Raw genomic sequence first — 252655 nt, 5'->3', positions numbered from 1 at the left:
CACACAGATGGATGGGAGTCTGCTGGAAGGAAAAATTCAGAGCATTGAAGGTTCTGCCTGTGTGAGTGTTTGTTGGGTGAATGAGGGCAGGCAATGAGGCTTTAAAGGGAAGAAGGTAGGAAATTTGAACTCATCTTTCCTAGTGCTTACTCTCAGCCCATTCCTTGGTTTGTGGACCTGACCCCACACTGCTTTTTCCAGCACCACTGTCTGTGTGAGTCCATTCACTTCAATACCAGAGCTACCTCTTTGTTTCCTATTTACTAAGAAGCCATACCAGCATGAGATCTCCTTGATAGTGTTAAATCCCACTGTGGAAAGATTGAAAAATATCTCCCAGCCTTACCAGAGGTTATGATCTAGTGTGGAGGCAAAAGACATTGAGAAGAAAAAAGCAGGTGCCTCCTCCTGGCTCTCCTGTTAGGTTAACATAATCATAATTCCCCTTTGAAATGTCTCCCACATTTGCCCTTTAACTTCCTATTGCCATGATAAGCATTTAGGTTATTACCTAAATAACTTGTTACCTCATGCCTTGATTATCTAAATAAATTCTTAGATGGCCTCCCTTGCCTCCTGTTCTCCCTCCTCGATCCGCCCTACTCAGTGTCACCAAATTTTGTTTTTTAACAACTTCGTCAGGTCATGCCTCTGCTTAAAGACTTGCTAGTGTTCCCAATTGCCCACCGAGTACAATACAAATTCCCTAGGATGGTGCTCAAAGTCCTTTGTGATCTGGCTTCAGTCATCCTTTCTAGAGTCATCTTGAAACATTCCGGATACAAGCCACATCCCATTTAAACTGAACAATTTTCCAGTTTCTGAACATGCTTTTAAGATTTCTCCCATCTCCATCTTTGCAATTTCATTCCCTTTAGCTGGAATGCTTTCCCTCATCATCTTTCCTTTGGCTCAAATGCCAACTTTTTCCTGCAAACTTCTCTGATTAACCCAGCTAGACAAAAAATTTCTCTGTGAACATTTAAGTTTTCAAGGCTTTTATCACAAACATCCTTGTCCTGTCTTCCCTATTAGAAAGCTCTAGATTCAAATATTCAGCTGCCTACTTGACATGTACACTTAACAAGCCTCATTAAAAATAAGCAGTGATACACCCTGGGGCTGTTCCCTTTCTCCCAGTTTTCCTCATCTTAGATAATGGCACCTCCACCCATCCAGTTGTTTAAGCTAGAAACCTGGAAGTTATCCCTAATTTTCCTCTTCTCTCACTCCCTACATCCAGTCTGTCAACAAGTCTGTCAGTTCTACTTCCAAAGTGTATCTTGACTCTCCTCACTTTTACTACAGCTACCTTAGTCCAAACTGCCATGATCTCCCATGGGTTATTATAACTCCTAGCTGGAGTCCTTGCTTCTACTCTTGTTCCTACAGTTGTCTATAGACAGTGATTTTTTTTTAAAGTAATAGATCATGTGACCCCCCTGCTTGAAGCCCTTAAATGACTTCTCATTGACACTTAGAATAAAATCCAAACTGCTTACAGTATCCTGCAAGGCCCCTGCCTACTTATACTTTGTCTCTTGCAACCCCTCTTCATATACCACTTTCCCCCTAGCTCACTGTAGTCTTCCTATGGACACATGTCGAGCTCTTACTTACCTCAGAGACTTTACCCTGCTATTCCCTCTCCCCAAGCATACTTTACCCATACTGCTCCCTCTGCTAGAATGCTCCCATCTCCAGTGTTAGCATATAGCTGGCTAGTCCCCATCCTTCAGGTCTTGTTGTGTCACTTAATCAGACAGGCATTCCCTGGCAGCCTTTTGTCTCTATCTACCCTATTATGCTATCACTGTTTCCTGTTTTCCTCAATTCATAGCACCTCACAATGTATCATGATATATATGGTCATTTGCTTTCACTCAACAAATATTTATTGAGTACTGACTATGTGCCTTGTGATATACAGTAGTGAACACAATACACATGCTCCCCGTCTGCCTCCCTCACTAGTAAGTTTCATGAGGGGAAGGGCCATGCCTGTTTTTGCCAACCACTGTATCCTAGAGCTTATCCTAGTACCAGGGATCTAGGAGGTAATTAGTTAATGATGGGAACTGTGTTTTGTTCATGTCTTCATCTCCCTCAGGGGCCTAAAACAGTGCCTTGTTCATAGAAGGGGTTGGATAAATACAGTATGAGTGAGGTAGATGGCAATCCTGTACATTCAAGTTGGAAAATGAAAGACTGAGATAATAAGTGCTATAGGTTATAAGGGACGATTAGCGTGAGCTGCAGTGGCCTAGTATTTCTCTTTAACTGATCTTTGGTATGGGTAGGTAGAAAGGCTACCAAAGGAGAACAGGAATGTGGGTACTCTTTACTACAAACATTCTGAATCTTATCAAAAGAGGCTCCCTGGCATGCAATTTTTAAATACTGAGAACTATAAAACATAACCAGGAGATGTCTGTAGAGACCAGATCTTGAGAATGAGAACTAAAAGGAGAAAGAAAACATTCTGAGGAGGCGTCTGTTCACTTTTTCTGAGAGTGGTGATAGTTTGTATCAAGAGAAGAAAGGAGCTATCCACAAGCAAAGAACAGACAGAACAAGTTTGTAGGAAACAAGTTCTGGGCACTAGGAGGTTGATACGTGCTTGTTGGATGAACTAATGGGCAGCTTAGGTAGAGGCTTAGACCAGGTACCTTGTGGCCCCAGGGAACAGAAAATTTGCTTGCCCAGGTTTAGTGATTGCAGATTATGTGGGCTAACAATTCAGAGGCAGAGGCTTAATTGCAAGCTCTTCATTCCCAGAGGCAGACTCCAGATAGAATGTCTTTCAGAATTCTGTATATGAATTCAAACCCTTTTCTATAGTTCTGTATTTGGAGTGAAGCTCAGGAATGCCAGGTGTGAGCTCAGGCTAAGTCAAGTGTAATTTCCTTCAAAGAATGACTTACGCTTTGTGAAATGGACATCTCTAACTCATGACTTCTATTAGGCAAAGGGGGGCATTAAGGAACTATACTTTCTGAATCAAAACTTAGAGCACATGTTTGGATAATAAATTAGATAATTGAAAGAAGAGCTGACTTAGTATGTGAAAGCTTTAGTTACCAAGTGAGACATAAATGGCATTCATTTTCTAATAGAAAATAAAATCTTTCAGAAGAAATTTTTTTTGTTACTTGCCCCCATCCCTAAGCCCAAAGTTTTGATGTGATTCACCAGAAATTCCCAACCCAATTTTAGATAAAACCGTGCAAATGTTTTGGGTGCTTTCAACATACCAAACACCTTCCATATATCTGTCCATTGTGCCCTCAGGCAGGCAAGATGACTTTAGACAGAGGCTCAGGAAAGTGTTCCAGAAGGTCTGGTCTTCCAGATAGGCACTGGAAACCTGGAAGGATTGGAAAGCTGAAGATGTGTGGGGAGGGTTTTCCAGGTATAGGGAAGAGTAAACAAAGTCATAAGACTGTGTGGGGAGTGAATACAGAAATACCCAAGAGGGTTTGAGAGAGTGGATTATCCAGTGTGAAGCATAAGGAACACAATCAACCAAGGGCTGGGAAATGCCAGCAAGAGGGGCTGTGCTAAACCTGCTTAATGAATTAGGATGAAGTAGCTGTTGAAATCTCTCCAATTGTCCTTAAATTTGGAATGTTAACCACAGTGTGTAGTTACCTTGGATTGACCATTTCTCTAGCAGTGAGACCTGGTTAATCATGGATTTGTTCCAATCCACATGGTCACAGATGTGGATGACAGCCACCATTATCCCTTCCCTCTCCAACTTCTCAGGTCTGCCTTTCCCCTGGCCTCCCACATTTTATGAGTGGAAACCCATCCAAGGTCTTCAAGATATTTGAACTTTGGGGAAGAATCTTGAGAAGTTTTGGCCTGGGAAAGACTATTCCTTTGATAACATGGATTCAGATCTGTGGCAGAAAATACACTTTGTTGTCTGCCCCCATTCCCCAAAGACACATTTTGGTGTGGCTTTGACCCTACCTTTAGGTCACCAATCTACTTATTTATTACCCGTTTGTTAGTACCTACTGTATACCATGACCACACTGAGAGGCAGCTCTCATCCACATTTTATAGATGAGGAAACTGAATTGTAGAGAATTGAAGTGGCTTTCCCAAGGCCACCCAGCTAGAGTGCAGAGGCAAAATTCAAACCCAGATTCATCTGACTCCAGAGCCCAAACTCACTGCCTATTACACCATACTGCCTATCTTGAAAATGATTAGTCTTTCTTCCTTTTAATAGGAAAATGCTAAAGCCAGCCCACACTAACAGGAATTTCCAAGGAAGACAGTTTCACAATCCCACACAATGTTTAACGGCCCTCATGATCAGGAAATTGTTCACTTATATAACGAATATCCCTCCAAACAACGTGGAAATTCATTTCCCCTTGACTGGGTTTTTCACTCACAACTGTCACTTGGCAGCTTTCCTGATATCCAAACAGCTATCGAGATCCTATTCTTACACTCCGGGAGGTCTTGGACTTGCTGGCCTCTGCCCATGGGTGTTCTCACTGGCTGCTTTGAATCCCCCTCTCCAGACAGTGCTGAGTTGGACAAGTCTCTTGGGGAGTGAGAAAGTGACACTTAAGAACATATTGGTTTATTATTACACACAGAGAAGTAAAATTAACCATACAAGGTACCTCTGGAATTGCCAACAGGAGGATGGCGCCACCTTTCTCATCCTGTCTGCCTTTTCCTTGATTTATTTATTTAAGTTTTAGGGTACATGTGCACATTGTGCAGGTTAGTTACATATGTATACATGTGCCATGCTGGTGCGCTGCACCCACTAACTCGTCATCTAGCATTAGGTATATCTCCCAATGCTATCCCTCCCCCCTCCCCCCACCCCACAACAGTCCCCAGAGTGTGATGTTCCCCTTCCTGTGTCCATGTGATCTCACTGTTCAATTCCCACCTATGAGTGAGAATATGCGGTGTTTGGTTTTTTGTTCTTGTGTAGTTTACTGAGAATGATGATTTCCAATTTCATCCATGTCCCTACAAAGGGACATGTGAAACCCCATCTCTACTAAAAATGAGTTTTTGTTTAACTGGCTTTTCTCCTGAGCAGCCCACACAGAATTTGGTCAAATATCACAGACTCTGAAAACACTGGTGGAGAATAGGAGCTACCACTCAAATGCTGGCTTGTCCACCACACTATTCGTACTCGTTTGGCATCTCATTTCAAATCCCATTAACCTTGCTAGTATCTTTCTTTTTTTTTTTGAGACGGAATCTCACTGTTGCCCAGGCTGGAATGCAGTGGCGCGATCTCGGCTCACTGCAGACTCCGCCCCCCGGGTTCACGCCATTCTCCTGCCTCAGCCTCCCGAGTAGCTGGGACTACAGGCACCCACCACCTCGCCCGGCTAATTTTTTGTATTTTTAGTAGAGACGGGGTTTCACCGTGTTAGCCAGGATGGTCTCGATCTCCTGACCTCGTGATCCGCCCGCCTCGGCCTCCCAAAGTTCTGGGATTACAGGCATGAGCCACCACGCCCGGCCTAGTATCTTTTTTAAAGCATGTGAGCGTTTTCAGTGTTATCTCCACAAGGTCATGAGAATTTTCAAATGGAAACTTCTTCAAAACTCCTGAGGAGGTGACCTGTGAAGTGGTGAGGCTGCCATTCTGGAGGAATAGGACTTCAGAGAGGACGGGAAAGCAGCAGCTCTCTCCTAAAATGGACCTGATGATGTGCCCTTGCATGGTGGCTTCCTGCTTTATCAAGCTCTAAGACTGCCGCTTGTCTTTGGGGGTGATGAAGCCCAGAGCAGGGAATTTTAGGTGAGAGTTAAGAAATTCCTGAGCTGCAATTCCCAGGAAAGTGGTGGGCTGTGGGGTGGGAGGAAGTGGTCAGATTATAGCCTCTGCATTATTGTGCCTGATAACAGCCTGTTAATATTTTATCAGTGATCACATCACAGCATATAGTGAGCCACCACTTAGGGCAGAAGAGAGAGATAACCTGCTAGACTTCCTGTTTGAGGTTCTTTTCCCTCTTGAGATAACAGAATTTCTCATCAAAGCCGGGAGCCGCTTGAGCAGGGAGACCAGTCTGGGTGAAAGCCAGGCTTCAGCCAGCTGAGGAGAAGCACATGCACTTCCTGGGCTGGGCCTCTGTGTCCCAGAGTGGGCTTCTGCAGGCACGAAAGAATCCCCTGTCCGTGGGCCCAGGGCTGAGTGGGAGGGAACAGAGTTGGCCCTGCAAGGCCTCATCACCTTCCTTTAGCACTAGGCTCTTCTCTTGCCTGTCTCCCTTCTCCCACACCTGGATTTCTCCTCTGGTCCAGAGACAAAAGGCCCCTGGATACCTGAATGGGCACTGCTTGTGCTGCCCCCAGCAAATTCCAAAGTCTTGTGCAAGGGAAGGAGATGAGGGAGCAGAAGCTGAGCCCCAGGGTCACTCCTTCTTTTAGAGTCACATAAGGGTCCTGTGAGGCAAACTCAGAAGGATTCCAGATTAGCTGCACAGCATATCTCTGCTACCTCCTTAGCACCGCCTCTACACCCGATTGCTCAATTTCCCTGAGTCCTTCCATTGCAAGAAGCAGTTTTCATCATGCTTTCCCCAAAAGCTCATGTAGTGCCAGGCCCTCATTTCATATGGATTGGAATTTAAGGGGACTTACAAGACTATTTTTATCAGCCCTTGACCCCTATCTTATGTCACTTTTGTCACGTCTTTCACAGGACAGCCCATATGCTGCCTCGTACCACAGTTAGGTGTCCATGTCTTATCTCCTCTAGATGAGCTGTCAGTTCCTACAGGGTACAAACTTTACCTTGTTCACTCTCATCGCCCTCAAAGCCCTTTGCACATTTCCTGACACAGAGTAAGAGTTCAGTGAGTGTGGGCTGGCCAGCAGATAGCTGTTTGAATGGCTGGACAAAGGTCTTTCCGAAAGTTGGAGCTTGCCTTTCCACTAAGAAGCCACTTTCAGTCCTTCTTCGCCCATTAATGATCACATAGCAGTGGGTCACTAGGGCTCCAAGGGGAAGAAAATATGAGTCATGTTATTATCAGAGGAATGAGAGAGGACAGAAACATCTCTCCTTGTGCAAGGGTCAGAGCCATGAGGCTGGAGCATAAACATAGTGGCCTTCACTATCCCCTAGCTCTGTGGCTAATCTAAATTACTTTATGAGGGAAGGCAATGGGGTGAGCTGAAAAGTGTTTGCCCTGGACCCAGGAGCCGGGAATATTTCTAAGAAACTACTTAGAGCAAAGCCTTTCTTGCTCAACCAGCTGGAGGGAACAGTTGCTCTTTGTTAGGTCTTCCCTGGCTTTTCTAGTTGAGGATGAACTTCTGACTCCTTCCACTGAAACTTCCCAGATTAACAAAGGTAGGAGGACCCCTCAGGCCAGCCTCCTCCTAAGATGAAGGGAAGCTCTGTGCTCTATATCCAACAAAGGCCCTTGTATTCCAGTGGCAGACAGGGACACGAAGCCTGCAAGAGTCTGAAGAACAATATGTCCTCATACACCTTCTGAGACCAGAATGCTGGGCTCACGTTGCTGTGAGAAGTTTCTAAGCTTATGTTCAAACTCTGACACTGTGACCTGAGTGATATTACTCACATCTCTGGGCCTCCATTTTGTCTCTTGTAAAAGACCCACTTCACTGGAGTATGTGGAGAATGCAGTGAAATCAGTGGATCTGCAAGTGCTTTAGCAGCCAGATGGTGGCTCATCAGAGCCCATACCAGACTGCTGCCCACTCAGCATAGCAGAGCCAGCAAGGTGGTTTTATCTTCCAACCTCCAGTGGCCCCCAATCAAGGGCTCTGGGGTTCCTGGTGCCAGACCAGAGACATGACTTCTTGTTAAGCTTTTATCCAGGGAGCTTCTCTCTCTCCCCTTATCCCTGCCTGCTGCCATTCCCTCTAAATGGACTTGGATGCTGACGTTCTAGCCTCTGCACCAAAGAAGGCTCACTTCAGAAGTGCAAGGGTAGTGTCTGATACAACAGGCTATGTGGTGGGGCCCTCTAGATCCAGGGGCTGGTTAAGCTGAATCAGGTAGGGCCCCATTATTGTCAGTGTTGCCACAGTGAACACCCTTATGAATGGGGCTTTGTTAATTCCTAGTGAGTGTAGAACAGGGCCAAATCATTGGCCTCCCAAACTGCCACACCTTCAGAGTTAGGGGAATTGGAACTGAGGTATTGTGTTTTACTCAATGTAAGCCCGGCATCCCCCTGGTAGAGCAGCTAGCTGGGCCCAGGCTGGCCAGCATAGCAGGAGAGGGCAGTTCCAGGTGGTACACTTGATGATTTCCCAGATTGCCCTCATGGGCGACCAGGAGAGCCTGTGTGCCCTCCTTGTTACCTGGATGGCTGTGAGTTATTTTCCTCAGGTAGCTTGGGGACCTCTGGAAGGCTCTTCTATTGGCTGTGAATAGTGTGGGATTAGCAGGGTCCTATTTTGGGAGTCAGGAGACTGAGGGAACTAACACTATCTTTGTGTCCCTGGGAAAATCTATTTACTTGTGTGGGCTTTAGTTTCCCCATCTGCCAAATGCAGATGATCAGATCCATTTTACCTTCCTCATGATAGTGGTTCAGAGAATGAAAGGAATAAATACATCATCGTTTAGTAAATAACTGAAAACAATTGTTATGAAAAGGAAAGAGCCCTGGGCAAGTTGAAGAGGTTGGAGTTGCCTTGGGGAGGAGATTGTCATGCTTTCTAATTATTTCTAGTAAGGTCTAGAATTGTCTATCTACCCTGTGGAAAGAAATGCCAGTTTCCACCCTCCCCTCCCCTTAGCCGAAATCCCTCGAGTTTCACTTGCCCATTCTGGGCCCCTTTTAATCAGTAACACAGTTACTCAATCAACAAGTGTTTATTGATCACCTACTGTGTGCCCGGCACTGTTACAGATAGTCTGGGGGATACAGAGAGGTCTAGGATATGGCCCCCACCCACCGAAGGGTTTACAATATACTTGTGAGATCGGACACACACACACAAATAACGATCAATCAAAAATTGTGAATGCTAAGCATCAAGAAGCAATTTATACATTGAGGGTTGGGGGAGGGAGGGGTAGGAGAGGGATGGAGTGATCAGAGAAGGCTCAATGAAGGAGGTGACGCTGAGGAAGTTCTCCAAGCCTGAGGAGGACTTGGCTAAGGGGAGACGGCCTTCCAGGTTGGGAGAGCAGCTGGAACATGGCAAGAAGGTGGACATGTGAAAGGCATGTTACAGACAACAGATGGCCCTCTCTGCTGACACTGAGGTTCGAGGAGGTGTGCTGGAATTTTTCAGAAGCCAGTCATGCCTAGACTGGTGAGGGAAAATACCTGTGGTGTATGACCCCTCACTCCCACTCCAGGGTAAAGGGAACATTTTCAGACCTTAGAGGTGGAACTGTCTTCCTGGGAACCATTCTCCACTCCCACCTCAGCTGCAATCACAGGCAGCAGTGCAGCTATCACTCAGATCATGGACACAGCACCGTGGGCATGGATATGCCATGCTGGAGCCCTTAGATGCCCTCTAGCCACTCTGGAGCATCTTCCGATGGACAGTGGGGGACTCTGAAGGGGCTCGCTTGGTGCTGTGGTCTTTCAGAGGCTCTGTAGTGCTCTGTGGGTGGACCCTGGGGGGGCCTGATCTCATTTGAGCTGATTTCCCATTACGCCTGAAGAGTTTCCAGGGGGCTGCCTCTCACTGGCAGAGTAGAAACACCCACTGGAGCCACCACACACATCCACCTGGCTTCTTAGACACCGTCAAGGAATGGTGTCTTCCTCAGTACCCCACAGCTCCCACACTGTCATCCCCCAGCCAAGGGCCATCCCTAGAAAAACTGGTTTACTGTTCCTAAGGAAACCATTGTCTATAGCCCTTAGCCTTGTGGTTTAGGCAAGAGGCCAGGTCAGGTGCCCCAGAGTGAGGCAGGGGCTTCAGCCAAAGTTGGGTTCGCAGCTTCTGAGGCAGTTCCTCAGTGGAGTCAGAGTCCGCTGCCACCTGAGCTTTCCACCAGATCTTCTTTCCTTTCCTTGTGCTTTCCTCAAGCTGCAGGCTTGATCCCAGCCCACAAATATGAGAGAATTCTGGAAAGTGCCCTGAGAAATGGGTTCTGGGTTTTTTTTTCATTTTTATTTTTTTAAATGTCCCAGGCTGCTTTCCTGTCCTCCCATCCTGCATTCTGCTTTCTGTTCCCTGGATACCGTAGGATGGTTTTATTTCAGTTCATGCACAAATTAGTCTGGACACTGTGGAGTCATAACAAGAGTGGGATGGAGGTTCCAGGGCCAATCAGTTTCTTTGGAGGGAAGCTTGAGAAGTAGGTTAGAGCAATGCCCACAAAAGCCACTGCTTCTCCTTCCCATCCCCAGCAATGAGCTAAGAGCCAACCTCAGCCAGAGAGAGGGTCTTTGATCGCAGAGGGTCAGTCAGTGGGATGTGATTAGTGGGTTTGGGGATGGAGTCCCAGGTAAACCAGAGGGCAAAGGGATCCTCTGAGTCCTGGCTTAAGGTAAGGGAATGGGGTTTCAAGTTGAGGGTTGGGGACTTAGGGCAGGGGAGCGGCAAGGTGAGGAAAACAGAAAGGCTGGCATGGCGAGCATCCTTGGCAATTCAACCTGCATGCTGTTACACTAGCCCCCATTTCTGCCTTTGCTCAATCCAATGGCCAAAGTCAGTCTATCCTCAGCAGCACCTTCTGACACGATCCAGTGGTAGTGTCCCTCACCTGTGGCCCTCGGGGTGCTGTCCACTGTTTTTCACAGACCCAGCCACCCCCCAGCTCTGGCCCCTGGTTCTTCACACATACCCTGTCAGGCTGTAGGAATTGAACTCACTCTTGACTTTGGGAGGTTGACCAGGCCTTGGAGAGCTCCTTGTGGCAAGAGGTTGGGCTTGGTAGGCATCGTAGTAGTTGGAGCGATTTCTCTGGGATGAGCAGGAAAAGCAGAGGATGATTCCAGCTATCAGGGAGAACAGGGAAGAAATAATGCCCAAGTAAAGAGCCTCTCCAATCTCAAATTTCATGCTGTCAGGCACCAGTGGTGAGTAGAAGTCCCGTAGGATCCCATGAAGATTCCAGGCAACAGGAATGAATCCCAGGAGGCCTCCAAGGATGAAAAAGACTCCACCTGCTACCGCCACTCTGTCTTTGGCTCGGGATTCCTGGCAGAAGACTGTGCATCTCATGCCCACCACAGAGATAATGCAGGCCAGGGAGGAGATTGCACTGGATGTCACCATCATGGCCTGGGCAGCCTGGATGTCAGCGGGCAGGCCCAGAAGGGTGCTATAGATGTCACACTGGGTGATGCCTGTGCTGTGTGTGGCACATTCCATCCAGAGGCCCTTGGAGAAGCCAACTGCTGTCACAATGCTGGCACCGACGTAAGAACTTGTTTTCCAGCTGGGGAGCAGCATGGCAACCAGTGTGCCCAAAAGCCCCAGAAGGCCTAGGATGTAGCCCACAAGTTGGAGGCCAAGAGAGGCCATGGCAGACCTCTCAGTAGAAGCGTCTTCAGGGACTGCTCCCTTGTCTTCAGGCTGAAGCTCTTGCTCCTTGAACACCTCTAATCCCTCATTTCAGAGTCTCTCTGCCAGGCTGACTTCTCTCCTCCTTAAAAGTGTCTGTGGGTGGCCACAAGCAGCCTCAAGAAGGCATCTAGAAGACCTAAAAAAAATCCATAAACCAGATTAAATATTGACCAGAAGCTTATGAGAAACCAGAAAACGCTGGATGCCTTTTGACCTTTGTTATCTTTAGAAATAACACATGAGAAAGGAAAAAAAAAAAAAAAACTTTGAACGTGGAGCCAAAATGTCATCGCCTCCTGCGTAGGCACATGCCTTAGGTTGGCAGCTGGACAAAGCCAGGAGCCAGACAGGTGGCTGCTTTCCGGGAAGGTGATGATGGCAGTGGTGGTTGTGGTGGCTGTGTTAACTCAAGTGCTAGTCTCCAAGGCCTGCTGTTTAATACATTGCCAAGCAACAGTGCCATAGGGCCCCTCAATTGCAGACTGAGGCCAAACTGCAGACTACATCAGGAGGAACAGATCCTAGAATGTAGTCTTGGACTACAGTTTGTTAGAGGCCTCTTGAATCTCCAGGGGCCTAGAGAGTAGTGGCCTAGCCCTGGATCATTCTGCCCATGGTGAAAATCTACTCCAGGGTAGATGGGGGTGGGCAGCAAAGACTTCTGTCCATACTCTGAGAGTTCAGATCCTCCCAGCCATGCCCAAATCCCCCTCTGCAGCCTGGTCTAAGGCCTCCTGCATGTATAACATGCCCAGACATTTCCTGTCCAGTCTCCTAATAGATGCTCCCATCATCAGCCTGTTGGATGATGAGGGAGCACTCTGGAACAAGGGTTCCAGGACTGAGAGGGAGCCCTGAAATTCCCTGGGCCATCTGTTAGGGGGGACAAGAGTCTGCCACAGAGGAAAGGGAAACTGCTCTAGAATATAGGGCTTTGCATGAGGCAGGTATCTGAGTCAATGCTTTGGAATCTCAGAGCCATATAAGATTTTGCCGTGTTCAAGGAGCCCCCGGTGTTGCCAAGATTCAGGACACTAAGGGTCAAGGGCACACCTCCCCATTCTCTACAAGACCCTCTGACCCACTAATTTTTCTTTCTTTCTTTTTGAGACAGGTTCTCACTTTGGCACCCAGGCTGGAGTGCAGTGGCATGATCTCGGCTCATTGCAGCCTCGACCTCCTGGGCTCAAGTGATCCTCCTGCCTCAGCCCCACAAGTAGCTGGGACTACAGGAGCGCATCACCACACCTGGCTAGTTTGTGTGTGTGTGTGTGTGTGATCCTCCTGCCTCAGCCCCACAAGTAGCTGGGACTACAGGAGCGCATCACCACACCTGGCTAGTTGTGTGTGTGTGTGTGTATTTTTTGTAGAGACCAGGTTTTGCCATGTTGCCCACACTGGTCTTGAACTCCTGAGCTCAAGCGATCCACCTGCCTCAGCCTCCCAAAGTGCTAGGATTACAGGCATGAGCCACCGTGCCCAAACTAACCCACTAATTTTTCAACCCACCACAATCTGGCTATTCCATTTTAGCCTTCTTCAAGATTTCTCTTTCCCTACTCATCTCTTAAATGTGAGTATTCCTCAGAAGTCCATCCTTTTCTCAATTAACACTCTGTCCCTGAGCAAACTCATCTTGCCCCCATAACTTAATCTACTACCCATCCACTGACCCTCCCAAATCTGAATTTCCAGGATAGACCCTTCTGAGCTTCAAGACTGGCAGAGCAATCACCTAGTCAGAATCTCCACAGGGAAATCTCATAGACATCTCGAATTTGACATGTCCAAAAGTGAACTCATCACATCCCCCATGCAGCTTTCCCCAAACAGTTCTTCCCTGTGTTCCCTGTGTTCACTGAATGATACCTCTATCCATCCACTTGTGCCAGACCAAAATCCGGAAAGTGATCTTTAGCACCTTTCTTCTACTTACCTCCTGCATCCTATAGTCCCTATGTCCCACCAGTTCTACCTTATGAATATGCCTCAAATCCATGGTTCCTTTCTCTCCATTTCCACTGCTACTTCCCTAGTTCAGTTTCACCATTCTTTTTTTGAGACCGAATTTTGCTTTTGTTGCCCAGCCTGGAGTGGGGTGGCGTGATCTTAGCTCACTGCAATCTCCACCTCCCGGGTTCAAGTGATTCTTGTGCTTCAGCTTCCTGAGTAGCTGGGACTACAGGTGCACGCCACCACGCCCAGCTAATTTTGTATTTTTAGTAGAGACAGGGTTTTGCCATGCTGGCCAGGCTGATCTCCAACTCCTGACCGCAAGTGATCCGCCCACCTCAGCCTCCCAAAATGCTGGGATTACAGGCGTGAGCCACCATGCATGACCTCATCATTCTCTTTCACCTGGATTATAGCAACAGCTTTCTAACTTGTCTTTCTCCCAATTCATTCTCCACATCATTGCCAAGGTGATCTTTCAACACATTAATCTGATCAAGTCACTACTCTACATAAAGCATTCCAGTGGCTCCCCATTTGCTAAAAAGTAAAGTCCAAACTTGCTTGTACCCCATGACCTCTCAAGCTTCATCTCTTGCCATTTCCCTCCTCATAGTCTGTACTATTGTGGAATTAAATTACTTCCAGTTCTTCAATCATGCCATGTGGTCTTTTGCTCCCAAATAGAAATAGAACAGAATATTCTATGCAGAGTGTTATGTATTCTTCTTCCTCTGTTTAGTGCCTTCTCATCTTTTAGGATTCAGCACAGATGTCTCTTACTCTAGCCTGGGTCAAGTACCCCTCCTGTCTATTCTTACAGTATCTTGTGTTTACTTCCATCATAGTAATAATAATAATAGCAACACTTATGTAGTGTTTCTTATGGGACCATTATAAGCACTTTTTACATGCTAACTTATTTAGTCGTCACAGGTTTTTTTGTGGTAGGCACTAATAATCCCTATTGTATAGATGAAGCAACTGAGGCAGAGATAGTACATTTTGCATTATGTTGCAATTTCCTGTTTAAACCCTCATTCTTCCCTATTAGCCTGTGAGCTACTTGAGGGCAAGACTATATCTTATGTATCTCTGTATCTCATGTGCCTTACATACTGCTTTATCCAGAGCAGCAATTCAAAAACTGTCTTCTTAATGAATGAATGAAGTTGGCAAAGAGGTTTGAGGGTCTCCATATGACTAAAATATAGGGACTTTCCAAATGAGTCAATAACGCTTCAGTGTAAGGGTCATTGAAGTGCTGCCCAATGTTGGGAAAGAAGAAAGAGAGAGATGGGGGATCAGAGGAAGAAAGAGGTAAGGGGGGAGAGAGAGACAGCAGAGCTTCACTATGTATATATATAATGTATATTATATATATTTATAATATATATGCATTTGTGGAATATTTTGTCTCCTCAACCAAATTCTAAACAATTTAAGGGTGAAAAAATATATATTAAATGTCTATCATGCTTCCACAGCATTGGGCACATGATTGATAGTCAATACGATTCAGCAGCATTGGAAACACCAATGCCAGTGTTGATGCAAAGCAGTGCAGAGCAGGAGCCGATAAACATTTGATGAAGGGAGAGAAACATAGTTTGAATCTCACCTCTGTCACTCATTAGCAAGTCTTTCTTGACATTGGTTTCTTATTGCTAACCTTGGCACAATTGTACCTGTCCTGATCATGACTATGTATCTCATTGAGGCCTTCAGTGCTGCTTGGAAATCCTTCTACTTCTCCCTGGTAAGCACTCTTCTGATGACTACTTCAAACATTTACTACTACTTTTTGAGCTCCCTACTCTACCTCCTCCCTGTGCAGCTATTACTCCTATCTTGATCATTCTCTTTGCAGCCAAGATCCTTAAACAAGCCATTCATTATTGATGTCTCCACTTATTCACCCTCCCACTCACTGCTCAGCCCTCTGCAGTCTGGCTTCCACCATTAGCCCTCCACTGAAAATATTCTCACCAAAGTTATCAACTCTTTTCTTGATCCAAAATTCAATGATCATATCTCTGTCATCTCACCTTGTCTCTCTCCTTCATAAAACTATCTTCTCCCTTGTTTTCTGTAGCACCACTCCATTTTAACTACTTCTCAAAATGATTCTTCTAGTTTTCCCTTATAAGTTCCTCTTCTTCTGCTCACTCTTTAAGTCTAACTATCCATCTCTGCCCCTCTAGCCTCCTCAGGGTTTCATCTCGACTTCTAGATGGCTCTTCTTATCCTTCACATTCTTCATGGGTTATCTCATCCTCTCTGTCTCCATGCCAGTGACTCCTGAATTCATATCTCTGCCACAGATTTCTCTCCTGAACTCAAGATTTGTGTAGTTAACTATTACTTGGAATGGCCCTACCTGAATGTTTTAATGACCTCAAATTCAACATTTGCAAAGCTGGAATCATCTGCCCTTTTTTCTCCCCATGCCCAGACTGCTCCTCATGCAGTGTTCCTTACCTCAGTGGGGCTGTCACTGAGTTAATAACCCAAGCCAGTCATCCTTGCTTTTTCACCTCTTGTTGACATATACTTAATTATAATGTACCATCAGGTCTGCCTTCAAAAATAGACTGTGAATCCATCTACTTCTTTCTGTCGCCACTGCGCTAAACCATAGTTCAGACTATGCAACCATCGTTTCTTGTCTATTTGAAAATCTCATAGACACCTCAAATTGATCTCTCTAATTCCACTTTTGCCCCAATCCTGCAATAATGAATTACCCACCCAGTAGTCAAAGATCTTTGTAAAGTTGAAATCAAATTGTGACTTTCACCTCACGCTTTGCCATGCTTAAAAATCTTCAGGAGCTCAGCCGGGTGCGGTGGCTTATGCCTATAATCCCAGCACTTTGGGAGGCCGAGGCGGGCAGGTCACGAGGTCAGGAGTTTGAGACCAGCCTGGCCAACATAGTGAAACCCCGTCTCTATGAAAAATACAAAAATTAGTTGGGCGTGGTGGCATGTGCCTGTAATCCCAGCTACTAGGGAGGCTGAGGCAGGAGAATCGCTGGAACCGGGAGGTGGAGGTTGCAGTGAGCCGAGATTGTGCCACTGCACTCCAGCCTGAGCGATAGAGCAAGACTTTGTCTCAAAAAAAAAAAAAAAAAAAATCTTCAGAGCTCTTAAGTATTTCAGGATGAAGTTCAAACTTGCTAGCCCAGGAAACCAATAAAGCCCTCCATTATTTCACCCCGGCTTTTCTTCACAGCCTCATCTCACACCATTAACCTCCAACCTCATGCTTTATGCTCCTATACATACACATATGATCCAGCCAAACCTAAGCACTTGAATTTCTCTGACTGCCTTTCTCTCTGTCTCCAAGCCCTTAAGCATGCTATTCTACCATCCACCATTTGCTTGGATAATTGCAAATCATCTTTGAGGATGCATCCTTGCCTTGAAACCATCCTTGGGCCCTCCCTGCTCCTCACCCAGGCTGGGTTCAATACTTTTCCTTTCTTCCTCCTATTTGTATCTGAGCTTTCAGTGAGAATTGGTGAGATACCTTGAGGTTTTCAAGGGGAAGACCTACTGCTTCCCAGAGGAGCAGCTCCTGCTTCAGCCTTCCTGGGATGGCAGCTGAAGAGTCAAGCTTGAGTTTCCCAAGGGAATCAACAGTGTCCCCAAGAGGAAAGCCTCTCCCCAGAGCCTGTCCTAAGTAGTAGTAAGTAGGCAAGTGTTTTGGGGTGAGGGAGAGGGCAGAGTCAAGAAAATGCCATTACTGAGGCTTGGAATCTCTAGAGTCTGACTTGGCATAGCAGCATGCCCAGGCAGGAGGAAGAACAAGTTATTGGAGCTTATTCAAGTGATAGAAATGGCCCCATGGAGGGGGGGTTCAGCTTTCCACCAGAGTTAGGAAGACCAGCTAAATGGCGAATGGTTGGGTGGTGAGACAGGCTGGATTCAGCCAGGTTTTTGTTTGTCTGATGAGCAGTAGAGGTGAGGGCAGACAGGGGTCCTGGTGTTAGAATCAAAAGATCTAGCTTCTTGTTGTGTCAGTTCTGCCTAGAACCTGCTGAGGAAGTCCTATAGCTTCTCTAGGCCCTAGTTTGTCATCTCCAAGATTTTTAGTCTCAAATAAAGGCATGGGGACAGGAAGCCACTTTGACAAATATAGAAGACTGAAGAGCTGTTATTAGAAGCAGCCAGTTTTAATAGAAGCCTCTCTTTGAGGGATCCTCCTAGAAGTCAAGTACTGGCTGCTTTGGAGGTACAGAGGACTCTAGGCCTTGTCAGCTGAATTTGTCTTCTGGGCATAGGGCCAACATACTCCATGGCCCAAGGACTGGGCAAGAAAGTTTAACTTAGGATCCTTACTTAATCTTCCCTAGTGGGGAGATTGGAGCTGCAGGAGAGGATTAGGAGGGTCAAGATTGACCGCAGCTCCTGACTTAACCCTTTCTCACCTAGGTACTTTCCCTGCTATTCTCCCCATCTCTTGCTCCAAGAGTCTTGTGCATGGTACTCTTTCTTTGGCAGTACCCTCCTAAGACTATATGGGACAGGGCACTTGGGGTTCCCAGGCTCAAGGAAGGAACTGATGTGGCCTTCTGGGGGTGATGATGGCCACCACAGCCCTCTTCTGTCAGTCAGCCTCATTTCTATATCCCTTGATCTCACTGCCCCTCATAAGAATCTGAGACACTTGCCCACTTCTCTGAAACTCACTTCCAGCTGCCAAGGGCACTAGTAGGTGGCAAAGCCATTCCCTTGAGGCCCTACTTTCTCGAAAGTTTGTCCTTAGAGCAGTTCATCTTTCCTTCTACATCAATTGATTGATGGCAGTTCAGAGAATTGCAACTGGATTGAGAGATTTTCTTATTGTTTGAAAAAGAAGTTGTTTTTTGTCCTGATCATCAAAGTAAAGCATTCTCACTTTAGAACACTGGAAAACACAGAAAGGCAGAATTTAGAAAACAAAAATCGCCTACGATCTCCCCGGCCATAAGTGCTGTGAATGTTTTGGTTCCAACTTCATTTTCAAAGAGGGCACTTGAAGAGAGTAATACCTCAGTCGAAAGAAGGAATTTCTAATGACAGACTTGCAGACCAGTGAGGGAGAGTCCTTGAAGGACCTCATGGGGAAACTTTATGACTTCACTTAGGAACCCACCTTCTGCTACCTCCCTGAGCCTTCATGCCAAGGAGGGCACTGGAGCTGGCTGTGAGGGAGTGCCCCTTCTGCCACTCCTCAGTCCCCTACACTTAGGCAGAGGGGTAAACTGTGGCTCCCTTCCTCCAATTTTTATCCCAGTCCTTTTAAGCCCCCAAACCAGAAAATATCTGATTTGGAGAGTGCTTTCTCTGGTCCTGAAGTTTTAAAGATTTGAACCTTTGTGATAGCTTTGAGGGAACAAATACCACCAACCCAAATGCCACCGGAGTTTCCCCTCCCATACCCTTCACTCAGAAACCCAAGGTGGCCCAGCCTGGCTCCACCATGGGGTGAATGGATAGTGACTAGGAAGGAAGAGTGCCCACCTCGGTGAATTTAAAAGGCAGCAACTATATCAGGATGGAGATACTTACAGGGCAGTTCTTTGCAGAGCCTTGGAGGGGGAGATGCCCCTGGAGAGGGAGAAAGGGATCCTGAGGGAGGGGAGCGAAGTACAAGGGGCCACGGGCTGAGGTGATAAAGGATTTCTAATCGTTAACCACAGCTTTGCAAAATCCATCTGCAAATCTGAGCCGTGGGTCAGAGACTTATTACAGATCAGAATTAAACCCCTGGAGGCTGGGAAAGATTGAGGCACTTTAGAAAAAAAAAAAAAGGTTTGGTGGGTTTTGTGTGTGTGTGTTTTTTTTTTCTGTCAAAAACTCCACTCCAGCTGGGCTTTTGTGTGGTGACCTCTGTGAACCCAGGAGAGGCCTTGTGGGGAGGGGGATTTGGCCCAAGAAGGAATTCAGAACATTCCAGCTTTGAGGGTGGTGAGAGGAGGGGGCTCTGTCCCACCAATTAGGTGTCCCTGGCTAGCAGCCCTGAAGCCCAGCAGGGAGTAAGCTGCATAAACACAGCCCTGGTGAGCCAGTGCCCAAGCAGCCCTGCATGGCCTGCAGCTCCATAGACTTTTCTACTCAGCTTGATTCTCTGGCAGGCCCTCAGCCCTACCCCACCCCTAAGGTTGGTCCCAAGGCTCAAGGGCAAACATGGGTACTGTAGGTTCAGACTCTGAGTTCAAAGAGCAGGTCCTACAAGGTGGAACTGAGTAGGCCAGCATAAGGACAGGGCTCTCCTTTTTACCACACATGGCAGTGCCATGCACTATGTCATTTAAGCCTCTCAAAAGTGCTGTGAAGGCCATGTGCAGTGGCTCACGCCTGTAATCCCAGCACTTTGGGAGGCCGAGGCGGGTGGATCACCTGAGGTCAGGAGTTCGAAAACAGCCTGGCCAACGCGGTTAAACCTTGTCTCTACTAAAAATACAAAAATTAGCTGGATGTGGTGGTGCGCACCTGTAGTCCCAGCTACACGGGAAGCTGAGGCAGGAGAATCACTTGGACCTAGGAGGCGGAGGTTGCAATGAGCCGAGATCATACCACTACACTCCAGCCTGGGTGACAGAGTGAGACTCCATCTCAAAAAAGCAAAGCAAACAAACAAAAACCCAAACAACAACAGAAATAAAACCAAACCAAAACAAACAAACAAAAAAACATGCTGTGGAGTAGTAGAGCGCAGTGACTGGCTTTACTCTCCCAACGCAAAAAAGCTTTCTAGTTTTTTCTAAGTAGAAAAATACTAGATGCTATTGAAAAGAATTCAGAAAATGAATTATAAAGAAGAAAATAGAGGTCCTCATAATGCCACCAGCCAGAAATAATCATTGCTAACATTTTGATGTATTGTAGAAGATATCGATGGGATTTGTTTTATAAAATTGAATCACACTATACCTACAATTTATGTAACCTTACATCATTTGTAAATAACATATCATGGACCTATTTCCATGTCAATTAAAACACAGAACTACATCATTCTGTCATGGCTGCACTGCATTCTATCATATAAAATATGATTTATTTAATCGTAAACTACTAGACGTTTTGTTATTTTCATTTTCATTATAACCCAGCATCTTTGCACATAATACTGACAAAGTCTTAAGAATAGAATTGCTAGGTGAAAGAGTGTGCATGTTTTAAAGGCCAATACAACATGTTACAAAAATAAGACAGCCATTACTATTTCCAGATGAGGAAACCTCGGCCCAATGAGATGAAAAGAGTTGCCCAACATCCCAAGTTGAGCAGTAATAGTTAGACCTGGAATCTAGGTCTGTAGATATCTAGCTTGGCAAAGTTTGCAGTGTACAACACCAACTCCCTCCCAAGGATTCCCATGTACAAATGATAAGGCCATGGTTCATTGAACACTTGCTAGGTGCCAGGCACTGTGCTGAGGTGTTTCCTATCCATGGTCTCATTGTGCTAGTACAGAGCAAGGCCTGGGTACCAAACCTGGCCACCTCTAGAGCTTGCCTCGTAGTCATTATGCTTGACTCTATTTTTCAAGTCATATCAAAGCAAACAGTCGGATTTGTTGCCTAGGGTGAACTCAGTGAAGCAAACCAGAAATCATCCTCCTTCCCAAGGCGGCCCATCCCTACCTTGCAGGTACAAATGGGGCACTGATCCCCTGGCAGTGCTCCTGAGCAAGGGTCTCTCCAGGGCGCTCCCTCTTGGCAGGCTGGGACACGCTAAAAGGGCAGCCATGCCTGAGCTCAGGCCTGGGGAGTCTTTGGGCATGAAAGCAAGCAAGGCTGAAGGGGTGGGAGGGATACCAGGCTAATCCTCTAACCAACTATGTGACCTCAGGCAAGCCTCTCCATTTTCTTTTTCCAGGCTTCACCCAGCCGAATTCCCAAGGCTGGGTGAATGAATGTGAATGCATTTTGACAAGTAGAAAATGCTGATTGAATGCAGAATGTAGTAGAGGGGCACCTTATCAGTTCATAGTGACTGTGCAATTGAGGATAGGAAAAGGCAGAATCTTAGGGGCAGGTGCCAGGGCGGATGAGGAGACTGTGTTGGCAGGATGTGGTTTCCAGATTGGCAATCATTCAAGGACTGGGTTCTAACACTGTGTTTCCTTCAGGTCGGCATTGTCAGATCCTGGTGGAATCATGCCAAATACTATGACTCCTCAGTGTTGAGCCTAGGAGGTTCTTTAGTAATCCTTCTGCCAAGACCCCTGCTGAGATCCAAAGAGCTTAGATGGGTGCGGGAATGGAGAGGGGGCTGAAAGAACAGGAAAGAATAGCAGTCTGAGAAAAGCAGCATTTAGTTCAGGAGACAAGTGAGTAGGGAGAGAATAAAGGGAGGTTTCCCTCCCATAAGAGTATGGGAAGAGGTGGTTTGGGGGAAGAGAAAAGGAGAAGAGAGAAAAAGGGTCTTTGAGGAAGAAAATCGAAGAGAGCTCTGTAGAAAGCAAGGTCTTGAAGGACAGGGAGGAAATGATGCTATGAAAAGAGGAGTCTAGAAGGAGAAGTAAGAGATTCTAAGGAAGAGGGTGTAGGGATGGACTCTGGGAGAAGGAGTTAGGGTCTAGGGCAGAGAGAGACTTAGAGACATTTCACCCTCACTGTTCCACCAAAAGAAGTTCTTGTCACAGTTACCAATGACCGCATGTCACCAAATCCAATGGCCACTTTTTAGTCCTTAATTTCCATGACCTCTATGCAACATTCAATGCCCTTGATAACCTTGTCTTCCTTGAAATACTTTCTCCTCTTGGCCTCTGTGATAACAACACTCCTCTGGTTTCCCTCTTATCTTTCTGGGTACTTCTTCATTGGTACCTCTGCCTCTGCCAGACCCTTAAATATGGGCACTTCTCAGGAGCCTGACCTAAGTCCTCGTTCCTCACTCTGTATTCCCATTCTGGGAAGTCTCATTTATCCTCTGTGGTTTCAGTTATCCTCTATCATCTGACGACTTCCAAATCATCATTTTCAGCCCAGACTTCTCTGGGCTTCAGACCTTTATATACTGGCATCTCCATTTGGATAGCTGAAAGTTGTCTCAAATGCAACATGTCCAGGGTCTTGCTCTGTTGCCTGGACTGGAATGCAGTGGCATGATCACAGCTCACAGTAACCTTGAACTCCTGGACTGAAGGGATCCTCCTGCCTTAGCCTTCCAAGTAGCTGAGACTACAAGCATGTGCCACCACGCCCAGCTAATTTTTATAATTTTTTTGTAGAGATGGGGTCTCACTATATTGCACAGGTTAGTCTCAAACTCCTAGGCTCAAGCCAGCCTCCTGCTTCAGCCCCTCAAAGCGCTGGGATTACAGGTGTGAGCCACTATGCCCAGCCTCAAAATTGTATCCTTGATTTCCCTTTGAACTGAAATCAGTCCTCCTTCAGTCTTCTCCCTTTGAGAAAGCCAATTGTTTAAGCCAGAAACCTCAGAGTTAGCCTTAATTCCACTTTCTCTGACCCTCATTATATCAGACCTGTAAATCTTTCCCATTCTACTTCCAAAATTTAGCTCTTTCGTCCATCTGCTGGTTTCCACTTCCACTCCCCTTAGCATCATCTCTCACCGGGATGCAATACCCTTCTGATTTTCCTATTTCTCCTTTTGGCTTTCTACAGTCCATTCTCCACATATAGTATGATTTGGCCCATACCTAGCTCTCCAAACTGGTTTTGTACTACTCTCCTCACTCCCCACTCTCCCGACTGGCTTCCTTTCAGTTTCTCAAGCCTACAATGCTCTCCCTTCCCTCTAGGCCTTTACAAGTCCTGTTCCTTCTGCCTGGAACTCTTTGTAGACCCTGACCCTACTCCACCTTCAGCTGGTTTTGTCTGGAAAACTCCTTATCCTTTAGGGCTCAGTTTAAGGGTTGCTTCCCTGATTCCTGGGGTCTCTTGGTTGGATATTCCTCCTCTGTGCTCCCAAAGCATCTTGTTATCCCCCCACCAATTGTCTTGGGTTGTATTTGTTGTTGCTACTCCTGCATAGGATTGTGAATGCCTGAAGGGTTTGGCTTTTTTTAAATTTTCTTAATTCAACTTTTATTTTAGGTTCAGGGGTATATGTGCAGGTTTGTTACATAGGTAAACATGTCATGGGGGTTTGTTGTGCAGATTGGGTTTGGCTTTCAATTGTTATTTTCATCACTATTCTAGTCTAATATATAGTAGGTGCACCATTGAATTGATGGAATCAGACTGAGAAGAGATTGTGTTAAGAAGGGAAACACTAGATGGGTCTGGGAAGAAAGGGGTCCGGGAGAAGAGGAAGGAGAGACAAAGTGATTATGTAAGAGAAAGGTGGGTGAAGAAGAGAAGTTCTGGGAGGGGAGGCAGCAGAAGGGCTCATGAAGACATGTCTGGGAGGAAAGAGAGAATAAAGGTTTGAGAGGCAATGGATAAGCAGATCTAGGAGGAGAAATGTTGAGCAAGTGCTTCCTAAGCACTAATGCACAGACTTAAGAAGAAAGGAAGGGAGTGGTAGAGGATCACCAATAGGAGAAAACTAAGGCCAATGTAGCAAGATTTGTAAATTATTTAAAGCTTATTCAATTTAAAAGACTACTTGTAATTCCGGACTTATTCTTTGAATAGTTGGTATTAAGGTTTCTTTTGTAAAATAAGAGGTGGTAGTATTTTTCAATGCCCTTAATTAACAAAATTAAAAGTTTGAAAACCATATGTTGATTCTCCCTCATTTAAAAAAATTTTGTAATTCCACTGGTCCACAAAAATCCCAAATTGAGGAGAGCTCTGGGAAGAGCACATTCTGTCAATGGGTCTCAACATTTTGGTCTCAGGACCACTTTACATTCTTATTTAGGAAATGACCTAAATGTCTTTCAACTAGTGAACGAATAAACTGGTACATCTGTGTAATGGAATACTACTTCACAATCAAAAGGAATGTACTATTGATACACACAGCTACATGGGTGAAGCTCAAATGTATTATGCTGAATGAAAGAAGCCAGACTCAAAAAGCTGCTTACTGTTATGTTCTATTTATATGACATTCTTGAAATTACACTACTTAGGGATGGATAATAGATTAGTGGTTGCCAGGAGTTGGGGTAGTGGAAGGGGTTTACTACAATGGAGTGGCATAAGGAAATTATTTGGGGTGTTGAAACTCTTAATTGTTGTTACATAATTCCATGCATTTGTCAAAATTCATGGAGCTGCACACCCAAAAGAGTGAATTTTATACATCCCTCCACATTTTGTCATTCAGCACCTTAATATCTATGCAAATTTAAAAATAAACAAATAAAAGATATTAGTTAACAAATTATTGAGGACTCCAAAGGGCTTTTATTTGTCTAACCTCCAAAGGGTTATATCTATTGACATTGAACATATTTGAAATTAAAACTTACATTTTAACTATTTATGTATTACTTTAAAATAAAAATTATAAACCTATTACATTATAACATAAATAATATATATTTATGACAATTATAGTTTTCAAAACAAAAAAATGGCAAGAAAGTGGCATTATATTCAATATTTGCAAATCTCTTTAATGTCTGGCTGAGCACAAGGCAGCTGGATTCTCATATCTGCTCTTGCACTCCAGCTGTTGCAATATGTGGTTTTTGGTTGAAGTGTGTGAAGAGAATCCAGCCCCACAAAGATAGGGAGGTAGAGAAGGGGGGTATTTAATAGTCCTTTTAGGCAGAATTCTAAGAATGACCCCCAAATGTCCCTCACCTGCCTATAAATTTCTTCTCTTTTGGGAGTGTTTCTGATGAGATATCACTCCCATGTTTGTGTTAGTTATATGGCAAAGGGAAATTATCAAGGTTGTACTCACCTAATCACAGGAATCCTTTAAAAGAGGGTTTGTGGCCGGGTGCGGTGGCTCACACCTGTAATCCTAGCACTTTGGGAGGCCGAGGTGGGTGAATCACCTGAGCTCAGGAGTTTGAGACTACCCTGGGCAACATGGCAAAACCCACTATATTAAAAATGCAAAAATTAGCCGGGTGTGGTGGTGTGTGCCTGTAATCCCAGTTGCTTGGGAGCCTGAGGCAGGAGAATCACTTGAGCCCGGGAGGTGGAGGTTGCAGTGGGCCGAGATTGCACCACTGCACTCCAACCTGGGCCACAGAGCGAGACCCTGTCTCAAAAAAAAAAAAAAAAGTTTTCTAGTGGCGGAAAAGGAAGTCGGAAGTCAGAGAGATGCAAACTTGACTATGCCGTTGATGGTTTCCAAATGGAGAGAGCTGCGTAAGAAGGAGTGTAGGTAGCCTCTAGGAGCCATAAGCAGCCTCTGGATGACAGTCAGCAAGTCAGGGGGGCCTCAGACCCACACCCTGAAGGACCTGGATTCTGCTAACAACCTGAGTAAACTTGGAAGGGGACTTTTCCCCAGAGCCTCCAGATAAGAGCCCGGCTCAGCTAACCACTTCATCTCAGCCTTGTGAGACCCTAAGCAGGGAACTCAGGTGAACACACCTGGATTTCTAACCTATATAACTGCGAGATGATAAATGGGCATCGTACTAAGTTGTTAAGTTTGTGGTAATTTGTTATGGCAGCAATACAAAACTAATAAATGGTGTGGGGATTCTTCTTGATAACTACACCTAAACTTCACAAGTGGTTGTTTCTTAATGTTTCTTTGCAATGTTGAATCTGAAACTAAACCGTATCGGTGAACCTTTTGTACTCTGTTACATTAAAATCTACTGGTCAGCCAGGCACCGTGGCTCACACCTGTAATCCCAGCACTTTGGGAGGCTGAGGTGGGTGGATTACTTGAGGTCAGGAGTTCAAAACCAGCCTGGCCAATATGGCAAAACACTGTCTGTAGAAAAAATACAAAAATTAGCCAGGCTTGGTGGTGTACGCCTGTAGTCCCAGCTACTTGGGAGGTTGAGGCACGGAAATTGCTTGAACCTGGGAGGTGGAGGTTGCAGTGAGCCAAGATTGTGCCACTGTGCTCCAGTCTGGGCAACAGAGTGAGATTCTGTCTCAAAAAAAAAAAAATCAATTGCACTTTGAATGGATCTGTTATCCATGCATGATTTTGTAACATCATGCATTAGTCATCTGGAAAATAGCAGTCCACCCAGTTATGCAGATCTTCCCATTGCTGACTCGCTTTTTGATTCTACAATATTAAAAAATCACATTCATTAGTATCCCTACTAATCTTATTAGAAAGCTCTTTAGGATATTGAGAAGCTCTCAAGCTCACAGTGGCTGATACAGGTTTTCCAAAATTGTGCTTTTTACTTGAAAGCGTAACTTTTATCATTGACAACAAATAGTAACAGTTGTTTTCCTTGAGGTGACAGGATCATTTTGTCCATTTTTAACAAAATACTTGCCAAGCACCCAAGTTTGAATAACCACAATTTATCTGTCAATCATTCAAGTAAAAAAAAATAAAGTGCTCCCCAGCACTTTGGGAGGCTGAGGCAGGTGGAATGCTTGAGCCCAGGAGTTTGAGACCAGCCTGGGCAACATAGCGACACTGTGTCTCTGCTAAAAAAAAAAAAACAATTAGCTGGGCATGGTGGCGCAAGCCTATAGTCCCAGCTACTTGGGAGGCTGAGGTGGGAAGATCGCTTGAGGCTGAGAGATCGAGGCTGCAGTGAGCCATGATGGCACCACTGCACTTCAGCCTGCATGACAGAGCCAGACTCTGTCTGAAAAAAAAAAAAAAAAAAAAGAGTTCCATAAAAAATTCGCTAGTTTAGCTTGCAAGTCAATTGTGCAAGTGCTTTTCCTCATGACAATTGCACTTCAGTATGCAGAAGTGCTTTATATATCCATATATACTTCCTATGCCCAGCCCCATGAAAGTAGTTTTGACTGAACCTCCTGAATTTTAGGGGCTCCCTGGGTCTTTGGACCACATTTTTAGGGCTGCTGGTCTAGGCTGAGGCTGGAAGGGGGAGGGAAGAGTGGAGATGAAATTTTAATTATGCTTAGAAATGTCCTGTCAGTAGAGGAGACAGCTGGGCATGAAGAGGAGAGGATTCCTAGGTTCCTTCCCAAAGGACCTCTGCTGTTGTTGTGCCCTTTCCTACTCCTGACCTGCCTTGTTCATGAGCTGTCCCAGCCAAGTCAACAGCAACCCTCTGTAACTACTCGTATCCTGGGATCTTGGGTGCTCTGCCTTAGAAGGCCCCAATACGAACAGAGAATCCCACCCTGGCCCATGCACCTGTCATAGCTGTCTGCCACCCTACCGTAGAGCCCCAAGGCTACTTGCTAGACTAAATCTATTAGTCTTCTCAGACCAACTACCTGTGTCAACATCATTCCATTCACATGAAATGAACGCCTGCTATGTCCCCAGTCCTGTGCCAGGTGCTGATGGGAGCGAGGAGACAAGATTAAGCCACAGCACCTCGATAGAAAGGCTTGCTTCTTATCCAAAAAAGTGACTGAAAAGAGGGCTGGCACCCCTACATAGGGGAAAAGCTCAAATGAGAGGCCTGCAGAGGGACGCAGATGTTAGCGTGGCTTGGAGGCTTCCTGCAGTCAGTGTGGATTCAAGGAGGACCTGGAAGGGAGGGCAGAATTTGTGTCATGGGGAAGAGTGGTGTTCTAGTCTTGGCAGGGGTTTGGGGGGTGGAGATGGTCATGTGCAGGGACACTGTAGTAACAAGCCTGCTGGAAGTAAGGGGGAGAGCAGGGTGGAGTCAGAGGTGTGGCTTGAAGGAACAGGGAAAACATGTAAATGCCTCTTATTCCCATCACTCATGAGCTGCCATTGCGGGTGTCTGAGCAGGATGGAAGCTATGTTCTGGGAAGCCAAATCTGGCCCAGTATGCAAAAACAGCTGAAAGTATGTGGGACAGAAAAGGAACACCAGTTTCCATACAGTATTTCATTTCATCCTCACTCCAGTCCTGGGAGATGGGTACTATTGTTTTCATCCCCAGGAAATTGAGGCTCAGAGATTGGTTCACTTACCCAACATCACCTGCATGGTAAAAGATTGAGGAAGGCTTCCAACCTAGGCCTGCTTCTAAAGCCTGTGCTCTGAATAGCCACAATGTATGCAATGATGGAGGGGCAAAAGGAACAATCATAATAGTCACCATTTACTGAGTGCTAACTACATGTCAGGTTTTAAGCAAAATCCATGCACTATTTCTTTCAGTCTTCACTGCAACTCTGTGAAGTAGGAACCATTATTTTTCCCCCACACCCAAGTCTAGCTATAGGGCCCAAGCTTTTTCCACGTTAAGATTGACTGCAAAAGTACAGGCATTAGACAAGAAGGGCCTGAGTTAGAGTGGCAGACAAACCTCTCAATAGCTTCTTGAGCCTGGGTAAATTGCTTAATCTCTCCATGCCTCAGTTTTCTGCTGACCTTTACTTTTATGGCTTTTTTTTTTTTTTGATGGAGTTTCACTCTATCTGCCCAGGCTGGAGTGTAGTGGTGCAATCTAATTTTACTGCAACCTCTACCTCCTGGGGTTCAAGCGATTCTCCTGCTTCAGCCTCCCGAGTAACCAGGATTACAGGTGCCCCAAGCCACCACACCCAGCTAATTTTTGTATTTTTAGTAGAGACAGTGTTTCACCATGTTGACCGGGAGGGTCTTGAACTCCTGACCTCAGGTGATCTGCCCACCTCGGGCAGATCACCCAAAGTGCTGGGATTACAGGCATGAGCCACTGCGCCCAGCCTCTGCTCACCTTTAAATGGCAGCAATAATAGTAACTACCTCATAAGATTTTTGTGAGGAGTCAATAATAAAACAATAAAGCACTTAGCACGGTGCCTGGCACACAGTAAGCAGTCAATAGATGTGAGCTATTTTTCTTGTCATTGTTTTTGTTAGTTTCTCAGGATCCACATCCCAGGAAGATAGCTGCCACTAGTTACTAGTATCGTTTGCTTACTTAGCCAGGATCATCAGGACACCAAGACTAAAAGGACAAGAGGAAAGACCGCACTACTGAGAATTCAGCATCGCTTCATCTTCCCAAGGTCTCAGGCCAGGCTGGGAAAGGGGGCTGTCTCAGAGAAGAGAGGATGAAAAGGCTGGCCCAAGGAGCCAGGGGAGGAGCTGGATGGAAGGACAGGACGGAGAAGGAAAGGAGCCCAGCTGGGAGTGACGTTTCCAAACACCTCCCTCCTGCCCACCTTCTTCCTCAGAGCTTTGTTTTTCTAGGCTTCTGCAGTCCAAATGAGGAGCAAATGGGGAGCTGCGAGAGGTTCTGCCAAGAGAGCCCGCACCACATGGGCCACAGCCCTGGCTCAAATGGTGGACCAAGCAGCGGAGGGTGTAGGAAGAGAGCTGACCCAGGAACAAACTGTTCTCCAGAGGGGACCCCCGTCCCAGGAACCCAAGGGACTGCATATAAGAGTTGGCACATTTGGGACATTTGGACTTGAGGGCAGAGGCCCCAGGCACCATTTGCTATTTATGATTTGGAGGCAGGCCCGGGTTGGGGAGAGAAACTTCTCCTTTGCTCCTCTTTCAGAGCAGACCCTGTATTACTTCGGGCCTCCACTGGGCACCCTCACTGGATGTTTAGGCCTCCTGCCCTCAACCCCAGGGTCCCCGGCTTGCAAGACAGAGGCCAGAGGGAAAGAGGAAGAGCTCCTTTCTGGAGAGGAGCGCAGAACCTGTTGCTGGAAATTTCAACCTGGCATTCAACGTTCTCCTCCCTCTGTTGCCCGCTGGCCTAGGCTCTCACTGTTCCCAAGACAGCCCACTCTCCCCACTGCTCCCCAGTGGCAGGATAGGGCTGGGCAGTGGTTAGGAGCACAGAGACTCCCCGAGTTCAAATCCCAATCTTGTCACTTTTAGCTCTGTGACCCTGGGTAAGTTCCCCGGTCTCATCTTTAAAATGCAGCTTTTAATAGTATCTTCCTCACTGGGTTGTTTGTGAGACTTGAATTAATTCACGCAGAGTGCTTAGAATAATGCCTGGCGTATAAATGTTTAACAAATGTTCTCTACTCTTATTATCCACCTCTGTGCCACTTTTCTCTGCCAGAATTACATTTCCACCTTCTCTCAGCCTCCTTAAACCCAGTCCAACTCAATCTCCCCCTCCTCCATGAAATCTTTGGGCAGTATCCAGTCTCCTGACCTCTGTTACACCCGGCAATGAGACCAGAACCATTTTGAGAGCAAAGGACAATGACATGAGCAGCACTAACTAAATGAATCACAGAATAACATCTGCGCTAATCTCCTTAGTGCTATCAAACTTTTTGACTGTGATCCACAGTAAGAAATATATTTTACAGCATGGCCCAGTCCATGCATTTGGTATCAGTGTATTCATTTGATACACAATGCATTTGTATATAAACATTGTTATAGAGTATGAAAAAAAATAGCCATGGGTGTTGGGACACACCTGTGGTCCCAGCTACTTGGGAAGCTGAGGTGGAAGGATCGCTTGAGCCTAGGAAGTCAAGGCTGCAGTGAGCTGTGATCGTGCCACTGCATTCTAGCCTGGGCGACAGGGTGAGACCCTGTCTAAAAAGAAACAAACAAAAAAAAAACAACAAAAAAAAAAAAGAAAAGAAAAGAAAGAAAAAAAAATACACTGTCCCAAGACTGACCCTGAGCCTTCCCTCCAGAGGCCCTAAACCCTGAAAAGATTACAGGTGAATGGTGTGTTTGTGGGATGGAGATAAGAGTTGAGGGAGGCTGCAGTGGATGGTGTGTGGAAGGCCTTCCGAGGCAGAAGACCGGAGAGCAGGCTGAGCTCAGATGTCAAAGGGCTTCAACTGCCACACGAAGGAGTTTGGACATTTTCTATAGACACTGGAAGTTTTTAAGGAGAGGAAGACCATACTTGGCTATGTGTTTTAGAAAAATCTCTGGGGCAGCTGTGAGGAGAATGGATTGGAAAGGCTAACTCACAGACAGGGAAAACTATGAAGAAGCTCTGTTGAGCATCCAGGTGAGAGAGGACAGATGAGGCCATAATTTAAGAAACAACTGGGAGAGTGGAAGAGTGGAGAACATGGAGGAGACAAAAGTCAGAAATGGTAAACACCAAAATCAGCAGCCGAAGTTTTGAGCTTGAGTAACTGGGTCAATATAATGCTGGTTTCCAAGGTAGGTACAAAGGAGATTTGTCCGGCAAGAAAACAGTTCAGTTTTTGAATAAGTTTGAGATACCCATTGGAAAAATTTCAGTGGGAAACATAACTCTCATTCTTTCATTCATTCAATAAACATTTATGGGACTGACATAGATAAACTAACGTTTTATTTTGCCAGAGTAGAAACATTAAAGAAATAAAGTAACTTCCATCATTGCCATAATTTCAAAGAACATTTTACTACCAAAAAGTAGGAACAGCATAATCTCAGAACGAAGGAGAGTCCTTTATTATTATTATTATTATTATTATTTTGAGACGGAGTCTCACTCTGTTTTCCAGGCTGGAGTGCAGTGGCACAATCTCGGCTCACTGCAACCTCCGCCTCCTGGGTTCAAGCAATTCTCCTGCCTCAGCCTCCTGAGTAGCTGGGATTACAGGTGTGTGCCACCACGCCTGGCTAATGTTTGTATTTTTAGTAGAGATGGGTTTTGCCATGTTGGCCAGGCTGGTCTTGAACTCCTGACCTCAAGTGATCCACCCGCCTCAGCCTCCCAAAGTGCTGGGATTACAGGCGTGAGCCACAGCACCCAGCCTAGTCCTTTATAATTGAAAAAATGTATTTATTGAAAAACTTTCCTAGTAAAGTTTTTCTCATTTTGCTGTGAAAACATTGCTGTATAATACCAGCCTGTTCTGTGGACTGTAATTGAAGAACTACTGATTCAAGGAATGGGCAGAGGAAGAGAGGCCAGCAAAAGAGACCATGAGGAATGGTTCCAGAGGCAGGAGGAAAACCAAGAAAGCGTGATCATGGAGGCCAAAAGAGGGGAGAGTTTCGGAAATGAGGACTTGGCCAATAGTGTCTTTTGCCACCCAGAGTTCAAAGAAGTAATCAAATTTGGCAATTAGGAGGTCATTGGTGACCTTTGGCAGAGCCCTTTCACTGAGATAATGTGGCTGGAGCCAAGCTGCTCTTGGTTGAGGTGTGAATGGGAGCCAGGAAAAGCGGAAGTCTAGCATGTAGACTACTTTCAACAAATTTGAGAGTGAGGGAAAGAAAATAGAGAGAGGAAAGAAGGGAGGGAGAGAAAGAGATCAAGAGAGAAAGAGCAAGTTAGGGGAGCAAGAGAACATACAGTGGAGGGGGAGTTCTTGTTTTTTGGGATAACAGAGACAGGCATTTTATAATCAGGAGAGAAAGAGCTGGTATAGAGAAGCTGAACTTTCCCGAAGACAAGAAGCATAACAAATGGCTGGAGGAAGGGCCCAGGAAGGAGGTGGATGAGGCCAAGGCCCAGGCAAAGGGATTAGCCTTTAACCAGAGGGGCACCTTGTCCCCTAAGAAGAGAGGGCTGGAGGGGAAGGAAGTTGGAAAGGCAGGCCAAGTTTGAGGGGGGAGTGGGGCAGGGCACTGAGGTAATTCACGCTTGAAGGCCTCTGTTTTCTCAGGGAAGTAGAAGGAGAGGTTATTCCGTGCAGAGAGAGGGGAGGGGCAGGAACGTGGTAAGGAGCTGAAGGAAGTTTGGAATGTGGCCAAGCGAAATGTGGAGGCTGGAGCTGGGGCCTTGACAAGGGAACATGCTCAAGGATGACTGAGGGGCGCTGGGGTCAACTGAGATTGATCGAGTCTGTCTTCTCTCTGCGGGTCTTGTCTCCTTCGCTAAGCTTGAGGCAGAGTCCATGGCACTTTCCTTTCCTGTCTGTCCGTTAGCTAGGCAATGCTAGCCCCAGTACTCTCAGAAAGGTCTGGAAAAGCAATCACTGGCAGAACCCAGAAGCACTATAGGGCTGTTAGGGGAACAGAGGTAAGATCTTAATTGCTCTGATAGGAAGGTCTCCATCTTGGTTGATCCATACCTTTTCTGCTGCCCTGCTGACCAGTTTACTCCTGTTTTGTGTTAAGTGAAAAGGAGAACAGCCAACTTTTGCCTAGCAACACTTGCAGGCCTTAAATCTTACAGGCCGGGGAAAAGCCAACAAGAAGAGCCAGCGGCTTCATGTCCCACAAGCTAAATGAGGCTGAGGCAATTCCTAGGAGGTAGCAAGACAGAGCCATTGCGTAGGGAGGACAAAGACCCATGGAAACAGGACTGAAGGCTCCCTGGGCTCCAGGAGAGCATGCTGGGAGCTGGGTGTAAGTGGAACCCTGAGGCCTGCTGCTCAGGGGAGTGAAGGGACTGGACAGCTCCTAAAGTGAAGGTGGTGACTGAAGGAACACAAGTTCAAGGTGGGAGGTGGCATGATGGGTGGCATGGTTGAGTCTGGTCAGGCATGAGCCCCGAGCTCAGGAGGAATATCTTCCTCTTAGCCCTCTCCCTCCTTCCTTCTGCTGATTCTCGGAGGCCACTTACAGGTGGAAAAGATCCTTGAGTGTGACAACAGGTGTTGTGCTTCTTCCTCCTTTGCACACCATCTCCTTCCAGCCCAGTCTTTTCAGCCTGGCTCCCTCTCTGAGCCACACTCCTCCTTTCAGCCAGTGATGCAGTCAGTACAAGGAAACGCTTAGCTCATGAAGGTAAATTTAGCAAGAACTCTCAGAGACTGATAGATGCTCTGGCTCCCCAGCAACCCTCTCTTTCCCCACAAGATTTCCCTCTTCAGGACCTGGGATCTATCTTGCACTTAGAAAATTCAGGGACAGAGAGCTCTCTCAAGTCCAAGGCAGCACATTTCACTGAACTCATTTCACCTCATATAATAAACCTCTGTTTATTGAGGGCCGGGACCGTGCCAGGCCCTTGGGTTAGGTGGTGACTGAGCTGTTAGAAAGTTTTCCTTTGATTGAGCCAAAATGTGTCTCCATGTAGCTTCCAGCCATGGGCCTCAGCCCTGCCCTTTGAAGTCACCCAGAACAAGTGTAATCTCATTGCAGTCTAATCCTCAGATATTTGAAAATATCTGTCATTTCCCCCAGCTTTCGTTCCTCCATGGATAAACATTTCTTTCTTGGTTTATTTTTATTTTTTGTGCCTTTCCTTTTTATTACTCAAATAATATCAGTTCATTGTGGAACTTTTTAGAAAATTCAGAAAAACATAAAGTAAAAATCCACCCCACTGTTACTCCCAGAAATGACAACCCTAACACTCTTTCTTTTCACCAGTCTTATTTTTTCTCTGCACGCTGTCCATTCTACATCTTTTTTCTTACCAAAATGGGATCATCCTTTAAGTAATATTTTAGAGACTTATTTTGTTTTCACTCTTTCAATATGTTAACTTTTCCCTCATTCTTCTACCATGCCAATTTTAATATGAAATTGTGTAACTGCCCAATGATTTATCTAACCAGCTTTTAAAAGTGAGACATTTAGGTTGTTTTCAATTTTCCTTTGCTGAAAAGAACATAGTGGGACTAGAATTGGAAGTGGGGTGAAGATGGGGGGTAGGTGAACAGAGAAATGAGGAGCCCTTAAATTAGTCATGCTATCTTACCATCTGATTTTTTTTTCCATTTTCTGTGTTGAAAAATTATACTTCCCAGAACATGATTGTGAGCACCTGCTTGGCATTCAGTTGCAAGGATTTGCCCTAATTAATGTAACTGGTTTCCTATTATTGGACATTGAAGTTGTTTCTAATTTTTGACCATTACAAACCAGACTGTGATGAACATCTAAGAAGCTAAATCTGTGCTGGGGCTGGACACTGAGGTCAGGAGGAATATTTTCGAGACCTCTGAAGCATAAGGTCCCTGCCAGTAGTTGTAACTAGAAGCTTTCTGGCAAAGGCCCAGAAGGCTGGCTAAGGCTGAGGACTGTGCTCAGGCCTCTGGGCTTGCCCGGGTTCAGTACCCATTTATGTAGCCCCTGTCAGAGAGTGTTCAGGCTGGCATGGTCCTATGAGACCACTGGGCCAGCACCCTCATCTCTTACATGAGGGAACTGAGGCCTGGGGCTGGGGCTGGTCCTTCGGCAGCTCTGTGGTCGGGCAGAACTTTGCCTCTCCCCAGCACCCTGGCTTCTGAACTGGAAGCTAAGCTCTGAGGTTTGGAATCTCACCCAGAGGCCCTGTGAAATCCTGCCTGCTCTCCTTCACTGGACCACTTACTGCTGAGGCTGGAGGGGGCACTTTGACAAATGAACTGATCAGTAAGGGGCTGAGGGGCATTGAAAGAAGACTTAAGGTTTACCCAACAAGCAGCTGGGCCTGCTCTGCCCAGAATGCCCCTTTTTTCCCTAACCCAGATGATATGCTTAATGGCAGTCACCCTACATTCAGGTCCACCTGGCAAATCTATCTGAGGTTGAGCTGAAATAACAAGTGAGTCCCTCACTCTCCTTAAAGGGGTCAGCTGTCTCTTCTTGCCAGGAACTGGCTTAGTTAAAGGCCTGTCTATTCAGCCCTCTGTCCCTGACATCTCCGTGGTTTCAGAGTGCTAATGACCTCCTCTCCTTCCCCTCTCAGGCCTTGCTACTCCCTGGGGAATTCACACAAATGGTGTGCGATTTGCCCCTTCTGTGTTTTTCTTTCTGACTTGGAGGCAAAGTAAATCCCTCACCTCCCACTGACACCATGTTTATTCAACTGGGAGAGATTTCACACCCAGGAACCTAGCTTTCCCTCCCTGAGCCCCTTCCCTAAATCTTTGTCCCCCTCCCAAGTCATCCCACCCCTGTCCTCCCTGAATAATTTATAAGACCAGGCAGGGCTTATAAAAGGGTCTCCCAGGAAAGGCCAAAAGAGTGCAGAAGGTTCTGGGAAGTAGGAGACCCCACTGGCTTTGGTCCCCTAAGAATGGACTCTGCTGCCTGTGCTGCTGCTGCCACCCCTGTTCCAGCCCTGGCTTTGGCCCTAGCTCCAGACCTAGCACAAGCCCCACTGGCACTCCCTGGCCTGTTAAGCCCATCTCACCTTCTCTCCTCTGGACAAGAAGTAGATGGGAGTGAAAGGTAAGTTGAGCTTGGCCTTTGGCAACCTGAACTTAGGCTTGAGAGCTTCCTGAGAGAGGAAGGAAAATGAGATGTCCAGGGCACCCTGTTCTCTGTGAAGGGGAAAAGCAATGGCCTCATAGCCCTCCCTCCTCAACTCTAGCTGGAATATCTCATCTGACTTTTCACCTCACTAATCCCGCTGGGTGGCAAGAGGGGACTTGGGGACAGCTGTTGCCAAAGCTGAAGGTGAAGCAGCCAGGTCCTCATAGGCCAGGTGGCTGAGTCCCCTGAGGGGGATGGGGAACTGCCATGAAACCTGGGCTTAACACAATCTAGACTGTGGGGGTGGGGAGTTTGGGGAAAGAGGACCAAAGTCTAAAGAGGCCCTTGACTGGGACATTGTCTTTTTCCTGACCACGCCATAAGATTTCCATTTGCTTTTTTCCTACCTCTGCAAGTCCAGTGGGGAAGCAGTGGACCCAGGAACATTTCTGGCCCTCTTCCTCAGCCCAGGAAGATGGTAGAGCTCTGAGTTCTACTTCTTGGAGCAGGAAGTAGGAGGCAAGATATTTTCCATCTAGCCCCCACTCATTACTCCAAACATTTAGTCTTCAACAAACATTTACTGAAACAGCTACTGTGTACCAGACATTGTACTAGGTGTTGAGGATTCAGATACGATTGAGCATATCTTTGAGCTTAAGAAGCCCAAAGACAAGTAAATAGACAATTACAAAACAGCATGATAAAAGCAATAATAACATTGCTGAAGCCGAGAGGAGGGACATCTGTCCTGGAATGGGCTCAGGAGCCTTAGGAAAGGCTTCCTGGAGCAGATGGCACCTGAGCCAAGCTTTTGGGAGGTCTCTTGTTATCTCAGGGAGCCCACCTTTCAGTCTCTTCCTCTACGGATTGATCTCTCCTCTTTGTCCCAGAGGAACTTGTCTCTGGAGGCCCTGGCTGTCTTCCACAAATGACTCCCCAAGGCAGATGACGAAGCTGGTGGATTTGGTGAGTTCGAGCCCTTGTGACGTGTGTTCACATGCAGCCACATGCATTAACAGTGACCAGGTCACTTCCCAGAGAGCCCCTGACCTCAGTCCAAAGGTGCAGATCTGAGATAGCATCCTCACAGTTTTGCCAACATTTGATTCCAACAGAGAGCAGATCCAAGCTTTCTGTGACAATTGGAAAGATGAGGAGACCAAAGCTCAGAGTGGGCAAGGGATCTGGGCAGGCCCCACAGCCAGTGTGTGGCAGTGCTGGTGCTTGAGGCCTCGTCTCCTGGCACCTTACTCCAGTGCTCTCCCACCCACCCGATCTCCCTGAATCTTTGCTGCTCCAGTAGAACACTGTCCCCTGGAGAGCCTCCAAACAGGTGCTGGAACAGAGGCAGGGAAGCAAACAACCCGCAGGACTCTGTCTGCTTGTTTTTCAACCAGAACCAAGAGAGACCCCTTGTTGAGGGGCGGGTATTGGGGGTTGCTGGGTCCCAGAGATGTCTAAGGTCTCTTCAAGATCATTTTACCTGCAGCTTTCTGACCTCTAGTACAGAGGAGGAAGTTATCTAGCCATGTACTTTGAGCCACATGCTAGCTTTTGCTTTGGACAGGCTGCTGGTGGGGCAACGGCTGCTGAGGTCACCAAGGCTGAATCCAACTTCCATCACCCTGTCAGGTAAGCTTCTGGCATGAAGCTCCAAACTTGACATAGATCCATTAGCTCTTTGAATCTTCACAAAGGTCTTGTGAAGCAGGAGAGGGGAGGAATTGCTATCTATGATCGCTGTTTCATAGGAGAGAAAACTGGAGCCCAGAGAGGTTAAGGGACTTTGCCAAGGCTGTCTTTTCTGGAGGCATTGTTAACGATGCCCAAGAATGATCCCCCATGGATGGGTCAGTGAAATAATCCTCAGTGGAAGGAGATGGGGCCATAGGGCTGGAGAATTCTTGGCTAGAAGCTTTCTGGGGTAGGTAGCAGGTGGAGTCAGAGCCATAAGTGACAGATGCTGGGGCTGGCCCCCGACCCAACCACTATAGGTCCATAAGGGGTTACCTTCCTGCGTGGGGCCACTTTGTAACAATGCAGAAGGTTCTGTTACAAAACTTTCTTTCTTCCTTTCCCTCTGACCTCATTGTTGCAGCCAAGAGAAGGGGTTTAGGGGCCAGCTTCTTTCTTGGCCCTACTGGCCCCTCTGCACATATGACACCTGTTAGGGGCCATGTTTCTTCTCTGTCCACAGGCTCTTCTGGCCTAAATCCCGCTCCTTCGACTATCTGTACAGTGCTGGGGAGATTTTACTGCAGAACTTTCCTGTCCAGGCAACCATCAACCTATACGAGGACTCAGACAGCGAAGAAGAAGAGGAAGATGAAGAGCAGGAGGATGAAGAAGAGAATTAGGAGGCCAATGAAAAGGGGCCAGAAGGGTGTGTGAGGGTACCAGGGTCCATACCCTACAGCGCCACAGCTCATCCCCCTTCCTCACCCCTAACCTATCCAAATGGAGGCAGCCAGAGTCTGATTGGGGTTCAGTTTGTCTGGCAAGTTTTCACAGACATCAGTTAGCCGGGAGTATTAGTCCAGCAGATAGAGCTTTCTGGACTGAAAATTGGGTCATCTAGCTGCCCAGCTCACCCTGGCTTACCTGAATGGCCTGTGAGCTCAGGCCTCTTGCATCTCATTGTCTGGGCTGCTGTTGTGTTGACCATGGGAGGGTTCTAGGAGCTCTAGAAGGAAGGCTTGCTGAAGCCCCCAGGAAGCAGAGCAGGGCAGGGAATGCCCTTGTGGAGGGAAGTAGTCACTCCTCAGGCCCTTTGACTCCCTAGCCTTTCCAGGTGGCCATGTAGTCCCGTCTCTCTGTGGAAAGCCTGACTTCTGGCTTCACCCCAAGGAATACCAACAGCAGATCCATGCAAGGTTGGGGTGCCTTTTTGATGAGTCTTACAGGAAGGGAAGGCAGTGTGTAGAGAATCGGCTTGCTCTGGGGATGCCCCCCCATTTTGCCTGCTGTCCATTGAAGTCTGTGTGTTGGCATGAGATGAATCAGGAGAAAAATAAACTGGATGGTGTTTTCCTTTTTCTTGGAACTGTGCTGATTTCTTAACTGAACTCTGCCCATATTGTGAAGCCATGGGCAGAGGGTCAGAGACCAGCTCAAGGCCAATTCATTGCTTTTCCTACCTGAGGTCAGTTGACAAGTTTTTCTTCATGGGGTTGTAGGGCTGGGGACCCAGCATGGGGCCAGGCCCTCTCCATCAATTGTGAAATCAGACTTGATTAAACTTCAAGGATGGCTTGGAAAGGGAACAAAAAGGCCCCAAAGGGCAGCTTGTAAGTTGGGAGTAGGGATGCAGGTTAGAGGGGAAATGTGACAGGTGCAGCCTCATTTGAGCCTCAGAGATGGCTGTGTGCATGTGGGGAGGAGGGCTACTAGGACCTAGCAATTTTTTCCCTCAATTCCCTTTATATTTACCACAGCTCAGACCCTCATGCTTACCCTTGCTCCAATTACTCTTCGACTAAATTTTTTTTTTTTTTTGGCCGCCAGCTGTCCCTTTGTGATTCATCTTCCACACTGACAACCAGATTAGACCACATCATGACTTTGCCAACACTTTTGGGCTTATCTTTTTTTTTTTTTTTTTTTTTTGGTCACAGATCCCCTTGAGAACCTGTGGCTTCTCTACTCAGAAAAATACATTTGTTCACACCACACACACACACACACACACACACACACACAGTGCTATATCTTCACAAATCAAGTACTTAACTTGATATTCTAGGCCTTTCAGTTGTCTGGGTTTTGCCTGTCTCTTGAGACTCATCTCTCAACTCTTGAAGTTTACACTGCCTCTCTTTGAATGTGGCATGCTTTCTAACACCTCTGTGTGTGTCCTTAACCCTGTCTGGAATGCCTTTCCACTTTTGCATGCCTAGGAAACTCTCATTCATCTAACAGAACCAGCTCAGACACCCCTGCTGTAGGAAGCCTCCCCAGACATCCCAGGCACCAGGTTGGGTGCCCCCACTCATTCAGAGCCTCCCCTACCATAGCATTTGCCTCCTTTCCTATACAGTAACCTGGGGCTGTATTTGATATTCCCATATGACTTCATTGCACAGAACACTGCCTGGCACAAAGGAGGTGCTCAGGAAATGTTGAAAGAGAAAAGATTCTCAAATCTTCTGAAAGTAGCTCTTGGTGGAACCACCATTGTTCCCCCAACTTGCTAGCTTCCTGGTTTAGCTACAAAGGGAAAAGGGTAATGTCATTTCATTCAGGAGCAAAACGATGACCATCTTTCTTTTCCTTCTCCCTCAACATGAGACAGGCTGCTTCAGTTCTGAGCCCTAGCTGGGACTTCCCTGCATTGGACACAACCTTGAGTAAGCCACCAAACTCACACACTGGTGCCATCTATTGGTCAAAATTTAACCTTGTTCTTTAATTAAGGCTTCCAGGCAGTTGACCTTTGACTACATTAATTCTTTTAGTCCATTCTGTTTCTGTTTGTAAGTAAAGTGGAATCTACCATGTGCTAGCAGTATGACCTTGGGCCAGTTACTTATCCACTCTGAGTCTCAGTCTCCTCGTCTGTAAAATGGGGCTAATAATACTTCCTTTCAGAGTTATTGTGAGGATTAAATGATATATGTAAAGTACTTAGCATGCCCCCTGGCACATAGTACAAACCCTCAATAAATGGTAGTAGTCATAATAATAGTAGTCTTAGTAGCTGCTATTGCTAATTTTATAAAGGAAATGATCTTATAGGCCAGAGTCAGCTAATGACGATTTACTCAACTAATAACTGATTTGTCAGTTATCACCACTTGATCTTCCTGGCACCATTTGATGGTTTACCGGTAAAAGCATCTTTTCAGTGTTTATTCCAAAATGAAAAAAACAAAGAAAGAAAGAAACCGCCCCCCCCAAAAAAAAACAAAACAACAATAGAGGCGAAGTGTGGCTCCCTGGACCACTGTCTACATTCAAATGGTAACCCACAGGTTTTAGCTCCCTTTTTCCAAGGCCAGAGGTTTGTAAACGTATTTTTTGTGCTTTAGCAGGAAAACCTTTCTTTTGAATTGAATGCAGAAGCCCAATATATAAATCAAATAAAAATGGAGCTATCCTGGTGGAAGCCATAATGGGGGGTGCCCAGAATTCTTATGCTGGTGTCTTCTCTCCGGTAAAGTAGCTGTCTCCACCCCTTTCTGGGAGGCACTTTCAAGGATCCCTAGACTGTGGAAAACACAATTTGGAAACCACTGTTCCAAGGGTTAAACCAGGATTGATTTGAAGTAGAAGGGAGATTAATTAGTACTTCAAAATGTCCAGTGTTCTGTTTAAAATCCTTGTTTTGGGTCCTAAGCACCCAGCATTTCACAGCTCAAAAATTGCTCGAATCCTTATACCATAGGTTATAGGGATTTAAAATCCTTGGAATCCCAATATCCTTGGTTTTAAGGTATTATATAGCATAGTATTACAAATCCCTAAATCCTCAGGGATTTAAAGACCCTAAAACCCTTGGAGCAGTAATTCGTAACTCAGAATAGGCTCTTCTCATTTTCCAACCCCGCCCTCCTTACTGCACATGTGCTGTTGTTTACTGGGCAGACATTTTGTCTCGCTGTCCTCTCCGTCCCCTGTCCTGAAATGGCTTCCAGTCCTCTTCCCCATACATGGTTGCTAAGTCATTGGAATTCACTGTTCTGACTAATCAGAGCTCAGTATGAGTTACTTTGTTATGGGCGTTTCCAATCCTTGTACCAACTTCAACTCCAGTGCACAAACTCAGGAGAAAAATCTCTGTGCAAAACTCAAGAGTCCTTCCTCCAGCTCCATCTGGCTGGCCCATCCTAGTGTCCCAGCACTTCCCCATCCTAGCACTGATTTCCTCCTGTTTCTCCCACCTTGTTGCAGCAGTGAGAGAACACATCTGTTGGGGTGAGGCTGCATTTGAGCTGGGCTTTGAAGGATGGGCATGAGTAGTAATGGAGGGAGAAAACTTTTCAGAAAGAGGCAGCACTATGAATGCCTTCATTAAACAATACTTATTGAGCACTTACTATGTGCCAGCCCTTAATGTTGTAATGATTAAGAGCATGGGCTTTGGAAGCAGATGAACATGGGTTCAAATGCCTTTTCTGCTGCATGCTGGCTCAAATCATAGGCCCACTCCCCTCAAGTGTCAAGGTCAGCTCTCTGCTCTTAACCCTTTCACTACAACCTCTATAGTTTTTTGTTTGTTTGTTTGTTTTTTGAGACAGGGTCTCACTCTGTTGCCCAGACTGGAGTGCAGTGGCACTTGGCTCACTGCAACCTCCGCTTCCCAGGCTCAAGCAATTCTCCTGCCTTAGCCTCCCAAGCAGCTGGAATTACAGGTGTGCACCACCACGCCCAGTTAATTTTTGTATTTTTAGTAGAGATGGGGTTTCATTATGTTGGCCAGGCAGGTCTTGAACTCCTGACTGTAGTTCTTTATTGTATCACACCTCTTCCCCACACAGCACATGCTCATTAAAATAGTCACCTATTCTCCTTTGCCTCAGCACGGAAAGCCCTCTGCCTACCCAGTGGGTGTTACAAACCCTCACCTCTCACCCCCTCCTCAAAACTGTGCCTGTGTGACCCATCTAGTGGGTAGATACATTGTCTCCTTTCCTCCCCACTTCCCTTTTGCCAAATGGTGGCCAATCCCCGTCCCAAATAAGGTTGTTAGCAGACCTGAATCCACTGTTTTGGCCTATCAGGAACATGGTGTTGGTTCCTGTGTTTTTGGTTTATCCCCTGGCTGGCAAGGCTCGTGACAACCTCCATGGAAACACAGAAACCCAGATACAGAAAGCCAACAAGGAATGACTGCTCTGACAGCGGGTGCCACAGCACTTGCTACTGACGTTACACCCATCATCTTTTGTGGTGCTTGTAATCGCAACAGTCCTAGAGACTATTATTATCCCCACTTATTAATGAGAAAACTAAGAGTTAGCTGGGTTTCTGTGCCTGGGTTTGTGTGCCTGCATGGAAGATGCTACAAGCCTTGTCAGCAGTGATTAAGTAAAAAATACAGGAACCAACACCAGGCCATGACAAGTAAAACAGTGAAGTCAGGTCACCAGTTTACAACAGGAGACTGGAGAAGAGAGGAGATGAACTGTCTGTCCACTAGAGAGCCATAAAGGCACAGTGCGGGGTGGCAGGGGGGCGGGGGAGTAGGAGGTGGTGACACCCACAGGTGTGGGAGTGGGGCTTTCCCTGTCCAGAGAAGACTAGACAATAGGATACCTAGGAGGATAAGAGTTAGAACAGCTGATAATTCTGGAATTCTTGTTATGAACCTTACATGGATTAACTCCTTTAATACAACAACTTTGAAGGATAGGTACAGTTGGGAAAACTGAGGCTTAGAGTGGTTTTTAAAACTTGCCCCAAATCACACAGTTGGTAAATTGTGGCACCTTCTAAGCGTCAGGCTTTTTACACATTTTACCTCATTGAATCCTTATGGCAACCCTAAAACTCAAGCACTATTATTTTCCTTGTTTTATGGATGAGGAAACTGAGGTTCAGAGAGGTTAAGGAATCTTAAGGTCACGTAATTAATAAATGACCGATCCAAGATTTGAGAGATGACAGCAATTGCTCCAGGTTACATTAATGGTAAGTGGCAGAACTAGAGTTCAGGGCTGCCTGACTCCAGAGCCCTGTGCTTTCAGGAGGTGGAATCAACAGGGTTTGCTGAAGGATTAAATCTGTGGGAGGGCAAGGGAGAAAAGATTTAAGTTCTGGCTGCAGGGAAGTGAGTCAGAGGATATGAAGAACTCTGGGCCAGGGGCCAGGAAACACTGAGGGCCTCTGAAAGGTGTCACTGAGGGAGGAATGTTTGGGGACCTCCTGCCCGGCAGTGGCAGGCTCTCACAGCACCTGGGCTGTGGGCACAGGGCTACCAGGGGTGAGAGGGGGATGAGGGAATTCTGTTCCTGCCCCTCGGTGCTGTGCTGCCTCAGAGTGGAATGGGCCCTGGCTGGGCATGTCTCACTCTGGCTGAAAAGTGGGAGGAACTACCAATTGCTGAGCTCTCCCGTTCTATCCCAGGCACTGTGCTTGGCACCACACACACTTTATCCTGAACTGGGTGGTGGTGGTGGTGGGGCATCCTAATGTTTACAGATAAGAAACTGGGACTCAGAGAAGTGAAGTGACCTGTTAGTAGCACAGGCAATGAGTGGGAAGCTGGGGTAGAACAGGACAGTGCGACTACAGAGTCCTGGCTCTTAACTACTAGGCTCCTCCTTCCCTCCTCCTTATTCCCCCAGAGAAGCCCTGAAAGTCCCTTAGGGCAGGCAGCTCACCCTGGCCTCCTGCAGCCTACGGGGAAAGAAGTGTGTAAACTGTCACAAAAAGGCATTGCTATCCCCATCACTGGGGACACCTTGAGGCCTGGGACCAAGTGTGAATTAAAAGAGGTTGAGGGAGAGACCAGGAACCAGCTGGAGTCAGGCTCTGGGTTTTTCTAGAAGTCTTCCATCCAAGGGAGAGAACAGCGGCCTCCAAGTCCCTAGCGATTCAATTCGTTTTCGCTAACAGCAAGACAGGCAGCCCCCTCTAGTGGCTGAGCTCTAAACCTACAGCACAAAGCCCAGGATGAGCGGGGCTCATCCATCCAGAGGATTCTATGGCCAGCACTGTTTTGTACCTGGTGGTTATAGGGACAGACTCTGGATTTAAACCAAACCTGGGTTCAAATACTGGCTCGACTCCTTGTTAGCTAAGTGACCATGAGAAAATGTCTCTAAGCCTTAGTTTCTTCATGTATAAAATAGGAATGATAATAATACCATTTTAACAGGGTTAATGTAAGAATTAAATGAGACAGCATATGTAAGGGGCTGGCAGAGTACTTGGCACATTACAGATGTGATAGAGACATGCATATATATTTATATATACATGTACACACACTACTATACATTGTGCATAGGTGTATATATGAATGTATACACATCTAATAATTGTTCTTTTTTGACACATGCTATCATAATAGTCGTCACCACTTTGACTTCCCTTGCCTTTCCCATCTGATATGGTTTGGCTGTGTCCCCCCTGCCCCCAATCTCAAGTTGAATTGTAGTTCCCATAATCCCCACATGTCATGGGGAGGGACCTGGTGGGAGGTAACTGAATCATGGGGGCGGTTACCTCATGCTGCTGTTCTCATGATAGTGAGTTCTCAGAAGAGCTAATGGTTTTATTAGGGGCTTTTCCCCAATTTGCTTGGCAGTTATCCTTGCTGCTGCCATGTGAACAAAGACTTGTTTGCTTCTCCTTCCATCATGATCCTAAGTTTCCTGAGGCCTCCCCATCCCTGGGGAACTGTGAGTCAATTAAACCTCTTTCCTATAAATTACCCAGTCTTGGGTATGTCTCTATTAGCAGCATGAGAACAGACTAATACACTATCTATCTAGCTCTACTAAACCCTGGTGCCCCAATTACTGTCAACACACTCCCCTGAAGCTTATGGGAAAGACATGGGCTAAGATACTTGCTTTTCTCCATGCACACTTTCAAGAATCTTGGACTGCACATCTTTGTCCTTCAATATTCTGGGAATGTTAATAAGCTTGCTTTACACAGGTGCTACGCTCTTTCTGTGTTTCAAAGCAACTTTACCTCCGTGATCTCATTTGAATCTCTTAATACTCCCAGTACTCTCATTTTTTTTCATTTTGTTTTAGATACAGGGTCTCACTGTCACCCAGGCTGGAGAGTAGTGGCTCAATCATAGCTCACTGCAGCCTCAAACTCCTGGGTTCAAACAATACTTCCACCTCAGCCTCCTGAGTAACTAGGACTGCAGGCGTGTGCCATCATGCTCTGCTGTTTTTTTTTTTTTTTTAAATAGAGACAGTGGTCTCATTTTGTTGTCCAAGCTGGTCTTGAACTCCTGGGCTCAAGCAATCCTTCTACTTCAGCCTTCCAAATTGGATTACAGGCATGAGCCACTGTACCCGGTAACATTTTTAAATGAGGATATTGAAGATGATGACATGGGAAATGACTTGCTCAAGGTTGCATAGCAAGTCAGTGCAGGAGTCAGGAAGAACCTCCAGAATCTCGATGTTGAGTCCAGTGCTTTCTACCAACCCTTGCAATCGTCCAGGGCCTTAAGCTCTGACTAAATATGAAGCACTTGTAATCCAGGACAGAACTTTCTTTTGAAGGCCACACCACTACACTTTGACACCAATCTCCTGCTTCTACTGAGGCCAAGGTTGTATCTCCAGGAAACTATCAAACTATGATTCTTCACCTATAAGAAGTGGTGCCATGTTGCCAGGACTGGTGACCCAAGACAGCTACATCTCCGAAACATGCAAAGAATACAATTAAATGTTAGATGATGGGTTTGCAGAGAGGTGAACATTATCTTTTCAGCCAAGCTGCATGCACTGCTAAAGAATTAGCTGCTGTCCTGTACTCACAGCCAGCTTGACTTAGCCACTCTTTTTGTGTTGGACATAACCATCAGTGTTTCAGAAGGGCAGCCTTGTCCCTAGTTAGCACAAAAATTGGGAGGTGTTGATGCGTGTCAGCAGCATGGGTCCTGATGGCAGCATCTGTTTGTAGGCACTGAGAGAAGCAGTACGATAATAACTCAAAGCTCTCAGTGTCATTTGATATTACTTTGGGGGCAGAGGATGCAGGCTTGACTGTCAGTAGCAGTGGCCGTGTTTTCTCATTCTAACACACTGGTGACAAAATGAGCACTGCTGAGATAACAAATCATAGAGCCCAAACACCCTCTCCCTAGCCCCCATGTGACACTGGCAAGCTTGGTTCTGCTCAGAGGGGAAGCTTGTTACTTCCTTCTGGAGTGTTGGATCTCTGGGTGGCACTGAATTTTTCTTTCTGCTATCACTTGATTTTTACTTGCTCATCACCATGGCAACTCGAGAGCGGGAGCCAACATTGAAATCAATCTCTCCCCAATAGACATATGTGGAACAGCAAATGTACTCCCTCTCTAATATTAGGGAAGCAAAACATTTTTAACCCTCTCTCCCTGCTTCAGCCTTGGTCCGTGGTGATAGAAAATACTTTCACCTGCAATTTCGGGCACCTTTGCTCTTCCTGCATGGGAGTTTCCAATCTCATTGGTCTGAGGCCAATCACTGGGCCACAGCTCACCAGTGACTCAGGTCATTACAGTGAAAAGAATCATACACATCTGTGACTAGATAGCCGGTTCCACTTGCTGCTGGATGATTGGGTCAGGCCAAATTTGTTCTGAGGACTTTAGCTTCTCAGATTCAGAGTGAAGGGAGTAGCTTAAGCTGCACTTTCCAATCAATTTTTTTAAACCAAAGAACCCTGCAACAGAAAGAGGAGAACAAGGTTACCAAGCCTATGCTGAATTCTCAGATCAAGCGTTTATTAATAAATACTTTGCTTACTATTCTACTATTGCTCATTATACATATACTTTTCTTGGTGGGAAGGGTTGAGGAGAAGGGTAAGATTCAGGAATTCAGGAATAAAAACTCCAACTTGAACCCACAACATCTAGGAAGGTTTGCCCAAGGTCAAAGTCTTGTCCCAGCCTATGTCTACACTGAGCAGAAAGGATGCACGTGTTCAATTTCCTCACCTTCCACTGATTTCTCGAGGATTTTGGGAGTACATCCAATTGAAAATCAAATTTTATATTGAGCTTTCAGTAGTGTGTAACTCTTGCACGGATACCGAGACGTGACCTGCCCGTGTAATGAAATCGTTAGTCTGGGAGTAGGAGCTTTGCCTTGGACTAACAGTCAAATTTCCCCCTTCTCAAACACAACCATAGAAACTTGAGTACCAAAACGTTCTTGGAAAACTGTTGACAATTTCCACGTGTAAGAAAGCCCTGAAATAAAAAGCCATTCTTTGTAAACTTAGCAGATTTTTTGAGTGGATATTTAATATCTTCTGAGATGGGGGCAGTGTGCTGGGAAGGAAAGGGCACCAAGCATCAGGAGACTGACTCAGGTACTTGTTTAGTTCTGTCATTTATTACTTGTTCAGTCCTCTAATACGTTGGACAAGTGATTTAATTTTCTCATCTCTAAAATGGGGATAACCTTTAGCCTATCAACCTCGCAGGTTTTTGGGAATGAGGTTCCAGTATATAGTTATATGATTAAACCACTCAGAAAACTGTAAAATGTTACATAAAGTTGTATTTTATAAGCACTGTGAAAAGAACTTCAGGATAATAGTCTGCCTTTCAAAATGCAGACACAAGCGCTATAAATTTCTGGGAGAAACCCTTGGCGATCTTCATAGAAGTCATTCATGCAAATTGCTAGAGAAGCTAAACCTCATGGCTTCACTTAAAAAGGTAGTAGAAATAGTTTTTGTCTGCCCACCTTTCCTGGATACCCCATTTCCTAATCAACTTGGGGCAGTTTTCCAAGAGGCCCTGTATGTGAAACTGTAAATGTGGGAGCAGTAACTTTGCCTGAATTACTGAGAGTGGTGACATTTGGTGGTTGCCATTGGCAATAGCTTACAAAATCTGAAGTTCACATTATTTCTCCGAGGCTAGGCTGCTTGTGCATTTGAGTAACATGAACATATTATTTCATTCTTTTTTTTCTTTTTTTGAGACAGTCTCACTCTGTTGCCCAGGCTGGAGTGCAGTGGCGCAATCTCGACTCACTGCAACCTCCATCTCAAGGGGGCAAGCAATTCTTATGTTTTATATAACTCCAGAAAATGTCCAGGTGAGCGCCAGCATGCCCAGCTAATTTTTGTATTTTTAGTAGAGACGGGGTTTCATGTTGGCCAGGGTGGTCTTGAACTCCTGACCTCAAGTGATCTGCCTGCCTCAGCCTCCCAAAACGCTGGGATTACAGGCGTGAGCCACTGCACCCAGCTACATATTATTTCACTCTGAAGGCACTCAGCATGTTAGTAAAATTGACTTTTTTTTTTCCCTACAAACAACTTTAAGGATTCATACTATTTAAACTCCAAAAAGGTAGAGGGAAATTTTCAGGTTTTTTTTCTCTAAAATAGTGGAAAAACTTACAAATAATCCATAAGAGAATAATTCCAGGCACAAGAACACCACCAAAAATGGTAGGCAAAATTCCAACTGACCAAAATGTTTGCTGAAACATAAAAAGTAAAATGAAGATAGAGTCATGGGAATACAAATAAAATGATCAAAGGTAGGAGAGTTTCTTTTTACTTTTAAGAAAAGGAAGGGTGAAGATACTAGTTTTTATGTAAATATTATACACTTTTTGTGGACTCTTCCCCTATTAGATATATGGAAAACCATACATAGGCTCATGAGGAGTTAGTAGAAATGAAAATTTTGCTCTTCCTATCTGAATAGAAGGTAAGAATCATAAATGTAGATGTTTGCAATGCTTCCTTATATCTATTTTTATGAGTCCAATAAAATTGCATGCAGCTGGAGACTCCACAACTTTAACCAAATAGAAGGCAGTAGGATTAGACTGGGCATGGTGGCTCATGCCTGTAATCCCAGCACTTTGGGAGGCCACGGATCACTTGAGGTCAGGAGTTCAAGAACAGCCTGGCCAACATAGCAAAACCCCCTCTCTACTAAAAATACAAAAATTAGCCAGGCATGGTGGCAGGAGCCTGTAATCCCAGCTACTTGAGAGGCTGAGGCAGGAAAATGGCTTGAACCCAGAAGGCGGAGGTTGCAGTGAGCCAAGATCACACCACTGCACTCCAGCCTGGGCGACAGAGTGAGATCCCGTCTCACAAGGGGGGAAAAATGACAGTAGGATTAAAAATAAAGAAATAGACAGGGGATTGAATAATGAACCCTCTTTAAAATGTTTAGTATCCAGAAGTGCAAATCTGCGGTTGTGCTAGGCTGATGACATTAGATGTGATTTTACTTTATTTCCTCTTTTTTTCTAAATGTTCCTTAAAGGGCTTTCATTGTTTTTAGACTTTAAAGTTAAGGGTTAAGACAGTTGGAGGAAAAAAAGAAGACATATTAACTTCAAAAGTGCAACAATAAAACTGACACCTTAGAGAACCAATAAAAGCCAAAGACAAAAGAATGAGCTTATCAAAGTGCTGGAAAATTAAAAAAAATAAAAGCAAAAAAGTAATCTAGAACTTGATATCCAGTAAAAATATCTTTGTAAAATTAAGGTGAATATCCTCACACACATATGCAAAATTGATTTTTATCAAAGACCTAAAAGCAGCCATTTCAAAAAATGGTGCTGGAACAATCAGACAGGCAGAGACAAAAATAAAAAATAAACCTTGATCTAAACCTCACATCTTATACAAAAATTAACTCAAAATGGATTATAAACAAATGTAAAATGTGAAATTATGAAACTTTTAGAGAAAGCTATAGCAGAAAATCTGTGGTATCTACAACTAGGCAAAGATTTCTAGACTTGATACCAATATCATGATACTATATAAGAAAAATTGATAAATTAGATCTCATTAAAATTAAAAACCTGTGCTCTGTGAAATGTCCTGTGAATTAGACAGAAAGACAAGCTAGAGACTAGGAGAAAATATTTGCAAACCATATAACTGACAAAGGACTCACATCTAGAATAGAAAAAGAACTTTTAAAACTCAACAATAAAGAACCCAAAACAATTCAATTAGAAAATTGGCCAAAGACATGAACAAATATTTTTCCAGAGAGGATATATCCATAGTGAATAAGCATGTGAAAAGATGTTCAACATCATTAGCTGTATTCATTTGCTAGGGCTCCCATAACAAAATACCACAGACTGTGTGGCTTAAACAACAGAAATTAATTTGCTTACAGTTCTGGAGACTAGAAGTCCAAGATCAAGGTGTCAGTAGTGTTGGTTTCATTGTGAGGCCTCTCTTGTAGATGGCTTGTAGATGGCCATTCTTGCTGCCTTTTCTTATGATTGTCTTTCTGTACAAACGTGCCCCTGGTATATCCACCTCTTCTTATAAGGACACCACTTATATTGGATTAACACCCTAATCTAATGGTCTCATTTTAACTTAATAACAATTTTGAAGGCCCTATCTCAAATATGGTCACATTCTGAGTTACTGGGGGTTGGGACTTCAACATATAAATTTGGAGGGGACACAATTCATCCAATAATATGTAATAAGAACATAAAAAGATGCTCACATTGGGGAAATACAAATTAAAACTGCAATGAGATACCACTAGATACCTACTAGGATGGTTACATAAAAAGACAGACAATAACAAGTGTTGGCAAGGATGTGGAGAAAATGGAAACCTCATACACTGCTGGTGGGAATGTAAAATGGTTCATTCACTTTGGAAAACAATTTGGCAGGTCTTTAAAATGTTAGACATAGAGTTACCATATGACGCAGCAATCTCACTCCTAGGTATATATCCAAGAGAAATTAAATCATGTCCACACAAAAACATATCATGAATGTTCACAGCAGCATTATTGATAATAGCAAAAAGATGAAAACAATCCAAATGTTCATCAATTGTTGAATGAATATATAGATTGCAATATATCCATAAAATGGAAAAAAACTCAGCAATGAAAAGGAACTAACTGCTGATACTTGGCTACAACAGGAATAGCCTCAGAAACATTATATGTAAACGTAGCCACATGCAAAGACCAAATGTTTTATGATTCCATTTATATTCACTGTACAGAAAAAGCAAATTACAAAAGGTAGACAGTAGATTAGTGGTTACCTGGGCCAGGAATGGGAATGAGGATTGGGAGCTCTCTTTGGAGTGATGGAAATGTTCTAAATTTGGATTTTGGTGATGGTTGTAAAACTGTAAATTTACTTAAAAATCATTGAATTTTACATTTAAAAGTGGGTGGGTTTGCATTGGGCACAGTGGCTAACATCTGTCATCTCAGCACTTTGGGATCTGACAAGGGAGGAGCATATGAGGTCAGGAGTTTGAGACCAGCCAGGGCAACAGAACAAGACCCCATCTCTACAAAAGATTTAAAAATTAGCTGGGCATGGTGGCATGCACCCATAGTCCCAGCTACTTGGGAGGCTGAGGCAGGAGGGTTGCTTAAGCCTAGGAATTCAAGGCTGCAGTAAGCCATGAACATGCCACTGCACTCCAGCCTGGGTGAGAGAGTGAGACACTGTCTCAAAAATAAAAAACAAACAAACAAAAAACAAAAACAAACAAAAAAGGATGAATTTTGTGGTACATAAATTGTATCTCAAAAAAGCTATTTTTACAAGTATATGAACAATAAAAATAACATCTTATAAAATAAAACAATGCTACATATTGTATGATTCCATTTATATGAAAGTATAGAAAAGCCAAAACTACAGTGATAGGAAGCGGTTCAATGTTGCCAAGGGTGAGGAGTGGAAGGAGGAGATTGCCTCAAAGGGGCCCGAGGGAACTTTTTAAACTGATGGAAATGTTCTATATCTTGATTGGAGTGGCGGTTGTATGAGTGTATACTTTTTTCCAAACTCCTCAAACTGTTTAAAATTGGTAAAATTTCATTATCTATGCATTATCTCTCAATAAAATTGATTTAAATATTTTTAATCAGTGAAAGATTTTAACAGACTTCACAAAAGATGATAAAAGAAACATCTATAAGTACATTAAGTGACATTGGACTTCATTAGCCATCAGTGAAATGCAAATTAACACTACAATAGGAAATACTCTACATACCCTCTAGAATGGCCAAAATTTAAAAAGACAAACTTTTTAAAATGCCAAGTGCTGGTGAGAATGTGGAACAACTGGAGCTCACATATACCGCTGGCAGGAATGCAAAATGGTACATTAATCTAAAAAACAGTTTGGACGTTCCCTAGGAAGTTAAAAAATATGTCCCAACATTTTCATTCCTGAATATTTACCCTATAGAAATGAAAATATGTTTACACAAAGACTTGTAAGCAACTGTTCCTAACAACATTATTCATAATTGCCCGAAACTGGGTACAACCCAAATGACAATCAAAAGGTGAATGAATATACAAATTGTGGTATATTTATACTAATGGAACACTAAAAGGAATAAACTTCTGATATGGGCATGGATGATTCTCACAAACATTATGCCAGAAATGGCAGGCAGAAAAACTTAGTGTATGACTCAGTTTTTATAAAACTCTAGAAAAGATAAATCTATAATGACAGAAAGCAGATCAGAGGTTACCTGGAACCTCATGAGGGTAGGGGAGGTTGACCTGGAACAAGGGAACTTTCAGGGTGATGGAAATATTCTATATCTTGATTGTGGTGTGGTTGGTTACACGGGTGTATACATTTTGTAAAAATCATACATTATACATTTTGTCAAAATGTTTACTTTAAATGAGTGCCTTAACTCTGTGTAAATTATACTTCAGTAAAGTTTACTTTAAAAAATAATTAGAAAAATGCAAATTAAAACTGCAATGAGATACTATTTTACACCCACCAGACTGGCTAAGATGAAAAAAGATAGACGATACCAAGTGTTGGTGAGGATATACAGATATCAGAACTCTTATTTATGACTGATTGGAGTATTAATTGGCACAGCCACTTGGAACATTATTTAGCCGCATCTATCAAAGCTGAACATATACATACTCTATTGATGTAGCAATTTCACTTCCAGATATTTAAATATATACCCAAAAGAAATGCATAAATATGGGTATCAAAAGACAAATATAAGAATGCTTACAGCCACATTATTTTTATATCCCCAAACTGGAAACAATCCAAATTTCCATCAACAGTAGAATGGATTTTAAAAACCACAATATAGCCATACAATGAATTATCACACACAATAAAAGGGAATGAACTGCTGATACGTCACATAAATGAATTACAAAAACATAATGTTGAGTGAAAGAAGCCAACTAAAAAAATGCATGTTGTATCATAGCCATAAGATTCAATTTATATAGTTTTTCATGTTATTTTTAATGGACATATAATTGTACATATTTATGGAATACAGTGTGATATTTTGATACATGTATACAATGTGTAATGATTAAATCAAGGTATTAATGTATTCTTCACTGCAAACACATTTTTCCTCATGTGCTGAGAACATTAAAAATTATCTCTTCTGGTTATTTGAAAATATACAATAAATTATAAATATAGTCAGTCTGCAGTGATATAGAACACTAGAACTTATTCTGCTATCTAGCTATAATTTCAATATCTGTTATTATCCTTCCCTCCCCCTACACTTTCCAGCCTCTAGAAACCACTGTTCTCTATTTCTGTCTCAACATTTTTAGCTTCTACATGAGTGAGAACATACAATATTTCACTTTCTGTGCCTGGTTTATTTCACTTAATATAATATGCTTTAGGCTCATCCATGTTGCCACAAATGACAGGATTTCATTCTTTTTATGCTGAATAGTATTCCACTGGGTATATGTACCACATTTTCTTTATCCATTTGTCTGTTGATGGACAGTTAGGTAGATTCCACATCTTCACTATTGTGAATAGTGCTGAAATAAACATGGTAGTGCAGATATCCTTGGACATACTGATTTCCTTTCCTTTGAATAGATACCCAGTAGTGGTATTGCTGGATAATATGGTTTTCTATTTTTAGTTTTTTTTTTTTGATGAATCTAAATACTGATTTCCATATTGGCTAATTTATTAATTTACATTCCCACCAACAGTATATAAGAGTTCCCTTTTTGGCTGGGCACAGTGGCTGACACCTGTAATCCCAGCACTTTGGGAGGCTGAGGCGAGTCGCTTGAGTCCAGGAGTTTAAGATCAGCCTGGGCAACATGGCGAAACCCCGTCTCTACTAAAAATACAAAATTAGCTGGGCGTGGTGGCGTGCACCTATAGCCCCAGCTATTTGGGAGGCCGAGGCGAAAGGATCACTTGGGCCCGGGAGGTAGAGGTTGCAGTGAGTGATCATGCCACTGCACTATAGCCTAGGCAACAGACGGAAACCCTGTTTCAAAACAAAAAAAAGTTCCCTTTTTCTCCACACCCTTGCCAGCAATTCGTTATTTTTTGTCCTTTTAATAATAGCTATTTGGACTGGGGTAAGATGATACCTCACTGTGGTTTTGATTGGCATTTCCCTGATTAGTGATGTTGAGCATATTTCCACGTATCTGTTGGCCATTTTGTATGTCTTATTTTGAGAAATGTCTATTCACCTTATCTGCCCATTTTTAAATTGTATCATTTGAGGGTTTTGTTGTTGTTGTTGTTATTGATGTGCTTAAGTTCCCTGTGTATTCTGGATATTGATGCCCTGCTGGATGAATAGTTTGCAAATATTTTCTCCCATTTTGCAGGCTATCTTTTCACTTTGTTGATTATTTCCTTTGCCGTGCAGAAGATTTTTAGTTTGGTATAGTCGCATTGGGTCTATTTTTGATTTTGTTGCTTGTGCTTTTGAGGTCTTATCCATAAAATCACTGGCCAAAGTCCTGAAGTGTTTTCCCTGTTTTCTTATAGTAGTTTCATATTTTTTGTGTCTGACATTTAAGGCTCTAATCCATTTGAGTTAATTTTTGTATATGGTGGGAGGGGTCTAGTTTCATTCTTCTGCATATGGATATCCAGTTTTCCCAGCACCATTAATTGAGGAGACTATCCTTTCCCCAATGTATGTTCTTGGTACCTTTGTTGAAAGTGAACTCTGCTGTAGGTGTGTGAATTTATTTCTGTGTTCTCTTTTTTGTTCCATTGGTCCATGTCTGTTTTTGTGCCAGTACTATGCTGCTTTGTCCACTATAGCTTTGTAGTGTATATTTTGAAGTTAGGTAGTGTGATGCCTCCAGCTTTATTGTTTTTGCTCAGGATTACTTTGGCTATTCAGGGTCTTTATTGGTCCCATACAAATTTCGGGATTATTTTTTCTATTTTTGGGAAGACTGTCATTGGTATTTTGATGGGAATTGCATTGAATCTGTAGATCACTTTGTGTAAAATACGGTCCTTTTAGCAATATTAATTCTTCTAATCCATAAGCATGAGACGTCTTTCCATTTTTTAAGTTCTCTTCAATTTCTTTCATCTGTCTTTTATAGTTTTCATTATAGAGATCTTTCATTTACCTTGTTAAATTTATTCCTAGCTATTATATTTTTAATAGCTATTGTTAATGAGATTGATTTCTTGATTTCTTTTTCAGCTAGTTCATTATTGGTGTATGAAAATGCTGCTGATTTTTGTAAGTTGATGTTGTATCCTGCAAATTTATTGAATTTATCAGTTCTAAGAGTTTTTGGGTGGAGTCTTCAGGTTTTTTCTATATATAAGATCATGTCATTTGAAAACAAGACAATTTGACTTCCTCCTTTTCAATTTGAATGCCCTTTATTTCTTTCTATTGCCTATTGTTCTGGCTAGAACTTCTGGTACTATGTTGAACAACAGTGGTGAAAGTGGGCATCTTTGTCCTGTTCCAGTTCTTAGAGGAAAAGCTCTCAACTTTTCCTTGTTCAGTATGATGTTGGCTGTGGGTTTGTTGTATGTGTTTTTGTGTTGAGACACATTCCTTCTATACCTAATTTGTTGAGAGTTTTCATCATGAAAAGATGTTGAAATTTATGAAATGCTTTTTCTGCATCTATTGAGATGATAAATAAAGAATGTAGTACCTGGAGTGCTTGCAGGTGATAACATTTCAAGGAAATAGGAAACTGGAGATTATTACATAATCTGGTTGAGTTTGAAAGCAGTGATAATTCTTTTAGTATTATAATACGGGATGTTAGTGGTACATGTGCCTATTGAAGGCAAGGCTAGATGGACCAGGTAACTGCCACTACAGATTATTTTAGCATTAATAATGAACCCAAGAATTGTGAAGTGGGCTAACTTTTTCTAACTGTACTCTACAGTTTAAAGAAAGAAAATGGCTACATTGGGATATACATGGTCAGCACAAGAAACAGACAACTACGAGTTTCTATTCCCTTATTTCTTGTTGACGTAGAACTGACATAGTTGAAAATTGGCCACAGAGTCTGATATAATGGGTCATTAAATTATAGTATACATTGAACTCACAGCCTTACCGGTTCATTTTTATGAAAGTAAGAATATTTATCGGGATAGAGTGAGACCACCCAAGAATAGAAATGGGGACATTTGATGCTCATCAATGATAGATTGGATAAAGAAAATGTGGCACATATACACCATGGAATACTATGCAGCCACAAAAACGAATGAGTTCATGTCCTTTGCTGGAACATGGATGAAGCTGGAAACCATCATTCTCAGCAAACTAACACAGGAACAGAAAACCAAACACCGCATGTTCTCACTCATAAGTGAGAGTTGAACAATGAGAACATATGGGCACAGGGAGGGGAACATCACACACGAGGGCCTGTCGGGGGGTGGGGGCAAGGGGAGGGATAGCATGAGGAGAAATATCTAATGTAGATGACGCGTTGATGGGTGCAGCAATCCACCATGACACATGTATACCTGTGTAACAAAATTGTACGTTCTGCACATGTATCTCAGAACTTAAAGTATAATAATTTTTTTAAAAAAAGAAATGTGTACATTTGGGTAGATTCAGACAACCTAAGTAGTTTACCAACAAGTATGCTTTGCCAACAGAAGCAGCCCCAGTTTGATAAGGCTGGTCCTGCCTTCCTTGAACACTCTGAATTTACTTTTAGGGGAATGTCAACTTTCTTCATAAAGCACCCCTACCCTCCTCATTGCTTTCAGACTTATAACTAGAGTCAGATAAGCGTATGCTCCAAAAGTACAAATATGAAGTCTGACCTGGAAGGAGATAAGAATTGCAAAATTTTGCTAATTTATAATGACAGAAATCTGGAGAATATGTGTAGGAATGTGTCTTAGAATGGTATACTACGGAGGAAAAAATAATTTTTGATCAGGCCAAATAGACCAACATCTACATATTTACCAGAGAGTCTAAATTCAATTGCTAGCTTACCTAATTGGAAGTGGCTCTGATCAGTTGATTGATGGAAGCCAAGGCTCAAAAGTAGCCCATATTAAATAAAGTTGATATAGCAGATATTCCTTGGTATGATGAAGAGGAAGTACTCCAAAGACTTAAGGAGATAGAAACATTGGAGTACATTTATATGATTCAGTCACCTACATTTTAACCATGTCCCTCTTCCAACAGGGACCAGAGGATGCTTTCTTACTCAAGGCATTGAAAATTACCTTAATGAGAGGAGTCTCAGTATCCTTGAAACATGCTACAGTGGCTGTCTTTTGTAGGCTATGACTTATGGTGAAATTAAGTCTCCTTAACTTCTTTTTTAAAATTAATTTTTGACACATAATAATTGTACATATTTATGGGGTGAAGTGTGATGTTTCAATACATGTATACATTGTGCAATGATCAAATCAGGGTATTTAGCATATTCATCACCTCATATATTTATCATTTCTTTGTGGTGAGGACATTCAAAATCTTCTCTCCCAGCTATTTTGAAATATATAATATTGTTAATCGTAGTCACCCTACTATTCTAACACCAGAACGTCTTCTTCCTATCTAACTGTAACTTTGTACTTCCTAACCCATCTCTCTCCATCCCTTCCTCCCCACTACCCTTCCAACCTTCTGGTAACCATGATTTCTACTTTCTTCTATGAGATCAACCTTTTCTAGATTTCACATATGAGTGAGATCATGCAGTGTGTGTCTCTCTGTGTCTGGCTTATTTCACTTAACATAATGTCTTCTAGGTTCATCCATGTTGCCATGAATGACAAAACTTCATTCTGTTTTATGGCTGAATAATATTCTGTTGTGAAAATATACCACATTAAAAAATCCATTCATTCATTGATGATTACTTAGGCTGATTCCGTACCTTGGTTATGTAAATAGTGCTGCAACAAACACTGGAGTGCAGATATCTATTAGATGTACTGATTTCCTTTCCTTTGGATATATTCCTAGAAGAGGGATTGCTGGATCATATGGTAGTTCTATTTTTAATTGAGGAACCTCCCCACTGTTTTCCATAATGGCTATACTAATTTACATTCTCACCAACACTGTGTAAGTGTTCCCCTTTCTCCACATTCACACCAGTATTTGTTATTTTTTGTCTTTTTGATAGCAGTCATTCTAACTGGGGTGAGGTGATATCTGATTGTGCTTTTGATTTGCATTTCCCTGATGAAAACGGTGAACGTTTTTTCATATATCTGTTGGCCATGTCTTCTTCTGAGAAATGTCTATTCAGGTGGTTTGCCCATTTTTCAATTGAGTTGCTTCTTTTTTGCTGTTGAGTTGTTTGACTTCCTTGTATATTCTGGATTATTAGCTCCATGTCAGATGCATAGTTTGCAAATATTTTCTCCCAGTCTGTAGGTTGTCTCCTTACTGTGTTATTTCCTTTCCCATGCAGAAGCTTTTTAATTTGATGCAATCCCATTTGTCTATTTTTAATTTTGTCATCTGTGCTTTTGAGGTCTTATCAAAAAAAAAAAAAAAAAACCTTGCCCAAACCAATGTCATGAAACATTTCCCGTATGTTTTCCTCTAGTCATTTTATCATTTCTGGGCTTATATTCAAGTCTTTAATCCATTTTGACTCGACTTTTGTATATAGTGAGAGATAGAGGTCTAGTTTCGATCTTCTGCATGTGGCTATCTAGTTTTTCCAGTACCATTTATTGAAGACTGTCCTTTCCTCAATGTACGTTCTTGGTGTCTTTGTTGAAAATCAGTTGGCTATAAATACATGAATTTATTTCTGTGTTCTCTATTCTGTTCTATTGGTCTATGTGTCTGTTTTTGTGCCAGTAACATTCTGTTTTGGTTACTGTAGCTTTGTAGTATACTTTGAAGTCAGGTAGTATGACACCTTGAGCTTTGTTCCTTTTGCTCAGGATTACTTTGGCTATTCGTGGTCTTTCGTGGTTACATATGAATTTTAAGAATTTTTTTCCTATTTCTGTGAAGAGTGTCATTTTTTTCATAGAAATTGCATTGAATCTGTAGATCACTTTGGGTAGTATGAACATTTTAACAATATTATTTGTAGATCTCCTTAATTTCTTAGTTCACGCTGCCATTGTCAGGAACTTGCTAATTCAATGAGAATAATGGGAACCTAGAATGGCAGAGACCAAGTGGGAGAACTTAATGACTAGAGATGGGGTGAGCATGGTTGAGTATGATAGGAGCATGGCCAGGGAAGCCATCTAAATGTTTTGACTTGCAGAGATGTTTGGTAGTGGCTAATTTTTCTTCAGGTCTCTTAGATTAAAATAAATGGTAGCCTACTAATTCCTACTTGATTTGTATAGCCAAAATATTTCCTGTCTGGTGAACAAAGACCTAATTTGAGTAATCATGATGCATATTTAAGGTCTTTCACCCAATTTGCAGACTGAGTCAGTTTACACATTCAGAGGCTCCTGAAGGAAAACCAGGTACCCGTGAGGAAGGATTTTGCAATACCATGAGCATGTGTTGTAAATCTTCTTTTAGGAAGAGGAACCTGTGGCCATTTACCAGGGTAATTTGCACTGGGCAAATGACTTGGACTTTCAGAGATTATTTGACACTGACTCTGAGTTCACATTCATTCCTGGGAGAGATTAGAGGGGGTTAGAACACAATGGTCATCTAGTGGTCAGAGGCAGGGCTTATGGAGTCAAGAGATACAGTTTTATCTTGAATCCATCTACAATGGATCTAGTGTATTTGCAAATATATTGTATAGCTATTTCTCAGTTCATGAATGTATAACTTGAAATAGCCACAATCAGCAACTGACAGATATAACACATTTGCTCCCTGACCAGTGTAGTAAGAACTTTTTATGGTAGAAAGGGCCAAGTAGAATTAGTTGGGTCTGTCAATAACACATCCCTAGGGAAACCACAGAGATGAGTGTGTACCAAAGATTTGAAGAACATGCGTGTGTATGGGAGGTGGGGGTGATTTCTATCCTACCCTCCTTTAACTTGTCTGTTTGGACTATGCCAAAGGTAGAGAGGTCTTAGAAAATGATAGTCAATTATCAAAATTTAATAATTTATCTCAAACAGGATTTTTTTAAAGCTGGATAGATCATAGGAAACTGTAGAACACTGAAAGATCAAGATCTTAAAAGTAGTCATAAAGAAATGGCATTACCTGCAAAAGGAAGACAAGTAGAATTAGAAGCTAGGAAATACATTGCTTGATGCTTCTGCGATGGGAGAAATATGTAGTTCTGAAGACAGAAATGGAAACTGCAGCATAACGTGAGATAGGATAAATGTGCTTCTTTTGATGATTATATGCCTATGAATGTAGTTACCGGAATAATTTGCCTTGCCTTTAGGGATCCGGAGCTACAGGGCCCCAGCGTCACATGCATCACTGTTACTCTTCTCCCCTTGAGTGTGCGCAGGACTTGTGATTTGCCTTTAACCAACAGAACATGGTGAAAGGGATGGGATGTCATGGCTGTAATTATGTTACATTATATAAGACACTGTCTTGCTAGCAGATTTGCTCTAGAGACTTCTTGCTGCCTTGATAAAGTAAGTGGCCATTTTGGGGAAAGCTGATGTGGCAAAGAACTGTCCACAGAAGGTGAGGGCAGCTGTTAGGAACTGACTGAAGCCTCTAGAAGCTGAGGGTGGCTGCCAAGTGACTACCAGCAAGAAGCTGGCATCCCAGACTGGAAACCATAAGGAAATGAATTCTGCCAACAGCCTGAGTGAACCTGGAAGTGGATTATTCCTTAGATGATCCTTTACATGAGAACCATCCTGGCTGACACTTTGGTTGCAGCCTTGTGAGATCCTCTAAGCAGAAGATCGACCTAAGTTGAGCCCAGAGTCTTGACCCACTGAAATGGTGAGATAATAAATGTGTGATGGAATTAGCTATGCAACAATAGAAAACAAACACACTGTTCAATTTGCTTTCCACCCTCTTAGTTTGCCTTTCTATACTGTAGAGGCTAAAAAGCTAAAAGTAAATTTCCCAGATTCCTCTGCAACTAGGATTCTGGATTTATTAGAGGCCAATCAGATGCACACATGTGAGATTTGAATGACAGAAGTGAGGTGTTGGCTATGTTTCTGCCATTTCTGCTGGTAAACATAGTTGTGAAGATGTTTGGCTGTTCTATTGCAATTTAGTCATCAGTTTGTGGGTGATGAGAGGCAGGGTGCCTGCCATCTATTTTGCTAGTGTAAATCACAGCAGTTGAAGCATGGTTTCTGAGGTAGCAGCAGTAGTGATGGCTTTTTATGACAGCAGTAGGAAGTAGCAGTGTCCTTAACACTGAAGAGTTAGCAATTCCCTTGGTGGCCTGATAGTGGTGTGCCTTTGGAAGTTGTTCTTCAAAGCTCAGTTTAGTCCATCCTCCTGATAATTATGTAAGCCACTTGATATCTAGTAATAAATCTTTTCCTGATTAAACTAACTAGAGTGAATTAGCTCTCTGCAATTGAATTCTGATACAAGAGGGAAGTCCTCAAGTGATATCTGAGTGAAGTGTAAGTAAAAATACATCATAGTTCTGTGTGAACTGAAATTTAGAAAAAGAAAAACAAAAAGCCTGAACATGGTGACTCACACCTGTAATCCACATTTTGGGAGGCTGGGGCGGTAGGATTGCTTGAGCCTAGGAATTTGAGAACAGCCTGGGCTACATAGGGAGACCACATCTCTACCAATAAATAAATAAATGAATGAATGAATAAATAAATAAATAAATAAATAAGCCAGGCATGGTGGTGTGTATCTGTGGTCTCAGCTACTTGGGAGGCTGAGACATGAGGATTGCATGAGCCTGGAAGATCAAGGCTGTACTGCACTCCAATCTGGGTGACAGAATGAGACCTGTCTGTCTGGGTGACAGATTGAGACCTGTCTCAATAAAGAAAAAAAAAAAAGAAAAAGAAAGAAAAGAAAAGAAAAAGGAAAAAAAGACATCATAATAAATAATACTAATCTTTTTAAGTAAACCATTTTTCATGTTTAGTAGATATATTTATTTTTATAAAGACAAGTAAAGCCACCTTATAACATATTTAATTTAATGCATAAGGTATAATGAACTGGTTCAGTTTAACACAACTACGTAAGATTTTTAATATTATGAACAACCTGTTTGGTTAACAAGATAGCAGCTATAAAACTATAATGTTTAGTTTGTTTCTCCTGCAGACTCAGAAAATAAATGTTTTCTTTTTGCTTTGCATTTATAAACTTTTTGCAACTCAAAAAATCTCTTTCAGTATTCAATTTTAATTAATCTAGCCTAAAGTATAATATTCAGTAATCTGTACTATTCTGACTTTAAAATCATATCAAATATTAATAACATATATGCTCTTAAGAAAGTACCTTTCTTTGTAAATACAACTGACAAAATATTCAGCAAAGTGTGTACAATAGTGCCTTGTATACATGTGTCTTTCTAGAGCTACTTCAGTATAATTTAACAATCATTGCATAATAGCAGATGTATAATAGTTTCCATATAAACTATTATCTAAGCTGTAAAATATGGACATAGTTCAGCAAATCATTTCTGAGAAAAGGCATAGATGTTTATTTACCAACTATCTCTTTAAGTGGTAATTTCCTTGAAAAGACAAGGTTGATTAAATAATTTAAAGACACTACTAGTAAGTGTTTAGCTAAAACCAATTTATGGGATTTTCAAAGGCTCAACTTGAAAATTCTTGAACTTCTTTGAAAATAACATATTCTATGAGCGATGAAGCCCTATGTGTTAAGCTTTGTTCACAGTGGATTCTTCCCAAAGGCTGACTGTACCAACTCCCTCCAAGAAAGGGAGACCTCTTGAGTCACTCTGAAGGAGGTCTGCCCTTTCATGGTTTCACATCTAGAAAAGTCAAAAGGCTTATAACCAAAGTCTTTTGTAAAGAAAGAAGCTCCAATGAATGATTTCTCCCCCTATTTTCTAAGTCAATTGATTAATAAATTGTCCTTGGTAGGAATAGCACAGGACAGTGGACAAGTATGGTTTGCTTTTTTTTTTTTGAAAGTGCTAACAAAGCCCATTATCTCTAAATGGACTCTGTGTAATGACTGAAATATAAACAGCATAAAGTATATAGAAATTACACATCTAAATTGGATAGTCAAAACTTTTTAGACAGATGTCAGCAATTCTGTTACCTTGGCAATCATTACATACAAGTATACTTTATATGCTTGCCAGACTAATAAGATAATTCAGTCTTAGTGTAGCCATTCTTTACTATCTAATGTAAATTAACACATGACTGGTGAAAATCCAAAATCTAAAGCTAGAACCAAAACAGTCATAAGCTACTCTGAGACAAATACCACAAACAGCAGTGCCCAGAATTTCTAGTGATGTCTCGGTCTAATGAAAGACCTATACAGTTAATTGAACTGTTTCTTAGCCCTTCTCAGAAGGCTGATTTTACCCAGCTTAAATCCAAATCCAATATTGTTTTTTTCTTTATATCAGCCCAGAATTTAGAGTTATTGATTTGCTTTTGTCAGTAACAGAGTTAGCAGTGTGAGTCAGCAGCCTCTGAACCCCTCAGGTAAGAAGACTGTAGAAGGTACTTAAAAAAGCATTTATTACTAGAAGACTGAATGAGATTAACTTAAAAAAATTAATAATATTTCAGTTAGATAACTTGAAAACAAGGGCCCCAAATGGTAATCTTTTAGATAATTTGGAAAGTAGGGTTTATCGATTGACATGACATATCAGCCTCACTAACACCCAAGCATAACACCGTCTTTTCAAAATAATCAGTAATTCATATGTAAATAGCAACACAAGCTAGTAATTTCCTTACTAAAAGTGATATGCTTGTGCCCTCTGGTGGTAACATTTAGCATATTCCCCTGATATTGCATATATTGTGAAATATAAAAATGTATATTTGTATTTGAGAATATCATCAAAATTTGAGATAACAAATGTGGTTTGCTTTTTTGTTTTGTTTGTTTGTTTGTTTTAAAAAGTGCTAACAAAGCCCATTATCAACAACAAAGGAATGATGCATTGTGCTTCTGGATATATATTTTGGCCTTCAGACACATTGGTAACAAGATAAATCCCTGAGCCCTACTCACAGGAATCAAGCTGACAGCTACAGGAATGTTAGTAAACTTGTCTATGATAGGCAATTCCTAGGGATTTACATCTTGGTTCTAGACCTTAACTGAGAAATTCTTGCATTTTCCAGCTTGGCTTTTACATCTATGGGTTTCTCAAAAAACCTCACCAATGCTGGTTCATTCAACAGCGATGCAAGAATCTGTTCAAATGCAAATGACCACTGAGGTTCCTCCCTAAAGGAACAAGGATCTTTCTCCAAGTGGCTCCCTGTTTTTTCCTCACTGGGTCCTCCGGAACCACAGACAGTACCAGAGAATCCTTTGGCTGATGATGTAGGGCTATGTAGTTTCCTTCCAACTTCTTCCATCCTGAGTAAAAGGCTGGTTACAACAGCAATGGCTTGATATAATGATTCTTCTTCAGGGTCCTCATGAAATAAGTTATAGAGGGTCTTTGAAAACTGAATAAACTGAGACTAGAAGACACAAGTTGAAAATATCACGTTTGAATATTAGACTTAGCAAATATAAAGAGAACTTAGAAGTGAATAGTCTCCTATATAGGATTTGTACCATAGAAGCTTCACCCTAGAAGTTATAAGAACTGGTGATTAACCCCAAAATAAATATTGGTTCTAGAAAGGTGAGTATGGGCCAGGCGTGGTGGCGCATGCCTGTAATCCCAGCACTTTGGGAGGCCGAGGCGGGTGGATCATCTGAGGTCAGGAATTCGAGACCAGCCTGGCCAACGTGGTGAAACCTCTACTAAAAATACAAAAAATTAGCTGGGCGTGGTGGCAGGCACCTGTAATCCCAGCTACTTGGGAGGCTGAGGCAGGAGAATCGCCTGAACCATGGAGGCAGAGGTTGCAGTGAGCCGAGATCGTGCCATTGCACTCCAGCCTGGGCAACAAGAGAGAAACTCCATCTTACAAAAAAGATGAGTATGAACTATGGAAGAAAATTTCATTTAAGTGCTCTCACTTATTGCCTAATAGTACATTTTATCCAGACTAATTCCTGGACTGCTTGCCTGCCAGCATTACTTAAATGTTAGGTGCTATTTTTTTTTCCTTAGACAAGGCCTTGCTGTGTTGTCCAGGCTTGAGTACCATGGTGCAATCATAGCTCACTGCAGCTTCCAACTGCTGGGCTCAAGTGATCCTCACACCTCAGCTTCCCAAGTAGCTAGGACTATAGGCACATGCCACCATGCCTGGCTAACTTTCACATTTTTTGTAGAGACAGGATCTTACTATGTTGCCTGGGCTGATCTCAAACTCCTAGCCTCAAGTGATCCTCTCCTACTTTGGCCTCCCAAAGCACTCAGATTACAGGCATGAGCCACTGCGCCTGGCCAGGTGGTACTTCTAATTAGGCAAAGTCCCTTTGAAGCTGTCCTCAGAGGGTGAACAAGAATTCTGGACAGAAATATAGTTAAAATTGTGCATAAATTAGGCTGCACTTTGACCTGCTTCCATGGAATGAAAAGTCACTGACATTAGAATCATAGGCTTTTGTTTAAGAATTGTTTAAGATGTTTAATCCTGAATTCCATATATATATATATATATAATATTTTTCTGGGTTCCTAGTTCACAACTCCCATAGTCCTTTGTTACAGTCTTTTCTTCCCTTCCCTTCTCTCCCCTTTCCCTCCCCTTCCCCTTCCTTCCCCCTCCCCCTCCCCTCCCCTTCCTTCTTTCTTTTTGACAGAGTTTCGCTCTTGTCACCCAGGCTTGAGTGCAGTGGTGAAATCTCAGCTCACCCAGGCTGGAGTGCAATGGTTAAATCTCAGCTCGCCCAGGCTGGAGTGCAATGGTGCAGTCTCGGCTCACTGCAACCACCACCTCCCAGGTTCAAGTGATTCTCCTGCCTCATCCTCCAGAGTAGCTTTCTGATAGTTGGTCTTAAAACCCTCCCTAGAAAGGGTCCTACCTCATACCCTTAGGGGAAGGAATGCTGACATCATGAAGCTTCCATAAAAACCCAAGATAACTGGGTTCAGGGAGCTTCTGATAGCTGAATGCATGAAGGCTGACAGGAGGAAGGTAAAGAAGAACTCATCCTCATGCCGGGAGGGTGGTGCACCCCAACTCCACGGGGACAGAAGCTCCTGCGCTTGGGACCCTTCCAGACCTCGCCCTGTGTATCTCTTCTTCTGGCTGTTTATTTGTATTCTTTAAAATATCCTTCTTAGTAAACCAGTAAATATAACTATTTCTCTGAGTTCTGTAAGTCTCTCTGTAGCAAATTAATCGAACTCAAAGAAGGGATAGTGGGAACCCCAACTTGAAGTTGGTCAGCCAGAAGTTCAGGAGGCTCAGACTTGTTACTGGGGGAAAGGAGGGAGCAGTCTTGGGGACTGAACACTCAACCTGTGGGATCTCATACTATTTCTAGGTAGATAGTGTTGGAATTTAATTGGAGGACACTCAGCTGGTATCTGCTGCTTGGTGGGGGGGAAAACCCCCACACATTTGGCCACAGACATTTTCTTCTATGTTGATGATTGTTATTGTCATGGTGTGAGAGTAGAGGAAAAAAGGCAGTTTGAGAGAATTTTTCCCTAAACAATAGTACTGTTCATTTATAGTAATTCTAGAATAAATATGTCATACTGACTCATTTTAGAAAGTACTTATTCAATTGTCAAATGATATAGTCCACTGAGAAATATGAAGTTATTTGATAGTTTTCATTTTGGTAAAGTTCTCGGGATCCTCAGATCTGTACTAACCAGATTTTAATTAAAAAAAGAAGAACATATTTTGATTAGGCAGTGTATAAGAAAGAGATGAACTTAAAATTATGTTCAGATATAAGATCAGTAGGAACCAGGGTGTGACCCATCTCAGTAATTTATCATTCCCAGTACCTAGCATTGGGTTTGGTATCTGGTATACAGTAAACAAATGTTTACTGAATAAATGAACATTTCCAATAAAGTTGGAAATATACTACACATACTTTTTTCTATAGGTACATGTCACAGCAGAAGAATTCTCTGAAACACTGGACACATTTGAGTGTTAAAAATAAAAAAATCATTAAAAAATTTCTTCCCACTCTTCCATGCTCATCTGAAACTTAGAGAGCTAATAGATAGATTATTTAACTATTTTGGGAATAGCATGTTAGCTATTTTAGAGGTTACACCCACATCCATACAAAAAAGCAAGAACTTAGAATTTTCTTTTTAAAAATGCTATACCTGATTCATTCTTGGTAAATCCTTAATGTTTTCTTCTTTTTTGAAAAGCTCATCTTGCCATTGACTTAGATATGCTTGAATATCAATTTTCCCTTTGCCTGAAGAAAGGGAGTAAAACTATTTCATAAGGAACAGCCCACTATACTTTCCCAAATTTCAAAAATAATAATTATGATTAAAAGGTATTTCACTGAGATATAAGATTCCATTTTTTAAATCCAGGAAATGATCTGAAATTACCTTCCATTTCACCCACTGGCTCTCAGAATACTTTTCCCATTTCTGTTTAGACTAAAACGTTTACTTTAGGAAAGTTGGGAACTAGGGAATATGTGGCGAGAGAGGGAGAAAGGACATATTTAGATTAAAACAATACACCCCGACTTAATAATGCAAATTTTATGTAGTCATTCTCATGTATACTATTAAGTTTAAAACAGCTTCTATATTATGTTCTTAATATGCATATATTGTTCCAAAGTGGGCTGGGCACGGTGGCTCACGCCTGTAATCCCAGGGCTTTGGGAGGCCGAGGTGGGCAGATCACCTGAGGCCAGGAGTTCGAGATCAGCCTGGCCAACATGGTGAAACCCTGTCTCTACTAAAAATATGAAAATTAGCCGGGTGTGGTGGTGGGCGCCTGTAGTCCCAGCTACTCGGGATGCTGAGGCAGGAGAATGGCTTGAATCCGGGAGGCAGAGGTTGCAGTGAGCTGAGATCATGCCACTGCACTCCAGCCTGGGCGACAGAGCAAGACTCCATCTCAAAACAAACAAAACAAAGTGGTCTTTGGTGGCTCTTTTTCAAAAATTTGAAACACTACTTATTCATTCAAAGAGTTTAAGATACAAATGTACTGACATTAAAAGATGTCCATGATATACTGCAAAATCCAAAAAGGAAATTATAAAACAGTACTTATGGAATATTTTTTTAAAAAAGAGAGATGTCTGCATACATTGTGTATACATAGGAATAGATCTGAAAAGGATATAGACAAAAATGTTTTCGGGTAGGGTTGAGTGAAGGCAAAAGGACTTATGTACTGTCTGAATTTCTTTTCTAAGAATTATCTATTACTTTTGTAATTAAAAACAAATCTTTTAAAAATAATAAAATTAAATGAATATGGGTCATTTACTATCATATTTTCTATAATTTCTGAGACATCAATAGCCTTTAAAAGGAATCCACCTTTTCCCCCTTTGTAGCTATCCTTATTTACATAAAAAATAACTAAATAAATTAAATGATAACTCCTAGATCATAGTACCTTTTTCAGGGCTGTGTTTTGCTGATTCTGCTTCCTTCTCATTTGCAGGCTTGGAAACTATAAGAAAAGATGTAATTGCATTCTGTAAGATGTTTAACAAATACTCTTTGAAAGCAAAATAATGTTTCATATAGACGTATAAGCACATTATTTTATTCAATTCTGCAAACAAATTTTAGCTGACTTGACCTATCATCAGAAGACAAAATATTCCAAAACTTTCACAGTAAAAAGAACATTGGGGGAAAATCCGTATTTTAAAAAATCTTAGAAGGAAGCATACCAAATATTAAGTATTTATTTCTGGGTGGTATTTTCTTCTTTGTGACTTTCTTTAAATAAAGTTATATTACTTTTATTATCAGGAGAAAAAAAGCACATACTGGACGTCAGAAGAATGTGCTACAAAGCCCTGACTGTGGCAACAACTCACTGTGAAACCTTGCACAAGTCACTTCTCTCTGGGCCTTAGTGCCTTTATCTATAAAAGGAAGAGACTTGATTAGATGATTTGTAAGGTCCCTTCAAACTTAATGTTCAAACACTTTAACATATAATAACCACAAATATACATTAATCAGGGTTCATCCCTCTATAGGACATTGAATATTTATGAAAATAAACTAAAGGACACAAAAATAAACTCATATCACTTTAAATTTTGTCTTGGAGACAGACTCATCCCTGTCTCCTACACCTACAGTGATTTATAATAAGTATTCACTGTTTGAAAAATAGCTATGGCCTTTAATCATCAAAGATTCTATTGTATTTTATCAAGGCATGAAAATGGTCTAATACATTTTAGAAATTTCTGCAACGTAAGTAGAAACAAAATACTTTATTGAGTCTCCAATAAGCAAGAAATTCCACAAATCAAAGCACCAAAATGCAATTTGGTTAACCGGTCAAACATTTATGGACCATGCTAAGTGCTGTGGTAATACAAAAGAAGTATAAGTTAAAATGAAGCCCAATTTTAGTTGGGTAAAGTATATCTAAGTCAGCAAGATCTTTATGGGTGGCTAATCATCAAAACAGTTAACATTTTAAACAGGTATTTACCATGCAGCTGACTGAAATAAAGTAATTCTTCCTTGGAAAGTTCATCTCCTTTTGAAGCATCCTTAGATTTCACTTCAGTATAAGCTGAAAACATATAAATAACCCAAATTACATTTATTAACAACCAGGGGCAGAGATGAGGTTCATAATGGGTCAGGTATATCTGGGAACTGGGTGTTAAAGAGTTTCTGTATAAGAAAGATGTAAGTGAAGAAATACAGAAGTGGTTCTACTCTACTGTAATATATAGTAATTATACTGTAATATATGTAATATATATAAAATATAGTAAATACAAGAAGTAGCTGATCATTTTGAGTTCTATTTTTTTCCTACTTGTTTTTTTAATGGTTTTCCAAGAGCTATTAAAAGTTGAAATTGTTTAAATCTGGCATTTAGAAATCTCTGAAAATGTGACCTCAGCCATTTAAAAAACATCCTCAATAATAAGGAAAACAGAAAGTTGGGTGCTTTGGTTTACTTCCTACTTGTGCTTTAACAGGTACATAATGTCTTTCCTATTTTTTATCCCTCTATTAAAAGCATAGTTGATGACAATATTAAACATTCTAACAGTAGCCTGATTTGACAATGGAAACTCCTTTCATAATTAAATTTTTAGGTGATTTGTCTTTTGCTTTTAATGATGTGTTTGTGATTTGAGTGTGTGAAGGGTTAAAGATGGCCTTTACCTTGTTGGTGTGGTAAAGAATGTTTCCCGGCTATCCTGAGAAAAGCTGAAAAGGGATCCCAGGTGTAGCTTTAAACAAATTATGAGGTGCTGTTTGTTTTTGTGAACTACCCCATCTCGGCTAAAAGGTACTTTTTGCAATGCTCCTTCAGTTTAAAGCCTAAGACTGTTTTCACAAAGTAGGGATCAGGCTTTGGCAAGGCATCCTCTTCAGGTCGGTGGGAAAAACAAGTAAACTGAATGGTGTGGTAATTTTGAGGTAGTACGGAAGAATATAAAGAAATGTGAGCTTTGGAGTCAGACTTCAGTTTGCTATGCAATTTATTAGCGATGTGATCTTTGGCAAATTTTTATCTTTCCAGCTCTCAGTTTCCTTATCATCAAAATTGGAAGGATAATGCCACCTATCAGGGATATTGTGAGAATTAAATTTAAAAAATGCATGTAAAGTTAATGTCTTGACAGAGCAAGTGCTTAATAAATGATAGCGTTTATTGTGCTTCCTTTTTAAAATATTTAATATCCCTGCTTCCTTGTCCCATTTTTCTGAATAATTTGTAGTATTTCGCAGGTTTGGCAGTTTGTCTAAAGTTAATTTCCACTCTAATGACAACAACAACAATTCAACATTATACCAACAATCAAATGATATGTGATTCTTATATACAAACTACTTATCATTAAATTGACTACTAACAGGAAGGAAACTTGTGGGCCCATATGTTACACAGAATCTCTTCCATAGAAGATCACTGTATCTATATCAGCAAAAGTAGTCATAATATAATTTGAGGGCCACAGTGAAGCAACGATCTTATATCATGTTGAAAATTAGTTTAGTTGTTAAAAAAATCTGTAATTATACTTGCTAAAATGGAATAAATTCCTGCTGTACATCGTTAAAGACTGGTAAACTCTTACCTGGAGGAATATGTAGCTTAAAAAGCAGCTTAAGCTTCTCAGTAAAACTTCCATTGTACATTATGTCTGTTCAATAAAATTCAATTGTAAATAATCATGTATCTAAAGAACATTCAATCAATTTCAGCAACAAAGATTAATTAAGATATAGACATTAGTCAAAAATTAGGATTTAGAAACCTGTTACTTAAGCTAACAATTAAACAACCACCTAGTCAATCAGATGCTCTCCTTCAAGTGTATAACTGTATAAGCAAAATACTCTTTATCAAAAAAGTAAAATGTTCTCTTTCCTAGCTCCTTCCCCCCAATCTCAGATTTCTCTTTTCTTTTGAATGAGGCCTGTGCAGGAGAGAACTGTTCTTCAAGGGGTGATCCCTGATAAGAAAGCATGCTGGGGTATCTGGAAAAGCAAAGGAACAATATCTACAGGTACAACATCTTGACTATCTGTAGGTACAACATGTTTGCTGGGTATTTATCTACCACTCTTCTAGGCTATGTGGTTGAATTTTTACGGGGAGGTCGGTGGGGTGGGGGAAGTCCTTCGGTAGTACCCATGCATCTGAGTGTGGGAAAATTGGGACGTTATCTTCCTCATGTTAACCCTTAAAACACTCACATCTAACAGCTTGCTTTTCTGAAAGGGTTGGGGAAAATAATATCAAAATACTTAGATTTAGCAACAAATGCAGAAAAGGGTGCATTTATTACTAAAGCTAAACACACTGTAACCCATGGTGATATAATCTGACTAAATTGGCAATAATAGGCAATACTAAGTATTTCTAGGAGCACCTTTTTTTTTTTTGCTTAAAAAAATCATCTTACCAATTGCAGAGGAGAATTCTTTGAAGTTTATAAGGCAATCAGAGTTTTCATCTAACAATCTGAATGTCCATAAAGCTAGTGAGTCTTTATTTGCAGAATGAGCCCAGGGACTCAACAAGTGATACAACGCTCTGAACTGCTGGCAGTCAATCTGATACTGTTCCAAATATGGCAGACTGGGGTCATGATGCTTCAATACTGGGCAACCCAAACACCAATAACAAGATAAAAACAGCTCTTTCTATTAAAAATAAATAAAAAAGGAAAGTTACTAATTAGAAAAAGTAATTTTGGAAGATTTTAAAAACCATGTCTGCTAAAATAAAGATAAAAATAATTAGAATGGCTGTGATACAATTCTGCTAAAAAAAGCATTATTTTTCATTTAAAGAAGAACAACAGTACCTTAAAGATGACATAAAGTTCATCCAATTCTTGAAGGCTCAATTTCACATCTTGTGATACAACACGCAACTTTAAAAAGATTAAAAGCAATTTAGTACACAGATTTTAACATTGCAGTAAAGAAATTCTCTTTGAATTACCTTAGAGTCTCTCTCTGCTAGAAGAAAATATTTGTCTTTTAACTTCTTAAATGAATAATAAAAAGTTATTATAAGTTATTATATTATAAAGTTATTATCTATTTTATCCTTTTAAAAAGTAGTAGTAGACTAGTTCAATTCTACTCTAATATGTACTTTGATATTCATCTCTTCATACTCGGAAATCACTGCCAAAGAACAGCCACTTAATGTCTATAAATATAAGTAACAGTATTCTAAGTCCTATTCCATATATTCCTCTCTTGCCACATAAGCAGCATATCTAGTCATCATGTGAGGTTGCTATTAAATACTTCAAAGGCATTGGGAGATGTACATTCCCTCTCTATGCCAAAAAACATAATCCAAGAAGTAATAAGCTTAGAAAATATGTACTTTTATCCTATTCCATGAAGAAGAAGGACTAATGATACAATCATTATGATATCTAAGAAATTTGAAAGCAAAGGTAAAGAAAAAAGCTAGAATTGATGAAATACAGAAAATTAAAAAAACCTGGTAGACTCAGTAAATAAAATTAAGAGTTGGTTTATTGAAAAAATCAATAAGATAGACACATTTCTGGCAAGTGAGACGAAAGAAATCACAAATGACTATCATCGAGAAGTGGATAATTTAAGCATGGATACAGAGGTCATTTAAAGTGCCCAGCAGAGGAATGGTGGCTCATGCCTGTAATCCCAGCACTTGGGAGGCCAAGGCAGGCAGATCACTTGAGGCCAGGAGTTCAAGACCAGCCTGGCCAACTTGGTGAAACCCTGTCTCTACTAAAAATACAAAAATTAGCCAGGTGTGGTGGCGTATGCCTATAATCGCAGCTACTCGGGAGACTGAGGCACAAGAATCACTTGAACCCGGGAGGCAGAGGTTGCAGTGAGCCGAGATCATGCCACTGTATTCCAGCCTGGGCGACAGAGTGAGACTGTCTCAAAAAAAAAAAAAAAAAAAAAAAAAAAGGTGCCCAGCATGGGAGGGGCCAATATGACAAACTAGAAGCAGATCATGGGTGCTGCTCTCTTATGGAGGGGAAACAAAAGATTTAGTGAACACTGACCCTAAAAGCCAATCATCTAAGAAACCACACTGGGAACCATCAAAGCAGCAAGGGGACACAGAGAGCAGAGAGGAGTGAAGCTGGGCAGCAGCCTATCTGGCATCAATGTGGAGTCAGGAGAAGCTCCCCAATACAGGAGAGGGTAATTCACACTCTCCATGGGGATCTGTGTAAGGCTGGGAGTGGGAGAATTCCCCTGCCCTAACCCCCTACTTGCCACTCTCATCCTCCCACCTCACCTCTAAACTGAGGCAGAGAGCCACCCAGACGGTTTGCAGAGGCAACTCTTAAGTCCAAGGGGACCTCTACAAGCCTCGGATCCTGGAACAGACCAACACCAGCGCCACAGCCCCAATAGAGGCCAAAGTCACGGTGCCTGGGAGCAGTAGGATTGGTCCACCCTCCTCACCAGACAAGGCTTGGTGCCAGCTTCCAGCCCAGCACTACCGCTTCTGCCTGAAATCGGCCAGAGGCTGCAGCCTCCTGTTGTCCCATGAAACACCTACACGGCAGGGCGGACGACCCCACCCACTCCTGTCACTGGTAGCCAGGCGAGCAACACCTGCTGGAGCTTCCAGCCCAGATGTCCCGCTTCTGTCTGAACTTAGCCAGTGGCTGCAACATCCTGTTGTCACTGGAAACACCCAACAGGCAGGGCAGGTGACCCCACCACGCTCCACCACTGGTAGCCAGGTGGGCAATGCCTGTTAGAGCTTCCAGTCCAGTGGTCCAGCTTCTGCCTAAACTCTGCTGGCAGTTGCAACCCCTGGTACCCTCAGGATGCACTTGGACAGCAGATTAGGTGACACTACTCACCCCCGAAGCTCCCAGTTGGGCGGGACTTTCTGACTTAGGTGGTGCCCAAGCATCACTGAGAGATGAGACACCCAGGTTCGCAGCTTGATAGAGGGGTGGTGTGTGCCTCCCTCCACAGGGCCGACCCAGTAAGGATAAGACCTGTTTGCCAACTGTGGCTCCTACCTGAGGGAGCCCTGTGGACCAGAGCACCCAACAAAAGAAATGCGGGCATGAAGCCAGTAATCAGAAGGGGTTCCTCCAAGGCCCAGGGGTGGACTAGGTGAATGGGCCATCTCCCTGTCCCCATTCACAGACCATTACCCCGGAGCCATGCAGCAGAGCAAGAAGCTATCTGCTGGCTAACACTCTTAAGCGCCACCTACTGGATCGCAGCCCAAAAGACAACACTAAAATATTCTGCCAGTATACACCACCTGTGAAAACTAAGGTAAAGGCTCCTACGAGCACCCAGCCTGAGCCAATGCATGTGTATGCTGCCACGCTGCCACGGATGCTGGCATGCATGAGCAAGCATGGATTCCACCGCCACCACCCCGAACTAAGTGTTTTGGCTAGCACCTCCATTGTAGTGTTGAGGCCAGTGGACTGGGAACACCTTGGCCTCTTTGGCAGAGCAGGTTCCTAGCCCCGAGGGCCCAGAGAACAAAGCTGGGGGTCTGGTACCAGCCCCGCAGAGGTAGCACACTCATCTCAGGAGAGCTCAGGTGAGCCTTGGCCATCTGAAATCTTCAAAATCAAAGCCAGTCAACTGAACCCACAATCAAACCCCCAAGGGCATCAAAGAAGATAAAAGCAAAAAAAAAAAAAAAAAAAAACCCATCCAAAGGAAAACAACTTCAGAGATTAAAGGAATATCAGCTCACGCAGATGAGAAAGAACCAGCACAAGAACTCTGGCAACTCAAAAAACCAGAGTGTCACCTTACCTCCAAACAACTGCACTAGTTCCCCAGCAGTGGTTCTTAGCCAGGCTGAAATGGCTGAAATGACAGACATATAATTCAGAATCTACATAGAAATGAAGATCATTGAGATTCAGGAGAATGTTGAAACCCAATCCAAGGAATCTAAGGAATACAATAAAAGGATACAAGAGGTGAAAGACAAAATGACCATTTTAAGAAAGAATCAAACTGATCTGATAGGGCTGAAAAACTTACTACAAGAATTTCATAATACTATCACAAGCATTAACAACAGAATAGACCAAGCTGAGGAAGGAATCTCAGAACTTGAAGACTGGTTCTCTGAATTAACTTAGACAAAAATAAATGAACATTTCCCCAACTTTGCTAGACAGGACAACATTAAATTCTGGAAATGCAGAGAACCCCTGCAAGATACTATATAAGATTACCATCCCCAAGCCACACAGTCATCAGATTCTCCAAGGTCAACATGAAAGAAAAAATATTAAAGGCAGCTAGAGATAAGGAGCAGGTCACCTAAAAAGGAAATCCCATTAGCCTAACAGTGTACTATTCAGCAGAAATGCTACAAGCCAAAAAAGATTGAGGGCCTATATTCAGCATTCTTAAAGAAAAGAAACTCCAGCCAATAATTTCGTATTCAGCCAAACTAAGCTTCATAAGCAAAGGAGAAATAAGATCCTTCTCAGACAAGCAAATGCTAAGGGAATTCATGTTCATTAGATCTGCCTTACAAGAGATCTTGAAAGGAGTGCTAAATATGGAAAGGAAAGACGATTATCAGCCACTACAAAAACACACTTAAGTACATAGACTATTGACACAATAAAGCAACTACACAATCAGTTTTGCATAATAATCAGCTAACAACATGATATCAGGATCAAATCTACACATATTAATATTAACCTTGAATGTAAACAGGCTAACCAGAATGTAACTAGACTGCCCTAATTAAAAGGCACAGAGTGGCAAGTTGGATAAGATAGTGAGATGCAACTGTATGATGTCTTCAAGAGACCTATCTCACATGCAATGACATCCAAAGGCTCAAAGTAAAAGGTTGAGGAAGAATCTACCAAGCAAATGGAAAACAGAAAAAAGCAGGGCTTGCTATTCTGATTTCAGACAAAACAGACTTTAGGCCAACAACAACAACAAAACAAAACAAAAAAGGAATTATATAATGGTAAAGGATTCAAGTCAACAAGAAGACATCTATCTTAAATATATATGCAGTCAACATAGGAGCACTCAGATTCGTGAAACAGGTTCTTAGAGGCCTATAAAGAGACTTAGATAACTACACAATAATAGTGGGGGACTTCAACACCCCACTGACAGTATTAGTCATATCATCAAGGCAGAAAACTAACAAAGATATTCGGGACCTGAACTCAACACTTGACCAAATGGACCTAACAGATATCTACAGAACTTTTCCCCCCAAAACAACAGAACATATTCTTCTCGTCTGCACATGGCACATACTCTAAAATTAACCACACAATCAGACATAAAACAATCCTCAGCAAATTCAAAAAACCCAAAATCATAACAACTATACTCTTGGACCATAGCATAATAAAAATGAAAATAAATGCTAAGAAGATTGCTCAAAACCATATAATCACATAAAAATTAAACAATCTGCTCCTGAATGACTTTTGGGTAAGCAATGAAACTAAGGAATAAATCAAGAAATATTTAAAACTAATGAGAATAAAGATACAACATATCAGAATCTCTGGTACACAGTTAAAGCAGTGTTAAGAAGGAAGTTTACAGCATAAATGCTTACATAAAAAAGTTAGAAAGATCTGAAATTAACAACCTAACATCACACCTAGAGGAACTAGGAAAACAAGAACAAACCAATCCCAAAGCTAGCAGAAGACAAGAAATTACCAAAATCAGAGCTGATCTGAATGAAATCAAGACATGAAAACCCATACAAAAGATCAATGAATCCATGAGTTGGCTATTTAAAAGAATAAATAAGACTGATAGACCACTAGCTAAACTAATAAAGAAAAAAGAGACGATACAAATAGACACAATCAGAAATGACAAAGAGACATTACCACTGACCCCACAGAAATACAAAAAATACCCTCAGAGACTACTATGAACACCTCTATGTACACAAACTAGAAAACCTAGAAGAAATGATAAATTCTTGGAAACACACAACTTGCCAAGATTGGACCAGGAAGAAATTGAAACCCTGAACAGACCAAAAACAAGTTCTAAAATTGAATCAGAAACACACACACACACACACACACACACACACACACACACACACACCAATCATAAAAAGCCCAGTACCAGATGGATTCACAGCCAAATTCTACCAGTCATATAAAGAAGAGCTGGTACCATTCCTACTGAAACTATTGCAAAAAATTGAGGAGAAATGACTCCTCCTTAATGCATTCTTTTAGGCCAGTGTCATTCTGCTACCAATAACTGGCAGAGACACAACAAAAAAAGAGAAAACTTCAGGCCAATATCCTTGAGGAGAACAGATGCAAAAATCCTCAACAAACTACTAGCAAACCAAATCTAGCAGCACATCAAAATGCTAACACACCATGAGCAAGTATGCTTTATCCCTGGGATACAAGGTTGGTTCAACATACACAAATCAATTAATGCAATTCATCACAAAAACGGACTAAAACAAAAACCACACGATCGTCTCAATAGATGCAGAAAAAGCTTTCAGTAAGATTCAACATTGCTTCGTGTTAAAAAGCCTCAACAAACTAGGCATTGAAGAACTGTATCTCAAAATAATAAGAGCCATTTATGACAAATCCACAACCAAAATCATACTGAATGGGTGAAAGCTGGAAGCATTCCCCTTGAGAACCAGAAGACAAGGATGCCCACTCTCACCACTCTGGTTCAACATAGTACAGACAGTCCTAGCCCGAACAATCAGGCAAGAGAAAGAAATAAAAGGCATCCAAATAGGAAGAGAGGAAGTCAAACTATTTCTATTTGCAGATGATATGATTCTATATGTAGAAAACCCCAAAGTCTCAGCCCAAAAGCTCCTAGATTTAGTAAACAACTTTGGCAAAGTTTCAGAATACAAAAATCAGTAGCATTTCTATGTACCAACAAAGTCCAAGCTGAGAGCCAAATCAAGAACTCAATCCTACTCACAATAGCCAAAAAAAGAGTAAAATACCTAGGAATACAGCTAACTATGGAGGTGAAAGGTCTCTACAATGGGGATTACAAACATTTCTCAAAGAAATCAGAGGTGACACAAGCAAATGAAAAACATTCCATGCTCATGGATAGGAAGAATCAATATTGTTAAAAAGGCCATACCAACCAAAGCAATTTAAAGATTCAGTGCTATTCCTATCAAACTACCAATGACATTCTTCACAGAATTAGAAAAAACTATTCTAGAAAATTCATATGGAACCAGAAAGGAGCCCAAATAGCCAAAGCAATACTAAGCAAAATGAACAAAGCTAGAGGTATCACGTTATTCACCTTCAAACTATACTACAAGGCTACAGTAACCAAAACAGCATGGTACAGGTACAAAAACACACATAGTCTAACGGAACAGAATGGAGTGCCCAGAAATAAAGCTGCACACCTATAACCATCTGATCTTTAACAAAGTCAACAATAACAAGCAATGGGGAAAGGACAACCTATTCAATAAATGGTGCTGGGATAACTGGCTAACCATAGGTAGAAGATTGAAACTAGATCCCTACCTTCCACCATATACAAAAATCAACTCAAGATGGATTAAAGACTTAAATGTAAAACCTACAACTATAAAAAGCCTTGAAGAAAACCTAGGGAGTACCATTCTAGATATAGGCGGTGGCAAAGATTTCAAGACAAAAATGCCAAAAGCAATTGCAACAAAAATAAAATTTGACAAATGGGACTAATTAAACTAAGGAGCGTCTGCACAGTAAAACTATCAACAGAGTAAACAGACAACCTACAGAGTGGGAGAAAATATTTGCAAACTATGCATCTGACAAAGGTCTAATATCCAGAATCCATAGGAAGTTAAAAAATTAAAAACCAGGCCAGGTGTGGTGGCTCATGCCTATAATCCCAGCACTTTGGGAGGCTGAGGCGGGCGGATCACGAGGTCAGGAGATTGAGACCATCCTGGCTAATGTGGTGAAACGCCATCTCTACTAAAAATACAAAAAATTAGCTGGGCATGGTGGCGGATGCCTGTAGTTCCAGCTATTCGGGAGGCTGAGGCAGGAGAATGGCGTGAACCTGGGAGGCGGAGCTTGCAGTGAGCCAAGATCGCACCACTGCACTCCAGCCTGGGTGACACAGCAAGACTCTGTCTCAAAACAAAAACAAAAAACAAAACCCAAAAATCAAACAACTCCATAAAAAAGTGGGCAAAGGACATGAACAGACACTTTTCAAAAGAAGACCTACATGCAGCCAACAAGCACATGATCAACATCACTAAATATTAGAGAAATGCAAATCAAAATCACAATGAGATACCATCTCACACAATCAGAATGATGATTATTAAAAAGTCAAAAAATAACAAGATGCTGATGAGGTTGTGGAGTAAAGGGAATGCTAATACACTGCTGGTGGAAATGTAAATTAAGTCAGCCACCGTGGAAAGCAGTTTGAAGATATCACAAAGAACTTAACAGAGAACTACCATTCAACTCAGAAATCCCATTACTGGGCATATACCTAAAGGAATATAAATTATTCCACCATAAAGACACATGTATGTGTATGTATGTCACAGCATTATTTGCAATAGCAAAGACATGGAATCAACTTAGATGCCCATCAACAGTAGACTGGATAAAGAAAATGTGGTCAATATACACCATGGAATATTATGCAGCCATAAAAAAGAATAATATTATGTTCTTTGGAGCAACATGGATGGAGCTGGAGACCGTTATCCTAAGTGAACTAACAGAGGAAAAGAAAACCAAATACTGCATGTTCTCACTTATAAGTGGGAGCTAAACATTGAGTACACATGGACACAAAGAGGGAAACAATAGAAACAGGGGCCTACATGAGTATGGAGGGTGGGAGGAGGGTGAAGATCAAAAAACTACCTATTGAGTACCATTATTACCTGTGTGATGAGATAATCTGTACACGAAACCCTGTGACACATAATTTACCTATATAACAAACCTGCGGCTGGGTGTGGTGGCTCATGCCTGCAAACCCAGCACTTCGGGAGGCTGAAGCGGGTGGATCACCTGAGGTCAGGAGTTTGAGACCAGCCTAGTCAACATGGTGAAATCCCATCTCTACTAAAAATACAAAAATTAGCTGGGCATGGTGACAGGCACCTGTAATCCCAGCTACTCGGGAGGCTGAGGCAGGAGAATTGCTTGAACCCAGGAGGTGGAGGTTACAGTGAGCAGAGATCGTGCCACTGCACTCCAGCCTGGGCGACAGTGAGACTCAGTCTCAAAAAAAACAAAAAGAATAAGACAAGGAAGCCTGCTTCTACTGCTATTATTCAATAATTCTCTGAAGATCCTACTTAGTGCAATAACACAGAAAAAAGAAAAGAGGTATAAATGTTAGGAAGGGTCAAAATTCTAAGACTGGAAATGACATGCTTGTCTATTCAGAAAATTTGAAGTCAACTAAAAAAAAATAGTACAATTAATGAGAGTCAATAATGCGACCACTTAGAAAAGCAACATACCCAAATCAATAACTTTTACACACACAGCCAATAAAGAATTAGGCAATGTAAAGGAAAAATGATCTCATTCATATTAGCAGCAAAACCATAAAATATATAGGGGTAGAATAAACCCAATAAGAAATGTGTAAGACCTACATGATGAAAACTAAAAATGCTTACTAAAGAACATTTAAAAAGACAGACTGTTAAAATGAATAAAAGCCTTACCAGATTTCAAAGTAGACAAACTATGGTAATTGAAAGAGTGTGGTACTGTTGTAGTAACAAAAAAAGAGAGTCCAAAAATAAAGCCCATGTATGTATATAAGAATTTAGCATATGAAAAAAGTAGAGTACTGTGAGAATAAACTATTTGATAATTGGTTTTTAGAAAATGAGTGATTTTGGTTGGAAAAACATAATATTACATAATAAAAAAATATACTCTAGGTGTATTAAAGTCCTAAATGTTAAAAAAGCAATACCAGTACTATAGGCCAATATCAAAAAATATTTTTATAATTTATATAATTTTAAATAGGGAAAGCCTGCTAAGTTTGATATGAAACCCAGATATCATGTAATAAAAAAGAGAAAGACTTCATGAAAATTTGTAACTTGTATAATCTGAAAGACATTATAAAGATAATGAAAGAAATAAGATGACTAGGGGAAAATATTAGGCCACAAATATAGCTGACAAAGAACTGGTACTACTAATAGTCAAAAGAGCTCCTACAAATCAATACTTAAGACAATCTCATAGAAAAATAAGCAAAGGCTATGAATAGGCAATTAAGAGAATAAATTAAAAAGGCTAATAAACATATGTGATCAGTGAATTGAAACCTTAAAAGTATTTGATCTATCACATTGGCACAAATTGAAGATTTTGTTTTGTTTTGTTTGTTTTAGAGACAAGGTCTAGCTCTGTTGCCTAGGCTGGAGTGCAGTGGCATGATTATAGCTTACTGTAGCCTGGAACTCCCAGGCTCAAGGTGATCCTCCCATCTCAGCTTCCTGAGTAGCTGGGACTACGAGTGTGTGCCACCATGCCTGGCCAACAAATTCAAGATTTTAAATATCTGGTGTTAGTGAGAATGTGGGGAAAGGGGCATTCTTACAGGCTGCTGGTGGGATTACAATTTGGCAAAATCTTTTGAAGCATAATTTGGCAGGGACCTGTCAAATTTTAAATGGGCATACCCTTTTACCCAGCTTCCACTTCCAGATATCTATCTTGCAAAGAATAGATATACAAGAATGTTTACATAAAGTATTATTTGTAAGAGCAAAAAAGGGAGACATATTAAATGTACATCAGCAGTGAATAAATTATAGCATATCCATATTATGGCATACTATTCAATGCATTAGGAAGAGTGAGGTAGATCTATATTTACTGATATTCAATAACCATGATCTATTTCTGAATGAAAAAAGTTGCAGAGCAAAGTGACTGGTATGATCTCATTTCAAAAACTATATCCTTCCAATACACATGCATGTGTGCAGACACCTAGATAAAAGGTCTGAAAGGATATATGCCAAATTATTTTAAGATGGTTACTTCTGGGGTGGGGAATCTACTTTTTACATTTATGTAATGCTTAAATTATTTACAGTGAGCATGTATTACTTCAGTAAATTTTTAAAAATGCTAACATATAAAAACTAAAACAAGGGGCCCTATGCTAACTATGTCACAGTAACCTCACTGAATTATTCAATTGAAATCTAAACCTGGAATCTTCAGAAACATTAATCTTCCCAGATTTGTATCTCTGAGGACCTTGGCCTTTAAGCAAGTAGGTTTACAAAAACAACACATGGTCATGATAAAAGCTCAAACAGTACAGAAGAATATAAACAGCAAAGTAAAACTCTCCTCCTTCTGACCAGCAATCTATTAATCCGATTCACCAAAGGCAACCAATATTAACAGTTGCTTATGGAGCCATCCAAATATTAAAAAGACAAGTATTTAAAACATAGTATTTACTTTAGGTATCCAAGGATAATAATATTCACTGGAGCACTGACTACTATGTAGATCGGCTGTTCTTACTGATGCAGCACATCACAAATATGTTATGCTTAAATGCCAACATGATAGCATTCAACACTGAGCTGCAGGCTAGGTGTGGTAGCTCACGCCTGTAATCCTAACCCTTTGGGAGGCCTAGGCAAGGAGGATCTCTTGAGCCCATGGGTTTGAGACAGCCTGGGAAACACACTGAGACCCTATCTCTGAAAAAAAATTTAAAAATTAGCCAGGCATGGTGGTGTGTGCATGTAGTCCCAGCTCCTTGGTAGGCTGAGGAAGAAGGATCTCTTGAGCCCATGAGGTAGAGGCTACAGTGAGCTGCGATCATGCCACTGCACTCCAGCCTGGGCAACAGAACGAGACCCTGTCTCAGTGGTCTTGAAGGTCAAATAGTACAAAACATGTTGGAGAAAGCAACATAATTCAACCAGAAGAAAATAATGTATTTTCTCTAAGAAAGAATTTACCATAGGGTAAACCTTGGCAAGGATCTAGCTCAAAAGTTTAGTCCTTTTCATTTTATTCGCCCAGAAGATAATTTCTAAAGAAAGTTATAGAAAAAAAAATTACTCCAACTGGTTTTTTCCCATTGGTTGCATACTTACCACATTCTGTTTTGTTGTTTCCTCTAGGGTCTGTATCACATACAACCTATTTCGACAGCGCATACTGTGTATATCTTCATAGCGAATATTACCATATTTCTGCAAGAGATATGATTTCAGTGGCTACTCACTCATAATAAACATCCACTTCTTCTTTTACAATTCAGTTTTATCAGACTGAATTCTTGGAGGCCTTGATTCTATTTCTAGGGAATTTCCTGACTTGTTCAATGATTTTGCAAATTTTTACCTCCCACGTTTCAGTTTTTAAATATATTCACTGGAGAGAATTCCATCTACTATGTGAATAGAATAAGTACAAAAATATAGGTAAAATTCTTAATCTCTAAGAAGTGAATAATAATAATGAGAATAATTCACCTTTTAATCCAGTGATAGATGTTTAAAGTGGTGATTATTTGTGAAAGCAAGTGAATTTAATTTCATTTAATGAAAAACAAATTGAGGCAGAGGAGGTTACACAACCTAGAACAGTTCACAGAACTCATTTTAAAAGTTAAGTTGGATTTTAAGTTGTATGTCTACTTGCATTATTATCTTACACTTAATATACCATTAGAGATAGACCATAGTTCAATCATTTTAAATATGCTAGCTAATATATTTATGGCATGAAAAAACTTACCTCATTTGATTCTCTAATCAAATCTGTAATATCCACTCTAGTATGACTGGTTTTTTCATCACTCACATTTGAACCTTGCTGAACATTTGAAGGCAATGGACTATCCTTATTAGTGACATTGTCAAAGAACCTATTGAAAAGTGATAGTAATACAAGAATTAGTGGAACTACCATTATTAAAGCAGAGAAATGACACATAATTTCTCCCTAGTTATTTAGAGGTTACTTTCAACTGAGAGGACAAGGGAAGGTCTTATGAAGAAGTGGAACTTTGTCGCTGTTTGCAGATGACATGATTGTATATCTAGAAAACCCCATCGTCTCAGCCCAAAATCTCCTCAAGCTGATAAGCAACTTCAGCAAAGTCTCAGGATACAAAATCAATGTACAAAAATCACAAGCATTCTTATACACCAATAACAGACAAACAGAGAGCCAAATCATGAGTGAACTCCCATTTACAATTGCTTCAAAGAGAATAAAATACCTAGGAATCCAACTTACAAGGGATGTGAAGGACCTCTTCAAGGAGAACTACAAACCACTGCTCAAGGAAATAAAAGAGGATACAAACAAATAGAAGAACATTCCATGCTCATGGGTAGGAAGAATCAATATCATGAAAATGGCCATACTGCCCAAGGTAATTTATAGATTCAATGCCATCCCCATCAAGCTACCAATGACTTTCTTCACAGAATTGCAAAAAACTACTTTAAAGTTCATATGGAATCAAAAAAGAGCCCGCATCGCCAAGTCAATCCTAAGGCAAAAGAACAAAGCTGGAGGCATCACCCTACCTGACTTCAAACTATACTACAAGGCTACAGGGCTACAGTAACCAAAACAGCATGGTACTGGTACCAAAACAGAGATATAGATCAATGAACAGAACAGAGCCCTCAGAAATAATGCCGCATATCTACAACTATCTGATCTTTGACAAACCTGACAAAAACAAGCAATGGGGAAAGGATTCCCTATTTAATAAATGGTGCTGGGAAAACTGGCTAGCCATATGTAGAAAGCTGAAACTGGATCCCTTCCTTACACCTTATACAAAAATTAATTCAAGATGGATTACAGACTTACATGTTAGACCTAAAACCATAAAGACCCTAGAAGAAAACCTAGGCAATACCATTCAGCACATAGGCATGTGCAAGCACTTCATGTCTAAAACACCAAAAGCAATGGCAACAAAAGCCAAAATTGACAAATGGGATCTAATTAAACTAAAGAGCTTCTGCACAGCAAAAGAAACTACCATCAGAGTGAACAGGCAACCTACAGAATGGGAGAAAATTTTTGCAACCTACTCATCTGACAAAGGGCTAATATCCAGAATCTACAATGAACTCAAACAAATTTACAAGAAAAAAACAAACAACCCCATCAAAAAAGTGGGCAAAGGATATGAACAGACACTTCTGAAAAGAAGACATTTATGCAGCCAAAAAACACATGAAAAAATGCTCACCATCACTGGCCATCAGAGAAATGCAAATCAAAACCACAATGAGATACCATCTCACACCAGTTAGAATGGCGATCATTAAAAAGTCAGGAAACAACAGGTACTGGAGAGGATGTGGAGAAATAGGAACACTTTTACACTGTTGGTGGGACTGTAAACTAGTTCAACCATTGTGGAAGTCAGTGTGGGGATTCCTCAGGGATCTAGAACTAGAAATACCATTTGACCCAGCCATCCCATTACTGGGTATATACCCAAAGGATTATAAATCATGCTGCTATAAAGACACATGCACACATATGTTTATAGCGGCACTATTCACAATAGCAAAGACTTGGAACCAACCCAAATGTCCAACAACGATAGACTGGATTAAGAAAATGTGGCACATGTACACCATGGAATACTATGCAGCCATAAAAAATGATGAGTTCATGTCCTTTGTAGGGACATGGATGAAACTGGAAACCATCATTCTCAGCAAAATATCGCAAGGACAAAAAACGAAACATCGCATGTTCTCACTCATAGGTGGGAATTGAGCAATGACAACACATGGACACAGGAAGGGGAACATCACACACTGGGGACTGTTGTGGGGTGGGGGAGGGGGAGGGATAGCATTAGGAGATATACTTAATGCTAAATGATGAGTTAATGGGTGCAGCACACCAACATGGCACATGTATACATATGTAACAAACCTGCACGTTGTGCACATGTACCCTAAAACTTAAAGTATAATAATAAAAAAAAAGAAGTGGAACTTGTTTTTTGTTTTTGAGATGGAGTCTTGATCTGTCATCCAGGCTGGAATGCAATGGCACAATCTTGGCTCACTACAACCTCCGCCTCCTGATTTCAAACAATTCTCCTGCCTCGGCCTCCCAAGTAGCTGGGATTACAGGTGTTCACCACCACGCCTGGCTAATTTTTGTATTTTTAGTTGAGACGAGGTTTTGCCATGTTGGCCAGGCTGGTCTTGAACTCCTGACCTCAGGTGATCCACCTGCCTCGGCCTCCGAAAGTGCTGGGATTACAGGCATGAGCCACCGCACCCGGTCAAGAAGTGGAGTTTGAAGATGGTTGAGCATTAGGAGGGCATGGGTGAGGGAAATGGGATAGTGTAGGAATCATTTTGGGGTTTTGAAGGAAGCAAACAGGCTCAGAGAGTACTTGGCAAATACCACACAGCTCAGTAAGAGTGGAATATAGGGTATGTAGAAGCATATAGGGGGAAATAAGTGAAGAAAGGTACACTGAGCCCTTACCACAGAGTTCTGAATGCCAGAGTAAGATGTTTGTATTTTATTCTGTACATAATGGGATTTCATGTGGCATTATGATAGTTGCCCACTCAAATTTATTCATTTAGCATATACAAATGTGTGCATATACACATACACACACATACAACACATGTGCTCCAATACAAAATAGCATTCATACAGAAGCTACTAGGAAAATGAAGTTCAACCCACCTGAAACCACATAGAAACCAGAATAACTTCCCGGCCACTGGATATTTAACATTATCAACTATGCTTTTCCTGCTTGAACTAATTCTACATAGACACTTTATAGCTCAAACTGGGAATATGAAAGTCCTAGCATACTGAATCAACAATATTAGTGTAAATGTGTACATAATTTAGTGGTTCACTTCAAAGTGATTTATTCTTGCTATATTTTTTCTGGAGATAGAGGACTGGACTTTAGGTGTAGCTCTTTCATTCAAGTGGTTTTGTAATCTCGGACAAACTGAAATTTCTAGGGCTCAGTTTCCTCTGTAAAATAGGGGATTGAACAACATCATCTCTCAAATCTCCTCCAGATTTAAATGTTATGGTTCTTACAATACCTGTTTAAGGCTGTCACAGCTTCAGCATCATCTTTACAAGTCAGCAGTTTGTCTAAATTATAGTCAAGTATTGCCAATCCCAGTTGCAAAATGGCCTTTATTCCATCATAGAAGAAACAGTCCACCACATTCACTGCACTTTCAATAGGTAGCACACTAATAAAAAGTGTGAGAAACCAAGAGAGAGAAACTGAGGAAAAGAATGTCATATCAGTCATGTGTTCTGTCAGCTGAGGAAGGTGATCCCTGATAAGTTCTTCAAAGACTGCCTGATCCACCAAGGCACCTACAGAATATCAAAAGAAGTTTAAAAATAAACATTTTTCAAAAGGACTTGTTTCCATACCTCCCCACTTCTATTAGCATGCTGATGTATCTCATTCTTCTTCCTTAAATTATGAACTCTTTCAGAACCTCTTCTGTATTTTATACATCTAACTGCTAGTAGTGTCATGTACTTCAGAAACGCAATTCAAATTCATTTGAAGAGTTATTTATTGAGTCTTTATTATATGCAGAGACCTGTACTAGGTATTATAAGAGCTATACCAATTAATGAAATAGTCTCATGTTCAGGGAGTTTAATATCTAGCACAACACAAGATAAATACACAAATAATTATAATGAAAGACAGTACAATCGATGACCTAACCACAATCCTGAAAGCCTATTACGGTACAAAGAGACCATTCATAAGTTTTAAGGTAAGTGGTCACAGATCTGTAAATATTTGATGACTAAAGAAAATATTGGCCAGGCGCGGTGGCTCACACCTGTAATCCCAGCACTTTGGGAGGCCGAGGTGGGTGGATCACGAGGTCAGGAGATTGAGACCATCCTGGCTAACACGGTGAAACCCCGTCTCTACTAAAAATACAAAAAAAAAAATTAGCCAGGCGTGGTGGCGGGTGCCTGTAGTCCCAGCTACTCGGGAGGCTGAGGCAGGAGAATGGCGTGAACCCAGGAGGTGGAGCTTGCAGTAAGCCGAGGCCGCACTCCAGCCTGGGCGACAGAGCAAGACTCCATCTCAATAAAATAAAATAAAATAAAATAAAATAAAATAAAATAAAAATTATACAATTAACAAACTAAGAACTCAATCCTTCTTTGAAATCTTGCAAATATCTATATAATTCATACAAATATGGAGATTTTAAGCAGATTGAAATCTCCCTCCCATCAAAAAACTACAAAAATTCACCAGTAGCTGTGGATACTTGAGATCACCATTGTTTTAGCAACATAGAGTTTATAAACTTAATGCTTCCATTTTTGTTAAGAAACAGACCAGGTATTTTATTTTTAAAAGCAACATATTAAACAATCTTTCTGACTATACATTCAGTACAAAAAGCTCTTCTTTTGAGAATGTCAGTGAATGTGACATTTTGATATTGCTTGCATTTTATACCACAACATAATCCATCAGTCCTTCTACTTTATTAGTAATTAGACAAGAGACACTGAAATTGTTTAGAAAGGAAATATACATCTCTGTGTGTGTATGCATATGTGTGTGTGTGGTTTTTCTTTTACCAATAATTCGACGATTAAAATAATCAGGCAACATTCGTTCACATACAGCAACCAGAAGCCAAAAAGCTTCTTCCTCTTTTGCATATAGAAGCAGCACTGAAGTCAAAATATTCATTGCCTAAAATTCATAGAAAACAGTATTAAAAAGCAAATATTGCTCAGGTAATAATTATACTTCTTCAAACATAATAGTTTTTGACAGCAACAAGAACAACTGAGAGTAATAATAGTGTAATAACAGTGGAAACATGAGAACTCTGAGCCAGTCCAAGGCAAAACAAGGTGAAGTCAGGCTAACATTTGATAATCAGTTATTTTATAAAGTAACATTCAAGAAAAGTGAAGCAGTAATATAATAAATACAGAACATAATAAGCAAAACCTCTCTAATTTCGAAGAGTGAAAAACCTTAATTATCACTAATCTGAAAAAAGCCTACATAATTTTCAAAGACATACTAAAACGAAAGAAAACGAACTTCATCTGTATTTCCAACTACCTATAAAGAAATAGCCCTCAGATATGAATCATCCTCAATTTTGTCCAAAACTGAACATCTTCTTTCCCCTATCAAGTAGGATTCTTCTTACCTATCCTAGTTTTGATTATGCTGAAAACCCTCTATCTGCTGCATCTGTTTCATATCCTAGAGTTTCTTCTTATAAAACGTCTTTCGGATTTGCTTTTTCCTTCCCATTCCCACTACCACTCTAACTTGCTGCTGCTTCTTACCTATCTTGCATACAAATGTCAGATCATTACTTTTATATACATTGCCACATCCCTTATTATAAAGTAATAAATCCTTAATGGATAGAATTTGGAGAGAATGGAAAAGTATGAATGAGAAAATAAAACCTCTTGTATCCTATGTACCCAGAAATAAACTGTTAACAAGTTGATATATTTTTCTGCAGTTTTTTCTTCCTTTTTCTCCTAAAATTTGTATCACGCTGTGTACTAAATCTTTATTTTTTTGCTTAGCACTATATAGTAATATTCAATGCCACTAAATATTCTTCTAAAACAGTATTTTTAATGACTAAAAAAAATCTAAGGTGGATCTAATATAAATTATTTAACCATTCTACTATTGTTGGACATTTAGGTTAATTCCAATTTTTTACTATTACATATAATGCTGCAATGGTTATTTTTTAATATAAATTTTCATCCAACTATACTTTTTTCTCAGGACACATACCTAGAAATGAAATTGTTTGGTCACATGGTATTTTTAAAAGACTTCATATTATTGCCAAATTAAATTCCTGAAAGAAAATACCAATTTATATTTCTGACCAATAGTGTTTAAATGTTTATTTCACTGCATCTTTGCCAATATTGTGAATCGTAATAACTATAATCATCTTTATTGATTTGATAGTGAAAAATGGTAGCTCATTGTTTTAATTTTAATTTCTTTGAGGTTGAACTTCCTTTTTCAGACTTTAACATCAACCTGTATTTTCTCTTCTGTGATTAATCCTTTCATGTCCATTGCTCATTTTCATACTTTCATACCTTTCATATAGATTTGTATATTAACTATGCCAATTTCTTGCCTAATCTAGTACACTGTTTGATGTCAAGCTTAGTTTTTACTGAATCATTTTCCCATGCAAGAAGCCATACTAGGAGGGGATGTAGTAAAAATGGCAGAGTAAGAACTTCTAAAAATGCTCTCCTCTATAAAAGCAACAAGAACACTGACAAAAGTCATCAGAATCAACTTTAGAACTCTGGAAATTAACCAATAGCTTACAGCAATTCAGGTAGCATTTATTTAATAAAATGGCTGAATCTCAGTAAAACCAGTAAGCTCTGTGGCATTTTAAATTGCCCTATTCCCGCCCCCCTCCCCAGTTTCACAGTAGCCTTAAAAACCAACATCTAGGCCGGGTGCGGTGGCTCATGCCTGTAATCCTAGCACTTTGGGAGGCCGAGGTGGGTGGATCACTTGAGGTCAGGAGTTCAAAACCAGCCTGGCCGACATGGTGAAACCCAGTATCTACTAAAAATACAATAAAGAAAAAATAGCAGGGCATGGTGGTGCACACCTGTAATCCCAGCTACTCGTGAGGCTGAGACAGGAGAATCGCTTGAACCTGGGAGGTGGAGGTTGCAGTGAGCCAAGATCATGCCACTGCACTCCAGCCTGGGCAACAGAGCGAGACTCTATCATTAAAAAAAAAAAAAGAGAGAGAGAGAAAAAAAGAAAGAAACCAACATCTAGCAATTACAGTGGAAACCAGTACCTAGTAGCTACTGAATGGAACAGAATGGGGTTGGAACTCCAGCAAAGCCCCATTCCCAAATAATTGTTGTTATTTGACTTGTCTAGTGGTTCCCTGGAAGACTCCTCTCACAAGACTGTCTTTATTTGACTTGACACAGAGCTCCTCTGGTGTAAACAGCCTTTTCCCCTGTGGTGTTTGTTGAAAACAATCAGAGGCAGTTGTTGAACATGTGGCTATCCAAGGCAGTGGATAGCAGTTGGGCCAAACAATACGCTAACAAAGTGTTAAAAGAAAAGTGGGGGCTTTGAAAAACTGTGACATATTCCTGGGAACCCAGAAGGCCAACTACATGCATATGGCTTTATGTATACTCACAGTTGTATGTATTCTTAGGAAAGAACAGAAAAGACCTAAGCTCTTATCTCCAGCTAATCTTCCAGCTTTGTGCGAGCAGAAAGTGACAAAGACTAGAAATAATTCTAACTGCAAGAACAAAAAACCAAACACCACATATTCTCACTCATAGGTGGGAATTGAACAATGAGAACACATGGACACAGGAAGGGGAACATCACACTCTGGGGACTGTTGTGGGGTGGGGGGAGGGGGGAGGGATAGCATTAGGAGATATACCTAATGCTAAATGACGAGTTAATGGGTGCAGCACACCAGCATGGCACATGTATACATATGTAACTAACCTGCACATTGTGCACATGTACCCTAAAACTTAAAGTATAATTAAAAAAAAAAAGACTAGAAATAGAGAAAAATCAACAAAAGCAAAAGTTGGTTCTTTGAAAAGATTAAAAAAGACAAAAAGGATAAAAAACATAGAAATATTTTTAGGTAGCCTAACTAAAAAAATTTTCCAAAAAAAAAGAGCAAGAACGAGATAGTGCGAGTGAGAGATCAAGAGTGCAAAAGTGAGAGTGTGCAAGAGCAAGAGTGTGAGAAGGGGGACTCAAATTATTATAGCCAGGAAATAGAGAACTATCAACCTTATAGAAGTAAAAAAGATTATAAGTGATTATGATGATAAATTATATGCCAACAAATTAGATAATCTAGATAAAATGGACGAGTTTCTAAAAAAACCCCACAAACTACTGAAACTAAAATGGGAAAAGTGAAATAGACCTATAATAAATAAAGAGATTGACTTAGTAATGAAAAAACTTTCCACAAAGCAAACTCTAAGAGCAGATGGCTTCACTGGCAAATTCTACCAAACATTTAGAGAATAATTACCACCAATTCTTCATAAACTCTTCAAAAAATAGGAGAGGAGGAAACGCTATCCAGCTTATTCTAAGAAACCTAGACACCCAAAGTAGACGAAGACATCACAAAAAAACTATATATCAATATATCTTACAAATATAAGCATAAAAATCCTCAACAACATGCTAGCAAACTGAACTTAAGAACATATAAAAAGGATCCCAAAAGGCCAAGTGGGATTTATTCTGGGAAAGCAAAAGTGATTCAACATATAACAATCCATCAATGTTTATATATATGTGTGTGTGTATATATATATGTTTATATATATATGTTTATGTATATATATGGAAAAAATAACATGATCATCTCAATTGACACAGAAAAAACATTTGACAAAATCAATACTCCTTCATGATAAAAACACTCAACAAACTAGCAATATAAGAGAACTTCCGCAACCTGATAAAGATGATCTACAAGAAACCCACAGTTAACATTATACTTTATGGTGAAAGACTGATTACTCCCCTTAAGATAAATAACAAGATAGGGACATGCATTCTTACCACTTCTATTCAACATTGTACTGAAGGTTCTAGCCTGGTCAACTAGGCAAGAATAAGGGGAAAAAAGACATCCATACTGGAATAAGAGAAGTAAAAGTAACACTATTCAGATGCCATGATTTTGTATATAGAAAATCCTAATTAATCCACAAAAAAATCTACTAGAACTAATAAATAAGCTTAGCAAACTTACAGAACACAAGATCAGTTATCAGTTGTATTTCTATATGCTGGCAACAAACAATCAAAACATGAAATCAAGAAAACAATTCAATTTACTATAATAACAAAAAATTAAAATACTTAGAAATAAAATTAACAAAGGAAGTACAAGCCTTGAACACTGAAAACTATAAAACATCTTTGGATGAGACAGATTAAAGAATGATTAAATAAATGAAAAGGAAAGACATCTTGTGTTTATGGGTTGGAAGAGTTAATATTGTTAATATGAAATACTCCCGAAATTGATCTACAGATTCAATATGATGACTATCAAAATCCCAGCTGCCTTTTTTTTCTTGTTTGCAGAGATTGACAAGTTGATCCTAAAATTTGTATGGAAATACAAGGAACTAAAAGAGCCAAAACAATCTTAGAAAAGAACAAAGTTAAAGAACTCACACTTCCTGATTGCAAAACTTACTACACAGATGCAGTAATCAAGACAATGTGGCACTGGTATAAGGGTAGAAGTATAAATCAATGGAATAGAATTGAGAGTCCAGAAATAAACTCTAACATTTATGGTCAACTAATTTTCAACAAGAGTGCCAAGGCACCACTTCACGCTCACCGGAATGGCTGCAATCAAAAAGAAAGACAATTAAGAAGTGTTGTCAAGGATGTGCAGAAATTAGAATCCTTGTACATACAATGAAGGGGAGATTTGGTAAAAAAATAAAATAAAATAAAGACAAAGAAAAAATAGAACCCTCATACATTGCTGGAGGGAATATAAAATGGTGCAGTCTCTTTGGAAAATAGTTTGACAGTGCGCCAAAATGTTAAACAGACAGTTATCATATAACCCAGAAATTTCACTTCAAGGTATTTACCCACAAGAATAATAAAGCAATGTCCATAAAAAGCTTGTACATGAATATTCATAGCAGCATTATTCCCAACAGCCAAAACAAGAAAACATCTCAAGTAACTATCAACATTGAATAAACAAAATGTGGTATATATCCATATAATGGAATATTATTAAATCATAAGAAAGAAGTCCTGATACATGCTACAACATGGATGAACTTTGAAAATGATATGCTAAGTAAAAGAAGGCAGGCACAAAAGATCACATATTGTATCACTCAATTTATATAAAATGTGCACAATAGGCATATTCATAGAGCTAGAAAGTAGATCAGTGATTGCTTGGGTTGGTAGTAGGAGAAATGGGGAGTAACTGCTAATGGATATGGGGCTTCTTTTTAGGGTGATGAAAATGTTCTGGAATTAGATAATGGTGAAGGTTTGCACAACTTTGTGAATATATGAGAGACCACTAAAGGGGTGACGTTTGTGGTAAGTGAATTATATATCAACATTAGATAGATAGATGGAGACAGATGATAGAAAAGATTAGAGAGACAGAATAGATAGATAGATCGATAGATAGATAGACAGATAGATAGAGCAAGCTAGCCAGCCATGTGTCTCACGTGGGTTTTTGATCAAAACCAACAAAATCTGTCTACCATATTAAGTTTAAATTCTTTTCCCAGGCTTGAAAGATTCTTCATGATCTTGTGCCATACAAATTTACTTTTTTATTCCAATGTGAACCTAGCCAATCTTATCTCCCAAGGTGGGCTTATTCTCACCTGAGTGGTATCACTCATACTTTAGCCCCAAATAACTTTCCTCCTGCCCTCCATGTTTCTAACTTTGCTCTCATCTTTTAGAAGTCAATATTAAGTGCTGCCTATTTTGAAGCTATCTCTAAACTACTGCTTATAGACAATATCACAGGGTCTGTGAGTATAAGCTCTTTGAGAAAAGAAGCATTATGCTTCTTTTGTACCTTTCAGAGATCCTAAAATATGCTAAAAATCCTTGCCATTTAGATGTTCCATTCACTTAAACAGTTTTTCAAAAAAAAAATCTCTATTGACAAGTTACAGTGGATAGGTAGTATTGACATGTAACAATTACAGGTATTCAACCCATTATAAATAAACGTATGGCACAGAGTGCTACCTATCCATGACATTCCAATCTCCTCTTCTTCCATAGTAGCTGCTCATGTCTGCTCAGCCACGCTATACTCCACAGACTTCCTTGTGAATAGGTGTATCCACGTGACTAAGATCATCCAATAGAATGTGCGTGAAGTGATATTTGCCCCTTTCAAGCCTAGCCCATAAAATCTTTCACAGTTGTTTCTCCATGCTCTTTCCCTGTTCCTGTGAGTGCTAATGGTGATGAAAATGTACTCGGGAAGGTTTGTTTTGAAAATGACAGTCTGCTGTCAGCCTACAGTCTAAGTTCCTGAATAATCTCATGGAGGAGAGCTGCCTACTGACCTGAAGAGTCAATCTCCTTTGTTTATTCCTTCAAGAAATAAAATTATACTGTTTCATCTATTATCTGTGTTTGTGTTAGCAGTCTAGCCTATCCTAATTGATTGTGTGCTCCTAAATAATTTTTTTCCAATGATTCTTCCACTGCCTATAAAATAAAATTCAAACTCCAGCTCTATCCCAATCTACCTTATTGATTTTTTTTCTCCAACTACTTCACTTCATCCACCCTATGTTTCTACCAAACTAAACAAACATGGTCCTATACATACTTTACGTTTACCTCTACCTGTGTTCGGTTACATGGATTCCATCACCTGGCATGTTCTTTTCATTCCATTTCCATATGTCCAAAATTCACCAATTTTTAAGACTTGCAAATGCTACCTTTTCCACGAAGCCTTCTCTGACTCCTCCAGATGAAAAATAGTTTCTCCTTGTTATAAATCATGACAGGAATTTATATTTCTCTAACAGTTTTTCTCACTTGATTTTTGTTTCTTAATGAATATGCTTTAACGTCTCCTGGTCTACATACTTTTAAGGGAGGACCCTTATCTGATACATCTTTATATAGCCTTAAGTACCTAGCAGAGTATCTTTTATAGAGCAGAAGTTCAATAAACATTTGTTAAGTGAAAAAGAAAAATAATGAAATATCAATTCTCCTAAGTATTCCCACTACCATCCTACTTACATTAATACTATGCTCTATCTATCTCACCCCCATCTCTTTCCTTATAATCACCACTTCCAAATTAGTGGAATTGGATTTGATGTGATTTTATTTGGAACATACACACAGTTGGGCTCATAGTTAAGTCATACCTGGCAGTATCCAATTTTGGGATTCCTGTATGCATAAGCTGTGAGTACCCTTCTCAGAGCAGATATGCCAGTATCACTCTGAAAGGCTGGGTGCTCAGGCAGAGAGCGACGTAAATCACGTTCAATTTCTTCAGTAGCCAAGTTGCAGGTCCCTAAGGACTGCTCAACCACTTCAGTATAATAGCCAGGATTAGTAGCCATGTCATTAACAGCACCTGTGAAGATTATTACATTAACATACAACAGAAGGGGGATATAATGAAGCTACTATTTCCATATATACATAAATAATTGGATTTCATTACCTTGATATTTAGCCTTATGCTTAAGTGATTTCTGAGCACAAACAGAAAAGAGCTTTACACTAGAATCTATGTCAAGCTACTAATTTTATCCAACAGAATACCATTTTCATGAGCTTTTTTCCCCCTTAACTGACTGTTGACACTAAAGATTCCCCCATTATACATATCTTGCCTAATAAACTAATCTGCTCAGATGCTGGATGTGTGGATAGATAGGTAAGGTATAGATAACTACTTACCTTTCTTTCTTTGACTAGTCCGAACTCAAGATGAGTAAGACTTTGTATTAACCATCTTTGTAATTCTTTTGCTTTAGCTTAGGGCATAACTCCTAGAAAGGCATAGTTAATGTCTATTAAATAAATACAATGAATAAACGTAATACCTGAAAAAAGCATCCAGAGTTCTCCTCTTAATGTTTCTGGAATCCCTCTTACAACAAGATCTCGAGTCTTTTTGGTTCGAAACATACTAACACCACGCCCACATTCTGCAAACAGTATTTTCCATGACTGTTCCTTCATTTTTTCTTTCAACTGTAATGACAGAAAAATCAAAACAACTAAATCTAGTGAGAAATTAACTTCTGCAAAATAACTTTCCCACTCTCTTTACCTTGAAACAACATCTATAGAAATTAAGAACATAGAAAACCAAAATCAGTATTCACCCAGGGGTGAAACACTGAATCCTTGTCATCATGAAAATCTTTTAAACTCATGTGAGCATAGCAGCTTAATTTACTATTTTAATTCTTAGCTAAACTCATATAAAAATGGTAAAAGTGTTATACTTGGGAGGCAAAGCTTTAAACCATCATTCTCCCCAAATCACATCTATGTCAGGATTAGAAATCCATGCAAATAAAACCCAATGTCAATAAATATGTATGACTATTAGGTATCTGTAAAAATCCCCAATGTCCAACTTTTATCTTTTATCTTCATTCCTGATAATAGTCCTTGTGTATAGTGGAACTAAATAAGTTACACAGTAGTACCTGCTGGAAAACTTTTCAAGTCCCAAAAGAAGAGTTTTCAGTTGTGGTACCTTCTAGTCTGCTTTTAAGATTTTTACTTTTCACCAAATGTTTCAGCCCATAGGTTTAAATATTTTGTTTTCCTACCATTTTAGAATTAAGAGTCTCCAAATTCTGAGGGTGAAATACTGTCATTAAGGCTTCAGTGTTCACAGTTTTACTGCATTCCCTCTGACTTGTCAAAGATTGCACCTCAAAATTATCAGATGGCTCTGTAGACTCAGAACTAATAGCAAGCTGAAAAAGAAAGAATGTAATTGTCCCAGATGCATGCTTACGTTTCTACAAGAAAAAAAAGTTCTAATGTTTACTGTCATTTATAAGCCACAATCTATATACATAACAAATATTAAAGCAATATCTCAGAGACATACCTATCAAAATTAGATATGTCAACAACCTGACCTCTAGAATGGCAAGCTCAGAACCTCTGTGAACACACTCCCCAACAAAAGCAACAAAATAGTGGCAAAACATTCAAAATAAACCATTTCAGAACACTGGAATTAACCAAAGGCATGCAATAAACTGAAAAGCACCTATTCGAGAAAAACTAATGAGCCTGCCTGAGTAAGACCCGAAGAGTATGTGGGTCTTTTAACTCTATCCACCTGCCCAAGCTCAGAAATGAAAGCCAGTAGTATGGCAACCAGTGGATCCTTTGGAGTTTCATTAAAAGCCCTATCCCTAGGGCATAGACAATATTTGACCAAAATTGCAACTCCCTGGAAAATCTCTATTCCCAGGGTGTTGTTATCATTTGATTTCATTCACAGCTCAGCTTGGTGAAAAAACTCTGTTCCCAGGGTATTATAGAAAACAATAGCAATTGGTTGGTAACAACCCAGCTGTCCAAGGCTATGATTTCAGCTAGAGCAAACAAGAGCCTGGCTAAAGATTTAAAAGGAAGACCTGAAAAACCAGATGATGATGTGGAACTTTGAAGGGCTGCAACATATTCTTGGGGATCTAGAAGAATGAATACATGTACAGGGCTGTGAACATGCCTAGGAAAGAAATGGGACAGAAGAAGGCCCCAGTCACTCAACTCCGGCTATCTTTGAAAGCAGGGAATAAAAGCTAAAGCTGATGTGAAAATTGCCTGAAGTTTGACATATACCTTCACACAGATATCCTTGAGAAAAAGGTAGAATATTTGGTAGCATAAGGCATTTAAGGAAATCTAACCCATCACTGAATAACCACTAAATTATACTGATTCAGGGGGTGATCCGAGGAAGTCAGGCTTAAAAATAGAAACAAGAACTTAAAAAAGCAACCAATAGAAAGTGTCTTGAGGGGGCCCACTTGTTGGATTTTGTAAATAAAGACTGTAAAGTAGCTATTATAAATATATTCAAAGAATTAAAACTATGTTTAAAAAAATAAAGGACCCATTAAAAAGTGGGCAAAAGATCTAAATAGATACCTCACCAAGGAAGATATAAATGGCAAATAATCATATGAAAGAGGTTCAACATCAGATGTCACTGGGTAATTGCAAATTAAAACAACATTACACACCTATTAAAACCCAAAACATTGAAAATACCAATTGCTTATGAGGATGTGTTGATACAGGCATGCAATGTTAAATAAGCACAAATATATAAATTATACCCCTATGTTTCTTGCAGCACTACTCAAAATAGCCAAGATATGAAATCAACCTAAATGTCCACCAACAGATGGATGGATACAGAGAATGTGATAAATTTTTACAATGGAATACTATTCAGCCCAAAAAAGAATGAAACATTTTCATTTGCAGCGACATGGATGAACATGGAGAACATTATGTTAAGTGAAATAAGTCAGGCACAGAAAGATAAATACCATATGTTCTCACTCATATGAAGGAGGTAAAAAGTTGAGCTCATAAAAGTATAGAGTGGAATGATGGTTATTAGAGGACAGAAAGTATGGGGTGGGAGGGTTGTACCATTTTACATTCCCAACAGCAATACATGAGAGTTTCAATTCTTCACATTCTCCTCAACAGTATTATCTGTCTTTTTAATTATAGCCACCCTAGTGGGTATGAAATGGTATCTCATTATGCTTTTGATTTGCATTTCTCTATTGACTAATGATATGAAAAATCTTTTAATGTGCTTATTGGCCATTTCTTTATTTTCTTTGGAGAAAAGTCTATTCAAATCCTTTAACCATTTTTAAAATTGGGTTGTTTGCCTTTTATTATTTAGTTGTAAGAGTTCTTCATACATTCTAGACAGCAGTCCCTTACCAGACATATAATTGGCAAATATTTCCTCCATTCTGTGGGTTGTCTTTTCACTTTCTTGATGATATCATTTGTAGCACAAAAGTTTTTAATTTTGATGTAATCCAATTTACCTATTTTTTCTTTAAGGTCACATGCTTTTGTTGTCATATCTATAAACAATTGCCTAATTCAAAATCATGAGGATTAACTCCTATGTGTTCTCTGAGAGTTTCATAGTTTCAGCTCTTACATTTTGGTCTTTGATCCATTTTAATTTAATTTTTGTGTATGTTTTAAGAAAAGAGTACAACATCTTTTTGGGGGTGGGGAGTATGTTGCTGTCCATTGTTTCAGCACCATTTGTTGAAAATAGTTCTTTCCCCCATTGAGTTAGCTTGGCCTTCTTGTTGAAAATTAACTGACCATAAATGTAAGAATGTATTTCTAGAGTCTCAACTATATTACATTGATCTACATGTCTCCCCTTATGCCAGTATCACAATGTCTTGTTTACTATAGCTGTATAATAAGTTTTGAAATTGGAAAGCATGAGTCTTCCAACTTTGTTTTTCCTTGTCAATACTGTTTTAGTTACTCTGAGTCTTTTGTATTTCCACATAAAACTTTATGAACACCAAAGTTTTACTCTTAAAACATATCAGTTACCCAGCTTCTATGGATTATAACTACACCAGCTATTGCAAGTTATTACTAGGAGTGCTAAAAAAAAAAAAAAGAAGAAAAGACTCACTAAGTTCATCCCTTAAACTTTTGTAAACCTTAGTAGCTTAAGTAAGATAAAGAATGCCCATGACTGAGGCAGAGGAAAAGTAGCAGCTTAGGGTGGACCAATCCAGTGGTACTTTAGTTTGAAATCCAAGAAGCCAGTACAAGCCCTAGCAGGGCTGGACATTAAGATTGGCTCTGAGTCCCCACCCAAATCTCATCTTGAATTGTAATAATCCCCATGTGTCAAGCATGGGACCAGATGGAGATAACTGAATCATGGGGACGGTTTACCTCATGCTGTTCTCATGATAGTGAGTGAGTTCTCAAGAGATCTGATGGTTTTATAAGGGGCTTCCCCCTTCATTCAGTACTCATTCTCTCTCCTTCCACCCTGTGAAGAGGTGCCTTCTGCCATGATAGTAAGTTTCTTGAGGCCTTCCCAGCCATGTGGAATTGTGAGTCAATTAAACCTCTTTGCTTTATTACCCAGTCTTGGGTATTTCTTCATACCAGTGTAAGAAAGGACTAATATAGTAAATTGGTACCAGGTAGTGGGGCGCTGCTGTAAAGATACCCAGAAATGTGGAAGCAACTTTGGAACTGGGTAACAGGCAGAGGTTGGAACAGTTTGGAGGTCTCAGAAGAAGACAGAAAGATGTGGGAAAGTCTGGAACTTCCTATAGACTTGTTGAATGGCTTTGACCAAAATGCTGATAGTAATATGGACAATGGACTTCTATAGACTTGTTGAATGGCTTTGACCAAAATGCTGATAGTAATATGGATAATGAAGTCCAGGTTGAGGTGGTCTCAGATGGAGATGAGGAACTTCTTGGGAAATGGAGCTTTAGTGAAAAGACTGGTGGCATTTTGCTCCTGCCCTAGAGATCTGTGGAACTTTGAACTTGAGAGAGATGATTTAGGATATCTGATGGAAGAGATTTCTAAACAGCAAAGTGTTCAAGAGGAAGCAGAGCAAAAAGTTTGGAAAATCTGTAGCCTGATGATGTGATGGAAAAGAAAAACTCATTTTCTGGGGAGAAATTCAAGCCGGCCACAGAGATTTGTGTAAGCAACAGGAGCCGAATGTTAATCACCAAATTTGGATGTCTCCAGGGCATATCAGAGATCTTCACGTCAGCCCCTCCCATCACAGGCCTGGAAGCCTAGGAGGGAAAAATGGTTTCGTGAACCTGGCCCAGGGCCCCCCTGCTCTATGCAGTCTCAGGACATGGTCCCCTCCATCCCAGCTGCTTCAGCTCCAGCTGTGGCTAAAAGAGGCCAAGGTTCAGTTCGGGCCATTGCTTCAGAGGGTGCAAGCCCCAAGCCTTAGTGGCTTACACATGGTGTTGGGCTACAGATGCACAGAAGTCACAGGTGCACAGAAGTCAAGAACTGAGGTTTGGAAACCTCTGCCTAGATTTCAGAGGATGTATGGAAATGCCTGGATGTCCAGGCAGAAGTTTGCTGCAGGGGTGGAGTCCTCATGGGGGAACCTCTGCTAGAGCAGTATGGAAGGAAAATGTGGGGTCGGAGCCCCCACATAGAGTCCCCATTGGAGCATTGCCTAGTGGAGCTATGAGAAGAGGGCCACCATCCTTCAGACCCCAGAATGGTAGATCCACTGACAGCTTGCACCTTGCACTTGGAAAAGCTGCAGGCATTCAATGCTAGCCTGTGAAAGCAGCCAGGAGGGGGGCTGTACCCTGCAAAGCCACAGGGGTGGAACTGCCCAAGGCTGTGGCAGCCCACCTCTCACATCAGTGTGACCTAGATATGAGACATGGAGTCAAAGGAGACCATTTCAGGGCTTTATGATTTGGCTGCCCTGCTGGATTTCAGACTTGTATGGGGCCTGTAGCCCCTTTGTTTTGGCCAATTTCTCCCATTTGGAATAGTGTATTTATCCAATGCCTGTACCCCCATTGTCTCTAGGAAGTAACTAACTTGCTTTTGATTTTACAGGCTTATAGGCAGATGGGACTTGCTTTATCTCAGATGAGCCTTTGGACCCAGACTTTGGGTTAATGTGGGAATGAATTAAGACTTTAGGGGGCTGTTGGGAGGGCATGAGTGTGTTTTGAAATGTGAGGACATGAGATTTGGGAGGGGCCAGGGGTGGAATGATATGGTTTGGCTCTGTGTCACCACCCAAATCTCACCTTGAATTGTAATAATCCCCACGTGTCAAGGGCAGGACTAGGTGGAGATAATTGAATCATGGGCAGTTTCTCCCATGCTGTTCTCATGATAGTGAGTGAGTTCTCATGAGATCTGATGGTTTTATAAGGGGCTTCCCCCTTCGCTCAGCACTCATTTTCTCTCCTGCCACCCTGTGAAGAGGTGCCTTCCACCATGATTGTAAGTTTCCTGAGGCCTCCCCAGCCACGCAGAACTGTGAGTCAATTAAACCTCTTTTCTTTATAAATTACCCAGTCTTGGGTATTTCATCATAGCAGCGTGAGAACAGATGAGTATAGATAGGATTCAAGGAAAGTTAAGGAGGAGTATTCAAATCAATGTGTAAATAAAAGGGTAAGGTAGAAGAAGCCAATAAAGGAAAAATTAATGATTAGAGAGTATAGGTCTCAAATTGCAACAATTCCCTTCTTTTTTTTTAAATGCTTATTTTGACAAATCACATACTTGACAACTTAATATTAAGTTTAGCTGTTTGAACGAGGAGTTACATTTTTGCAAATACAGGTTGGAAAATTCATGGTTGTAGTCTGGATCTCAAGCACAGCACATTCCTTTAATTTAAATGACTGAATCATCAGTTTATCTATTGTTCTAAACTACAGGAAAAGTATCCCAGAGGGAAAAAAATAACCTCTTAAGCAATGAAACCCTAAACATAAATTTATAAGAGTGATGACAAGTATGTCAGTTCTATCCATTATTACCTCTTAAGTATTCATAAAGTCACGTTAAAACCTTCACCTTCATCAACAGGCAGTAGGTGGTTAGAAAATTTTAAAAAATGACAAAAGAAATAAAATAAAAAACATTTACCTTCAAAGATGGTAGTTTAATGTTTAAAATTTTGAAGAGTGTAATAAAGTAGATTATTCAAGGAACTAAACTTAAATTTTTTGAACATTTTTGCTCTGGCTCTTTTGAATGGAAACTTTTACCCATGGTGTTTTATATATATACTTGGATAAATATCTATATTTCTCTCCATTTATTTGGGTGTTCACACTTACGACAAATAAACTTGGCACTCATCAGACTTTTAGTGCCTGAGCAAAATCCGATCACATCTAGAAAGCAACATAGATTGTTAACTCTATAGCAGGTATTCTTAATCTGTTTCATTTTTATTATCTGACATTGATTTTACAATTATCATATGGCTCTAAAAGTGAAGGAAAGACAAAGCAAAGATTAACATTTCTTTATGTGTAAATTTCTACAAAATACTATATTTAAATTAGAATACTTCATAAACTCGGTATAATAAATGGTGGTTTGGGGGCCAGAGTTGACCTGTAAAACCAATAATTAAAACAAAAAAAATAAACAAATGCTTTTCTCAAATATCAGAAGCTTATCTTAAATAGGATCCTGTTCATAGTCCACAATTTAAAGGGTGTGAATTTCATTTTTAATAGTTTCTGGTTTCCCAACTTAGAAATAAATCTACCCCCACAGCTAAAAATCATTTTCCAAATTTATATTATGGTCATAGGAAGCACCTTATTCTTATCAAGGCAAGAAAAAATCAGTTATGTTGGTTAAACTACTATTTTGATCTACATTATCATGTAGGAAACCCATTACTTCTATTTAAAAACTTAGTAAGATAGTCCTGGTTATGAAACTATCTTATTAAGATAATAACTATATTACATATAGTTAGTAACTATCTTACTAACTATATGAAACAAGTTATGTTTACATATTCTGTGATAATATGTAGAAGATACTTATTTGCCCATCTAAATACTTTAAGGCATAAACTCAATTACTACCTTTCTTGACATTCCATAGTTTCTACAATTCATTCATAATGTAGTTTAAAAGCATCAGGCAAGGGATCTTCAGTAGTGCTTTCCATTCTTAGGCCACTTTGCTTAAAACTAACCTAAGAGGGCCCATTTTTCTTTCATTGAGTAGTTTTGAAAAATTACCTTATCTAGTAATAGTTCTTGATTATATGTGTCAATGAAAGTAAAAGATTCATGTATTTTTCCAAGCAGTTTATTAGAATTTTACTAAATCTCTTTATATGCCCAGATTTTAGTATAACTTATTAAAATGCGGAACATTTAAATATATACCCATATAAAAACTTGGATAGAACTGGTACTCATGCATAATTTCAATTACTTCTGGTAGGACTTGTTCTTTGTATCATGTCTTTGACATTCTCACAGGAAAGATTTCCTAAAGTACTTCCTGTATTCATATTTAGACTTGTTGATTTAGACTCTTGGAGATTTAAATTAAAAAGTCTTGCTGTTTGTACAAAAGTCAACAGGTTTATTAAAATTATAGAATGCAATTTTTCTCTTCGTTTCAGTAAAAGTGTAGTTATAAAAGAATATAGCTATAATTTCTGTTACTTAGAAATCAAATGGAACTAGCTCCTGTTTAAAAAGCTTTCTCTTTACTAAGTTTTTACGTGTACTATTATTAAAGCTAGATATATACAGATACTAAAATGGGTCAATATTCTTCATCATTGATAAGATAAAAATCTTAAGTGAAAACAGAATATTGTGGCAATTTAAAAATACATATTTCCAAGCAGATAGTATACTAGCTGGTATTTTGTACATATATTTATTAAAACCTCTAAAAACGAGTGAGAAACTAGAAAACTGTAGAATTCTGATGCATATTTGGAAAGATGGTAAACTCATTTTGAAACAAAATCCTTTCTTGACAACTGAGCATACTCAGCTACTAAAAGCACATGAAAGTTTTAAGGGGAACAGTTACAGCTCTTCAGGTTTTGGAAAAGCAAATTAAAGGAAAAAGAAAGATATGTTGAGCTTTGAAGCTAACACGCGGACTGAATGTGAAATAGAACAGAACAAGGAAAACATGATATAAGTAAGAATTTGGGAGCATTGGGAGAGAAAACTACTAAGGCTGGTCAGATTTTACTTGTATTCCCACATCAAACTAAGGAATATCCTGGGTACATACTAAAAGAGAATGAGAGATAATAAAGTTGGGGCAAGGAAAACCCTTGATGGCCAATGTAGAAATTCTGCGTCTGGAATTGAGATGGAAAAAAAAATTTAATTACATGTTTTCATTGTGCTTTTTAATTATCAAAGGGAAAATTAGTTTTATCAATACTGCATTATAATTGACTTAGCATATTATTTTCAATCTCTACTCTGGAGATAGCAGTAAAAGGCTCTATACTCCAATTCAAATAAAATAATATAGCCAATAAAGACACATTTAGTTTTTCTTTGAATTTTAATTAAAATACAAATAGCTATAATTTGATAAGTTGTATCAATCTATTAAAACTTGGGGTTCCTGGACATTGTAAAAGAAAATTCATTTGAATTTGACCTGTCTGCATTTCCATGAGAGACATATTAAACATCAAAATCCTCCTTGTCCTCTCTAATATTTTATTTATTTATTTATTATTATTATACTTTAAGTTTTAGGGTACATGTGCACAATGTGCAGGTTAGTTACATATGTATACATGTGCCATGCTGGTGCGCTGCACCCACTAACACGTCCTCTAGCATTAGGTATATCTCCCAATGCTATCCCTCCCCCCTCCCCCCACCCCACAACAGTCGCCAGAGTGTGATGTTCCCCTTCCTGTGTCCATGTGTTCTCATAGTTCAATTCCCACCTATGAGTGAGAATATGCGGTGTTTGGTTTTTTGTCCTTGCAATAGTTTACTGAGAATGATGGTTTCCAATTTCATCCATGTCCCTACAAAGGACATGAACTCATCATTTTTTAAGGCTGCATAGTATTCCATGGTGTATATGTGCCACATTTTCTTAATCCAGTCTATCATTGTTGGACATTTGGCTGTATATGTGCCACATTTTCTTAATCCAGTCTATCATTGTTGGACATTTGGCTGTATATGTGCCACATTTTCTTAATCCAGTCTATCATTGTTGGACATTTGGCTTGGTTCCAAGTCTTGGCTATTGTGAATAATGCCACAATAAACATATGTGTGCATGTGTCTTTATAGCAGCATGATTTATAGTCCTTTGGGTATATACCCAGTAATGGGATGGCTGGGTCAAATGGTATGTCTAGTTCTAGATCCCAGAGGAATCGCCACACTGACTTCCACAATGGTTGAACTAGTTTACAGTCCCACCAACAGTGTAAAAGTGTTCCTATTTCTCCACATCCTCTCCAGCACCTGTTGTTTCCTGACTTTTTAATGATTGCCATTCTAACTGGTGTGAGATGGTATCTCATTGTGGTTTTGATTTGCATTTCTCTGATGGCCAGTGATGGTGAGCATTTTTTCATGTGTTTTTTGGCTGCATAAATGTCTTCTTTTCAGAAGTGTCTGTTCATATCCTTCGCCCACTTTTTGATGGGGTTGTTTGTTTTTTTCTTGTAAATTTGTTTGAGTTCATTGTAAATTCTGGATATTAGCCCTTTGTCAGATGAGTAGGTTGCGAAAATTTTCTCCCATTTTGTAGGTTGCCTTTTCACTCTGATGGTTGTTTCTTTTGCTGTGCAGAAGCTCTTTAGTTTAATTCGATCCCATTTGTCAATTTTGGCTTTTGTTGCCATTGCTTTTGGTGTTTTAGACATGAAGTCCTTGCCCATGCCTGTGTCCTGAATGGTAATGCCTAGGTTTTCTTCTAGGGTTTTTATGGTTTTAGGTCTAATGTTTAAGTCTTTAATCCATCTTGAATTGATTTTTGTATAAGGTGTAAGGAAGGGATCCAGTTTCAGCTTTCTACATATGGCTAGCCAGTTTTCCCAGCACCATTTATTAAATAGAGAATCCTTTCCCCATTGCTTGTTTTTGTCAGGTTTGTCAAAGATCAGATAGTTGTAGATATGTGGCGTTATTTCTGAGGGCTCTGTTCTGTTCCATTGATCTATATCTCTGTTTTGGTACCAGTAACATGGTGTTTTGGTTACTGTAGCCTTGTAGTATAGTTTGAAGTCAGGTAGTGTGATGCCTCCAGCTTTGTTCTTTTGGCTCAGGATTGACTTGGCGATGCAGGCTCTTTTTTGGTTCCATATGAACTTTAAAGTAGTTTTTTCCAATTCTGTGAAGAAAGTCATTGGTAGCTTGATGGGGATGGCATTGAATCCGTAAATTACCTTGGGCAGTATGGCCATTTTCACGATATTGATTCTTCCTACCCATGAGCATGGAATGTTCTTCCATTTGTTTGTATCCTCTTTTATTTCCTTGAGTAGTGGTTTGTAGTTCTCCTTGAAGAGGTCCTTCACATCTCTTGTAAGTTGGATTCCTAGGTATTCTATTCTCTTTGAAGCAATTGTGAATGGGAGTTCACTCATGGTTTGGCTCTCTGTTTGTCTGTTATTGGTGTATAAGAATGCTTGTGATTTTTGTACATTGATTTTGTATCCTGAGACTTTGCTGAAGTTGCTTATCAGCTTAAGGAGATTTTGGGCTGAGACAATGGGGTTTTCTAGATATACAATCATGTCGTCTGCAAACAGGGACAATTTGACTTCCTCTTTTCCTAATTGAATACTCTTTATTTCCTTCTCCTGCCTAATTGCCCTGGCCAGAACTTCCAACACTATGTTGAATAGGAGTGGTGAGAGAGGGCATCCCTCTCTTGTGCCAGTTTTCAAAGGGAATGCTTCCAGTTTTTGCCCATTCAGTATGATATTGGCTGTGGGTTTGTCATAGGTAGCTCTTATTATTTTGAGATATGTCCCATCAATACCTAATTTATTGAGAGTTTTTAGCATGAAGGGTTGTTGAATTTTGTCAAAGGCCTTTTCTGCATCTATTGAGATAATCATGTGGTTTTTGTCTTTGGCTCTGTTTATATGCTGGATTACATTTATTGATTTGTGTATATTGAACCAGCCTTGCATCCCAGGGATGAAGCCCACTTGATCATGGTGGATAAGCTTTTTGATGTGCTGCTGGATTTGGTTTGCCAGTATTTTATTGAGGATTTTTGCATCAATGTTCATCAAGGATATTGGTCTAAAATTCTCTTTTTTAGTTGTGTCTCTGCCAGGCTTTGGTATCAGGATGATGCTGGCCTCATAAAATGGGTTAGGGAGGATTCCCTCTTTTTCTATTGATTGGAATAGTTTCAGAAGGAATGGTACCAGTTCCTCCTTGTACCTCTGGTAGAATTCGGCTGTGAATCCATCTGGTCCTGGACTCTTTTTCGTTGGTAAGCTATTGATTATTGCCACAATTTCAGCTCCTGTTATTGGTCTATTCAGAGATTCAACTTCTTCCTGGTTTAGTCTTGGGAGAGTGTATGTGTCGAGGAATTTATCCATTTCTTCTAGATTTTCTAGTTTATTTGCATAGAGGTGTTTGTAGTATTCTCTGATGGTAGTTTGTATTTCTGTGGGATTGGTCGTGATATCCCCTTTATCATTTTTTATTGCGTGTATTTGATTCTTCTCTCTTTTTTTCTTTATTAGTCTTGCTAGTGGCCTATCTATTTTGTTGATCCTTTCAAAAAACCAGCTCGTGGATTCGTTAATTTTTTGAAGGGTTTTTTGTGTCTCTATTTCCTTCAGTTCTGCTCTGATTTTAGTTATTTCTTGCCTTCTGCTAGCTTTGGAAAGTGTTTGCTCTTGCTTTTCTAGTTCTTTTAATTGTGATGTTAGGGTGTCAATTTTGGATCTTTCCTGATTTCTCTGTCCTCTCTAATATTTTACTAGTAAACAGATATACCACTATTTTGCTTTTGGCCAGATTATGTAAATAAGGCTGACCTATAAGATATTAAATAAGAGATATCCAGACAGGTTTAAAATTGCTATGTCTTTGCAACAGTAAGAGGAGTCCTTTTTCGAGGCCTCACTGAATTCTCAAATATATTTTGACTTCTTAAAAACCAAACTATGTGAAAGTACAAGGTATATTTATATGGTAAACAGCAAATAGAGTAAAAGAAAGATCAAATTATAGTAATTTTATAATGTATGGGTTCCTAAAAATGAATAAAGTCCTTAATTCTCACTTCTGCTTAAGGATGTGAGTTAGACAATATAATTTCTTAGATTCTATCTTTAAAAAAAACCCCTGGGCATAAATAGGAAAGGTACTATGAATTCCTCTTGAAGAATGGACTACACTAAACACACACCTTTTTTTCCAAATGATTTGATTGCTGTATAATTAATTACCTCTCTGCTAATATCATGATATTGAGTTGAAGCTGCTCCGCATCTGAGCCTGAGTTTTGCTACCAGTTGTTCAAAGTCTTTAACTTCATGGAAGCGAAAAGCTGCTTTTCCTTTGATGCTAATGATGACAGATTTGCTGGAATCATTTGTCTTATCTATAGCTAAGACCTAGGGGGTGAAAAACATAGAGGTCAATTAAATTTTCCTTTATCGTTGACACCCTCAAGTAAAATGTGTTTGGCTTACTCTTTTGTGGCCAAAAGTTTTGGTCTATAGTATGACTTATTAAGAAATAGACTTTGGGTACTAGTTGCACCAATCATACAAGTAACCTCAGTGCAAGTTATTTCACTTCTCAAGAAAAAGGTCTAACATGTATCCTTTAAAAATGACAGTACAAATGTAAAAATTCAGTATCAAATACCAACAATTTATTTCTGACTTACGTAAAAGATGTCAATGTTATTTTTTTCTGACAGAGTACATCAAAAGTGATAGTCTAACTTTACCATTTAGTAAAGTCTTACAGCTCTTACTGAAAGTGAAAATTTTAAAACTTTAAAATTTAAAAACAAGATAAGCATTTAGGTTAATGCAAAATGGAGCTTGATCATTCAAAAATGTATGACATTCTCCGCAAACTATCGCAAGGACAAAAAAACCAAACACCGCATGTTCTCACTCATAGGTGGGAATTGAACAATGAGAACACATGGACACAGGAAGGGGAACATCACACACCAGGGCCTGTTGTGGGGTGGGGGGAGGGGGGAGGGATAGCATTAGGAGATATACCTAATGTTAAGTGACGAGTTAATGGGTGCAGCACACCAACATGGCACATGTATACATATGTAACTAACCTGCACATTGTGCACATGTACCCTAAAACTTAAAGTATAATAATAAAAAAAAAGACTTTACTAAATGGAACTGAGAATATCTCGGAAGGCTGTACTCTTATTCTGAAGAATAATTATTTTAAATTACTAAAAGGATATTGCATCTTGAGGTTTTAATAATTTATAGAATTAAAGGACATTTTACTCTGTGAAGGATAACATTTTCAAACTAAAAACTGATATGTAACCAAAATTATATTACCTCTCGCAGTGGAATGATTACACTACACTGATTGCCATCTTGGCTAGCAAAGCAGATATAATTTTCTGAGATGCACATTTTCCCATGAGTATTGAAGTGGCTGAATGCTACCCATAAGAAACATTCATGTACTTCTTTCAAACTCTCTCCTTTGGGCAGCCTAAAAAAGGCATTAAATTGCTCACTGTGGGCTCTATTTTCCAGACCTCTGTAGGAAAGAAAAAATGGGATGAGGCACAAATGAATTCTTAGAAATGAATTCTAAGGTATACATATGCCTATATTGACTAATCTACATACACTGTGCACACAGATTAAACACTAAAAATGCTATATTTTTCAACAAATTCTGAAATAGAAAAAAATACACTGATTCCTTGCAAACTCCTTTTGTTTGTTCTTTTCTTCCAATTTCATTTTATTAGTAGATTAAAATGCACAAAAGTTAGAGATCATGTAGGTCTTCAAACTGTCTCTAAGGGGTGATTTCCTAGAAGACTATTATATTATCATATAGGCATAATATGTGACTATGGTTAAAATCAATCCTGGAAGACAACAATATTCCTATCTGGTTACCAGAAAATCAAGCGAGTTACCCAGTTCAAGTAAAATAAAATAATGAAAATTTGTGGCATAAAAATTTAGAGGGAAAGAGTAGTCTATTAAAGACGATATTAAAAATTAAGTGAAGTAAAATTTTAAATGAATGTTTTAAAAAATCTAAAGTAGAAGTATGATAAAATAATACTGCTTGTACTATGTTGGGCACAGGATAGGTGTCAATAAATACAGAGGGCTTATTAACTGATAGACAAATGTAGCCTTTGTGTAAAAAGCAATTGCTTTAAATAGTATAATTTTTTCTAGGCACACGAAACAATTGCATTAAGCAGCAATGCCATCTGGGATAATAAGTAAATAATGCAAGTTCTAACTCAAATCCAACAAAGCTAAAACTAAATTCATTCTTCCTGCATATACTATTTAAATATGTGGTAGTTCATCATGTCTTTCAAAATACTTTGGATAAACATGAACAGAAAAACACAACCATGTTAATTTTTACCTCAGTTAAATGGTATTTTTTTCAAACTGGGAAAGCTAATAAAACAAATAAATTGCAATTTTGTGGGTTCACTATTATTTAAATAAAATAAAGTCCATTTATGTGAATAGAAAGTTGTCCATGATATAAGAGAAAAAAAGCAGATTGTAGAACAATGTCTGATGTCCAGACCTATTTTTGCAAATATTTATAAATTCATGCATTAAAAAGCCTAGAAGGATATACGCTAAACTTAACTATCATTACTGTGCTTCTGTATTGTTTAAACTATAAAAGTAATACATATTTGTAAAAACAATAAGCAGAGCAATAAAGATATTCCATTTTATAAAAAAGCCATTTGGAGACTAAGTCCCAATAAATTACTGTTCTTTTTAACTTACTAGAAAAAAAGATGTAGATATGTACGATTTTCAATGGGCTCTCCTAAAAATGCACACAGACAAAAATGGATTTATTATATCTTAATTAAATACCGATTTGGTGATGAATAACTCATTGATAGCCTTTTAGACTATATTTTAAGGGAAATAAAATGGCAAAACAGTTTGTTTATGGTTGCCAATCAAGAAATGAAATACAAAAACAAACGCCCACCTATAATATAATACAAACAGGATTCTTAATCCTTATAGAATTCTATTTATAAATCATGCATACTGAGACCTAGTTTTGGTACTGAAGTATAAAAAATTTGCCTTGCTGATCTAATTTCCATAAAAGCAGGGAGGCTCACAAACAAATCCTTATGTATATCAATTTTAGGAATAGTTTAGGAACAGGTAAGAGGAACAACTGTACCCAATGAGGGCTATGTAGTGATCATACAACCTTCTAGGTCACTTGTTCTGGTCCATCCATAGGACTTCGGCTTAGGTTCCTCTTATACTTTCCCATATAGTCTATGCTGTCATCCTCCTTGCCAGAAGCTGCTTTCACTAGCTATTTCTGGATCATCTCCTCTCCTTTTCCCCTTTGGCATGCTCATTTTAGTCAACTGTTCAGAATGTTCAGCAGGATAAAAGATATCTGGTCAGTTTCAACAAACCAAATATAATGGCAAACAGCTATCAGACACATACTTCTGAAGGAGGCACTAATAATGATTAATATTTGCCTCATATTTTATATTTTACAAAGTGCTTTCACACATATCATGCCCATTCCTCATAAGTGCCCTCTGAGGTAGAAATGACAGATGAGGAAACTGAGGTCCTGAGAGGTATGACTTGTCTAAGGGTTGTTCTACTTTCATTCTAAAGTCCATGCTCCACTGACTCCACGAACTTGCCTCTTCATTAAAAAATGTTTTCTGTAAGTTATTTTAAAAAATAAACAATATGTTTAACAATTTCAGAACCAAACTGTCTAGACTATTCATAGAGAAATTTAGAGTTAGACTAACCACACATAAAAATCTCTGCATTTCTAAAAGCATTCCAGGGCAAGTCCTATCTGAATCTCAAGAAATAATTTTCAAATCTAACTTCTATTATTTCTTACAATTAAATTTCCTGGAGAGAAGGGTACTATTTATGTAATGCATATGAATAAACTCACAAAACACACACACACCCACAATCAACTCCAAAAAAAAACCCTATCATATAATATAGAAGAGTTAACTTTTAATGGTAAGCAATACTATCTTCATTCTTATGGTCAAACAATACTTTGAAAAGTAAAAATTAAGCTTTGAATACCTTTTGGTGATCTGTAGAGGATTATAAAGGACTGGGTCATTATCAAATGTTTCCTTATCAAAAAGTCTTCTAATGGCATAGTTTGCCAGCTGTTCCATAAGAAGGTATGTTTGGTTAATGTGCAAAAACATTGAAAAGTAGTGATTCTCTCCTTGGGAACACACGTGAATACTCTCTGTCAGTATGACATTTGAAGTCTTTTCAAGTTTTGAGACTTCATCCCAGGAGATAATGAGTTTTACTGCAAATAAGAGGTATAAGCAGGTATGATTAAATTTTCATAGTGATTTATGTTTATTAATCAGGTCTTCTGAAACAATAGTTAATCCCTTGAAAAATACTATAAACAGCTAAAATAGTTTAGAGTTCAAGATTAGTTAAAAATTTGAAGCATCAACATGAACGTGCAAGAATTGGTGATTCCAGGAAGAGATCTAATTTTAAATAATTTCTTTTGAGATAGAGTCTCACTCTGTTGCTCAGACTGGAGTGAAGTGACATGATCATGGCTCATTACAGCCTTGACCTCCTGGGTTCAAGTGATTCTCACATCCCAAGTAGTCCCCCCAAGTAGCTGGGACTACAGGCATGTGCCACCATGCCCAGTTAATGTAAATTTTTTTTTTTTTTGTAGAGACAGAGTCTCACTATATTGCTCAGGTTCGTCTTGAACTCCTGGGCTCAAGTGATCCTCCTGCCTTGGCCTCCCAAAGTGCTAGGATTATAGGCGTGAGCCACTGTGCCCAATTTAATTTTAGATAATTTTTTAAAAAAATGATTCTGATTTGATATTTAAATCTATCTCTTTATATAATTACATAATTATATAACTACCAATGTAAAAGCTGTTTGTATGCTATAAATAGCACTGTTTGATTCTTCTTTGTAGCTACAAAGTGAGATGTGGGCCATTAGGTACTATGGCCACTATATTCAAATTGTATGTTTAAAATAGATTAAAACACAGACTAAAGCATGTAGGTAGTTCATAACAAGGAATTGAAAGCAGTCATATGCCAGATCATCATCATTTAATACTGACTCACTTCCCACGATATGCAAGGCATTCTATATACACTTCTAATGGTTTTATGTTAAGCAACCAGTCTTAAAAGAGTTCTTTCCCTAGATGAAATAAACTTTTTATTGTACAGTTTAATTACCTTTAATATCAATCCTATTATTTTATTTACAACCTAACATCATTAGAGTTGGTAGGTCAGACAGCAAATTCAAGGCCATAGTAAGCAATAGAAACCACTTACTTTCTGATCCCAACAAAAAAGAATAGAAGCTCAGAAAGTTGGTGCTAAGATAAAGCCAACCCTGACAAGGAACCCGTCCTTTCCAATAACTGCATGAATAATAGGTCACTAACTTCTCCTTCTCTGGTAAACCAAAACATTTTTCAAATTTCAAAAGGGCTTCTCGAAATTTCTCAGGATCATCTTCTTTTGCAAAACAATGTTTTCCCTCTTCAGCAATTAATCCCTAAAGGAGACAAAATATTTTCTGAAAATTCATCACCTACCAACAAAAATATATTTCATACATTCAAACAGTTGATTGAATACAATTGTACAGTCAGCCCTCCATATCCATGGGTTCCTCATCCATGGATTCAACCAACCAGGGATTGAAAATATTTGGGAAAAAAATTCTACAAAGTTCCAAAAAGCAAAACTTGAATTTGCCATGCACCGAGGACTATGCAGAGTCCACTCAAATGAAGTGATGCATAGGCATTGTATTAGGAATGAATAGTCTAGAGATGACTTTAGGTATATAGGCAGATGTGCATAGGTTATATGCAAATACTATGCCATTTTATATTAGGAGACTTGAGCATCTGTGAATTTTGGTATCTACAGCGGCGGCCAGAACCAATCCCCATAGATACCTAGGGACGACTGTATATATCTATACAGGTACATATATCATATGTGTGTACATAGATAATTCTCTTAGGACAGAGGTAAGCAAATTTTCTTCAGTTTTGTGCTTAGGTTTTTTTCTGAATGCCTCATAAGGAACTACTACAAATACAAGTGCTAAATATATTTTTTTGAATGAACAAATGGTTTATTCAACTCAAAACTCAAGAGATATTGAAATAAAAATGCCCCTAAAAGCACTCACAAGGGCACCAAAGACAAACCTTTAATGAAAGGGGAAAAAAGTAAATCCAGCTCATGAGAAAATATATAAAATTCTGAAAACAATATGTCAGTAATTGGTACCTAAAGAATAACCAGTATGTTTTAAGAGAATATTTCAATATCTATCAATCTCCCCCTGTGCTAAAGACTTTACAGTTTTCTTTAGCACACTGATTCTGAAATTCATATGTTCGTTTCTACCAATCCTGAAAGGTGCCAGTGAAACAATGACCTTCCATGCAAACTTTGATCCTCATACATGAGAGTCAAAGGTTTTGGCACTCCATCTACAAGATATATCCGTGCCACTTACTCTTATTTTTCCTTGTACAAAATTAGTAATATCTTCATTTGAATCAAATACAGATAAGGTCTTCATAATATTTTGTTCCAACCAATCCCAATGCTTGGTTATTTCTTCTCTGTTGGCTCCTGATTAATAACACAAGAAAATAAAACACTCAAGGAAAACTCCACAACAAAACTGCTCTTGTTATTTAAAAGCATAGTTTAAAAAGAAATAACACTTTCACTTTAAAAAATGATGGTCATAAAGGAGTAAAATATTTACATTTATTCCTACTTTATCCCTCTATGTGGGCATGAACAGTACTTCTCATAAATAGAAAGAACAAAACATTTAATGAAAGGGGAGTAAAGTAAATCCAGCTCATGAGAAAATATATAAAATTCTGAAAACAAGATGCTAGTAACTGGTGCCTAAAGAATAACCAGTATCTTTTAAGAAAATATGTAGAGTACCAGAAAATACATAATGTGTAATTCAATCCTTGGTCTCCAAATAATGCAGTTAGTACTGTGTCTATAATATGTGTGGCTGAAAACAGCATGTATGTGACAATCCTATGCATGCTAAGTAAATGTAGATTTTAACTGTGGCCACTCTACTTATTTCAGAAGCCACAAAACCTTTGCTCAGAGCAACCCCATTCATCAAAAGACCTAGTAAACTTACAGAAATTTCATACAGGAGGTTAGAAATTCTGTAGCAAGGTTAAATCCATGTGACCCGCTGAATCAGTGTTAAGAGGTTTGCTGAGGGTGAGATTAAACATTATTAGCCCTAGTCGCTTTGACTTGAAGAATATTTCAGTATCTATCAATCTCTTCCTATCACTCACATACCATTAAAGTCTTCTCAGCACTATGGATTATATAAATATTCAAAAGAAATATGCTGACTTTTTAGTATATTTTATAATATATGGAGACTGGCATATTAAAAAATTTGTTGACATTGCAAATGGCCTATTTCCTACAATTCAATCAGAATTTTATTCATGCTACTAAGTCACCATAGCAAGAGTAATAACTGTCTTTAATGGACCACAAATAAAAGCCATGGGGGAAATGTTAAGGCCTTAAGTTTGATTCTTTTGGTATAAGGAAGCTTCATTAGTAGGTAACTACACTATTTCTGCATCAGGTTAATTTGGGGGAAATAAGTTATACAATCATCTTTATTTAAGTAGAAAGGCCTTTTTTTTAAAAAAAATAATTTTTACTAACCAGATTTAGAGTTGAGATTACAGAATTCTCGTGATGTCAGCAGGTATAATGTCAACTTCATTTAGGTTAAGTGACATTCAATTTAAGAGGGCCAGGAGGAAAGACTCACTGGCAACACTAAAAGAAATTTAGGCGGAAATATAAAAAACAAGCCACACAACCTAAAAAATTAATTGTATGCTATATGTTCACACATATGAATGTTCCAGAAACTCATGTGCTTTTGTTCTTTTGAAAAAATTATAATATATCTACTTTAGAAGAGAGGGGGGATAAGAAGAAAGGCAGTTTTTCAATATCAAAAAGGCTAGAAATCTGGGATTCTAATTTAGACCAACATTATAATGGCATCATAAAAGGAAGTAAGAAACTGTCAATGCAGCTTTTTAAAAATTTATTTTGACTTGCTTTATTAGAAAGGATTATCCTAATTCCTTTTCTACCCATAATATATATGTTGAAGCATCTGAACCACCCTGGCATGAATGAATATGTAACATTAACTGTAAGACATTCCTTCATATTTCAAGGATATGATGCTTTTTCTGAGAAGGTGGGAATGAATAAAAAAGGTTTAATTTTCCAGGCTTATACTTCCTTAGGAGTCATTATGTTTTGGGTTCACAGATAACTTCAGATTCTTCTCATTTGAGTTATTAGTAATGAAACAATTTATTTCATGGAGAAGTTCTCATCTTCCCAGCAGTTGGATAAAGCAGAAGTTGAAGAAAGGAGTTATATAGCAGTAACACTGACCAAAATCTGTGCAGAATCAGCCCTGCTAGACCACATGCTTCAGGTCCCTCACACCAATGGATTTAAAAAAAAAAAACTTAATAACCCATATCCTTTAAAAATAGAGGTCTTGCTATTCTCTCAAAGTAAAGTTGCACATTTAATTTGTTTTTAAATCTCAAAGCAACTACAGACTATAAATAAATATGAATACTCAGCTTTGTAGTACCCTTATTTAATTTGAATTATGTTTTAAAAATCATACTCACCACATGCAATTGACAAGTAAACTTGAGAATCTGGTGTCTGGTGTAGGATGCGAAATGGAGCTACTTTAGCAGTAGAGTCTAAGACTGAATCAAGAGTCCCAACCAGAAGCCCTGTTGTAATAGAAAGATTGTTGAAATAAGGACTTTACAAGAGATAAATCAAATCTGTATCACTTCATATGACAAACTAATAAATTTATTTTAAAACTTTTCTAGCCCATAGAGTCCTTACAGAGATTTTTCTTAAAGAAAAAATATATTTGGGATAAAGAAAGATTACAGTATGCCAATGTGAGTAGTATCTGAGAAAATTATCTTTCAATAAAAGAGTTAAGTCAGCTTCAATTGTCCAAATCTCAAAATGTATCTGCAGCACTTATGTATCTCGTTCATAAGGTTGTATGTATATTAGATAAGAATATAGAATATAGTACTATAGACTAACTGGGTTTAAATTCTGGCTCTGTCGCTTGTGTCAACTTGAGCAAGTTAAAGTACTTACCCTTTCTGCATCCTCATTTGTAAAATAAGGTTAAAACAGATCCTACTACAAAGGGCTGTTGTAAAGATTAAATGAGTTGTTACATTTAACGCACTTAGAGCAATGCTTAGCACACAGTAAAACACCCAATATTAGTTAATACTATTATTATTTAAGAAAATCTTAGATATTTAAACAAGATAAAACCTTGATTAAATAAAATGCTTCTGTACAGGGATTTTCTTTTCAACAATTCTTAATTCCTCAATTAGGAATTCAAGGCTCTTGATCAATTAGTTCCAGTTTAATAATCTAATTATATTTCCTACTATTTCCTAGAACAAAGTTCACTGTTTTCTTAAACAACCAGCTAATTTCTCCCATGGGGTTTTTGCTAAGCAATTATCATTTTACCTAGAAATGCTAATGAAAAAAAAAAAGAAATCCTAATGAAAGTCTTCTAGTCCAGTCCAACTAATCTGAATTCTACATTTTCTTCAAGACCCACTTCCCCTATGAAATCCTCACTGGCTATCCCAAGCAATAATACTTTCCCTTTTCTCTGAATATTCATAGGACTTAGAGTCTATACAGGTTGAGTATCCCTTATATGAAATGCTTGTGACCAGAAGTGTTTCAGATTTCAGATTTTTTCAGGTTTTGGATTAAGTGCATACACATACTGAGATATCTTGGGGATGGGACCCAGGTCTGAACATGAAACTTATTTGTTTCATATATACCTTATACATATAGCCCGAAGATAATTTTATACAACATTTTAAATAATTTTATGCATGAATTTTGACTGCAACCTGTCACATGAGGTCAGGTGTGGAAATTTTCCATTTGCGGCATCATGTCAGCAATCAATGTTTCGGATTTTGGAACATTTCAGATTTTTCATTTTTAGATTAGTGATGTTTAACCTGTACTACACAACCTAGCATATATTAGGCTGGTTATTATAACTACTTTCTAAGAGCTTCATGTATATAATTTTTGTCTCTTTATCTAGATTATTTGTCCTCTGAGGACAATAACCATGTCTTCTGTCTCTGTGTTTATATCCATAACTTTCAACATATTGCTGCACAATAAGGATATAGTTTGTTGATTTAACCATATCAATGGGATGGCTGAAATATATAAATTTACCTTCCTTTTCTGGAAGCTCTGATTGGTTGAGTGTTGGTTTTGCTTTATGAGGCATTTCCCTTTAATTTAGAATACAGATTTTTAAGAAAAATTTAAATCAATTATAAACCAGGCTTTTGGCTCTCTTCCTATTTTGACCCACTTAAAAAGAATTGAGATTTTAAGCAAGGTTTGAATGAGAATATAGATAGATTGGCAGATGCTCACATCTGCCTCACATCACTTCCTATCACATTAGGAAGTTATATGCATAGAAGGAGGTAAATTAGAAGAGTAGGAGATAAGACAAAGACATAAAGAGAAATTTGGCTTAGCTGAAAGGAAAGGATAGGAGAGTAGATACAGGAATTGATAAAAAGTAAAAACAGGAGTCACAAATGCAGCATAGCATCAATTAGCAATTTTCTGAGGATTTTGATAGGGCAAAGTTCAAGAAAGAAGATTTTGGCAATGGCAGTATGTGCAGATTATAGAGGTAAGAAGTTATCTGATATGAAAAAAAGTTCAAGTATGAATTGAAGCTTTTAAAAAATAGAAATGAGAAAACTGACAAATATTATGAAAGAGAAAGTATTGGGGAAAAGACAATGAGAATGAGGATGAGGGAAACAGAAAATAATTATATTTCAACTAATGAGGAGGGAATTACTGATGGGTTTGGGGATAAAAGGAAAAATAATTCTATCACTTTTAGCATTGAAATAGTGACTATGAGAAATTGGAGATTTGGTAAAGTAAAAAGAAAGAAAAGTAGGAGCCAAAATATGCAGATAGTGTCTTCAGAACTATGTGATTAAAATTACTGAGTATTTTATTCTCTTTGAAGCAATTGTGAATGGGAGTTCACTCATGATTTGGCTCTCTGTTTGTCTGTTATTGGTGTATAAGAATGCTTGTGATTTTTGTACATTGATTTTGTATCCTGAGACTTTGCTAAAGTTGCTTATCAGCTTAAGGAGATTTTGGGCTTAGACAATGGGGTTTTCTAGATATACAATCATGTCGTCTGCAAACAGGGACAATTTGACTTCTTCTTTTCCTAATTGAATACTCTTTATTTCCTTCTCCTGCCTAATTGCCCTGGCCAGAACTTCCAACACTATGTTGAATAGGAGTGGTGAGACAGGGCATCCCTGTCTTGTGCCAGTTTTCAAAGGGAATGCTTCCAGTTTTTGCCCATTCAGTATGATATTGGCTGTGGGTTTGTCATAGATAGCTCTTATTATTTTAAGATACGACCCATCAATACCTAATTTATTGAGAGGTTTTAGCATGAAGCGTTGTTGAATTTTGTCAAAGGCCTTTTCTGCATCTATTGAGATAATCATGTGGTTTTTGTCTTTGGTTCTAACAGTTAGGAATCCAACTTACAGGGGATGTAAAGGACCTCTTCAAGGAGAACTACAAACCACTGCTCAATGAAATAAAAGAGGATACAAACAAATGGAAGATCATTCCATGCTCATGGGTAGGAAGAATCAATATCGTGAAAATGGCCATACTGCCCAAGGTAATTTATAGATTCAATGCCATCCCCATCAAGCTACAAATGACTTTCTTCACAGAATTGGAAAAAACTACTTTAAAGTTCATATGGAACCAAAAAAGAGCCCGCATCACCAAGTCAATCCTAAGGCAAAAGAAAAAAGCTGGAGGCATCATGCTACCTGACTTCAAACTATACTACAAGGCTACAGTAACCAAAACAGCATGGTACTGGTACCAAAACAGACATATAGATCAATGGAACAGAACAGAGCCCTCAGAAATAATGCCGCATATCTACAACTATCTGATCTTTGACAAACATGACAAAAACAAGCAATGGGGAAAGGATTCCCTATTTAATAAATGGTGCTGGGAAAACTGGCTAGCCATATGTAAAAAGCTGAAACTGGATCCCTTCCTTACACCTTATACGAAAATTAATTCAAGGTGGATTAAAGACTTAAACATTAGACCTAAAACCATAAAAACCCTAGAAGAAAACCTAGGCATTACCATTCAGGACATAGGAATGGGCAAGGACTTCATGTCTAAAACACCAAAAGCAATGGCAACAAAAGCCAAAATTGACAAATGGGATCTAATTAAACTAAAGAGCTTCTGCACAGCAAAAGAAACTACCATCAGAGTGAACAGGCAACTTACAGAATGGGAGAAAATTTTCGCAACCTAATCATCTGACAAAGGGCTAATATCCAGAATTTACAATGAACTCAAACAAATTTACAAGAAAAAAACAAACAACCCCATCAAAAAGTGGGCAAAGGATATGAACAGACACTTCTCAAAAGAAGACATTTATGCAGCCAAAAAACACATGAAAAAATGCTCATCATCACTGGCCATCAGAAAAATGCAAATCAAAACCACAATGAGATACCATCTCACACCAGTTAGAATGGCAATCATTAAAAAGTCAGGAAACAACAGGTACTGGAGAGGATGTGGAGAAATAGGAACACTTTTACACTGTTGGTGGGACTGTAAACTAGTTCAACCGTTGTGGAAGTCAGTGTGGCGATTCCTCAGGGATCTAGAAGTAGAAATACCATTTGACCCAGCCATGCCATTACTGGGTATATACCCAAAGGACTATAAATCATGCTGCTATAAAGACACATGCACACGTATGTTTATTGCGGCACTATTCACAATAGCAAAGACTTGGAACCAAGCCAAATGTCCAACAATGATACACTGGATTAAGAAAATGTGGCACATATACACCATGGAATACTATGCAGCCATAAAAAATGATGAGTTCATGTCCTTTGTAGGGACTATAAATCATGCTGCTATAAAGACACATGCACACGTATGTTTATTGTGGCACTATTCACAATAGCAAAGACTTGGAACCAAGCCAAATGTCCAACAATGATAGACTGGATTAAGAAAATGTGGCACATATACACCATGGAATACTATGCAGCCATAAAAAATGATGAGTTCATGTCCTTTGTAGGGACTATAAATCATGCTGCTATAAAGACACATGCACACGTATGTTTATTGCGGCACTATTCACAATAGCAATGACTTGGAACCAAGCCAAATGTCCATCAATGATAGACTGGATTAAGAAAATGTGGCACATATACACCATGGAATACTATACAGCCATAAAAAATGATGAGTTCATGTCCTTTGTAGGGACATGGATAAAATTGGAAATCATCATTCTCAGTAAACTATCGCAAGGACAAAAAACCAAACACTGCATGTTCTGACTCATAGATGGGAATTGAACAATGAGAACACATGAACATAGGAAGGGGAACATCACACTCTGGGGCCTGTTGTGGGGTGGGGGGAGGGGGGAGGGATAGCATTAAGAGATATACCTAATGCTAAATGACGCGTTAATGGGTGCAGCAGACCAGCATGGCACATGTATACATATGTAACTAACCTGCACATTGTGCACATGTACCCTAAAACTTAAAGTATAATAATAAAAAAAAATTACTGAGGAAATAGAGAAGAGGAGAATGTTTTCAATTTGAAGATAGGAATGTGAAAATACTAAAAAAAGGGATAAAAGAGTAGTCGCAAAAGACAACCAAAAGAGCTATCACTATGTTGAAAAACAGAATTAAGTACATAAATGTGTGTGTATATAAATAAACATAAGTTGTCAAATTTGTCAAAATAAAGGAATTAGAATTTCAAATGAAGGCACTTTATTGAATACAGGATAGCTTTAGCAGATAACAGATAAAGATAAAAGATAACTATCTTTTTGAAGATACTGTTGAAAGATTAATGGTGGCTATGTGGATGTGAGAGGAGTAGTCAAAATCACTGGCAAGAAAGGTCACTTTTTGGCAGCAGAAATGTTCACAAGATTATAAGCGCCTTGTACTATGTAGAAAGAAAATTGCTCAGTTTTGTTAAGTGTGAAATCAGGCAGTTAGTATAAAACTATGCAACAAATAATTTGGAAACTAGTGCTAGACTACATTTGTAGTCACTTGGGGAACTCTTCCAGCTCATTAAGCTGTAATCATCATCAAGTCCCTGCAAGTCATTCAGAAATTAATATGTACCAATTTCTGGGTTCTAAATACTCCCTCCTGGAGTATTTTAAAGTAAATTCTAGACATTGTATCATTTCATCCATGAATATCCAGTATCTTTTAGTTTATTTTAAAAGGTCCTCAGAGGCTGGGCTTGGTGACTCACGCCTGTAATCCCAGCACTTTGGGAGGCCGAGGCGGGTGAATCACCTGAGGTCAGGAGTTTCAGACCAGCCTGACCAATATGGTGAAGCCCTGTCTCTATTAAAAATACAAAAATTAGCTGGGCATGGTGGCAGGTGCCTGTAATCTCAGCTACTCAGAAGGCTGAGGTAGGAGAGTCTCTTGAACTCGGGAGGCGGAGGTTGCATCACTTGGAGTGAGCTGAGATTGCGCCGCTGCACCCCCACCTGGGCAACAGAGTGAGACTCATCTCAAAAATTAATAAATAAATGAATAAATAAAAATAAAAGGTCCTCATTTGAATCTAATCTGTGGCCAATATTGAGCACACTGATCTATGGTATTAATTGCCCCTTCCAATATTTAGACACCTGCAAATTTCATAAACATTTCTTTTTTTGTGTTAGGTCAATGGTAATGATGAACAGGTAGGGCTGAGTGCTAGAGGAAAGACCAGTAAAACAGCCACAGCTTGAAAATGGTACTCATTATCAATGTGCTAGTTTAGTACACAAACTAAAATGTCCTTTAGTTTGACAAGTTGCTCTTTCTGTTTGTAAACTGGATTGAGGGCACTGTGTAAGTGAATACTGCTCTAGCTGCAGAAGAGCCATGTAATGAACTTCCTAATTACAAACAAGATTTATTTCCATTCTAAGTAAAATGTTCAATTATAATTTTTTCCATGGTAATGATTACTGGAAACTTACAGTGGATTATTTATCTTGTCATAAGTTGTCATGCTTACAAAGTCAAACAAGTACAACTTTACTGAACTTAGTTTCATTATATGTTAATAAACAAACTAATTAGTAAACTGCCAATACACTTAGCAGGAAATATATTCAAATAAGAGAAGGTAGTGTGCTCAATAAAGTTTGTGGATTTTCCTGATTCTATTACTTTGCTACCAGATGTAAGTCCTTAAAATGACACTATGAATGCTTATTTTGGAATAATTCAATAGCCACAGTTGGCATTTTGAAAGCTGCCAACTTTATATTAAGAGCTTTGGAAAACAGTTAATAAAAATAATTCTTCTTTGGTCCTGTTTTCTCTCTCCCTGTATTCTTTTAAAGGGACTTACTTGAAAACTGAATATATATATATAAGCACTCATTTCCTTCCCTAACTGAAATCTTTTTTTCATTAAAGGATTTAGAATTTTTTAGGGAAGCGATTGATATAACAAACAACAGATTACAATGTCTTCTGGGAAAAAAAGAATAGATGAATTATTAATCAAACCCAGATACATTTCTAAAGATAGAGACACAGGAAAATATGACAATTGGTACTATATTTACAGCCACTTCTTACTCTTCAAGACCTATACACCAATGCACAAAAAGAGTAACCCTCAGAAAAGCAAATAAATTGCAACACCTGAATTTCTAGGTACAAAGAAGAAAGCAAATATGATAGCAAATGAATAAACTGGTATACAGTGTAGTACTTTTAAACATTATTTAGAAGAACTAAACCAGGCCCATCATTTTGGTTAGTTTAAAACAAGAGAGCAACTAATATTATAATAATAATCAGAAAATGTGATTACACCTTGTTTTATTTATTTATTTTGAGACAAGGTCTCACTCTGTCGCCCTGCCTGGAGTGTAGTGATGCAATCTCAGCTCACTGGAGCCTCCACATCCCTGGCTCAAACGATCTCCCACCCACCCCAGCCTTCCGTGTAGCTGGGACTACAGGCGCATACCACCACGTCCTGCTAATTTTGTTTATTTTTTGTAGACACAAGGTCTTACTGTGTGGCCGAGGCTGGTCTCCAACTCCTGGGCTCAAGCAATTCTCCTGCCTTGGCCTCCCAAAGTGCTGAGATTACAGGCATGGGTCACCGTGCCCAGCCCTATACCTTGTTTTAAAACTTCACTTCTTTATAGTGTAGTAAGGGAGGGGGAAAAAGGGGCATATCACAATGTGTATTCCTCTCCCTCCCTGGAACATTTTATTCTCTGAAATGAAGTAAAAAATTACCTTTAAAGATCTCTTTGCATAAGAAAGGGCAGCCTTATAGGAGATTTTGAGAAATAAAGTATGGCCAATGTCATGACTTTTCAGTCTTGTTTTTTCTTTTTCTTTTTTTCTTTTTTCTTTTTCCATTAGAATGAAATCTACTTTACAGGAAATATTAGTTTTCTACTTAGGTATGCAGTCAATAATCTTTCCACTGCTACCAAAAAAGTGGGGGGGTAACACTAATCATCCTTCATTTTTCAAAACCTCCTACAAGGTTGCCCTTTCTCATTCAGAGATGTTTAAAGGTAATTTTTTACTTGATTTCACAGGGACCAAGATGTTCCAGGGAGGGAGGGGAGCACACAGTGTGATCTGACCTCTAGGGGTTGCTCTATGTGATTTTCCTTTTAATAAGCCAAAATGTTAATTTATTTGGCTTATGAGTTGAAACACTTCTAGTGGATATCTGATAGATTACTGACTATTTGCCTAATTTTATCTTACTTAATTGTTCTGGCTCAGAGCAGGATGGAATATCTTGTGGAAATTTTTGTTATACATAGGCTGTTTTATGTCCACTGAAAGAACAGTGGACACAAAAAACAAAGGTTTAATTATTAGGTCCCTTTAATTCTCTATCTCAGGTTTTCCTCTGGTATAGATTAAGACATTGCTCTTTAATAACCTTTTTCTAGTCGCTAAGTGCATTATATATTGAGTCTCATATTTTCAACTCCATGTAAATGAATCTAGAATATTTGCTGTGTCCCCAACAACTGTTATCTTTTGCTTTTGCACTATCACATTATTCCTCCTACTTAGAACGTCCCCCCTCCTCCCACCACTTCTACCAAACCACCTCTCAGATATTGTTAGTGCTCATAGATGGATGATTTAATTTGAAAACACCCCAAACTGGTTTTTGGCAAGATGCTTCACAGATGCCACACTGGAACTTTGCCACCAGTACACCACCTATTATTAATCACTGCTTTTAGGAAATATTTGTATCTTTAACAGGACTTCAGATAAGCATACTTTATAAGACAGCTGGCCTTGGAAAATTGCTTTGAGGGTTTCCCTGAATTATGGAGATTTCTAAGCCAACAGAACAAGGCTGCTATTATTATTGACTACACTAGCAATTGTATTGGTTTGCTTACTTATTTATCAACTGTCTGACCCATCACATGATAAACTCCGTAAGGGTTGGAACTATTTCTGTCTTTTTTTTTTTTTTTTTTTGAGACGGAGTCTCACTCTTGTTACCCAGGCTGGAGTGCGGTGGCGTGATCTCGGCTCACTGCAACCTCCACCTCGTGGGTTCCAGTGATTCTCCTGCCTCAGCCTCCCAAGTAGCTGGGATTACAGGTGTGTGCCACCACGCCCAGATAATTTTTGTATTTTTTGTAGAGATGGGGTTTCACCATGTTGACCAGGCTGGTCTCGAACTCTGACCTCAGGTGATACATCTGCCTCGGCCTCCCAAAGCACTGGGATTACAGGTGTGAGCCACTGCGCCTGGCCAGAACTATTCCTGTCTTATTCACCACTGTATACTCAACACCCAGGACAAGGGCCAGCTACCACCCTATTTCTCTCTTTCCCTTCACAGAAAAAACTCCTAGAAAAAATTATATGAATTCACTCTGTTCCCAAATATTTGTTTGGCTCATATATTCTAGTACCACAAGTCTCTGTCCACAGCTCATCCTAAAAGGCCTTCCCAGACCAATTTCTCTAATATACCAACCCCCTCCCCTCTCTATCATGATACCTTACTTTATTTTTCTTCATATTGCTTATCAGCACCAGTCATATCATATACTATTTGTTTATTTGCCTCCCCCAACTACGGTATTAGCCCCATGAGAGTAGGGACTTTGTTTTTTTTTCATTGCTTTATCTCCAGCACTTAAAACAGTGCTTGTTTTTTAAAAGGCACTCGGTAAATATCTGTTGAATTAAAGCATTGTATACCATCACATTTAGGATTTAATCTTACCTTTTGTGCTTACATAGCAGTAGCAAAAGGTGGAAAACTGGGCAAATGTTCTAAAATAAAGGCAATATAAAATCTGTCATAGCTGTACAGCAATGTGGCAAACATTATAATGCCTTTTACTTTTTAAAATATTTTTTATCTCACTATATTGCCTAGGCTGGCCTCGAACTCCTGGGCTCAAGCAATCCTCCCGCCCCAGCCTCCTAAGTAGCTGGGACTACAGGTGTGCACCACCATGCCTGACTGCTTTTTGTTTTTTATTTTTAGCTTACCTTATAGCCATAAGCCTTCCACAACTGTTCACAAACAGCATGAGTTTTCACCAGTTGAATAATTATTTTTTAAGTATTGTTTTGAAAAATACTACTAAGGTAACCAATGTTATATGTACTCTTTATCACCACTCAGCAAGACAAGTGATGCTGATATCTACGGAAGCACTGTTTGAGAACTTCCAGGTTTTGGGCAATGACAGATCAAAAGGAAATGATGTCATGATAAGTTATTCTAATTCTTGTACATTATTCTGATTATAAACCATAAATGCATAATCACTATCATGCCCAAATTCTTCAATTAGTAACTATCAGTGTTTTGTTTTTGTAGTGATATCATTGCATATCAGATATAATCTATGTTACCACTCCAAATCAATTTCTATATACAACATGGGGAAAGTAATTACTAGGGAAAATGGCATAAATATATAACCCCTTTGTTCTTCAGGCCCAGAAAATGGCATTTTAACGTCTTTCTCTTTCATTAATAGATAAATGTCAAGTATTTGTATAGTTGCTCACAAGTTTCAAAACTCATTTGACCCACATAAAAAATGCTGTGAGGTAGGAAAGACAAGTTTTTATCCCCATTTTACAGATGAGGAAACTAAGCCTTTATAAAATAATTATAGCTGAATAGAGACATAAAACTATCAAAAAATCAAGGAAGATAAAAGAAACAGGGTTAATGGGGCAAGTGGAATCACTGAACTTGGTGTTATATTCATATATTTGTGGATGTTGGCTTGTAGTTGGTTTATTTATTATTATTATTATTGTTATTATTATTATTTGAGATGGAGTCTCCCTGTGTCACCTAGGCTGGAGTACAACAGTGCGATCTCGGTTCACTGCAGCCTCCACTTCCTGGGTTCAAGTGATTCTCCTGCCTTAGCCTCATCAGTAGCTGGGACTACAGGCACCCGCCACCAAGTCCGGCTAATTTTTGTATTTTTAGTAGAGACGGGGTTTCAACGTGTTGGCCAGGGTAGTCTCAAACTCCTGACCTCAAATGATCCGCCCGCCTTGGCCTCCCAAAGTACTGGGATTACAGGCGTGAGCCACTGTGCCCAGCCTGGTTTATTTATTTTTTATTTTTTAAAAATCCCATAGGGCAATACCTAGGGAGGGCAAATCACACTGTTTTCCTCTCCCTCCCTGGAACATTTCGTTCTCTGAAATCAAGTAAAAAATTACCTTTAAAGATCTCTTTGAATAAGAAAGGGCAGCCTTGTAGATTTTGAGAAATAAAGGACCGTCAATGTCATGACTTTTCAGTCTTGTTTTTTTTTTTCATTAGAATTAAATCTACTTGAAACCAAATATTAGTTTTCTACTTAGGTATGCAGTCAATAATCTTTCCACTATTCCAAAAAAAAAAAAAAAAAGGTGAGGGTAACACTGATCATCCTTCATTACTCAAAACCTCCTACAAAGTTGCTCTTTCTCATTCAGAGATCTTTAAAAGTAATCTTTAACTTGATTTCACAGGGACCAAGATGTTCCAGAGAGGGATGGGAGCACAAAGCGTGATCTACCCTCTCTAGGGGTTGCCCCATGGGATTTTCTTTTTAATAAGCCAAAATGTTAACTTATTAATTTTGTGTGTGTGTGTTTGTGTGTGTGTGTATGGGGGGGGGGCGGGTAGATCTTTCCTTACCTTAAATGAAATGTCATGCTTGGCACTTGGGCACCCTCATCTCAGGAGACAGGTACTTAGAAGGCCAAAATTTTTTTATCAGATATGTCCTTTGTAAGCATGAAATGCAGGGATATTTTGCTAATAACTAAGGCGCACATTTTCAGAGTTGGACTCCTTGAGTCTGGGGTGAGGAAATAGGGGAAAGAAGCTTTATATTTTCAAGGGATGGTCACTAAGAGGTTTTAAAAAGGTTACCTTATTGTTTATTATGTATGGGTTTATGACAAATTGTTTACACAGTGATTTGCTCAGTCTATATAAATATCATAAAATGAAAAGCTTATTTCAAATATTATCATATTCTGGTTTTTACAGATAATTTAATTTCAAAGTAATGGTACCAAGATGAAAAAGGAAATCAGAAACAGAATGTCTAAAAATTCTCCATTTTAATAAGTTTTACTTCCTAGCTTTGTTCTACACCACACAAAAAAGGTCTACTGAGGGAGCTTATCAATCTAACACTGAAGAACCTGCTTACACTATTCAGATATGGAAAATTCAAGACTAAAATACTCTTTAAAAACTACCTATATGAAGGCTTCCTGATTGGCAGACCTTCCTAAATCCCATATACTAGAGTACTTAGTAGAATGTAGCCCCATAGCTCCATTCGTGTAGTAGTTCCCATCTGCCAAGCAAAGCAAATTGATTTGTGCTTAATAAGACAAATATGCATAAATTAGTTTTAACTCTATAAAACCAGGTGCTAAATGTAGGTGTCATAGAAAAGTCATTATTAGCTAGGAGAAGCAAGAGATAACATAAGGGGACCGTAAAATCCAGAAGGGTGAATTATTTCTCTAAATGAAGGAAAATCGCTTTATCTATAAAACCGCTTATGTATACCAAAAATTTCCACAAGATATTCCATCCTGCTGTGAGCCAGAACAATTAAGATAAAATTAGGCAAATGGTCAGTAATCTATCAGATATCCACTAGAAGTGTTTCAACAATTTAAAAGAGGTACCTCAGAATTCTAACTTACAAACTCATCTCTTGTTTTAATAATCCTTGAGTTCTCTGTTGCTGCTATTCCATTATTAGAAAAAAATGGAGTCAACTAACTTTATCAAGTCCACACTTAAGAGTCATTACATTGCTGGTGATTACCACCAATTATCATATGGCAAAGAAATGAAATCTTAAAGTATAACCACTAAGGTTTCTAGATGATCATTATCATTTCTTCATTAAACAAAATGCATAAACTAATCTTTTAAAGGGATAACACATAACACTGGATTTTAGCAAACAAAGTGAACAGAGGCAAACTTATGCTGGCACACAGTCAAGCTCCTGTGAGAGCTAATCCAAATGTGGATTTGTGGTAAAGCACAACAAAGCTTTTGGCTTCATGATTTTAAGTAAGAATACAGTAATTGAGCAGCCAGGAAAATCAGCACACACTTATGCTCTGGACCAAAAAGAACCAAATGAACCTTAAAAGCACCTCTTTGTTTCTTTCTTATCCATTTTGTTTAATTTACATGGAATTACAGTGGTAGCTCTCATGTGGTAATTTCAAGCATCTTGTCAATACCACAGATAAAATAATCATGAAGAGTTATAAACTGACCACTAAATGAGTGTGGATATCACTAGTCACAACATATATATGTGGTAGAAATCTTAGTTTATTTCTTCAGACAAATTTCTCTTATTCTAGACTATGGGGACTAGTAAATGGAGTGGGCAGGATAGAGGTAAAGTAGTGCAGTTGGTCCATGCTTTAAGAAGAAAGCATGTCAGGCTGGATGAGGTGGCTCATTCCTTTAATCCCAATCCCAGTCCTTTGGGAGACCAAGGTGGGAGGATCCTAAGGCCAGGAGTTCAAGATCATGCCTGGGCAACACAGCCTGTCTTTTAAAAAAAAAAAATGAAATTAGCCAGGCTTAGTGGCTTGTACCTGAAGCCCTAGCTACTCCGGAGGCTGAGGTGGGAAGATCACTTGAGCCCAGGAGTTCCAGGCTGCTGTGAGCTATAATCACATCACTATCACTGCCCTCCAGCCTGGGTGACAGAGTGAGAGATCCTGTCTCAAACAAACAAAAAAAAAAAAAAAAAAGGAAACTTGCAACAAGTTAAAAAAAACATGCAATACTACATTACAGTGATTATATTTTCAAGAATTTGATTTACCTACTTAAAGGAACACAGTTTTAGTATGAGGAACGAAAATAAATTATAAGACTATTCCTGAGGCTGTAACACAGGACTATAAAATCTATTTTAATTTTTTTTTTTCTTTTTGAGACAGAGTCTCCCTCTGTTGCCCAGGCTGGAGTGCAGTGGCCCCATTACGGCTCACTGTAGCCTTGACCTCCCAGGCTCAAGCCATCCTCCCATTTCAGTCTCTCAAGTAGCTGGGGCCACATGGCTGGCTAATTTTAGTATTTTTTGTAGAGATGGGGTTTCGCCATGTTGTCGAGGCTGGTCTTGAACTCCTGGTCTCAAGCAATCCACCTGCCTCGGTCTCCCAAAGTGCTGGAATTACAGGCATAAACCACCGTGCCCGGCCTGAAATCTATTTTAAATATATCCTGAACTATTCTCAATGGACTCAAGTGGATAATTTATGTCACTGGGTAATTATGAACATCGATTCTAAAATTTTGATCTCGAAAATATCTGCATCTATTAAATGGAAAGACTCTTCTGCAAAATAGCATTTGTAATTTTTAAAAATTAGAAAATGACAAAATGTCACATTTAACAGGGCAATTTTTGTTGCCATATTTTCGAGAGGGCCTTTTTAGAAGCTGGATAAGATTAACAGGTCTAGCAAAATTTTAAAAAATGTCCTGTAGAACCTCAGAATTCTTTGCACCCCGGGAGTGGCTTGAAAACGAAATAACAGCATACGTTTATCACCATCTTGACGACATACATTGATTTGGTGCTATTATCTTTCGTTTTATCCTCTCAACTCTGTGAGGTAGGCACCATTTTCCAAGAGAGAAAAAGCAAGGTCATCTCCTCCATGAATTATAACTTGCCTAGTTTACTAGGTGGTCTTCTTTTTCCTTTAGATCTTCCCACCCTTCTTATCCAGAATATAAGCACTGCAAAGCCAAGAAACTGAATCTTGTGAACCTTGTGGCACACAGTAGGTGCTTAAGGTTGAGTAAATGAAAGAGTTTGAGGAATGTCATCCAACAAGTAACAGAGTAGGATGGGACTAAAATGCAGGTTTTCGGGACTCTTCCCTCTTTCCATTACATCACGCTGCCTGGTCTACCACTTCAAGGTCACAATACCAAATTAGAGATTGATTAGAAAAAGAGCTCTTGCTTTCCCAACGTCCAAAACTTTAAATGTCCCTACCCAAGATGAGTGGACTCAAAATAACGTTCTCTGGAAACTTTAAACATTTGGCCAAAAAACACTTTTTAAGAATTGGGGTCAGGGTGGGTTAGACAGGAAGAGTTAAACTCTTACCGTCTGGCTTACAACCACAGCTTTGAATGAAGGGGCAGCACCAGTCACTCAAGAGATTAATTTATTACGACGTTGTTAATAGCCTTTGAGAGGGGATCCCAAAGATTGAAAACTTGGAGACAAAGTAAAAGATGCTAAATTGGGAGAGATCAGCAATTCTGAGCCTACCCCTCCACCTCTCCTGACTCCAGTTCTCCCTCCTCCCTAATATTTCTTTTGAAGTCTATTTCTCAGGATGTGATTGGGGCGCCTCCCTTTCTCCTCACCATCCCCGCGTACCCACTCCATCCCATCCCCCATACACTTAATCTCCCCAGGGTGCTGATGATCGGTATGGGCTCTGTGAAAAAAGTTAAGTTCACAACTGCGAACTGGCCCCTGTCACCAGCCTAAATGCGACCTGTCTAGGTCTAACACTCATCATCAGCCTCCCTCCCCCCATGGGAAGCGACAAGGTAGGTACCCGTTTCTTCCTTGGCCTCAGAAAGAACCGCGCTCCTCCCTTCACCTGTCCCAACCGAAGAGCAACTCGTCGTCCAGTGAGACATTCTCAGGACTTGGAGGTGGTGGCGGAAAGGTGGTGTCGGGAGAAGAACCCCAGTCCCTCCGCCCACGATTTAGGATCGGGAAACTGGTAGCGACGAGTAACTGTTGTCCTCACCACCTTTTAAGTAACAGCGAACACAGCCCAGAGGCAGGTAGGGTGGCCACAGCTTACCTGTGAGCCCCCCTCCGCCTTCCTCCCCGTAGCCCCGACGCCGCTGCAGCACGAAGTAGTCGTTGGACCTTTCCATCAGCCACAGCTTCAGCGCATTTTTCAGAAGCACTTCCTCAGGCTTCAGCCACATCGCGAACTTTGTGCCCCCCGGGAGCAGTGACCTAGATGCCCTCCTCACCTCACTCTCAACCCGTCTCTTCCCCTCTGCTTCTCCTCCCACCAAATCTTCCTCAGGCGACAGCAGCTCAGGTTCAGGTTTTCCACACTTCCCCCAACCCTCCCTTCTCTCCCACGTAGGCAGAGAGATTGCCAATTCCCTCCCACAGCGCTACCGCCAGACTGGGAAATAGTCCCGCTTCTTTACCTCTTGGGAGTTGTAGTTTCCTACGCGCTTTTCTGTGCTCAAGCGACTGGAACATGGGACTACCCTTCCCACAATACACTGGGGTGAGAATGGGTGGGGGTGCTTTCAAAGCGGGTCCCAGCCATCAGTTAAGTGTGTTTTGCCTATCTGAAGTTTAAAGCATTTTTTTGGTTCAAATAAGTGAGTCCCAGGTGTAAAGGTGTTGCTTCTTTTTATCATTTTACAGCCGAAGGCATTAAACTGTAGAAAACAAAGTTTCTGGAATTTTGGAATATCGGTTCATTCCAGGAAGCAGCAGTAGCAACAACTAACATTTAATGAGCTCTCACTATAAACTCAGGCGATCTCACGTAATCCTCACAGCAGTCTTGCGAAGTGGACATTCGTCCCCGCTTTGCACATTAATAAAGGAAAGCGCTGTCGGGTGAGGCGACTTATCCAAGGTCACACAGTCAGTGATACGATTCCTTCTCTAAATCCAAAATTCATGCCTAGATTAAGCTCTTTTTGGTTATATAGGAAGAATATAAAATTTCCAGAAGCCACGCGTTTTCTTCACTCCGTGCACCGCTCCTTTCCTTCACTGTCGCCCCTATCTGTTTATTAAACTGCTGTAATGAACCACAGAAAATCTCTTGTCCAGCTTCCTATTTTGGAATCTAAACAATTTATGTGCATTTTTTTTCTTTCTTACACTCTTAAAAAAAAATCCCTTTGGAAGCAAACTTGACCTCTTTGTATCTTGGCAATGATGCGCAGCGGTTTGAACACTAAGGTGAATGAGGTCAATAATTTGCATGATATCGCTGTGAGGAAATATTTGACAGATGTTTTTATTTATTGCAATAACTAAGTCCACCGGAATTAAAGAGTGCATTAAAAGTGAAAAAAAGTTTAGAGGGAGGAAGGAGTTGGGAGGCCATGTATAAGCAAAGGGCTCTTGGCAAGCTGTTTTGAGAATAGAGCCTCAAAGTCATGTGGATTAAAAAAAAATGGGGTGGGGCACACGCAGATGCCAAGCCAAGGAACTCTGCCCTGGAGGAGCATCTCTGGGGTAACCTTCCAAGATGTGAGCCATCTCGAGTGAGGCAGGCGTGTGCTCCAAGCAGGGATTTTTCTTGTGAATGAGAAAAGGGGCAATCTGGGATTCTCTTCTACTAAATGGCAGTAAGTAGTCCCAAGGCAGCTATCTGGACAGTTTGGAAAGAGATAATCCTTTCAGAGTCCAGACTGCAATGTATCTTTGGGAAAAGCCATCGCAATTTGAATGTGTACTAAGGGAGGTAATTTCTTCTTCTCTTCCTGGAGAAAGATCAGTAAATGTAGCAAACGTTGAGAGATATCTTCCTTTCTTTTTACCTTGCCTTCCCCTTTTTACTTCCTTCCCCATCAAACCACATCCTTTTCCAATACCCTTAAAGGTTACAGTGTGGCAAAAGCTATCCAGAACTGGATGGCTTTTCTACTTGTTTACTCTGCAATTTCTTCCAGGTATACCCACATGCTCCCTGTTACAGGATCAGGGCCACTTTTGGCTTACAGCAGGGCGTTTAGAGAGCTCCTGCTTTAGTAAATAAACATTTCACCAATTATGTAAACATTTTTTTCTAATTAAATTACTTATGTGATCTAAATTTTTGGCTCAATAATAAACGACTTAATTTCACACCCTTGCAAATAAAAGTATTTTCCTAGAAGCACCTTAAAAAAATAGAGCGTGCCACTCTATTCAATGTCAATATAAATTGCTTGGGGAAGGACTGGGATTGCACACTGTCTGCATTGCTGGTACAGTACTGGTGCTGTACTGGTACTGTATATGTATTATGTCATTTAATTTTCATTAATAAGCTTGCACATTTTTACATGCTTACTTTACAAATGAAGGAAAGGAGGCTCAGAGAAGTAACTTGCTTAAGATCATATAGCTAAATAAACAGCAAAGCTGGAATTTGAACCTAGATTTGTCTGATTACAAACCATGACACTATACTGCTTATGCATATGGTCCATAGTTACCTCAAATACAATATGTTCAAAGCCAAACTTATTTTTCCAATATTCCCCCTGGTTGATGTTTCTCCTACTAGGTTTTCTAGTTCAAAGGCCACTGTTTACCAAGACACTGAAAGTAAGAACTTGGTGTTAGTCCATTGGTTGGCCAGTCTCTCTCTCTCTGACACACACACACACACACACACACACACACACTCCTCTACTTCTTTTTCAAAAGTCCATCCTATCTGCCTATTATGGCTTTAGATTAGCCTCACAACACTTTCCCGCCATATAATATAGCTTCCCAACTCATCTGTCTGCTTCCATTCTTGTTTTCTGACTTATCCAAGCCACATATTAACAGACCCAATAATACACCATGTAGAGATAAATAATACCTCATTTTTCTGAAGGTCAGTCTTCCAGCTGACTCAGCCTTCTAAGAGCCTCAAACACCTATAAGAAAAGGTATTTGGAAACCCCAAATAGCAATTCCAAACCCTGTGCTATGGAAAGACTGAGGCTGTCACTCAGGATTTTACTGGCTTTTTTGAAAGGAATGTCACTAGCTTAGGTTATACTTTTTTTGCAGTCTGCAGCTAGTTTAGAAGCAGTAAGATTCAAAACAGGTGGACTACTGCCAGAAGAGAGCCATTTAAAGCTTTGCTACTTAAAATGTGGACCCCAGACCATCAACATTTGCATCACCCTGGAGCTTGCTAGAAATTCTGAATCTCATACTTCCTTCTACACTTGCTGAATTGAAATGTGCATTTTAACAAGATCCCCAAGTAACTTGTAGGCACATTAACGTTTTAGTTGCACTGAGTTAAAGCAAATTAGAATTTGAAAATCAAACTCTACAACAAATTGAGGGTACTTATGTTTCCATTAAGACCCACATAGATATCTTCTTAAAAAATAGGCTATTAATGAATTTTAGATAACTGAATTGCTTTTTAAAAAGGTTTATAACAGGGGCTGGGTGCGGTGGCTCACGCCTGTAATCCCAGCATTTTGGGAGGCTGAAGAGCGGGTGGATTTCTTGGGCTCAGGAGTTTGAGACCAGTCTGGGGAACATGCCAAGAGAACATGCCTGTCTCTACAAAAAGTACAAAAATTAGCCTGACATGGTGGTGTGTGCTTGTAGTCCCAGCTACTCACTAGGCTGAGGTGGAAGGATTGCTTGAGCCTGGGAGGCAGAGGTTGCAGTGAGCCGAGATTGTGCCACTGCACTCCAGCCTGGGTGACAGAGTGAGACGCTGTCCCCCCCCCAAAAAAATGTTTATAACAGCACATGACCATTTAATTTTCTAAGGCCGTGGTTTAGATGTGGGATATCAGTTGGTATTATAACTAGAAGGGGAAATTGCCACTAACCTTCCATGCTAAATCCTATTTATCTATACTATTCTCTTAACCATCAATGTCTAGGTATGCCTATTAGTGTCCCACATTCATGAGACTGTTTATGTAGAAAAAGGTTGAGAACTAGTGGATAGTGTTTCTCAAACTGAATTTCACATTAGCTCTGACGGTAGAGGATAATGAACGTTTATCTCTGGAAGTCAAAGTGCCCATCATAATAATGAATTTCTTTTAAGTCTCGTGTAGTATATTTGTTTAAATTTTATATTGTTCAATGTTTAAAAATATAAAAAATTAACTCCAAACAAAAGCAATGAACAAGGTGAATAACTGAAAATTTGTTACAGCCTAACGTGATAACATTTTTCCAGACATTATAGAACTTAAATAAAATGTTTCATAAGTGAACAGAAACTAGATGTAGGTGAGGGAAGGAATCTTCCTAGCATTCCAATTGTATCTCTAAATATATTTTTACTGATTGACTTGGGAACCATGTATATTCTTATTTATAAGATAACACAACCTGGATTCCATTAAACTTACAAATAAACTGTGAAAACCCTTCTTAAGTTGGAGACTCCATAGACACACAAATATTACTGCCACTGTTAAAAAACACCAGCTTATATTTTTACTACGATGTGAGAGTGTAGCATAAAGTCTGATGCTCAAGCTAAAGAATGTCAAATGATAATAGCAGGAAGAAAATTCCCAAGTGTTACGGAATTTCTCTCCTTGGTTTATAACCAAGAGAATCTAAAACATATATCTACACAAATACTTGTATGTGAATGTGCATAGCAGCATTATCCGTAATGGCCAAAAAGTTAGAATACTCCAAAGGTTCATTAACTGTTGAATGGATAGCCACACATGATATAGCCATACAATAGAATATTGCTCAGCAAGGAAAATGAACGAAATACTGTTATATGCTACAACATGGAGGAACCTTGAAAACATTATGCTAAGGGGAAGAAGCCAGTCACAAAAGGCCTATAATGTATGATTCCATTTGTATGAAATGTCCACAATAGACAAATCTATAGAAACAGCAGATTGGTGGTGATGTGGGGCTGGAAATGGGAGGGGGAACTAACTGTAAATGGGCATGAGGGAATGTTTTGGGGTGATGGACTGTTTTAAAACTGGATTGTGGTAATAGTTGTACATATCTACACATTTGCTAAACACATTCCAATGATATATTTACAATGGGTAAATTATACTTCAGTACAGCCGTTAAAAAACACTTAAAAATGCCCCCAAAGAAGTCCCACAAAACTTGAAAAGAGGTTAACTATCTAAGAATATAGGGCAAGAATATAGGCATCACACATCCACCCTCGTCCCCAGCATATCGTCACATAAGACACATGTACCTGGTTTGATAATCATAGTGCTGAGGCGTTCCAAGCATCTGTGTATTCTTAACATGCTTGACAAAAGAAAGATGCACTTATTAACAGCATCCTGACAATCACACTGACAAAGAGAAGGCTGAAGAAAAACTTTAAAGTAATAAAAGTTCCTCTGTCATGTATAGCATGAAGATGGACTGGCATCAAGGTCTATTTTAATGTTATATTATTACTGGTCAAACCCTTTTTACCTGGCTGACATTTAACAATAATTCATGGTAAGTTGAATGATACTACAATGGCATCCATTCCTCTCTATGTAATATGTAAATATATCATACTAATGTTTCAGTGTTTATTGATCAAATATATAAATGACCATTTATATCCAACCATTTTCTTATCTCCCAAATCCAGACATATTATATGAGAAAAATTAGTGTATGGACAGTGATAAGGTTTGGATATTTGTCCCTTCCAAATCTCATGTTGAAATGTGATTCTCAATGTCGGGGGTGAGGCCTGGTGGGGGTGATTGGATCATGAAGGTGGATCCCTCATGAATGATTTAGCATCATCCCCTTGGTGATAAGTGAGTTCTCACTCAGTTCATGCAAGATCTGCTTGTTTAAGAGTCTGGGACCTCTTGCTTCTCTCTCTCTTCCTCCTGCTCTTGTCATGTGATGTGTTTCCACTTAGCCTTCCATCATGACTATAAACTTCCTGAGGCCCTTACCAGAAGTGAAGCAGATGTTGGCCCCATGCTTACTATACAGCTTATAAAACCATGAGCCAATTAATCCTGTTTTCCTTATATATTACCCAGTCTCAGGTATTCCTTTATAGTGACACAAGAAACATCCTAATACAGATAGTTAAACTAACACCAGACACAAACTTTTATTGGAATATTTTATTTACATTTTATATTTAAAGAGAATCAATACAAATTGGGACATATTTACAGCATTTCAAATCAGTGTACAAGAATGCAATGGTTTCATCCATTCAGCAAACAAAAATACATGTCTGTTTTATTTTTGCCTAAATTCTGCTATAATTTGAACAAAATTCTAAAACAAAAGCCACACAGAGTACAAATAAAGTGCATTTTTAAATAGCTCTATTTAACTTTGGTGGATGAAGCTTCAAACTTTATATTAAGGCACCTGGAATTCTCCCCCCCTTCTTTTTCAAACACCAGGAAAATGCATTCACAAAATTTATAGTTACACGGACAGAATTTTAGTTTATCTAATGTAATTTTAGCCCATTTAGGTCAAACATAAACTCAATTTTCAAAGTAACATTGTTTGGAAAACATTTTCAACAGACTAATTTTACAGAACATTTTTTTTTCTGTAGACTAATTCATGAACGAAGATCAATGACCAATATTAGTGTTACTTACTCTGTCATTAGCACTTTCAAACAGTATGATGATTCATATACTGAGCTTTTGAAAAATCCCACAAGTTTGAGAAATAGTTACACAGTATTTTTGTAAGGAATTTTTTGTCTAATCTTGTGTCAAGTTGATGTCACTAATATACCAATCAATTAAGTCCATAATCTCTGATAAACTATGGTTGACAAATCACATGAAGTACATTCAGCCTAATTTTAAAAACAAGAAAAAGTAAAAATGAATATTTTGCTTTAATCTTTTCTATTAACTTAAAGCAGCTTAAATAGACATTTCAAGAAGTACTAGCCTAAGTTTGCATTGCTTTTTACATTACAATTCCAGATCAATATAAGCACCTGGAGAAAAACCCTGACACATGTAGCCCAAGCTAAAGAAGTAGTATTTTTCATTAAGATACTATCATAAAATAAAGTGATTACAGCTACTCCACATTTTAAAAACAACATGTTTTTATAAGAAAATTGTTATAAATGAAAAAACGTGACTTCTTGAAGACAGTTTTGAATGTCTAAAAATGTTGCTATCACTACTGAGAGGAAACTTGCCTATGAAAAATATTATAATGAGTTTGTGGAAAAAAGTTAACAGGTTAAATATTTTAAGCCATTTAACTATAGCATAATATTAGTCATCTGAGCACTTTCAGTATCACTCTTATTTTATTAAATTTATCCAATTTATTAATAGAAACTAGGCCCTGATTGGCAGTTCTGTTATTACTAATGGTTCAAGTTTTCTATTTACACAGATTTTAAGATTTAATTTCTCGAACAGCAGTCTCTTGATTAGGAGTTTCGTCTTCTTCAAAGGTTGGGTTGTCAACATGAGGAATAACATCCACTGCCACAGAATTTGCTTCATGGTTTACCAGCTGTAGATTTTCATCTTTAAAAAGAAATAGCAATTTTAGGATGATTTTGCCCCTCTCCTCTTTTAAGACAAAATTCAACATTTACTTCCAAGAAGTCTTTCTTATTTAATTTCAACATACACTGATTACCATATTCATTCCCTGTACCTCTAATAATTATATGATTTATGCTATATCTTACATAAAGCACATATGGCATTATTATATTGATTTATAATTGCTTTTTTGATTCACGTACATGTGCTTATTTCTACCTAGATTATAGCCTCCTTAAGAGCAAAAATTATGTCTTCTACTTCTTCCTTACCTTAAATATAACAAGCTGTTAAATCTGGCTATACATTTCAATCACCTGGGCACTTAAAAAATTACCAGTGCTTCTTCATTCACATAAGTATAGATAGACAGATTTAAAAAATCAACCAGGAAGTTGGAAGGATGCCCAAAATTGAATACAAAGAGTAATAAATGAACTTAATTGTATTATAAATGAAATACATAACCATGTGAAGAGAATGGGGAAGAAAACAACTAAACTTAAATAACTTTGGAAAACAGTATTTTGACTCTAACCTGTAAGGCTAAAAACAAAAAGAACTGTACACTAGTTACTGACATTGTTTTACACAGGGGTATGTGTTAGCAATGCTGAAACTATTTTATGTATATTCTATAATTGAACAAATAAGTAAAAATACTGTGGATAAAAAGAATATTTCTCCTTTCACTGTCGGAGAAAGGAGTTACAAATAAATAAAGGGGGAGGCTAGAATGAACCCTGTCGTGTGGGATTGGAATCAGATGTATTAGTAGGGTCATTGTTTTTCAGATAGATAGATAAAATGACAGATAGAGAAATAATGTATATGTATGTGTATATTTGTGAGAGTAAATACATATATTTTCTAGTCTTGTTCACTAAAAGGGCCAATAGCAATGACACCCCAGTAGCAATAAGCATGCCCGTTGCTCAGATCCTGGTTTTGAAATACTATTCTCCAGTAAAAGGCCTCCTGAAGAAGTGGCTGATTCTAGGGCTAGGAGAGGGAAAGTACAAGGTTAACCTAGATTTTAGCCTAGGGGCCAGCAAACTCCAGCCTACAAACCATAGCTAAAAGTGCTTATCATGGTTGTAAAAGGTTGTAAAACAAACCAACAAAAACAAAAAAATAAGAGTATGAAAATGAAGACTTAAGGCCTTCAAAGCCTAACATATTTACTATGTGGCCCCTTACAGAAAAAGTTGGCTAATCCCAGACCTAGAACACCTTGTGTTACCAGAAAGTAAGAAAGTTGAAAGAACACAAAAACCAACTTGAACAAGTTCCCAATGACCAAATCTAGGATGATATGAGCAAGGGATAAACGATGAGAATGATATTATAGAATGAAAGAAACATCTAGGATCCTATAGTACAATAAATAAATAACTCAATAAATAAATGGAGGAGAAGGAAGAGCTCTTCCTTATATTAGAAGTTTAATCAATAAATGTACAAAGAATGATGTAAACAGAAAATCACCATTTGGTAAATACTTCAATAATTACTGCAAGCAAGAAGCATCAATGATTGCTAAAAGTAGTGGGTAGAAGTATGATAAGTACCAGGACATTTGTGTAGTCTCCAAGTATCTCTCTATAAGATATTTAATAATTACAAAGGGAAAAATAGTAACTTTAAAGGGAGAAACCTGGCAGACACCACCTCAACCAAGTGGGCAAAGTTTGAATCATCACTAATAAGACACCAACATCACGTGCTTCCTGGTATGATATGGGGGCACTGAAAGGGGCACAACATCACTTCTGTAGTATTCTTGACAAAAATGGACAATAAATTTAATCACTCGGAAACAGCAGACTAACCCAAATTGAGGGACACTCTAGAAAATAACTGACCAGTAATCTTCAGAAGTGTCAAGGTCATGAAAGACAAAGACTGAAGAAGTGTCACAGATTGGAGACTAAGGACACATGACAATTAAATGCAATGTGGGATCCTGGGACAGAAAAAGGACATTAGTGGGCCAGTTGGTGAAATTTGAGTCAAGTTTATAGTTTTGATAATAACATTTTATCAGCAAATTTCCTGGTTTTGATAATTGTATATGGTTATATGTTAACATTTGGAGAAGCTGGGTGAATGGTATATGGGCATTCTTTGTATTATTTTTGAAACGTTTTTGTCAGTCAGTCTGAAATCATTTCAAATTAAAATAAAAAATACCTGTGCCCGGGCCCTGCACCTCATGTTAAATCACAGTTGCTCTGAGGTACAGTCCAAACATCAGCAAAGTTTAAAATCTCTGCAGGTGATTTTTATGTACAGCCAGGATTGACAGTAGGGCCCTTATTCAATGGTTCTCAAAATGTGGTCCCTGGACTAGTAGAATCAGTATCACCTGTGAACCTGTTAGAAATGAAAATTCCTAGGCATCACCCAAAACCCACTGAGTCAGAAACTCTGGTGGTGACCTTTCCGTTTTAATAAGCCCTCCAAGTGACTCAATGAATACTTAAGTTTGAAAACCAGTGCTCTAATAGAACTTAGCCCAGTGATGTGACACACGACATGAACTATGTGTATTTACAAAGTTATGCAAATCAACTATCACCATAAGAATCAATGGCTAATACGCAAGATTCTTAAACTAGTAATATGTAATCCCAGACAAAATTAAATCTGGTTTAAGTGGTAATTGATTCAACATAAATTTGAGTATCTACTATGTGCTGGGTGCTGGATAGACAACAGTGAATATAAGACACTGTTCTTATCCAAAAGAACTTTAAAAGTTTTAATACAACTCAGTGTAGTAAGTGCAATGATCGAAGTTCTATGGAAGCCAACAGTAGGGCCATCACATCTAGTCAAGAGAGGCTTCTCAAAGAGGTGTCAGTCTTAAAGGAGAAACAGGAGTTATACTGGGCTCCCCTAACTTCTTGGGTAAGGAAGAATGGAAGGAATAGGCAAAGAGAAGATAGTGGCTCAAACTATGACTGTGGAATTAAGGTTGGAAATTAGGGGACAGAGTTGAGAACACAGAAGGGGAAGTGGGAAGAATTTGGGATGTCCCTAGTTTCTGGTTTGGGGCGGTTGGGTGAGTATTACTATCATCCAAATTAAGAATACAGGAGGAGAAACATGGATCATTATTTCATTTGCTTTTCAAATCTCTGCAAAATCTGTTGTGCTTACCTTTTTCCCCCACCCCACCCCTACCCACAGAAGAACAGAACACAAAAAGAGTAGATTGGAATGTTGTTTTTTAAAAGACTAGCAATAAATTATCTCGTACACTCTCTTTTATCTTTACTGAATTCTATTACCACACAATTATGAGAGTACAAGATCATCTGGGGCAATCAGACAATGATTCTCTATTACAGGTAGAATAATCCACAGATTATTAAGATACTTATAACTAGTTTATATTCAAGGGAATGTCTGAAGATTAGATACAAGAAATACAAAGTTTGCCTTTGTGTGGTTATATTCATTGTGATATCTTCAGAAGTGGTATCTATGGCACTGATAAGCCTATAGAGGACAAAGGTTTATATAATAGGAAGCTGAAAGTTTCATAAGTCATCTTGACAATCAGTTTTTGTTTTACTTTTATACTAGAATTAAATTATCTCAAAATGAGGATTGAGAGAAGACTTTCAAACCAACAAAAACATGGAAAAGATTGAGGTAAAAGAAAGGGAAAATAATTTTTATAGGGGTTTTATCTTTATAGGGAAAAACAGAACTCCCTAAAATTTCTCATTTGGCATAAAATTACTAAGTTGCAATACAAATTCACATGAATTTTGAAAATGATATATTCAATTTTAGTTTCTGTTTGTCCATTTCATGGTAAATAGTCAACAGGTGGCAGCACATACCATTCTTAAACAGTTTCCTACTTGCAAAACATGGGTTCCAGAGAAGTTGGGTATAAATCAAACTTTTGTAAATTGAATTCTGTTTTATCATTTCAGAACTCCTTTATTTTAATTTCTGCTTTATCTGCAATAAACAATGGCTCCTAAAGTTTAAAGTTTCTCCTTACCCTCTGTAATTAGTTAATAAGCCAAGATTTAAATGCATCAGAGAGAAGCTTTCCAATAAATCTTTCTTTTGTAAATAATCCCCACTCTGATGCATTTCATCTATTTCAAATACATTTGAATATATGTATATTAAGGTAGGGGTGCATCCTTCACGGCATTATTTTAAGTAGAAAAAACCTGGATCATGATAATGGCTGAATGGAACAAACGCTAAAAAGCAAGAGTACTATACAGGCATATGATCTACAATGGATTGCAGGGCACTCGTTAACCTTTAGTATGATGCTTACTTGTTGACTGCACGTGTTCCTCCAGAGGCGGTTCATCTGTTCCCTGTACTGAAGCATATCCAGATGATGCGGTCTCGCTGCGATTATCCTCTTCATGGGAGGAGGCACTATTAGATATTTCATTGGATACAGGGACTTGTAAAGACACTGATCCATCTTCAACATCCACCTTTAAAGAACATGTAACAAATTAAAAGCCTCTCAGTGTACACGCTTTTCCTCGACATATCACTTCAAAGTTTCTTTATAGGTGACTCATTGGAGCAATATTTCTTAACCTTTTAAACCTATGATCCCTTTTGATGATCACAAGTCTCTTGTTAGCCCCAGTCAAAACAGAGTAACTGGGTCCACCAATGGGATGAAAGATGCTATAGGCAGAGTGCACTCTCATCTGGTATGTTCATTTGGGTGATACCAGCACTTCATAAAATAATGCTGGGTACAAGTTAGGCCCTAAAAAAACATCATGGTGTCCCCTATGGAACTTGAGAATCATTGTCATCTATGCACGTTCCCAAGTCAAGATTTGAGCTTGATTTTATGTTGTATCTTGAAAATAGGCCTTTTTTTCATTTACCAAATATAAAATTATAATTTAATACTTATTATGCTTTCTCAAATTATGTCTGCTTATTTAACTACAAGTTTGGTCACTATGCAATAGTAAAACATTACAAAAATAGAAAGAGGGATGCCAAGTTGGTGGTTTATATGGTTATCATTTCAAATTCTGACCAAATAATGAGTCTATTTGGAAAGAGGGAGGAAGAAGGAAAATGGAGATGGCCCAAGATGGCACCTCATTGTCTATATGATATAAATATGTCTGGTTTTAGGTATAAACTATAAGTATGGTGTATTACATAGCGAAAAAATAAGGATGTTATTTTGTTATTTTCCCCAAAGCCCAGGCATATATTCTTCATATAAATAACATATTAATGTTTACCTCAATTCCCAAAGCTTTGAGTATGTCACATTTGCACATGGGGCAAGTCCTGTGTTCTAACAGCCATGGGTCAACACATGTCTTATGGAAAATATGGCTAATGTAGGAAAAAAACATAATTATCAGTTGTAAAGTAGCAACACTTTACCTAATATATATTAACAGATTACTTAGTGTAACTTTATTTAGTCTTTGAATGGATGCCTTTCCTTTTAAACACACTATTCATAAAATGAAGGAGTCACAGAAACAAAATTTGGAAATTCCATAATACGGTACTTTTAAATGTAAAAGCCTCATTACTCTAGCTCCAAAAAAAAATATTTTCAGTACTCATTTGAAAATGGCTAGGACGCTACCTGACCTAAGACTTTGTTCATTATTTCAAATCTTAAACAGTTATAATTCCCTAACTGATAAATGGTACAGTCATTCTCAATAATATAGTCCAATATAGTATTGAGTACAACAACACCGTACTGATGCTTTAGGCAATGTGATATGTTCCAAGAGCATCACTATTGTATTAAATAGCTAAAAGAAGTAGTGTTAAGAACAACCTTCAGGAGAGGGATAATTTAAAAAACTAAGGAATGAACACCTTCAAACAGATGCTCATAAGTTGATTTCATTTTATTTTTTTCTTGATGGATTAGAATAAATTTAACATTAATCCAGTACTGTCCTTATATTTACATGTGTAACTATATATAATACTACATATTATAATATTATATAGTATATATTATATATAATGTATATAGTGTATAATGTATATAATATATACACTATATTATATATAGTGTATAATGTATATAATATATACACTGTATTATATATAGTGTATAATGTATATAATATATACACTGTATTATATATAGTGTATAATGTATATAATATATACACTATATTATATATAGTGTATAATGTATATAATATATACACTATATTATATATAGTGTATAATGTATATAATATATACACTATATTATATATAGTGTATAATGTATATAATATATACACTGTATTATATATAGTGTATAATGTATATAATATATACACTGTATTATATATAGTGTATAATGTATATAATATATACACTGTATTATATATAGTGTATAATGTATATAATATATACACTATATTATATATAGTGTATAATGTATATAATATATACACTATATTATATATAGTGTATAATGTATATAATATATACACTATATTATATATAGTGTATAATGTATATAATATATACACTATATTATATATAGTGTATAATGTATATAATATATACACTATATTATATATAGTGTATAATGTATATAATATATACACTATATTATATATAGTGTATAATGTATATAATATATACACTATATTATATATAGTGTATAATGTATATAATATATACACTATATATTATGTAGAGTATATATATTATATAATGTACATATATACACATAAATATATAATATACATATATACATAATATAATATAAATACACATAAATATAAGGATAGTACTGGATTAATTTTAAATGTATTCTAATCTATCAAGAAAAAATAAAATGAAATCAAGTTATGAGCATCTATTTGGAAGTGTTCACTCCTTAGTTGGAATTTATATATATGTATTTTATATATACAATTTACATATATGTATAATATATACACAATTTATATATATGTAGTATATATACACTATATAATATATATAGTATATAGTATATATAGTATATAGTATATATATACTATATAGTATATAGTATATATACTATTATATACTATATAGTATATAGTATATATACTATTATATACTATATAATAGATAATATATAGTATATTATCTCACTATATAGTATACTCAGTATATAGTATATATATGTACATATACATATACATATATACTATACACTATATAGTATATATACTCAGTATATAGTATATAATGTATAATATATAATATATTATATATACATTATATAATATATAATATATAATACATATTATATGTAGTATATATCATTATATATAATATATAGTATATACACTATATATAATTATATAAAATATGTATTATATATAGTATATATATTATACAGTATATTATGTATATTATATATACTATATTTAAAATATAGTATATATAAAATATATTTATATATAATTATATATTATATACTATATTATATAGTATATTTAATTATATATTATATACTATATTATATAGTATATATAATTATATATTATATACTATATTATACAGTATATATAATTATATATACTATATTATATAGTATATATAATTATATATTATATACTATATTATGTAGTATATATAATTATATATACTATATTATATAGTATATATAATTATATATTATATACTATATTATGTAGTATATATAATTATATATTATATGCTATATTATGTAGTATATATAATTATATATTATATACTATGTTATGTAGTATATATAATTATATATTATATACTATGTTATATAGTATATATAATTATATATTATATACTATGTTATATAGTATATATAATTATATATTATATACTATGTTATATAGTATATATAATTATATATTATATACTATGTTATATAGTATATATAATTATATATTATATACTATATTATAAAGTATATATAATATAGAGTATATGTATTATACATAATATACTATGTAAGATATATACTATATAATATATAAATATATTATTATATTTAATATATAATACATATTATATATATTATAATTATAATTATATAATTATAATATATATAATATAATATATATAATTACAATTACAATTATATGATATATAATTATAATTATAATTATATATAATTTAGAATTATAATTATATTATATATTATATAATATATTATATAATATATATTATATATTACATATAATATATAATATATATTATATATTATATGTTACATATAATATATAATATATATTATATATTATATATTACATATAATATATAATATATATTATATATTATATATTACATATAATATATAATATATATTATATATTATATATTACATATAATATATAATATATATTATATATTATATATTACATATAATATATAATATATATTATATATTATATATTACATATAATATATAATATATATTATATATTATATATAATATATAATATATATTATATATAGTATATATAAGATATATCTTATATATACTATATATAATATATATTATATATAGTATATATAAGATATATCTTATATATACTATATATTATATATATTATATATAGTATATATAATATTAATACATATTATACAGTATATATACTATATATAATATATATAATACATATATATCAATTGTGCTGGCTAGGTTCTCAGTTTTCTATGGAATTAGTTTAGAACAAATTGAAGCAGATTACAATTAGACTTATACCAATTTCAGTGGTATTAAGAAATGAATAAAAATAAAAATAAACTATTCTATATTTAAATGAAGATAAGTTAAAAAATAAACATTTTTTACATTAATTTGGAAATATTAAAAATAGTTTTCTTCCATCACAGTCATTTTTGTGGGTCACCTATTTTATTGAAGATATAGAAGAAAATCAAACTTACTTGCACGTTAAGATGCGTACCAAATCATTTGGTTTATACAATTCAATGCACACAGCACAACTATCTCCATCAGGGCCAATTTCCTACAAGCAAGTAGTTATTGTTACTCTGACAGATAAGAAAAAATACATTAAACTACAGAACAAGATCAGAACATACATGTACTTAACCAGCCTAAATTCCTATAAAAGGAGGAGCATTATATCACTGAATGATTATGTAACTGTAAAGTTCCCAAAGGTGATTTAAAAGTATCCAGACTTTAAAAAGGTAAAAGAATAAACTGAAACAAAAGGGGAACAGAACAAAGGGAAACATGTAGCACTGATTTATTTTTCCTGATTTAGGATATATAAAATACCATTTGTGCAAGCTCTATAACTTTTCTCATTTTTAAAAAATTAAGGTATAATTCACATACAGTAAAATTCACCCTTTTAGTGTACAGTTCTGCACGTTTTGAAAAATATGTCGTCACTTAATCCTTATCACAATCAAGATATAGAATAGTGCTATTACTCCCAACAAACTCCTCCAAACTCTTTGTAGTTAACCTTTCCTCTCATCCCCACCTCCTGGCAACCACTGATCTGTTTTTATAGTTTTGGCTTTCCCAGAATGTCATATAAATGGAATCATGCATTATCTAGCTTTTGAGTCTGGCTTTTTAAACTTAGTATAATGCATTTGAGATTCATCCATAATGCTGTATGTATCAATGGGATTCCCATCACACTTTTATTGCTAAGTAGTATACCATGATATGTATGTACCACAGTTTATCCATTCACCAGTTGAACAATATTTGGCTTTTTCCTAGTATTTGACAATTATGAATAAAGCTGCTATGAACAGTTGTGTTTTTATGTGAACGTAGATTTTTTCTCCCTTTAGGGTAAATATCTAGTAGTGAGATTGCTAGGTGCTATGGTAAGTGTATTTTTAACTTCATAAGGAACTGCCAAACATTTTCAAATTGGCTATACATTTTGCATTCTCACCAGCAAATGAATGAGTGTACCAGTTGCTCCAAATCTCACCCAGCTCTTGGTATTTTCAGTTGTATGCATTTTAGCCATTCTAATGAATGTGTAATTGTATTTCATTGTGGCTTTAATTTGTATTTCTTTAATTATTAATGATGTTGAACATCTTTTATGTGCTTATTTGCCATTCATATATATATTTTTTTGGTGAATTGTCTGTTTTGCTTGCCAGTTTTCTATTAGGTTGTTTGTATTCTTACTGTTAAGTTTTAAGAGTTCTTTATATTCTGGGTACAGCCCTTTTACAGACATATGATTTGCAAATATTTTCTCCCAGTCTGTACCTTATCTTCTCCTTCTTTTAACAGTGCCTTTCAAAGAACAGAAATTCTTAATTTTGACAAGGCCAAATGTATCAATTTTTTTCTTTTTTGGACTTGTTTTTGGAGTTATATCTAAGAAATATTTGTCACCCAAGTCATGAAAATATTTTTCTTTAACGTTTTCTTCTAAAAATTTCATAGTTCTAGGTTTTATGTTAAGGTCTATGATCTATTGAAATAATGTTTACATAGGGTATGAAGAATGGATTTAAGTTCTTTTTTGTCTGTTTGCTCATTTTTTGCTTAAGGATATCCAATCACTGCATATGGATAGCCAACAAAGGGCTATCCTCCTGAAAAGGCTATCCTTTCTTCATTGAATTGCTTTTGCACTTTTATGGAAAATCAACTGACCATATATATATGGGTTTATTTCTGTACTCTCTCTTCTGTTTCTTTGATCTATAAATCTATCCTTTTTCCAATACGACACTATCTTGACTGTTGTGACTTTAAAATAATTCTTGAAATCAGGTAGCATGAATCATCCAAAGTTGTTCTTTATCAAAATTGTTTTGTTCACTCTAGTTCTTTTGCATTTTCATCTAAGCTTAGAATCAGCCTGTCAATTTCTATAAAAGATTTACACTAGGATTTTTATTGAAACTGCATCAAATCCATAAATTAGTTTGGTGGGGAACCGACATCTTAACAACAGCAAGTCTTCTGACCCATGAACATGGTATATGTTTCCATTTATTTAGATCTTCTTTGATTCTCTCTTTCATTAGTGTTTTACAGTTTCATGACTTTGGTAAGATTTAAAATGGTGTATTATTTCCATAAGTTCTATAGCTATTTTTTGAAATACATGTTTTACCCATCAATGGTAGTTTTCAACTGTCCTAAATCTGAAAATGCGTATTCAACCAAAGTAACACTAAAGCATTGTATTAGTTTCCTGTAGCTGCTGTAACAAATTATCATAATTCAGTGGCTTAAAACAACACAAGTTTATTCTCTTACTGTTCTGGAAATCCGAAGTCTATAACCAAGGCATTGGCAATACTGCGCTCCTTCTGGAGGCACCACGGGAGAATCCCTCTCCTTATCTTTCCCAGCTTCTAGAGGCTGTCTGCATCCCTTAGCTCTTTGCCTCTTTCTTGTATCACCCCACCCTCTTGCTTCCCTTGTCACATCCCTTACTGTACTATGGTCAAATCTCCCTCTCTCTCCCTCTTATAAGGACACTGCAATTATATTTTGAATCTACCTGGATAATCCAGGATAATCTCCCCATCTCATGACCCTTAACTTAATCATATCTGCAAAGTCCTTTTTGCCATATAAGGTAATATTCACAGGTTCAAGGGAATAGTTATCTTAGATATCTTTGGGAGGCCATTATTCAGCCAACCTCTAGAATCAAATGCATATAAAAAGTCAATAAGGTTCATAAATGCCAATAAAAGCATACTTAGGAAGAACATTTAGCCTGAACAATGGCTTGGTAGCACTGCTTTAAAATAAATAGCATTTAAAAGTCATGAATGTACCTTGTCTCCTTGTTTCAGTGTGCGTAGTTGAAGCCTTCCAATAGCTTTTTTAGCATCTGCCTTTAATTGCCTCTGTAAAAAAAAAAACAGCAGGTATTAGAAAAACTATTTTTTAAAAGAAGTATGATGAAAAAGATAGAGAGGATCAATAAATATTTATCAGGTAAAAGTCAATGTACAAATCAATTTTAAAAGATAAAACTTAATTAGCCATAATAAATGTCCCATTTACCTGATATAAGGCAGGATTTTCCAAGTTACTGAGACTTTTTACTTAACTTATGTTTCCCTACTTTCTTAAACAATACTGTTGGGACCATAATGGTAAAAATACATTTCCCCCACCCCTAATGGATTCAAATACTATGAATTTTCAAAGCAATCTTCCTATTTGCAAGCTCAGAGGACATTAATATGCATTTTTTTTCCAATTTCCTTTTTGAATCGTGTCTTGTTTGGTGGAAAGTGCATAGGATTTGGATTCCAATGGTTCAAAATCTGACTTTATCACTTACTCAATGAATAACCCTGCACGAGTCATTTAATTCTTTGAGCTTGTTTACTTATCTATAAAATGAGGGTAGTACCAACCTTTACACTGTTTGGTATTAAGAAAAATATTGGTGCTTATAACCACGATTGCTTAATGAAGAAGATTGATTCTGAGAGTGGTTGCCTTTTATTGTTTCACTGAGCATATATCTAGATGTGTCTGGATATGCAAAAGCAAGCCACAGGCTCATTTATGGAATAAAAACTAAAACATTATGCATAATTGAGTCAGAAGTGAAGTTGGGGTGTGGGAAGAATCTACCAGGTGAGGGAAAGACTATAAAGAGAGTCTATACAGTTCAATAACATATTGTCCCTCTATGTATGGTGAACTAGCCAGAGGAAAAAATCCCAGGTGATATTTGTTAAGATATTTGTCAATTTGAAGTTACTGGTGATGCTGCAAATACTTCATTCCCCTTCACTAAGGTCTACTACAGACAGGAATGCCTCAAGTGAATATAATATACATATGAATTGAAGTAGTGAATATAATATACATATGAATTGAAGTAGAGGCTAAGTATGACACTTGGTAGATGCTGTGTTGAAATGGTGAATATTTGTCCCCTCCAAATCTCATTGAAGTGTGACCCCCAATGTTGGAGGTGGGGCGTGGTGGGAAGTATTTGGGTCATGGAGGAGGATCCCTCATGAATGGCTTAGTGCCATCCTTATGGTAATGAGTGAGTTCTCAGTTCCCACTGGTTGTTTAAAAGAGCCTGGCACCTGCTCCCTCTCTCTCCCTGTGACACGCGTGCTTCCCCTTTCCTTTCTGCCATGATAGGTAGATTCCTGAAGCTTTCACCAGAAGCGGAGGTTGGCGCCAAGCTTCTTGTATAGCCTGCAGAACCATGAGGCAAATCAACCTCTTTTCTTTATGAATTACCCAGCCTCAGGTATTCCTTTACAGCAACACAAACCCGACTAATACATGTGTGGAATATAATGGTAGCATGTGCAGCATGGCAAGATAAGTGATCTTTCTATTTTGAACTGTAAAATGAACAAACTTAGAAATTTGGCAAAAAGTAGGCCCCCAGACCTTTGGGAGAATGTAAGCAGCTTCCCTCCTATATGTACCCCCGTCCCCAGCTGACATTTATGTTACATGAAAATTAGAGATAATGTAAGTATTTAGTATAATGTCTGGCATATAGCAGATACTCAATAAAATGTTTATTACATAAAATGTAAACTACCATTCATCAATAAGCATAACAGGTACTTGCCAATATATATTTGCTACAAATGCTACAAATATTTGTAGCAAATATATTTTGGAAGGTAAGAATCTATAAGTATCAGTAGGTGAGGAATCTCATTGATGCCCAAACCTGTCTCCTATATAAGATATCATTTTGTGGAAGATATTTAGCTTAATGCCAAGGAGAATATTAGCCAAAGTATTTCTTTGCTGTCACAGGAAAAGCAGAAACCTCTCAGATTATTACCTGACCAGCAAATAAGCCTAACAGAAACAGTGAATAGGAAGGCCTAGACCCTAAAAAGGAAAAGAGGTGATAATCAAGGCACTTTCACTCCCATTTTGGGACATAATTGTGAACTAAAAAAATTCTATGATGGGACTTAATTTCAGCACAAATATCTTCCCTTCTATTTTGTTACTTGTAAGATAATAATAGAGTGACAGAGAACAAAGGTACACCTAGGATCTTTAGATTACCGAGCCCGACATCTAATCAGACAGAGAAGAAAACTGATGCTCAAAGAGGAAGAATGTCTTGCTTGAAATATCAGAGTTAGTGTCAGCCCCACTGAAGTCCAGAGTTATATCAAAGTAGCTATCTGTTTTGACTGTAGCATGGAGTAGGAAGCTACTCCTACCATTTCCTTACAATATACAGTTGTTATACAGTTTAAAATATATTTTTTATATCCATTACCTCATTTAATCCTCACAACAACCCCCAGAAGAAGGTAATATCCTCATTTTAGAGATGCTCAAGTGGAGGGTTGAAAAAGTAAAATAACTTATTCAAAAGGGAATGCAGCATCTAAATAATAAAGCTGGTACTGGAACTCTGCTCTTCATATTCCAAGAGTCCATTACAATACAACCATCCATAACTCAGCTGTCTTTTGATGTTTTTCTAGCTCCTGGATTCTAGGGTCTGTCAAACTGTGGCAATCCTTCCACCTGTATGCCTACAGGGTCCTGGCCCTGGCCCACACACCTACACTTCACTACTTTCTTTCCACATAGATCATGAGTCAGTTGGACATCGAGATGAGAAAAATGCAAATGATAAAAAAATAGAGCCAGCAAGAAGAAAGGGGAAAAAATGTAATGTAGTTGATGATGTCTTTCACAATCGTTTTGCTCTTTGTCCTTAAAGCAATTCTAATTTAGGTTTAGGCAACAAGCTGTATCACACAGTTGGGGAAAGCTCTCATAAGGAATTGATACCTCTCTAGGGTATTTGCTTGATTCAGTCTATACAGTCTGATTTCTCATTGCAAAATATTTGATTCAATACAATATAAATGTCTGAATCTCCAGTGATAGTGCTTATCAATTTATTAGGCATTAATGCCAAATATATAACTTTCTTAATTATAGCCAAGACTATAATGCAAATTAATTTGAAGTGTGGGATCAAAGGGAAACTTTGTATGTAATGTCTGAGTCTATGCCCAGGAGAACAGTAGAACTTGCATTAAGGCCGATGCTGGAAAATGATGGTGGGGGAGAATACAAAAAATAAAAAAACAGGGCCAAATCCAAAATGCCAGAAGACACTAGACAAGAGATTTGATTATAAAGGATCTCTAAAAGATTTGCAGCATAGCATAAACTAATGTTTAACAAAGCAGCCTTAGAATAAAAATGTGTTTAAAAGAAAATTTGAGTATTTTCAATAGCTCCTACTGGGCTGATATAAAGAAAAGCTATTTTCTTTAAATATGGATGCAAGACAAGTGATTTAATAAAAAGCACAAACTATTTTTAGAGCTTAAAGGAAAGTCACTCACAAAAAAACTGCCTCACGATATTCAAGATAGTACTCAAGATATTTCACTGTGATACTGATAGCAAGAGTTCCAAGATGCAAGCCTCCCTCTTAAAAAAACTGAGAACACCATTAGGGCCCAGTAGATTATATTCAACACGTGTTTGAACAACATTATGTCAACTTTTCAGTGCCCAAATATACCTCAACATTTAAAGACAATATGCCCCATGTGAACTGTAATTTGTACCTTACTCCTTAAAAAACAGAATTTCAAGAACATATCTACATTATACAAATTACATGAGATACTTTTCCAATGCCTTGCTACCGATCAGAATTTCCTTAGTCTATAAATTCCAGTAACACATTGTTTCCATCTCTTATCTTGTTCAGTAATTGTATTATTAATGTGCCTTTCTCTCTTGAGTAGCTGGAGGACTGGGCCTTAGTCACTTAGAAAAAAATTCCCCAGTGGCTAGAGTTTGCTCAAAAATTATTTTCTGAATTTAGAAAATATAAACAGACTTTCTTGATTTTCTCATGCAAGACACTTCTCATTTCAATTATTAAAAGTCTCTACTCTATTAAGTTTGGGGAAAGAAAGGTTTACACATTAATTGAACCTTTACCATGTGTCAGGTTGTAAGCTTTTTACATGTGTCATCTTGTTTAATCATTAACAACATTGTGAAATAGCTATTTTAATATCCAAGTTTTATAGACAAGAAAAGTAAGGTTCAGAAGCTTGACTAAAGTCCAGACAGCTGGTAAGTTTCAGAGCTGTGATTCAATTCAAGCCCAGGTTCTATCTGGCTTTAAAGCCCATGACCTCTCCACTATTGTACACTGCCTCCATTGTGTAATGGCAAAGAAGCCTTTAAGAGGCTTCACATTTCTTGTGAAGAAGACAAATGAAGGAAATTTAAAAACCCCTTTAAAGCCAGCAATTATCCAATCTTAAAATTCTTCCCAAACTGGCTATTTACTGTGATTTGGGGAATTTTAAAAAGCAAGTATATGATGTCAAACGCCTTTTGCCTTTCCCCTCCTCCTCTCTAATCCTAAGAGATACCTGGTCTAAGAATATTTGGCAGTAGAACTGAAGACTGATTCAAAGAAGCTGGTTGTTGGCCAATTTTCTTAACAGAAGCTTAATGTGACTATTCTGACTAATCAGAAGCTGCATTCGCTCTAGTTAGTGAAGAATCTCCACTATATGGTTTTTTTTTCTTGATTCTGAATGGGAATATATTGGGGTTGATGATAAAATGTCAAACCAATGATCATTCTTTATTACAATGTTCAATTTTGAAATTATGGTGAAAGTAAAGATATTCTACCTAGTTCACTGGTGTATTTATACCCAATTAGGGAAAGTATATGTTTCAGTCTGGTGATTTTTCAGCCTGATTTTTGGTCCCAGGGCGTTCAGCTTTTAGCTTAACTGAAACCCACATGAATAGTATTAAGTATATAGTCAAACCTAATTACTTGATGGAGGACAGGGTGTGCAAAAAGCAAGAAAGGAGAGAGATATAAGCAAACTAGATTTTTCTGTACTTAAGTCACCATATTTTAAAAATAAACATTTTCCTAAAAATTTGGCTAAGAGTTTTAACACAAGATATTTAAAATCAAGAATTATAGTAAGAGGATTCTTTTCCTCAGATATATTCCTAGGACAAAATAAAAGTCTGAGCCATGTAGCTGTTTAGGTATCTGAGAACTGAAAGAAATCCATTTTATTCAATAAAAACCTATCCACAATATTTGAATGAAAATATTCCTACAGGTAAGAGGAGGTGCAGGCTATAAAACAGCTTCCTATAAATCTATGGAACTACAGATGAGGGGATAAATAAGAGTGCAGACCACTCTCATGAAGAACATAACTGTGAGCAGTGTAAGGAAATACACTATAAGGAAGAACAGTGAAGAAAGGGTGAATTTGACTCAGTAGATAGGTTATAGCTCAGATTACAGCATTTTTTCAAAGAAATGTGATTAACACCCTTTAGAATTTGTGGTATAACTGCAAGTTTGTATCCTTTGACTAACATCTCCCCATTTCCCCAATCCCCCTGGCAACCACTTCTCTGTTCTCTGCATCTATGAGTTCAAATTTTTTAGATGAATAAATCCTGAGGATCTTATTTACAGCATGGTTTACTTGAAATTTGCTAAGAAAGTAGATCTTAAGTATCCTCAACACACACACACACACACACACACACACACACACACACACGTAACTATGTGTAGGGATAGATGTATTAATTTATGTCAATCATTTTACAATTTATATGTATATCAAATCATAATGTTGTACACCTTGAATATATACAAATTTTATTTGTCAATCATACTTCAATAAAGCTGGAAAAAGAATTAGTGGTATAAATTTAAAATTAGAGTAAGTGAATATATAAAAATCCTGAGACCCATTATAAGAGCTTTCTTTTGTTCAGTGAGAAAGTCAGAAGAAATATTGTAAAACTAAGTCCTACTTAGACAAGGATTTAATCTGCTCTTCTTATACAAGAGTCAAAATTCTCATGGTTTCTGTAAAAGACCCTGAACTACTCTCAAATGTAGGCAGAAATAGATACATACATGTGAACACACCAACTGCAAATGTATATATGTTAATAGTGGTACAGTGTGCAGGTACTTAATGAATCTTCCAGGTAATTTCGTGTACTAGTGGAGTAGAAAAAAACTTAATGTAACCAGAAATAGTTTAGATAATTTTTAGTAATGCTTTAAGTTGAAGGACAGATTTTAAAGTATTAATGTAGCCTAGTCCTTCCTCATCTGAGAGCACACAGGAGTGCTCTTTCTGTCTGGCAGCAAACTACAGAAATGTGTGGCATATCTCTGCCCAGGGAACCAATTTAAGCGTTGGGGTCCAAGACTCAGATGAAGGGACTGCTTACTAGGTGCATCCTGCTAGCAACTGGCCATGTTGCCGGAAACTGAGGACCCCAACAATGAAACTAGGATATCATCAATCTTGATTGTTGTGAAAAGCAACTCTGACAGGCTGGTACAACATGGTCCATTGTTCCAGGTGTATATAACAAAATTATCAATCACTAACATAAAGACCAGTTTGAGAGCCACATTCCCAGGGTTGGCCAGGGGCCAATCATGGTTCCCTTGGGGACATGGAAGGAGTAAGCAACTGCATCTGTTGTGTTACCTTTTTCCTCACAATCCATCCTGTTGGTCAAAGCCTTTTTATAATAAAACTTTCAGTACAGTAACTGTTTGTACAGTATTTATATATTATCACTTCAGTTAGTACAGTAGTCAGTATAGTTACTATACAGTTAGCATAATATTTATAAACAGTGTACTACATACAGTATACAGTTGACCCTTGAACAACATGGCAGTTATAGGCACTGACCCTCACACAGCCAAGACTCCACATATAGCTTTTGACACCCCCAAAACTTAACTACTAATAGTCTACTGTTGACTGGAAGCCTTACTGATAACATAAACAGTTAATAAACACCTATGTTGTATGTTATATAAATTATATACTGTGTTTGTACAATAAAGTAAATTAGAGAAAAGAAAATGTTATTAAGAAAATCATAAGGAAGAAAAGAATATATATTTAAAGACAGGGTCTCACTGTCACCCAGGCTGGAAAGCAGTGGCATGATCTCGGCTCACTGCAACCTCTGCCTTCCGGGCTCAAGTGATTCTCCCACCTCAGCCTCCCAAGTAGCTGGGACTACAGGCACATGCCACCATGCCTGGCTAATTTTTCTATTATTTGCAGGGACAGGGTTTTGCCATGTTGCACAAGTTGGTCTGGAACTCCTGGGCTCAAGCGATCCACCCGCCTCGGCCTCCCAAAGTGCTGGTATGACAGGTGTGAGAGAAAATAAATTTTATCTTAATTAAGAGGCCGTGGATTATCATGAAGGCCTCCATCCTTCTTTCTTCACATTCACTAGACTGGGGAGGAGGAAAAGGATATATTGGCCTTGCTGCCTCCGGTGTGGCAGAAGTGGAAGAATATCCATGTAAAAGTGGATTCGTGTGGTTGAAACCCAAGTTGTTTAAGGGTCAACTGTATATACTGTTCAGTTAGCACAGTATTTTTATATAAGGTGCCATAAGAACAACACAAGTCTATCTAATACTTGCAGAAGCCAACAAGGAGTGGAAACAGGTTCAAAGGAACAATTCATCCAGTTTATAAGACCATCACAAACATCTTTACATTATTATACCAATTTAATTATCCATTTATTCCCTTGATCTATGGCCACTTGAACTTTGTGATAAACTTGCACAGAACTATTTAATATAGTAATGAACTAAATCATTCTACTTCTTCTTCATGCCAGTCACTCTCCCTTGGTATCACACTGTGAGGAGTTTTTAGTTCAATGTCTCAAATACATTTGATTACCATATGATTTATTTATATAAGATAGTTGAATTTTACTAACAATACCAGTATTACACCATATCAGAGCATGGTTATGATACAGTTTGGTTTGGTTACAAAAAAAATCCAGAAATGTCACAGAAATATTTATTAAACCTTCCTAGAAGAATTAGCCTTTGCCTATATGCCAGATATGATGAGGAACAAATGCTGTCACCAGTTGCAATCATTCTGTCATTTGTAGGTTCCATGTTAGCTGGGGACAAAGCCAATCATTTGTCTCAACTTATATTATTATAAAGTTATAGGTTCCTGTTAACTTTGTACAGCAAGGCCATTTCCCTCCCATGGGAGTACATGGGTATCATTCAGTATTAGTTCTATTCCTACTAGCCTTATTTTGGCCCATCCTTTGGTCAAGATCAGTCAGAGATCAGCAGTGCAAGTTGCAATTTTACAAAAAAAAATTCCATAAATTTGAGGATCTGCATGTGTCTCAAAGATTCTCTGCCTGAGCTTCTACAGCTAAAAATGGAAGGTCATTACCCCCATGGCTACTTGGGGATCACTTTTAAGTAAAATAGTTAATAGATTCTGTTGTGTTAGAGTATATTCTCTTTCCCAATATTGATTCCTAGCATTCTCTAGCATTATGTGTTGGGTCTGTGTGATCAGTTTATCAAAGCTTTATGACCTTTGCAAGTGGATTCCCATTCTTTTCCCTCCTCTTGGAAGATGATTTCCTTCTAATCTGTCTATTTTAGTTAGTAAATCCTTTTCTTCTGAAAGCCACTCTTCATTAAAAGTAAATTCAGCTTTTCACATTATATCTAGGCCAGCTCCTATTTCACCTACAGCCCTCTTTTGTTTCACTTGCCAATGTTTAATCCAACACATGCATTGTGGCTATTGAGTATTAACTGCTTGAATACAGTTAGGATACATTTACGGTACCCGAAAATGTTTGGTACTCCATGCTAGAGTCAAGTGTATAGTGGTCACTCCTGAATGTAGTTTAATTTGTGTATGCCATAAGGTTTCCCATAATCTTTCTTGTCTCAAGTTAGGGTTGTTCCCGGAAGGGACATGAAACTAACTTATAAGGCCTAATACGTTATTTTCATTTATAATCCATTGATACTTTTTTGTTCTGTTTAAAAGCTTTGTATCTAAAAAACAGGGATGATATGTGTTCTTACACATCACACTACAACATATGAGGCTATTCTGTCTGGGGGCTCATCTGAGCATTCAGTCATCAGAATTTACGGTTACAGTTATCAGTTTCCTGACATTATATACCATGTATCATAACCTTCAGAAGGAAGAAATTCTTGAATATATTAAATTTGCCTAACATTCTAATGAAGCCAAATTTCCATAACTCAGCTTCATCATCATTTCTACCAGTAAAATGGAGATAATATAGTTAAATGTTTAGTGATAATTATAATCAGCATATGCATTAAGCTCTACCTTTTAAAAATTAATACTGTCATGAAAATTAAATATATAAATGACTTTCTAGCACTCTCAAATATTTATAAGCAAAAAGGATTATCAGCCATATATTTAATCTTTCAGTCCTCAAAGGATAAACAGATATAGTCCATTAAGTAATTTTTAAAAGCCCCTTCAAAAGCCTTCTCCAAATAGATGAGAAGTTTTAATGCTATTCTTGACCATTTCTACAGAGGTTAATTATCATAAGATGTATTATAAACTATGAAAATTAAATGCGTAGACCAGAGCTAAATGTCCAATGAAGCTCTGTAACACCAGACAAAGTTCTTTATAAACCTTATTATTTTCTGATGGGGTTTAATGCCATGTCAATAAATTTATTATAGCACTGAGAATACTGAAACACATACCCCACCATGAACATATGCAAACCAAACACTCTTGTCATTGTAACTATAACCTTTGAATAGTTAGTCACACTGGACACCAATTTCCTTCCAGCCTCGCAGATAAAAAACTGCACAATATACAAATGTCAAATATTAACACAGTGTGAAACTACTGAGTGGCCTGGTACAGGAATTTTAAACATCTTTTTGACTGCAGCTAGTATCAGGCTGAACCTGCCACCAGTGTGATAAGCTGCTTCTCTAAGGAGAAGGATAGAAGCCAATTAACTTTAAACACTGAGATAACCATCACTTATTACCATATGCTGGTATCTAATCTTTATGAAGTTTTTATAATAAAATTTCAATTTCTCATCTATTCCTAAATTAAATTAACTTTCTTGCTATATAAAAATCCTCACTGCTCCTTCCGCCCCCTAAATAAATTGAGTTCCTTTTCACTTATTGGAGGAAGAGTACATGAAGTGACCAGAAATCGATTGCCTTTAGAGAAACTTCTCAGTACATATAAAAATGTATTTTCATCTGAAAGCATTAAATCCCTACTGAGCTTTCTAAAGAAGTGGCACACCATTCCGCTGTTATACTGAGAATACCTGAAGGGAGGAGGAGGTAAGAAATTATGGTGGCTTTGACTGGGGCAGAAGCAATGGAGGTAATAAGAAATAATCAAATTCTGGATATATAATGAAGGTAGAAATAATAGGATTTGCTGATAGAGTTTACATGGGAGGTGACAGAAAAAAAAGGAATAAAGAACAACTTCAAGGTTTTTGGCCTGGGGCCAAGAGAAAATCTTTTGAAAATGGGAGCAATAATACTATGTTTGCATGTTGGTGGAAAAGATCCGGAGGAGAGGGAGAAATTGTTAAAGTAGGAGAGTGAGAGAGGACAATTTCTGGAGTGATGTCCTTGAGTATACAAAAGACAAAAATAATCTTATACCTGAGTGAAAGAGCCTTTGCAAAGGAACAGTTCATCCATAAAAACAGAAGACAAAGCAGGGGAATAGGATAGACGCAGATGAAGATAGATGAGAAGATGTGGAAGTATTATTGATTGCTTCAATTTTCTCAGTAAAATAAAATACAAATTGAGAGTAAAGTTGGAGGAGGTGTTGGAGAAAGGGAAAGGAACACATATGGTTAGCCAACAGTAGGAGAGTAAATGGCCAAGAAAACATAGTGTGATTCCTGGGTAGCATTAAGGGCCCACTCTGATTTTACGGTCACAAATTTAAAGTGAGATCAGTCAGTACAGCTGTAAATGCCTTTCTGATACTTCAGTTGTGCAAGGTGAAGACATAGAGTAGGTGGGAAGTAAATTTAACCAGGGTTGGATTTGTTTTTCCAGCAACTATAACAAAGAGAAAGAAGGGCCAAGGGAACTGAAGATGTATGCATGGGAGTAACCATGGAATTTAAGCTGGGTAAGGAGAAATGTGAGCATATCAGGGGGCTGAGGGGGACAATTTAATGGTGGCAGGAACAATGCCATACAACCATAGGTACTTTACTGTTCAGTAATGCTTTGGTATTTTTGCTCTGTTGTTTGTGTACCTTGTACCTTTTTATACACTGTTATAATATGGTAGAAACTATTAATATTTGACTCCACTTGAAGCCTAACAATATATCATGCACAATCAGATCTTCTAACCTGCCTTCTCAGCCTAGTCCCTCTTCTCAGCCCCATCCCCACATGCAAATACAGACGTACGTATAAAATAATAGTGGTTACCTTTGGGCGATGACTATAGTTATATTGCTATATCAGGTTTTAGGTGAGTTTTTTTCCTGTGTACTTTCTAATTTCTAAGTTTTCTATATTGAGTATGAAATGTTTTTGTAATTTAGAAAAAAATGTTTATTTAAAAGAACATATGTATTTACACCTATATGTAATTAAATGCTGGATGTGTTCTCTAATGAGGTGTTAGAAAATTTAATCAGGTAGGATTAAGTTCTTTGACAAATATAGAAAATAAAACCTTTGAGAAGAGCTGACATACTTTTAAAAACCACCAGATTTTGTAAAACATATGGGGAGATCATTGTCTAGCAAGTACAATGTATTAAAATGCAGGACCCTGAAACTACAATTAGAACAGTAAATTTTTTTTAATAGTGGAAGAAAGGACCATTACAAACCTGCTTCCTGCTTTGAGCTCTTGCATTCCGTAGCCTTCGAGCAGAATAAAAGATAAAATAGCCCACAGTTGCCGCCGTAATAATAAAAAAGGACACAGAAACGAAAAAAATTGAATAGTGATTCACCCAAGGGCCATGTTTTTTCCCTACTTCTATGACCATTGTCACTTGTATGCCTCTTTGAATAGATTGCAGAATTTTTGTGCCTTTCAGATTGCCGATCATGATTGCAACAATGTCTACTGCACCTGTAAAATAAAACAAATTCAGTTTTAGTTTGGTGAAACATTCTTAGTATAATAACCCAATTGCTAAAATGATTTTAAATGGGTCTCAATGAGACAAAGGAAGGATACCCATTCATTCAATTAACATTTTTGAGCACCTACTATCTATATGAAAGTTGTAGGCTATATAAACACGCATGAGATTTGGTTACCGATTTTAGGGAACTCATAACTTAGTAAGGAAGCTATTATATACAACAAACACCTCCCCCTCCTCAGATTAACTATCTATAATTCAACAGTATTGCCTTTGAGACCCAATTTGCATCTTATATGAAGGCTTGCTTAAAGACAAATAGTCCCCCAAATTGTAGAAAATAGGGCTTATATGATAAGGAATCTAAGATTTGGGGAATACAGAAATATTTCCCAATTTATAAGATGATAAATTATCTCAAGAGCTCACTACTAGCATGTATAAGGATTTACATATTGGGATAGTAATTTGAGCCAAACAATGTTTACAAACCCAAATGTACAAACTACATATGTCCATGATGTACCATTTTTCTATATCCTCAAAAGCAATATAAAATTTGCTCAAGGTGTTCTAAGGTTTTACACAGACGTGATCAGGTTAGCAATGAAGATAACATATAGAAATGCACATTTCTATTCACTACCTATTAAAGACAAGCCTAAACTAAGACTAATCTTATTACTAAAGGTCTAATTATCTATAATACTTACCTCTCTACCACCAATTATATAAGTTTTGTGGAAATAAATAAAGTACAAACGTTATCTTTCCCAATGTTAAAAGAATGTCAGATTGCTCATGCCATTCCAATGCTTATCAAGGTTTATATTCCCTCTAGTTTATATGACCTGAGACCAATAATCTTAAGCAAAAGAAGAACACTTATTGAATGTTAAGGTATAACCAACTAGAGAAACCTCCCACAGATATTAAGTTAAGGTGCTAATCTGGGTTAATGATCCAACTCCAATCTGGAATAAATACAAATACACACATGCAACTCTAAAAGGACTTTTAGAGGAGGTTCCAAGATGGCCGAATAGGAACAGCTCCAGTCTGCAGCTCCCAGTGTGAGTGATGCAGAAGACGGGTGATTTCTGCATTTCCAACTGAGGTACTGGGTTCATCTCACTGGGGCTTGCCAGACAAGTGGGTACAGCCCACGGAGCAGGGCAGGCCATTGCCTCACCCAGGAAGTGCAAGGGGTCAGGGAATTCCCTTTCCTAGCAAAGGGAAGCCGTGACAGACCGTACCTGGAAAATCGGGACACTCCCACTCTAATACTGCACTTTTCCAACAGCCTTAGCAAATGGCACACCAGGAGATTATAACCCGCACCTGGCTCAGAGGGTCCCACGCCCATGGAGCCTCGCTCACTGCTAACACAGCAGTCTGAGATCAAACTGCAAGGCGGCAGTGGGGCTGGGGGAGGGGTGTACGCCATTGCTGAGGCTTGAGTAGGTAAACAAAGTGGCAGGCAAGCTCAAACTGGGTGGAGCCCACCACAGCTCAAGGAGGCCTGCCTGACTCTGTAGACTCCACCTCTGGGGGCAGGGCATAGGTGAACAAAAGGCAGCAGAAACTTCTGGAGACTTAAACATCCCTGTCTGACAGCTTTGAAGAGTAGTGGTTCTCCCAGCACGGAGTTTGAGATCTGAGAACGGACAGACTGCCTCCTCAAGTGGGTCCCTGACCCCTCAGTAGCCTAACTGGGAGACACTTCCCAGCAGGGGCTGACTGACACCTCATACAGTGGGGTGCCCCTCTGAGACGAAGCTTCCAGAGGAAGGATCAGGCAGCCACATCTGCTGTTCTGCAATATTTGCTGTTCTGCAGCCTCCGCTGGTGATACCCAGGCAAACAGGGTCTGGAGTAGACCTCCAGCAAACTCCAATAGACCTGCAGCTGAGGGTCCTGACTGTTAGAAGGAAAACTAACAAACAGAAAGGACATCCACACCAAAACCCTGTCAGTACGTCACCATCATCAAAGACCAAAGGTAGATAAAACCACAAAAATGGGGAGAAACCAGAGCAGAAAAGCTGAAAATTCTAAAAATCAGAGCGCCTCTTCTCCTCCAAAGGAATGCAGCTCCTCGCCAGCAACAGAACAAAGCTGGATGGAAAATGACTTTGATGGGTTGAGAGAAGAAGGCTTCAGATGATCGGTAATAACAAACTTCTCTGAACTAAAGGAGGATGTTCGAACCCATCGCAAAGAAGCTAAAAACCTTGAAAAAAGATTAGACGAATGGCTAACTAGAATAAACAGTGTAGAGAAGTCCTTAAATGACCGGATGGAGCTGAAAACCATGGCATGAGGACTACGTGGCGCATGCACAAGCTTCAGTAGCCGATTTGATCAAGTGGAAGAAAGGGTATCAGTGATTGAAGATCAAATGAATGAAATGAAGCAAGAAGAGAAGTTTAGAGAAAAAAAAGAGTAAAAAGAAATGAACATAGCCTCCAAGAAATATGGGACCATGTGAAAAGACCAAATCTACGTCTGATTGGTGTACCTGAAAGTGACGGGGAGAATGGAACCACGTCGGAAAATACTCTTCAGGAGATTATCCAGGAGAACTTCCCCAACCTAGCAAGGCAGGCCAACATTCAAATTCAGGAAGTACAGAGAATGCCACAAAGATACTCCTTGAGAAGAGCAACTCCAAGACACATAATTGTCAGATTCACCAAAGTTGAAAAGAAGGAAAAAATGTTAAGGGCAGCCAGAGAGAAAGGTCGGGTTACCCACAAAGGGAAGTCCATCAAACTAACAGCGGATCTCTCGGCAGAAACTCTACAAGCCAGAAGAGAGTCGGGGCCAATATTCAACATTCTTAAAGAATTTTCAACCCAGAATTTCATATCCAGCCAAACTAAGCTTCATAAGTGAAGGAGAAATAAAATTCTTTACAGACAAGCAAATGCTGAGAGATTTTGTCACCACCAGGCCTGCCTTACAAGAGCTCCTGAAGGAAGCACTAAACATGGAAAGGAACAACTGGTACCAGCCACTGCAAAAGCATGCGAAATTGTAAAGACCATCGATGCTAGGAAGAAAATACATCAACTAACGAGCAAAATAACCAGCTAACATCATAATGACAGGATCAAATTCACACATAATAATATTAACTTTAAATGTAAATGGGCTAAATGCTCCAATTAAAAGACATAGACTGAAAAAAAAAGACACAGACTGGCAAATTGGATAAAGAATCAAGACCCATCAGTGTGCTGTATTCAGGAGACCCATCTCACATGCAGAGACACACACAGGCTCAAAATAAAGGGATGGAGGAAGATATACCAAGCAAATGGAAAGCAAAAAAATAACAAAGCAGGTGTAGCAATCCTAGTCTCTGATCAAACAGACTTTAAACCAACAAAGAAGGTCATTACATAATGGCAAAGGGATCAATTCAACAAGAAGAGCTGACTATCCTAAATATATATGCACCCAATACAGGAGCACCCAGATTTATAAAGCAAGTCCTTAGAGACCTACAAAGAGACTTAGACACGCACACAATAATAATGGGAGACTTTAAAACCCCACTGTCAACATTAGACAGATCAACGAGACAGTAAGTTAACAAGGATAACCAGGAACTGAACTTAGCTCTGCACCAAGCAGACCTAATAGACATCTACAGAACTCTCCACCCCAAATCAACAGAATATACATTCTTCTCAGCACCACATAACACATATTCCAAAATGGACGACATAGTTGGAAGTAAAACACTCCTCAGCAAATGTAAAAGAACAGAAATTATAACAAACTGTCTCAGACCACAGTGCAATGAAACTAGAACTCAGGATTCAGAAACTCACTCAAAACCACACAACCACATGGAAACTGAACAACCTGCTCCTGAATGACTACTGGGTACATAACAAAATGAAGGCAGAAATAAAGATGTTCTTTGAAACCAATGAGAACAAAGACACAACATACCAGAATCTCTGGGACACATTCAAAGCAGTGTATAGAGGAAAATTTACAGCACTAAATGCCCACAAGAGAAAGCAGGAAAGATCTAAAATTGACACCCTAATATCACAATTAAAAGAACTAGAGAAGCAAGAGCAAACACATTCAAAAGCTGGCAGAAGGCAAGAAATAACTAAGATCAGAGCAGAAGAGAAGGAGATAGAGACACAAAAAACCCTTCAAAAAATCAATGAATCCAGGAGCTGGTTTTTTGAAAAGATCAACAAAATTGATAGACCACTAGCAAGACAAATAAAGAAGAAAAGAGAGAAGAATCAAATAGATGCAATAAAAAATGATAAAGGGGATATCACCACCAATCCCACAGAAATACAAACTACCATCAGAGAATACTATAAACCCCTCTACGCAAATAAACTAGAAAATCTAGAAGAAATGGATAAATTCCTCGACACATACACCCTCCCAAGACTAAACCAGGAAGAAGTTGAATCTCTGAATAGACCAATAACAGCCTCTGAAATTGTGGCAATAATTAATAGCCTACCAACCAAAAAAAGTCCAGGACCAGATGGATTCACAGCCGAGGTCTACCAGAGGTACAAAGAGAAGCTGGTACCATTCCTTCTGAAACTATTCCAATCAATAGAAAAAGAGGGAATCCTCCCTAACTCATTTTATGAGGCCAGCATCATCCTGATACCAAAGCCTGGCAGAGAGAAAATAAAAAAAGAAAATTTTAGACCAAAATCCCTGATGAACAACGATGCAAAAATCCTCAATAAGATATTGGCAAGCCGAATCCAGCAGCACATCAAAAAGCTTATCCACCACAATCAAGTTGGCATCAACCCTGGGATGCAAGGCTGGTTCAACATAAGCAAATCAATAAATGTAATCCATCATATAAACAGAACCAAAGATAAAAACCACATGATTATCTCAATAGATGCAGAAAAGGCCTTTGACAAAATTCAACAGCCCTTCATGCTAAAAACTCTCAATAAACTAGGTATTGATGGGACGTATCTCAAAATAATAAGAGCTATCTATGACAAACCCACAGCCAATATTATACAGAATGGGCAAAAACTGGAAGCATTCCCTTTGAAAACTGGCAGAAGACAGGGATGCCCTTTCTCACCACTCCTATTCAACATAGTGTTGGAAGTTCTAGCCAGGGCAATCAGGCAAGAGAAGGAAATAAAGAGTATTCAATTAGGAAAAGAGGAAGTCAAATTGTCCCTATTTGCAGATGACATGATTATATATCTAGAAAACCCCATCGTCTCAGCCCAAATTCTCCTCAGGCTGATAAGCAACTTCAGCAAAGTCTCAGGATACAAAATCAATGTGCAAAAATTACAAGCATTCTTATACACCAATAACAGACAAACAGAAAGCCAAATCACGAGCGAACTCCCATTCACAATTGCTTCAAAGAGAATAAAATACCTAGGAATCTAACTTAAAAAGGATGTGAAGGACCTCTTCAAGGAGAACTACAAACCACTGCTCAACGAAATAAAAGAGGACACAAACAAATGGAAGAACATTCTGTGTTCATGGATAGGAAGAATCAATATTGTGAAAATGGCCATTCTGCCCAAGGTAATTTATAGATTCAATGCCATCCCCATCAAGCTGACAATGACTTTCTTCATAGAATTGGAAAAAACTACTTTAAAGTTCATATGGAACCCAAAAGAGCCCGCATCGCCAAGACAATCCTAACTCAAAAGAACAAAGCTGGAGGCATCACCCTACCTGACTTCAAACTATACTACAAGGCTACAGTAACCAAAATAGCATGGTACTGGTACCAAAACAGAGATATAGATCAATGGAACAGAATAGAGCCCTCAGAAATAATACCACACATCTACAACCATCTGATCTTTGACAAACCTGACAAAAACAAGCAATGGGGAAAGGATTCCCTATTTAATAAATGGTGCTGGGAAAACTGGCTAGCCATATATAGAAAGCTGAAACTGGATCCCTTCCTTACACCTTATACAAAAATTAACTCAAGATGGATTAAAGACCTAAATATTAGACCTAAAACCATAAAAATCCTAGAAGAAAACGTAGGCAAATACCATTCAGGCCATAGGCATGGGCAAGGACTTCATGACCAAAACACCAAAAGCAATGGCAACAAAAGCCAAAATTGACAAATGGGATCTAATTAAACTAAAGAGCTTCTGCACAGCAAAAGAAACTACCGTCAGAGTGAACAGGCAACCTACAGAATGGGAGAAAAGTTTTACAATTTACCCATCTGACAAAGGGCTAATATCCAGAATCTACAATGAACTTGAACAAATTTACAAGAAAAAATCAAACAACCCTATCAAAAAGTGGGCAAAGGATATGAACAGACACTTCTCAAAAGAAGACATTTATGCAGCCAAAAGACACATGAAAAAATGTTCATCATCACTGACCATCAGAGAAATGCAAACCAAACCACAATGAAATACCATCTCACACGACTTAGAATGGTGATCATTAAAAAGTCAGGAAACAACAGGTACTGGAGAGGATGTGGAGAAATAGGAACTCCTTTAACTGTTGGTGGGAGTGTAAACTAGTTCAACCATTGTGGAAGACAGTGTGGCGATTCCTCAAGGATCTAGAACTAGAAATACCATTTGATCCAGCCATCCCATTACTGGGCATATACCCAAAGGATTATAAATCATGCTGCTATAAAGACACATGCACACGTATGTTTATTTCGGCACTATTCACAATAGCATAGACTTGGAACCAACCCAAATGTCCTTCAATAATAGACTGGATTAAGAAAATTTGGCACATATATACCATGGAATACTATGCAGCCATAAAAAGATGAGTTCATGTCTTTGTAGGGACATGGATGAAGCTAGAAACCATCATTCTGAGCAAACTATCACCAAGACAGAAAACCAAACACCGCATGTTCTCACTCATAGGTGGGAATTGAACAATGAGAACACTTGGACACAGGGTGGGGAACATCACACACTGGAGCCTGTCGTGGGGTGGGGGGCTGGGGGGGATAGCATTAGGAGATAAACCTAATGTAAATGACGAGTTAATGGGTGCAGCACACCAACATGGCACATGTAAACATATGTAACAAACCTGCATGTTGTGCACACGTAGCCTAGAACTTAAAGTATAATAATAAAAAAACCAACAAAATATAAAATAAAATAAAATAAAATAAAATGAAAGGACTTTTAGACTAGAATTTAAATACAAAAATACTGAATGTCTGAAATGTAGACACCCTCTGTTGTATCTTCTTCCAATATGAGTATATTATCCAAATATCCCTTATGGGTCTGGAGGTAATTTTGCCAGAGAGTGCCCCTTTTTTCTATTTATTTGGGGACATTAAGTTTTTAGCTATGGCACTAAAATCACAGACATTATTTGTCTTTTCTCTAAAAGCCATTTCTCAGGAAAATATTAAAATAGTATTCACAGTTTTAATTTTCAAATTAAGGGTATAAACCTTAAATGGCAATGTACACAGTAAAATTGTTAATCAAGCAATCCCTTAAATTTATGGTCCTCAGTAGCCAAAGTTTTCAAAAGATGGGGCCAAAAAGAAATATCTCATAGTATGCTAAGATTCTCTCTCTATTTGAAGTTATTAATTTAAACATTTTATTCAAAGCATTTTATTATAGATCCTTAACATTCCAAAAGACACTATTTTTACATGATAGCCATTTAGTTAAGCCCTTTTTAAAACTCTACTGAGTCATGTGTGATCATTCAGTTTGATAGAGATTAATGACTCACCTTGTTCTCATTTACAAAAGGAAAATCTCAAAAACAATGGGGAGTGAAGGAGTCTGAAATGTAGAGACCCTCTGTTATATTTTCTTCCAATATCAGTATATGACCCAAATATCCCTTATGGATCTGGAGATAATTTTACCAAAGAGTGGCCCTTTTTTTCTATTTATTTAGGGGCTTTAAATTTTTAGCTATGGCACTAAAATCACAGACATTATTTGTCTTTTCTCTAAGAGCCATCTCTCAGGAAAATGTATAGTAATAAAGTTGTGATTAATTATATAATGTAGCATTCATTTCCGATATTATAAACTGTATAATCTTTGAAAGCATAGAGAATTCTAAAAGTTAGGCTTTGGAATATATTTTTAAATATTTCTTTTGAATCACAGATGTGTACTGCTAATAAGTTGGTTTTTTGTTGTTGTTGTTGTTGTTTTGTTTTTTTTGAGACGGAGTTTCGCTCCTCACCCAGAGTGGAGTGCAGTGGCGCAATCTTGGCTCACTGCAACCTCTGCCTCCTGGGTTCAAGTGATTCTCCTGCTTCAGCCTCCCGAGTAGCTGGCATTACAGGTGCATGCCACCACACCCAGCTAATTTTTGTATTTTTAGTAGAGACGGGGTTTCACCATGTTGGCCAGGCTGGTTTCAAACCCCTAACCTCAGGTGATCCACCCACCTTGGCCTCCCAAAGTGCAGGGATTAGAGGCGTCAGCCACTGCACCTGGCCATAAGTTTTTAACTAATAGAAATGTTGTGTTCTTTTAGAACATATGGGGTAGGTGGCAGGGGTGGATACTCAGGAACACATGGGCCATTGTGGTCAGATGAAGGTTAAAAAACAAAACAAGGCCGGGCGTGGTGGCTCACACCTGTAATTCCAGCACTTTGGGAGGCTGAGGTGGGTGGATCACGAGGTCAGGAGATCAAGACTATCCTGGCTAACACGGTGAAACCCCGTCTCTTCTAAAAATACAAAAAAAAATTAGTCGGGCGTGGTGGCGGGCACCTGTAGTCCCAGCTACTGGGGAGGCTGAGGCAGGAGAATGGCGTGAACCCGGGAGGTGGAGCTTGCAGTGAGCTGAGATCGTGCCACTGCACTCCAGCCTGGGCGACAGAGCGAGACTCCATCTCAAAAAACAAAAACAAAAACCAAACCAAACCAAACCAAACCAAAAAACAAGGATAGGCAAGAAATGTACATTGTATACATCTTAGCGACAATGCTGTGCTTCAGTCCTCACAATCTATATTCATACGTGCTATATACAGTCCAACTATTAAAAAACCTGAATTGGCCGGGCGTGGTGGCCCACGCCTGTAATCCCAGCACTTTGGAAGGCCGAGGCAGGCGGATCATGAGGTCAGGAGATCGAGACCATCCTGGCTAACACGGTGAAACCCCATCTCTACTAAAAATACAAAAAATTAGCCGGGCGTGGTGGCTGGCGCCTGTAGTCCCAGCTACTCAGGAGGCTGAGGCAGGAGAATGGCGTGAACCCGGGAGGCGGAGCTTGCAGTGAGCCAAGATCGTGCCAGTGCACTCCAGCCTGGACGACAGAGCGAGACTCCGTCTCAACGAAAACAAAAAACCCTGAATTGGCTTCCTAAACATGTAAAAGACCTATTTCTAAGCATTTTGATACTTCCCATGCACTTGAAAATATCTGTAAACTGCTCCCCCTCCACTGTTCTCAATTGCAGTTAACAGTGTAACAACCCCTCTGGTCACCTAGTTTAGTAACCTCAGAATCATGTTTGAATCCTCACTGCTCACCTAGTCAGTCATGGAGATGCTATTTACTTTCTTGGTGTCTCCATTATCAGATCTTTCTATTTCTGCTGTTTTAATATAGACCCTCATAATTTCTTTGAAATAGGGTACTGAAACTATTACAGTAACCTCCTAGCTGGTCATCCTATATCCAGTCCCTCCCTTAAAGTTTCATTAGAGTTGACCTTTCTGCTTGACTTTTGCCATAACATGGTCGAATCATGCCTCTTTTTCTGCCCAGGAGTCTTTAGTGGCTCCTAATTACTCATTACAATCTGACTCCTTAGCCTAACATGTAAAGCCATATATGATCTGATCTCAACTGATCTTGCACATGTGTTGGTATGTTATATAGGCAAACTGTGTGTCACAGGGGTTTGTGTACAGATTATTTCATCATCCATGTAATAAGCATAGTGCCCAATAGGTATTCATCCTCCTCCCTTCCTCCACCCTCAAGTAGGCCCCGGTGTCCGTTGTTCCCTTCTTTGTGTCCATGTGTACTCAAAGTTTAGCTCCCACTTATACATAAGAACATGTGGTATTTGGTTTCCTGTTGCTGTGTTTGTTCACTCAGGATAATGGCCTCCAGCTCCATCCATGTTGCTGCAAAGAACATAATCTGTACACAAACCCCTGTGACACACAATTTGCCTATACAACAAACCAACACATGTGTCCTTGAGCCTAAAATAAAAGTTTAAAAAATTTCAAGACTGGGCTTGGTGGCTCACACCTGTAATCCCAGCACTTTGGGAGGCCGATGGGGGGCGGATCACCTGAGGTCAGGAGTTCAAGACCAGCTTGACCAACATGGAAAAACCCTGTCTCTACTAAAAGCACAAAATTAGCCAGGCGTGGCAGTGCATGCCTGTAATCCCAGCTACTCAGGAGGCTGAGGCAGGAGAATCGCTTGAACCCGAGGCGGAGGTTGCGGTGAGCTGAGATGGTGCCACTGCACTCCAGCCTGGGCAACAAGAGCAAAACTCCATCTCAAAAAAAAAAAAAAATCAAAAGTGGAGAATGGAATAGTGATTACCAGGGGCTGGGGAGGGTACAGGGTAGGGAAGGATGGAGAGAGGTTGGCCAATGTGTACAAACTTACAGTTAGGCAGGAAGAATAAGTTTGGTGTTTTTTTACACAGTAGGGTGACTATAGCAAACAGCAATGTAGTGTATGTTTTAAGATAACTAGAAGAAAAGATTTTGAATGATGTTACCACAAACAAATGAAAAATGTTCCATGTGATGGATATGGTAATTGCCCCCATTTGATCATTATACTATATAGTATACTTACATTTACAATCACATTGTACCCCATAAATATATACAATTATGTGTCAATTATAAATTTTTAAATTAAGGGTCTTTAAAAAAAAAAAGACAGTGTCTGCCCAAAATAAAAAAGTTCTTAATTTAGAGAGGCATGCCAATTGAGATGCAAAGTAAAATGAAATACTAGATAGAGGTTAGAAACCAAGTGACAGGGGACCAAAGAGGAAACATTTATTCTCTCACTTGGAGCTTGGGGAACCTGTATAGAAGCATCATTTGAGCTGGGACTTAAGTAATATATAGATAAGCAGAGGACAGGGAGTGTCAGAGCAAATATGGGTATTTTAGGCAGAAAGATCAGAATGAACAGTTAAGAAAAGTGAATGACAATAGTCCTATGTGGCTGTATCTGAGTACTCATAGATGTACTTTTTTATGGCTGTATAATATTCCATGGTGTATTTGCACCACATTTTCTTTATTCAGTCCACCATTGATGGGCATTTAGGTGGATTCCATGACTTTGCTATTGTAAATAGTGCTGTGATGAACATACATGTGCATGTGTCTTTATGGTAGAATGATTTATATTCCTTTGGGTATATACCCAATAATGGGATTGCTGTGTCAAATTGCAATTCTGCTTTGAGTTTTTTGAGAAATCAGCAAACTGCTTTCCACAATGGCTGAACTAATTTACATTCCCACGAGCAGTGTATAAGCGCTCCCTTTTCTCTAAAACCTTGTTAACATCTGTTATTTTTTGACTTTTTAATAATAGCCATACTGACTGGTGGGAGATGGTATTGCATTGTGATTTGGATTGGTATTTCTCTAGTAATCTGATTAGTGATGTTCAGCAATTTTTCATATGTTTCATTTGTTGGCTGCATGTATGTCTTCTTTTGAAAAGTGTCTATTCATGTCCTTTGTCCAGTTTTTAATGGGGTTGTTGGATTTTTGCTTGTTAATTTAAGTTCCTTAAAGATTTCGGATATCAGACCTTTGTTGGATGCATAGTTTGCAAATATTTTCTCCCATTCTGTAGGTTGTCTGTTTACTCTGTTGATAGTTTCTTTTGCTATGCAAAAGCTTTTTAATTTAATTAGGTTGCATTTGCCAACTTTTGTTTTTGTTTTTGCTTTTGTTGCAATTGCTTTTGGCACTTAATTTCCTCCAGGTTCATCCACACTGCTGCAAATGACACGATTTGCTGCTTTTTAAATGCTGAATAGTATTCCATTGTATATATGTGTGACTTTTTCTATATCCATTCATCCATTGATGGATACTTAGCTTGATTCCATATCTTTGCTGTTGTGAATAGTGCTAAAATAAACATGGGAGGGCAGATATCTCTTGGACAAACTGACTTCCATTCCTTTGGATAGATACCCAGTAATTGAATTGCCAGATTATATGGTAATTGTATTTCTAACATTTTTAAAAACTCTCCATACTGTTTTCCAATATGGCTGGACTAATTTACATTCCCACCAACAGTAAGTATATAAGAGTTCCCTTTTCTCCACATCCTTGCCAGTATTTGTTTGTTTTTTGTCTCTTTTATAATAGCCATCCTAACTGGAGTGAAGTGATATCACATTGCAGTTTTGATTTGCATTTTCCTGATGATTGGTGACGTTGAATATTTTTTCATGTAACTGTTGGCTATTTGTATGCTTCTTTTGAGAACTGTCTATTCAGGTCTTTTGCCCATTGTAAAATCAGATTATTTGTTGTTTTGCTATTTAATTGTTTGAGTTAACAGTCTCTTAATGACAGTAATGCCTTTATCTGCTCTTTTTAGGAATTAGATGTTCCATAAAAGTAAAATTTATAGGTAACAAAAGGTTTTACACAAATACTTAGTTTTAACAATTTTGAATGAACACTCGAAAAAGTAATCTATATTTTCCTAAATTTTTTATTCTTTTTATAAAATTTTTAGTTTTTATGGGTGCATATCAGGTGTATATATTTCTAGGTTACATGAGATATTTTGATACAGACATACAATCTGTAATAATCACATCAGGGTAAATGGGGTATCCATCACTTCAAGCATTTTTATTTTCTTTGTGTTACAAACATTCCAGTTATGCTTTTAGTTATTTTAAAATGTACATTAAGTTATTGTTGACTACAGTCACCCTTTTGTGCTATAAAATGCTAGGTCTTACTCATTCTATCTAACTATATTTTTGTGCCCAGTAATAATCCCCAATTTCTTTCTACCCACCTCTACCCTTCCCAGCCTCTGGTAACCATCCTTCTGATATCTATCTCCAACTGTTTAAAATTTTAGCTCTCATAAATGAGTGGAAAACATGCAAAGTTTGTCTTTCTGTGCCTGGCTTATTTCACTTAACATAATAATTCTCCAGTTCCATATGTGTTGTTGCAAATGACAGGAACTCATTTTTCTTTATGGCTGAATAGTACTCCATTGTGTGTAAGTACCACCTTTTCTTTATCCATTTGTCTCTTGATGGACACTTAGGTTGCTTCCAAATCATGGTTATTGTAGAACAGTGCTGCAATAAACACGGGGGTGTAGACATCTCTTTGATATCCTGATTTCCTTTCTTTTGGGTATATACCTAGCAGTGGGATTGCTGGATTATACGGTAATTCTATTTTTAGTTTTCTGAGGAACCTCCATATTGTTCTACATAGTGGCTGTAGTAATTTACATTCCAACCAACAGTGTACAAGGGTTCCCTTTCCTCTACATCCTCGCCAGCATTCATTATTGCCTGACTTTTGAATAAAAGCCATTTTAACTGGGATGAGATAATATCTCATTGTAGTTTTTATTTGCATTTCTGATGATCAATTATGTTGAGCATCTTTTCATATACCTGTTTGCCTTTTGTATGTCTTCTTTTGAGAAATGTCTATTCAGATCTTTTGTCCATTTTTAATCGGATTATTAGATATTTTCCTATTTAGTGATTTCAGCTCCTTACGTATTCTGGTTATTAATCCCTTGTCAGATGAACAGTTTGCAAATATTTTCTCCCATTCTATGGGTAGTCTCTTCTACTTGCTGATTGTTTTCTTTGCTGGTAGAAGCTTTTTAGCTTGATGTGATCTCCTTTCTTCATGTTTGCTTTGGTTACCTGTACTTGTGGTGGGGTATTGCTCAGGTAATCTGTGCTCAGTCCAATGTCCTGGAGAGTTTCCCCAGTGTTTTCTTTTAGTAGTTTCATATTTTGAGGTCTTAGATTTAAGTCTTCATTCCATTTTGATTTGATTTTTGTATATGGCAGGAGATAAGGGTCTAGTTTCATTCTTCTGCACATGGATATGCAGTTTTGCCAGCAGCATTAATCGGAGAGCCTATCTTTTCCCCAATGTATGTTCTTGGCACTTTGTTGAAAATAAGCTCACTGTGAATGTATAGATTTATTTCTGAATTCTCTATTATTTTTCTTTGGTCTATATGTCTGTATTTATGCCAGTACCATGCTTCTTTGGTTACTATAACTGTGTAGTATAATTTAAAGTCAGGTAATATGTTTCCTCTAGTTTTGTTCTTTTTGCTCAGGATGGCTTTGGCTATTCTGGGTCTTCTGTGGTTTCATATAAATTCTATAATTATTTTTTCTATTTATGTGAATGATGTCATTGGTATTATATCTTAATAGGGATTGCATTAAATCTGTAGATTGCATTGGGTAGTATGAACCTTTTAATAAAACTGAAACTTCCAATCCATGAACATGTAATATCTTTCCATCTTTTTGCGCCATCTTCAATTTCTTACATCATTGTTTTACAGTTTTTATTGTAGAGCTCTCTTCTTTGGTTAGGTTTCCTCCTAGTACTTTATTTTATTTGTTGTTATTGTAAATGGGAATACTTACTTGATTTCTTTTTCAGATTGTGTGCCATTGGCATCTAGAAATACTACTGATTTATATATGTTGATTTTGCATCCTGCAGCTTTACTGAATTTATCAGTTCTAATAGTTTCTTGTGGGGCCTTTAGGTTTTTCAAACTATAAGATCATATTATCTGCAAACAAGGATAATTTGACTTTTTCCTTTCCAATTTTGTTGCCCTTCTTTCTCTTGTCTGATGTCTCTAGCTAGGACCTCCAGTACTATGTTGCATAACAGTGGTAAAAGTGGATATCTCTGTCCTGTTCCAGGTATTAGAGGAAAGGCTTTCAGTTTTTCCCTATTCAATATGATACTGAGCTGTGGATCTGTCACATATAGCTTTTATTGAAATGAGGTATGTTCCTTGCATACACAGATTTTTTAGGGTTTTTAATCGTGAAAGGATGTTGAACTTTATCAAATGATTTTCAGCATCAATTGGAATTATATGCTTTCTGTCCTTCATTCTGTTGATAGGATGTAGGACATTGATTGATTTATGTATAACTATCCTTGCATCCCTAGGATAAATCCCACTTGATCATGATCAATTACCCTATTAATGTGTTGCTGAATTTGGTTTGTTAATATTTGGTTGAGGTTTTGCATTGATGTTCATCAGAGAGACTTGCCTGTATTAGTTTCCTTTTTTTTTTTTCGATATGTCTTTGTCTGGTTTTGGTATCAGTGTAATACTGGCCTCATAGAATGAGTCTGGAAGTATTTCTTCCTGCTCTGTTTTTTCAGAATAGTTTCAGTAGGGTTGGCATTAGTTCTTCTTTAAACGTTTGGCAAAAATCAGCAGTGAAGTCATTGGGTTCCAGGTTTTTCTTTACTGGGGGACTATTTGTCATGGCTTTCTTCTCATTACTTGTTATTGGTCTATTCAGGTTTTGGTTTTCTTCCTGATCCAATCATGGAAGGTTCTGTGTGTCTAGGAATTTATCCATTTCTTCTACGTTTTCCAATTTATTGGCGTATAGCTGCTCCCAGTAGTCTCCAGGGATTCTTTGAATTTCTGTGGTATTGGTTGTATGTCCCATTTTTCATCTTTATCTATTTGGGTTTTCTCTTTTTCTTTATTCTGGCTAAAGGTTTGTTGATTTTATTTATTTTTTTAAAAAAACAACTTTTCATGTCATTGATGTTTTGTGTTTTTTTATTTCAATTTATTTCTGCTCCGATCTTTATTAATTCTTTTCTTCTACTAATTTTCCATTTGGTTTGCTCTTGCTTTTCTAGTTCTATTATTAGGTTGTTAATTTGAAGGTTTTCTACATTTTTGATGTAGGCACTCATTTTTATAAACTTTCCTATTAGTACTGTTTTTGCTATATCTCATAGGTTTTGTTACATTTTGTTTTCATTTCCACTTGTTTCAAGAAATTTTAAAATTTTCTTCTTAATTTCTTCATTAACCCACTGGTCATTCAGGAGCATACTGTTTTATCTCCATGTATTTGTATAGTTTCCAAAGTTTCTGTTATTATTGACTTAGTTTTATTCCATTGTGGTTAGAGAAGATGCTTGATATTTCAATTTAAAAAAAATTTTGGCTGGGCATGCTGGCTCACACCTGTAATCCCAGCACTTTGGGAGGCCAAGGTGGCAGATCATTTGAGCCAAGGAGTTTGAGAACAGCTTGGGCAATATGGTGAGACCCTGTCGCTACAAAAAAAAAAAAAAAAAAAAAAAAAGGAGAAAGAAAACATTGCCAGGTGTGGTGGCATGTGCCCATAGTCCTACTGTAGTCCCAGCTACTTGGAAGGCTGAGGTGGAAGGTTCCCTTCAAGCCTGGTAGGTTTAGGCTGCAGTGAGCCGAAATCATGCCACTACACTCCAGCCTGGGCAACAGAGTGAGAACTTGTCTGAAAAAAAAGAAAAAAGAAAAAAATTATTTGTTTTATGACTTAACATATGGTTTATCCTTGAGAATGATCCACGTGCCAAAGAGACAATTGTGTCTTCTGCAGCTGTTGGATGAAATGTTCTGTAAATATCTATTAGGTCCATTTGTTCTCTACTGCACATTAAGTGTGATATTTCTTTGTGGATTTTCTGTCCGGATGATCTGTCCAATGCTGAAAGGGTGTTGAAGTCTCCAGCTATTATTATATCAGGGTCTATATCCCACTTTCTAGTTTGTATAATATTTGCTTTATACACCTGGGTGCTCCAGCTTTGGGTGCATATATACACTTGTTCTATCTTCTTGCTGAATTGATCCTCTTATCATTATATAATGACCTTCTTTATCTCTTTTTATAGTTTTTGTCTTGAAATCTATATTGTGTGATATAAGTATAGCTACTCCTCTTTGTTGTTTTCTATTTGCATGGAATATCTTTTTCCATCCTTTTATATTCAGTCTATGTGTGTCCTTATAGGTGAAGTGTGTTTCTTACAGACAGAAGCTAGTTGGGGCTTTCTAATGCATTCAGCCATTCTATGTTTTTTGATTGAAAAGTTTATTCTATTTAAATTCAATGTTATTATTGATAAGTAAGTTCTTACTCCCTTCCCATTTTATTATTTGTTTTCTGGTTGTTTTGTGATCTCTTCCTTTTTTCCCTCTCTGTCTTCTTTTTGTGAAGGTGATTGTCTCTGGTGGTATGTTTTAATTTCTTGCTTTTTATTTTTTGGTGTATCTGTTGTAGGTTCATTGATTTGAGGCTACCATGAATGTTATAGATAACATCTTATATTGCATTATTTCAAACTGATGACAACAGTGATTGCTAAAACAAACAAAGAGAAAACTAATTGAAACTCCATACTTTAACTTTATCCCCTCCATGGCTTTTTACATTTTTATTGTTTCTATTCATATCTTATTATACTGTCTATGTCTTCAAAACTTGCAGTTATTATTTTTGATAGGTTCATCTCTTAGTCTTCCTACTCAAGGTATGAGTAGTTCACACACCACAACTACAGTGTTATAATATTATTCCTTTGAATATGCTTTCTATCTCGATCTCTCTACCACCTCTTTAAGGCAAATAACTTTTAGATCTGTACTTTTGAAGCTATTTCCTAGATGTTGTAGGTGTGCTTCATTCTATTTTATTCTTTTTTTGTCTCCTCTGACTGTGTATTTTCAAACAGCCCCTCTTCAAGCTCAATACTTTTTTCTTCTGCTTGATCAGTTCTGCTGTTGAAAGACTCTGATGCATTCTTCGGTATATCAATTGCATTTTTCAGCTCCAGAATTTATGCTTGATTTTTTTAAAGTATTTCAATCTCTTTGTTCAATTTATCTGATAGAATTCTGAATTTCTTCTCTGTGTTATCTGGAATTTCACTGAGCTTCCTCAGAACAGCTATTTTGAATTCTGTCTAAAAGGTCACATATCTCTGTTACTCTGGGATTGGTCACTGGTTCCTTCTTTATTTCATTTTCTGAGGTAATGTTATCCTGGATGATCTGGATGCTTGTGGATATTTCTTGGTGCTTGTGCACTGAAGAGATAGGTATTATAATATTCACAGTCTGGGCTTGTTTATACCTGTCCTTCTTGAGAATGCTTTTCAAGCATTCAAAGGGAATTGAGTGTTGTGATCTAAGTTTTTGGTCACTATAACCATATATGCATTAGGGGGCACCCCAAGCCCAGTAACGCTGTGGCTCTTGCAGACTAGTAGAGGTACTGTTTTGGTGGTCTTGGGTAATATCTAGGAGAATTCCCTGGATTACCAGGCAGAATGTGTTGTTCTCTTCCCTTACTTTCTCTCAAACAAAAGGAATCTCTCTCACCATGCTGTGCTGCCTGGAGTTGGAGGGGACGTGATGCAAGCACCCCTGTGGCCACCACTGCTGGGACTGAGCTGCATTAGACCAGAAACCAGCATAGTTCTGGGTTTTGCCCAAGGCTTATGGTGAGTATTGCTGTTTGTTCAAGGCCCAAGGGCTCTTTAATCAGCAGGTGGTGAATCCAGCCAGGCTTGTGTCTTTCCCTTCAGGGTGGTGGTGTCCCTTCTGGCCCAGGGTGGGTCTAGAAATGCTGTCTGGGAGGTAGGGTCTGGAGTCAGGAACTTTAGGAATCTATTCGGTGCTTTATTTTACTGCGGCTGAACTGGTACCCAAATTGCAAGGTGAAGTCCTTTTTACTTTTCACTCTCCTTTCCTCAAGCAGAGAAAAGGAGTCTCTCCCCTTGGCCACTACAGCTGGGAATGTGCTGGGTCACACCTGAAGCCTTGCCCAAGGCTCATGGTGAGTACTGCTTAGCTACTAATAATGTTTATTCAAGGTCCAAGGGCTCTGTAGTCAGCAGGTGATGAATCCTTCCAGAACTGGGTCCTTTCCTTCAAATTGGTGGGTTCCCTTCTGGCCCAGGGTGTGTCTAGAAATGTCATCCAGGATCTAGGGCCTGGAGTGTGGGCTTCAGGACTCTGCTTGGTGCTTTATTTTACTGTGGCTGAGCTGGTATCCAAATGTTAAGACAAAGTCCACTTTAATCTTTCCTCTCCTCCCAGAGCTGTGAGCTGTACTGCCTGGAGTTGGGGGAGGGGTGATGCAAACGCTTTCTTGGCCATATGTACTGCAAGTCCTCTGGTTCTGAGCCCAGCACAGAACCACCAGGACTTGCCTCAAAATTGCAGTCCTTTTGGTCTAGACTGCCTTTCATATTTATCTAGGACCCCAGGGCACTTTAGGTCACAGTGGTGAGGCTTGCCAGAGGGATGGACAATTCTCCTCCGGCTAGGGCTGGTCTAAATGCTCCCTCCATGGGTATGGGCACAATTATGCCCCATGTTGCTTTCCTCTGTGACAGGGTAGCACTGAGTTCTGATGCAAAGTCCCACAATCACTGTGCTCTCCTTCCCCTAAACACACAGATTTTCTCTCTGTGCCATGCTGCACCACCAGGGGATGAGGGAGGGGTGGTGTAAGAAATTAATGACTATCTTTCCTATCCTATCCAGTGCCTCTTTCCTTAATATGATGTTAAAACAAGGCACTGTTACTGCTCAGCTGATTTTTGATTCTTACAAAGATGCTTTCTTGTGTGGGGAGTTGTTCAATTTGGTGTTCCTATGGAGGGGATGATCACTGGTGGGTTTTATTTGGCCATCTTGCTCCCTGTCCTATTTTCTTAACTAATAGATACTGATTATGATTTATTATTGACAGTGGATTATCTTTGTATGCCATTATTTAACATAGTAGTAAGATTATTTGTTTCTAAACTGTTGCAATTTTTCACTCTTGTCATAAATTTTTGGAAATGGAACAGATCTTAGCAATCAAGCAGTCTGACTCATTTTTGAGTTCTCACATTGGATAATTTTCTTTGAGGGAGGAAGGTTCTCACTTCAGTTGTTGCTTCTAGCAGCATCTCTCCTCTCTCTCTCTCTTTTTTTTTGTGTGATGTCATGCTTCTAATATCCCTTTGGCTCAGAAAAGACAATCAAGCTTGGTTCTACAGAAAGAGTAAAATTAGCTTCCAGAGAAAGCTTGGGGGCTTCAGGGCAAGTACCCTCTGTCTGACATTTACATTGGTGGCTCAGTGATGTTTTTGTTTATTTCCTGAATCCTGGCTATGCGCTGGATTTCTGAGGTTGCCAGATAAGATTTATCTATAAAACAGACCCTTAACATATTTAATCCTCACGTCAACCCTATAAGGTAGGCATTGCTACTATCCCCATTAATGATAAGTTTGACTAACTGCCTAGGATAACACAAGCTAGTAAGTGAAGAAATGGTATTTGTACCCAGATAGTTTGGCTCTGGTATCTCTGCTCTTCACCATTCTACACTAGTTATCTTCAATGAAACCTAAAGCTGTTATTTAACTGTAAAAGTGAAAATTAAATAGGCACATTCATGGGTGCAGTAGTAAATGTTTAGAAATCTGCTCTCAGGGTTGGAGAAAGCCCTAATGTGTAGTGTGTGCCAGTTTCCATGGTGTAAATACTCCCACCATAGCCACGTGAATGTGGAATTGGGATGAAATGTGTACAATTGACTGAACAAGCTCACCACTGGACATTACAGATTCAAAACTTAAGTACAATTGATTATTCACTCAGTTACAGATTGAACTGCTTATTCTACTCTTTCCCCACTTCTCACTACTGAACTCACCTAGTCTTAAAAAAGCTTAACTACAACTAAATACAATTCAAAATCTGTAACTATTTTACTTTGCTATTCTTTTCACTTGTGCATACCTAATTTCCTTTTTTTTTTTGAAACAAGGTCTCGCTCTGTTGCCCAGGCTGGAGTGCAGTGGCACGATCACGGCTCACTGCAGTCTCCACCTCCCAGGATCAAGTGATACTCCCACCTCAGCTTCCTGAGTAGTTGGGAATACAGGTGTACACCACTACACCCGGGTAATTTTTTTATTTTGTAGAAACAGGGGTCTCACTATGTTGCCCAGGCTGGCTTCAAACTTCTGGCTTCAAGCTATCCTCCCACCATGGCCTCCTAAAGAGCTGGGATTACAGGTGTGAACTACCATGGCTGGCCTCATACTTATGTTTAAAAACTAGTGAAAACCCATGCACATTCCCAAATTAAGTGTTTCTACTTGCTACTGTGTTGAAAACCACAAAATATGTACCCTGAAACTCCAAGGAAGAACAATCAAACTTCCTTTGTGGAACAAGAAAGAAACCCTTTTAGTGTGTGTGCTTTTTTGTGTGGTGTTGTGTGTTTCTGTTGCTACAGCAGGCCTTGTTGAGCCTCTTTTTCCCTTTAGCTTTTTTCTATCCTTAAAATATTGGAAAGGGTCTCTTATAATGCGCCAGCGAATTCCAAACCTCTCAAATTAAAATTAGTGACTTTGTAAGTTATCTTTTTAAAGGACCACAAAACATTCAGTATGTAAAGTTAGCCATTTATTATAAGCAATATAGATGTGGTCATGTTCAGAATTTATCATAGATATTTAATCTCCCGATTTTCAGTGTGTTAGGGAATAGAAAGTGAAGGGAATATTTAAAACATACACAGGACCAGAAGCTTTTCTCATATTAAACAAGATTTGGAAAATGTGAAGGATGGCATTTTTTTCAAAGATAGATTAAAATATCATCTTTTGCCTGAGAAAAAAATTCACTTCCTTTTTTAAAAATTGATGTATCATAGTTGTACATATTTTTGTGATAAATGTGATATTTTGATAACTGTATATAATATGTAATGATTAAATCAGGGTAATCAGGATATTTGTCATCTCAAATATTTATTTTTCTTTGTGTTGAGAAGATTACAATTCTTTTAGCTGTAAGTTATTCACTACTGTATTATTGTATACTAGAGCTTATTTCTTCTGTCTAACTGTATTTTTGTGCCCCTTATACAACTTCTCTTCATCCCTCCCCTTCCTGGCCTCCGATAACCACCAATCTACTCTCTATCTTCATGAGATTCACTTTTTTAGCTCCCACATGAGTGAGAACATGTGATATTTGTCTTTCTGTGCCTTGCTTATTTCATTTGACACAATATCCTCTAGTTTCATCCATGTTGCTACAAATGACAGGATTTCATTTTTTAAGGCTGTATAGTATTCCATTGTGTACACATACCACATTTTCTTTATCCATTCATCTTTTGATGACTGATTCCATATCTTGGCCATTGTAAATAGTGCTGCAATATCAAAGCATTTCTTTAAGTGCTCATAAAAATTGATCTTTGAAAACAAGAGTTCAGGCCCTCAAGAACACAAGTCCAATGAACAGATACCATATCACTGAATCTATGTTGTTTATGTTGCTGAGTTTTGCTTATCAGCAAATTTTGTTATTCTCTCATAATAAAACAACACCATATTATACAAATGGAATCAGTTTTACCACAGTCTGTAAAATTATGTTTTTTTCTCAAAACGTTGAGAGCTGATCTTTAAAACCAATGTTGATATGCTAATATATAGATTCCTGTACAAGTTCTAGAGTTTTCCACTTTTCTGTCCAAAATTTCACTGTAACAACTATTTCCTTTGGAAAGTACCAGGCTTAAGAAGCCAAAAATGGGTTACATAGCTCAGTTGATTAAAACGTAGCACTAATAAGATCAAAGCTATGGTTCCATTAACTTCCTTGTGGACCGGTTATACAGAAGACAGACAGTACTCTTAATTTCATTCATTAAGTGTTTTACTGAATATCTACACACATGCCTGGCACTATGCTAGCCTGTGGGGCTATAGAGAGTAATAAAGTGCAGTCCCTGCCCTCTACACACTTGCAAATATCTTCCGTATGTTAGATATTCATCACTAGGAAGAATATGATCCAAGCCAGTGAAATGAATTGTATATATCTACTATTATGGCCAGTAGTAGAAAATAATAATTCCCAAATCACATTTCAAACTGATACAAGTAGAATAAAAAGGAAAATTTATTTTCCTTCAATGTCCAATGATTTGTAAAATAACAAATTGTTTTGTATTGGTTTTGATATTTCTCAACTTGATAGTGTTCTTTATTTAAAAACTGGTAACCTGAAACAGTCTACAGTTTGGGAGAGAGAAACAGTATAATGTAGCCAAAGTAACTCAAATGGGATCAGAAGATTGGGTTGCATCTTCTGCATGAAGGAGGTCAGGCTGTGCTAGGTTTCTAAGGTTCTATAATCAAGTCTGGCAAAGGAAGATCACTACATTTCTTCTATCCTTATAGAATCTCTCCAAATCATTTATTAATTTCATCCTATTTTTCTAAACAAACATAGCGCTCATCCCAAAGAAAAGAAAAAAGTCCTTAATTTGCTAAAAGTATCTGATGAGAAAAACTGATAATTGGACAACAGATAGTCTAAACCCCAATCACAGAACAGCTGTCTTTTCAAGATTTCAGTCTTTCTAAATCTGTACTTTGTTTCAAAGGTAATTGTGAGATCATTCACACCCTTTTCTTTCATGGACTGTTAGGCAAAAATCATTAACACAAACTATAAAATTTATTTGTTAAATGCCTATCTGATTTGTAGAGATCAATCAAGGATTTACTCATAAATCTTATATCTAATAATTACATTTTCAGAGTTGAATAGCAGAAAAAGCTGTCATTTTTATAATTCCAGTGTATTTATACCACTTTGTATTTGACAATTTAGTCATCAATAGTAGTTAATCTGGACCCTTATTACTTAAATATAGATTCCTGAGTCCATTATAACTTAAAGCACACTTATCTTGATACAACAAATGTATATAGTAGTTACAGATTCCAATTCTATGAGAAATTCTCAAGCTTAATAGTCATTAATAATAACGAGACATGGCTAGAGTTTCATGCATTTTCATTCTGCTATCTAAAGTATCTTAGGAGAAGGGACAGATTAGAAATAGTTAGTAATTAAGTAGAAGAAGAAATAGAGATTCAATTTCAAATGTTTAACAGTGAAAAAAGGTTTTGGCATTTACCTATCTTGGGAACAAAGGTAATGAAATAAGCTGTAGCAACTCTTACCTATTGCTGTTGAATATCATTCAATTAAAATGTTAATACAAAGAATGTCTATCTTGGGCATTATTGGGGAAAAATTATTATTCGCAACGTATAGAAATCCACTGTAGGATCCTGCTGGTGGCCAACTTCTTTCATTTCTTTCAAAAAGCTAATGATATTATGGTTTTTGTCTAATCTTATTTGTAAACACAAATTCACTGAACAAATATTTATTAAGCACCAACTATGTAATAAGTTCTGTGCCTCTGGACCTTTTTTTCCCCACATTTAATATTAACGTGTTAAAATGTAAAATAAATTCTAAAATATTTTTACAATATATTAAATATTCTAGCATAGTGATAACATACTTACAGCACCTTGGCATTGAAATACAAAATACAAGGTGAAGGAAGCTGTTCTAGTATCTCTTTCAACTAACATTTTCTAATATTAACATATTAGAAAATAGAGGTTATTCACAATGAGAATAATAAGGGCAACTGAAGGGCAAAGTAGTTCTTCTTATAAAACTACATTCAATACTGTCCAAACATCCTGATAATACAATAGGGTCAGCACTTCTGAATTTGCTGATATCCAGAATGAACAAGATCTAGGTGTAAAGAGTTCCAACGTAACAAACATTTCCTCCATTATAAAATCTGGAACCAATTCAAGTGGACTTCTAAATATTCATTTTGCCCACAGTAGCTTTTCAAAGGCTTGGCTTTTCCTCCTATATCCCAAACTCTTCAGACAACTGGGGAAGGACAACTATTTCAAAGGGTGATACCAAACCTCATCAGACCAAGAATCCTAAGTAGTGATTTTTCAAAACAGAAAAAAAAAATCTAAACTTTTAAGCCAAACTAGCCTCTCTTTCTTCAAAGTCCTGTTTAGTGGCAACTTTTTTTGTTTCCTTTTGATTGGTCTCAGTCACAGATGAACCAAATTTGCGTTTCTTGATTCCTTCATAGCAGTTCTTGCAATATATATATGTATTTACTATCAGTGTACCTCATCAAAGAAACAAATACACAAGTGATTTCTTAAAAGTATCTGGACTATATATCGGTGTTTCACTAGGAACCAGACAAAATCAGTAGTGCATACCCTTGTATAAAGTGATTATCCTCCTGCTATGGTTTGAATATGGTTTATTTGGCCCCCAAATTTCTTTTCTTTCTTTACCTGGCCTCACGTATTTCTTTATAGCCACACAAATGAACTTAGACACCTCCTATCTAGCCTTTTGTTAAAATCTAGTCTGTTGCAGAATAGGCATTAGTACAGATTAGCTGTTGATTAAAGCAATGGTTCTTAATATTCTGGATTATCACAGATCATCTTTTGGAGGGAGGGTGTATCGCAGGGAATGGTGACCCAAATCACCTTTATTACCATTTTTTTAAAATCAACAAAGGCACATAGCTAATGTAGAGTACAGCAAGTTGCCTTTCTGCCCTGCACCTCTAGATAATTTTGCTGTAGTTTTTGAAGGCAATAATACATTAGGAAATGGGCCACATACTTGATATAGCACAAAAATTCTCTGGTATATGGAGTCCTCAGGAAACAGTATATTAAAGACATTAGGGAATTAGAAATGACACTGTTCAAAAGGTCACAGATGAATAATTTGTGGATGGCATGTCACACTCATAGGTAAACAATTCTTAGAAATATTATATAAAACACCTGATCCTGCTTGAACTATTCTGACTTCCACTAGTGGTTATGTTTAACGTATCACATAGAACCTAAGGGCTAGATCAGCAATTCTCCAATTTTTTGGTCTCAGGACCCCTTTACACTCTTTAAAGTTATTGAGAACTCCAAATAACTTTTGGTTAGTAGATTATTTCTATTGATATTTACCACATTAGAAATTAACACCGAGGAATTTAAAAAATATTTATTTATTTATTCGACTGGGCTTGGTGGCTCACGCCTGTAATCCTAGCACTTTGGGAGGCCGAGGTGAGTGGATCACGAGGTCAGGAGATAGAGACCATCCTGGTTAACACGGTGAAACCCCATCTCCACTAAAAATACAACAAATTGCTGGGCATGGTGGCACGTGCCTGTTGTCCTAGCTACTTCGGAGGCTGAGACAGGAGAATCACTTGAACCTGGGAGGCAGAGGTTGCAGTGGCTGCACTCCAGCCTGGGTGACAGAGTGAGACTCCATCTCAATATATATATATATTCATTTAAAATAATCATAAGTTCATGTTAAAGTAATTAACCTAATTGTATTAAAAATAACTATATTTCACAACAAAATGTAACAAGGAAGAGTGGCATTGTTTTTCATTTGTGCCAACCTGTAATATCAGATGTAATAAAAGATAGCTGAATCTTCATAGCTGTTTCTGCATGAGATCTATAGTGATATGTTGTTTTGGTTAAAGCACAAGAAGGAAATCTTTTTTTTATTATACTTTAAGTTCTAGGGTACATGTGCACAACATGCAGGTTTGTTACATATGTATACATGTGCCATGTTGGTGTGCTGCACCCACTAACTCATCATTTACATTAGGTATATCTCCTAATGCTATCCCTCCCCCCTTCCCCCACCCAACAGGCCCCAGTGTGTGATGTCCCCCTTCCTGTGTCCAAGTGTTCTCATTGTTCAATTCCCACCTATGAGTGAGAACTTGCAATGTTTGGTTTTTTGTCCTTGTGATAGTTTGCTGAGAATGATGGTTTCCAGCTTCATCCATGTCCCTACAAAGGACATGAACTCATCATTTTTTATGGCTGCATAGTATTCCATGGTGTATATGTGCCACATTTTCTTAATCCAGTCTATCATTGTTGGACATTTGGGTTGGTTCCAAGTCTTTGCTATTGTGAATAGTGCTGCAATAAACATACGTGTGCATGTGTCTTTATAGCAGCATGATTTATAATCCTTTGGGTATATACCCAGTAACGGGATGGCTGGGTCAAATAAGCACAAGAAGGGAAACTATATTCAGATATGCAATTGGAAAATTGACGGATGTCTCAATAGCATTTTCAGATAACTGTAGATATTATCCTTTGGTACTACACCAAAACTCAACAAATGGTAGTTTCTTAAATACTATGTGCAAGGTAGAATTTGAAACAATATCAATGAATTCTTTCTACTTGGTTAAATGAAAATCCATTGGTCTATCTCACACATTGAATGGATCTTTTATTTATATGGGGTTTTGTAATATCATGCATTGGTCATTTGGAAAATATTGGCTCACTGTGTTACATAGATCCCAGTTAGGCAGACTCAGTTATGCAGATTCACTGAGTTATGCAGTTATATGGTGACTCATTTCAAGATAAAACAATAACAAAAAAGTCAGTTGTTAATATCACCATTGATCCCATTAGAAAAGTCTAAGTATTGGGAAGTTATGCTTACATAGTAGATAAAAGTTTTTCAAAATTCTGATTTTTGCTTAAAAACTTAAATCTTATCATTGGCAACAAATATTGTCATTTGTTTTCCTGAAATGACAGGCTCACCCAGTTAACTTTAGAGAAAATATCTTCCAAATAGGACTGAAGTCTGAATAACTGTTGTTTGTCAGTGGATCTTCAAGTTAAAGAGTTGTTTGAAGTGGCTATTTCATCTCATGACTCAGTCATACAAGTGCTTTTCCTTCAGATAACCATCATACTTTGGTATGCTGTTGAAGTGCTTTATGCCCACTTCCCATTTCATGACACAGAAATACATATATATGTGTATATATATACATGTATATATATGTGCATATACATATATGTATATCAATATGTACACACACTATATACATAGTTGTGCAGGGTAGAGATTTAATAAAATTAATTATTCTTTTTGATTCATCAAGGGCATTCTTAAGTGAAACTAGCACTTTCTGTTTCCTGAAGTGCATGGAGGTAGAGAATACAATTAATACAGTTTGGTGCCACAGTCTTAATTTGTGTTAAGGTGCCAGCAGTTTTACCCACCATTGCTTTTATATCATCTGTGTAAATATTAACACAGTGAATAAGGCAAATAATGTGTAAGTATTATTATAAAAATAGTTTTGATCTCATGGACCCCTGAAAGAATCTCAGAGACTAGTAGTCCCCAGATCATAATTTCAGAACCATTGTGCTGGATCGATGATCCTCAAACGTTAATAGGCAGAAGAATCACCTGGAAAACTTGTTAAAACACTGAGCTCTCTGGGCCCCATTCCTTCATTCAGTATGTCTGGGGTGGGGCTTGGGAATCTGCAGGTTTAACAAGTTCTGTGGGTTATTTTGCTGCATGTGGTCTGTGGAAAATACATTGAGAAATACTGGATTGGAGTTTGTTTATAGCTTTTCAAACATTAAGGTCAAAGAGTTTCAAGATAGCAGTCTATTCCCTCTGTCCAGATCAATGCCAATCCTTTACCGTGCAGAGAAAAACTCTGCCAATAGAATTATTTTGTTTTCCTCAGTATGTAATGTACTTCACATAGAATTTTAAAAATTTGCTATATCAGAAATAGTCCCATTCCTTTCCTGTTATAGTATATCTCCATTGTCACCATTATCTTTCACTTAAATCACCATTAACAACCCCTTAGCTGGTCTCCAAGCCACCAGTCTTAGACTTCTAATTCATTCTCCTCATGGCTACTAATGAAACATTTCTAAAAGGAAAAAGTACATTATTCTTTTTCAAAAGACCCTTAAAGAGCTCCATTTCACCTACGGAATAAAATTGAACCTCCTTTTATAAGATTCTGACCTGACTGCGTTAGATGTCCTGCTTTTACACTATCTACTACAGACTTCCCTTAAAGTTATCTGGTTTATTTGTCCTTCATAAACTATGAACTTCATGTTAGGGACTAGGTCTTTCATCACTGTATCTATAGCAACTAGCAGAGTGCCTACCACATAACACATGTCAAATAAATTTCTGATGAATGCAATTTTAAGTATAATATATTTAGTGATAATTTGAATTTTGATTTAATCTGAAAACAAATTCATCTTTTAAAGATAACTGTGGTTAACAGTCTAAGGTGTGCGTCCTCTCTCTATATAAAGATGGCATATCTAGACAAGACATGTCTGCCTACAGCAAAGACCTATCACAAAAACAGATAAAAAATTAAATACTAATTCTATCCTATAGACCTTGGGTTTAGTGGAATGCTTATTGCCACAGTACTGATTCTGTTGAAATTACCATACTTCCAGAGCTGCATTAATGGTGACAAATAATCCCCTTCCAACATGGGGCTTTGGTATACTTCAGTTTCAAACTTCCATTCAGATGCTGGTACACATGCCATTTTAGCCTAAAGCTCAAGTTAAAACACAGTCATCCTGGTTCACTAGTAGGCTGATGGCTTGGATGGTTATGAGGAATTTCAGAGGGCATAAAAGAGAAGCATTGAAGCATCCAGAACAGGTTGAGTCTCTATAAAACCTTAAATTTCTGCTGATACTGAGGAAAAAAATAAGATATGCTATTGCAAGGCCAGGCAGAAATTATAGTGTATATGTTATTATATTGATAAATAGGGTATTCTGTAATTATATTAAAATTTTTATGCCAATGTTTTCTATTGTCATTGTTTCTGTTTTGGGGTGGTAAGGTTTCTAGAAGCCAGATTTAACATTTGCAGTTGCTATTTATTTATGTTTTCTAGAGGAATGCTAGTCAGTAAACTCTATACCATCAACATTTTCAATCCCATAAACTATGAAATACAAAAAGCTGTTCAGAATCTGATAGGACTATTTGATGAGAAAAGGTGAAACAACTATGACTAACAAGATATACACAAGTGGTTAAAAATAATTAGATTATTTGTCGGGCAGTTTAAAAAAAGGAGCAAACAGGAGACTTTGAGGTTTTAGAGAGAGAAAATTTATACAAATGATCATTAGAAATTACGGTGTTCCTTTTGTCCTTTATTTTTTGGTTCTAGCCAGGTGTGGTTGCTCATGTCTGTAATCCCAGCACTTTGAGAAGCTGAGACGGGAGGAATGCTTGAGCCCAGGAGTTCAAGGCTGCAGTGAACTATGATTGCACCACTGCACTCCAGCCTGGATGACAGGGCAAGACCCTGTCTCTAAAAATAAAAAGTAAAAATTATTTGTTGGTTGTATTTTCCTATAATGTGAGCCCTTGTAAAGGAGAATTCCACTGTTTATTCAATTGTTTATTTAGGAGCAAACATATGGGTACAGGCATAGGTCATAGCCTAGACTTACAATGAAACTGGGACATGACCTTCACCACTTTATCCTGAACCTTTCAGACCAGGTGGAACTAGTAAAACAATGCATGAAAGGTACCTGTACTCTGTACCTTAAATGTTGCCAAACTCTAGTCAATGCAATTTTTTGTGTAGATCTGAAAGCCCTACCTAAATTGACATTTAAGTGCCAGACTAAAATATTATTAGGCAAAACAAACAAACAAAACAACAACAACAACAACAACAGAGGCTAAAAATGTGAGGTCCCTGGAAGGAAAAAACACTATCGTTGTTTTGAGCATGCTGCTTACACATTCCCCTTCTCCTACTACAACATTCAGCATAATGCTGGTCATAAAGGGACATTCAAACTTTTATTGAAATTGGTGCTTCTTCTTATATGCATTCTCTTCAGGTATAGTTTTTAATATGGGGATTGGGTTGGAAATTGCATTTGTCATTAAAGTTAGGAAGAATATTATGTTGAGAGATTAGGTATTCATTTTGACCTGGCCACAAAATCCAAGGGTGCAAGAGTTCCAGTAGTCCAATTAGTTATTTTTCCATTATGTACTCAAATTAGAGAAAAGGAGAATTTGGGATGCCTCTGCATGACTTTTGGTATCATATAGGTACCAAAAAATCTATAAAAAAGAACATTCTAGTACCTGAGTATATTAAATTTCCTCCTGTATGACATATTACAAAAGCTAGCTTCTACATTAAGGTCCACACATGAATTATAAAACCAAACATGAATCTGTCTCACTTATGTCCTTATCTTTTCACTATAAATTGTTTCTGAAAGTCAGTAAAGAGAATAAACCTAGCATGTAGAACCACTTTAAAGCCACATAAACCTGATATAAAAGCTACCATATTAGTACAAAAAAAAGAATATTTGTCATCACATTGAATATATTCTGTTCCTATCATACTGAGGTTAACTTTATTGGTTAGTCTCTGACATTGACAAAACTTTGACACAGTTAAAATATGAGGGCCGGGCATGGTTGCTCATGCCTGTAATCCCACCACTTTGGGAGGCCATGGCGGGCGGATTACTTGAGGTCAGGAGTTTGAGACCAGCCTGGCCAACATGGTGAAACCCCGCCTCTACTAAAATCCAAAAATTAGCTGGACATGGTAGCACACTCCTATAATCCCAGCTACTCAGGAGGCTGAGGCAGGAGAATCGCTTGAACCCGGGATGTAGAGGTTGAAGTGAGCCCATATCGCACCACTGCACTCCAGCCTGGGTGACAGAGCAAGACTGCGTCTCAAAAAAAAAGTCAGAAAGAAAGAAAGAAGGAAGGAAGGAAGGAAGGAAGGAAGGAAGGAAGGAAGGAAGGAAGGAAAAAAGGAAGGAAGGAAGGAAGAGAAGAGAAGAGAAGAGAAGAGAGAAATTGTTAAGTGTCTGATAATCAGTGCTACCCAAATCGTATTTCGGATGTTAAGTATTTGGAAAGACAAAAAGGACTCTGCAGATAAATTCAGAAAATAATGCATTGAACAAAGTCAAACAGGGTTTCTTTTGCATATTAGAGGCTCTAAGAAGCCCTGTAGTGATATACACTGCCAATCTCCAAAGCTGGGCTATAGATGAGGGTAAGGAGATGGGTAAGCTATCCTTTAATAAACCAGGATGTGCACTGAGCACTGTACATATATTATTTAATTTACACCTCACAATAACCCTATGACATAAAGACAATTATATTACCCATTCTGTGGGAGAAGAAACTGAGTCTTAGATTAATTTGGTTAAGGTCACAAAGTTTTACATGATAGAGTTGGGACTCATACCAAATCCATTTGATTCCTAAGTCCCCTCTTCTAAATCCATTTGATTCCTAAGTCCCCTCTTCTTAACCACTGTGCCAGCAAAAGGGTCATAGCCATTTCCATTGTTAGAGCTTAATATCTTGATTTTAAGGTTTTGCTTTTGCTTAAAATGGAAATACACCAGGGAGAAGGAAGATAATATAGTCGTTTCAGTTTCTTGATTATGTGATTTCTTCCTGCATTTTTCAGGAACTGCCCAGAAAAATTGCAATATGGATGTTCCGTTTTTTCTGCTTCTACATATGAAACAATTACATATTTCAAAGTGTGGTAGTAAATATCTATAATAACCAATGGAGAAGTATTATGTTTAGTAGTAATGAAATTATTAGCAAAGGTTCAAGAGAACTAGCATTTACTAAATGCTCACTACCTGCCAAACACTTGATTTATAATATCATAGAAAAAGTAGGTATTATTATCCCCCTTTTGATGAACAAGATAAATAAGGTCTAGGTTAACAACTTGCCCAAGATCACATATTTATTAATTGGTAGAGCTGGAATTCAAATCAAGCTGTCTGACTCAAGGACACCTGCTTCCATTGCAATATGCTGTCTCCCAATTTCAAATGGAACACATTCACCTTGGTACAATAGGTTGAAATAAAAACAGAGCAATCAAATAGCTTTCCTTACCATCAAATGATGATCTGTTGGCCTTTAATTACATTACTCAAAGTAAGTCAATTCTTTTGTCTTACTAGCCAGTTCAACCAAAAAGCATCAGCCATAGAGGAGCAGCAAAAATAATGGCAGTTATGGTTTGTGCCAAGGGAGGTAATTGGTGATTTCACACCATCCAGTTTCAGTCTTTCTTACATATCCTGCCCTTTTGCCAAAATGAACTGGTGATGAAAGAATTTGATTGAAACACACCTGTAAAAGTATTTTGGAATTGTGTTCAATATAGATTGCCCATGGTTCTATGAATGAAACCCTCACTCAATATAATCACATTTTTTCTAGCTTTCATCCAAGTGACTGTTGAAATCTTCGAAGATAAGAGATGTATAGTCAGCCCTCCATATCCATGAGTTCTGCATCCATGGAGTCAACTAACCAAGGATCAAAAATGTTTGGGAAAAAAAGTGCCTGTACTGAACATGTACAGACTTTCTTCTCTTGTCATTATTCCCTAAACAATGCTATTAACAACTATTTACATAGCATTTACATTGTATTAGGTATTATAAGTATTTTAGAGATGATTTAAAGCACATAGGAGGAGGTGCATATGTTATATACAAATACTATGCCATTTTATATCAGGGACTTGAGCATCTGTGGATTTTAGTATATGCGGGAGGTCATGGAACCAATCCTCCACAGATACCAATGGACAACTGTACTTGAAAATCTAGCAGCACACCAGCATGGCACATGTATACATATGTAACTAACCTGCATATTGTGCACATGTACCCTAAAACTTAAAGTATTATAATAATAATAATAAAAAAAGAAAATCTACTGATGGCTAACTAAGCCACAAATCAAGTTAAGATACATTCTTAAGACTTTTAGGGACATTACAAATGCTCTTAAGATAAGCCAACATCTGAGATCCTCAAAGATTAAGAAAACAAAATGTAGTCTTTAAGGTGAAGTACATGGAAAAGGTGAGACAGAACTTTGGTCAACATGACACAGAAACTGAATTAAAACTCCCTAAACCAGCATGGTTGGGAATAATATAATAATCCATACTTGATGGGGCTATCATAATGAACAGCCACAATAGAAACACTAATAGGTTATGTTTTAAAAGTTCATTTGTAAACCAGTTCTTTGGAAGTAGAGACAACATATTTTCCCACAGTAATGTTGCTGAACACTGGGTTCTTAAATGAGCTCAAAGATTATTACATATGAAAGTGCTTTGAGGACAAAAAACTGCAAAGCAAATATAAATTATTATTTAACCCATATTTGTAATAAAACTTTTCAGAAAGCAGTATCACTGCAATATCTAAAGTAAAACAAAGGCACATCAAATTTATCATGAATACTGGTACATGAAGGAAATGTGTATTTAATCAGGAGGATTACATGGTTAATGGGTGGTTTTTATAGAATTTATGGGAGTAAGTTATGGACACCTTCAAGGTCATTAGATTTTGAGAGTACTGGTTTGCTATAACGTTTACTACTACATCAAAAGAAGTGGAATCACATAGAAGGAAGCACAAAATTTTTGAAAAGGAAAAAGAAGCTCTAAGAGGGGTGTGTATGTATGTGTAAGATTACCTAAGGTAAAATTAATCATGTTATGAAAGACAGAGGAGGGTAGAAAAGTATGACACAAAATACATTCTAAGAGGAAAATAAGTGGTACCAAAGCAAACTTGGAACTTGACAGTTTCTTGTATAAACCACCAACTAGTGGAATTTTATATAGCTGAATAAAATCCCAAGGGAAATGCTCATTTTAAAAACAAGTAACTCAATTTAAATGAGCTTGTGTGTTCTATCATTAATAAAGTGTAAAATAAGAATATCACGATTCCCTTCTGCCCTTAATCTAATACAATTTCCTCCTATTTTCTAGAATGACAAAATCTATCACCATCAGATGAAGTCAGTGTCTCATGGATGAAAATTACCAATATATTGAATTCTTCATATTGAGCTATTAGCACTAATCTTAACAGTATTGAGTAGAATGGATACTGAAGGGGGCTAATGAGGGTAAGCAGGCCTCTTACGGGAAAAAAAAAAACAAAAATACAAAGAAAGGCATGGAATGTGCATTTTTTTATGTGTGTGTGTGTTGGGGGGAGGGTAAAAAAAGCTAGTGATACAATGGGTAAAGAGAAGAGAAAGATTCCATATTAAAATAGGAAAAGTCAGTCCTGAAAATTCTTTTAGTCGTCAAGGCACATGAAGAAACCAGTGTTAACAATAAAAGGTAACACCAACTATCATATGGATTAGATAGCTATATTCAAAAGGCCAAAGCAATTCTTAAATTCTCATAATAGTTTGTAAATCATTTCTATGAGCAGATATGCTTTGTTCCTGTTGTCACTATAGTCACATTAGTAATGCTTTCTTTAGGATCTATCAATAATTTTGGAGTATTTTGGGTTCTTTAAAACTACGAATTTTTCTGATTATAAAAGTAAAACATTCATTATAAGAAAGTCAGAAAATATAGAAAAATAATAATGAAGAGAACAAATACTTTCTCCTATAATTTCACCAACAATATTAACATTATGGTGCATTTTCTTTTTAAAAGCTAAGATGCTTTTAGTTGCAGGCAGTATTTAACTAAGCTATTTCAACATTTTGTCTGAAATGACAAGTTAACATTTACAGAGAAACATATATCAACTATTGAGTTCAAGGACTATCTTCTTTCAAAAAAGGTCAAAATGAATAGGGTTAACTCAGAATTACTGATTTGTACCAACTTGGTCATTCAAGTATTAAAAGCAAGTAATTCATGAGCAGATTCTGGAGCTAACAACCTTCATCAAGTCCAGTTTCCCAGAGGTCAGCATGAATCACCAAACTTTCCTTAAGAAAGAAATCAATATTGCACTAAGACTATCGGTAAATTCAAGCAGTAACTACGTGCCATGGTGCATAGAAGGACATACACACAGCTGAAAAAGAAAAGGACAGAACAGGAAATAACACAACAAAGAGCCCTTGTGTTCCACTTTGCCCATAGGGCTCCAAGGTGGTGGTGTACAGCAAAGTGTGGCAATTCTGAACTGGCTTGGAAAGGTGCATTAGCTGAGGATCACCACCATAAAATAACCCCAGTGCAGTGAAGAGGAGAATATTTCTGTGGGTGACTGGGCTCCTACCACATGCTGCAAGAGGTCATTCCCTCAGGAAACAAAATTGATAATTGTGCTACATCAAAAATTCTTCATATTGGAGCGTGAGGTGCTCTTCTGGAGTTTGGTACTATTTTATTCCTAGAGCAGGGCGCTGGTCACACAGGTGTGCTCAATTGTGAAATTTCGCTGAGCTAAATCAATGATCTATGTACCTTTTTGGGATGTATATTATACTTCGATAGAACTTACATATACAAAAATTATTTATTCCCAGGAAATACCTATGGTGCCTTATCAAATAAACTTTGGGGTAAACACCAACAACAGTTTATAGTTCAGTAGCCATCATTATAATAGAAAAGCTACTTAAAAGCAACAGGGAAACCAGGTGCAAACCTCAATTGTGAAGAAGACATAAAAAAAGAAAAATAAAAAGGCATTACCTATGGGAATATTGGGGGAGAAAATGAACTGAAGCACAAGTGGTGATCAAACCCTAAGAAATACCAAGGCCACAATAGGCAATGCATATGGGTTAGATCAGACCATGTTTAAGGCTAGTAAGTATATTTCAATGTAAACCTCGGTGGAGCATATTTTTTATTTAAATGCCCCAATTCACAACCCTCCCCATCTCCATTTTTGCACTTCCTTTCTGGTAGCTAAAGAAAGAGAGGCTCAATCCCCAACTCTCAGTCAATGACCACAACCTTCAACTACAAGAGGACCATCTTCTATTTCTAGATACATGGAGAAATTCTTACAATAGAAAGCAGTATACAAAACTAGTATATATAGTATATAATTCTTTAAATAATATATCTATATACAGAGCAAAAGAATAAAATGATAAGCTGGGCACAGTGGCTCACGCCTGTAATTCCAGCACTTTGGGAGGCTAAAGCAGGCAGATAACTTGAGGTCAGGCGTTAGAGACCAGCCTGGCCAACATGGTGAAACCCTGTCTCTGCTAAAACTATAACAATTAGCCGGGTGTGTTAGCACAGGCCTGTAATCCCAGCTACTCGAGAGGCTGAGGCATGAGAATCACTTGAACCCGGGAAGAGGAGGTTTCAGTGAGCTGAGATCACGCCATAGTACTCCAGCCTGGGTGACAAAGCGAGACTCTGTCTCAAAATAAATAAATAAATAAAAAAGAATAAAATGACTAACCCCCCCCATGCTAAAACAGATTTGTATATCTTTTTTCATTTTTTTCTGTATTAATACATTAATATTTATAAAAAATTAACTATTACAAAAGTAGAATACAAAGTTATGCCTATGTACAGAAATCAAGGTAAGAAGGAATATTAATGGTGTCATCTGTGTTGTAGAATTATGGGTATTTTAGTTTTATACTTTTCTGTATTTTTCAAGTTTTCTATAACAGTTAATTTTATAATCAGAAAATTACTTAGAAAATGTCTTTAGTACTCTCCTCTTTTCTGTCCATTTGAGTGTGAACAGAGTTAAAATGTGGCATTCTGTATTGAAAACACATATCTTCCAGGGACTGAGGGGGGAAAAGTTATTTATGTGCTTAGAAAACAATTCATTGATCAAGCTATATAGTCATCCCTCAGTATCCATGGGGGATTGGTTTCAGGACCTCCCAATGATACCAAAATCCACAGATGCTCAATTTCCTTATATAAAATGGTTCAATGTGTGCATATAACCAGTGCACATCTTCCTGTATATTTTAAATAATCTCTAGATTATTTATAATACCTAATATGATGTAAATGCTATGTAAATAGTTGTTATACTGTATCATTTAGGGGATAATGACAAGAAAATGAGGTCTGTACATATTCAGTGCAGATGCTTCTTTTCCCCCAAATATTGTTCCTCCTCAGTTGGTTGAATCCATAGATGTGGACATAGATATAGGGGGCTGACTCTATTTTCCTTTTTTTAAAAAAGATTTTTACTTTATGAAATTTCACATTCACCAACATGTTCAATGGAAGCATTTTAATTGGAGACATAAATATAATGCTGGTGTAGTTTTTAAAAGATCAAAAAAATAAAACACCCCAGCACAGGGAAAACTCAATATGAAAAGTCATTTGTCATTATTTTCTTGTTACCTAGGGCATTTTGCCATTAAAAATCCATAAAACCAGGCTAATCACCATAGAAGTTAGCCAGCAATCTTGAAGTATGTGTACACTCTATTCCTGTATGCTCTTCTTCCTTCTACCAGGCTCTACATTGCTTAAGAGGGCAGGGACTTTACTTTAATTATTTTGTATACTCAGGCAAGAAGCACAGTATCTATCAGACAGCAGACCTTTGATAAATGCTCGATGAATTGAATTCCAATCCACTAGATACTTTTCTAGTGAATCTTGTGACCCTTCTGGCATTAGAGTTCTTGAGTGTTTAAGGCAATTCAGCAAGCATTTCTAGAGCATGTATAGTACAAAGGTTTGTATAGAGATTACAAAGATTAACAAAACATTAAAATGATTATAATCCAGTAGAAGGTAAAATATGTAAACAAATAATTACCAGCAAAATGCAGAACGTACTATAAGAGAGGAAGTGCTATTGGAACAAAAAGAGATTACTATACTTTGTTTTGGGTGTGGGCTGTGCTGGGAAGAGGAAAAGAAGGAATTAAGAAAGGCTTCAAAGATGAGGAGGCATTTGTGTTGTATTTTGAAGGATGTGTAAATTTTTGACTAGCAGAGCTAAGAACGCAGAAGCAAAGGAATGTTAGTGGAAAAGAATAGAGAATGTTTAGGGACCAACATGAAAGAAGAGGCATATAAAGCTTTGAATGTAGTTTGGGATCAGATTACTAGGAGTTTTATATGCCATGCTGATAAATGTAGTCTAAAATTTATAAGTAATAGCATATATGTGATCAGAGCTGTGTTCTGATGGCATGGAGGAAGAACTGCATACTAGGAAAAAAACTACTGGAGGCAAGGAGACCAATCAAGAGGCTAAGTATTTTTTCCCATGAGAAGACACAGGAACTGAAAGCAGGGTATTGAAAGCAAGAAAGAAGGAGACATATGTGAGAATGTTTAAAGTGCCAGAATCAACAGGATGTGGCATCTATTTACTGGAGGAGGAGTGCTAGGAGTCTGGGATGCAAGTGAGAAGTGTCAGATGCATGAATTAATAAAATAGTAATGAAACAAAAGACAGGCAAGGAAGGAAGACACTACTTGGGATAGTTTTAAAGAGGCAGTCAACAGTGTCAAATACAGTCCTGCAGAGGTACCAAGAAGGCTACAGCTGAAAATGGCTTTGGGAATAGTATTTTACATTGGTTAATCATCACTGGCCAATCCCTTTTGAACTTCTCTATTAAAAAAAGATTTATTTTCAAAGTCAACATTCTAGAAAAAGTAGAATAAAACTTAAATATAAAATGGTTGAGAAGGGATTGGGTGGTGATTAAGTAGTACAAACATACTATTCCAAGGTCCTCTGTGAACGGAAAAAGATTGGTAGCAGGAGGGAGAAGCAGTTATTTGAGAAAAGTACAACAAACATAGGAGGACCAAAAGATCTTTTTCCTGTTAAAATTCAGTCTACCCTCCGTACCTAAAGGGATCAAATTAGAATTTCAGGTAATGTGGACTTTGAAGTACTCTAGACTGTTCATTTCCAATTATGTTCTACAAACACAGGATTCAACTTTCATTTTCTAAAATATATTTAACTGTGATTAAAACATAATAGTAGCTTCCTATATGTCAGACACTGTGCTAAACACTTTATCTGCATTATCTCATTGAATCCCAGCAACCTTAGGAGGCAAGTTTATTATTATGCCTACCTTACATAGGAGAAAACTGAGACTTAGAGAAGTAAAATAACTGGCCTAAGATTTAAAAAATACTAATTGGCAGAGCACAACCTCTTAACTAATCTGTTCCACTATCTTTCAACAATGTACACAAGCAACTGTGTTATATATCAAACTGTATCCCATTGGAGACCCCCAAATCATTAATTAAACTGCTTGGTTCATTCACTTTTTTTTTTTACAGCCCTCAGGAATAATGCTTCTCCTGACATCCCTTTGCATATGTTTCATGCATAACGTTGTAAATGTTTCATGAATTATGAAGGTTGTAGTTCTGCACCCGTCTTTCAATAAATTCATGCCTACAATGTTGACTCAAGGAAAATTGTACAAGCAAGTATACATATCTCTTCAACCTGTGGGTTGTGCTCAATTAGACACCAGGCAAAGCTCAGGCCCATCTGCCTGGCGTAAGCAGAACAGTTTGTTGTGCAATAGTGAGAACATGCTTAACGTGTCTCGTGACAATCTTACATTTTAGATGGTTTTAATGTTTACTTTAAGATTTGGCCACTTCTTATCTGACTTTCATTTTTAAGATAAGAAATTTGAATAGTAATTACACTTTGGAATAAAAATTTTCTCCTAATTTCCTTTCAGGTTTCTGCACTGATTTGATTGAAATATATCCAGAGATTGCAAGCCAAACTGCCAATAAGCATCTGTCATTTGCAATTATTTATCTGTGTGAATCAGAATTTTCTGAATACTCTGCAAACAAAATACAGAAATAAACTGCATGAGTTGATGCTAGGCTACAATTAACTTTTGAAAAATTTTGGTATACATAAAAGTCTCATTTTCCTAATTGATTGCTCTTATATAGTGCAGTTTCTTTCTCCTAAACAAAAATTTTAAAGCAACTGTTCTAAATTAGTTAGGTGGGAATATAGACACTCAGCACAAACTCTAACCAAGGGCAAACAATTCAAGTGCAGGCCCCTATGAGAGTGAGTGAAGAGAGATTTTGTAAACAAAGAAGATACAGAAGGCTTCTCCACATTTGGTGGCCCCTTTGTAATTCACAGCAATATATAATGAATTAATCCATACTTAAATCTCAGTCCTATCTCTCTGCCACTATGATCCAAGATAAGTTTTTGACCAGAGATTAAAAGGAAACCCTAGGCTTACTCTGAGGAATGAGTAAAGCAAACAATATAACACTTTGCAAACAAATATTCAATAACACATGTGGATAATATGCAAAGTGATTTTCCTCCTATATTGAAAAATAGTTTTTCCAGGAGTTCAAGGAGAAATGTGATTCCTTACCTCAAGTAATTTGCTGGTTTTATCTAGTTAGCTTGATGGCAAACTTTGGTATAGCCTTTATCTCAGATAATATTGTTTTTAAAGTATCAAAATGCTTTTCTGAATGTAGTGTAATTTAGTGATCAATATTTAGGGCTTTATTCCTATATGGTATCCTGAAACACAACACCCATAGTTAGATTCTCAGTGTATTCATGTCTTCAAATCGACAGTTGCACAATCATACATTTGTACATTATTTTTTTGCATCCTGTTAGCATTAACCTATTATAACATTCAGTGACTATTATCAGCTGGGTAGTATATATATATATATATATATATATATATATATAATCCTTAATAATCACAGCAACATAAATATTATCTCCATCTTACAGATGGGGTATCCAAGGCTCAGTAAAGTTAAATAATCCTACCAAGGACACAAAGCTATTGTGTGGTAAATCCAGAATTTTATTCCCAATCTTGACTAAAATGCCTGTGTTTTTCTTAGTACACCATATTGCCTCTCAATAAAGTATAAGTAATATGTATGCAGAGTGCCTGGCATATAGTGGGAGCCAAGCAAAAGTTAATTTTATTGTCTCCTAAAACTATCAGATAAATACCCTTAACAGAAGTAAAAGGAAAATGGTCTAAGTAGGACTCTGTAATTAAATACTCTTCAATTACAAATCATTCATGCAAATGAATCTCATTAGAAGACAAAGTCAAACCCTTGCTATTAGACAGTCAACTGAAATATAAAGACTATAAACTTTATTAGGTCTTTATTCTTGATTTTCAGTAACTTCTAAAAGCTACTGATTCATTCTAATCAATGAATTATCGGCCAAGAGAGATACAGTTTCTCCTTTAATCAATATAAAAACTAAAAATCATAGCATTTTAGATCTGAAAGGGATCTTAGAGTTCATCTACTTTTGTTTTGTTTCAGTACACGCTTCTAACTTGGCCTCCACTGCCTATACAATCATTTGACATGTGAGTAACTTGTACAAGGTTACAAAGTCGGTAGAGGCAAAGAAGGGGCTAAAAGAACTCAAATCTCCTGAGTTCCAATTCAGTGTTCTTTCCATTACGCCATCCAGCCACTCAATACAAGTGCTCTCTAGGCAGGTTCAGTCATAAGGTTTTAAGAAAAACAGAAAACCTCCAGTAGTCAAATAAGCAGCTTCTTCCTTCCAGTGACTCCCAGAAGGCTAATCCTATCAGCTAACCCTTACTGAGTGAGAGTGGATGATGTGCTTTACTGCACTAAACTCTTTAAGGCATTATTTCATTTTATCCTGAAGGCAAACTTGTGGATAAGTTTTCTTATTATTCATTCTCATTTGACTGATGAGAGAACCCAGACTCTAAGACTTGAAATAAGTTGCCCAAGGTCACAGGACTAGTAAGCAACAGAGTAGGAATTTAAACCAAGCTCTGACTTGAGGCCCAGCTCTTAAAAACTATGATACACTGCTATTACACGTGTCTCTTTCTTTTTCTCCATTTTTTTCCCCTTTGTCCTTTAGGGTCTAGGATAACTATATACATAAGGTATGGATACCTAATCACAAATAGGGAAGTTTGTGGAAGGATAACTGACGGGGAAAAATAGTAACCTCATACCATCTCCAAGAATTTAAGAACTACCTGGACTATTTTTTTCTCCAAAGTCTAGGCCTTTGCTATCCTCATGCAGAAACCTCTTCTTTTTCAAGAACGTTAGTCACCTGTTTTGCAACTCAATAACCTAAATCAGATTTTTCAGAAGCAAACAAAAGCACTGATACCAAGTCACTTGGGACTTGAGACCACTGGGCAGAGAAGAACCCAAGAACTAAGCAAAGTTTCCACCAAAATTGCAATGAGGTTAACAGGGCACAGTAGCACAATCTAGTATTTGATACCCAGGAAACATGGAGAGAAAAACAGGGAGAGGAGGGAAAAATCTGCTGCCAGTCTGAGGTTGTTAAAAAGCAGAGTGAGGAAGAGATTTCCAGGTGATCTCCTCGGTCATTTAAGACCCGATGCCTACCACCACTTAATCCAAGGCTAGACACCCTTGTGAAAAACCAGGAAAAGGGAACGCAAAGAGCTCAAACAGTCCTTGATTTGCCAGCCTCTGCATCCGGTTTGTTTTACCCTTTTCCACCAGAGAGGCAAATGAAGGATTTTTTTTGCCCAACACCCAGGCCTGGTGAATCTCGGGGAGGACCCTGCCCCACTCCGTGGGGACAGAAAGAGCACCCACTTTCCTTCGGAGCAAGGGGATAGGACGAGGAGGGCAATAAGGAAAATAAGAGAAACTGGCCATGGCAGAGGTCTGGAGGGGTGCAATCTAGTAGCTGGACTCACCCGGGTGAGACATGGGGATGACCTCATTGCGGGTCCCGGGGAAGTTAAAGATGACGGCTCCAGACGCCCCTCTCTCATAAGCCAGATGGATCTTGTCTGCGAAGGTGCAGCCCCCGCCGCGTTGGATGAGGGCCAACCAAGAGACTTGCACGGTGCTTCCCCAAACCGTGGGCACCGTGAAATTCGTGTGCGGGTTACAGGCGTTAAGCGCCCCGGGCCCGTCGGGCGGTACCAGGACCCCAGCCACAGGCTCCAGCGGCGAGTCCTGGCCGTACACGCCCTCCTCGCTCAGCTCCCACACCGTACGGTTCACTCCCGTGTGCGGAACCCGCCAGGACACGTTGAGGTACGCGGTCCACACTGCTTCAGCCCCCCGGGAACCGGGTGCCTGCGGACTCAGGGCCAGCAGGAAGCACCATGCCAGCAATCTGGAAAAGCCGCAGCCACCGCGGCAGGAGACCCCGGCCCCAGGCGGCGGCCCCATGGCGCGCGCGCTCCGCAGTTCCCTAGTGCCCCTGGCACGCGCCCTCCTAGCGCTTGGCAGGACCCTGGTCTTGAGCAGGTGCGCGCCAGGTGGGGAAGGAATGGAGTGAGACTGGGGAGCTGCGAGCTAGGTCGGAGCCAGGAGGCACGTAGCGTCAGCACACAGGTTGCCGCAGATGCAGCTCCTCGGAGCTCCAGTCTTCTCCGCTACCGCGGCTGCCGCGTCGGGCTCTGGGGCTTTAGCGTGAAGCTCCGCCCAGCCGACTGGGGGTAGAGGTGGCTGGGAGGGAGGAAAGGACACTGCGGGATCCGCCTCTTAAAAGGGTAACAGGATGGATCGATGTTAGAATAGGATCTGAGGCTGTGTGGCCAGGTGTGTCGCGTCGTTTTATAAAAAACGGACAGGCGAGGAACGATAAAGTCCGCAAACATAAAGCTTTCTGGCAGGATTCGAGTCGGTTTTGAATTGCAAGAATACATTTCTCCCTCCTAACATTTGCCTAAAGGACATTTCGGGCTTACGGTGCCAGAATGTGAAGTACAGTACTTCTAAAAAGCGCAGATCCAAAGGGTCTGAGTTGTAGTCAAGGGAATTTGGGTAGGGAAGGAATTTGAGTAGAATCAGGCTATTTACTGATTCTCTAGAGGGGGGAAGGGCAGGAAAAGTGCGCTGTTACCCTTTCTTACTGACTTCAAATGGCACCTTTCTCTTTCCCTGCTCCTAAGAAGCCTCATACATGTGTATTTCCTCACCGTTACCCTAGGTTTAATGTACCGCATCAGATGCCTCTTCTAAAACTAATTTTAGTCCTCACAAAAGAATGACTGTTTTCACACACCTCAGAACCAAGCCTTTCTTCTGCATTTTTCACAAACCTGACTTACCCAAGCGGATGTTCCTGCGCTATTCATGACCTTAACTACATAATCTTTCTCCATTTCCCACTAACTGAAAGGAGCCTGACTCGCCTAGGCGATTCACTCATGGCATTATTACATTACGATTTATCCTTGCTTAAGTATTCAATTTTTGTCTACCCTGTCAACTATTATATTTACTAGATGGTTAACAAATGAGCCTTGAATTAAGCTGAATTAATATACCTGCTGTCTGATAGTTATGAATAACTTTTGACCTTGGGGAACTTCCCTGTGGCTCAGTTTCCTCATCATCTGTAAAAGGGGGATAATAATTGCACCTACCTCACAGAGTTTTCAGATGATTAAATGAGTTAATACATGTAATAAAGCACTTAGAACAATGCTTAGCAATATAAAAAACACATGTTAAATATTAAAATTATTAAACAGGTTCAGAGACACAATTCTAAAATAATATTAAAGTTTTAATTTGAGGTAATATCAGAGAAAATGATGTTCAAGATGTTCAGTCTTAGCCACTTTTTCAGTTCAAATAAATACAGTCTACTTTATGCAGCTCAACGTTTGTTAAATTTCTGATCAATTACTCCCCTCAATCCCTGGCCCAGCATTTACTTAATCAATGTTATTTACAAAAATTAAGCATGGACCAATTCTGTACTTGATACTCTTATGGCTTGAGAGAAACCTAGAGGAAATTAACATCATATACCAAACAACACCTAGAACATAAATAAATGTGCAATTTTGTGAAACATATACTCTTAGGTATTGAAAAGGACTTTAGAGGTCAAAGTGGGTATATGAGACCAATAGCATGGTACCCCCAAATACTGATGGTAATCTCTGAGATAAAAATTACCTAGGGGAAAAATGGGTAGGACCAACCACCTCTGAGAAATGGTACAATTCCAGAAATTGTCTGATTTTGCTGGTGAAGAGCATTCAAAATTCAATTGATATTACCTGCATGACAGCCAACTATATTGTACTTTGAAGAAACAATGTGTTCAGAAGAAAGAAGGTATTTTATAGCTACAAAAATGAAGTTCAGAGAGACATTTATTAATGTTTGTCCATTCATTATTTTCTTAAATATTTGTTGTACATCTGCCATAAGCCATGGGCTGAGCATTGTGGTGCAAAATCAAATAAGACATCAACTCTCCTATCAAGAAGCTCATAAATTAGTTTTGATGGACGGACAAGTAAAATGGAAAGTGCAGTATAGAGTGATATATGTATATACTGTAAGCACTATGATGGAGATATGACAGGGTAGTAGTGGATAACAGAGAAGCACCTAACCCAGACTGAGAAGTAAGGAAAAGCTTCCCAGAGGAGGTTAGACCTGGGCTGAGTTTGAGACAGTTAACTTTTCTAGGCAGAAAACAACACAAGGAAAGGCATTGAAATATGAAAAAGAAGTGTTAGGAAGCTACAATTACTACAGGCCCAGTAAATGCAAAATGGTTGGAACCTAAAGTAACTGAGGGAGGGTGGTAACAGATCATGTTGGAGAGGTACATGGGGGCCAGTTCTTGAGAGTCCTTTGGGTAAAGCTAGGGAGTTTAGACTTTATCCAAAAACAAGGAGTAATATAATCAGGGTTTAATCAGGGAGTAATAGAATCAGATCTGAAGTTTAGAGATCCTTCTCTGTGGATAATAGATTGGAGGGAATAAGAATAGCAGCAGGGAGCCCATACAGAAGATGGTTGGCAGTGCTACAGGTGAGAGATGAAGGTGGCTTGGATAGACAGGTAGTGGACATGAAGAGAAGTGGGCAGAATGGGAATGTTCTTTGGCGGTAGAATCAACAGGACTTGGTTTGGGGGATGAAAGAGAAGGAGGAGTTAGAAATTACTCTGAGGTTTTTGACTTGGAAGACTAGATGACATTCAATCAGGGAATACAGGAGGAGGGTTTTAAATGTATAGAATGGGTAGAAGGAGAGATGAGTTCACTTTAGATATGTCGATTTTGAGGTGCCTATGATGTAACCAGGTAGAACTGTGTGATAGGCAGTTGAGTTTCTGATCACTGAACACCTACTAAGTGCAAAGCATGGGAGAGACAGGGGTGTAGAGAGACAAAAGAAACAGCCCTTGCCTTCAATGAGCTCATGGTCTAGTGAGACAATCAGAGAGATAAACTATCAATAACAGTACAGTGTAATATATGTTATGACTGAGAAAAGTATAAGGCGCTAGGGCAAGACAAGTGTGACTGAGTCTTTAAGTACAAATGGAGTGACCCAAGCAAAGAGAGTAAGGATTTTCAGGCACAGGCAAGAGTATATTATATGAGAACTCCAAAGAACATTCAGGGAACTAGCATTCAGTAGTTCGGTATGGTTGGGATATAAAGTTGCAAAGGTGGAGCCAAGGGAAGTGAAGCTAGTCAAATAACTTGTGACAGAACATGAAAAGTTTAGAAAATTATACATATATATATATATATATATATATATATATTTTAGACAGAGTTTTGCTCTTGTTGCCCAGGCTATAGTGCAATGGCATGATCTTGGCTCGCTGCAACCTCTGCCTCCCAGGTTTAAGCGATTCTCCTGCCTCAGCCTCCCAAGTAGCTGGAATTACAGGCGCGTGCCACCATGCCCGGCTAATTTTTATATTTTTAGTAGAGACGGGGTTTCACCATGTTGGCCAGGCCGGTCTCGAACTCCTGACCTCATGATCTGCCCACCTCGGCCTCCCAAAGTGCTGGGATTACAGGTGTGAGCCACCGCGCCAGGCCAGAAAATTATATTAAAGTGTACGGACTCAATATGCATGCACATGTGTATACACATACATAAAGCAAATATGGCAAAATGACAACAAGTGATAAATCTAGATGGTGGGTGTATGGGTGCTCATTGTACTTTTTTTTCTACTTTTCTTATACAGTATTTTAAACATTTTGTAATAATGAGTTTAAAATTGTGAATTTATATTGAAGTCAATGGAGCAAATGAATGGTGTGACCAGATTTGAACTTAAAGAGATCATATGGATTGTATGAGGACAAGACTGATGAAAAAGAGACTAGTGAGGAGGCCAATATCTCCAGAACTATTCTGGAGGTCTAGACACTTGTGGAATGGAGGTATCAGACTACCATAGCTTGATAACGTGAGTCATTAAAATCATCCTATGAACCCCCCTTGCTCTGAGTTCATCCTCACCAAGCAACCCTACTTATTATCAGTTAGCTCCTCATGTAAATATGCCTACAGGGAGATAATGTACTGATTAGCAAACACTAGTATCTGGTCCACTTGGAAGTTGTACTTCTCATTATAAATTAATCAATTGGCATTCTGGCTTATATATTGGTCTCTCGTGAATTTGGTTAAGTGTGAGTCAGTCCCCAGAAACCCAGTCTCTGGTTATACTACCAATCAAATTTCGAGGCTTACAAAGCTAAGAACCAGATTGTAGATCATGACTGCAACAAAGTACTTCCACTCTATGGAGACTTGCCTGGGTAACCCACTGGTTTTCCCCAACCATATTCCTCTATTTCACTGTGAGTTATTTTCTAACTACAACAGAGCCTTGCTACCAAGAGTGAGGTCTGTTGATCAGGAGCATCAGCATCATCAGGGAGCTGGTTAGAAATGCAGAATCACAGGTTCCACCCAGACCAACTGACTTGGAACCTGTCTTTTAACATGATCCCCAGGGGATCTGCATGTATATATGTTTGAGGAGCCCTAGGGTAGACTAGAGTATTCCTGACAGGTAGCTAGCATCCAGCATCTGCTTGAACACTCCCAGTGTCAGAGCTCACTACCTCACCAAGCATCCCATCCTGAGTAAGACTACACTTTTCTTGTTGGGAAGTTAATTTAAGTATAGTTTCACCCTGTTTCAGTCCTTCTTCTTCCTTCCACCCTCCTCTTCCCAACCCAGGCCCCCAGAGTTTCCATGCTACTCCCTGGCCATATCACTACTCCACCAGGACCTTTGCTCTGAGCAGTCCCCCTGTACCAGACTTCACCTTATATCTGACAAATCAAATTTACTAGTCCCAAATATATTCCCTCGGAGTCCTACTCTCCCTAAGACTAATAACAGCTACTGTTCATTGAGCATTTACTATATGTTTTACATGCATTATCTCATTTAATCCTCACAAGTATCTATTATTAACCACAGTTTTACAGAAGGGAAAACTGGCCCAGAGAGAATTACAGCAACCTGCCAAAACGCATATAGCTAGGAACAGAAGAAGGATTCCAATGCTGTTCTGACTCTTAAGTATTAATAGCTGATAATGACTTAACTATTTTCCCTCTGGAGAGTGCCATTCGCATTTGGATGTTGCTTTATACCAAAAAGAGAAAGTTCAAGTGAAATGTCTCTTGTATGCATTTCAGGCACTGTGACCATTGAGGGAGATATATATGGGCCAGGATATATGTGGGCCAGGAGCCTTTTTGAATTCTTCAAATCCTACCACAAAGGCCTACCCTGCTAAATATTTGTATCAGCAATACTAAACTGAAAGCTGCCCTGAGCACTTCACTATTTAATGATGAACCGATAAACAGAGCAGCATTCTGCAGGAGCAACAGCAGGGAACCATTGTGGCAGATTTAGTTTCCCATCACACCGACTCTATAGAGATGTTGAGATGTTTGATAGTGTTCAGCTTTTAATATGTTTGCAAGAAATGAGACACTATATCTGGCTTCTCACCATTAAATGAATGGCAAAGCACAACTTGGGACAAACGGTATCCTGGCATCTAAGTGATGCTGGATACACAGCTCGACAACATAGGTATAGAGAATGTGTAGACAAGGGATGACAATAAATCTCCACTCCAGGCAGCTGCTCTATGTAGATAGCAAGAAGAAAATGGTGGGTGTGTGGAGAGAAGAAGCAGTCAACAAAACAAAATGAAAAGCCAAAGCATGATGCCAACAGCATACTTCCAAATAACATAATGTCACTTGCAAATGAAGATTAAACCTCAGTCAGCTCAAGTTAGTATACAACCATTAGGAAACAGGGATTCTTTTTTTAAAGCAAAACTTTCATGCACCCAAAGAAAGGACAGAATTACAGAGAGTGGCTTTACAAACAGTAGATACGCTGTATCTAAAACTAAGAACAATCTTTTCATATCCATAACTTTAATAACTACCATTAAGAGCCTACTATGGGCCAGGTACTTTACATATATTAATGTTATCATTTGATTTTCACAACAGGTAATGATATCCTATTATAATTTACATTTTTTCAGATGAGGAAAATGAGACTCAGAAAAATGAAGTATCTTGCTGAAGGTCACACAGCTGGTAGGTGGTGGGGTTGGAATTCACACAGGGGTATGTATGACTCCAAATTCCATGCTGTTTTCATTCTGCTATACTACCTCTACACATACATAGGGAGAACATTATTACAAGGTGGAAAAAATGGGTGTTCTTCAGCCACACATTTTACCATGCTAAGAACCCCCTCACCAGAATCCTGCTGAGCAGCCCAGAAATCCTAGATAACAGAGATTATGAGGCCGGGTGTGGTGGCTCATGCCTGTAATCCCAGCATTTTGAGAGGCTGAGGCAGGAGAGTTGCTTGAGCCCAGGAGTTTGAGACCAGCCTGGGCAACATAGCGAGATCCTGTCTCTACAAAACATAAAAAATATATATTTTTAAATAAGAAAGAAAGAAATTGTGTTGGTGGAGGTCATTGCAGAAAACTTGAGCTAAATTGTATGCACTTGATTGCTACTGGGAGATCAAATTAGCTATCTTGAGTTTAGGGAGGTGATTGAGAGGATCACAGATTGCTGAGAAGGAGAGGGATAAAGAGTGGGGAAAGGCCCAAGGCATGGGGGCAAGTTGAGCAAGGGAGGTGCTGGAAGGAACTATGGAGATGAGTGGTCTTTACTCCCCACTCTGGTATTGGGCAAACCTACCTCGGAAACATCTTGTCTCATGCAGTCTCCTATCTTTCCTTTTCAGGTTTCCAGTAAGGTGAAGATTCCAAAAGAATTAAACCTGTGACCACAAGAGAATTTCTGTGTATCTTATTAAAGAAAGAAAAACAACTATTTGGGGAAAGTGGGAGAGGAAAATGTTTTTAATGAACTATGCCCTGCAAATATGACCACGTATTTGAGGTTCATTTCCAATCCATTCATCAGATCCAGTATGACACTCAGTATACTAGATCCACAGAATCCCCCCTATTTTAGTCTCTGTTCTTATTTTTAACTCTGCTGTTGACTGGTTATGTGACATTGAGGGAGTCTCTGTTTCTTCTTTCTCAACTAAAATAGCAATACTACTGGTAAAAAATTGAACAGATATATTTTGAATCACTTAATATTCCATTAGATGAAAGCCTAACAAATCAGATAGTATATCTAAAATAAATATCTATGATCTTGCCATTGCCTAGGACAAATGAGAGAAGAGCTGTAGAAGGAAGTGGACCTGTCAGGCATGGATAAAATCAGTTTAGTAAATTAGGGAGAAATTAAGTTATTAAAAGTGCCCATGGTCAGGTGCAGTGGCTCACCTCTGTAATCCCAGCACTTTGGGAGGCTAAGGCAGGTGGATCACCTGAGATCAGGAGTTTGAGACCAGCCTGGCCAACATGGCGAAACCCCGTTTCTACTAGAAATACAAAAATTAGCTGAGTGTGGTGGAGCACACCTGTAATCCCAGGTACTCGAGAGGCTGAGACAGGAGAATCACTTGAACCCGGGGGGGGAGGTTGAAGTGAGTTGAGATCATGCCACTGCACTCCAGCCAGGGCAACAGAGACTCTGTTTCAAAAAAAAAAAAATGCCCATGGGCAGTAATTTTTTTTTTAATCTACAGGCAATGGGATTCTTTTCTGATAGAAACCTAACTTGATAATTTCTAATAAGGCTGGGGCTCCTGAAAAAACAATTTATGAACAAACGTCCTTCTACTATAGTATGTAATCACAATCACCTATTAAGCTAAGACTTACCCTTTAGAAGTTAAAGTCTTCATGAGTGTGGGCAAAGGCTGCCTTTGTATTCCAAGGGGGCAAAGTCACAAATTCACAGCTGCCAACTATATGCATTAGGATTAGTGGCAGCTGCACAGGACTCAAACTTGATCAATAACTCGGAGTAAACAAGTATCTGGCAATAAGTGACCAGGTGCTAGCACGTAGTTGGGACAACTGAAATTGGCTGCCTTGCCACTCATGATTCACAGAATAAATAAGTTCTGTCACACCAGAATTAGACAAGTGTTACGGTTATGTTGGTAGCAGGAAACAGGCAAGGAACAAGCAGGCCTTCAACAATAAGGTATTTTATAGCTACAAAAATGACTTCGGTTTTGACTTCACCACAAATCATGCAGTATAAAGTACAAGAACTTTAATGGGGAAAAATACTAACGGGAACATCAAAAGGAAAAAAAGCCCAGATGCATTGAATCAGAGCACACCCTGGCATCTATAAAATCACATCTCCCTTAGCCGACAATCTTCCAATTAGCTGGGGGGTGGGGGGAGGTACATTTTTTCTAAGCTGTCTCTGTGTAGCTTTGGGTGCAGTTAACATCAAAATATTTTATCTTCTTCATAGTAAACTAGTTCAGACACAGAAATCTGTGACTGTTGAACATTCTGGATGCTGCCAACTCTAGAGCCACAGAAAGTCTTTTATCAGAGGCAAGGAAGTGGCTCAGCAATGTTTGATTTTCGAGAGGGGGAAAAAGAGGGCAGAAATTGAAACCCTGAAGCTCTTGTTTGTTTGAAGAAGAGGCTCATTAAGTTTATCTTCAATGATCCCACTAGTTCATTAAATGTCTTAATTTTCTTAGGTGATGATGGAGGTATTTAGAGACCTGATGAGAGCATATGTTTGGCCTCTATACAGTGTTTAGGGCATAGCTCCCTCCTGGTTTTAGGGCCTTCTATTGGTTAGATTTAAAACAGAATAAAAACTCTTCAGTACACACATTCCAGTAAGCAGGCTAACATGTGTCAGAGCTTTCAATATGCCCCATGTATGGCATTTTAGGCAGAGGTTTCCAAGTTCTAAGACAGAGGCAATAATCAATTGCTTAAGAGTAGTCTACTAAAGAGTAGATTTATACTGCCTGCTATTGTCCAGTTTGCAACAGAATCTTACCCTTGTCACTCATTGCAAGTTGTAATAGGTAACAGTGAATAAGTAAAGAATAGAAGACTTTCAATGAAACAGTATTGCTAGGGAAAAATGTGCTAGACGAATCCCACTTAATCTTTACATTAAGTATACAAATTAAGGAACAAAACATTTTTATCAACCTTAACCCTCTGGGATTTCTAACATAAAATTGTAAGCAGTAACTATCATTGGGCATAGAGGTATTATAATTTTCTATTTTGGAGTTTCAGTGATTTAAAATAAAATTCATCTGCTCTATTCATTAGAATAAACATTCTTAGAGCTTCTGCTGTCTACAAAGTCCTACAAATTTGCTGGGGAAGATAAAAACATGAATGCGACAAGGTCCCCCCATTAAAGATCTCAGTTAATAGGGTTAAACTGTATCAAGAAAAGATCTGTGGGTCCTCTCTTTGTTTTTACTTTCACATATCTAGATTATCAGCAATATAAGCTTTAATTGAAAGCACAGTCTGATCTCAATTGTCTACTACTGGAAAAGAGAAGTGATATTAATTTTTTTAGATTATTGTAAATAGCCTTCTAATTGATTTTAGTCTCTTCCCTATTCCAAATCATCCTTCATATTACAGCCAGATTATACTTTCTAAAACCTAGCTATGATTATGTCACTTTTCATTGCATATTGAATACAATATAAATTTCTTTTTTTTTTTTTTTTTTTTTTTGAGACGGAGTCTCGCTCTGTCGCCCAGGCTTGAGTGCAGTGAGGCGATCTCGGCTCACTGCGAGCTCCGCCTCCCGGGTCCACGCCATTCTCCTGCCTCAGCCTCATGAGTAGCTGGGACTACAGGCGCTCGCCACCACGCCAGGCTAATTTTTTTATATTTTTAGTAGAGACGGGGTTTCACCGTGCTAGCCAGGATGGTCTCGATCTCCTGACCTCGTGATCTGCCCGCCTCGGCCTCCCAAAGTGCTGGGATTACAAGCATGAGCCACCGTGCCCGGCAATATATAAATTTCTTAACCTGGAATTCTAGGCCTTCAACAATCTAAGTCAATCTGACCACTTCCTCCTTTACCTCTTCACTGTATTTTACACATAATATATATGGCATCTTTCATACTATATTACATTTATTTACTTACATGCCTATCTCCTTCATTAGAGACAGTTTCTTGAGAGAAGGGACCATGTATCTTTTTTGTAGCCACAGATCTTACTCTGGCACATCACTTGAAGTGCAAGTAAATGATTGGCAAGAATTTGAGGGCAGGCTATCTAGTTTGCTGCCTAGCTGGTATGATTTTTTCCTAACGTTTTTGTTAAGGTATAATTTACATAGAGTAAAATTCACCCTTTTTAGTATATGGTTATGTAAGTTTTTACAAATATATACAGTCATTTAACCACTACCATCACAGTCAAGATATAGAATGGTTTCATTACCACAAAAATTCCCTCATGCTATGCCTTTATAGTCAAAACCCCTTCCCACTTTTAATCCCTGATAACTACTCAGTTGTTTTCTTTCCCTATGGTTTTTGCCTTTTCTGGATTGTCATATACATGTAGCTTTTTGTGTCTGACTTCTTTCACTTAGCAAAATGCAGTTGAGATTCATCCATGTTATTGCGTTGGCGTGGTATTTAAACAAAAGAGTGGTCAGAGAGATAAGTGCTGTGAGGGAGTACAAAGTCCTGTGCTAGAATAGAGGCAGGAATGTTTGCCTCTGACTCAAGGAAGTAGGGGCTGTTTCATGGATAACAGCAGGACCTTGAGGGATAGGTGGGATTTTTGATGGACACAAATGGTGAGGGAAGGTATTTCAGTAGAGGATATAGCAGTAACAAAAGCTCAGAGTCAGGACAGAGCAGAGCAGATTTGGGAAACAGTATTTTCATTTGGCTAGAGTACAAGAGGAGGAGTAGTGGGAGATTGGGCAGAAAAGGTAGGTTAGGGCTTTGTTGACCTTGAATAACATATTTTGGAGTTGGTCTTGATTCACTGGGCAGTGGACTGTCATTGTAGGCTTTTTATTCAATCTCTTTTATGAGGAGAAGAGTAGTTTAGCCTGCAGGTAATTCTGTTGCCCTGCCTGAACTGTAGTAGACAGCTCTCTGTCCAGGTAGGTATACAACTTGGACTCCTAAAACAAGGCAACAAACTACATCTAAATATATCCAAAGCATACCAAGGACATAAAATATCTGCACTACAGATACTTGCTAGAAAATGCGTTCATGAAATTATTGAATCTGATACCTGCTAAAAGCTCTCTTTTATCTCCAGTTGTATTCTCTCAATTCTGTCTACAGTCAAGGTATCAGAAAGGCAAGTTTTGTTCCTGGATCCTATTTTCCTAGTCCTCCACAAAAACATCTTCACTGGGGTAAGAGTTAATGTTAGGGCATCTGTCTTAGCAGATAGCCAATTTAAAAAAATCCCCATTGAACAGCATTTCTTTCTTTTGTAAAACCATATTATCCACTGATTACTTGAATTCCTATGTAAAAAGAACTTTTTCCTATTTTGGATGCTTGTGTCTGATTATAAAAGACATGAATAAACATTTCACCAAAGAGGAAATACAGATGGAAAATAAGCACACGAAAAGATGTTAAATGTCATTAGCCATTAGGGAAATGCAAATTAAAATCACAGTGTGATATCACTGCATACCTACCAGAATGGCTAAAATTAAGAAAAATAATGTGTCTACACCAAATGTTGTTAAGGATGTGGAGAAGCTGGATCACACGTACATTTTTTTTTGGTGGGAATGTGAAATGGCACAGCCAATCTGGAAAACAGTCTGGCAGTTTCTTATAAAACTAACATCCAACTCACCAATTTCAGTCATGGACCTTTATCTCAGAAAAATGAAAAATTATATTCACAAAAAGCCATTCACAAATTTTCATAGCAACTTCACTCATAATTGCCAAATCTTGGAAACAACCTAAATATCCTTCAGTGAGTGAATGGTAAAACAAACTGTGGTACATCTATACCATGGAATATCACTTAGCAATAGAAAGAAAGGAGCTATTAATATATGCAACAATCTGGATGAATCTCCCGAGAATTATACTGAATGAAAAAAGCCAATCCCAAAAAGTTTACATACAATGAGATTCAATTTATACAACATTTTTTGAGGTGATAAAATTATACTAATAGCAGATTAGTGGTTGCCCAGAGTTAATAAGGGGTTACGGGGTGGAGGTCCTTTTGGCTATAAAGGGACAATATGAAGGAGCTCTGTTGCAATGGAATCGTTCTGAATCTTAACTGTGGTGATAGTCACATGAACCTACACATGTGATAAAATTGTGCAGAACATGCATATAATTGCATGTAAAACTAGTGAAATTCGAGTAAGGTGGGTGGATTGTATCAACTCCAATTTCCTGGTTCTGATATTGTACTATCGTTATACGAGGTGATACCACTGGGGGAAACTGGGTAAAGGGATGAAGGGTATACAGGATCTATTTCTTACAACTGCATGTAAATCTACATTTTTAAAAAATAAAAAGTTTTTCTTTTTTAAAAAAGAGGAATACATGTTGATTGTAGAATTGTATAATGCATTATTTGAATTCAACTTTAGGAAATTATTTTTGTTGAAGAATTTGCATATTTTCTTAAAACATAAAAAAAAATCACCGTGTTTCTAGTTTTAACTTTGTGTCAGGAAACATAAAGCCCATAGTACTCCTGCTATAGTAGTTCTTTTTTTTTTTTTGAGACGGAGTCTCACTCTGTCGCCCAGGCTGGAGTGCAGTGATGCCATCTCGGCTCACTGCAAGCTCCGCCTCCTGGGTTCACGCCATTCTCCCGCCTCAGCCTCCCCAGTAGCTGGGACTACTGGGGAGTGCCTGCCACCACCCGACTAATTTTTTTGTATTTTTAGTAGAGACGGGGTTTCACCATGTTAGCCAGGATGGTCTCGATCTCCTGACCTCTTGATCTGCCTGCCTCAGCCTCCCAAAGTGCTGGGATTACAGGCGTGAGCCACCGCGCCCGGCCTTGCTATAGTAGTTCTTAACCTTTCCGAGGTCAGAGTTACCTCTGAAAATTTGATGAAACCTAGGTACAAAATAAATCAACACACACAATTTTGTGCACAATTTCAAGGAGTTGTATGGACCTTATGAAAGTTATCCAACGACCCCATGTTCATGTTCATATACTGTTCAATATGGTAGCCAATAGGCTCATGTGGTTATTTACATTTTTTATATGAAAAATTCAGTTTTTCAGTTGCATTAACTATATTTCAAGCACTCAGTAGCCACAGATGGCTCGTGGCTACATATTCAACACAGAAATAGAATTTTGTATAATTGTAAAATGTTCTGTTGGACAGCATTGCTCTAGAACATTCAGAATAAGATTTGCTTTTAATTAATTTTTTGAGACTGAGTCTCACTCTGTTGCCCAGGCTGGAGTGCAGTGGTTGATCTCGGCTCACTACAACCTCCACCTCATGGGCTCAAGCGATCCTCCCACCTCAGTCTCCCGAGTAGCTGGGACTACAGGCTGCGCCACCATGCCCTACTAATTTTTGTATTTTTAGTAGAGACGGGGTTTCGCCCTGTTGGCCGGGTTGGTCTCCAACTCCTAAGCTCAAGCAATCCACCCGCCTTGGCTTCCCAAAGTGCTGGGATTACAGGTGTGAGCCACCGCACCCGGCTGAGATTTGCTTGTATTTTTTTTTTTAAATTAACTTCATCGGGCTGGGGACAGCGGCTCACACCTGTAATCCCAGCACTTTGGGTGCCCAAGGCGGGGGGTGGGGGACCACTTGAGCTCTGGAGTTCGAGACCAGCCTGGCCAACATGGTGAAATCCCATCTCTAATAAAAATACAAAAATTAGATGGGCGAAGCGGCGGATACCTGCAGTCCCAGCTACTGGGGTGGCTGAGGCGGGAGAATCGTTTGAACCCAGGAGGCAGAGGTTGCAGTGAGCCCAGATAGCGCCACTGCACTTCCAGCCTGGGCCGCAGAGTGAGACTCCATCTCAAAAAAAAAAAAAAAAAAGTAACTTTATCTACTCATAACTTCAAGAATATTAGGAGGTAGTCAAGAGTCAGGCTTATTTACATAACACCAAAACAACTGGCTAAAAGTGGAATGTTCAGTGACTTTGTTCAAATAGTATATCTTTTATTTTAGTAAACATATATGATACTAACTGTGGCAAAGGGTTATTAAAATAACCCTTTTACTTAACTTTTAACTCAGTTAAGAGGGAAGAGCAAAATTTTAAATACTATGATGGGAAAAATAGCTGAGTTGAGTAACATTTTAGATGTGTAGGCAGAAAAAAACGTGGAGAATGCATAAGGGAACTTCTGTCTTGCAAAAAGTAGCATTCTGGTTCATTGTAGTTTGTCAGATATTTAGGATTAGAAGGTGCTCATGCTCAAAGTGTTAGTGATTTATCAAAGCTCTAATGATCTTTCTCTTAGAAGAATTATACGCTTAAAGCATTAACAATAACCTTGCTTTACTGGCTTTCTTCTTGAGATCTTAAAATTAACTTTTTTCTTTTTTGAATTGAATTTCATTTTCCACCTAAAGCAATGTATAGTTTTCTCAGAGTTGCTGCTTATTAGTCCTTAGAAGGGAATTGAGTCAGTTACAGACACCAGTAGATGGGAAGCAGTGATGCAGATGATACAAAGGAGCAGATAATAAAAAGACACTCGAAGTTGGCTTTGAAATGCATTTTTCAGCACATTTTCATATTCTGTTTTATGCAGGCATTCTCTTCAGACCTATAAAGAGGTGACTCTGAAGTATGTTGAGTGATCAAAGAAAGTTAGCCTGAGATTTAACCACCACCGGTGGGCTAGCCACATGCAGGTAATTAAATTAATGGCAAAACTTAGCATATTTGTATTCTGTATGTCAGCTTACTCCCATGAGCATGTAGCCACTAAAGAGATTCTATGAACTTACTGATCTTATTCATTCTGGGAATTTATTCCCATCTTCAAGATGCTTAGTTTTAAAATAATCAATTAGATTGATTTTTGTTTTATTCAAATCAATTTGGCTGACCTTGGCTGAGTGTCTTGGTGTTCTCATAATTGAAGCAGTTGCCATATGGTGTCAGAAGACATTGGAAATTTGATTTCAGATGTCAGTATAACAAGTTACCCAAACCTGCATGTCCTGCACATGTATCCCGGAACTTAAAATAAAATAAAATTTAAAAAATATGGAAAAATAAACCAAAATAAAATGTGCTTGAGACAAGTACTGAAGTGTTTGAATTAGCCATAAAAATGTTCAACATGCTGTCTGTTGGGCCTTTCTTTTATAAGGTTGGAACAAAAAAATGCTGTGTCATCTGTTGTATAGTGGGTTGAAAAAAGGAATTGCACTCTAACTATGATATGCAGTAAATAAATCCTAAATACATATTCACAGGTTTTTCTGGTATGGATAAGTCTGGCTCACTTAGCTAGTTTCAAAAGGAAGATTTAAAAAACCGTCGAGATCCAAATAAATGAAAACTTTGTTATGTGCTTAGGAACTTTCCTGTGTTTTATGAAACAAAATGATCTTACTGTCTGGTGATTGCTCCATAAATATGTAAACCAACTAAATAATTCTACCATCCACAAGAGGATATCTGTGAAGGGGTGGATACTAATTTCAGATTTTTGCAGGGTTTGCAAAAGTGCATTTCCACTCCAACCCTCCACTCCCATGGGGCTAGGCGGTGAGTAGGTGGGGAGAGAGGCTGGCTCCTATAAATAAGCACATCTTCCTATAAATTAAGTGGGTGTTTTGAAAATGAGGAATTAGATTCAGTGATTTTTTTTTAGCAAAAATTATTTTTATATTTGCTGTGGATCAAAATATTTTTCAACATCCTGTGTGGTAAAGTAGCAAATATTCAACAAGTATTTTCCCACCAACTTCCTTCACAGTCAAATGGGGTTGTGCACAGTTCAGCTGCATATGTTGTACACATATAAATCACATTTTAGTTGACCACATATTTCTGCTTAAAGCTTCAGAAGAGGCAAATCATGAAGCTAGACTAAACCTAGAGAGACTATTATTTCTAAATAAAATTGGCCAGAATATAGTTGGCTATTTCCTTTGTGAATTTCTCCCTAAGGCACCCAGATCAGCTTTTTTTTTTTTTTTTTTTTTTTTTTGACAGACTTTCGTCCAGGCTGGAGTGCAGTGGCACCACCTTGGCTCACTGCAACCTCTGCCTCCTGGGTTCAAGCAATTCTCCTGCCTCAGCCTCCCCAGTAGATGGGATTACAGGCGCCTGCCACCATGCCCTGCTAATTTTTGTATTTTAGTAGAGACAGAGTTTCACCTTGTTGGCTAGGCTGGTCTCAAACCCCTGACCTCAAGTGATCTGCCCGCCTCAGCCTCCCAAAGTGCTGGGATTACAGGCGTGATTCACAGTGCCCAGCCAGATCAGCTTTTCGTATCCCTGAAACTCCAAAAGGTTTTAATTTTGTCAAATTGAAAATTCTTCTGACTCATTTAAGTCAATATCCTCAATAAACTGTAGTTCTCTGAGTTTCCTAATGTATTATCCATAATTGCTTATACCATTTTAACAGAATATATAACAGGTGCAAAAGTAGTGCTTGGAGGACTAGAAATTTGCCTTTTGTTGTGTATATCTTCACTGCTTTCCTTCTGTTCATAACAAATTCTAGTGGTATATCAAAGACAAGGGTGAAACTGACTCAGGGTCAGGAAAACAACCATATTAAAGGAATTGAGATTATCTATTTTTTTCATAGTTCAGTAGAACATGGTACTTTACTGTTTAGCTTCTCAGGAATCAGAACACAATTTATGCAGTATTTAAAATTTATATGAAAGTAAATTTAGAACATTGGAGTGTTTGTTCATTTTTGCCATTTTGTTTGGCTGAAGGTAAAAGTCTTAAATTACCCTTCTCTTCTGAGTAATATTTTCTTTCCCTAAAGTACAAATAGGATATGTGATTGAGGAAGCCTTTCAAAAAATATAGACTATCTCCAAGATCTTACCGTAGGGAAATAAAAATATTCCCATAAGAAGTTAAAACAGGCTGGGCACAGTGGCTCACACCTGTAATCCCAGCACTTTGGGAGGCCGAGGTGGTGGGATCACCTGAGGTCGAGAGTTCGAGATCAGCCTGACCAACATGGAGAAACCCCGTCTCTATTAAAAATATGAAATTAGTTGGGCGTGGTGGCATCTGCCTGTAATCCCAGCTACTCGGGAGGCTGAGGCAGGAGAATTTCTTGAACCCGGGAGGCAGAGGTTGCGGTGAGCCCAGATTGGGCTGTTGCACTCCAGCCTGGGCAACAAGAGCGAAACTCCATCTAAAAAAAAAAAAGAAGTTATAACAGTTAAAAATGTTCCAAGTAAATATAAAACAACACAAAACCACCACAGCTTCATATTATGAAAGTATAATTACATTTAAATGGCACAGTTCAGTGAAATGAAAGCCTAAAGTAGAAGATTCATAACGTATTATTGCTTGAATGAGACAAGTTTTATCAATATTTATCACTTTGCTAACATTTTATGTATTTATAGAGTAAGGATTAATGGGCTGTGGACATCTATTTCTTCAGAGAAGTATTAATAGGATATCCAATAATTTGAACAATATCCACAAATGAGCAATGAGGATATTCTTTTAGATATAACTTTTTTCATTGTCAGAAGTACAGCCTGAGCATACAAAATAAAGGAAATAGAAGCCTACTTTCATTATGAAATTATTTTGCAAATAGAGTGAAACTATACTAATAAAACTTGCTTGAAGTAGGCAAGTTCTATAACTGGAGTTATAGAATATAGTATTATTTTATTATTTTGGAGAATGGTTAGCACTCATTCCATGATAAAGAAAATTCATACTGTATATAAGTTCTGCACTAGGAACCTTGTACAAAAAAAGACCCCACAATTTTTCTAGTGCTTTAGGAAGTATTCATTTGCATAAAAGCAACTGAAGTATTAATTCAAATCACATTATTCTTTGAAGCAGATTTCTATATTTCATTAGCTTTGATTACATTACTATATAGCCTTAAAACAGGCATTTTATGTATTTTTAAATATATCCTTCCATTGTTAAGAAAACTGCTGTCAGGTAGGCCTTCCTCTTAAAGTTTTTAAAAAATATAAAATGCAGCTCTATTATTTTCAAGTAATATAATAACACAAATGAATTGCTACTAAAATGATGCCAAAAAGAAGCACTGCTGGATCTGCTTTATTGAATAGGCAAAGATTGTTTGCAGAAAACAGTTGCTTCTATATACTACTTAAAAGAGTTTCTTTCTCTGAAAGCACTTAATAATCTCCTCACTCCTCTAAGTGCTAACCCCACATTTTAAACTTAAACACTGGTGAGAATTAATGAGGTTTTTAATACTCTACTCAAATTCACATGGTATGATGGAGATCACTACATCTACAATAGCTTATGTAGATAAGTGGAGAGTAATGTTAACTAATTCCACAATATCGTGCAGTGAAACAAGATCTGAACTGGAATCTGTTTCCTTCACTCCATAACCCTGTGTGGGTGTAAGCACTTTATGTAGCTGTGTGAATCACTGTTGGTAACCTAGGCAGTTCCTACTGCCAGAGCTTTATATAGAAACAGCCTACAAAGAAGTCATGTCTCCAACTGCCAGCTAAAGATGAGACATCAAATAGCTGTGGGGAGAGCAGACAGAGATTAAAAGAACACTCTGTTAAGAGTCAGCATGGTGTCATTAAGCCGAGGAACCCCAATCTTTCTGGTGTTATCACACTTAAATGGTTCTAGATAAGATTATGAAGTAGGAAATATTTGACTGGGGGGATAGATGCTCACTTTTCCAGCCTCATTCATTCATTTTCATACTCTCATTTATTCATTCATCAATGAGGGCCTGATATGAATCAGTCACTGTGCTATACTGAGATGAATGAAACAAAGTCCCTGGATCTCCGTCAGTCTTGTACTGCTTCCAGATCACACCTCAATCAATCTGCTGTTTTACACTCAGGTTGCCATCAATGAATTAATCCCTGCTAAGTTATCAGTAGTACTTTTCAGTTGGTGTTTTTTTTTCCTGGGACCATTTGCCTTTTTAACAAGGACTCAAAGACCCTACAGCTTTTAAAACCCGAAAGAATGCTGTTTTAATGAAGGATGAAATTTTAGACAGCATGCTAATAGGGAGGAGAATATTGTTGGGGAGGGGGACTCCTGAGACACAAAAAACCGCACATCACACAGGTGACTGGCCCCCAAATCCTTCTCCAAGACACAAAAGTAAAGTCATCCTCAAAAAGTAGATGGAGTATATCCCATCCCACCAAAAGAAAATTTAAAAAATAATTTATTTATAATTATTTTAGTGGTAAAAACATTGAAATTCTAACATTAGTTAAGAAAAAAAGCCAACATGTCAATACCACTGATTGGTAATTGACTGGATGATATAAAGTAAATAGAAGACAACTTAAAATATGTCCTATATTGCTCAGGAAGGCACAACAAGGAAAAATGTGTGAAAGTTAGAGGAAGGCACATTTTGGCATAGTTTGAACAATAACTTTCTAAAAACTTGAGCTGTTCAGCAATGAACTGAAATGCCTTGTGAGATGATGAACTCTCTGTCCCTGATAGTGCTCAAGTAGTAAGTGAATGACCACTGGACAGGGTTTTAGTTTAAGGGATTTCTGAAGTACATGGAAATTATGTATTTTTTAATGTTTAAGCTATGAATCTATTAGTCTATAATAGTTAGGAATTCAGGAATTATACAAATGAATACATAAGAATACATAAAAATAGGCAAAAAGGCAAAATTAGCATGACCCGAACTATGTATGTAAATTTTGAATAGGTGCCAAGTAAAGGAAATATCAGGATAAACTGTTAGCCAAAAAAGACTTCTTGTAGGACAAATATTTTTGCCCAAGAGTTTAAAGTGGGAAAGAGACACAGACAGGTGAAGAAGAGGGAGAGTGAACTGAAAACAAGGATGACTTCATGAGCATCATCTTGCTACTACCGTAGTTTTTACTGTCTACTACAGAATAGACATTGCGCAAAGTGCCTTCTTTATATGCATTATGTAATTTAATCCTTACAACCACCCTATATAAAGTAGTACCACATACTCTTATTTCTTTTCAGATCCTATACATCTTTTGCCGTTTAAAGTAGTATTGCTAGTATTCCCATTTTACAGATGAGATGACTGAGATAAGAAGACTGAAATTCAGAGTGTTTAAGTAACTAGACCAAGATCACACAGCTAGAAAACAAACAGTATATCTGGGATTCAAACCCAGGTCTATCCCCCTACAAAGCCCATGCCTTGAATCACTACTACATCTCACTGCTTCTGGTAGAAGCCATGCATGCTTGAAGTTTCAGAGATAGAACTATGAAATGTAAAACTTGGGAGGACAAATATTTGGCTCTCAGTAAACATTTGTTGAGTGAATAAGTAAACCCTTGTTTTTTTTTTTTTGTTTTTTTTTTCACATAAGGAAGCATTTATTTGAGGTTTAACATGAAATGATACAAATAAAATGTGTATAAACAAATCCACATTGTTTTTTAGATTTACAAAAATCACAGTTTTGCCTTCTTTTATTCCCAATTTGGAAAATCCAATTGTCAGCCAGAACTTGCTCTCCCTAAGAGATTTCCTCCTAGCCACACTGCAAAGCTACCCTTGGCCAAGGCTATGGACAAGTAAACAAGAATGAATAGCAACCCAGGGGTTCATACCCTAGGGTTTCTCTTCACCCCTTGGTCTCCCATGCCGTGGAGGTATCATGTGGTAATGCATCAGGTTAGAGGCCTAGTATTTCTCTGTAGGCCTTCTTTAAGCCTTTAAGCTGCCCTTATTGAGGTAATGAACAGCAGCTTTCAGGTGAGAAAGATGTATTCCTTGTGAAACAATCAAATCACACTCCTTCTTCTAACCAACATGTGATTTACCCACCTCTCTCTGAGTTCTGCTCCAAGGAGTCCTCACAAAGCCCTTTGGTAAATATGGTCATTTTGCATATCCTGGCTTTTTGAGAAAACTAATTTTCTAAGAGCATTTGCCTGTGTGTATGGTTGAAATGGTACTACATTTCTCAGATGTAACTACTGTGGCCTCCAACTGCAGCTAATCTTGCTATACATAAGTTAACTGAGCATTTAGATGCTGGCTGCATCCTATACGAGGCTAAAAAAAATCAGTTGAAAAATTATTTCTGAAAAATGGTTATTCGGTCCATGCTGACATTTTTAGAGCTAAAACAATATCAAACATCCTATTTGACTGATTGTATACTTCTCTTCCTCTGCTGAATTGACTGCTTTGAGGAAAAGAACTCAATTTACAATTCCATTTAAAAGCTAAAAATATACATAAGTAAATGTTGATTGGATTTAATTCAATTCTGGAATGCAGGGTATCTGGGCATTTAATGATTGCAATTTTGACATCCTAAGGCCTTGACTAAGTTTCTACCAGTTTTTACTAAAATCCTAATCTCCTCAGTGCAGATAGGTAATTAGCATTAGTCATAACAAATAGATCATTTTCCAGCCATTTGATTTATTAAAAGAGCCCCAAATAATTTTTCATGTGCTTGTTTCTTATAATGATTTCCTATTTTTATGCAACATCCTCCAGATACCCAGGTGACACTCAAGTCAAGGACCAACTTGTACCTGGATTAAGACTATAAAGCAGTTCCATTTGGAACCCTAGGGCGGGTTAGTTTTATATTCAGGTCATTTAGCACTTGTTACCCTCCACCGTACCCTACCTCCCTGCCCAAACATTGACATGCTTCTCCATCCCTGTGATCTACAATCATAGCTCTAGGAACAAACCCTTGTGATTTAAATTTATTCACATTTTCACCTCTAATCTGTTCAGCTCTGCCCTTGCCAGCTCCTTCAAGAGTGGCTGCTCCCTTGTGAATAATGCTCTTACATTTCATATACAATGCCAGCCCTTTACATTGATAAACCAAGTACCATACTTGCCTGAGACAAATTTACTCCAGAATTTTGTTTCTAATCTTTACATTATTGCCACCTGGTATCACATTCATTCCATCCTTAGCTAGTTTCCCAAATGGAAGCTAATTTGTTTACTATTCACTTCTGTGCTCCTCTCTCTGTACTACTCATTACTTTGTTCTACTTCTCCTCTCCTAAAAGTTTCCATGTGTCTTCTAGATCTCTGGTTACATGACAGATGTTTAACTTGTATACTTTCCTCATCTTCTCTTCACTGTGGGTTCCCTGTGCTTCCTGACTCAACCAAAACCCGTCTTATCATGAGGACACGACTTCTCCTTCAGATATTTTCAGTAAGGCAGCTCATCTGTTCGTGCCCCACATATTTCAAGGAATAGGAGTCTCTTCACTCCCACATTGTTGTTTCCAGACTACTCCGCAGCTCTTTTTTTTTTTTTTTTTTTTTTTTGAGACGGAGTCTGGCTCTGTCGTCCAGGCTGGAGTGCAGTGGCGCGATCTCGGCTCACTGCAAGCTCCGCCTCCCGGGTTCACGCCATTCTCCTACCTCAGCCTCCCGAGTAGCTGGGACTACAGGCGCCAGCCACCACGCCTGGCTTTTTTGTATTTTTTAGTAGAGACGGGGTTTCACCGTATTAGCTAGGATGGTTTTGATCTCCTGACCTCGTGATCTGCCCTCCTTGGCCTCCCAAAGTGCTGGGATTACAGGCGTGAGCCACTGCGCCCGGCCTACTCCCCCACTCTTATGAATCAAAATCTGCTTCTTGGAGACTCAACAGCATTTGGTTTTAATAACCTCTATTACCTTCCTCTCTGCTTGGCCATGGACCAACCTCCCAGTAATTTCCACACGTTTATCGAAGACATTATCATTTGGATCACTGCCATCCTTTTCACCCTCAAATCTTTCCATCACCCAACATTCTGTCCTCAGTGTGGTTTAACTTCAGGAATTTTTGTTGCCATTCCACTTTATTGACCCCACTGCCATGGCCATACTCTGTATATTATCAGCATCCTAATCTGCTAAACCTCCAAAATCCTAACAGAAATATCCCACTTTCTGACTGGTTATCCTATAACTCTCTCACTTTCATATTCCCGGTACTGGTCTTTGACTTCTCTGCTATCACCTTCTATGTTGATGACCCTTCCAACACTCTGACCTTTACAATTTCTTAATTGCTTCAGTTCTAATAACCTTAACATTTCTATTCTGCCTTTTATGACTTGCGTAAATATTAGTCCCCTGACTACATTTCCCTCCTTGAGGGCAATGATGATATTTTTGTACCATTTTTTACAGTGCCTTCCATAGTATATGCTCACTGGAGAGGTAGTATTGTGTACTGATTAAGAGCACAGACTCTTAATTATTAGGATATTAGGTTTCAAATCTCAGCTTTGAAACGTACTAGCTGTATGACCATGGCGAATTTAACCAATCTCTCTGTGTCTCAGTTTTCTTATATATAAAATGGAGATACTGACACTATGTACCTCATAGCAGTTGTTGGGATGATTACACTGAGAAGAATGCTCGGCACATAGTTAACAGAGTACTTACTATTAACAACTGCCTTCATAAAGGGGAAGGAAAAACAGATACTTTAACAGGTACATTACTGAAAGAAATAAAGAGTTCCAATTTATCATGAGAAATGATGCTGAGACAGTCATTTAAAATATAAATGGAAAGCAAGTGAATTATTAAGGAAATTTTCATTTCTCTTTGTTCTTTCCACAGGGGAGATGTCAATGTATTGATTATTGCTAGAGACGAATTCACTTAACTACATTGTGTTACTATCATTGCATATTGAGGTCATTAGCTAGGTCATGCTGAGAATATATGTCATTAAAAATTTAGGCAAAAATATGATATACATCTAAAACTCTAAAAAGTTACAGTTAACATTACTATATTGTTAAATATTTACATGACTATTAACATTACTATACTGTTGAATATTTGTGTGCTCAAAGCATGTCCTGAGCATAGGTGGAACAGGTTGTTGCTTGCATGATGTGATGAGGGACACTCTGAAACATCATCTCCTGGAATTCACTCTTCCACTGTTCTGTCAAAGGTCCTGATATCACCAGTAAGAAATCTGTTTTGTTTTTCCTTTAAGGCATGTTGTTTCTAGGTGCAACAAGTAAATCTTTCCCCCAACTTTATCAAAATAGCACCTGAATATCGAACAATTTTCTAAATAAGTAGCACATAAAACTTGCAAGTTTAGACAGAAACAGATATAATTTGTTTATATGATGTCCTTGCTGCCTAGGGAATGTACTCTTCGAATGAAGGAAGAGAGGTAGCTGGGGTAAGAGCACTTATGAACTGAGGACTGCTGAAATGAGAGCGACAGAGAGAGAGTACTTAAGAGGAAGTAGCCTACTTTATATAGTCTTGCTCAGGCATTGTTCTGTGTGTATTTACACACACACTCTTTTCTAATAATTGCAAGTAATTCTGGGGGAAATCTATGTCTGAGCAGCAAATCACAACATAATAAATGAAACATTAAAAATTTAGGAGGAAGAGGCCAAGAGTTAAGCAAAGGATATGTTAATGAACAAATGGCACATGTTTAGATGCTTTCAAAATGTTCTTTGATTTTAAAATGGAGAAAAGGGAGATGAAATGTACTTGAAAGGGCTCACAGTAAATTTACTCATTTTGTTTTTATCCGGAAACTGGTGCCCAGAGGTACTATATCTTGATTTCCTTATAAACATACATTTTTATGCAATTATGTTTGTATGTGCCTGTACCCAGGGGAGGGGGGCACCTGGGCATTTGTGTGAAAGCATAAAAGAGATACTAAAATAATTTGTTATTGTAAGTCAGGTAAAAAAAAAAAGCTTATGATGTTTCAGAGATTCATGAATTCCAAGCATAGCTGAGTTATTTTCCAGGCGTAACATGTTATATACTTACTAATACATCCCATAATCATGTCAATTTTTAAAATAACTGTGTCATTCTTTAGTTGACTTGTGGTACAATGTAGTTGTCAAATATTTTGCTTAGAAACCTGTCTTTTTTGCCCATATATTTCTATTTTATATCTGTCTCTACATTTATTATTCTTTACTATTCACCATGGTACTTCATCTTGTTTTTATTAAATAATTTTCCTAACTTGCCAAGATGCTTTTACTATTTGTTTGTGTCTTACAACTTGACACTCAACTCGGAGTCACAACGAAATTTCTTTTTCAATTGTTTTATCCAGGGCACTAATAAAATTGTATTTGGAAAATAACCCAAAATTGTCCCTTTTACCTATTGTTTCTTCTTTCCATACCTAATTTATGGAGATCATCTATTGTTTCTGTATACCACCTTATTATTTCTCCCAAGCTAACAGTAAACTATTGGATTTCCCTTTTGGGCATATCCTACATGGTGACTCTATCTGTATCTACCGACACACAAACATATATGCATATATACATATATATTCATATTCTAGTTAAGCCATAAGAATAACAAAATTAAAAAATCTTACTGAAGTCCTGAACCTTGATAAAGACTATCTCCCAGAAACTTCTATCAAATAACATACTCAATGATAGAACGGTGGGAGCACTTTTTAGTAAAGTCAAGAGCAAGTCAAGGATGTATACTGTTGTCACTATTGTAGCTCTAGACAATGGAATAAGACCATTGGAAAAATTAAGAGGTAGAATTAAAATAAAAGAAGAAGCAAAACTTTCTAGAGAAAATGATCACTTATCTTGAAAATTCAAGAGAATCAATGGATGAATTAATAAAATTAATAGGAGTTCAACAAGGTGGTCAGATGCGAGTTCAACAAGGTGGTCAGATGCAAGGTCAACCATAGTGATACAAGATCAATATCAATAGCTTTCTTATGTATCAGCAATAATTATGTTAACTGAAGTATTGTTTGTAAAAGAGCAGCACTGAAAACAACCCAAATGTCCATTGCTAGGGGACTGGTTAAATAAATTATGTGTGTGTGTGCAATATTAATATAATGCAATAGTTAAAAGAATGAATTTGATTTAAATACAAATTTACTGACATGAACATAACTCCAGTTCCTATTGTTGAGTAGCTAAAGCAAGCTACAGAATAACTTTGTTAATATTAAAAATAAAACACAAATTGACTACGTGTTTTCTGTACGTATATATGCAAAAATGAATAGAAAAAGTCTGAAATGTTACATACTGAATGAATAGCAATAGTTATCTCTTGAAAAGGTGCTGGAATTGGGGGTGGTAGTCAAGGGGAGACTTTAATTATATTGTTAGTATTTTTTATAGGAGAAACTACTCATTTATTACTTGTATCAGTAAAAATAAAAACAATTTAAAAAATACAATAGTTTGCCAAATTTACCAAACTTCATTTCAACTTGTCCATCTTTTCACATATAAAAGAGAATTGTTTTGTAGCTTCTTAAACTTTTATTCATTGAGCAAATAGTGAAGACCATGCACTATGCTCTGTACAATGGATACAATGGCAAACATGACAGACGTGGTCTCTGTCTTCCTGGAACTTACAATCTAGTGGGAGAAACAAATAATAAACAAGTAAGAAAATAATTAGGCCAAGTGCGATGGCTCATGACTATAATCCCAGCACTTTGGGATGTCGAGGCAGAAGGATTACTTGAGACTAGGAGTTCAAGATCAGCCTGGGCAACACAGTGAGACCCCTGTCTCTAAAAAAATAAAATAAAATTGCCTGGTGTGATAACACAGGCCTGTGGTCCCAGCTACTTGGGAGGCTGAGACAGGAGGATTGCTTGAGCCCAGGGAGTTCGAGACTTCAGTGAACTTTGTTTGTGTCACTGCACTCCAGCCTGGGTGACAGAGCAAGACCCGTATAAAAAAAAAAAAATTAAATAAATAAATTTAAAAAATAAATTAAAAAAGAAAATATACATTAAAATAAATTTTAACAAGAACGACCTGAAGGTTTTGATAGAAAATAATATGTATAAGGTCAAGGGAGACCCGTTAGAAGAAACATTTAAACTGGTATATGGAGTACCTGTTATGTGTGATAACGATGGTGGTGAGAGAGAGCAAAGCAAGTAAAAAGCGTCCCACGCAGAAAAAGCTTCACATGTTGGAGAAAATGTCCGAAGATCAGAGTGGTTGAAGCATTGTGAGGGAGAGGGAAAGAGTAGACTGTTAGGTTGGAGAGATAGGCAGAGGCCAGATCATGCAACTCCTTTTAGGCCTGATAAAATTTAGACTTTATTTGGAGAACAATGGAAAGTCACTGGGGAGTTCTGAGAAGAGGAGTGATGTGATCGACCTATATGTTTTGATCACTCTGGCTTCTGTGTAGAGAATATATGGGGTAGGTTGAGTAGAAGCAGGGAGCCCAGTTTGGAGGCTATTTGCAGTAGTCAGTGCGAGAGCTGGCAGTAGCCTGTACTAGACTAGTGGTAGTAGATAGACATGGTTATATTTTGGAGGCAGTGTTATGTGAAAAAAAAATGAAGGAGAAGTGACTCAGGCAGAGGAGGCAGCAAGTACAAAAGCTTGCGCTTATTTCTCTTTGTTAAAAAACAGAGAGAAAACCAGAGTCGCTGAGGCATGGTAATGCAGGGCAGAAGGGCATAGGATAAGGTCTGATTGTACATGATTAGCATCAAACCTTGTAGGCCTAGGCTCAAGGCCTGGATTTTATTCTAACTGGGGTGGAATTACATTTTCCACAGGATCACTCTGGCTGCTATGTGCTACAGAGGGGCGAGAATAGCAAGAGAGAACACTTAAGAAGCTATTGCAGTGGTCCAGGTGAGAGATGATTTTGGCCTGGGCTTGGATGGAGGCAGCAGAGGTGAAAAAGTGAATGGACTTAAGAAATGCTTGGAGGTAGGATCAAGAGAACTTTATGTTTAATGAGATGTGGGAGCGAAGATGAGGAAGGCATCAGGGGTTACTTTCAGGCTGTCTGGCAAGGAAATGTTTAGTGGAATTGAGGCACTGAAAGGAGTCCCGTGTGGCAAGAGTTCAGTGAGTAGAAGAGGAGGGAGTGAGAGGAAATGAGGTCACAGCAGTAGGCCAGATGATTCAGAGCTGGATAAAGTCTTGGAAAGAAGTTTGAATTTACCCTGAGTGTCATGGGAAGCCACGGAAGGATTTTAAACAGAGTGAGATTTATTTTCTCTAAAAAGCCACTTTGGCTTACAGTCTGGAGATTGGGCTTGGAAGGGGAAAAGAGTGGCAGGGAAATCAACTGGAAAGCTGTTGTAGAGGTCTAAGATAGAGTGAGTGGTGTCTTGGAGATGCACAGAATTAGACAGATTTGAGGCTCATTTGAAATGCAACTGATTAGTTTTCTTGAATTAAGCTCTTCTTTATGTACATATCTGAGTTAGTTTTACCGAAGTTTTTGTCATCTTCTCACTTCATTTATATACCATGCTTTTATTTCCCCTTTTACTTCTAGAAAAACATTTTTATAAAGCATGTGAGTTTGCTGCTCTAATTAAACCCTTCCTTTTCATGCACTTCACTACTCTGGAATTGGTTGAGTTTTGGGGATTCTGAATGCCGCACACTTGACTCTAATCCACTTCGTTGGACACAGCTGAAATGATAAAACGTAAAAACCATTTTATCCCTCCCAAATTACTGACCTTGCTGATATAAACTACATCCAAATCTAAGCATTTCTTAAGACATTTTACCTAAAAATAGCATATTTAACTTCCAAAGCTGTCTGCTCAGCAAGCAAGTACTTAACATGTTACGCGTCTTCTGCTTGAATAACTCAGGAGTCCTGAATTTTCTTGTATCTCTAGAATAGAACTGAAAGGCCATGTCTGCAGTGCTTGGAAAAGATTGTTAGGAAGTTACATACTTACTTAAGAACATGGTAAACATATCCTTTTATTTCCCACCTCATCAAAATGCCGAGTCAAAATCCTATTATTCCTTCTGGTAAGCTAGAATATGAAAATATATGTATATATACATATATGTTTGTGTGTAGATAGATACAGATATACTCACCAATGCAGAATATAACCCAAAGGAGAAATCCAAGAGCAAATTAGGAAACTGATACTGGACACAGCACAATGGGAAACTGAGTTAGAAGTTTACCTCCAATTATTAGGCTATACACTATTCTTCCTCAGTGGAAGGTATTCTCAAACTGAAATTATCCCCTTCAGAAAAATAACACTCTTAGTAGGGAGGCTGTAAATAGACTGGACTCAAGAGTAAGGACATTCTGTATTTAAATCATGAAACCATGTGAGGCAAGGAGTGTGGAAGCATCCCTTAGACTTATCAGGTCCCTTGAAGGCAACCTATAAGGGATGGGGAGGCACAGAAATGTGAAAGGACATGGGGGAAGAGAATATATTTGCACAACAGTACGAGGGTGGGTGAAGTAGATTTTCAGTGAGAAAGAGACAAGTTGCCCCTGATATTTAGGACCTAGCCTGGCACTCTCAATTAAGCCTTGACATTTTCTTGTTGAATATAAACCATCTCACAGAACATCAACATTAGAGAAGGTCAATCTGTGACTATGATGGATCAAAACAAACAAACAAAAAAGACCACTCCATAATCAGGTCTGAACACAGACAAAATATGGACAGTGTCCTCGCCACAAAAACTACCAAATATTTCTCTATTCTGGCTAATAAGTGTAACTACCAAATATCTCTCTATTCTGGCTAATAAGGGTAACTATTGCTTCTTTACCAATTACAGCTTTAGCCATGGGCTAGTCTTCCCCACTTATAAAAAAGGTTTATTTAGAAACCTAAACACAGAATTACAACTTACTGGCAGCCTCCAAGTTCAGAACAAAGCCAGCTAGGGTGGCCAACTTGTCACAATTTTCCCAGGAATTTCCTGGTTTAACATTAAGAGTCCCACATCCCAAGAAACCTTCAATCTCAAGCAAACTAGAATGGTTGGTTAACAGTCATCTTCCTTCAACTCTCCCCCAAAACACATAAGCAAGCCCAAATCCTGCAAGTCCTTTTTAACACCCTCTTAGTAGGATGCCCTGTGGTTTTCCATGGTGTGTGCTCTTCCAATTGCTGCAACAAGTAATACATCTACCTTTTTAAACTACAGGTCTGTTGCTAGTGGTCTTTGGCTGGAGAGCACTGACATTAGAAAGAAGCAGAGAGACACAACATTGTGGAAGTGCTTAGTAAGACCTAGTACAGGATAATGGGACTGAAGGAATGAAGAGGTAGGGGGAGCCAGGGAAGAGTAGAAGAGTACAAGGGCCTGAGGGGGCTACAGTGTGATTTTCTGAAAAGGTGGTTTTTAGGGGGTAATACAAGATGAGATGACAGAAGGTGAAATCGTGAGCTTTATTGTAGGAGGATTTCCCCCATCCTCTGTGTCAAAACAAAACAAAACACGAATGAAAAGATAGCAACAACAAACAAAATGTTGGCATAAAATAATGACAGTCTTTAATGATCTAGTGTCTGGTCATCTAGTTTTCATATCCACACTTGATTCCTTATGTTTGTCAGCTGCATCACTGAATAGTTTTTATATAAGGGAAATTTCTAGGAAGGAAAAAATCCAATGGCACACTATTTGGCAGGTCTTAAAAGGGCAAAATTCCAAATTTAGTTTTAATTCTTTGGGGTTGATATCATCATATGTTAAAAAACAATGTTCATTAAATAAACACACTATAACAGTGCCTGAAATATAGTAAATGCCAATAAATGTTAACTATCACAGTTATGATCATTATGCTATCTTTTTCAATGTGTTTATTTTAAAAGAGGGGCAATACTGTAGCTTTAAAATATTTTTGATCATGTGTCTTTGGTTATATTGGAGGTATATATTGAATGATAAGTCTAACTGCCTCCTTTTTAAAACTCTGTTCAGAGTCACATATTCAAATGATTATGCACATGTTTCTTTTGGAGAGATTTACTGTGAGTGATCTTTGGTAAATATTTCAAATTTACTGGCAAGGTACCTACATTCTACTAGATATTGGTCCCTAATACAGGTTGCAAAGAAAGTTTTGAAAACAGGACTACTATTTAGTTTGATACTGTTTGTATTTCAAAAATAGCAGGAGAGTGAATAAGTAGAATGTGTTCATGCAAAAGGAAACCCAGAGTATTCAGGATCTCTAAGTTTAAATGTATAGCAAGTTGGTTCCTTAGAACAGATTTAATTCCTAAGTTTTATCAGAAAATGGCATTAGTTTCTTTCTACAAAAATGAAAGTCACTCGTAAAAACACAGGAACAGGCAGGGAATGCTTATGAAATGCTCTTAGCTAGAAAATAATATAAAATGTGAATGTCTGAGCTCTTGCAGTGTCCAGGATGTGTCACAAAAGGTAGCACATGGAGTTTTGTTACATCTACAATAATTTTGTACTGCTGAAGTTCATCTTACTTGTTTTTTTGATGCTTAGCGAAATAAGCAGTTTGGTTTTCAAATATTAGTACCAAACAGTGATATTGTATGTGTACAACTTGGAACATTCCAAGCACCATACTATTCTTAACATAAGTTTGATTTTCTCCTTTTCATAATTCTAAAATCTGTTTAATTTTATTTGCATTAATTTTCTTAGAGGCCAAATTTGGCAATAACACCAATTATCAAAATTTTGTATTCATTTACTGTCAGCGCTTGCCTTGATTGAAATTATTCCTTTTTTTTTTTAGACCAAGTCTGATAAAAACACACGTACCTATCCACAGTGAACAAAATGGGGTTCAGAAGTTTACTTCTTCATTGGTTTAAAAATCTATTTACTTGGAAACTTTTTTTAAATAAATAAAAACCAGTGATTTTCAGAAGTAACTCCTTTAAAAAGTTAATAAATTAGAAGTTTCTATTTACTTAAGAAGCCATTAGTAAATATTTCTAAGGGAAATCTTTATTTTCTTTGTTAATTACAGTGTTATCCTATTTCTGCCATACACTTTTCAATGGGTAATATCATTTTTTTGCAGATTCGTTTGTATCAGTCCCGCAAAAAGATTCAAATCTTACAAGCATACAGTAGAGTCAAGTTCTCATTTCTATAACATTTTACACACTTATAATATGCTATTATTTAAGCATAATGAAACTGTTTTGCAGTTTCACAAACTTGAAAACATACAATCCCTTTTGCAGGAGAAAATAAATCAAACTGAGAAGTGCAAATTAATAATGAAATTAAATTTTTTAATGTTTAGAGGTAAAGGCACAGTTTATTAAAAAGCAACTCACGATATAATGCCCACTGAGGAAACTTATATTGCTAAGAAAACATGAAAGAAAATAGGAATCACTTCATGAATTGCTACTGTCTTTGGAACAAATTAATTAAAAATATTAAATAATAATAAAGTAATTACAAGTTGTGCCAGGCAAGAAAATTTAAAGTAAAATTATTTTACAACCTTATTGCCAGATCCTAGAGCAGTTCTAGATGGAAATACCATTCTAAGATAAACGGACATTAACTCTCTTTGTGAATCAATTATTACTTACCAAAATTTGCCATCTGTATCGTCTGATTGCCAGTCTCTGGAGCATTGTAAATCACAACAGCATCAGCATTTCTTCTGCCCGCTGTTTGAATTTTTTCTGAAAATGTACAATTACCTCTTTCTATCAGCGCAATCCAGGGCTTCTTAGTATTACTAAACTCAGTGTTGTGGTCACAAGCTTGGTAGTTATTGTTCTTAGGGATGCCTACCACTCCCATAGCATTAGCCACTGGTGAAGCTAATCCATAAACGCCACATTCACATGTCTCTATTGCAGTGTAGTTGCTGGTTTCATTGTAATAAGTCACAGTCACATAGGCACTCATTGAAAAAGATGCTGTAATTTTAAGTAAAAAGGTAAAAATTACAAGGAGCCAAAAAAAACTGGACCTATTCTCCTGGTTCATTGCTCATTCATTTGAGTATAAAATTTAAGATGTTTGCTGATATTTCCAACTATCAGTCACCATTGTCCACTCACGTCCCTGCTGAACAGAAGTTTGAAATTTCAGTTGCACGTAGGTAACTGATCTCACCTCTAGCAACATAACCTCTGGATACATCAGCTCTATTTCACTTTAGTTATCTACATTCCCCTTTGCTTGCCCCTCCTCCAGCTGTACACACAGGTAACCCTTAACCAGGACTACCTTAGTAATAAATAACACCATCAACTTTATTCTACATGTCAACTTATTAGGATTGGATGACTTCCTGCAGTACATTTTTTTTTCTTCTTACTGTTCCAACTAATGCACTTTCATAAACATGGAGTGGATTGGAAAGAGGAACTGGACTCTGGGGAATCCCACGTGACAAGGCTGAAAGTTACCTCTCTCAGAATATCTAAAACACTAAACTGGTTTGCCAAGCCCTGCTGAAATATGCTATCAACCAGTTCAGCCTGGAGTAAGTTAAGATCCATGAGTTTAATTGCTATGGCATTAGTAGAATGAATTTTACTGCTTTTTTCTCTTCTAATTTCTCTCTCTCTCTCTCTCTCTCTGTGTGTGTGTGTGTGTGTATGTGTGTGTGTGTGTGTGTGTGTGTGTGTTTTCTTAGCAGGCTCCCCAAGGGATATCCTCTGTTACCTTGTTTATTCGTTGGAAAACAAACATATTTCAGTAGCTAGAATTCCTTTCCTTTCAAGTATAGTGCCTTGCCCATGGCAGGCACTCAAATATTTGTTGATTGATTGATACCTGCAAGTTGCTGCATTCCATTAATTTTTGTGCCCCATGTGTTATACTCTAAAAAAGGTTGTTGAAGGTTTAATTTTTAACATTTACATTTTTAAATTTTTAGTTCTCCCAGATGTATAGACAACTTTATTTGTTTCATTGCTTCCTTTAGTTCAAGCTCTGTTTTTATTCAGGAGCACACTGGACACTAAGAGCATTAGGACACATACGCTACGGGGTCAACTGGTCTGTGAAAATTGCTGGGATGGGGAGATTGCAATGTGTGCCAAGGGCTGGTGAAGGAATAGATGAACGAACAAGACAAACAGAGATATCAGGAGTCTGACTGGGCCAAGAGTCAGCAAACTAGACAAACAGGCATCAGGCTTCCAGGGAAGCAAAAAGCTACCAGGTCAAAAGGAAGGTAGGGACAATGGTAGTCCAAGGTCCAAGTCAGGTAATCTGGAATCAGGAAGGTTTACTAGAGTCAAGGGGACAGGACAACCGAAAATAAAAAAATAGGAGACGTTGTTGATGGAGGTGGTCAATGAAGCTGTTTCTTCTCCCTACTTCTTGTCCGCTTTTAAACATCTGAAATATCAGTGTTGGAGTGGACCCTGCAGGTGAGAATTAACAGTTCACACCACTCAGCAGAGGGAAGGAGTTCAGGGAATCAGCAGCAGAACCTGCTGAATAAATCCCAGCAGATGTATAATACAAATATGAACCTTGCTATCATATCATAGCTGCCAATTACTCATTAGCGTACCCTCCCATAGTACCTGGTACTACTAGCATCATACACCTAGTAACAGCCTAATAATTCATATAATTGAACTGAAAAGATTAAAGGTCTTGTGTATTAGCTTATGGTCAATTTAAGAGTAAACACAAATAGTTCATTATTTTGCTACTAGCCCTATCATTTTGATGTGTTTTTAGGATCACAATAAAGCCTGTATTCACCAGAGAAAATTATCAGACTAAAAACAGAAATGTTATTATTGTTATTATAAATGTTGTCAAAACCATTAGCTTAGAGATTGCTGATGGACAGTCTTTTGTGATAAATTCAACATCAACATTCAACATTTAAATAATTAGTAAAATCCCAGAAATTTGATCTATCCTTTTCTGCCAATTAAATTACTCCTTAAAAAATCTTCTCATGAAAAACTTTAAAAGCAGATTAATGAGAAGTTACCTAAATCCATTAGAAGTCAAATTTTAAAAAATAATATTTCTTTGTTTATCTTAAGATTTCTTTTCATTATTTTGTGTAGGGATTTTTTCTTAGTTACATGATCATATTTATATATTTTTAAATTAGTTTTTCATTTAATATCTCAGTCATTATATATTTTATCTTATAATCTTTGTAGACAATGCTTTGTTGGATAAATGATATTCCATTAATGGAAATACCTCAGTTTACTTAGTCATTCCATTTTTGTTTGGTCAAAATTTTAAATAATATTTTTGCTATTATCATTTTGTTATAATAACTTTTTCTGTGTTTAAGATTATATCCTAACAGATTTTTTCAGTGGATTTAATAGGTTGAAGTTTTGAACATTTAAAAAATCTTAACACATTTTACGTATTCAGGAAACAATTCAGGATAAAAATACACTAAGGAAAAGCTCTCCTGCCTCATTCCTCCTCCCATGTCTCCAGGGTAGTTACCAGAGGCTGGGAAGGGAAGGAGGAGGGAGGGATGAAGAGAAGTTGGTTAATGGGTACAAGAATACAGTTAGCTAGAAGGAAGAAGTTCTAGTATTCGACAGTACAGAAGGGTGAATATAGTTAGCAACAGTGTATGGTATATTTCAAAAACAGTTAGAAGAGAAGAATTGTAATGATCCCAACACAAAGAAAAGATAAATGTTTGAGGTGATGGATATCCCAATTACCCTGATTTTATCAATATACATTGCATGTGTCAAAATGTCACATGTACCCCATAAATATGCACAACTATAATCTATCAATAAAAAATACAAAAAGGCCAGGCATGGTGGCTCATGCCTGTAATCTCAGCATTTTGGGAGATAGAGGCGTGCAGATTGCTTGAGCCCTGGAGTTTGAGACCACACTGGGCAACATGATGAAACCCCATCTCTATCAAAAAAAAAAAAAATAGCTGGTGTGGTGGTGTGCATCTGTGGTCCCAGCTACTCGGGAGGCTGAGGCAGGAGGATTGCTTGAGCCTGGGAGGTCGAGGATGCAGTGAGCTGAGATTGCACCACTGCACTTCAGCCTGGGTGACAGAGGGACTCTGTCTCAAAAAACAAAACAAGACAAAACAAAACAACCCAAGAAGGCACCATTCAATAAATGGTGATGGGACAATTGGCTAGTCAGTTAAAGAAGGAAAATAATCAGTTTGCTCCTCATTTCCTCCTCACAAAACACCCAAATAAATTACAGTTGGATTAAGTAATAATGTTTTTTGAAAAATTAAGAATTTTTTAAAACCAGCAGACACAGACCTGGGTATTTATTAAACCTTGTGAAAGGGAAAAGACTGTCATATCAGTGGAAAAAATTAAAGTGGAACATTTGCCCACTCAACAATATTAAACTATTTTAAATAGGCAGTGATACATTGGGGAAATATTTGTAGCAAATGCCCCAAAGGTATTTTATTACATGTTATTAAAGATCTTATACCCATGGAAAGCAAAGCAAATTAAAGAATAATATGCATACTATGACTTTCTTTTGGTAATAAAACCAAGCCTTCTTTGCATCTTTAAAAAGAAGTGTAATTGTATGCACAAACAAGGAGAAAGGTAGGAAGACACACCCAGGCCTTTACCACTGGCTCCCTGTTAAATAATCTGAACATACTAGTTTCAAATCTTGACATATTTTTGCACAAGTTAAATCATTAAGTTCTGAAAAAAGGACAACTTGGATGGGTGCAGTGGCTCATGCCTGTAATCCCAGCACTTTGGGAGGCTGAGGCTGGCGGATTGCTTGAGCTCAGGAGTTCGAGACCAGCCTGGGCAACAAGACAAAACCCCGTTTCTCTCTATATATATTTTAAAAAAATACAAATAAAATAAATTTTAAACAATGACAACTTTCCCATAACATCTTGTGCCAGTGTTGGTGTAATAAGAGAACATTCCTAAACTATTATGTTACATTGCACTGGAGGTTGAAGTACATAACTTAAACTTGAAAAAAAAATTTTTGTGTGTGGGTAGGTGTATTCATGGGGAACATGAGATATTTGAATACCGGCATGCAATGTGTAAAAATCACATCAGGGCAAATGGGATATCCATCACCTCAAGCATTTATCTTCACTTTGTGTTATAAACAATCCAGTTATACTCTTCTGGTTATTTGTAAATGTACAACAAATTGTTCCTCTGTTGTGCTATCAAATACTAGATCTTATTCATTCTATCTAACTATATTTTTGTACCCAACAACCATCCCTGCTTCTTCCCTCTGCACTACTCTTGCAGGCCTTGTAACCAACCTTTATCTTTCTATATCCATGAATTCAATTGTTTTAATTTTTATCTTCCACAAATAAGTGAGAACATGCAAAGTTTGTCTTTCTGTGCCTGGCTTATTTCACTTAACATGATGATCTCCAGTTCTACCTATGTTGTTGCAAATGACAGAATCTTATGCTTTTTTATGGCCAAATAGTGCTCTATTATGTACATATACCACATTTTCTTTATTCATTCGTCTGTTGATGGACGCTTAAGTTGATTCCAAATCATGGTTATTGTGAATAGTGCTGCAATAAACATAGGGGTATAGATATATCTTCGATATGTTGAGTTCCTTTCTTTTGTATGTAGACCTAACAGTGGGATTGCTGGATCTTATGGCAGTTCTAGTTTAGTTTTTTGAGTAACCTCCAAACTGTTCTCTATAGTAGTTGTACCAGTTTACATTTCCACCAACATTATATGAAAGTTCTCTTTTCTCTACATCCTCATCAGTATTAATTATTGCCTGTCTTTTGGATAAAAGCCATTTTAACTGGGGTAAGATGATATCTCATTGTAGCTTTGTTTTGCATTTCTCTGATGATCAGTGATGTTGAGCACATTTTCGTGAATCTGTTTGCCATTTGTATGTCTTCTTTTGAGAAATCTTTTATCAGATCTTTTGCCCATTTTGATTGGATTATTAGATTTTGTCCTGTAAGTTGCTTGTGTTCCTTATATATTTTGGTTATTAATCCCTAGTTTATAGATGAATAGTTTGCAAATATTTTCTCCCATTTTGTGAATTGTCTCTTCACCTTGTTGATTGCTTCCTTTGCTGTGCAGAAGCTTTTTAACTTGATGTGAACTCATTTATCCATTTTTTATTTGATTGCCTGTGCTTGTAGAGTATTACTCAAGAAATCTTTGCCCTGTCCAATGACCTGGAGAGTTTCCCCAATGTTTTCTTGCAGTAGTTTCAGAGTTTGAAGTCTTAGATTTAAGTCTTTAATTGATTTTGATTTGATTTTTGTATATGGTGAGAGATAGGGTCTAGTTTTATTCCTCTGCATATGGATATCTAGTTTTCCCATCACCATTTATTGAAGAGACTGTCCATTCCCCAATGTAGGTTCTTGGCATATTTGTTGAAAATGAGTTCACTTCAGATGTATGGATTTATTTCTGGTTTGTCTATTCTGTTCCTTTGGTCTCTGTGTCTGTTTTCATACCAGTGCCATGCTGTTCTGGTTACTATAGCTGTGTAGTACAATTTGAAGTCAGGTAATGTGATTCCGCCAGTTTTGTTCTTTTTGTTCATGATCACTTTGGCTATTCTGAATCTTTTGGGGTTTTATATAAATATTAGGAATTTTCATTTTCTCTTTGTGAAGAATGTCATTGGTATTTTAGTAGGGATTGTGTTGAATCCCATAGATCGCTTTGGGTATTGTGGACATTTTAACAATATTGGTTCTTCCAATCCATAAACATGGACTATCTTTTCATTTTTTTTTGGCATCTTCAATTTCTTGAGTCAATGTTTTATAGTTTTCATTTTAGAGGTATTTTATTTCTTTGATTAAGTTTACTCCTCTGTATTTTATTTTGTTTTTAGCTTTGCTAAGTGGAATAAATTTTTTGGTCTCCTTTTCAGATTGTTTGCTATCAGCATATAGAAATGCTACTAACTTTTTTATGTTGATTTTGTATCCTGCAACGTTACTGAATTTATTTATCTGTTCTAGTAGTTTTCGGTGGAATCTTTAGATTTTCCTACTACAAGATCATATCATCATCAAAGAAGGATAATTTGACTTTTTCCTTGCCAATTTAAATGCCCTTTATTTCTTTCTCTTGTCTGATTGTTCTAGGTAGGATTCTCAGTACAATGTTGAATAATGGTGAAAGTGGGCATCCTTGTCATGTTCCAGATCTTAGAGGAAATACTTTCAGTTTTTCCCCATTCAACATGATACTTGCAATGGGTCTGTTATATATAGCTTTTATTGTGTTGAGGTATGTTCTTTCTATATGCAGTTCTCTGAGGGTTTTTATCATGAAGCAATGTGAACTTTATCATAATGTTTTTCAGCATCAATTGAAATGATCATGTGGTTTTTGTCCTTTATTCTGTTGATATGATGTATCACATTGATTGACTTTTGTGTGTTGAGCCATCCTTGCATCCTTGGGATAAATCCCTCTTGGTCATGATGAGTGAACTTTTTAATGTGTTGTTGAATTTGGTTTGCTAGTATTTTGTTGAGGATTTTTGCATCAATATATATCAGGGATATTGACCTGTAGTTTTCTTTTTGTTGATTTATCTTTCCCTGGTTTTGGTATCAAGTTAATACTGGCCTCATAGGAGTTTGGAAGTATTCCCTCTTTCTCTGTTTTATGGAATAGTTTGAGTAGAATTAGTATTAGTTCTTCTTAAATATTTGGTAGAACTCAGCAGTGAAACCATTTGGTCTCCTGTTTTCCTTTACTGGGAAAATTTTTATTATGGCTTAGGTCTCGTTACTTGTTATTGGCCTGTTAAGGTTTTGGATTTCTTCATAGTTCAATGTTGGAAGGTCGTATAAGTCTAGGAATTTAGCCATTTCTTCTAAGTTTTCCAATTTATTGGCATATAATTGCTCATAGCAGCCTTAAATGATCCTTCAAATTTCTGTAGTATCAGTTGAAATGTTTCCTTTTTCACCTATGATTTTATTTATTTGTATCTTCCCTCTTTTTTTCTTAGCTAGTTTAGCTAAAGATTTGTCAATTTTATTTATCTTTTGAAAAAAACGAGTTTTTGTTTCATTGATGTTTCGTATTTCTGTAAATTTCATTTTCATTTATTTCTGCTCTGATCTTCATTACTTTTCTGTACCAATTTCAGATTTTGTTTGCTCTTGCTTTTCTAGTTCTTTAAGATGTATTGTTAGGTTGTTTATTTGAAGTTTTCCTACTTTTAAAACGTAGGTGCTTACTGCTATAAACTTTCCTCTTAGCACTGCTTTTGCTGTATATGATACATTTTGATATGTTGTATTTCTATTATCATTTGTTTCAATACATTTTTTAGTTTTGTTCTCAGTTTCTTCATTGACCCATGGGTCATTCAGGAGCATATTATTTAATTTCTATATGATTGTATAGTTTCAAAAATTCCTCTTGTTACTGATATCTAGTTTTATTCTATTGTGGGCAGAAAATATATTTGATATAATTTCATTATTTTTTGAATTTTAAAAACTTGTTTTGTGGACTAATATATGGTCTATCATTGAGAACGATCCACGTGGTGAGGAGAAGAATGTGTATTCTGCAGCCATTGGATGAAATGTCCTGTAAGTATCTATTAGGTCCATTTGGTCTATAGTGCAGATTAAGTTCAATGTTTCTTTGTTGATTTTCTGCCTGGAAGATCTGTCTAATGCTGAATGTAGGGTGTTGAAGCCTCTAGCTATTATTTTTTGAGGTCTTTCTGTCTTTAGCTCTAATAATATTTATTTTATATATCTAGATACTCTAGTGTTGGGCGCATATACATTTACAATTGTTATATCCTCTTTCTGAGTTGACCCCTTTATCATTATGTAATGATCTCTGTCTCTTCTTACAATTTTTGTCTTGAAATATATTTTGTCTAATGTAAGGATAGCTACTCCTGCTCTTTTTTGGGTTTCCTTTGGCAGGGAATATATTTTTCTATCCCTTTATTTTCAGTCTATATGTGTCTTTAGAGGTAAAGTGTGTTTTTCATAGATAGCAGATAGT

General features: G+C 38.3%; 4 protein-coding genes across 9 annotated transcripts; 1 reads left to right on the top strand and 3 right to left on the bottom strand.

Moving 5' to 3' along the window:
- Window positions 1-8845: 8845 nt before the first annotated feature.
- CLDN2 (claudin 2) lies at window positions 8846-11666 on the bottom strand. Its single transcript, XM_016943439.4, has one exon. It carries the CDS (start codon window positions 11479-11481, stop codon window positions 10789-10791), a length of 693 nt encoding a protein of 230 aa, XP_016798928.1. The 5' UTR covers window positions 11482-11666; the 3' UTR covers window positions 8846-10788.
- Window positions 11667-33318: 21652 nt separating this feature from the next.
- Window positions 33319-39565, top strand: RIPPLY1 (ripply transcriptional repressor 1). The gene is made up of 4 exons (XM_001143526.6): window positions 33319-36428; window positions 37346-37421; window positions 38023-38087; window positions 38653-39565. Exons 1-4 carry the CDS (start codon window positions 36274-36276, stop codon window positions 38810-38812), a joined length of 456 nt encoding a protein of 151 aa, XP_001143526.1. The 5' UTR covers window positions 33319-36273; the 3' UTR covers window positions 38813-39565.
- Window positions 39566-63971: 24406 nt separating this feature from the next.
- TBC1D8B (TBC1 domain family member 8B) lies at window positions 63972-136660 on the bottom strand. 5 transcript variants are annotated; one of them, XM_016943967.3, is made up of 22 exons: window positions 136313-136660; window positions 120344-120454; window positions 118123-118241; window positions 116916-117141; window positions 115651-115891; window positions 112879-113086; window positions 111775-111942; window positions 99572-99721; window positions 98831-98981; window positions 98141-98355; window positions 90752-90869; window positions 89215-89500; window positions 85877-86006; window positions 85231-85329; window positions 73916-73984; window positions 73511-73751; window positions 72680-72745; window positions 71068-71151; window positions 70436-70483; window positions 70003-70059; window positions 68730-68827; window positions 63972-65991 (listed from the first exon to the last, which is right to left on the bottom strand). In XM_016943967.3, exons 1-22 carry the CDS (start codon window positions 136440-136442, stop codon window positions 65596-65598), a joined length of 3411 nt encoding a protein of 1136 aa, XP_016799456.1. In that variant the 5' UTR covers window positions 136443-136660; the 3' UTR covers window positions 63972-65595. The 5 variants fall into 5 exon arrangements, with proteins under 5 accessions (XP_016799456.1, XP_016799459.1, XP_016799457.1 ...); XM_016943970.3 differs by having other exon boundaries at window positions 136491-136634; XM_016943968.3 differs by lacking the exon at window positions 70436-70483.
- A 5644-nt stretch (window positions 136661-142304) lies between these two features.
- Window positions 142305-244849, bottom strand: RNF128 (ring finger protein 128). Of its 2 annotated transcripts, none has more exons than XM_001143230.5 (7): window positions 244241-244849; window positions 167479-167726; window positions 155511-155582; window positions 152646-152728; window positions 149009-149105; window positions 148057-148225; window positions 142305-143720 (listed from the first exon to the last, which is right to left on the bottom strand). In XM_001143230.5, the coding sequence occupies exons 1-7, from the start codon at window positions 244644-244646 to the stop codon at window positions 143587-143589; spliced, it is 1209 nt and encodes a 402-aa protein (XP_001143230.1). In that variant the 5' UTR covers window positions 244647-244849; the 3' UTR covers window positions 142305-143586. The 2 variants fall into 2 exon arrangements, with proteins under 2 accessions (XP_001143230.1, XP_016799512.1); XM_016944023.2 differs by lacking the exon at window positions 244241-244849 and adding an exon at window positions 211194-211922.
- Between the last annotated feature and the right edge of the window lie 7806 nt (window positions 244850-252655).

This window comes from Pan troglodytes, chromosome X (genome assembly GCF_028858775.2).
Source record: "Pan troglodytes isolate AG18354 chromosome X, NHGRI_mPanTro3-v2.0_pri, whole genome shotgun sequence".
NCBI lineage: Eukaryota > Metazoa > Chordata > Mammalia > Primates > Hominidae > Pan > Pan troglodytes.
This window is presented reverse-complemented; position numbering and strand designations above follow the sequence as displayed.

Bases quoted from the DNA above. Each gene is read 5' to 3' on its own strand.
- TBC1D8B (XM_016943967.3), bottom strand. From the start codon at position 136,442: ATGTGGCTGAAGCCTGAGGAAGTGCTTCTGAAAAATGCGCTGAAGCTG. The intron at 120,455-136,312 runs GTAAGCTGTGGC...CTATTACAACAG, and splicing joins AGGCGGAGGGGGGCTCACAG to GGCTTCTGGTTGGGACTCTT. The intron at 73,752-73,915 runs GTACTGTTGTTC...TATTTTTAATAG, and splicing joins AACTTTATGTCATCTTTAAG to AAAGAGCTGTTTTTATCTTG.
- CLDN2 (XM_016943439.4), bottom strand. From the start codon at position 11,481: ATGGCCTCTCTTGGCCTCCAACTTGTGGGCTACATCCTAGGCCTTCTG.
- RIPPLY1 (XM_001143526.6), top strand. From the start codon at position 36,274: ATGGACTCTGCTGCCTGTGCTGCTGCTGCCACCCCTGTTCCAGCCCTG. The intron at 36,429-37,345 runs GTAAGTTGAGCT...TCTTTGTCCCAG, and splicing joins GAAGTAGATGGGAGTGAAAG to AGGAACTTGTCTCTGGAGGC. The intron at 38,088-38,652 runs GTAAGCTTCTGG...CTCTGTCCACAG, and splicing joins AACTTCCATCACCCTGTCAG to GCTCTTCTGGCCTAAATCCC.
- RNF128 (XM_016944023.2), bottom strand. From the start codon at position 211,677: ATGGGGCCGCCGCCTGGGGCCGGGGTCTCCTGCCGCGGTGGCTGCGGC. The intron at 152,729-155,510 runs GTACATTCATGA...ACTTGCTTGTAG, and splicing joins CACTGAAACAAGGAGACAAG to GAAATTGGCCCTGATGGAGA. The intron at 143,721-148,056 runs GTAAGCATCATA...TTCTTTTTAAAG, and splicing joins GGAACACGTGCAGTCAACAA to ATGAAAATCTACAGCTGGTA.